The following is a 243,793-nucleotide window of genomic DNA, read 5'->3' as shown; positions in this document are numbered from 1 at the left end:
TTAACATTATTTGGGTTATTTTAAGTGTTTTGCCTCTCCATATGAATTTTGGAGTCAGATGGTTGATATCCTCAAAATAACTTCCTGGGGCTTTTGTTGAGATTACATTGAACCTAAAGATCGAGTTGGGAAGAAACGACATCTTAACAATATTCATTTTCCTGTCAATGAACATGGATCATCTCTCTGTTTACTTAGATCTTGGATTTGTTCTGACGTTTTGTAATTTTCCTCTTATAGATCTTACACATATTTTGTTAGATTTATACCTTTTTTTTGGTGGTGCTAATATAAATGGTGTTGTGTATTTATTTTTTATTTTATTTTAAAGAGAGAGAGAGAGAGCGTGAGACAGCATATGAGCTGCTGAGAGGGGCAGAGGGAGAGAGACAGAGAATCTCAACTAGGCTTCACACTCAGCATGAAGCCCAACCCAAGGCTCAATCTCATGATCCTGGAATTGTGACCTGAGCTGAAATCAAGAGTCGGATGATCAAATGACTGAGTGACCCAGGCACTCTTTTTTAAAATTAATTAATCACTCAATTAATTTATTTATTTTATGGTGTTGTGTTTTTAATTTCAAATTCCAATTATTCCTTTCCGGTATGTAGAAAAGAGATTGGTTCTTACATATTAATCCTGAATCCTGCAACCTTACTATAATTGGTTGTTAGTTCCAGGGGATTTTTATTGTTGTTGATTCGTTGGAATTTTCCATTTGGCCAATCATGTCATCTGTGCACAAAGGCAGTTTTATTCCTTTCTTCCCAATCTGTACCTTTTATTCCTTTCTTTGTTTATTGCATTAGCTAGGACTTCCAGCATAATGTTGAAGAGCTGTAGTGAGTGGGGATATCCTTACCTTATTCCTGATCTTATTGAGAAACCATCTAGTTTTTCACCATTGAATATGAAATATAAAAATATTAAATATAGTTGTATGGGTTTTTTTTGTAGATGTTCTTCTTCAAGTTGAAGAAGTTTCTCTTTATTCCTAGTGCTGAGAATTTTTAACATGAATAAATGTTGAGTTTTGTCAGATACCTTTTCTGCATCTATTGATATGATATGATTTTGTTTAACATGTTAATGACATGGATTACATTGTTTTTGAAAGGTATGAGTGTATAATTCTCTATATAGTTGAATTTGATTTACTAACATTTTGTTGAGGATTTTCACATGTATGTTCATTAGAGACATGGTCTGTAGTTTTCTTGTAATGTCTTTGTCTCATTTTGTTATTAAGATAATGCTGGCCTCATAGAATGAATTAATAAATGCTGGCCTCATAAAATGAATTGCTTCTATTTTCTGGAAGAGACTATGGAGAGGTGATATAATTTCTTCCTTAAATGTTTTGTAGAATTCACCAGTGAACCCAACCCAACCCTGGGGTTTTCTGTTTTCAAAGGTTTTTAATTAGTATTCCATTACTTTTGCTATAGGCCTAATCAGATTATCTATTTATTTTTGTGTGAGATTTGGTAGATTGCACCTTTCAAAGAATTGATTCATTTCCTTTAGGTTATCATATGTATGGACATAGAGTTGTTCAGAATATTCCTTTGTTAATACTTTTAATGTCCATGGGATAAGTAGTGATGGTCCTTCTTTCATTTCTGATATTGGTAATTTGTATTCTCATTTTGTCTGTCTTACTAGAGGTGTGTCAATTTTACCAACGTTTTAAAAGAACTAGTTTTTGGTTTTGTTGAAATTTCTCTATTGATTTCTTGTATTTTCATTTACTTTTGCTTTTTGTTTTTCTGCTTATTTTGGATTTGTCTCTCTTTTTCTAGTTTCCTGAGATAGCTTAGATTTTTTTCTAGTATATATATCCAATGTTATAAATATCCTCTAAGCACTGCTTCTGCTCTCACAAACCTAGTAAGTTGTACAGTTGATTCTTGAATAATACACACCCACTTATTTGTGGATTTTGAGAAATATGTACTGTAAATGTATTTTCTCTTCTTTATGACTTTCTTAATAACATCTTTAGCTTACTTCATTTGTAAGAATATAGTAAATAATACATATAACACAAAAAATACGTGCTAATCAGCTGCTTAGGTTACTGATAAGGCTTCTGGTCAAGAGTAGGCTATTAGTAGCTATGTTTTTGGGAAGTCAAAATTTACATGTGGATTGTTGACTATGTGGGGTTTGGCACCCCTAACCCCAGCATTGTTCAAGGGTCATTTGTATTTTCATTTGGTTCAAAATATTTCTAAATTTCTTTTCAAACTTCTTTGACCCAAGTGTTGTTTAGAAGCGTGTTGTTTAATCTTTGAATATTTTGGAATTCGCCAACTACTTTTCTGTTGTTGAGTTCTACCTTAATTCCACTTTGGTCTGAAAGCATACTTTGTATGATTTCTATTCTTTGAAATTTGTGGCACAGCAGGTAGTCTATTTTGGTGACTGTTCCTTGTGAGCTTGAGTGTGTATTCTGCTGCTGTTGGATTAAGTATTCTATAGATGTCAGTTAGATCCAGTTGATTGATGGAGTTGTTGAGTTCAATCATGTCCTTATTGATCTTCTGCTTGTTGGATCTGTCAGTTACTGATATAGGGTGCTGAAGTCTCTATCATAGTGGATTCATCTAGTTCTTGCAATTCTGTTTTTACTTCACATAGTTTGCCCCTCTGTGCTAATTGTATACATGTTAAAAATTGTCTTCTTGGAGAATTGCCCAGTTTATCATTATGTAATGGTCCTCTTTATCCCTGACTTTCCTTGCTCTGAAATTTACTTTGCTGAAATTAATGTAGCTACTCCAGTTTTTGACTAGTGTTAACAATAGTATATCTTTATTCATCCCTTTACTTTTAATCTATCTTTGCTTTCACATTTCAAGTGTTTTTTTCGGTAGATAACATATAGTTGGGTCTTATTTTTTTTATCCAGTCTGACAGTCTGTCTTTTAACTGGTGTATTTAGACCATTGACATTTAAAGTAATTATTGATACAACTGGATTAATATCTACTATATTTGTTATTGTTTTCTATTCATTGCTCTTGTTCTTGGTTTCTTTGTTTCTTTGTTTCTTTCTGTCTTTTTCTTTCTGTCCTCCAGTCTTTTCCTGCCTTCTCTGGTTTAAATTATGCATTTCATGATTCTATGTTTTTCTCCTCTCTCAGCATAGCACTTTTTTTTTCTTTTCTAAGTGGTTGTCCTTGAATTTGCATTATACACTTACAACTAATCCAACTTCTCTTTCAAAGAATACTACACCACTTCACAGGCAGTGCAAGTACCTTATACGAGTATTTCCAATTCCTCCCTCCCATCCATTCTAACATTGCTGTCACTCACTCAACTTACCCATAAACTTGTAAAATTACCCTATACAAGTTATTATTATTTTGAACTGCCTATTATCTGTTAGAGCAATTAAATTAAAAAATTTTTTTAATGTTTATTTATTTTTGAGAGAGTGACAGAATGCAAGAAGGGGAGGGGCAGAGAGAGAGGGAGACACAGAATCAGAGGCAGGCTCCAGGCTCTGAGCTATCAGCACAGAGCCTGACGCGGGCCTTGAACCCACAAACCGTGAGATCATGACCTATGCTGAAGTCAGATGCTCAACCAACAGAGCCACCCAGCAGCCCACAAGCAATTAAATTTTTAAAAATGAAACATTTGATTTTATCTCCATTTATTCCTTCTCCAAATGCTTTTTTTATGTGGATTTGTTTCTGAATTATTTTCCTTAAGAATCTTCTTTAACATTTCTTGCCAATCAGGTTTACTGGTGACAGACACCCTCCATTTTTGTTTGAGGAGCCTTTACAGGAATACTTCATTTTATTACACTTCACCTTACTGTGCTTTGCAGATACTGTGTTTTACCAACGGGAAGATTTGTGGCAATCCTGCATCGTGCAAATTTGTTGGCAATACTTTTCCAATGATATTTTCTCACTTCATGTCTGTGTGTCACATTTTGGTAAATCTTGTGGTGTTTCAAATTTTTCATTATGATACTTATTATGGTGGTCCATGATCAGTGATTATGACTGGCTGAGAGCTCAGATGATGGTTAGCATTTTTAGTAATAAAGTATTTTAAATTAGTGTACTTTTTTTAGACATGATGCCATTGCACTTTAACTTTTACGTGCCAAAACATCCATTTGGCTTGCTTTATCATGGTACTTGCTTTACTGCAGTGGTCTGGAACTGAACCACAGCATCTCCAAGGTATGCCTGTACTTCTATTTCACTTTTGCAAAATAATTTCACTGCGCATAGAACTGTAGGTTGGCGTTTCCCCCCCACCCCAACACTTTAAGTGTTTCACTTCCCTCTCTTATTACATGCTTTCTAAAGAAAAGTCTGATGTAAATCTTATTTTGCTCTTCTATTAGCAAGGGTTTTCTTTCCTCTGGCTTTTTCAAGAGTTTTGTTGGTCTTTGATTTTCTGCATTAAAATAAATTTTTTTTAGTGTTTATTTATTTTTGAGAGTGAGAGAGAGACAGAGTGTGGGTGGGGGAGGGGCAGAGAGGGAGGGAGACACAGAATCCAAAGCAGGCTCTAGGCTTCAAGCTGTCAGCACGGAGCCCAATAGGGGGCTTGAACTCACAAACTGCGACATCATGACCTGAGCTGAAGTCAGATGCTTAACTGACTGAGCCAGTCAGGTGCTCCTTCTTTTTTCAAGTTTATTTTTGAGACAGAGAGTCTAGCACAAGAGGGGGAAGGGCAGAGAGAGAGGGAGACAGAATCCGAAGCAGGCTCCAGGCTCAGCTGTCCGCATAGAGCCTGATGCGGGGCATGAACTCCTGAACGGTGAGATCATGACCTGAAGTCAAAGTAAGACGCTTAACTGACTGAGCCACCCAGGTGCCCCTCCCCCAACCCTATTCTAAACACACTTTCTTTTATTAATTTTCACACTACCAAATTGGAGAGTACATGTCTGTACAGTGGAGGGAAATGTCCAGTCTGAGGCCTCTTGACAGTGAGTGGCCCACAGAGGAAAGCATCTTCTAGGTGGCTACCATGCCAGCACCTGAGACCCCTGGTGTTCCTAGCCACCTCCTCCTAGAGTGCCCCTCTTCTCTGCCTCGGGTTATCTGTATTTTACTCTTTTTTCCCTGACTTTACTTAGGCCCCATCAACTCACTTTTTTCAGAAGAAAGAGGAATGTGTTCCACAATTCAAGAAACATGAATTGGGCCTAGCCCATGCAGATTCCTTGACCTCATCAGGGCCTCCCTCTTCCACTCTGCAGGCTCACTTGGTGACATAAAAAAAAAATTAATGGGCTCACAGCTAGTGTTGCCAGCATTTCATTCCATTAAACAAGAAAATTAAAAGACAACTACCTATTGCAATTTCATACGTAAGGGAACATTCCAATAATGTCTTCTTCCCATGTCTCCCCACAAAAAGGGGGAGCTGGGGGCACCTGGGTGGCTCAGTTGGTTAAGCATCCAACTCTTGATTTCAGCTCAGGTCATGATCTCATGATTCATGAGATCAAGCCCCTTGTTGGGCTCTGCGTTGTCATCATGGAGCCTGCTTGGGATTCTCTCCCCTCCCCCGCCCTCCGCTCCTCTCTCACTCACTGGTGCTCTTTCTCTCTCTCAAAATAAATAAACATTAAAAAAAGGGGGGGGGGGACTGAAGCTGAAGTTATTTTTCTCACTTGGGCCTGGAAGATGAAAACTCATTTTCTCTTTCAGCAAAATAAAGACATCTAGGAACCACTGCCCTAGAGTCTTTGTTGATCTCTTTTTCACAATTTTATTTTTATTACCTTCCTCTCTCTGTTGCGGAAGGTCATCGAAAAGACATCGAAAACCCAGAATTGCTTCAGGTTCTGTGTCTCCCTCTCTCTTGGCCCCTCCCCTGATTGCGATCTCTCTCACTCTCAGAGGTAAACATTAAAATAAAGTGAAATTATGAAGCTTGGAGAAACAGGTAAACTTTGAAGGTCAGTTTCCACATTCTTGAACCCAACGTCTACTGTGCTGGATACACACTTGCTTAAGGTGAAGATGTTTCTTGGTAGCCCAGTGACCTACTACATTACTAAGCATCACTTGTGCCTACACAATGGGAAAAAACCCAAGGGATAGCGGTGTAGCATATAGGAGGTTCTTAGGGCCCCTCTGGGTTTCTCCAGTTCCTCCAACTCCTTGAACTTGAAGGTCCCTTGCTACCTATCAGCATCCATTAAGACAGACCTCATTCATTTTGTCTCTTACGGCATATTTGGCTCTATTCACGGGCCTTTCCCAGCCGGGCTCTCATTTTGAAGTAAAGTCCTGTGGACAAAACAGAGAGCAGAATGCCATGCTCAGACAGAGAGCAGGAAGCCAGGAGGCTTCCTGCTTTTCTTATAGCCCTCTACCAATTGACTTCTGTCCCTTTGTCCCAACCTCATCCCAAGCAGGGAATGCCAGCCTCGAGCCACAATGCCAATGTCCTAGGTATATGTGATAACTCATTTAATCCTTCCAGTAACTTCACAACATAGGAAATGAAGACCAGGGTAAATAACCTCTCAAGATTATACAACTAGTAACAGACATAAGAGGGTATACGTGGAGGGCAGGGACAGACCAAAGGAAGAGGTAGGCCATTCCAGGTTGGTAGGTGGCAGTTTTAATAAGTAAAGGGAACTTACATATGAGGCTTGCTTGGGCAGCAGCAGGAAGAATGGATCCACACACCCACCTACCATATCTAAAAAGTCTGTATAGAGAGAGGCCTTAATTGGGTTCAGCCAAGAATACTGTGCAGGTGTTCTCATCATTATCTCAAGGCTATAACCTGGAAGCAGCCCCTGGAAGTGTGAAAGGCAAGTGGGAACCAAGGAGGAGAACAGGTGAGGCACCTCCAATCACCTGGGTCCAGCTCACAGGTCAAGAACCGGGAGATCACGACCTGAATGCAAGTTGGCCGCTTAAGCCCTACTGATACACCCAGGTGCCCCACGATTTCACTTTTCAAAACACTACAAAAAGATAATGTTTTATTGTTGACTAGGAAAACTGTACAGACAGGCTTAAATTATCTGTGCACATAAATATTAAGGAAAATTACCTTGTTGGAGGTACTCATTTTTATACTTTGCCCCAGACTGTTATAGCATCCTCTTAAAATAGGGGTTGCAAATTGGAAGTCCACGGGCTGAATTCAATCTACTTAAATGTTTTGGTTGCCCTGCACAGTTAAGAAAAACTTTTAAAATAATACCTAAAAAAATCTAGATTTGTCAGTTTCTCTTTAAAAGTTATAGGCAATGGGCTGATAGCAGCACAAGGCACATACTGGCTCTGGCAGTTGTTTGCTTTAAAAACATTAAGTGTCTTCAATTCACCCACGACAACTATTCACAGAACACCTGCGAGTATACTTGTTCCATTTTGGCACTTAAGTGAGTACGTGCTCGTTTGGAAGCTGGAGTTGGCTACTCATATGGTGGTCAGGGCGGCCCGAGACGGTAACTTTTAAACTGAGACCTGCAGGAAATGACTGAGTCACAACCTCCGGCCCTCAGTTTCCCCATCTGTAAAACGGAGCTGAAGATGCGCGGTTGTAGGAATGCTTGGCGAGGAATTATGCAAAGATCCGGCCCTAAGTCGGGGCTCGAGGGGCACGACTACCACTTTCGCTAACATCTCCGGAGGCCCCGGCCCCAACACGGACCGGGACCCCGAGGAGGCGTTAGGGGCGCGGGTCGGGGCGCTGGGACGCAACCGCCAGACCTCGTCCTCCACTCCTCCCCGCCGCGGGCCCCCGCGCTCCGCCGAGGTCGGCCCCGGGGCGCCGAGAGGCGTGGCCGGCCTCGGCGGACCCTGGAGGCGGCCATGGCCTCGGTGGTGGAGTACAAGGGGCTCAAGGCGGGCTACCACTGCGGCTACTGCGACTCCGAGGAGGGCAAGGTGTCCTGCGGTGAGTGTCCCCACGGACGGGGCTGGCGTGGCCGCCTGGCGTCCAATCCCCGCACCGCCCGCCGCGCCCCGCGCCAGTCCCCGGCCCGGGAGCGCACAGGCCCGGCGCCCCAATTCCCGCGTCCCTCTCCCACTCGTTTCTTCCCAGACTGTTTCCCTTCGCGCTCCTCTCTCCTCCTCACCCTCACCGAAGATGGCGGTCCAGGTCGGAGAAGGAACGGAAATAGCGGACGGCTGCCCTCGGTCAAGATGGCGCGGGCGGCGTCAGCGTGCGGGGTTCCCGGGGAGCCTGGCCTGCGGGCGCCCGAGCAGCTTCGCGCGCGCCTCGGGGACTCCCGAGCGGCGCGCGGCATTGTGGGGTGGCGGCGGCGGGGCTGGGTCGAGCGGCGTCGCGCTTGGAGGGCCGGGGCCATGGCTTCCTGGGCAGCTCTTTCGCCCAGCATCGTGGAGTATTTCGAGGGCGAGGACTCCTACCGCTGCGGCTATTGCAAGAATGAGTCGGGCAGTCGCTCCAACGGTGAGCGGGCCGGCGGGTGGGGGAGGGCGTCGCGGCCTCGGGTTTCCGCGGCCGGCCGGCGGCCTCGGGGGTGGAGGGTCTCGGCGCTCTCGGCCCCCAGGGACGCGCGGCGGCGGGAGCCTCCGGCCAGATCCTGTCTCGAGGAGGGTGTTGCGGAACGCTGCTCGCCGGGGAGGGCCGTAGCTGTCACAATTAAAAACGAATCTCCGCTCTGATTCATCAGGGAAGCATCTGGGTGCTTAGCCTTCACACAGGTGGTCGGAAGTGCGGGATGATGATGGTCTCGCCGCAGTCCAAAGTGTGGAAACTGGTGTCCGTCATCCACCAGTAGGACAGGGTTAAATATGTGACAGCAAGCAAGCCGTGCCGGGGAGCATTGCCGAGTGGTCAGTTCCGCCGGGGCGGGCCTCTAAGTGCTGATGCTGCTGTGGGATCATCCCCGGTTTGAAGTGCAGAATGCGGCGTGTCGGGTGGGCTGTTTGTGTACAGGGAGACGTGTGTGCATACGTGGGCGGGGGCATCTGGATAAAATGCGTCTGGAGACGCCGGTTACGGACCGTAGACGCTGCTGGCAAGGGAGCCTGTTTGTGTTAATGCGTTTGAAAATTTTACCAGGTGCTTGTTCATATGCCTTATCGTTCCTCCACCCACCCCCAGAACAGCAAAGCCAGCTCACAGTTTTGTTTTGTTTTTCTTTTTCCCCCATCATGGTTCAGGTTTCTTCCGGAAGATTTGTTTGTAAACAAAAACAATATGTTTATATTACCTGCTGTGTCGTGCATTGGCAAACATAGGATCTTTTATTTTAAGAACTAGTGCGTCATGGTGGGAAATGGGATAGCTATGAAGATATACATTTAGGTAGTTTCCGTTAAAAATATGTATAAATGTCCTACAGCAGGGCAATGATGTGGACGATTATGGTGTGTCCGTTTACTCATTAGTTGAAATTGTTCATTAGATGCTTGTGGGTAAGAGGAAGTAGAATGTAATATAATGCAATCATTTGGAGTGATGGTTATGAAGAGCTAAGCAGAAAAATGTTTAGAACGTAGGGTTAGACGGAGAAAAACAGGATGCAAATGACATGTGTGACAGGAACTCTGGGAGGATGAAAACCCAGGGGGAAACACACCAAATGGTGGCAGTGATTGCTTTCGGGTATTAGAGATTTCCTCCTCATCCTTTTCAGAATTTGGTATTCTGACTATAGTATGTGTGTAATAAGCACTTTATATTGTGTGTTTAAAATTAACATATTCATAGATTCTTCATTATTTTCCCAGTAACTTTAATAAGAGGAAGTTGATTAATATAGATGTCCTTTGTTTAAATTTCTGTGGAAGGAATCAGTTTTCAGCCTTTTCACTTAAAGAGACACCTGTAAATTTCCATCGTATTTATTTTAGTTCTGATGATAATCTTTACTATAGGGCATAGCACCTATTAAGTAGGTTTTATTATTCCTATTTTTATAGATGATGAAATTGAGGCTCATAAAGTAATTCAGTGTTAATGAGCACCTGCAAGGCTTCTGGACATTTCTGTTTCTTAATACAACCTGTGCTATCAAGCGTACCTCTGTGTTTGCATACTTCTTTTTAAAATATTTTTTTAATATTTATTTATTTTTGAGAGCGACAGAGACAGAGTGCAAGCAGGGGAGGAACCCGGGGGGGGGGAGGGGGGAACAACACAGATTCTGAAGCAGGCTCCAGGCTGTCAGCACAGAACCCGATGTGGGGCTCAAACCACGAATCGTGAGATCGTGACCTGAGCCAAAGTCGGACGCTCAACCAACTGAGCCACCCAGGCACCCCTGTCTTTACATACTTTTGATGCAGTTTGCTGTTTACGAGAGAAACATTTATTTTTCTATTAACGTTAATTCAGATATACCTTTTAATGTTTTTTCATGGTTGCATCATTAATTATTCCATCATACTGATAATGTCCTCTGTAATCACTTTTTTGTTCCTGGGCATTTCGATTGCTTTCAGTTTTTATACTTAAGGAATACTGCTGTATACTTTTGTTCTATTTTCAACGTCCAAGACTATGCTAAAAACATAACAATGAGAATTAAATGCATAAGAAAACATTTGCTTTCCAATTCTTTGGAGGGGACCAGCTTATTAAATTATCGGGGATATTATTATGGTTAAAGGTGTTGTGTAATCTGATCTCAGGGAGGACCTTAAATTTACGATGTCAAAGAGACTATAGAGTAATTCGGAATTAAATGTAATCACTTTGATTTGTTTGATTTTTAAGATTAAGGTAAATAATTTTTTTCATTTGTTGTGTGTTATGTCACATAGTGTGAAGTATGTGCAAACTTTCATTTTTCCAGTGTGAGCTAGATTTTTTTTTTTGCTTCAATATTCACATTTAGAAAATGCTTTGAATTAAAAAAAAAAGTTCAACCTGCTATGATTAACTTGGTACATGGCACTTACTTTTTCAGGCATGTGGGCACACTCCATGACCGTACAGGATTATCAGGATCTCATAGACCGAGGATGGCGGAGGTAAAGCTCCTTCATACAAAAATGCTTCTCTTATTACTCAGGTTCTTCTTATAACTAGAAAATGTTGTTTGCCTGTGAAATGTTTTCCTATTGTTGGAAAAAGATTTAAGACATTTTTTTAAATGTTTATTCGTTTTTGAGAGAGGGAAAGACAGAGTGTGAGTGGGGGAGGGGCAGAGAGCGAGGGAGACACAGAATCCAAAGCGGGCTCTGGGCTCTGAGCTGTCAGCACAGGGCCCGATGTGAGTCTCCATCTCACGAGCCGTGAGATCATGACCCGAGCCGAAGTCAGACGCTTAACCGACTGAGCCACCCAGGTGCCCCAAGACGTTTTTAAATTATATTTCTTTATGTAGTGATTCCGCTGTCTCTTCTTTTAAAGGCATTTATTAGGAGCACCTGGGTAGCTCAGTCCGTTAAGCATCCGACTCTTGATTTTGGCTCAGGTCATGATCTTCCAGTTGTGGGATTGAGTCCTGTGTCGGGCTTTGCACAGTCAGCGAGGAGCCTCCTTGGAATTCTCTCTCTCCCTCTTTCTGCCCCTCCCCCTGGTGCACATGCTCTCTTTCTCTCCAAAATAAACAAACATTAAAGAAAGATGTTCATTAGGAGAACTTCAAGCCTACATAAATGTAGAGAGTATGTTCTAATGAACTTGATGTAGCTATCAGCAGGCTTCGGCGGTTGTTAAGGTTTGTTTTGCCAGTCTTGTTTCGTCAAATCTCCTTGCTCCCTGTGGTGGTGTGAATGTTCGTGTGTCATCCCTCATAACCCCCAAGTACATCTTTTCAATCCTAACCCCCGAGATGATGGTATTGGGAAGTGGGCCTTTGGGAGGTGATTAGGTCAGAGGGTGGGACCCTCACGAATGGGATTTGTGCCCTTGTAAAAGAGACCCCAGAGAGTTCCCTTTCTTGCCCCTTCTGCCATGTGAGGTTACAACAAATATATGAACCGGGAAGCTTGTCTTCATCAGACATTAAATATGCCAACACCCTTGATCTTGGACTTCCCAGCCTCCAGAACTATGAGGAATACGTTGTTGTGTTTATAAGCAACTCCCTCTGTGGTATATTGTTATAGCAGCTTGAACCAGCTAAGGTGCTCCCTCCTCCTCCACAAAATAATTTAAAGCAATTTAGGTATCCTGTCAATACACCTATAATTGACACGTTTCTAAGAGAGGATTCTTGTTTCCTTTTTAATGTATTTATAATACCGTTGTCATACTTTACAAAATTAATAATTCCTTGATGTCATCTGTTACTTAGTTTTGATTCGGTTTTTACTAGTTTCAAAAATGCCCCTTTTTTATAGTTGGTTTGTTTGAATCAGAATTCCATTAAGGTTTACACATTGCCTTTGACGGCTAAGATTTTTTGGTAATTATTTTTATATAGACAGTTTTAGAGTATATAAAGTTTTTTGTGTAAATATAAGCAGTGTTAAGGGCCTTGTGCCAATACCACCCAAAAGATATGGGATTGAGCGCAACAAATGAAACTTCATAGCTTTCTTTAAACTTAACCATGAGACGCAGAAAGCAGATCTGGGCCAGATGTTGAAGGGTTTTGTAAGCCATGATGAGGCACTTCTCTTTTTTTTAAGGTGGAAGGGGAGCCATTGAAAGCTTTTATGTCAGAAGTGTGATGGAATTTGTGCTTTGGAAACGACCATTTAGATCGTAGAGAGGGATTTGAGGGGGTGGTTCTTGAAGGCAGAAAGACCGGTTCTAAAGATCACTGTAGGGTCCAGATCGGAAATCGTCATCTCACGATGATGCCGTCATCATCCGTGGCTGTAGGTTAGAAGATAGACGAAAGGGGATGGATACAAGGTACAGTTTAGAAGTAGAAAGCTTGCTGACGGGATATAGAGGTGCCGTAAAGGGAGGAACTGGAGATGACTCCCAGGTTTCTGGCTCAGGAACCGAACCCATGTATGTTTGCTTAGATGGCCGTAACAAAATACCACTGGCTGGGTGTCTTAAACAACAGGAATCCGTATTCTCACAGTACTGGAGGCTGAAATTTCCAAAACCCAGGTGTCTTCGGCTTTCTTTCTTTTCTGGAGACCCTTCCTTGGCTTGTACATTGCTGCCTTCTTGCTGTGGCCTCATGGGGCCCTTTCTCTTTGCATGTATGCCCCTGGTGCCTGGTGTCTCTTTGTATGCCCAGTTTCTTTTTCTGATATGCACACCATTCAGATTGGATTAGGGCTTATGTTAACTGTCATTTTAACTTAATCACCTCTTTAAAGGCCTTCTCTCCAAATATAGTCCCATTCTGAGGTAGTGGGGGTAGGGCTTCAAAATACGAATTTTGAGGGGACAGAATTCAGTCCATAATGTCATGGCTCTGCCATTAACCAAGATCCAGAAGGCCTTGAAAGGATCGGGTTAATTTTGGGCTTCGTGGCCCTAGTGCACGTGGAACCCTCAAGTGTGGATATCCTAGGCTATGACACACGGCAGGGTCCCCACATCCTGAGCAGTTTTCTCTGATTGCCTTTGTGGTATTGAGGATTGGTGGTGGGTTGAGGCCTGGAAGGATGGCAGGTGATGCTAAGAGGGTAACTGAGGTGAAGAGGCTTGGAGTATGTACGTAAAGGTTTAGGAAAGGAAAGGCTGGGCTCTGTCCTTGCTGTGCCAGTGTTGCAAGATTGCTTAGTTCTAAGGAGTAACTACATCTATATGTTTTTATGTTATCGGTCAGATTTTTACCATAATTAATTTTGTGCCCCTGTACTAGTCTGCTTTGGTACATGTGAGAAACGTATGAGACATTAACAACATTTCTCAATTTTAGAAGTGGAAAATATGTGTACAAGCCTGTCATGAATCAAACATGTTGTCCCCAGTACACGATAAGGTAAGAAAGAGGATCTGTCTCGTATAATTTTTTTAGTGGCACCTTGCTTTTTTTTACATGTTAACTTTTGTGCTAGGTAGACATCCTTTATAAAGAAAAGCAAATGAATTGTATCTTTTTTACATACCGATGCTACATTTATACGTCATCAGTAGCTATTAATAATACCGTTTAATGGTTTGGGTGTAAGTATGATATAAAAAAGTATACTATTTAGTAGTCTAGTCAATGATTCTATGACATAGTATGAAAATACCAGCAAATACTCTGATTACTTTTAGGTATCAAATTCTTTATAAAATTTAGCTTAGGGCTTTCCACATTCTAGTGTATTACCAGACGTCGTGCTCATATTCAAACAGTACTGTAGGATCTGTAGAAAGGGGCGGGGGCTGACATTTAATCTGCCACATGTATTCAGAGTTGTTTTCTTCATTGTAAAACTTAAGCTAGAAAGTCTGTTTTCCTACAGTGTTTGCTTAACCAGCAAACCCCAGCATAACATGGAAGGATTTAACCTTCTCAGGTTCTAAAGGTCCTCCTCTTCTCCCCTGTTGTCCTCCTTGCCTTCCTCTTCTTCTGGTAGAAAAAAGAGAAAGCATGTTATCGTTGTTAAGCATTTGAGTACAGTTTCAATGTAAATATATTCTCTAGATAAAAAAAGCAAACATAGTTGTATCCATCATGTTTTGGCTGGTCTTCACACTTCTGTCCTATCTCTTAATTTGTTTTGGGGTTGAAGACTGTTTTGACAATCTGATGAAAAGTTACAGATCCTCTCTGCAACAGAACAAAAGGGAGAGGGGCCTGGAGGCAAGAATACGTAACATTTTGCATATTAATTTTAGGATGACCATAGACTCCCGAAGTTCCACTGATTCCTGGTTAAGAATCCATTCTCTTATCTAACTGGTCATAGGACTGGGCAATAGAGAGAAGAGGTGGCTGTCTGGTTTGGTGACACCGTCTCACTTATACAAAGAATAAAATGACAGAATTGTGCTGTCCTCTTTCAGTTTTAGTGGTTATGAAGCAGTGACATCGTCAAAGGCAGAAGTCCTTTTCCTTCAAATAGCAATTTATTATTGGATTATGGCCAGGATTCTGTTTAAGTCTGGAGCTGATCGGCTTGAATCCTGAGACTCTCTAATCAGAAAATGTCAATTTCAGTGGGTTAAAGAAAAAAGAAAAAGCTTCTATAATTTATTGGGTGCCTCTCAGTGCCAAGCACTGTTCCAGTACATTGATTGCTTTTATGAAAAGGGATTCAATTAACATTGCAAAACAGAATAATTATAAAATGTGATTTTTTGCATGAAATCAAACATTTCCTGAATAGTTACCTCTATACAACTTCGTCATATATGATGACACTATGGAGTCATTTTGCATATTTACTCTTCTGGGTTTTTTTTTTTTTTTTTTTTTTTTTTACTTTGTTGACTACAATAGTTATAATAAGACCTAATGTAAAGGCAAGGTGTTTATAACCTACAGTGTAACTTCTTGTTAGATAGAGGTCGGGGCTGCCCAGTATGTGAGTTTAAATGAGGATGAGCTTCCTTGACTATGATTTTTTTTTTTTTAGTTTTTATTTTTATGTAGAATTATATGCTAATAATTAAAAAATCAAACATTCCATAAAATGTATTTTGCAGAATTGCAGTCCCCTGAGCCTTCTCGTTTCCTCTTGCCCAGTACAGTGCACACTCAAATTTTTTAATGGATTCTTTTGTTTTTCCTTCTTTCTACCTTTACTTGAGATGCTTATATAACTATATATCCTTATCTTTGGGTTTTTCTCATTATCTCTGTGTTTCTCTCTTTCAGAAATAAGGATTCAACTTTATTTTTTCTCACTATCTCTGGGTTTCTGTCTCTGAAAGATAAGGACTTAACTTTATTTCATCCCTGTTCCCTTGTCACATTCAAGCTCCTTTTTGTCCTTATTGTCAACTTCCCAGCCTAGAAGTAGTGTAATTTTAAATAGGTGTAATCCCTTTGTTATGACCTATAAATACGCTTTACAGTTGAGTCATGTAGCGTGCTATGATTTTTCTTTCCTGTACGAGTTTTTGCTTTCCGTGGAATTGATAATTGTCTTCTGTGTTCACATCACCTTTTACGTACCCATCACCAGTTGATTTAGAAATGCTTCCACAGTAGTGTAAATGTCGTCTTGGTACTTCCAGATGCTTCAGGTACTCTATTGCTTTTATGTTCTCGATGAATATCTCTGTGTTGTCTTCTGACATGCTCTGATCTGGACAAGTTGTCTCTACAACTCCTGCATCACTGTCACCCTGGGATCTCTTTTTACTGCCATCGTGGGGATTCTCTTTGGATTTCTTGCTGGATCCCGTGTCTCCTATTTCCTGACCTCTCTTTCTTGGATTATTTCCTCATTTTCGTGAAGCACGTTTAATAGCTTTCTGAGGAAGAGTGCACGAGAAGTACTTTTTAGACATTGTACATTTGAAAATGTTTTAATTCTCTACTCGAACTTATAGTTTGGCTGGGATATAGAAGTGTAGATGGGAAATAATTTTGCTTTAAAATTTTGAAGGCTTTGCTCCATTGTCTTACTGCTATTAAGTCAGGTAGTCTTCTGATCCCTGTTCCTTTGTGCAGAATGTTCTTTCTTTGGGGAAGGATTTTTTGTTCCCTGTGTTCTGATGTTTTCTGTTTGGCAGTGTCTGTTTGCATCCATTACACATGGACTTATGTGGCCCTTCTTACCTGGGACCTCCTCCCACCATTATTGTTCACTTCACGGACATTTTCTTTATTTTGTTGGTCTTCTTCCCTCCATTTTCTTTCTTCTATTCCATTATAACTGCTGATAATGTTTTTATTCAGTTATTGAACTTAAACATTAATTTCAAAATAATTAAAAATTAGAGTGATCCTCTAATTTTTTTTCTCTTCAGTTTTCCATCCCTTTTGCTGTATCTTTTGGAAGATTTCCTCAACTTTATTTTCCAAGTCTTGTTTAAATTTTAACTTTTTCTGTTATACTTTTTCTTCTGGGAGATTTTTCTTTTTGGACACTCTCTATTGTTTTGTAACCTCCCATTGTTGTGTGGCTGTAATAGCCAAAGAGAAATAAGAGAGTGTTCTGAGGATATTTTTATTTTTGGGGCTCTCTCCTTCCTCTGTACTCTGTGTCTTCCTAGTTACCTTCTCCAGTGTTTTTGGCAACGTGTCTTTGTAGAGTTTCTCTCCAAGTATCTGGTGATTCTCACTTTACAGTGGAGAGTGCCTGAGGACAGTATCTTGGGGTCTGATCACATTCTGGAGAGAAAGTGCCAGGTTTTGTGGCTGGGTTGGGGAAGTGGCTTGGAAGTCTCAACATTCAGGATTTAGACTTTAGACTTCCTTTTTCTAGTCCAGTTCCATTGCTTTCCACTGTGCTTGTATCCTCATGTAGGAGGCCCTGTTTTTTTGTTTTTGTTTTTGTTTTTTTCTAAGTTTGCAACTTTCTTCTGGGTTGTGTAGGGAGTTGTGTGGGGAGGAGTGGGGAGGGCATCAGACATCTAACTGCTTCCAAAACAGACTTTCAAGAGATTTTCTATTTTTAGACCCGCCTTCACACTTATCTCCTGAGGTATCAGGTATCTAAAACTTTTAGGGGTAATGTAGAGAGAATTGGTTGTCTTTCTGGCTTTTCAACACTCTTGGCTTAGGATTTAACATTCTTTGGTCTACGAAGTCAGTTACTACTTATACCTGTGCTATCCAGCTTCCGACATTTCTCTTTTTTTTTCCCCAGTGATTCATGTCTTTTTCTTTTTTTCTAATTCCTTAACGTAGTTTTTTAGTGAGATTTGGGGTGGGATTAGAGGCTACATCAAGCCCTGTCTTTACCCAGAAATCCCAGGCATGAAGTTTGCCTCACTGTACTAGATACTATCCAGAACTCATTTTATTTCTTCATGGTTTGAGTTCACTTTTTAAATATTTGTTTTGCTTTCCTAGGTGCCGACCTTTACAGTTTCAGCCATCAAAATCACACAAGAAGGTTTTGAAAAAAATGTTGAAATTTCTGGCCAAAGGGGAAATTTCCAAAGGAAATTATGAGGGTAAGATGAGATTGGGTCTAAAAACTCTTTATATTGATGTTGATTTCCAAGGTTCTCCCTTCTGGCTCTTTCTGAAGTAGGGATAGTGCTGCTGGTACTGTTGCCATTGGCCTGAAGGTCAAGGGTATGAGGAATGTCTGTCAGGGAAAGGGAAAATGTAGGAAAGTTTTACAGCTCTTGTGATTTCCTGGAGTTTATTAGAGCTTAAGCTTTCACAGTACTTTGACAACTTGGTCCTAATAATACCTTGTGAAGTACAGAGAAAGTGGTAGAATGTCTGAGAAACAGATGCTTAGGTACCCTTTGCACAAGACTACACAACCACTTTGATTGCTGAGTGAGGCCCAGGTTTTCTTTGAGGAAGCCCTTCAGTAAATCATTATATTGCCTGAAATTTTCTTTTTTGTATGATAAACTTTGAATTGTGAGTCCATTTCCTAAAAGAAATTAACTTTGGTTTACAGATACTTCCTTTTTCAGTTGTTTCAGTATCTTGTCTTTTCTTTTTTAAAAGTTTTTCTCTAGGCCATGCCTAATCGATGAGCATAATAATTGGGAATGCCAGCTGTTGTTAGAGCTCTTTCTCACATCTGCCCTAGGAAGTGTCCAACCCTGGGAGCCTTCCTCACTTTTAACTTGTTAACTTTTAACTTGTTAACTTGTTAACACTTTTAGCTTGTTAATACATCCCCAAGTATGTTTTCAGTGCCCACAATGTGCCAGTCCCTGTTTTAAGCACTGGCGATACAGTGGCCAGCAGGCCAGGGAAGTTCTTCGCCCTTGGACACTGTCCTTAACGGATTAAAACTCAGGACATCATGGAGCAGACTTGGCAGAGCTGTGGGCAACAAAAAAGCCTGGAAGGCTTACAGGGTCTAGAGGTTCAGGGACAAGTGGGCATTGGGGACATCAGAACTTTGGTACAGCTCTGATTAGTATTGTCTGTACACGGTCTTAAAAACTAAATACATTTTGTTGGTTGGTCAAAAAGTTATTTCAGTGGCTGAAAATCATGTTCTGAGTTTCAAAAATTAATATTCAGATAAGCCTTGAGGTGCCTTCCATTTGTAAATTGATGATTGCCTGTCTTTATACATAGCTTTTACATTTGGTTCTGTATTTGCCTTGTTACAGACTTCTAAATTATGTATGTTTGTAACTTAGAGGAGCGACGTACTCATTAGAGTAGAAGGGTAAATAGCTATAAGAAAAAGACACCAGCATGCAATGACTAACAAATGCTAGAAGTCTGTTTGTTTCCTAGTGTGACAGCCCATTGTGGGTGTTTCACATTAGCCTACAGTCTGCTCTGCCCCCCCCCCCCCCAGCCATTCTGGGACTCCCTTCAACATGTAGTTTCCAAGCTCACGCTGGTTTTTACTAATCCAGTCAGTGGGGAGAGGAGGGGTGGAAGTTCAGGGTTACAAATTATCTTTAGAAACAAGTGAGGCCAAGTTGAACCTATCAGTTTTGGTTCTGTTCCACTGGTGGGAACTTGGTCACAACTTGCAGACGGACTGGGGTGCATTCCCTTGCTTGGGTGCCACAGTCTTAACTACAGCCCTGTTACTTTGGAAGGTGGGAGAATGGACCTGATGCACACACCGTAGTCTCGACCACATCAGAAAAAAGGGGCGTTTTGTTTTTACTACGTGTATCTTAATTGCGTCAGATGGCATGGCTGATAGACTTTGATTTTTTCTGATTTGTAGATGATCCTATGGAGCCCACCATGGAGGACACCGTTGCTGGTGACTTTGGATTAATAAATAAATTGGATATACAGTGTGACCTTAAAACGCTCAGCGGTGACCTCACAGAGAGCTTTGACAGTGAAGAAAAGAAGAAAGGAAAAAGCCCAAAGAAGGGAGAATCTAATGAATTCATTCAGTCACAAGATATAGAGGAGAAGTTGGGCTCTGGTGAGCCATCACATCCGGTTAAAATGCCCATGGCTCCTAAGCCAGGTAGGGCAAGTTTGCTCTGTGGCCTTTTTAAAGTCCTGGTGATTTTCTTTGTGCTTGGAACATTGTAGCCCTTGGGCTCTCTCATCAGCTAAAAATATGAGTTATATGAAATCTGTAAAATCCCTGTTTTGTACAACTTATTATTGCCTGGATTTAGATGGACAAATCACATATTTGAAAAACTGCTATTTTTAAAAAGCCTGAAATAATAGTTTCATTATCTCCCAATACACATATTTTTAAAGAGTGCCATTTCTTACTACCCTAGGAACTTAGAGTTTGAGAATCGCATTTTTATCTGCGCAAGGATGTGGTGCTAAACATTTTTATTTTTGGTGTGAAGTAAGACAAAGTAAATTTTAGGTATTATGTTCAAAGTACAGACATTATAAAGGTCTTTAGTTTATTATTAGATTTCTTTATGTAATCATAATGAATTTTAGTTTAAAAATTTCCAGATTTTGATATTTTACTTCACCTTTAGTAAGGTCAGATTTTTTTCTGTATTTTCACTTGTAAAATACTTAGGTTTTAAAATTTTATCCAACTTTAAATGGGTTTATTTGTGTGTGTGTGCATGTGTTTGTATGATTTTTAAATTTTTCTTTTTTCTGTATTTACTTTTAAAAATGTTTATTTTTTTAAATGTTCATTTATTTTTTTAATTTGTCGGCGGGGGGGGGGGGGGGCAGAAAGAGAAAGAGAATCCCCAAGCAGGCTCCGCACTGTCAGTGCAGAGCCCCATGCGGGGCTCAGTCTCACAAACTGTGAGATCATGACCTGAGCTGAAATCAGGACTCAGATGCTTAACCAACTGAACCACCCAGGCACCCCTGTGTGATTAAAAAAATTTTTTTTTAACGTTTATTTATTTTTGAGAGACAGAGATAGGGCGCCAGCAGGGAAGGGACAGAGAGAGGAGACATAGAATCCAAAGCAGGCTCCAGGCTCTGAGCAAGCTGTCAGCACAGAGCCCCATGTGGGGCTCGAACCCACAAACCGTGAGATCATGACCTGAGCTGAAGTCGGATGCTTAACTGACTGAGCTACCCAGGCACCCCACCCCCTGTATGATTTAAAAAAAAAAAATTATTTCATAAAATGTCAATTTAGATGTTTGTGTTTCAGTTCCTGAATTCTTATATTTATTTATACAGAATGATCCAAAGGAGAGATTTTTATTACTATTACAGTTTTTCTTGTCTAAATCATATTAATGCACAGAAAACTTTGTTTTGGATTTTTTTTAGACCTCTATTTATTTTGGCAGGGGTAGAGAGAGTGCAAGTGGGGCAGAGATGGAGACCGAGGATCTGATGCAGGCTCTGCATAGACATCAGAGAGCCTGATGCAGGGCTTGAACTCATGAAACATGAGATCATGACCTGAGCCGAAGTTGGATGCTTATCCAACTGAGCCACCCAGGTGCCCCATTTTGCGTTTTTTTTGAATAGGTATTTTCACACAAGGCTTTCATGGCATTTCATTGGATGTCAACCTGAGATTTCATCCTAACTAGTAAGAATAGTCCAATAAAATATTCTGAATGGTTTAGATAAATTTCTTACATCTCTTACTGTCTTAGGTGATAGGGCCAGTTCTTTTACTATTTCAGTTGTTTATTATAAAAATTACAGTTTATTACATTTTTAAACACTTCATTTTGCATCTCTATAAGATTAGAACTTTCAGATACATACTCACAATAGCATTATTACACCTAAGTAAAATTCCGTAATGATACTGAATATTCAGTGTTAAAGTTTCCAGTTTTTAAGTATTTGTTTGCATCAGGATCCAAATATGGCCACATATTGCAGTTGGTTGCTATAGTTAAAAAATCTCAGTAGATCTTTCATTACTCCAACCTTTTTATTTGCACTTTATTTGTTGAAGAAACTGGGTTGTTTGACCTGGGTTATTTGACCGACAGTTACATCTACAGTGCAGTTTAACATGTTGCTGTACCTGCCTGTAAATTGATAGTTGGATGTAGAGCCTTGATCAGATTCAAGATTAAATTGTTTGTTTTGTTTTGTTTTTTGTCTTTTGGCATTTTGGTTTTCTTTTGCCTTTTTGGAGAGGGAGAAGTCTTCATCAGATTGGAGTTCCAGTTATTTATTTGAGGATGGGTAAGGTTAGTTCACGGGTGGTGGGATGTTCTTTCAGGAGACACATAATGTCCGGGTGCCTCTCTTTCTGTTAATGCTAGTAGCTGTGGACCAATGCTCAATGCCTAAATCCGTTTATCCATTAGATATTTTAAGTCTGTAATTCATTTTTCATTTACTAACTGGATACTTCCATAAACAGAACCTTCTCCTCATCTGCTTGTCTCCCATAAGAACTCCCAGCAAAGGCAAGAGGAATTCTTGATTCTTTCATTTTGTGTCATCCATTTTACAAAATAACCTCTTCTAACAGTGAGTTTTAAACACATTTGCCGTGTTTTAATTCTTTGCTCCTGTGGGAGTTTCTCTAAGTTGTCTTCTGGTTTGTTTGATAAAATGTTGGTAGTCTTAGCAGCTTTCTATGACATGATGCTCCTGGATCGTCTTGTACAGCCATTTCCCCAAGAAGCCCTGGTTTCTTTTAGTGGAAAATGGCATTTGAAGATCACCGACTAGACCAGAGGTGACCACTATTGTTACTGGCTTGGTTATTGTTTTCTAGGCTTTTTCCATGAACAGACTTAATAGGTCGTGTGGTCATATTGATATTTCCAATTCAAATTCAGGACTGTTAGTATTTTTACGTGTTTGTTTGCTTGTTTGACATTGGATCTTCTTTCTTCCACACTTAGAAACCTTGCTCTCAAGGACACGGAGAAGAGTAGAATTAGAATATCACAGTTACCCATTTGCTTTACCCTACATTACACAACAGTTTTATAATAACAAAACTAACTTCTTCAGCAGTATGATTACTGGAACATTAAAAAAAGTTTGCACTTATTTTCCTTTTATATTTTTCAATAAAAATGTGAGATTATTTTAAAGTGTAGGAGGCTTTGGATTTTGTCTAGAAACACACATTTCCATTTTATTTACAAAATATTAGAGGTATATTTCCTGAAACTTAATTAGGAATTATGCGGGTCTACTGAACTCTTTTCAAAACTCTTGGGACTAATTTAGGATCCTTGAGTGGTTTGAACATCTGTGGGTGCTGGGTTGGTACGGTGCAGTGATTTTATATTGATCTGTTTCTGTTCCATTGAAGGAACTTCTTGCTTTGGGGAGATCTTTAGTCCCATAAATAAGCTGAAATCCTAATTTACTATCCTCTGCAGTTCATATCATGATAGTACATACGTGTAGAGTAAAACAACCACAAGAAGGATTGCTTAGTCCAATGAATCAGTTAATGCAAAGCTGACATAGGTGATCTTTCATAAAAATGGTGAAAACTTCTTTCTCAGTTCACTCTAGAGAATGTCATTTTGAGTAACTATTAGAAAATGCAGGATTCTTTTCTGCCTTATTACCATTTATGGAAATGCCTAAATAGGTGAACCATTGTAGGAATTGGTGATGCATATAATAGCTAATAATAATAGAAGACCCCAGTTAAATAGTAGGTATTGTTCTATGAGCTACACATGTATTAACTCATTTAATTCTCATGGAACTCCAAAGGTAAGACTGGTTATTGTCTTCCTTGTATAGACAAGTAATGTTGCCTAAAGTCAGCTAGCCGAGAGAGAGGGATGACCTCTTGCGGCCCATGTCAGAGTGTATGCTCTTAACCAAATGCTGTTGTGCCTCTGTGAACAAATTTGAGGAAGACACATTCCCTGGCCAAAGAAAATTAATTCTCTAAGGCAGTAATGGTTAATTATAGAGTCAAGTCTTTTGTTGCCTGGTTGTTAAACTTATTCAGAGTCTTCTTTTATGGGTAGATTTTGTTTTTATTTGGAAAACATGTTAATGAAGTCGTAATATGATTTCACTATGAATGAACTATTTTCTCATCAGATTAATTTTTTTTGACCAGCTCTTGGTCTCTAGCAAGTCTCTTAACACACTGAGTCTTAATTTTCTTTTCTATAAAATTAAACTTGCTGGTCTTGTAAAACTTCCTATTGCTTACTTTTATATGATTTGTAAATATGTGTTTTAGGAACTTAAAGTAGCATTTTTCTTTATTTTGTTAATAGCTGAAAAATTTACAATGGTATGTTCATCGTTAGAGAATTTGAAGAAAAGAGAACACTGCAAGGAAAAGAGCAAGCAAAGTCCTTTCTTTGACTGTTAACATGGTGGTATATTTCTTTTCAGGCATTTTAATAAATATTTTTTGTGTATCTATTTGTAAATAATTGGAAATCTTTTTTAACCTTGTGTAATGACAAATCCCTGAAAATTTCTGAAGCATTTCTAATGACTTTTTGATATTCTGTTGCTTAGCTGTTTTAAAAATTTGTAGGGGGGGGCCAGTCAGTAGAGCACGTGACTCTTGATCTCAGGGTCATGAGTTCAAGCCCCATGTTGGGTGTGGAGTCTACTTAAGAATGTGAAAATAAAATGAAAATTATATAATTATTCTATTGGGCATTTAAATGATACTGAAGTTTTCAGGTGTGTTCATTATTTGCCTCTAGCTCTTGATTTTCTCAGCACAGAGTCCTTAAAGACAACTTACTGGATGAAAAGGCACTCACTAAAATTTGTGGTTTATTGTAGTTAAAATATTTATTTATTTATTTATTTAAGTTTACTTATTTTGAGAGAGAGTGCACAAGCAAGGGAGGGACAGAGAGAGAGGAAAGAGAGAGAATCCCAGGTAGGCTCTGTACTGCTGGCTCAATCCCAGGGCTCAATCCCATGAACCATGAGATCATGACCGGAGCCGAAATCAAGAGTCAGATGCTTAACCGACTAAGCCACCCAGGCGCCCCTATTTTAGTTAAAAAAATTTTATATCTTTAAGGCCTTTCAGTCTGATACTTGCTCTTTTAATTCAAACAAAAACTGTCATTAACTGAGCTGAGCTAATGAGGCCCCTCAGTTAGATGGAGAGACACAGATCCCTTCAACTAAGCAAGAGTATTTTTTCATTAAAATACCTGCCAGAGTGTTTTCTGGGATCAGTATTCATTTACACCCAGGTCCTAAGCGTTTATTTATGTCACAAGTGCTTTGAGAGAAATGTCCCTCAGAAATGTGCTGGAAACATTCATGTCCTGAAGCAGAAGATAATTGATTATGTTTTTTTCTACTTATAAAGACAGAGAAGTGGATGAATATTAAAAAAAAATTGTTTTTGAATTTTCACCAGTAAAAGCTGCCTGAAAAGTTTCTGTGACTGTTTATTTTCTTTGACAGTTCCTGCTTCTAAGATAAGATTGTAAGATAACTTAGAGCTCTACACCAGAATCTTCTGGAGAATCCACCTACAAAGCTAACCTAACTGTTGAAATGCTTTGGGCCTAATTCTGTAGAATCTTTGAGACTTGAAAAAAACATTTCTTGAGTCAAATGTGAGTGGTCTAATATTTTGAAATTGTTTTTAGGCAAAGGAGCAGATTTGAGTAAGCCTCCCTGTCGAAAAGCAAAGGAAATCCGGAAAGAAAGGAAAAGGTTAAAACTGATGCAGCAGAACCCGGCTGGAGAACTTGAGGGTTTCCAGGCTCAGGGTGAACCACCGTCTTTGTTCCCACCAAAGGCTAATAAATCCAACCAGCCCAAATCGCTCGAAGATTTAATTTTTGAATCTTTACCAGAGAATGCATCACACAAGTTGGAGGTACTTTGGAGGGTGTTTTATTTTATTTTGTTGTTGGTGGGTACTTTATTTATTTTCATTTGAGGTTATACTCACCAGGTGATATTTTGCTGTTTAAATAATGGGAAATTAAAGTGAATTGGAATGGAGTAGCATTTGTGTTTGCTAAGTTAATTGCTACTTGAGAACCCCCCCCCCTTTTTTTAAGATTTAAAATAAATATTTTAGGCAATTTGGCTACTAAAGTTGGGAAAACAGTTCCAGTTTTAGCATGTTACTATGCAGGGGACTCTGGCTTTTTGTATCCCTTGATTGAAATTTAGTAGCGAAAGAGATAAAATATACTATGTAAATTTCATTTTTTGGCAGTTTTGGTTAGATAGTGAAGGAAATCACAGTAGGCAAATCTTTGTTTTTTATCCATTCTAATATTCTGATCTTGACCAAGGCAACAAATTGTATTACATATGCAAGCCAGCAATTAGGAATTAACTAAATAGTACTAAGTTGTACTACTACAGTCCTTTCTCAGTAATTCTCTCAAACCAATATAGGCATAATACGAATACTTTTAGAGTATTCCTATTATTTTTGACTTACATTTCAGATTAAGTGTACATTTTTTGGTATTTGGTATTCATTTTTTTCCCCTAAAACTAACGATAATAATTTTATTCTCATCAGTAACTGGGTAGCCTTTGAATTTATAGCTTAATATTGTCTAAGTGTATCACTAAGGACCTGCTATTAAGAAATTAGCTTTAATGCAATCTAAACCTTAGGATGCTATATATTATTAGACTTAAGTCTTAACTATGTTATAATTCCTTAGCTGTTCTGATTTTGGTATTGACACTTTCTCCTTCCCAAATTAAAAAGAATTGAACCCACTACTTAACGTATTTTAAGAGGAGTCTTTTCTCTTGTGATCATAAATAGTAATGTGTTCAGGGCACCAGGCCCATCTAGCATGTTGTACAGTAGGAGGCTTTTTAATTTTTTAATGTAATGATAGCTAGGATGGGCAGAGATTTTTTTGTCCACTGTATGACCCTCTTTTTTTGGAGAAGAATTACTTCTTATGGCACACATGAAAATTTTCTACTTAGCCTTTTTTATTGCACTCGATTTTCTGTTTTATTATTCTGTTTTGCTTGGTTAGTAAATGGTTGATGTTAAAATAAATCGACTTTACTGTATAATTACGGTTTTTAACTCCTCATTTTACGTATGAGGAAACTAAGGCACAGAGGATACATTTATTTACTTGACCCAAGATGGTGACGTTAAAATTTGAGTAGAAGAAATTTAACTTTAGAATCTTCATTCTTTTTTTTTATTTATTTATTTTTTCAACGTTTTTTATTTTTATTTTTGGGACAGAGAGAGACAGAGCATGAACGGGGGAGGGGCAGAGAGAGAGGGAGACACAGAATCGGAAACAGGCTCCAGGCTCCGAGCCATCAGCCCAGAGCCTGACACGGGGCTCGAACTCACGGACCACGAGATCGTGACCTGGCTGAAGTCGGACGCTTAACCGACTGCGCCACCCAGGCGCCCCTAGAATCTTCATTCTTAACTCTGCCATGAAGTACGAATGCTTTGTGAGGGTTGTCTTTCACCCTTACAAAAAAATTTGTAAATTTAGAGTTAGCAGTGATACATGAAGAGCGTCTAAAAAATGTGTTCACATATTTTTGTCTTTCTGACTGGTTTACTGAAGGTGGGTTGCATGCAGCGAAAAAAGTATTTATTTGTGTTTGTTTCTGGAGTGCCAGAAGCATTCTGCCATTTTACCATAGAGTCCATCTTCTGTGATTTGGTCATAGACCTTAGTCTTCGAATCCTCCGCCTTTTTAATGAGTCTGTAAGTTGGAGAAATCGCTTTTAAAAAAAATTTACTATCTGGTTGATTTTCAGTGTTAAAATACTATCATTGTTTATGCTTTAATATTTGTGTGGAAACATTTGGTTCTTTTTGGGCGGGAGTAACTGTTCTAATGCATGTTCTGTGGAATAAATAATTAATGAACATTGTTTTTTAACTCCTTCTGAAGGTGAGGGTGGTGAGATCATCTCCACCAAGTTCTCAGTTCAAAGCCACATTTCAGGAGTCTTACCAGGTCTATAAACGTTACCAGATGGTTATTCACAAGGATCCACCTGATAAGCCAACTGTGAGCCAGGTCAGCAGGCCAAGTGCAATTTTTTTGTGCAAATGGAACTTTCCCCTCCATTTGATATCATTGTATGAAAACTTGGTTTATTTGTGGTACATTTTATTTGTATTCAATTTGCAGCATATCTGCAATATGATAGGACTGTGGATTAATGGACATTCTGAAAGTGCAAATTTTACCTAGCACGTGTTGAGTGCCCGTCATGTGTAATTTCAGAGTGGAAAGTAACACGTGAAATGAGTTATCTTTATTTGAAGTAACGATGTCTAGATGTATTTATCTAAAAATTAGTAATAAATAGAACTCTAATTTTTATGATAGGCATACTTTGAACAACACGGTTAATATGCTTTATCTGCATGTAAAAGTCACGTATAAACAGAGTTCATAACAGCTAAATTATTCTTTATTGATATACTACCCATACAGGACAGAGTGGAATTAGAAAGTAAGATAGTAGAATTTTTTTTGAGATAATAGAATATTTTAATAGAAGTTCACATATGCTTATCATTTTATAAATCTACTTACCCAAGAAAAATCTGGAAGGGGAAGAATCTTAAAACACTTAATACAAATAGAGGAGACAAAAGTAGTGACCCTTATGAGCAACATTGTGACTCTATGCAGAGAACCACAACAGGTGGAAAGAGTGAAAAAGTAAAAAAAAAAAAAAAAAAAAAAATTTGTCCTGGTCCATATGAGTTAAAAATTTCCTAAGTGTTAGTGTAAAGTTAGTGCTTGAGGCTCTGTGCCAATCAGCACGCTCCAGGGTTCGTTCATTTCATGAAAAATAACAGCGCTGAGCTTTGGAAGTGGATTTGCGGAGATCTTACTCTAGCCTCACCTTCAGAAGCATATCATCAGGTAGAGATGTTTCAATAGCATTTGCTTGTATCTTCCTTGCTCTGAAGGTGAGGTTAGTACCTGTCTCCTTTGAGGACCCAGAGTTCAAGTCGTCCTTCAGCCGGTCATTTTCTCTATATGTCAAGTATCAAATGGCCATACACCAGGACCCGCCCGATGAGTGTGGGAAGACTGAGGTACCTTTTGTTAAACGTTTTTTCCTATCTTGATGAGGCTGTCTGAAGAAGCATAACATCGAACTTTGTTTTGCTGTTTTCTTATTTGTTAAGTAGAGCCGATCATCCTTTTCAGTGTATGTCACTAAACTTTTGTGAAAACAGGTTCTATCTGTGAGTATGTAAGTCCCCCAGGAAGAAGGATAGGTTCTTATTCAGTGTTGTCTCTAAGAACCTAATGTAACATGTTCCCAGTCATCTGGCTAAGTCAGCAAACATCACTGAGTGCTGGTTAGGTGACAGACTGTGTGCCATGGCACAAAGGGGAGAGTCTGTGCCTTTGAGGAGTTGATAATCAAATGGGAAAGATGGGCCAGTGAACAAACCTATGTAAACAAGCCAGTGGAAAACAACGAAATATGTTGAGATTATATGGAACATCATTTAAAGCATTTATTGAGGGCTTATAGTTTCCAGGCTGGAGATACTTAGATGAATGAGAAATTGCATAATTGTCAAAGAGGAGTGGATATATTAGAAGAAAGATGCCAACAGATGTGGAAGAATTAAATTTTGATTTTTTTTTTCGTTTGCTTTTTAATGACACAGACTGTTTTAGCTTAAAAGAGAGGATTAGTAAGACAGGAGTTAATGCTGTAATTTCCCTGAGAGAGGGCTGACTGCCAGGTCTCTTAGAACCTTACCTAGTTGAAGAGTGGTCTGCAAACTAACAGAATCCACCTGGAATGCAGAATCTGGGGTCTCCCTGCAGCCCTGCTGAATTAGAATCTGCATTTTTTTTTTAACATTTATTTATTTTTGAGACAGAGAGACAGCATGAACAGGGAAGGGTCAGAGAAAGAGGGAGACACAGAATCTGAAGCAGGCTCCAGGCTCCGAGCTGTCAGCACAGAGCCCGACGCAGGGCTCGAACCCACAGACCGCGAGATCATGACCTGAGCCGAAGTCGGACGCTTAACCGACTGAGCCACCCAGGCGCCCCTAGAATCTGCATTTTGAATCGGGTCTCCAGGTGATTTGTATGCACCTTCCGGTTAGAGCAGCGCTTCTGTAAGTTCCCTGTTGAGACCTGTAGCTGCCTATGATTGTGTTTACAAACAGTAAGGAAATCTGCCAGGTGCCAGGACACTCCCTTTGATATTCCCAGGGCGTCTTATTCCTTCTGAACATTATTCCTTCCTATTACATTGGAGACCCTGGCTTTGTGCCTGCTTGCTTACCAGGTACAGATGGATGGGCCATAACACAAGGACGTGATCTGATGTGTTTACTTGGTGAAGATTACTTTCCTGGAACTTCACCCACTTAGGCTTTAGGTCTCTGTGGAGTCCAGTCCTGCAGACTAGTCCATTGTTAAAGGCGTTCACAGCCTGATTGGGGCAACAGGTGGGTAAGCAGGTCCAGTGCCATTAGGGTTAGCTATTGGATTAGTAGAGAAAGCTGGCTTAGTGGGGACTGGAGGGTAAAGAGGTTTTTCTGAAGGAGGTGACATCTGAGCCAAGTCTTAAAAGATAGTAAATGTTTTTCAGGACAAAAGGGAGAAGGGTGTTCTTGGCAACAGAACTATATATAAGAAATACAAAGTGCCACCTATGGAATATTCTTGCTAAAGATATTGATCCTGAATTACAGGCTTCTTTTTTTTTTTTTTTAATTTTTTAATGTTTGTTTATTTTTGAGAGAGAGAGAGACAGCGTGAATAGGGGAGGAGCAGAGAGATAAGGAGACACAGAATCAGAAGGAGGCTCCAGTCTCCGAGCTGTCAGCACAGAGCCTGATGTGGGGCTTGAACTCACAAACTATGAGATCATGACCTGAGCCAAAGTCAGACGCTTAACTGACTGAGCCACCCAGGAGCCCCTTGAATTACAAGTTTCTAATTGTAATAACCAGTTCACAAAAAAATGAGGGATAAAGGATTATTTAAAATGACACCTGGGCACTTCTATGAGACAGATACATAATAGACAGTGTTTCAGAAAAAGAAGGAGTGGGATGCCTGGGTAGCTCAGGTGTTTGAGTGTCCAACTCTTGATTTCAGCTCAAGTCATGGTCTTGAAGTTCATGGGTTCAAGCCCTGCATTGGGCTCTGTGCTGGCAGTGTGGAGCCTGCTTGGGATTTCCTCTCTCTCTCTCTCAAAATAAATAAACTTAAAAAAAAGAGGGAAATCTCTAGATTAAAAGTTATAAGCTTTAAAAAATACATAACAATACATATGTAAAAATACATAATATAATGCCATCATCACCTAACAGAATTAATAGTCAGATCATCTAATGCCCAGTGGATGTTCACTGTTCTTTAGTTGTCTCAAAAGTGTCTTTATAGTTGGTTTGTTTGGCTCAGGATCCATGTAAGGTCTATACATCACATTTGGTTGATATTCTTGTAACATCTTTTAATTGAAAACAACCTCTTGTTTTTAATAGCATTTTTATAAATATATATTTTTATTCTTTTTTTTAAGTTTATTTATTTTGAGAGAGCGTGCACTGCCGTGCAAGTGGGAAGAAGGACAGAAAGAGAAGGAGTGAGAGAATCCCAAGCAGGCTCTGCACTGCCAGCACAGAGCCCGATGAGGGGCTCGAACCCACAAACTATGAGATGATGACTTGAGCCAAAGTTGAATGCTTAACTGACTGAGACACCCAGGCACCCACTGAAACTGTGTTGTTTATCTTAGAACTAATTTTGCTTTCTTCTATTGATACTTTTTGAAAATGTCAGCAAATATATATGTGTTATCTGTGTGTGTGATCTTTATGTATGGGGTGTGTGTGTGTGTGTGTGTGTGTGTGTGTATGTATACACATATCTCTGTATGCATGTTTTTACAACATAACCAGTACATGCACAGGTATAGTGGAGCTAGAGAATTCCATTTCATTGTTGAGAAATGTGGTAAGACTTGATAGGCAACAAAAACCAAAGTTGAATTGATTTTTTTTTTTTTAAGAAAAGATTTACAGTAAAACCTTAGTTTGCAAGCATAATTTGTTCTGGAAACATGCTTGTAATCTAAAGCATTTGTGTATGAAAGTGAATTTCCCCATGAGAAATAATGGAAACTCAGGTGATTTGTTCTACAACCCAAAAATATTCCTATAAAAATGATTACAATACTGTAATAGAAAACAAAATAATAAAATACAAAATACAAAGAAAAACGAACAAGTGAACCTGCACTTACCTTTGAAAACCTTTGTGGCTGGTGTGAAGGAGACAAGAGAGGAGGGTTATTGTGTAGGACGACTTTCACTGCCACCAACGAGTCACTGCTGTCGGTTGGTTCAGTGGAATCTTTTTCTGCATGGGGGCTGTTGTATACGCTCGTGTGGATGTTAATCACAGCACGGTATTAATAAACTCTTGTCATATACTGTACTTAATGTAACTGGCGATAAGGCAGCAGAGGAGAGGGTCTGTGTCTGAAGGCAGCCTGACCTAGAATGAAGCAGAGAATTTCTGAGCTTACTCTTGTCTGGAAAGACTGTCCATAGGTGCTTTGAAGTGACAAAAAATACAGTAATGCCAGTTGTGAGTACCTTCCAGTGTTCTGAAAAATCAGTGATTTCTGCCAAACACTGCGTCCTGAGACCCGAGCTCTGAGCATGGGAGACGATCACCCACAATCCCGCAGTGAGAAAGAGAAGAACCGTTGGCTCAGTTGTGATCTTGTGACATTCAGCGTCACATACTACTCGTATTACGAGACATTACTCATTTATCAAGTTAAAATTTATTAGAAATGTTTGCTTGTCTTGCGGAACACTCGCAGAGCAAGTTCCTCGCAGTCCAAAATTTTACTGTATTTGCATATGAAACAAAGAAGTTTTGGGAAAATACCATCAGTGTCTCCTGCTCGTGGTCTCCCGGCTCCCTTTCTTTTTAAGGGTTGACTCTCAGGCACATGGTGGCAGAGATGAATACTGCCAGTTTAAGGTATGTTGTTCTCACAGCGAGTGATCGCAGCAAAAACGTGCATTTTTTAACTTATTTCAGTAAGAAGTCCTGAGGAAGGTGCTCATTGGCCCAGCTTGAGATGCGTCCTTATCCCGGGATCAGTCACTGTGACTGGGGGATGGAGAACCGTGGTCATGTGTGGGATCACGTGCACACTGTACCCAAGAGCGGAGATGGAGGAGGGTCCTTATTTGAACACGTTTAAAAGAGAGTGAAGGAATGTTTCCCAAAATAATGTTGGACGTTCCAAAATCCTGTCTGGTACTGAAGGTCCCTTTGGTGGCAGGCTTGTGCAGGAGGTTTTCTTCCAGAGTGGTGAGACTCGAGACAGATCCAGCGAGATATGCCGGGCTTGAAATATGCACTGGTAGGAAGCGGACGGTGCGGGTACAGTAGACCCTTCGGAGGGAGAGCTGATGAGGATTTGGTGTTTGACTTGAAGGATGTTTGGGAGTTGGAAGTGGAGGAGAGGGACAAGTCCAGATTGATCTTTCAGGTTTCCGGCTTGCATGATTGGGTAGATCGTGGTGACCTTATCTGAGATCAGAAATACAGGAGGAAGAATTTGTGCGCTTTGGGACAGAAAATGAGTTCCAGGGTGAGTTTGAGAAGCAACTAACTGTGGCAAGATACTAATCAGAAATGAGCATCTGGCACTTACCATCCGGAGAGACTCCAAGGTGGTGTTCTGTGTTTAAACTTAAGGTGTGATCCAGGCTTTTAGAAAAAGGCTTTGTATTTTTTGAGTGGTAGATTATGCTTTCTCAATTTTGTTATATATTATGGGATAGCTCTAATGTATAATATAAGTGATGCATATTATAGGGTAGTAACCCATACTCTGAAAGTCGTATATATTTAAGAAAGATGAACATGACATTTCATTAAAATCCTTTTATAGTACATTTTAATTTGAGTCATTTAGATCTGTATTTCCTTTTGTATGCAGTTTTTGTACATTTTTAATTTACATTCACTGCCATTAGTAGTCTGAACTCTGGGTATGTGATTTGACCTGTGTTTAAATAGAAATATGTAATGGATTTCTTTATTATGGCCAGATAGTTTTGCCTTCACAATCTATCTTGTAGGTCACATGCTTACAGCAAGTTTGTACTGGTGAAAATGTCTTTGACGGTATAGTACTTTTTGATTTCACAAGTAAACATGGTTTGATTAATACTAATATATTGGGTTTGATGAATCCTTTGACTTTGAGATCACCCATAGCATTTTATTTATCTGACATCTAACTGAATTCATGCAGAGTTTTCAGAGACCTATGAAGTGGTATTTTTTTTTTCTTATGAGCTGAACTGTTATCTCTCTGAATATAGTGTCTAAGGAATAACATGAAATAATATGTTGCAAGTCAAGACTTTGTACTGTACTTTTTTTTAAAAGTTTTTTTTTTTGCCTTTTTTTTTCTTTTTAAAGTTTACCTGTTTGATAGAGAGAGAGAGAGCTGGCGAGCAAGCTGGGGAGGGGCAGAGAGAGCAGGAGAGAGAGAATCCCAAGCAGGCCTTGTGCTATCAGTGCAGAGCCTGACGCAGGGCTCTGTCTCACGAACCATGAGATCATGACCTGAGCCAAAATCAAAAGTTGGACATGTAACCAACTGAGCTACCCAGGTGCCCCCCTGCACTGTCCTTTTTTTTTTTTTTAAATAACAGCTTTACTGAGATATAATTCACATACCATATAATATAATTTGCCCATTTAAAGCATATGATTCAGTGATTTTTAGTATGTTTATAGTTACGCAGCCATCACCACTAACGCCAGAACATTTCTTCATCCCGAAAAGAAACCACATATCCATCAGCAGTCACTCCTCACTTTTTCCTGAATGCCCCAGCTCTAGGCAACGACTCTCCCACTTTCTGTCTCTGTAGTTACCTAATCCGGACATTTCATGTAAATGGAATTATATGGTGTGCGGTCTCTTGTTGACAGGCATAATGTTTTCAGGGTTCGTCCATGTTGTAGCATGTATCAGCACTTCATTTTCTATGGCTGAATAATATTTCATTGTATGGATATACCACAGTTTTGTTTTCCTATCCATCGATGGACTTTTGGGTGGTTTTCATTTTTTGGCTTTTGTGAAAAATTCTGTGTACATTCATGTACAGGTTTTATGCGGGCATACTCATTTCATTTTGGAATATATGTAGGAGTGGATTTGAGTTACCATCTAGTATAATTTCCTTACTATATTACAGTTTTGTTCCCATCCACCTTCTTTATGATGTTGTTGTCAAACATATTACTTTCCTTTATGTCATAGTTCTAATAATATAATTATGCTTTTATACAGTTGGTTTAAAATCATTAGAAATAATACGCATTTATATAAAATATGAGAAGTCTCCGATGTCACTCCCTAGGGGGCTCAGCCTTGAGCAGTGCAGTCACGCTGGGATGCCAGTGGTCTTCCCAGTGTTCTGTTACGTCTCTCACCCAGGTCTTTGATGTTTTGTGTCTTTTGGTATCACACCCAGCTCTTAGGCTCACTAATTGCTGGCTGATTGTGGTGTGGTTTTGCAGCAGTGTCCCAGGGCAAATGTTGCTTCCTTGTCTGCTTCAGTGAAATCTGGGCCCCTTTGCTGGGGCAGTTTTTGAGGCCAGTCTTTTACAGTTTGCTCTGACCCCAGAAGGGCCCTTCTTAGCAGTCTCTTCCTGTTTCTCTGTGATATATCATCTGAGCTTGTGGTTTAGCTTGTTGCCCTCATGAAATTACTAGCGCCCTCTTACTTGCTTATCACCAGAACCTCAACTTTTAAGAGCGCCCTTAGGCTTGAACTTTCCCATGCACTGTTCCAAATATAGTTATTTCCCTTGAGAATTGGTGAGGCATTCTCTGTTCCCGTGGCCTCATTGCTCCACTGCTCTGGAGTTGGGGGCAAAAACGGTCCTTTCTCTTTGAGTGACACCCCTGTTTAGAAGCAGGGTGGTGGTCAGGAGCAGTATCTCTGGTCTCCTCTAGGTAAGATAATTAAATTCGGAGAAAATTAGGGAATTTCAAGCCTGTGAACTGCCTTGAAGATGGTTCCATGTAAGGAGAGGGTCCCTGCTGCAGACTGTTTTCATCCTAGAAATTCTTACCTCACTTGGCAAAACCCTCGCTTATGGATGGAGAGTAAGCTCACCCTGTCAGTAGGTTGGCTGTCTCGAGAAACTGATCTGGACATAATACTTTGCTTCCCAAAAAAGCCAAGAGTGGCGTTTCATTTTGAAGGAACCCGTTTCACTCATTCTAGAGCGCAGAAGTAATTCCCCCTTGTGCACGACTACAGTTTTCAGCCTGATTGCCTGGCCAGTGTTCCTGTGCTGGGATGCAGGAAGAGAAGCCAAAAAAGTTCTCTGAAAAGTTTAAGTGTTCTCCCGACTTGTTTTAGGGCCTCTATGCAGCAGCTCACTGTGGCGTGGTTTTGTTAATATAATAGGTGAAACTAATTTACTTGTGTTCAAGAAAATAGTTTTTTTGCTCTTATGGTTGTAAAGCATTAAAGTAAATAAAAGTCAGCCTACTAGGAGACCTCAATCAACCATGTCAGCGCATAAAATCCATTATCGGTAACCGTAAAATAATCATTTCAGCACCCCAGAAAAGTAGATTGTGTTTTTTCAGAGATTTGATGAGAAGTTAAATAGATATAGATTGCTTTGATATATAGAAGAGCAAGTCAGCTCTCTTTAGAAACATCGTTAGAGAAGTAGCACGTAATTGTAGATAGTGAGATTGTAAAGGACTTGATGAATTCTTCCAGAAGGCTTTGCTTCCATTCCTGTTTTCAATCACTGAGGTAGATACCAGATTTTCCGAAAATAATATAATATATATAAAATAAAATGGGTGTATTTTGTGAGCTATCTTTTGTATAGTACGATATGAAACCGGCATTTATGAATCATTGTTTGTCAGAATACCACTAATTCCAAATCCTATAAACATGGGATCTTAGCTGGAATTCTATTGATATCGTATTATAGAAACTACCATTATCTAATAGTATTTATTAAGTGCCACTGGTTCCTTAGAATAATTAAAATTGATCTCAACTCTTCTAAACTATTTGAAAAACAGACTGTACTCTTAGTCCCAGTGGTCTTTTCACATTTCTGAGGCATTGACTAAATTTTAAATTTTATTACGGACTTTCAAACAGAAAGGAAAATTGGAAGAATGGTATACCAACCGCCTGTATACTCATCACCTGGATTCAACAACAGTAATTTTTTCCGTGTTTGCTTCTTCTCTTGTGTGTGTGAGAATCATTTTAACTTCCATTGTGTTCCATGACGTTTTACTCCTAGGTTCTTTAGCATGCATCTCTGAAAAATAAGATGCGCTTGTTCAAAATGCAACATCATTGTCACACGTGGGAAAATTAACAATGATTTATTTACAAATGCCGTCTAATATCTGGTCCTGTATTCATTTACATTTTCCCAGTTTTTTAAACCTAAGCATCCAAGCTAGGTTTTTATATTATTTTTGTATTCTATTTTTTATTCCAGGACAGCTGTCTTTTAAATATTTTTGGTGATATTGCTGGGTTTTTTGCCCAACTTTTTACTTTGAAATTGTGAAATTTATGAACAGAGATTGGAGTGAACACTCACACTGTGCACCAGGGCTCACGGTTAATAACTTTGTCAGATTTGCTTTATCTTTCTTCTTCTCCTTTTTCACCTGAACTGTTTGAGCATAAGCTGTGGCTACGATAACACTTCACCTGGAAATACTAAACATGCTCCTGCTGAGAATAAGTATATTCTCCTACATAACCATAATATTTATCATTCCTAAATTTTGTAACATCACAATCTATGTTTAATGTTCGCAGTTATGCCAAAAATACCTTTTATAGCTTCTTTTTTTAAATACAGGATCCAGTCAAGGCTCATGCATTTCATGAACTGTTGTGTCTACACTATGTTTATAAAGTGGCTGTTATTTCTTTAGTCTTTTTTGTTTTTTGTCTTTCTTATGACTGACATTTTTAAAGATCTTAGGCTAATTGTCTATAGAATGTCCTATATTCAGGATTTGAGTGTTTTCTAGTGATAAGATTCAGTTTTAAGTGTTTTTAGGTGTAGGTGATGTGTACTTGAAAAAACCTGTTTATTGGGGAATAACGTAGAATGGAAAAAAACGCATGTAAGGGTTCAGATAGATGAATTTTTGTGAATTGAACTTATTTGTGTAATAATTCTCCGATCAAGAAATTGACTACTCGCAGCCCCTCCTAAGTTTCCTTTCCCCCTTTTGCTGTTACTACCGATACACTCTTGACTTGTAAGACCTCTGATTCATTTTTGCCTGTTTTGTGCTTTTATGTAAGTAGAGTCCTACACGTGTAGTCTTTCGCTCGTGGTTTCTTTTGCTCAGCATTTTGTTGGTGCGATTCATCTGTGTTACTGTGTGTTGTAGGATGTCCAGGCTCATTGGATAGTGTTCTCCTTGTGAATATACCGTGGTTTACCATTTCTGCTGTTGATGGGAATTTGAGTAGTTCCCGGATCGGAGCTACCATGAATAGTGCTGCACATGGACATCCTTGTACGTGTCTTCTCGTGAACAGGGGCATGCTTCTGTTGGGTGTATACCCGGAACAGAGCAGCCATGTCCTAGGCTCTGCAGATGTTCAGCTTTCGGGTATTGCCGGTTTTCTCTCGAGGTTGTGCTGGTGTTTTTGCTCTGCAGCATTATACCTGGTGGCACACAATGTCAGGTTGTCCCTTATTTGTGATGCTAGGTCTGCTCACTTGGTTGGATGAAAGCCATCAGATCTCTTTATCGCCGAGAGCCGTTTTCACCTTTGTAATTAGATCTTTCCATTGCAGTGCACCTTATACCCTAAAGTAAGCTGTGGGGTGATGTTTTTTCAGATATTTTGAATAACCTCTTTCCCAACAGCGTATCAGCCAGTCGTTTTAATGTCCTTTGTTATTCCTTGCCTGAATCAGTTATAGGAAGGTAGGACAGGCTGCAGAATGGTGATTTATCAAATTGTATTACTTTCTTCCACATTTATGACCTTGAAACAGCATATTCACTGTGAAGAGGAATATTAATTCTCCATTCACCCCACCCACCATCTTTTTTCCTTATGACATCACTGTGGGCTTATGGATTTAAAATTTTTTTGGAATATTGTAATTCTTTGCTATCATTTTTTAATGTTTAAATTGTCCCAAATTGGGCCACTAGGATTCCCCTTAAGCTCCTATGACCTTCTGTTATGATCCCGTTAGTCAAGAGTTTCCTTTTTGTCTGGCACAACAAGATGTTCCAGACCAATGTTGTATTTTTTCCTTCCAGATTTGGAATCTGCCTTTTCCCCAAGGAACTCCAGTTCCTTTTAGCGGAGAATCGTACTGTTGTGCTTAAATCAGGGTGCCAGTTTTGTTCATTACTACAGTGGTACATGACAAGTCCAGGCCAGTTGTCTTACGTAATGCCCCACGTTCTGTATTTATCTGAATCTTTCTTCTTGGTCGAATTTAACTTATTCCTTTGTGGCCCCAATTTCCTGTAGACTGAAAATTAAGTCTAAATCTTGATTAGGTTCAGGTTAAACACTTTTGGCATATGTACTTCATTAGGTGATTTTGCATACATCATTTGATGTTAGAAGATGCATAATGATGGGTTGTCTGGGAGTTGATGCTGCTGCTTTGGAACACCGTGTTAAGGTGGTGACCTCCAGATTTCTTTGTTGTAAACGAGCAAGTAATCTGTAGAGAGGTATTTCAGCACAGATGAATAAATACTTTTTCCTCAACAGCCTTTCATGTAATGGTGTTAATGTCCTTCGATGATCTTTGGATCAATCATTTCACTGTTTGTAGAATAGGGATTTTCTTTTCTTTTTTGTAGAATAGTTTTCCTTTTTCTTTATTAATACGTGCATTAGTAGCCATTCTTTGTTAAAAAGGCTGGGGGAGATTTTCGTAATCCACTGAGGTTAACCTATAGTTTCTCCTAAGAAAGCAAGGTAAATGCTGAATGCTTTCACCTTAGGTACAAATTTTAGAGAAAGGACCTGGTGACAAATTAGTTTCTCTCCCTCTTTTTTTTTTTAATCACTGCAGAACTCCTGGATATTTTTTTATTCAGTACTTTATAATCACAGTCATTATTCTTTTTGATGCTAAACCTGTCCCAAGTTTGCTCAGGGCACACTCCCATCAGGATATCGCCTCTATCCTTTTGATAGGCTCCTTTTAGTGTTGAGAGCCTTCCTGCTTTCTAGAACAGAAAGATACCTCAGTCTCATCTTACACATTTTCCAACCCAGTCTTTGAAACTGCCAGCCATTCTTCCAAGAAGCTGTGGTTCCTTTTAATGGAGATTGAATTTAGAGACCAAGAAGAATTGGGTAGCCTGAGTTTATGTTGATAGTTCCAATTCAAATTTAACATGTGGTGTTGTCTTAACTTCTCTGATTTTGTATTTGTTTCTCTTTTTTGTTTCTTGATTACATTAGCATATTTCTGAACTCGCTTTGTATTATGATATACCTAAAGTAGATTCAACATTACGGTATCAGTAGCCATAGTAATGACAGCTAATAAGTGAAGTTTATGATTCTTTTGTGATTCTTTTTTGGAACATCAGAAGTTCCATCAGAATACTGTGTTCAGAAATCACATGGAGTAATTTTCTTCTCTTACGTGGTTATGTTACCAGATTGACTTAATGTTCATTTATTTCTGTTGGCTTTGAATTTGAGGGTTTACTTCTTAATTGTAGTTTTTTAATAGGTGATACATTTATGTGATTCCAAAGTCAACCAGGGAGATCCACTTAGAGGAGCCTTCTTTCCACAGCTCCAGCCTGTTCCCTGCCCTGTGGTAATAACCATCTCAATTAGTATCTGTTAACATTCTTCTGGTGTTTTGTTTGGTTTTACAAAAATAAACAAATACATCTGCATAACCTTATTTTTCTTCCTTTCACTAAGAGAAACATCCTGTGTACACTTTTTGGCACCTTTCTTCTTTCCCTAGAAACCTGTCCAAGCAAGGTCACAGCCCTAGCATATCATAGAGAACCCTAATTCTTTGTTATTTCAGTCCCATGCTGTTTGGAAAGGACGGGCCGTAGCTTATTGAAGCGGCCTTTTGCTACTGCAGGTTATTTGGATTATTTCTAATCTTGTACTGCCACCGGTAGTAACATTTTGTCATTGTGCGTGTGTAAAAGTATACTTTTAGGTAAAAGTATACTTTTATGGTTGATTTCACATGGTGCATCAAAGGGCAGAAGTTCATATAATGTTGCTAGATCTTGCCAAATTCCCTTCCCAGAGGTACTCAAGTTGGTGGGAGTGCCCTCGTCCACAGCATGCCCTGCAGAGAGTGGTAGCAAACTTTTGGTTTTTTGACAATGGGTGAGAAACCTATCCCTGATTAATTTTTAAATTATTAGGAAGATGTTAGAGGAAGTGTCTTATTTTGGTTAACTTCTTTAGAGAGAGTTGTGTTTTGTATTTCTGCTCTATACAATTAAAAAACATTTTTTTAAAGTTTATTATTGAGAGACAGAATGAGACAGAGCATGAGCATGGGAGGGGCAGACAGAGGAGACAATTTGAGGCAGGCTCCAGGCTCTGAGCTGTCAGCACAGACCCCAGCAAGGGGCTTGAACCCACCAACTGCGAGATCATGACCCGAGCCGAAGTCGGACGCCCAACCGACTGAGCCACCCAGGTGCCCCTGCTCTATACAATTTTGAGAAACAAGTGACAGACTGATGCCGATGGCAACAGGAAAAGGAAAGGGGGGTGAGCATTTGAGGGGGTGACAGAAACGGCAGCACTGTGACCGTCCTGAAGTACTAGGAATGTTCTTAACAATGTAAATGATAAGGTGGAAAAATTGTCTTGCTAACAGACAGCATCTTGAATGACTCATAACATTTTTCTCAGTGAGAATATGAATCTGCTCTGTTAGATTTAGTGACTGAATCCAGCTTATTTCCTTAAGAAAATACTTATTTAAGCACCTAGTCTAACTGGTCCATAAGAAATGTTCTGTTTGCAATAAACAGGTAGGCTTATCTTTTGCCCTTTTTCCCTCACCGTGGAATAAATGTGTGATTTTGTTGTGTATGTGTGTGCATCATCTCATAGTTGCATTTTTTTGGGATTAAAGGAATTTTTATTTAAATTTTAAGAGAAATATTCCTATCACTCCCTTTTTTTGGTAAGGTTGAGGCTTTTACCTGAGGTATAGTTAGGGAGGATAGAAAGTAAGCCTGGCTTGAGTGATTTGGGGGGGGTTGGTCACATATTGGAGCAAACCCAGTGTCCAGCACAAAGGGCCTTCTGGTGGCATCATTATCGTTCACCTCTCTTCATTGCCTACGATCCCTGGGGCTGTGGTAACGGATTGGGGAGCTGCTGTGCGACTCCTCTGACTTTATTCTCCTTCCATGATATTGACTAGAACCCTTCCTGAACTGTTTTTTTTTCCCCTGGCTTCATGGTTTGCAGGTGGACCCCTACCTGCTTTTAATAAGGTCCTGTTAGAGATCTGTATTCCAAAAATATTTCCTTTTGTGAGCATGCCATTCTCTATATGATTAAACAAAGGTAGGTTCTCAGGCTTCGTGGTCCCCGCTGTTCCACATTTTCATTCTCCCTCCTATGTTACACATTCACAAATTAGTAACAAGAAAGTACAGGGGAGGGTGAAAATGGTTTGTCACCTGCCAGGTGTCTTTGTCAGCACTAGAGCCACCCCTTTGGCACAGATTACACAGCACATAATCTTTGCTGCTGTTCAGATTGTTTAAATCTGAATCCATGGATGAAACTAATGGATATGTTATGTTAGGCCGCAAGTACTCGATTTAATAACATGAGAAGGGTTTTTTTTCTATTTGGTTGTAGATAATCATGACATTGTTACCATTTGTTGTTTTTTAAGCAAAACAATATTTATTGTTAAATTTATTTATTTTAGAAAGTTTCTTTATTTTGAGGGACAGCGTGCACAGTTGCTCACAAGCAAGGGAGGGGCAGAGAGAGAGGGAGGGAGAATCCCAAGCAGTGCAGAGCCCAGTCGTGGGGTTGATCTCAACGAATCATGAGATCATGACCTGAGCAGAAACCGAGAGTCGGATGCTTAACCAGCTGAGCCACCCAGGTGCCCCTTAAGGGTATCTTTACAAGATTAAAAAAAAAAGATTAATAAACTTTATTATTCTGTTCTTGGAGTTTTAGTTTAAAAGGCTTTTTTTTTTTTTGAAAAGTTCACATATTACTTGAAAGTCCTATCTTCTAGGATTAGTAAGTAAATCTGAGTATTTTTAATTAAAAAAAACTTTAAAATCGGGGTGCCTGGGTGGCTTAGTCCATTAAGCGACCGACTCTGGTTTTCAGCTCAGGTCATGATCTCGCGTTTTGTGGGATCGAGCCCCGCATCGGGTTCTGTGCTGGCAGCCTGGAGCCTGCTTGGGATTCTCTCTCTCCCTCTTTCTCTTTCCCTTCCCCACTTGCTCTCTGTCTCAAAATAAATAAATAAAATTAAGTTAAAAAGAATAAAAGACTTTAAAGTTGAAAATCTCAAGCGTTTGTAGGCTAAAGATAGTATAGGGAACCCCTGTGTGCTCATCTCTGAACTTCGGCATTGTCAACCCAGCCTTCCTTCCCCTTGCCACTTTTTGTTTGTTGGGTTTTCCAGAAACAGGCCCCTGAAACGGTGCCCTTTTACCTGTAAATAATTTTTTTGTTGGCTGATTCCATCAGATCTTGTATTCAAAACTTAACACTACTATGCTTTCTCAGGAAGTTTTCTAAATTATTAGTTCACAGAACTTCCTAAGAGAGTCTCGAACGTAAGGAGTCCTCCTCTTCTGAAGAATACTTGTTTTGGGGAAAGTTATCTTGCATTCAGGCATATAGGATTTGACAGAATGGTGAAGAAAAGGGGAGACGGTTGCTGTGAGTCCATTGTGACCGGAAGTGGTAGACTCCTGGGTTGTTTTCTCACTCCCGACACTAGGTGGTGCTCCAGCTCTAGAACAGGCGCTCGCCTCCACCCTGGCTCTGCTCTGCCCGAGCACCCTGTGTAAGCTGTGTGTTCACAGCCCGTGAAGTCTGGATAAATGCTTTTCTTCTGCTGTTTGTTAGAGGTAATTTGCATTGAGGCATTGAATATGATCTTTATAAATGAGTCTTTGCTTCTTAAAGATTTAAATATTTTCTGGAACTTAAAGAAGCTTATGTTCTTTAGCTTCATTTTTATCTTAATAGTCTTACTCTACATATGTGAAAACAATAACTTAGATTTACAAAAGTATTCGTTGTATCAGACTGACATTTTTCTTCAGTTATGTAGAGAAATCAGGCAATCATGTATAGGCATGTACTATTTGATAAATATCTAGGTCATATAATTAACAGAGTTTGTATGATGGCAAGTTCTCAGCATTTTGAAATATTTTTTTATTTACTTTTAAGGCTAGGGATAACGTATTTGACTGAAGTGGGTAGCTTCGACAGTCATTTGTACAATTCAGTCAAAAAAGCCTCTTCTGAACAGCCCCTGAGCCAAGGGACTTTTGTATTGTAGTATGTCTTAAGGTATGTTGTGAGACATTTGTCACTGATAGTAGTTAAGTTACTAGAGCATTATTTAACATTTAAAAAAAATTTTTGTTTTTGAGAGAGCAAGAGAGCGCGAGTGAGCAAGCATGTGCACATGGGGGAGGGGCGGAAAGAGAGGGATACAGACTCTGATGAGGCTCCAGGCCCTGAGCTGTCAGTACAGAGCTGGACGCAGGGTTTGAACCCATGAACTGCGAGATATGACCTGAGCCAAAGTTGGACGCTTAACTGACCGAGCCACCCAGGCACTCCAGTTACTGAAGCTTTTGAGTCACATACCTAAATATATTAGAGCAGAGGCAAGATAGTATCCCCAGCATAATGTTAATTTGGGGGAAGATGCAAAGGAGGAGTTACAGCCATGAGAACATTTTTCCTTAACGTTTCCTTTGCCAGCAGTTTCTAAAACTTGTCTCAGATCATAAGATCACAGCATTCTACGTACGATATTAGACATGAAAGGATCTTAGCCATTGTGTAAATTTCTTATTTAGAGAGTTAAAGTAGGTTGTCCAAGATAAGGTGATGGTTAGTGGCAGAACGATGTCTGTAAATTTCCGTGTTATTTACGCTAGACCACGGTGCTCAAGTCCAGAAAGGTGAAAGCAGGCCTCAATAATTAAGACTGACATTAGTGAATGAAATCTTCAGCATTAGCAGATTCTCCAGTAATTGGAACCTTTTTGTTGCTAAGGCTTTATGTACTCTGCTCGTTTAAAATGACCGTTTTCCCCAAGTGTATGGTGTTCCCTGTCTTCTCACACAGGGTGCTGTGCAGGACTTGACTGCTGCTGATGGCTCTCCTGGTGCCTCGGGAGTGCTCTATCCTTGCTGGATTCTTCTGTGACACGTGCCCTCGGACGACTGGTTTTTCCGCCAAAGTGTTTCTCTGTTTTAATCTTTTTTCCTTTATTTTCTTGCTGTCAGTCCTGAACTGTAGTAGCTTGTCTGGTTTCAGCATTCTTTTCCTCTCTAATCTGTGGCTTCTTAGTGTTTCCCTTAAAATATGTATTGAGCACTTAACTGTGTGCCATGTACTCTTCGTGAGGCACTCAGCACAGTTGGCAGATGAGTGAGTAAGTCATGTAAAGATTCCTTGCTCTTGTGGAGCTCACAGTCAGGGATGGGAGGAGGTGGTCAGAAATGGGCATTTAAACAGTAGGCATCAGAAATTAGTAAATTATGTAGTAGGTTAGCAGGGGAGGAGCGTTAAGGAAAAGCAGAATGGGTATAAAGGAGGAGTAGAAATACTAATCATTGGCTTGGAAACTAGATTGCCAGGTGTATCATTACTAAGGTAGTTGTGAGGAGGAAGACGGGAAAAGGCACTTCAGGGATTTTTCTGTGGGCTGTGGACATAAGAATGTTGTTTGCCATCCTCACTTTGACCTTTCCTGCTTTCTTCTGGGGGTTTTGTCTTAAGCGTCAGTATCTGAAATTCTGGAGTGGCGTGATAATGGCCTGCCGGGTATGTAACAGCTATCCTAGTTAACATAAACATGCCCACGTTGTTTCCTGAAAGCTGAGGGATGCAGCAGTGAAATGGAATGGTGGGTGTCGGATGGCGTGTTTCGCATCAAATGCACGTTGATTCTTGATTAACCTGACGCTGCATTCCTGCTTTCAATCTTACCTGTGTCTGTGTGGCTTTGGGCCAGTTTTCTGATGGCTCCGCTTTATTGGGTTCAGGTTCCTCATTTGTAAACATGGGGGGAAACAGTGCAGAGGAGTTTGTCATGAGGATTAAATAGAGGTGAAGGTGCTCGGCCAAAGAGTCATTGACTACACCCCAGTTGCTAGAATGCGGGTGATAAACGGCTAGGACTCATCAGAGACACTGAGGTCATGGGCAAGTAAGGGATACTGTTGGCCCATCCCACCGGCATTTGCAAATGTAGTTCTGTTTTTCTTTGTTTCGTTTTTCCATTGTAATTCAAATATTTGTTCAAATGAAAAGATCACATACGTTTGAAATTTTATGTTTCATTAGAATTAGTTCAAAGGAAAATAATATTCAAAACCAGTTTGGTTCATCAGTATGTAATTTTAGTCTTTTAAAGCCTGTTATACTACATAAAACTTATAAAAGGTATTACTTGGTGAAGATTTATACATATGGTTTTGTTTGTTTTACCGTTTATTCAGTTTTTAGAGAGAGAGAGAGAGAGAGACTGAGCATGAGCAGGGGAGGGGCTGAGAGAGAGGGAGACACAGAATCTGAAGCAGGCTCCAGTCTCTAAGCTGTCAGCACAGAGCCCCATGCGGGCTTGAACTCATGAGCTTTGAGATCATGACCTGAACTGAAGTCAGACACTTAACCGACTGAGCCACCCAGGTGCCCCTAAACATTTCTGAATTGCTTTACTTACAAGGGGAGAAAAAGGAACTGTGGATGTTTCTGTGTTGTTGTTGTTTTTCCACTTGTAATAGAGCGTCCTGCCAATTCTTAGAGTATATCTCTCTCCTTCTGAAAAATTAGCTCATTATTCTGTCGTAACGTGTAGCATACTTTGTGCTGTTACACCTACTTCTAAAAATCTGGTGCCAGAACCCAAAGAAACACGCAGGGCTCAGCAGAGCGTCTGGCACCGAGTAGGGGCCCAGTGAGCATGCGCTGCAGGAGTGAGCAGCCGAGTGGCTTGTTCTTGAGAAACAGCTGGAGAGGGAGCTCACCTCTTGCCAAATGGAAAACTACTCAGAAGGAAAATCGTGTTCTTGAAACTCGTGACGTGAAGCAAAAGGAGAATTCAAATGATGTCAAAAGCCCTTGACAGTTGTCCTTCTGTAATAAGTAAAAGCTGTTTTGGATTTCCTGAAAGAGAGTGTTGAGAAATCTGCCTACAATGAGTTAAGCACGTGTTAGTGAGTGCAAAGCTCAGGTGATAGGAATAATCTTGTCGTGAGCACAATTTGTCTTTAGCTCTTGTATGTTAGCTCTGCTTTTTCCATTAAATCTGCGGAACCTCAAGTTTTATGACCTCCTGGTAATGACCTAACAAGCGAACAATACCGCCTATTGATAACTAGTCTAAACAAGGAGAGTTTGTGTTTTTGCTATGGTAATTCATTTGATATGCCAAATAATTTTAGGCAACTGCTTGCACGACTAAAAGTAGTTGACTTTATTTTAGTCAGTTGTTGTAAAAGTAAAAAGTATGTATTCTATACCTATTTATCCAGAGCATAATTCCGCCTTTAAGGGAAATAGGGGAGATATATTTGTATAGGTCTGTAAATATTGTGTGTGTGTGTGTGTGTATTTGTGTATATATATGTTTTTATGACAGTCATTCTAGAAATTGGTCAAAAGTTTATACTTAGCATGGCTCCATGTTCGTTTCTTCTGGGCTGTGGAGAAGTGTGATTTTTCTATTCAGTCATATAAACATTTAATTCTTAGCATGTTCCAGTCACTGTGGTAGGTTCTGGGGATGCAGAGGTGAATAAGACATGGTCCTTTGTTCATTTTAGCTTAAATAAAATGAATTTAAAAATTCTTTTAAAAACATCTTTTCATAAGTTTGCATTAATGTCATAATGTTAAAATACTAATAATAAAAACTATTGGAAATATATGTACCTAGTGTGATGTGGAGACACTGGATCTTGCGTGAAATAAGTGATTTGATAAGTGTGTAAGTAGTACCTATAACCATTATTAATATGTTAATAAAATTAAGTATTAGCTTTTAATAAATAATACTTAAATACTTACAAATAAACATACTTATAAATAAAAATGAATACTTAAATGATAAATTAGTGATAATACATTCTATTTCTTAGTATCTTGACCAGATAGCTTTTATTTTATTACTTTAAAGTTTTATTATTTTTATTTATTTTTAACAATTTTTAATGTTTATTTATTTTTGAGTGACAGAGAGAGACAGAGCACGAGCGGAGGAGGGGCAGAGAGAGAGGGAGACCCAGAATCTGACGCAGGCTCCAGGCTCTGAGCATTCAGCACAGAGCCCGATGTGGGGCTTGAACTCATGAACTGTGAGATCATGACCTGAGCTGAAGTCAGATGCTTAACCGACTGAGCCATCCAGATGCCCCTGTTTTTATTTAGAGTGAGAGTGAGAGAGAGTGAGAGTGAGTGAGAGAGAGTGCGTGCTTGCACGGCTGAGGGGCAGAGAGAGGGAGGGATAGAGAGAGAATCCCAAACAGGCTCTGTGCTGTCAGCACAGAGCCTGATGTGGGGCTTGATCCCAAGAACTGTGAGATCATGACCTGAGCTGATACCAAGAGCCGGACGGACACTTAACCAACTGAGCCACCTAGGCAACCCTAATCAGAGGGCTTTTAAAATAAATTTTGTTTTGATTATTGTTTCCTGCTGATTTTTATTTCTAGGTTTTGTATTTTCTGCTTATCCCTAATTCTTATCATCCAGATTTTTGGAAGACACCCAGTTTTTCAAGGGCAATTTGAATTCTTTTACCCAACTTAGTGGCATTTAAAATGATCCCTGGTTTTGCCTTCAGTCTCTTGAGTGGTTGTTCCTCAAAGATACTTACCGGAGGGGCTCAGTCGGTTAAGCGTCCAGCTCTTGATTTTGGGTCAGGTCATGATCCCAGGGTCATGGGATTGAGCCCCATGTTGGGCTCTGTGCTGGGCAGGGAGACTGCTTGGGATTCTCTCTCTCCCTCTGCCCCTCCCCTGCTTGCACTCTGTCTCTCTAAAAATAAACTTAAAAAAAGAAAAAATCTTACTGGAAGTTTCCCTGCAGGAAATTAAAGGTGTTCCTGGAGGACACTGGCCCTCCTGAGAAGATCAAATGACAAGGGCACGGGTGGTTTCTTCAGTGATAGCAGTTCTTGGTTACTGGTGACTGCTTCTCTCTGGTTATGGCATCTCACCTTGACCAGATGTGATCCAATTCTACAAAGTAGCCAGAGGCCATGAAGAAACATAGGGGAGAAAGGAAAGAACGTGAATATTCGTTTATTCGTTTATGAATTAAGTCATGAATGAATGAATGCATGTAGTCATTTAAGCAGCAAATATTGAGTTCCTACTTTGTGCCAGGCATTATTTTAGACTCTAGGGATGCAACATAGTGAACAAGACAGAAAATTTCTTACCCTCAGATTATACGCTAGTGAGAAAGATAAAAAGTATAGTGTCAGGGTAATATGTGCTGACAGTTAATGAAGAAGAGGGGAGGGATAGAGTTGGTGATGGTGACAGTTACCTAAGGCGATGGGGAAGAGGCTCTGAGGGGAGGGGCTCCTTGGCAGATGCCTGGATAAAGAGCACGCACCTGTGTATTTTGTCAGGCGGTATGTTTCAGTCCACAGGAGAGGCGGGACATGCTCACACGGGGTCAGGGACACTGGTGAGGCTGGGGAACAGAGCATGGGATGTCCTCTTCATTTGTGTTACTTGTGAATGTATTTTTTTCTTTTTTTTTTTTTTTTAAGTTTATTTTGAGAGAGAGAAAGTGAGCACAAGTCGGGGAGGGGCAGGGAGCAGGAGAGAGAGAATCCCAAGCAGGCTGCAAGCTGTCAGCAGGGAGACCGACCTGGGACTCGACCCTGTGACCTTGAGATCAGGGCCTGAACCCAAATCAAGAGTTGGACCTTTTTTTTTTTTTAAGTTTTTTTTTAATGTTTATTTATTTTTGAAGGAGAGAGACAGAGACAGAGACAGAGTAGTACTTTGTATGAGTACTCTACATGAGTAGTTACAAGCAAGTAGTTATAAGCAAAGCAATTCTACTTTGACAAATAGGTATAACTCACTGATGCTCTCCAGTTTAGAAAAAAACTGGCTTATCTTGTAAAAATTGCTGTCTAGTGTTCCTTTTTTGTTAAAATATAGGAATTTAACATGGTTCCTGATGAAACAGGAAAGGCATTTGAGGAATATAGTAGCTTAAATTCTTACGCGTTGAATGTTTTATGTTACGAAGATCAATAGATGATTATCGTTGTACAGGAATATTTTGACAAAACCGGTAGTGGACGTTCTTCGCTCCCTTTGTTTCCTACCCTGCTGCCCCCACCCCGTCCACCAGCATAACTGGCAGGGTTAACAGCAAGGCTTGGGAAAAGAAAGAACTTGCTAATCATAACTGACAGGAAGTTAAACTACAATTTTGTGTGCTTGGAAAGCTGTTGAGAAAATTTTGGTAAGCATTAAGTGCTTCTCTGGAAGGAATGATGTGTTACCACACAGCTACCGATGTGGCTGGAAGTGGTGAGAACACTTGGAAGAGAAGCAAGGTCAGTAAGTAGCTGTGGAACATGAGAACTGTTCTGGGTCTATCCTTTTCCCTTTTTTAGAGGCCTGAGAGATTTTTGAAATAGTACTGAGGCTCTTTATGCATGGATGCTAAATACGGAACATAATCCTTATTTAAAAAAAAATGCGAGAGTAGACAGAATCACTGACGATTAAAGTTTTTGTGAATTTTAGCAAGTGAGTCCCAAGTAATAATGTTATTAATGTTGTTATGGGAAATCTTACCTGTTTGCGTTTGAAAAGCCACATATCAGGCTGATTGTTCTGTTTCCAGCTATATTAAATCAACATTTCTTAGAAGTGGTCTTTAAAATAGACACGTAGGAAGACAAAGACTATGGCTATATTTACCTCCAGTTGTTTCTAGAATGATGAAGTACGTTCCTGTCTGTAAAGTCAGATATTTTATAAACATAGTAAATTCTTTATTTTCTCAACATTTTGCCTAAATATCTAAAATAGGATCTTTCCTTAAACTTACTAGCTAACTGTGCCCATAACATAATATTTTTAAAATAGCCACATTAGTATAACCGTGTTAGAAAAGTGGTGTTAATGTGGATTGTTGACGGTGGCCATAATCTTTGTTGTTGTTGTGACAGTAGCACCGAGCCATTTTCATACTGATCAGACACTGTGATGGGATTTGTTAGAAGGCCTCTGTTTCTAGATAACATGTGTCTATTTCTGTTGTCAGGTACAGTGTGTGTACGAAACAGATTTTGCAGTTATATTTGCTCTTTTTATAGTTCCTTTTCAGAGTATTACCATTTGTCTTGAATGTCATGTGTAATTTCACAATGAAAGAATTTACTAATTAAATGAAGGGCTCTGGCAGTGGGTTTTCCGGGGCACGAATCAAGAAGCAGCATTTTTGGACCTTTCTCATGTCCTTTGAATAGGAGAGTGTGCGCCTTGTGATTTCTTATTCTGTTTTTACTGCTTTGGGAATTCAGAACTTTTACTTATTAGTACTTCGTGTTTTGGCAGCTTCCAACAGGGTGAGAAATTTTAGGTCTGTTTTGAAAAAGCTGTGACAGGAATATTATATACACCTGTGACAAAGATGTATGTAAGTTATTGGAACGGCAAGGAGACCTTAGTTTTCTTGGAGAGTAATTTATATGCTTCTGTTTATTGTTATTTAAAGTAACCTCCATCCCAACTGATACATCACTTGCTTCCGAAACAGAATTACTCCTAAGTTCTAAAGTTTAATGTGTAACTGTGGTTAGCACGACATGGTGGAGAAAAAGCACAGACACTGTGAAATAGCACATTTCTCATTCTGAAATACACATTCGCTGAACCTCATTTTTCTCCACTGTTGCAGCTAGCTGGCCTTTCAGTTACACTTTTTACTCCTAGGAGGAAGGGTAGGAGGGCTTGTCTCTTGTTGGGCGACTGTGAAAAGAATCTGAGACCACAAGGTTGCACTTCACATTTCAAAAGAATTAATTTGTTTCCTACCAGCATTATGAAAACTTAGAATTTTGGTATATCTTAGGGGCACCTGGGTGGCTCAGTGGTAGAGTTTGTGACTTTGATCTCGGGGTCATGAGTTCAGACCCCACATTGGGCATAGAGCTTACTCAGAAAAAATAAAGTTGTGGTATATCTTGCACTTTCAGAAAGTTCTCTCTTTTTTTTTAATTTTAATTTTAATTTTTTTATTTTTTTTCAATATATGAAGTTTATTGTCAAATTGGTTTCCATACAACACCTAGTGCTCATCCCCAAAGGTGCCCTCCTCAATCGATACCCATCACCCACCCTCCCCTCCCTCCCACCCCCCATCAACCCTCAGTAGAAAGTTCTCTTAACAGTTAATATCTAATTGCATATTGGTATTTAAATTAAGAAAATACTTAACTACACCCTGTCACCTAGGGCCTGGATGATACTAGTTAATTACATGGCTTTGGTGTGCGTTGGTCGCATTTTACAAATGTAGCTGCTTTAGTTTTGCGGGGAGGAAGCGTCTGATAGTACTTTTTTAAACTTTATTATAGAAAAATGGAAATATTCACAAAGTAGGAGTCGTATAAGGAATCTGCATATATTCATTTCCGGTCCTTACCGGTTTAATATAATGGCCAGTCTTGTTTTATCTGTACACTTCCCTACAGTAGTTTCCTCCGACCCCCAGTGATTTTGAAGGAAATCCCAGACATCATGTAATTTCATTGAGAAATATTTCAGTGTGTATCTCTAAAGGAGAATCAAATTATCTGTATTCCCTATGAGTACTAGCTAGCTTTGTTGTGGAGAGGAAGTTCAAGAGTGCTTGGAAACGGGCCTGCTATTGCATTTTATTGTGGTTATTTTGCATTTAGAAAGATCAAGAGTTTTTACTACTTGGGCATTTTATTATTACAGTAACTCTCAAGTAACTCTCAGAGGATTTGAAATGTTGATTTTATAAATAATATCTAAAAAACATTATGAATTACCATCATGAATATGTATGAAGTTGTGTGACAGTCCTCATTTCTGAGCTGACCAGCAGCTTGCTTTGTGGTCTGTCCGTGGCTCCCCGCTGCCCCTCCAAGATTTTTGTTTCTTTCTTTAAATGCTGAGAACCAGCAAGTGTATAACGCTTAGCATGTTTCACATTTGAGCTGAAGTTCCGTAAGCCTCCCTGTGTCAAAGAAAGCGACAGCAGAGAGACCAATGGTGCACGTGGGCTGCACAAGAGAAGGGAAGACAGGAGGGGGTATCACGGCAGCCAGGCCCCCGGATGGGGGTGACTCCCCTTCTTTCCCTCTTGCTCACCCAGCCTCCTCTCCTGGTCTTGACTTGTTAGTTTTTTTTCTTGGTTCCCCTTTAGTGTCTGTCTTTTCCTTCTCTCAGCCTTGACTTAATTTTGCCAGTGGCATTCATCATCAGGAAGGTTGCTCATCCCTCCCTTGGAAGGGTTGTAAGATGAAACTTTAAAAAATGAAAGCTTTTAGGACTCATTTGTTGTGCTTTAATTTGGTTTCTGTACAGGTTTTTAAAAATGTTTACTTTAATTCAGGTAGCTCAGTACCAGCTATGGGTAGATTGAACTTTTTTCTACCTGTGGATGAGTTACACAATGTATTAAAACCATTAATTTTAGAGACTTTAAGGTTTACTTTAGATGCTGTTATTGAAAAAACATGTAATAATAATTTTTCCTTTTTTGTTGTCTTTTGCTGCCCATTTATTGGATGAAACGGATTTGGTTCAAATGTGGCTCTGCAGTTCACAAGATTCCTTTGCAGCTCACCTTTGGAGGTAAGCGTTTGTTCACTGACCTTCATACTAGAATCGCTAATTGGACATGTCACTATTGGTATGTTTTGTTAGGCATTTATTTGATAGTTTAGAGGTGATCATTTTGTTTTAACACATATGAATGTTGATGAATGAGATGAATTCCAGTAAGTTGCAGAACTGTTCACCTTTATAACAGGTCGTTGCTTCTTTTTAAGTACATTTTCTTTCTTTAAGCAAACTGAAATCAGTCTTTCATTGTAAAAAGCCTTATTGTATCTGTTTCCTTAGTAACTGACACTAGCCTTACTCTGTCTTAACTGTGCTGGCATTAAGAGAGAGCTAGAGGGGTCAGGGGTGGAGGGGGCGTTGTCAGGGAAGTTTCTGTTGGTTTAAGAGTGCTATTTCAAACCCCCAAATTGATAAGGGAAGGGCAAAGGACTTACTGAGCTTCTCTTAAACACAGGCATGTTCTCTCCCTCTGTCTCCCTTTCCCTCCTCCCTCCTCTCCCCTCTCCCTCCTTCTCCCTTTCCCTCCCTCCCTTCCTCCCTCTCTCCCCTCTCCCTCTTTCTCCCTTCCCTCCCCAACCTCCTCTCCCTCCCCTCCCTCCCCTTCATGCCCCTCCCCTCCCTCTCTCATTGCTTCACCCACTTTTACATTCAGCCATCATCAAGGTTCTGCAGTGTAGAGCGGAGACTGCAGTGGTAACATTGTGAGATAAAGGTATTCAGGGCAGCAGCTGTACTGTGAGTTGACGTGGACAACCGGATATCCGGTTATCCAGATAACTTGTAGGATAACTTGTAGAAGTTGGGTGAGGCTTCGAGGAAGGAGGAGGAAAGAGAAGGCAGAGGCGAGTGTGGAGAGATGCTTGCACTCAGAACCAAAGCTTGATTTCAGAGCCTGCCTTCCCTCACTAGCCACACTGGGCAAATCGCAACTTCCCTGAGCCTGGCTTTCCTTATCTTTGAATGCAAATGATAATTCCTCCTTCACCAGTGAAGCTGTGGACATGGCAGCGGTTTTGAAAGTGCTACTCAAACCTTAGTAATATTTTGTATTTTCCTCTTGGGCTGTACTGCAGCCCACACAGTAAGACTCTGTTTCTGCCTTTCCCTTCTCTTACTTGGGAGTAATGGAGGCATGGTTGGCCCATGAGCAAGTCATTGCATTTTTTGGTTAACCTAAAAGTGGAAATGGTAAGACTTCATGGTTATTAAAATGAAATGAAATAGCGTATGGGAAACACTGAGCACAATGCCTGTCACATAGAATTTTAAGTAAAATTTAGTGCAAAAATTAAAAAGCCAAACTGTAAGAAACTTGACAGTATAAATTATATAATCTTTTTAGTTGATGAGGCATTTTTAAAGCATAGCAGAATGAGAAGTATCACAAAGGAGAGGATAGAAAAATAAGATTTGCTTCTGTTAAAAATCCTTAATTTTCTTCATGAAAACACGTATAGTTAAAAGGCAGTTTGGGGAAAGTGTGATAAAAAGGTTATACTTAATGTACTATTTTTTTGCATAATTTTTGGTTGGATTTGATGAGATAGTTTATGTGAAATACAAATGGTAATAAATGTTTTAAAAGTTTAACCTTGTAAGTAATCAAAGAAATGTAGTTTAAAACAATAGTGATAAATGGTTTTTTACCTATCAAGATATCTTTTTTTTTTTTTTTTTTTTTTAAAATGAATGCTTGGGGAGATGGGATGTTTTTAAACTTACCATTTACAGAAATGGGTTTGGGCATCTACGTTAAGACCTATAAATTCATACGTTGCAGTTGTGTGCTTGAATAATTCTTGTGTAAGAATCACTGCCAGAGAAATAAAGATGGGGACAAAACTGGCATAAATGTTTATTACAGCATTATGGTGAAAAATTTATAAATTTGTAAATGAGGAGCATTAGGAGAAGGTCAAGTAAATAATGGTACAGGCAGCCATATTATTGATAGAACATTCTACAGCCATTAAGATGGGCATCCTGCATATACGTGTTGGTGAGTACATATTGATGAACAAAACAGCGTAAGATGCTTTTGCTATGTTGAGATAGAGGTAGGGTGCAAAATTATAACGCAGATCTCAATTGAAAAATAATTTAAGCATACAGAAATTAGTTAGGAAGGAGATACACAACATGTTACATTGTTTTACCCTTTTCTTTTCCATGAAGGAGCCACAGTGGGGAGAAGAGATACATTGGTAGGTTTTTAGCGGTGGCTCTTATAGTCAGCGTTTGGGAAGTACGTCAGGGAAGTCTCTGATTGATGTGCAAACAGGGTCTAGTCTTGCGGGAGGGAAAAGGCAGGTGAGGAAATTGCAGGAGCTCAGGTGAGGAGAATGCCGATGAGGTTTAAGGCTGGACTCTTGATTTCAGCAAGAGCTTCTGAGGAGTAACCAGGAAGAATGGTCTGACTGATCCGGACACGGAGTGAATAAGGAGGCTGGGGCTTGATGTCCACTGCGTTGGGGCAATATCAGTAAACAGTGGCAAAGAGACTTCTGAATAGATTTCACTTACAGACTTCTCTCAAATGCAAGCCCGATGAAAGAGGACCCTGTTTTTCTTGCTTCCTTGTGTTTCTAATTTTAGTATAGTAAGTAGTACATCAGAGGCAGTGGATAAATATTTGTTGAATGGATGGATGAACGAATGAATGAATAAGCCAGGCGGGGCTGAGGCCGCAAGCAGCAGGCTTTTTATCCATAACTTGGCAGGAGTCAGCTAAAAACACACGAGGCCTAATATTCGTGTTTCAATATGGTAAACGGTCTTCCTGGCAAGATTGTAGCCGTTGAAGATCAGGATCTTTGTCTTTTCCATCTTTGGATGCTCTCAGGGATAGGGTTTAGAGTTTTCCGACCATACACCTAGAGTTGCACCGAGCAAATCTTTTTTAAAATCACATCTGGCTAAATATTGGGAATCCCTATGTACGGAAACTTTAATTTTTGGTGAAAAACAAGGGAAGATACGATGAAATTTTAGTGATGGTTTTTGTCATTTTCTGACTGATCTGCTTTTTCCGCTTAATCTACAGTTGTGTTTTACTTGGTTAAATATCTGTTTTTGTACTGAGCTTATGGACATGGGAAAGGGGGAAAAAAATCAAAATTGGAGATGACCAATGTGCTTTACTTTTCTTGAAGTATTTGGGAAATACTTGGAGAGCTTTCTGTTGAAATTTTGCTAGCCTGGAGTTTCACGGGGCGGCTGCCTGTAGGCAGAGTTAGTGGCTGCTACCCCCAAATTTCCAACAGCACGGAGCTCAGGATTCTGTTCCCTTTGCCACTACACAGAGCCTGAGAGCCAAAGCAAGCCAAAGTTGGAGAGTGTTAGGAGTCCTAAATGTTTAATTTTGCCATCGGGCTTATGTTTTAGCTGAAGAAGGAAACTTGCACATGCGGTAAATACCCAAACACCTTCCGTAAATTTGATCAAAAGAAAAATAATTCTGGTGGAGACTGTAAAATACATGAGACTTGCAGTTGAAAACGAAGGAGACTTTAAACTTCACTTTTTCTACAGAACTGTGAATGAACCATGTCCCTTTGTTGTAAGTCCTAAACAGTTAACTGCCACATGAATCTAACGAAATTGTCAGGTTATAGTAATTACATCAGTAATTTGATCTGCTGTCATTTGAATGGAGCCATGTGTGGGGAGTCAGTTACTTCCCTCTGTGGGGCTGACCCTTTTACATTCCTGTAAGCTGAAAACTAATAGAGCTCATTAAGCTTTATGGGAAAAGAGCTTTTATCACCTCGTCAAGTCAGGCAACATATTTCCATTATATTTCTAATTTCATGTGGCTCTGTGGCTGCTGATGTGCGCTCCCCTGCTAGGTTTACATCGGACCTCTCCCTCACAGACATTTTTATTGACATTTCTGAGTCTGAATTACGTTTTGTGTGGCACCACCTACAGATGTCTTCAATTAAATGTAGGTAAATAAAAGGGATTATATATCAGAGGCTAAAAGATTCTTGAAATTCTCTTCCGAATCAGAGTTGGCCAGCCAGTCCGGTAGGGTGCAGCCTCATTGGCCTTTTGGAGGCAGAGAGCTGTAGAAGAGGTGTTTGTCCGACGCTTCACCCTGTGTGCACGTAGGTTGCTTAGGTTTCTGTTCAGGTATGTCCTTCTGTTCCTTGATTTCACATCAGTTAAAGTCTTCATTCAACAGGTATCATAATAACTTAGCGAAATGTTAGCCCATGGAGCGGATGGGTACCAAGCTAAGCTCTTGGCTTCTATTGTTTTAATTCTCACAGGATGTCTGTGGCATAGGCGTTCCCAATTTTGTTCTAAGAAAAATTGGGCCCAGAGAGGTAGATTGGCTGAGCTCAACGTCACAGCTGTTGGTTTGTGACAACAGTAACAAGGTAGAAAGGAGAAAATGGAATACTGCCATAATATCCTTTTTTAAAAAGTTTTTAATCCCAATTAGTTAATGTACAGTGTTGTATTAGTTTCAGGTGTGCAATATAGTGATTCGACAGTTCCAGACATCACTCGGTGCTCATCATGACAAGTGCGCTCCTTAATCCCCATCACCTACTTCACCCATCCCCCCCTCCTGTGGTAATGCTATAAGATTCTTATACTACCTGAAGTGATACAACATTTGAAGGAAGACAGTGATAAGTTCGAGATGTATTTTGTAAACCCAAGAGCAAGATTTCTCACGCTTGGCACTATTGGCATTTTGGATCGGTTAAATCTTTTGTGGGCGCTATCTTGGGCATTGTGTCTTTCTTACCAACATCTCTGGCTTCTACCTGGTAGGTGCCATTAGCACCCTCCCCCGGAGTTGAAACAAAATGTCTCCAGACTTTGCCAAATGTCCCAGAGGGGTAAATTGGCTCCTTGTCGAAGACTGCTGCCTTAGAGCAGCCTTAAAAACGAGGAGATACAGGTGATAAGCCGATAGTGGAGATAATTGCCATGAGAACATGCTTTCGGTCTCATGAAAGGCAGAAAAAGAAGGAAAGGTGAACAAAGAATAAGTGAGATGAACAGAAGACAAATAGCAAGTTGTCCACTTAAATCCAGCCCTGTTGATGACACTAAATAGAAACGATCTGAACCATTACTCTGCTATATGGACATGTTCTGTATCTGCACTGTCCGAAGCGTGTATGTAGCTAGGGGTCATATGTAGGTATTAAGTTCTATTGAACACCATACCCAGGAATTAGAAACTACATATTTTTTCAGATATACAGGGAACATTCACTAAGATGAGACCATTATATATTATGGATTATAATCCATACCAGTATACAAATTTGTGCCATTATACAAATTTTAGTAATTGAAAAGGATTGAAATAATCTCTGGTCAAAATGGAATTGGGGCACCTAGGTGGCTCAGTTGATGAAGCGTCTGACTTTGGCTCAGGTCATGATCTCATGGTTCGTGGGTTCAGGCCCTGCATCGGGCTCTGTGCTGACAGCTCAGAGCCTGGAGCCTGCTTCGGAATCTGTGTTATCCTCACTCTGTTGCTTCCTGCACTCGTGCTCATTCTCTCTCTCTCTCGTTCTCCACCCCCCCCACCTTCTCAAAAATAAATAAACATTAGGGGCGCTGGGTGGCTCAGTCGGTTTAGTGTCCGACTTCAGCTCAGGTCATGATCTCACAGTTTGTGAGTTTGAGCCCTGCATTGGGCTCTATGCTGAGCACTCAGAACCTGGAGCCTGCTTCCGATTCAGTGACTCCCACTCTCTCTGCCACTCCCCCGCTCGTGCTCTCACTCTCAAAAATAAACATTTAAAAAAAAAGATTAAAAAAAATTAAACGGAATTAACTTAGATTCAGTAACAGAAAGAACTCATAATAAGGTAAACAGTGTAGTTAAAAAAAAAAGGGGCACGTGGATGGCTCAGTTGGTTAAGCATCCGACTCTTACTTTGGCTTAGGTCATGATCTCACTGTTTGCAGGATTGAGCACCACATCAGGTCTGTGCTGACAGTGTGGAGCCTGCTTGGGATTCTCTCCCCCTACCCCACTCACTCTTACTCTCTCTCAAAATAAATAAACATTTGAAAACATAGGCAAAAACTTGATTATATATTTCACCAGAGAAAACATACAAATAGTTAATAAGCATATGAAAAGATGCTCACCATCCATTAGGGAAAGGCAGATTAAAACCACAATGAGATACCACCACAAACCCACTAGAATGGTGATAATCAGAAGACAGTAACGGGTGTCAGCAAGATGTGGAGAAATGGGCAACTGTATACATTGTGGCGTGATTGTTAAAATGCTGTAGCTGTGGTTTCACATTTCCTCAAAATAGTAAAGATAGGGATACTATATGACCCCAAAATACAGAAATACACCCAAGCAGAAGGAAAGTATACATCCAAACAAAGACTTGGATGTGAAAGTTCACAGTAGCATTATTCATAATGGCCAAACCTGGAAATAATTCCCAACGGCCATCAAGTGGCGAATGGCTAAATGTCCACGCGTCCAGTGCAATACTGTTCAGCAATAAACAGGCACAAATTCTGATCCAGGCTACAACATGGTTGAACCTTAAAAACATTATGCTAGGTGAAAGAAGCCAGACACAGGAGGCTGCATATTGTGTGTTTTCGTTTAAATGAATTACCCAAAAGAGGGAAATTCAGAGAATCAGAAAGCAGATCAATGGGATTAGAGGTAGGACTGGAGGACTGGCTGCAAACGGGTCTCACAGGAGTTTTGGGGGGGGGGTTGATAGAGATGGTCCCAAATTTCACTGTGGTGATGGTTCCACAATTCTATAAATTTGCTAAAAATCACAGAATTCAGGTGCACCTGGGTGGCTCAGTCAGTTGAGTGTCCAACTTCGGCCCAGGTCATGATCCCATGCTTCATGGATTTGAGCCCTGTGTTGAGCTCTGTGCTGACAGCTCGGAGCCTGCTTCAGATTCTGTGCCTCCCTCTGTCTTTACCCCTCCCCTGCTTGCACTCTGTCTCTCTGTCTCCCAAAAATAAATGAATATTAAAATTCACAAAACTGGGGCGCCTGGGTGGCGCAGTTGGTTAAGCGTCCGACTTCAGCCAGGTCACGATCTCGCGGTCCGTGAGTTCAAGCCCCGCATCAGGCTCTGGGCTGATGGCTCGGAGCCTGTTTCCGATTCTGTGTCTCCCTCTCTCTCTGCCCCTCCCCGTTCATGCTCTGTCTTTCTCTGTCCCAAAAATAAATAAAAACGTTGAAAAGAAAAAAAAATTTTTTTTAAATTCACAAAATTAAAAAAAAATCACCGAATTCTACACTTAAAATGGGTGAATTTTGTCGTGTGTAAATAAAGCTGGGGAGAAAAGGCATGTATCATTTCTTCATCCTTTAGTTTTCTAAAATGTGTAGAAAAGATCTGATTCAGCTTGACATCTTGCATCTTTACCGTGTCCCTAGTTGTGGTGTAGACGGGTGCACACTTTCAGTATTCAGCAAGCTGGTATTCTATATTGAAATAGATATGTTTTAATTAATATTTAAATATTAACTATGTAGTTAATACTCTCAATTTAAATGTTAGCCATTAGTATTTTTTGATAGCTTATAAGACCGTCTTATACAGAGTATGAGTGGGGGAGGGTCAGAGAGAGAGAGAGAGAGAGAGAGAGAATCCGAAGCAGACTCCAGGCTCTTAACTGTCAGCACAGAGCCCAGCAGGGAGCTTGAACTCACTAACCGTGAGATTGTGACCTGAGCCGAAGTCAGACCCTTAACCAACTTGGCCACCCAGGCACCCCCCGGCCCCCTTTCTCCAAGCTCTTTTTTTGAAGTTGAGAGCTCCTTTCCTTTTCACTTGGAACTCTGTGGTAAACTGGCAGTGTGTCCAGTTAGGTGTGTGGATATGCACCGATTGCAAGCTGCACGTAGCAGGGGTGGGGATCTGCCCCCTGAGTCACTGGCTGGGAGCATTTGTTTTGCCGTTGAGAAAAAAAAGGACCAAGAGAACCTAACCATCTCTGCAGTCTGTCAGCAGATCAAATATCACTGCTGGGGGTGGCTCTGGTAGAAGTCAGGATCTCTCCAGTGGCCAGAACTCGGAAGAGGGGATGGCTCTTCCCCAAACTGGGTCCTCTGGCATTGAAGGGACCTCATAGAGGTGGTCGTGGAGGGTGAGGTGGAGAACGGTGAGCCCCTAAACTTGGGGAGGGAGGGAGTTCAACAATTTTACCGAATAAGGGGGATGCTGAGATATCCAGAGAGCTGGCTTGAACTGGAGATCTGTGGAGAGAGGGCTAGGGAGAGGGTTGAGCTGGTGACCTGGGGGAAGCTTTCACCTGCTGTCTGGTAGGGTGTCTGGGAGCACCAGTTGTTGTGTTTCAAGGGCCAGGACCAGGGCAGACAGAGGTGTCTGAACGGGGGCTAGATCTTGGAGAATGGTCATCAGGCTGCTCTTGGTACTGAACAATCAGAAAACAAAAGCTAGGCTGTGGCTTGATCCGCTGGGCAAAAGTGAGACACAAGTGCTGTTTTTTTTCTAGTTCCGTGGCTTGGGAAAGAGTCATGTCATTTTCAGGCTGAGTCCCACATACTGTGGAATCAGGTTGAGTGGTGTTGGGCAGAAGCACCAGTGAGAATTCTGGAGCCAGATCCCCGAGTGCACTGGGATCATCATTTGATTACTCTCCCATCTGGTCGGGTCTGGAGGCTATTGGGCAGTTGTGGCTGGGGCGGGACTCCTAGTGAGGCCACTGACAGAGAATCTGTTGAACTGAAGACCTTCCTTTTTGCACTCTATTCGCCTCAGTAGATAGTGCTTGAACGTCTTTCATGTGGCAGCCAGAATAGTGTTCTCTGGGCTCACGCGGGCACTCAGTAACTGTTGTTGAGTAGACGAACTTGCTTCCAACTTGTTTCTGGACATCACATGATAGTTGAGCCAGTGTTATTTGAAACCTTATATTGTATAGTGAAGTTACATTATCTGGAAGTCTTTTTAGGGAAACCAACCTCCTGTGAGTAAAATAAATACATAAATAAAAAAAAAATATATATATATATATAAATTTATTCTGAGAATAAAAGAAAGCATACCAGAATAGAAAACCAGACATTAAGTAGAAAGATGCCATAAATTTCCTTGTTGAAGATTTTTCTGGCATGGGACTTAGATCAGTTTAGGCATCTTAAAACGGAAGTCCATTCAAGATATTGTTTTGGCAGATCAGTCTTCTTTAGCAGGTAGTGGTTTTCATCATTGGTCCGAGGATCTTCCAACTGTGTTCAAAATTAGGGTCATCTGCCTGGACAATTTTCATTACCCATTAAGTGCGCGTGAATGCTTCAGAAGATGTTTGAATGGAAAATCCTGGGGTGGATTAGTTTCCACGGGGATGTCAGTCTTGTTTGATGTTTGCAGTCATTCACTTCTAAGTAAAAATATCGGTTTGGGTTGTCACTGGGGGCTGCTTTTCCCCTCTGTAAGAAAGACCAGAGAAGCAAGATTCTTGACTGAACTGGTGTGAAGGAGGGGGGCCCTTCGTTAAGATCGCGACTCTCGAGTCTAAGGTGTTTGTTGTAGAGTTTAATAAATATGGACTCATTTGTAGAATTGTGAAGTTTGGAGTTCTGTTATTTTTTCCTTGTAAGTGTTTTGTGGTGTCTCACCAGAAGTCTTTTTGTTGGATTGCTAGGATTTTAAAATATAAGGAAATGTCAAAGTAAAGAAAACGATTAACAGATTAACATCTTCATTTTTATGTATGCTGTGATGAAAATGCAAAAATAAATTCCTTTCTTATTCCTGTCACACTTACTAAAACACATTTGCTATAAACCATTCCTCCGTGATTTAAGCTCTTTGTAAAGTTCAAATTTTCGTCTTTACAGTACTTCTAGTTTTAAGTTATAAATGTTAGGGTAAACTTTTTTGCTTGCTTTGAAGCATTTCATTTCCTATGAATTATGTCACTGAGAAATACATTTCTTGATTCATCCTTGGCTTAGTAAGTTGCTGAAAATACCTTAATTCATTGCATTGACTAGAACATGTTAAATATTGTGATTGTTTTGACACGGGACACCACAGAAGCAGTGGCCAGTGAGAAAAACACCGAACTGAGGTTGAGAATTCCAGGTTTCCGCCCTTCTCATTCCTGTAAATGGGTCTTGTGACCTTGGACAAGCCCCTTCATTACCCTGAGCCTCACTGTCTCACTTATAGAGTAGGGGTATCTCAAATAAAGAGCTCCTTCAAAACTGAGTGAACTTAGCCAACATTTTAACACATTTTATACAGTTAACTCTTGAGCAACACAGGTTTGAACTGTGTGGATCCATTAATACACAGACTTTTTTTTTTTTTTTACAGTACTGTAAATGTATTTCTCTTTCTTATGGTTTTATTAATAACATCTTATTTTCCCTAGCTTACTTTATTATAAAGAATACAGTATAATACCTATAACATAAAATAATTGACTGTTTCTATTATCAGACTTCCTGTCAATAGTAGGCTCCTAGTAGTTAAGTTTGGGGGAGTCAAAGGTTACTTGTCAATTTCCAACTGTGCTGGGGATGTGTTGGTGTCCCAACTCCCATGTTCGAGGGTCAACTGTAGCTGCTTTTCAGACTCAAATATTAGAAATTAGGCAAATAATACACATTTTACTCAACTTAAAACTTGTAGTCCCTCCAGCTTTGTCTTTCACGGTGCTTTATGTTCTGAAGCAAGTTTTCCTGTTATCTTGCTTACCCAAATATGTTTCTTATTTTTGCCTTCAATATGGTCTCGACTGTACATATGAATTATATCTTTTAATAAAGTAATAGCTTTGGGTTCTCAAAACTGAGAGGTGGGTCATTGAGAACTCTGTCATCTAGAAGCATCTGAGCAGACTGGGAAAGTACCTAAAAACAAACACCACAAATTTCTTATGCATCCCTCTTACATCTTCTCATAGTAGCAAAGATGAGCATGTTTAATGACATGACCCAAAGATACAGTCATTCTATAGCATGTATAAGTCAAGCAGGACAAGTTTATAAATATTATGCTCAATGTTGTAGTATTCATTCTTACTTAGAAACTACTTAGTTATCTAAAGGTTGTCTGTCAAATTTGTTGATTTATATTAATCCACATTAAAAAAATTTTAATGTTTTTTATTTTATTAGTGTGTGTGTGTGTGTGTGTGTGTGAGAGAGAGAGAGAGAGAGAGAGAGAGAGAGACCGCATGTGAGTGGGGGAGGAGCAGAGAGGGAGACACAGAATCTGAAGCAGGTTCCAGGCTCTGAGCTGTCAGCACAGTGCCCAGTGCAGGGCACTTGAGCTCATGAACTGTGAGACCATGACCTGAGCTGAAGTCAGACACTTAACCAACTGAGCCACCCAGGCACCCCTATTAATCCACATTTTAAAATTCTATAAGAATCTTAGAAGTTCTATTTAAGCCGCCACAAAACCTAACACATAAAAATGTTTGTCATTTGCTCAACATTACTAATCATTAAGGAGCTACAAATTAAAACCACGATAAGTATACCACCTTCACACCCATTAGGATGGCTCTTATCAAAAATACAGCAAACAATAAAGGTTGGCATGGATGTGGAGAAATTGAAACCCGTGCACTGCTGGTAGGCTTGTAAAATGGTGCAGCCTCTCTGGGAAACCAGAGGCAGTTCCTTAAAAAATTGAAAATCGATTTACCCCGTGATCCAGCAGTTTTCTAGGTATATACACAAAAAATTAAAAATAGGGACTCAGGTGTTATAAACCACTGTTTACAGAGGCATTATTCACAATAGCCAGAAGGTAGAAGCAACCCAAGTGTCTCTGGACCGATGGAGAGAGAAACAAAACGTGGTATGTGCATAACATGGAATAATATTCAGCCTTAAAAGAGGAGATTCTGACACAGGCTGCATCATGGATGGACCTTAAGGATATTATGCTAAGTGAAGTAAGCCAGTCACAAAAAGGCAAATACTGTGTGATTCCACTTACCTTAAGTACCTAGAGTAGGCAAATTCATAGAGACAGAAAGTAGAAGAGAGCTTACCAAGGTCTGGGGGCGGGGGAAGGGGGCGGTGTTACTGCTTAGTGGATACGGGGTTTCAGTTTGGGATGATGAGAAAGTTTTGTGGGTGGGTGGTGATGGTTGCACGACAGCGTGAATGTACACTCGGTGCCCCTGAATTGTACATTAAAAATGGTTAAGATGGTAAATGTTATGTATATTTCACCACAATTATGAAATATTTTTAAATGTCAGAATTGCAATTTTTTTTTCAACTTTTTTTTTTTTATTTATTTTGGGACAGAGAGAGACAGAGCATGAACGGGGAAGGGGCAGAGAGAGAGGGAGACACAGAATCGGAAACAGGCTCCAGGCTCTGAGCCATCAGCCCAGAGCCTGACGCGGGGCTCGAACTCACGGACCGCGAGATCGTGACCTGGCTGAAGTCAGATGCTTAACTGACTGCGCCACCCAGGCGCCCCCAGAATTGCAATTTAATTCAGTTGAACACAAATTTAAAATTTCGAATCACGAGCATTATGTAGGAATGATGTTAACTTTTTTGATGAACAAACCAGAGAGTAGTTCGGGAAGTTTAGACTATCCTCTTCATTAGGAAACAAACTCTGAAGATTATTTTAAAAATCTATTCCTATATTATACTTAACACTAATCTGAGAAAAGACCTACCTTTTTCCTTTCTTAAATCCAAATCATTAAGCCAGTTTGATTTATCTTAAAAATGTTTCTGAGCTAGCAGTTTCTGTAAGGAGTTTATTTTCTGTGAATTTGGAGAATATTTGATTTATGTAAGTGTGTACTCGTGTCTGTAAATCAATTTAACAGAGCTCCTCTAATAAGGAGACCTGGTAGTGTGATTCGTTAATACCCTCTGAAGGTAGGAAAATATTTCACCTACAATGAGAAATAAAGACTTTTTTGAATCACAGATTCACAGACATGTAGATCTCTGAGCTTCAGCTCTGCAACTTGAGCTACAGGTCCTAAGTGGACACAAAGTCATGGATTCAGATCTCCAAGAGCTGTTGTTCTCCTTAAAGGATCGAACTCAACAAATACATAGACGCAGACTAACAAACCAGAGTCTCCGTCTCCTCTCATCCAGCAGAGAATAGATCTACATCATCCATCCAACAGACCGTAAACCGAATCCAGATATTAGTGCCACTGAGGGGGATATGCTCACTGGTAGTAGAAGAACCAGAAACGAAAACAAAAGCACAAACTTCGTAGAGAGGGAGAAAAAGAGAAACACAGCCAAGCTGAAGCTCTGTTGCTCCGGGGAAATGTCTTTGAGAGTCCAGAAAAGATGAGGCTTCACAGACCCTGAGGGCCCTTCTGTGTCCACCAAGTGAATTCACTTGAGCTGCTCGGTGGCTGACTGCCAGAATTGTTAAAGTAAATTTTCAGAAAGGTAAAATCACGGTCTTCATGCAGATAGAGCACGAACACATGTTATATTTTATTTGACTCATTAATTAGCACAAGAACCAGTAGCATATTAAAACTGATGCAGGGAGCATTTGTGAAAATATGCTGATACACATATATAGACACACACACAATTTAATTGAGATTGAGACGAGATTGCTAAACTAGATAAAAACAACTGATTACTGGCTTACAGGGCATTAAACTGTAACCTTTTGGGTTATCTGTTCCACTGGACAGAAATCTGTAAGTTAACCTCTGCCCCAAACAGATTGTAAAATAACTCCATCAATAGAAAATCAAGCCCAGAACTGCGCTTCAAGAACGCCCGGTAATTTCTTTGGCCTTTATCAGATTGCAGCCACCACTCTTCTTTTTAACACTTACTAGTAGTTCTTCAACCTTGGTTTTTAAAGCTCTTGATTCTACATTCGTGCATTTTCATTAAAAAATGTGGAAAGTGGAGAAGACTAAGAAAAGTATCATTCATGAACCCTGTGGTGACAGCCCTCGATGTTTTTTTTCCATCTTTTTAAGTTTGTGTGGGGGTTGTAGGTACATGCATGGAGAAAGACATTTTTCATGTGGTTTGGATCATATATGCCACCTTATGTCACGGTTTTACTTGGAGAAATGTTTATAATGTTATTAAAAACTCTCGGTAAGAATAGTTTTTAACTACTACATAATAGTTCCTCATGTGAATGTACTGTAATTAACTTCTTTTATTTTACAGTTTTGTTTAATTTGGCTCCTTCTCCCAATTTGGAAGTGAACAGAGGTTGTCATGGTCTTAATTCAGTCTGAGCTGATTAAAATTTTTAAGTTAGATTCTATTTAGTTGTTTATTGAGATTATCAACAAAAATTGAAGCAGTTGGTATAGTTTGTTCCTTTCTAATGACTAGATAATCTTTATTAACTCAGGGATTCTGATGAAATTGAGGCATTTGGAGGATTACCCAGTATAAAGTACCGTATAGAACTCGAGAGAATTGTGTGAATAGGAACATCAAAGGAATTCTTCCTCAGCTTAAAGCTGTAGGAATTATGTCATTTATGTTACTTAGTAAAATTAACTTTCATAGGCTTCCTTTATGAGCAGAGAAAGTGTTGCTTAAAACAGAATAACGGGGCACTTGGGTGGCTCAGTCAGTGAAGCGTCCAACTCTTGATTTTGGCTCAGGTCACGATCTCATAATGGTGGGGTCCAACACCGCATTGGATTCTGTGCTGAACGTGGAGCCTGCTTGAGATATTCTCTCTCCCTTTCCCTTTCCCTTTCCCTCTCCCTCCCATCCTTCCCCACCCCCTTTCCGCCTCTGTCCCTCTCCCTTTCTCGAATTCCCTTTCTCTCTCTCAAGAAGAATAGAATAACAGAAAATAGTTACTTTTATATGCACTTTTTTATTAGCATCATTTAAGTGTAATTGTCTTTGAACTGGAATATAGATGGTGATCAATATAAGTGTTTAATTGGTTGGGCATCTTTAGTGTACTGATTGCCAACAGACTAGGAACTGGTTACGTTTTTTAAACGTATTGGTTACTGGTTTTTAAATCACTTGCTTATGCAACTGTGTGATACGTAGGAACCAAGAGTATTCCTGTTTGTATTTTCCAACTTAACGTCATTTATTTTCTTTATTTCTTAATTATAGACCATATCATCTCAAATTTTCAAATTTAGTTTTGGGTTTTCTTTTTAAGAAATCAGGTAGATTTTGATATCGTAGTGGTTTAGCACATTTTTGGGTGTTTATTTTTAAAAGGAATCTGACCTTCAGTGCAGTGTTTCATGAAACACTACACAAAGGCGAAGCAGTTGGAAGAATAAATTATTTTAAAACAGTGCAGACTTTTAATGAGGTGCTTAAGGTAATTACCTGTGGGGGCCTCCATAAACTTGTTTTAAAAAAAATTCAGGGCACATATTGTCTAATTATAGATTTTTGTGTGAACAGGTGTGATTTGGGAGAGGTACTCGGGGATGCCTTGCGAGGACAACTCAGGTTCTGCTCTCCTAAAGCTTGTGAAGACTTTCCCTGTTACTGTCTTTGAACCTGTGATGAAGTCTCTCCAACAGATGCTGCCTCTGGTGCCTGATGAATGACTCCCTCTTTGTCTGTGCCTTTGAGTCTTAATAGTGTTTGTTTTAAGCATAACTGAAGTATGTGGGGGCAGGTGGGCCAGGAGACAGGTGTACTTCATCAGAGTAAATATACCCATTTGGGGAGCAGTTTAACTAGGAGACTGGATTGGCCTATTAATATTGATGTCATTTCTACGTAGAGCCTTCGGTATCGTACTGCGTAGCTCATTTATCCATAAACCTTGCCATTCTTCCCCAGTGTTTAAGACATTCTTTTCTTTTCTGTAGCTAATGGCGGGCTTTATTATATTTTTTCCTGTTATCAGCTAAATCCTGGAAATGGAGGAGCTTCTGAAAAACAACTTTGCTTACCCTCTCACATATGCAGAACTGTGCAAACTGCAGGCGTGAGAAAGATAAATGATGAAATACTGTTAATCACATCACTGACTTATTTATGAGGAAATTAAAGATCGCTGCTATTAGTTTTAAGTAACTTCTGTTAAATGAGCTACTGATGTCATTTCATAGACATAGTCTTTGAGGATGTGCCATTCAGACCCCTTAAAACCAAAAGCAAAACCGACCCAAGTTTGCTCACGGTCTGCTTTTATTTCTACATTATCATTTGTTTTTCACAGTGCCCTTTGAGGGTGAGCAGTATGATTCCTGTTTTTAAAATGCAGAAACACCGGGGCGCCTGGCTGGCTCAGGCCCTGGAGCGCACGACTCTTGATCTCAGGGTTGTGAGTTGGGCATGGAGCCACACGTTGGGCCACACGTTGGGCATGGAGCCTACTTTAAAACAATTGCAGAAATGGGTACTTTTGAAAGTAGTTATTGCCTTGCTGAAGTTACATAGCCAGAAAGTGTACTGTGGAGTTAGGGCTCAAATCCAGATACTTTGATTCAGAATCCTGGACTCGAGTCCCTCAGCCCTCCTCCCTTTCTGTTGTAGCTTACTGCTTTCTGCTTATATCTTTCCCCACTGCCTGTAGATTTTAAAAATTCATTTATGTGAGTGCTTCTCAGAAACATCCTGCAATCCCTGGTGGTCCCTGAAGCCTTAGCAAGGGATCCTCGAGGTCAAAATTATATTTTATTAGAGTTTTTCTCTTCTGTATTGTCTCATCCTCTTATGAATTTGTGGGGATGTTTCCCAGAGGCTGCGTGATGACAGCAAATGCAGAAGCAGATAGAAGATTCCACTCTCCTCTGCCAAGCTGGACTTCAAAGAGATTTCCAGAAATGTAAATCAGTGCCGTTTTTCTCACTAAATTTTTTTGGAAAATATAGTAGTTGTTTTTTTAACAATGTTAACATGTACTGGATTCATTGGTATTTTTAAGCGAATAACAAATACATATTTTTAAAAATACTAGTTTTAACATCTAGTGCAATAAGTATCTCCTAAACTCCTTATCTCCAGGAAGCAAAATCTCCCGGTCTTCAGTAAGATTTGTAAGTTAAAGGGATTTCGAGACCAAGAAATTTGAGAGCTGTTAATTTACATGATACCTGTGTCATTGTGCCTCTGTTGGTTCTCAAATAAAGTGTACTTTCCTACATAATTACAATCTGTAATTGTATCACCTTCTGTGTTTTTAAGTAGCAGTTGAAGGGTGTTAACAATTAATAGGCTTTAGGTGAAACGTTGAAGAAATGCGACAATCCCAAGTATTGAAATAGGATTCTTAAGGAAGTGAAAATACAGAATGGTCACTGACTTGGAGAGGCCTCTCCGAGGCTGGGGGACTGAGCCCCTTGGAGAATTAAGTGAAGGGGCTGTTGTAAGATGTGGATCTTTCTGACCTAGTGGGGGTGAGGGTGACAAGTCTGTATTTGCTGAAAATATATACGTTTGCAGTAAAGGTAATTTCTGGCTGCTACTTATAAAAACCAACAGGTGTCCAGGTAATAGCATATTGAAACATATGGCATGATAAGCCCATGAGTCTGGGTTTCAGGGATGTTGCTGAATGACCAGGGAGACATAACCAGGAGTTCTGCTGATTTCTCATTTCACAAACTTACTCATTGTTCTTTGTTTTTATTGCCTTACTCTAACACTCAAATTCCTGTATTCTTTCCATGTTTTAGTGTTAAAAAAAAAGTTTGAGCTAAGGGATCGCATTTGAGGGAAGCCTGTTACCACGGTTTTATGTCAACTGATTCAGCAAATGTGTGTATGTTCATAGACAAGCATGAAGAATCTTAGTTAAATCAGTTCAGTTTATGGTATTGGACACATGGTAGGCCCAGAATTTTTTTTTTTTTTAACGTTTATTTATTTTTGAGACAGAGACAGAGCATGAACAGGGGAGGGGCAGAGAGAGAGGGAGACACAGAATCTGAAACAGGCTCCAGGCTCCGAGCTGTCAGCACAGAGCCCGACGCGGGGCTCGAACTCCCGGACCGTGAGATCATGACCTGAGCCGAAGTCGGACGCTCAACCGACCGAGCCACCCAGGCGCCCCCAGAATTTGTTTTTCATTTGCTTTTTGTTTTGTTTTGTTTTGAGTGAGAGAGGGTGCAAGTGAGCAAGGATGGAGAGAGAGGGAGCGAGAGACAGAGAGAGTCCCACGAGGGGCAGAGAGAGAGAGAGAGAGAGAAGCAGGGCTCACCTGAGGCGGGGCTCGAGCTCACCCAGCTGGGGACTCCGGAGCCCAAGTCAGATCTTAACTGACTGAGCCACCCAGGTGCCTGGCCCAGAATTTTTTCCAGATTTCCTAGCCAGAAGTGAGTGATCTAGAGGTTCCGGCTGTCCCATCTTCACAGAGAGCCAAGGGAATCAATGGTTCAGGTTCACCATCAGCCCATTTCCACAGCTGCCACTTAACCTGTTGAAAAACTTGAAAGTATTGATTGAGTTACCATTTGGGGAATAGTAAATCATTATTAATCAGTACTGCGGAAACAACCAGATGTACTTTTTGGAAAATTGCTTCTTACCTGCCTTTACTGAGATTGTTTTCCATTTATCAAATCTGCTTTTTTTAAAAAAAAAAAATTAGGTCATTGAAGCTCCCACAAGGGAGAAAAGGAAATCATTCATGTTTTAATTGTCAGAAAACATGTTGGAAAGAAAAAGAATGCAGCAAAATAGGTTTTAAGAAAAGCTGTTGAAAACCATGCATTGAATAGTTTGTTTTTTATATTGCCTTATTTAGTGACTTGTATATCCTAGAGATATTCGAAAGTGAGGATATTTAAACGACGAATTAGATGATTAGCTGACTTTCTTATCGTAGCATAAAAATAGCATCAACGTAGGGGCTAAGAAGATAGTTTGTGAATCAGTTTATAACTCCATAGTTTCATGATGATTGTATTACTTAATTGACTCCTGGGTTTCTTGTTTCTTTGTCTGGATGTAGTAGGGGGTCAGAGTAGATGGTCCTGTGGCTTCTTTTTTCCTCAGTAATTATAAGGTAGCCCATACCTGTATAAATAGATGCGGGTTTTACAGAGGGAGAAGACTGTTAACTTCCACGGGCATTGAGACACGAGAATAATCCTGTGGTAGGGTATGTTGGTCATGGGTGGACTCACAGAAGAACAAACAGTGAAGTAAATGGAAGGTCATTAAATGGGAGGTCCCAGGAATGGATGACATGATTAAAATTGGAAACTCAGAAGGTCTCTGCAGTTTGGAAAAAGATTTCAAGCTTGTACAACAAGCAGGATTGATTTATATTTAGGGTTAACGTGGTCTTTTGGTTATTTACTTATTGAGAACATGCCCATTAGTAAGTCCATATGTATTGTGTCTTTGATAAATACATTTTTAATGAATGAATGCACACATTGGATTTAGTGAGTCCTAGAATGACGTACTCAACTGAAATTGTGGAAGAATTCGGGTTCGTTTCAAAGTCATTTAGTTAGCTTTTGACTGCCTGACGTTGGACAGGCTCCCCACCTCATGTGCCGTGGACTGACAGTTTGTCTCCCTGTCACTGTGGGATTGCTCTCCTACACGATTACTTTTAAAGACAGGGAGCTTCATTTCCAGGAGCCTCAGGGCTGACTTACATCTAAAAGATGGTTTTCATAAAATTCAGTGATGTATAGGAATCTGTGTATTTCTTATTACATATTTGGAGCAGCCTAGCTTCTGAGACAAGTGATTTGACTTCAAGTCCATTAGCAATTTTGAATATGGGTGTCAGTTCTGGTGTTGTAGTTTTAATGGGTTAATATCCTTTCCTTTTTTTTTTTTTTTTTTTTTGTTAATGCTTCTGTTTGTTGCCTGTTCTGCTCTTTAAACTGTACCTATTTCCAGGGAAATAATAATATCTTTCTGAAGACTAAACCTATATGATAGTAAATGCTAAAACTGGGGTTTGACGTAATTTATTATTGGCGGAAGCTGTTAAAAGTTTCAAGATATATTTATTGTCTGAACAACACTTTTAGCTGTAGCAGTGGAAGGTTTAGAAATCATGAATAGTGCTAGCACCTTAGTCGGTCCTCTCATTTGCTGTTGTAGACCTTGCTCACCTGTGCAGTTACTCTTTGAAGTTCCTTCCCATACCTCTGGAAGGTACTCTGAAAGGGAGTTCCTGTGTGTAGCCCACACTTCATAGGGAGTAATGCTCCCTTACCTTTAGGGCAGACTGTCTACCTGAACTCTTTGGAATTCTTCTGCATGGGAGATTCGTCTTTCTTCCTCATTTATTAATTTTTTCTATTGTGTATGTCAGTATGGACTTACGGATATTAATTTTATACTTTGGGTTGTAATCTAACACTTTTTTTTTTTGCTCGAATTGTTCCAGCTTTGGCCATTGGGAGCTTTTTCAGTCGCTTTCTGTGCCTCTTTGATATAACTCCATCAGTGCGTGTTTCTTTTTGTTTTTTTAAGTACTTTCTTTCTTTTTTGGCACCACACGATGAAGTAGGCTCATCTTAAATGGGCTCTTCCTGTCCCAGTCCTGGAATTGGCCATTTTTCCAAAGAGCCTTGTTCCTTTTACTACAGAGTGGAGAAACCAAGATCTGAGTGCTAGATGTGCTTCTTGCTACTAGGGTTTCCTTTATTTAGGCCTTCTCATCTGGCAGAGTAAAGAAACATATGTGTGCGTACTAACCCTTGTATGAACATATCTATGATATATACAGACCTATAAATATTTCTGTATGTAACCATCTTGTCTGTATTAAGCTAAATGTGAGTTCTTACGCATGTCTCCAATACTAATCCATCACCCTGTGGGTCATTCTAGCCTCTTCCCCTTGCTTATCTGTAAATTACGACTTCAACAGTGAGAAACTTGGTTCCCATCACCTCCGTCACTTTACAGTAGGCACGTGTATCAGTGTCAGAGTTGTTAACCTGTAGTCTTGTGGAAAACAACTTTATCAGGTAGAATACAATGCTTATGTGCGGGTTTCCTTTTGTCTTCATTCTTACAGACCCCAAAGGTTACTGAAGTCAGCACCTTTCCCCTCCCGACCGACCTCTTTCAGTCAGGTTGTTTCATACATTTGTAATACAGGTAGATTCTCTGTCCTGTCTCCATTCCTTCCTGGGATCCCTTAATCTCCTAAAAGATTTTCTTTTAGTTTGCATCCATTAAGACTCACTTTGTGTTTATAAAGTTCTGAGTTTTGGTAAGTGCATAATGTCAAGTATCCACTAGCACAGAACTATAGAGAATAGTTTTATCCTGAAAGTCCCCTGCTCCAAATCCCCCAAATTCTTGGCAACCAATGATTTTTTTTTACTGCCTCTGTAGTTTTGCCTTTTACTGGATGTATTTGGAATGTATGTATGGAGCATTTTCAGACTGGCTTCTTTCACTTAGCAATATGCATGTAAGGTTTCTTCATTTTGTGTATTTGTGGCTTGATAGTTTATCTCTTTTGATGAATAATATTCCATGTGTCATGGTTTATTTATCACCTATTGAAGGATATCTTGGTTGCTTACAGTTTGGGGCAATTATAAATAACATTGTTATGAACATTTGCATGCAGGCCTTTGGGTTTTGTGTGACCCAAGTTGTCAGACAAATTGGATAAATACCTAAGAGCGTGATTACTATTTTATATGGTAACGCTATGTTTATCTTTACTGGAAAGTCCCAAACTGTCCTCTGAAGTATCTGTACCGTTTTACATTCCATCATCATCAATGAATCCGAGTTCCTACTGTTGTGCGTCCTCGCCAGCATTTGATTCAGGTTTTTGGATTTCAGCCATTCTAATAGTTGAGTAGTATTAGCTCGGGGTGTGTGTGTGTGTGTGTGTGTGTGTGTTTTAATTTCAGTTTCCTAGCAGATGATGTTGAGCAGCTTTTCATATGCTTATTTGCCACCTGTACATCTTCTTTGGTGAGGTGTTTGCTCAGATACTTTGCCCAGTTTTTAATTGGGCTGTTTGTTTTCTTACTGTTGAATTTTAACAGTCTTTCTATTTTTGAATACCAGTCCTTTATCTGATACATGTGTTGCAATTTTCTCCAGTCAGTGGCTTAACTTTTTATTTTCCTAGCAGTGTCTTTGTAGAGAGAGCACTTTTGAAATGTAATGAAGTCCAGCTTATCAGTTATTTCTTTCATGGTTTGTGCTTCTGGCATTGCATCTAAAAACTCATCGCAAAACCCAAGGTCACCCAGATTTTCTCCTATTGTTATCATCTAGAAGTTTTATAGTTTTGCATTTTATATTTAGGTCTGTGGTGCATTTTGAGCTGAATTTTTGAAAGCTGTAAGGTCTTTGTCTAGATTTGGATTTTCTGGCATTTGGATGTTTAATTGTTCTGGCATCATTTGTTAGAAAGACTGTCCTTTCTCTCTTGGACTGTCTTTGCTCCTTTGTCAGAGGATAGTCCGCCATGTTTATGTGGGCTTATTTCTGGGCTTTAGTTCTGTTACATTGTTCTACTCTTCTCTTATTTGGCCAGTATAGACCCTATCTTGATCATTGTAGCTTTACAGTAAGTCTCGACGTAGGCAGTGTCAGACCTTCGACTTGTTTCTTCAGTATTACGTTAGTTATTCTAGGTCTTCTGCCTATTTATATGAACATTAGAACAAATTTGTTTATACCTACAAAATAGTTTGCTGAGATTTGGATTGGGATTGCATTAAATGTATAAACCAACTTGGGAAAATGGACATCTTAACAATATTGAGTCTTACAGTCTATTAACAGATAATATTTTTACACTTATTTACCATCTCTTTGTTTCATTTTGTCAGTTTTCTGCATATATATCCTGTACATACTTTGTTAGATTTATATTTAGGCATGTAACTTTTTTTGGTTTTATAAAATGGCACTGGGTTGTTAATTTCATATTCCAGTTATAGCTGGTATGTAGTAAAGCAAATGGCTTTTGATTGTTAGCTTTGTGTCCTGTGACTTTGCTATGATGGCTTATTATTTCCATTTTTTGTTGTTATTGACTCTTTGGGATTTTCTACATAGTAAATCATGTCATTTGTGAATAAAGACAGTTTTATTCTTTTCCTTCCCAATCTTAATACCTTTTATTTCCTTTTTTTTTTTTTTTTTATTACACTAACTAGCATTTTCAGTATGATGTTGAGTAAGGGAATCTTACTGGGGAAAGCATCAATTTTCTTATCATTAAGTGTGATGTCAGCTGTAGATTTGTTGTATATGTTCTTTATTAAGCTGACGAAGTTCCTTTCTCTTCCTAGTTTGTTGAGTTTTAGTCATAACTGGATGCTGGATTTTGTCAGAGGTATTTTCTGCGTCAATTGATATATGATTTTTTCCTTTAGCATCTTTCCATGATTAACTGCTTTTTATTTTAAATTACTTTTTTAAGGTTGAACCAGCTTTCCATACCTGGAATAAATCCCACTTTGTCATGGTGTATAATTCGTTTCATACATTGTTGGATTTAATTTGCTAAGATTTTGGTGAGGATTTTTGCATCTGTGTTATGAGAGATTCTGATCTGTAGATTTCCTGTCTTGTAATGTCTTTTTTCTGGTTTTAATATTAGTAAACTGACTTTTTCATTTTTCTTCATTCTCTTCTAGGTTTTTTTTTAGTGTTTATTTTTATTTTTGAGAGTGATGAGAGCGAGTGTGTGTGCAAGCAGGGGAATGGCAGAGAAGGGGACAGGATCCAAAGTGGGCTCCGTGCTGACAGCAGAGAGCCTGATGCAGGGCTCAGACTCTCAAACAGTGAGGTCCTGACCTGAGCTCAAGTCAGATGCTTAACCAACTGGGCCACCTGGGCACCCCTCTCTTCTGGCTTTTGTGTATATATGTTATCTGTGATTTTAGCTGTGTGAAAATGATGTATGTGATATACATGTGTGTATATATATATAGTGCATGTTGTATTTGTTCACTTAAATTGTTAATCTCTAACATCCATTTAGTCTCTACCAAAGCAGTTTCATGTTGCATCATAATTTTCATTTAGCAACAGTTACATTTAAAATCATATTGAATTTTGGGGCTTCCAGGTGGCTCAGTCGATTAAGCGTCTGACTGTTGATTTTGGCTCAGGTCATGATCTGACGGTTTATGAGATCACCCCCCGCTGGGCTCTGTGCTGCTAGCATGGAAACTGCTTGGGACTGCCTCTCCCTCTCTCTCTGCCTCTCCCTCGCTTGCTCGCTCTCTCTCTCACTCAAAATAAATAAATATTTAAAATCATTGAATCTTAAAATGAAAAGTGTCACTCAACTATTTACAGATAAAAGGTTATACTCTGAAATCTCTAAGTTTCTTTTGTGGGATTATAGTTACATTAAGATAATGGTAAGGAAATTATTTTCCTTTTGCTCCTAAAGGGAAGTGTCCTAGCCCTTTTTTTATTTGCACAGGAACTCTTACCTACAAAAGATAATGGGATCATATGCCTTGTCAGTGCGAGGGTTGTCACACACGAGGCTTGGCTGGTGGTATAGGGGCAGTTCTTTCTCACCCACCCCTCTCCTTCTGTGTCCCCGTCTTTCTTTCCTGCACCATTTCTGTCTCAGCTTTTGTGTGGAACCCAAAAATAGACTTTAATATTTACTTATCCTGTACAATTTGTATTTCCTACTGTTAAATTTTTAAACAAGGTTTAAAAAAAAAAACCTTAAGTTTATTTCTTTTTCTCATTCTTTTGTTTGGTCAGTGTTTCTACAAGTAAAACGTTTTTGTAGGGCGTGATTGCAGAGGATGATGACAGCAGGAAATTTTAGGAGTTACAAAGTAGAAGTATAACAGGACAGTTATTAAGATTTTTAATATAAAGAAAAAGATGATAGGGGCACCTGGCTGACTCAGTCAGTGGAGCTGGTGACTCTTGATCCTGGGGTTGTGGGTTTGAGCCCCACATTGAGTTGTAGAGATTACTTAAAAGTAAAAATGTTTAAAAAAAAAAAAAGGGGGGGGGGCACCTAGATGGCTCAGTCAGTCGAGTGTCCCAGTTTGGCCCAGGTCGTGATTCGTGGTTTGTGAGTTCCAGCCCTACCCTGAGCTCACTGCTGTCAGCCTGTCAGCACAGAGCCCTCTTTGGATCCTCTGTCCCCTGCCCCACTTGTGCTTGCCCCCAAATAAATAAATATTGAAAAGAAAAGAAAAGAAACTGTTCCCATGTATGTCTGCGTTTTCACAGGCGGAGAATCCCCCTAATGGACCAGATTGTGGTTATGGCTCCTTTCACCAGCAGTATTGGCTTGACGGGAGAATCATTGCTGTGGGGGTGATCGACATCCTTCCATACTGTGTGTCATCTGTATATCTGTACTACGATCCTGATTATTCATTTCTGTCTTTGGGTGTCTACTCTGCACTACGGTAAGATTACTTTTGACAGCTGTAATGGGTCATACGGAACTTCAGATAATTCCTCACTTGACTATATTTCATCATATAACAGCAGAAATCCTATTTGATAGTTCATAATAATTTTGTTGCTATAGTAGTCTCTCATGTATCAGTATTTAGAAATAACCACTTTTAGAACTGAGGGTAGTGCCCGATGGTAATTCCCTAGCTTTTTAAGCTATCCATGTAATCTAGTGTAGGAGAAGTCATTGTATTTGTGGGGTGTTTTTGTTTATGTCTTTATTTAAGCTCCCCTATCAAAAACCACTCAATGTCCCTTAAATATTACAGTATTTACATATTTTTGTCACCATTAGTATAGATATTTTTTCATAATTAAAGGTTAAATGAATCTCATGTAAATGAATTCAAGCAATGTAAATCTGTTGGAAGGAATATACAATTATAGAAAGTATATAGAATAGGAGTGGCAAGTCCCTGACTGTCCACTTAATTCTCTGGCCCTCATCAAAAGATTATTTCCCTTGCATGTCCATGGATGCAAATATATGCAGCATCGCTTGGATATTTTGCATTATCCTAATGGTAAAAGGATTGGGGTCTTTTTCCATGAAAATACTGGGTCTATTTTTATTCCTTCGTATCTGTGAATATGTGTGGTACAGAAGGGAAGGAAGATTGAAAATTATTTTTCTGTTGCTTATGTGGGAACTTGAGTCTCTGTTTCTCATTGTGTCAGTGTTTTCACTTTTCCCAGTCTCTGTGTCTGATGGTCACAATCTCTCATCATAGGAAGATACATTTTGAGATTATTTTTTATTAATTCTGTATGTACTTTTTTCTGAATTATAAAATTGGAAAAGTGGGTATTTTTCTTTAATTACTGTTTGATTTTTGTGAAAAATCTGGTCCATAATAGATTTTGTGTGTTTGAGTGGGCCAAAGAAAAATTCTCCATCTTGGTATTTTCAACCTGAGCCATCTCTTAATGATAAGTTATAGCGATTCACAATTATACAGTGTTTACAATTGATCCCTGTAATATTCCTTTATTTTTCCTTTGCATTTAATTGCATTTTTGTATAAGCTAATTAAGAATATTCGTGACTCCTGATGGCATCAATGAAATTGAAATTGATCATTTGAAGCATTTACATTTTGTAACTTTAGAAGAGTGTATTTATTTCAGAAAAGCTACTTTTTTTTTGTACCAGAATCAGCCAACACTTTGTGATCATTGCTATTTTCCTTCTTCTTTTATTTTTGTACCTACTTTTCCACTTTACAGTATATAGCTTATGGATTTGTTTAGACTTCTCAGATAAACATTATGAATATTTATTCCCACATAGTGAATCCCAGCCTATGTATGAAATATCATTTCATGTCTCAATAAGCCAGGAGATATAGAAATCCTGCTGCATTTGAGATAGTAAATAATCAATTCCTAGCAAAATTATAAAGAGTTCTATTTACTGTTTGGTAGATCTCTAAGAGATAGAGATTTGGTAGATTTGGTAGATCTCCGGCTAGAGCCGGAGAGCTTTGAGGAGGAAGCAGAGGAGACTGAGAGCACGAACATTGTTGCCAGTTGAGAGCGGGGAGGCTGCCACTGGATTACAGCCTCGTCACTTGTTTGTAGTGGCCTGGGGGATCTGAGCGGCTGAGTTTATGGAAGAGGAAAGGCAGCCAGGAGATTGACATTTCCAAGCAAAATTGGGGAGAGTAGGTTGTAAATTGCCAATTCTATTATTGATTATAGTGTATTTCAGTGAAACTCATTTAGTTTCCCCTCCATTCCTTCAATTTCTTAAGCAATTTACAATGAATTTAGTTTTTGTATTTTAATGTACAATCAGTATAGATTTTTATATAACATAGTCTGTAGATTTAAAAAAATGTTTGAATTGGGGATCATGAACATGGCATTAATTTATGTTTTGTTAGCAAGGTGGATTTTAGAAATGAGTTAATTTGTCTAACATATTTATTTGAGAAGAATCTATGTGTCCTGGGCATGATTCATAGAAGTGAATAAGACAGGGTTTCCAGCTTTGTCAAAGCAGATCGTAATGAGGATACCAACAACATAAATTTAGATACTCCGTTATGCTGTGACAGAAGTGGTCACAGTGCCAGGGTGAGGTCCTTTTTGAATAGGGTGGTCAGGAAAGACCTCTTGGTCAGGTGACATTGGAGGAGCCCAGAAAAAAAGGAAAGGAGCCAGCTATGCAAAAATCTGAAGGTAAGATATAGGGAGGTTACCTGATCTGATTAATATTGTAAAACAGCGACTGGTTACCACTCTGCGGGATTTAGAGAGGGGCAAGAGAGCACACTGGGAAGCCAGTCAGTCGCAGTAGTCAGCCAGGGGAGCCAGGATGCGGGCTTGGACCATAGTGGCTGCGGTGGAGGTAATGACAAGCGGTCAGACGCCCCATAAATTTTGGAGGTTGAGCCGCCTGGATTTGTCGACATGGGTCGGACATGGGAGTGAGAGGAGAAGAATGGTTGAGGATGGCTCCTAGGTTTGGGCCTGGACAGCTGAGGGAGGGAGTGGCAGCGCAGGACCAAGCAGAGTGCCGTTGTGGCCGGGCGTCCTTCCTCACTTTGAACCTTCCAAGTGGATTCGTTCCAGGGTTGGTAGGATTTATTCTGTTACAGACCACTAACGTTCAGTCTGCTTGGATTTAGAGATACTTTTATTTTACAGATGAATTTGTAGGGTCACACCTTCTCAGTGATTTAAATTTGAACTTGCAAAATGCACAGGCTATCCACTTGAATTTCAAGCATTTGTTGCTACAAAAGAGAAAAAGAGAAAGAAAGAAAAGAAGAAAATCTTCAAGAAACAAACGTAAAAACGAAACAAACAACTTTTCTCTTACTTTAGAAATGTACTGAAGCTTTGCTTAAAACTCTTAAATACAGCCAGTCATTCACTTGGGCGGGTAGGATGAAGTTCTGTGCCCAGATTTATCCCGATACAAATGAAAACCACTCCAAGCATGGACATTGCTGACAGCTTCTTTGTTCGGTTAATCCTTGCCTATGCCCAACAAACAGGAAAAGTGGTGAGATAGCATAGTTTTTTTCCACTCTTTAGTTTTAGGGAAAATAAATATTAGAGTAGCGTCTCGATGTAGGAGAGAGTTCTACAGCAGACACACTTGCAAGGATGTGCATGTAAATGGTCATAATCAGAGTCCTTTTTCCTGAAATGTGTTGGCTTTTGAGTTTTATAAAATTTGTTTTTAACTTGATAAACCTAATCTTTTGAGAACTCCAGGGGGTGATGAGTAATGTACTAAATAGATCTCTGCTTTTATGCTCTTTGAATTTTTGATCAACTAATTAGCTCAATAAAGTGTAAAGCATGAACTTAGATGCATTTGCTCAAACTAATGTAGTGTTGTTGTATCTTTCTTTAGTAAAAGTTATCTTACAGTACTTTTGAAATTGTTTTTCTTTCAACACTTGGAGTTTCTTCATAGCCTAATGTCACAATTCCAGATTTCATCAGATATTGGACATCAGATTACACAGTACTTTGAATATCGGAGCTAGATTTCACTGTGCCTTCGTCTTTATTCTTCTTTTGGCAGAGAAATTGCTTTTACGAGGCAACTTCATCAGAAAACATCTCAACTCAGCTATTATTATATGGGTTTCTACATTCATTCATGTCCCAAGATGAAATATAAGGTAAAGCTGATTTTCACGTGTCTGCTTGTACATACATTTCATGAAAATTAGTGCTTTTCTGGGTTCTCATCATTTGAGGTTAACTTGGTTGCGTATTTCGAATGTATGTCATGAATTATTCCATGAACTTTGCATGAAATCTGGCTTGTCCATGGCTTAGAACACTGCTGGACACATAGGTGCTTAATATTTGCTTAATACGGGTTAATCTGTAGAAATTAACCAAATATTTAAAAATCCCAGGTATTCTGGAACATTCAGCAGGGCCCTGCTTACTTGGGGTATACCCACTAGTAGGAATCTACCATTTCCGGGTGGACCCTGACCCTTCCCCCCCCCCCCACCGGCCCCATTTATTTTGTCCCTCCCTTCTGTTTTAGCTTTGTTTCCTTTGGACCCAGTCACAAAAGTCCAGAAAAATTGGAGCTCAATGTAAGCAGTGAGGTATTTTCAATAATAAAAATAATAATAGTAATGCAAATGTTTATAAGGTTTTCATTATAGAAAGATGAATCCTTAATATAATTTTTGTCTCAGGGCACAGGATTTGGGCTTTGAACATGGGTTAATTAAGGATAACGCTTTGCTGCCTCAGAAATTAAGCTTTCTGTAGTGAGAACCACGGCATTTACCGCTCTGACTTTGTAATTCATCGTACTATTGTGAGATTTAACTGTATTTCAGAATTTCCCTTTTATATTCTCTTTATTGAAACTCTTTGATGTTTCCTAAGGATTAGTGGCCTACTGTGTGTAAAAACTCTGGGAAGTACAGAGAGGTGTGAAGGAGCAGACTCCCTATATCCTGCCCACCTGAAAAGCAGTAACCGAACACCTTTGCTCTACTTAGAACACTGCTTTAAGCTCTGAAGAGGCAAAAAGATGTAAACATGAATCTTCCTCTGCCAATTTGTAATCTAGGTGAAGATGGGAAGCATTTTATATGAAAACAGGTCAGGCCAGTGGTTTGGTAAGTGGCCTGATGTAGAGTAGGGCTGATGGGGAAGCACATAGCAAAGAGAAGGAGCAGAGAGGTAAGGATTTGCCCAGGGCCTAGTCCTATAAAAAATGGGTAACCAGAGGACTCTGAATGACTTGAAAGCTTCTCTGAGGTATTTAGGCAGCTGGGAACCCTTTTCCCGGCCAAGTGCACCGCATTTATACATCAAAAAACATATTCGAATATATAAGTTATGACTTTTTTAAGGTAGGGAAATTTTTAAAACATAAACCAAATTGAAAAGTGTACTTGAACCCCGTGTACCTATTATCCAGCTTCAGCCCATCAGTGCCTCTTGTTTCATCTGTTCTTTCTTCCCCATTCCCTCCTCCATCATCTTTTGAATTATTTTGGAACAAATCCAGAATATCATTTCATCTGTTCATGGTGTGTATTTCTAAAAGACAAGAGCATTTTGAAAATACACGCAGTCTCATCATCACACCTCAAAAGTATTAACGGTATTTCTAAGTACCTTTCTGTATCTAGTCAGTGTCCGTTTGTTTTGCAGTTTGACTTTGAACCCAGACGAGGCCTGTACAGTTTGGTTGGTAGATCTCTTAAATCTTGTTAACCCGTAAATTTCCCCTCCCTCTCCCCCCGCCCCCCCTCCCCCGTACAAAGGAATACTCCGTAAAACTTGGTGATTAACTATATATGGGAATGAACAAAAGTGGTTCCAGAGTGTTGATGTTAAGTACGGAAAGTATGGGGAAGGGATGTTCCATTGTTAGAAGCTGTGGATCTAACAGAACTGGCTTTGAAAGAAGGGTGATACACATTACCTTGCTGGTTTTATGCTGACAGCCCAGGTAGTCTGGTCAAGGCACTCTGCTGGCATTTCATCTCATATTTAAGTGTACATCGTAGGTAACTCGTGAATTTAATATTCGAATATTTCCTTTATGCCTGCATTATTAATTTAGTTGATAGGTCCAAACATATGTTCTTTTTTAAAAATTTTTAAATGTTTATTTATTTTTTGAGAGAGAGACAGAGCACAAGCAGGGGAGGGGCAGAAAGAGAGGGAGACATAGAATGCGAGGCAGGCTCCAAGCCTCAGGCTCCGAGCCATCAGCACAGAGCTCGACGTGGGGCTCAAACCCACTGACCGCGAGATCATGACCTGAGCTGAAGTCGGATGCTTAACTGACTGAGCCACCCACATGCCCCTAAACATATATTCTATGAAGAAGGAAAAGCACGGACATATTTCTGCTTTCCAAAAATACTTACTTGGTACTGTTCTTACTGGTATTTTTTCCTTCTGGCTCATTTTTGTGGTACCAGATCTAAAGAAGCTCAGGTAGGAAGCTCAGGTACTATAGATATTGTAGTACAATAATAACAATCAGAAGAAAATTCTAGCCATCTTGGATATTCATCTTTCTCTGTGTACTTGTGCGCGACCCTTCTAAATGGAAGCATTTTTTTTGCCAGTCTTAGGGACCCGCAGAAATTTTACTTTTACTTCTCATCTGTAATGGCTGCTGTAGTGTCGCAGGATTTCCCTCATGCCTAAGCTCAAATCTTAATTGCTCCGTATTTTGACCTATTTCTTCTTTTTTTGCTATTCATGGAAATGGTGACCATATTTTCATCCCCCCTTCCCTCTGCATGAAGACTTTTAATCCCACCTTTGTTGACTCCAGTCCAGAGTAAATGCTGTGTGTTCTTCAGTCTCCTTAGTTAGAGCTCTGCTTGGAAATAGACATCTGGCTTGTCTAGTTTTTAGCTAAGAATTAAAAAATGTTCTCCGTGCCGTTCGGTCAGTCTGGCTTAATCATACGCAACCGAAATTTCTCAGAATTATAGCTTCAGGATATTATTTTTTAAATTCCATTTCCATGAGAGATACCCCCATGCCTACCTGTCCTCTGGCTTACTTCATTCGTTCATTCATAAAGTACTTCCTGACCTCCTACTGGAAATGCAGCAAGATCCCTAGCCTCAAGGAACTTCCATTCTGTTGGAACACCTACAGCAAGATAATAAGACAGACGTCAGGAATAAGCACTGTGTTATGTGGCACATACTAGGTGTGGCTCCTTTAGAGTCGGGGTCAGGGCGGGCCACTCTGAGGAGTCATATTGAGGCTGAGATTTGATTGACAGGAAGTCAGCCCATGGGAAGGTGAGGGGTCATTTCAGGACCAGACCAAGGCTCAGTGCTGCTTTGCTTTTGAGTTGTTGCTGTCATCCATTTGGCTGTACTTTAGGGTGACCTGTGGAACTTTTTTTTTTTTTTTGAGAGAGAGTGTGTGCACACGTTCCAATGGGGGAGAGGGGGAGAGAGAGAGAGAGAGAGAGAGAGAGAGAAGAGAGAGAATCTCAAGCAGGCTCCACACTTAGCACAAATCCTGATGCGAGGCTCGATCACATGGCCCTGGGATCATAAGTTGAACCAAAATCAAGAGTCGGACACTCAACCAACTGAGCCACTCAGGTGCCCCATAGGATGACCTGGGGAACTTTAAAAAGATACTGATACTTGGGCCCTATCTTCTAAGATTTGGGGCTCAACCATGGGCATCAATTGTTTTTTTAATGCTCAGAGGATTCTAATGTGAAGGCAAGCTTGAGAACCACCACACCATATTAATTTTTCACATCTCAGAGCCTAATAATGAACTGGAAAAATGATTACTTCTCATTTTAAAGTTGGCTCTTTTCTGTTTATTAAAGTGAGAATCACTCATATTGAAGAAGTTCGTATCTACGCTTTGTTACCTGGGTCCTGGAACGTCTAAGGCTGAGTGACTGGAATCTTTCAGCTGGGTGTTCCCTTTACCCTTACTGATCTCTTGTTTCTCTTTCTCTCTCTTTCTCTATACATCCTCCATGCTTGCAAACTCCTCATTCATCGTTCCGCAGCCTAGCGGTCACTTGCTCCAATAACCTGTACTGGACACTAAGGCTAGATTTGACCACCCAGCCACCCCACCCCCTCCTCCCTTAGCAGTCTACAGTTCTTTCCAAAATTCAAGTCTGTCTCCTGTGCATATGCTCTTGAGACCCTCGTGATGTTTATCTTCGTCACGTATGCAAGTACCTAACAGTGCCTGCCACACAGGAGATGTTTAACTTTCAGTAGACATTTACTGACTTCATGAGAAGCAATACTAGCTCTGAGAGTTGAGAAGCATGTAGAATAGTGAGAAGCTCCCTCATTTGTTTCACAAGTGTTTACTGAGTGTGAATAGGATAGCTTCTGCTTAGCAAATAGGTTAGAACTTCGTTAAGACATGCAGGCAGTTCTAATGGACTATGACTGGATATCATGGAATACCGCTAAGTACTCTGGCATCGAAGGGAGGTGGCGGTACAGGAGTGTGCAACACTTTGGAGAAGTTGCTTAACCATAGCTGGTCTCGGTTTTTGCAACTGTAAAATGGGAATGATGTGGAAATGAGATATATCGTTGTTGTTGTTGTTTTTAAGTAAGCTCTACACCCAGTGTGGGGCTTGAACTCACAACCCTGAGGTCAGGAGTTGTATGTTCTACCAACAACGAGCCAGGCACCCCAGGATATATTGTGTTTTTATCTCAACTTGAGTGTAGAATCTTCTTGCACTGATAGGTTAGCACCTTCCCAGTTGGGTAGCATGCACAGAATCATTACTTGTGCTTTCGTTGAGACCTGTCAAGGTTCTGTGTTTATATGCTGATAAATGGCACCCAAATTTCCAAGTGGCCTGCTTGTGCTATTAACCAGACTTCTTAGTTTAGTTCAGATGCTGGGGAGAAGCAGAGGCTTATGCTAGTTCACACCAGTTCTGCCTCCCTTTATGGAAATTTGTAGAATTGTGGACACTTGCCTTTTGTTTGGAGGGAAGTGGACCTGAACTCTTGGGGTTGGTGCTAAGAGTGGTGAACCTCTCAGGAATCAGTCCCGTGTTGTGCCACAGGGTATCTCTTCATTTTGGCCTTGTCCATTGAGGGCCGAAAAAGTCTGAGCTCAGATGTTTGTGGGCAGAATAAAATGGCTATTTTGTTCCACTTATAGATATTTTCGCTTCACCAGAGGATATTTTATTATATTTTCAGCAAATGAGAACTCTCAGTTATGAAGGAATAGCACAACTGCTTATAAAAGTGGGAATTCTCAATCAGAAATGTGCTGTTCAAAATCGCAAGGTAGATGCCGGTTCCGGCATGAATAGTTCACATTGCAATTTGAGGGCCCAGAACTAGACACCAGCAAAAGATAACTCACAGAAAATGAATGGCACACTATTGTAAAATCTCTCGTTTTCAAGGTTTAGTGAGGGTAAATTTAGCATATAACTACAATGGTAGTTAAAAGTATATCTTCTTCCTTGGAGCATAGCTAAGTGTTTAAAGCATCAGTAACGGCATGTTTTTGCCACATTGAACAATCGACAGAAGTGTTTCCTATTGGGTATTAAAGAAAGAAGGAGGGGCACCTGGGTGGCGCAGTCAGTTGAGCGTCCGACTTCAGCCAGGTCACGATCTCGCGGTCCGGGAGTTCGAGCCCCGCGTCAGGCTCTGGGCTGATGGCTCAGAGCCTGGAGCCTGTTTCCGATTCTGTGTCTCCCTCTCTCTCTCTGCCCCTCCCCCGTTCATGCTCTGTCTTTCTCTGTCCCAAAAATAAATAAACGTTGAAAAAAAAAAAGAAAGAAAGAAGGAGTAGATCTTCAAATAAGCGTATTTTCGGTCACTGAGAAGGGGCAGTGTCGTAGATCCTGCAGACACTGGGAATACAGCTGTAAACGGTGCGGATGCCCCGCCCTGATGGAGGTTATAGCCGAGGGGGCACGTAGATCGCACAGTGCGTGAAGTGGCGCCCAGGGGTACCGAACCGGACCCGAGACCAGAGCAATGTTTCATTTGGATTTTTCTCGCGTAGATTTGGGCCTGTTCAGTTACAGCCTTTACCGTCTAGTACACCGATTATATGAAGTAGAGCAAGTGAAAGCATGTAACGGCAGGTCCAGGGTACGCAGAAGAGCGGGTTTTACCTGCTCTCTTTTTATTGAGTAATGGGTTTTCACAAAGGCATGCTGAAGTTTCTCGTCATGTGTAGGGAGGACTGTGGCTCGGTAGCTGGTTTCCAAGGGTGTCGTCGTCAGTTCCTCTCACCTGGTGTGTGCGTGCTGTTCCGTCCATCAGAAGTAGATTCTGTTTCCCTCAATTGGACTGGCCTTGTGACTTGCACTAACAGGATACCACGGAACGAACTCTCGGGGGGCTTGAGGCCCACACCTTAAGAGGGCTGGCAGCTTTCCCTTCCTCTGCCGGGGGAGCCAGCCGTCATCATGTAAAAGGGCCGACTGCTGCTGGACAGAGATGGCAGCAGCATCCTGGGGGTTTCAGCCCCCGCCGAGCTTCTGGCTGCATGCCGCTACCTTGATTGAGCCTAAGAGATACCGACGCGAGAACCCCCTGACTGAGCTGTAGCCAACTCACAGAATCACGAGGAATAATAAATTAGTGTGGTTTTCAGCCACTGAGATTTGGAGTGGTTTAGTACTCGGTAGCAGACGAGTGAAACACATGTTGTAGGATGGAGATCACTTAGAGGTGGAGATGTCCATGTAGATAGAAATCATTCTGTGTTGAGCTGTGCAGGCTCAGACAGAATTGACCCTGAATTGAGCCGAACTGATCTGAGAAGTTTGTGATGGCTCAATGTGAGAGTTTTGGCAAAGTCACTTCATTTCCATATGTGTTCATACCTAGAGATGTGCCGAGTTGGCTTAGGTGAATTCATCTTTGTAAGGCATTTCATTTAATACCCTGACTCGAGCCTACAACGCATTTCTTGACATGATGATGTGTTTTGATTTTGCTTGTCTTGCTAGTGATGAACACTGCAAGATGAAAATCATCTCGTGGCCGTCTTCATAGTTACGTAAGTGGAGCACGTTGCCGTAAATTCTCCTCTCGGAGTGTGCGTGGTTGGGTAGCTTATAGCACTATTATTTTTGTGCATCACATTCTCTGACATGCATTTTTAATGAATTCTTATGATTTTCCGTGTGAGTGTATGTGTGTGTAAAAGATTGATTTACAAAAACATTGCATGGTAAGATCATGTTTTTTTAAATTTTTTTTTTTTTTACTGTTTCTTTGTTTTTGAGAGAGAGAGAGTGTGAGCAGGGGAGGGGCAGAGAGAGAGGGAGACACAGAGTCCGAAGCAGGCTCCAGGCTCCGAGCCGTCAGCACAGAGCCTGACACAAGGCTCAAACTCGCGAACTTTGAGATCATGACCTGAGCTAAAGGCAGACACTCAATGGACTGAGCCACCTAGGTGCCCCAGAGTAAGATGTGTTTTGTCTGGGCCTATAGTCTTAGAAGTAAGGCATAGGATAGTCACAGATGAATTGAATGAGGGCTGAAAATAGTCATTAATGAAAGGAAATTTCTTGATATGTTATTAGTGTTCACATTAACTGTTGTGATAATCATGGCCACGTTCATGGGATTCGGTATAGTTGTAGCATAAATCAGTGCCAGTTTGGGGGCTCAGGAGCTGGCTGACATGAACAGAAATTGTGTTTTCAACCTAGAAGAGTCTCTCCCTGGAGGAGTACTCCTGCCACAGTAGGCGGGGAGGGTGCAGCTTTCTGGCCGCCGAGCCCGGTGACGCCCGTCTTCCAGCTCTGCTTCTCTCGTGGTGCCCAGAAGGACATTTGGGCTGCCCATTTGGGCATCACAGGCCATTCGTAGTGGCTAGAATCAGAAAAGAGCTACGTCTTCTTCTCCTGTGCCTCTCTTTTTCTTAACAAATATTTTTATTGTGGTCAAATATATGTAACAAAATTGGCCATCTTAACCATTCTGAAGTGTACGGTTTTAGAGGTTACGTCCTAGAGGTTCTAGAGGTTACGTTCGTGTGGCTGTGCAGCCACCACCACCACCATCCATCTCCAGGACTCTTCTCAGCTTGCAAAACTGACACTCTGTATCTGTGAGACAGTAGCTCCCCGCTCTCTCCCTGACAGCCCCCTGGTGACCACATTCTACTTTCGTTTCTGAATTTGACTGTGCTAGGTGCCTCCTGTGACTGGAGTCCTGCACTGTCTATCGTTTCGTGACTGGCTTATTTAACTTAGCATGATGTCCTCGCGGTTCTTCCATGTTGTAGCAAGTGTAAGAATTTCCCTCCTTTTTAAGGCAAATAACACCCCATTGTACCCATATGCCACATTATGTTTATGCGTTCACCGGCTGACGGACGCTCGGGGTGTTCCCACCTTTTGGCAACTGTGAGTAATGCTGCTACAAACACGGGTGTGCAGATACCTGTTCGGGTTTCTGCTTTCAGTTCCTTTATGTATCTTCCCAGAAGTGGAATTGCTGGATGATATGGCAGTTTTATGTGTAACTTTTTGAAGACTCACCACACTGTTTTCCGTGGCGGCTGTGCACACAGGTTCTGATTTCCCCGCCTTCTCAGCCACGCATGTGATTTTCTGGTTTTCTTTGACAGCAGTGCTCCCAACGTGTGTGCGGTGGTGTGTATCTCTCACCAGGAAGCCTCCTGGCCCACTTCGCTCATTTTACCTCTTGGAGTTGTGCCTCTTGTCTGTTCCTGAGCCTGCCGCTGGTGAGGGGCAGGGAACTGACTGAGCACAACTCTGCTTGGTGATGGGGGGAGTCACTTTCTGGAGCGCAGGGAATCTCAGAGGGTGAGCACCTGAGCAGGTTTTCTCTTCACTCTGCCTAACCACCAGGAACGCGGCTGCTGCTTTGTGCTTGTTTATTTTATAGGGGCATTATACAGCTTATATAGATATGCTATATAGTTTATATGCATATACAGCCATACATTATTATTTTATATGCTCTTAAAAATCGAGCTGTTGGTTTAAATCTGTCTGGTTTGTTTTCTAAACACTTTTTAAATGAGTTTTCCCGTGCTTCCAAACTGTTTAATGTTTACCTGTAAAGCTTAGTTTATACTCCTCCAGTGTGACCCCTTCCCATACGTTTTAAAACTGTTCGATTTCCTTAAAAGTAGAAATTGGAGTAAATAGAAATGACGGTAGGTGTAATGTTTAAAACTCCTTCGTGTTGTCTCTCGGAGTTCTGCCGTAAGGCCATTCTGTGATGTGAAAGAGGTGTTTTGACTAAATTCTTATCCAGACTTGTATGGGGGCCAAAGTAAACAGTGACTTCAGGCAGTCTGCTTTGGTAGCATGACATGGCCAGACATCAGATAGTTGAAACATCAGAAAGGGTTCGGAAATGTCAGAAAAGAAACAAAAAGCGAATTCATCTGTGATTAATCATTCTTCAGCTCGGTGCCTCAGCACGATCGTGGTCAGACAGCACCCCTGGAATTCTGCAGGGGCTTGCCTGAAAGGAGGTAGCTGGCATTACTGTTACAAAAGCAGCTACGGGAAAAACTTGGGGTTTACAAAGCTGCATCTGCAGAATCACGGGCTGTTGAAATCCCCAAGCTCCCACAAGCTCCCACGCATTTCAGTTTCCTGACCAGACAAATTAGCATGTGTTATTTTACTACAGTATTGCAGCCCGGGGTGATGCATTTGGGTACACGTGGTAGTGACTTTGCTACTGTTGGTCTGAAAGAAATACAAATGATCTCATCAGCTACCCACAGCACAGAACAAAACTCTGGGGTTTTTGACTCAGCATCTCTTTTTTGGATGTTAAATGTCCAGTGAGTTAGACATAGTCAGTAGAAAAAATGACCACCGAATAATTTTAGTAAGGGATTTTTGATGCCTCCTGCAGGCCGTGGGAGGTAAAAGAATTCACATGCTCATCACAAATTCTTGCTTCTAAAATTGTCACAGGTGGAAATTTGCCACATCAGAGTCAAAAAGCAGTTCCTTATGGGTCATGTGTTTTTAAGTTTCTCATTACAAATGAGAAAATTGAAGTTCAATATGCTTAGCTTGCCCAGAGTTTGAATTAACTCATATTTTTTCAAAAAAGATTTTATCTTTTAAAGTAAATTCTACACCCAACATGGGACTTCAACTTACAACCCCGAGACCGAGAGTCACATGCTTTACTGACTGAGCCCGCCAGGCTCTCCTCACATTTTAATTTTAGTGAAATAAGGGGGAGTTTGAATTGAAGTTCGTATAAATGGCTTTGTTTATCAGAGTTATGAGTTACAACTTGTAATTTTGAAGTATCCTAAAATGCTTGCATATTAACTAAAAGTAAATGTTAACTGGGGAATAGAAGTGTATTTGATCGTGTGTCTTTTCCCATCCTTCTCCCGTCTGTCCACAGTGAAATAATGAGCTTGGTGCAGTGCATGATTTCTAATCCTTGAAAAACAGCCATGGTCTTTGGAGCTTTTGGAAAATACTACCACCGAGCTCTGCCCTGACCTCCTGAAAAAGAAAGTTTGCTTTTCTCCTGCCCACAACCCCTTTCCCCAGCTGTCAGGCACGACTTTACATGCTCTGGAGCCTCCCTCCCGCCAGGCCTTGTGCTGCCTCTTGCCTCCTGTTCCTGTCCCGCCGTGTTCTTGTCCCCAGCTGGGAGCGTCCTTTCCAGACCACAGTCCTGTGCCACTTCTTCAGGGAAGCCAGTCTCTGTATCTCCTCCCGGCTGCCCCCACCAGCTCTCCTCCCTGGGCGCTGAGCGAAGCCGGGGCAGCCTTTCAGATCCTGTGAACTCTTGTCATTTCCGAGTGTGTTACCTGTAGCTCTCTTTGCGGTCCAGTTGTTTGTAGGTGTACGTGATCAGTCAGTGTTTGTGGAGGGCCTGCTCTGTAGAAGACGTCGTGCTAGATGCCAAGGCAAGAGGAATGTGATCAGACATGGTTCCTGCTTGTCAGGTCCTCGAGCAGACCAGGGCTGATCTGTCGCTGTCCTCAGTGCCCAGCACATTAACTGGCACATACAAGGTGCTCAGTGACTTTACTGACGTGCATTGCATGTGGAAGGCAGGCATCTGTCTGAAGGAATAAAACTGGGAAGTGAAGGAAAAGCGGTATATAGAAGTGTGTAGGGAGCTGGCTTCTTCGTGGGTCCTCTAGTTGGAGCACTGAGCTTAGGAAAAATGTGAAGTCCTCTCTCAGGGGTCCGGTTTAGATTTTCCAAGAATTCTTTCTGCTGCCTCTCTGTGGGTTGTTTTTTTTTTAAACTGGTTATTGAAATGTGATGTGTCTACAGAAATGTGCACTGTTCTTAATTGCACAGCTTGATAAATTGTCAGTCTCCAACTGTGCAACCAACACCAAGATCAAGAAGCAGAATATGCCAGCCCCCCACAAGCCTGTTTCATGCCCCCATTGATTATTATCCCACCTCAAAGATAACCACAGCAGATTCATCTTGCCTGTTTTTATATTTTACGTGGAATCACTCATTGTATTTTATTTTGTGACTGACTTGTTCCACTCAGCAGTATATTTGTGAGGTTTATTGATGTGGTTGTGTGTAACAGTAGGTGGTTTATTCTCATTGCCTGTACGCCCATTCTCCTAGGGATGGACTGTTTCTAGGTTTGGCTAATGGAAGTGCAATGTGAAGACATGTCTTTGGTTGGACATGTGTAGGTATTTTTGATGGGCTTAGACCTAGGTATGGACTTGCTAGATCATAGGTTTAGTTCCTACTGCCCGTCGTTTAAGTGACTGTATTCATTTACACTTTTACTCCCAGCAGAGGAAAGGTCCAGGTGCTTCCCATCCTGATAGTGGAACGTGGGGGGTGCACCGTGGTGTTGATTTGCATTTTGACATTGACTGACAAAGTTGAAGGCTTTATCATATGTCTCCTGGCCATTTGTGAGTTGTCTCTTCAAGCCTTTGGCCCGTTTATCTGTTGTCGGTCTCTTATTTGTAGAGGTCCTTCTAGCATTCTGGATGAGAATCCTTTGTTGCATGCATGTTTTACAGATACTTTCTTCCACTCACTCCTTGCTTTTTTTTTTTTTTTCTCCTCTTAATGGTGTCTTTTGATGAGCATAAATTCCTAATTTTAATGTAGTCCAATTTATCTTTAGGGCTTTTGTGTTGGGTTCAAGAAAATTTTGCCTTTTCTGTGGCCATGGAAATGTTTTCTTTCCTTCTAAGAATTTCAGTTTTACCTTTCACTCTTCAGTAATCTGCAATTTTTTGTGTATGGTTGTGCTAAATGCCAGGACTGAATTTTTTTCTCCCAGATGAGTAATTACTCTTAGTTTCTTAAGGGCACTGCCCTAAACATAACCAGTTTAATAAAGAATTCAATTAAATAACTTCTGTGTCGTCATATTTGTATCGTGATAAAACGTCTCGGCTTCCCCTTTTTGAGACTTAATCTTGATTCTGTTAAATGAGCAAATACCTTATTTAACTTTAGGTTTCTCCCTATAGAGTGACACTGGCCAGCCTATTCTACAGGGAATGTTTGATTTCAGTACCAAGGTCTGTGCAAGTAAGTCATTTGCTCTTGTACATTTCTTCCAAATAACTTAAAAAATAAAAGGTCGTGGAGATGCAGAGAACCTCTTTCATTGAAACGGGATGATAGGTTTTGTGAAAATTCAGTTACAAGAATGATTCAAACCACGATGAAAAGTTCTTTGTGTATTAGCAGTTGTCATCTCAAACATTTCTCATTTGCCAGTCGCATCCCATTTTGTCATTTGCTTTATATCATTGTTTATGCCATATAATTTATTATACGCAAGTTAATATTTTTTATGTCACCCAGTTTATTAATCCTTTTCCTCAATGACTTCTGGTTTCTGTGTCATGCTTTTAAAATACCTTCTCTGTGCCAGCATATTAAAACAGTGATGCTCTGCTTTGCTCCTTTCACTTTACAAGATTCATCTCCGGTTTGCTCCCGCTCTGAAACCTTGCCGGACTGTATTGTATTATAAATCCCTGTGTTCCCATCTGTCTGTTTCTTTAGCCTCTACACGTCTCAGGGGGTGGAGTTTGAGCTCGTGTATTATTCAATTTTAGCAACAATCCCTGATTTATAGTAAATGTTCAGTAAATCTTTGGACAAATGGACGGATGGCAATGTGAGAACGATGACTTAATTGGATTATTGGTTAGAGGGAAAGTACATATCTATGCCAAATAAAGTGGTATCCTTTGGCATTTCTACAGGATAGATCTCTTTATGATTTCAGCAATATTCATTAAGGGTAAGTTTATTAAAAGATTGTTTTCTTTTAAGGTAATGAGAAAGTTGTGTTTGAACTGTCAGGTGAGCAGTGAAGATACTCTTGCGTTGGTTATTCAGACTGGAAAAGCATTGCAAATACTTTGTAATTCTGAAGTGGCAGTCCTGTATTATATTATATATGGGTTATATTTGAATTAAAAGGTTTATTTACTTATTTTTTTATTTTTATTTTTTTAATGTTTTATTTATTTTTGAGACACAGAGAGACAGAGCACGAGCAGGGGAGGGGCAGAGAGAGAGGGAGACAGAGAATCCGAGGCAGGCTCCAGGCTCTGAGCTGTCAGCACAGAGCCTGACACGGGGCTCGAACTCACAAGCCGTGAGATCATGGCCTGAGCCAAAGTCAGATGCTCAACCGACTGAGCCACCCAGGCGTCCCAAAAGGTTTATTTTTAAACAGGTTGATTTAGAAATGTATCTAATTGAAAAAAGTTCATTGTGTGTAAAGCCCTTGAGATAACGATACGGTATAGTCTTTCCTAGTCTTGATAATTGTGTTATGTAAATTTATAGTCTAAACGCTATTTTTAACTCCCATTCACTCATTTCATGATCGAACATATTAGCTAGAGTGGGGCAGTGAGAGGCTTCCCACCCAGAGTTCTAGTTGCTGCTTGCCCTTAAACAGTGGTTCTCAGTTGAGCAGTTTCGCACCCAGCCCTGCCCCATATCTAGAGACCCTTTTAATTAGGACAGCGGGGGAGGGGTGCGTGTGCTACTGGCATGTAGTGAGTAGAGGCCCGGGGTGCTGCGACACGTTCTGCTGTACACATGACAGCCTCTGGCCCAAAGAATTCTCCGTCCTACCAAGGTTTGGAATCCCCGTTTAAAGGCCACCCACTTGCCATTAAAGTCTGTAGCGCTTGTTGCCGAATTACCACGGGTAATTTGACTGTTGCTGTCAGAAAGGAACTGTCAGAAGGATTAATTTGGGGTTCACCATAACGGTCTTGAAACAAACCATCCTGTTTGACCCACCAAAGAGAGGTTTCTTGTCTCTAATTCCTAACCCTGTGGAGCCACATACTCACTGATGGCTCCAGGACTGTCTTAAATTTTCTCTAGGGGGTTTATGGGTGGCCTTCATGTCAACTTAAAAGTAATGTAATGTTTCTGTACTATGAGATATAGCTGGCAAATCTTGAGGTCTCTCAGGAGGAACAGCAACAACAACGAATAAGGTCAAAGATTCCAAAATGTGATGCTTTCTTTTCCTAGTTCTTATATGCATGGTAGGGTCTGTCTTTAGTATTTATAAGTCATTCTGTTTTCCTTGCTTTGTAGGAAACAAAAAACAACTTGACAGCCTAATAGCCACGTGAACTTATCCTAGCAGCTATATTCAGTTCATCTTTTTTAGTGCGGAAGCACAATGTTGCCATCGACGTAGTCAGAGAGGAGGTTATGCTCGTTTTCAGCTTTACTGGGATTGAGGTTTGGCACGTTCTGTGTTGATGTGCTTCAGCCTAGCGTGTTTGGAACTAAGGTGTCTTAGAGAAGCACATATGTTTTACGTGTTCAACTACTGTTTATCTTGCTGGGTATTCTACCTCAGTGTTGATGCTAGAATGAAACCAGTTCCCACCCCTCCAGGACTTTACATCACGGCACAGATCTTCTTTCCTTCTTGTACCTACAGATGTTCTCTTGGTTCTTAGGTCTTCATATGCAAAAATAAGGCAATGATAAGATTCTCGTATGTGACACTTCAAAAGCCTTGCAGTCTGAGTTTGTGTATTAGCCAAAGGGAAGCAATCTTGAGTAGCATAATTATCTTGGATATAGAGCAGTGCATTGAAAATGACCATGCTGAGGGACATCTGGGTGACTCAGTCAGTTAAGCATCCAACTTCGGCTCGGGTCATGATCTCACAGTTCGTGAGTTTGAGCCCCACGTCGGGCTCTGTGCTGACAGCTTGGAGCCTAGAGCCTGTTTCGGATTCTGTGTCTTCCTCGCTCTCTGCCCCTCCCCCACTTGGGTTCTGTCTGTATCTCTCTCAAAAGTAAATAAACCTTTAAAAAAATTAAAAAGGGGCACCTGGGTGGCTCAGTCGGTTAAGCGTCCGACTTCGGCTCAGGTCACGATCTCGCGGTTTGTGAGTTCGAGCCCCGCGTTAGGCTCTGTGCTGACAGCTCAGAGCCTGGAACCTCCTTCGGATTCTGTGTCTCCTCCTTTCTCTGCCCCTCCCCTGCTCATGCTCTGTCTCTCAATAATAAAATAAATGTCAAAAAAATTTTTTTTAATTAAAAAAAAAAAAGAAAAGAAAATGACCACACTGAGAAGCAGAGGAAGCTCCATGACCACTGCTGGGGGACTGTTCCACACCTTCCATCCTGTGCCGGTGTCACCCCAGAGCCGTTTAAGGATGATTTATACTATGCACGAGTCCATGTTGCTAGAAAATCTGTGGTGTCGCACACAGTTCTCTTAAATCTAGATTCTTCTGCTTGGTCTTCAGGGGTTCCCTTTTTCTTCCTGATTCCTCACCATTGGCCTTTAGACACACCTTTGTCCACCGGGGTGTGCTTCTTTCATTCTTTCTTCAAGTTCATTTCTTTCTTGTAAAATACAGTATAAATGTAAAACTCCAATGGTCTGCCTTATCCCACCTTAACCATTCTTTATTGGCATCCCTTCAATCATTAGTCATATATATGTGCATGGGTATATATGTACATATATATGTGCCTGTAATTTTTATGATTTAATCTGGGACCCATGTGGTGGTTTGCACTTAATATCCTCCATTTTTTTTTCTATTATGTTCTGCGTGGAGAAGTCCATTGCGCTCAGATGTCCACCATGCCCATACCCCTTTCCTGAGGGAACTTGCTATTCCTATAGACTCTGTCAAAAGAAATGCAGCCTTTGCGTTTAGACCGCCATGCCTAGTGACTATCAAACACTACCATCTTAATCACTATTGGACTGGGCACGAGTGCCTGACGCCAAGGTGGTCAGTCTAGGGTGGATTAGTGTCACGTAGGACTTGGCAGTAAAGCTTTGCCCACTGAGTAGTGGGGGACCAAATCAGTGAGATCCTCTCTTCGAAGGAAGTTTCGGTTGAGATTATAGGGAGGATCAGTACTCAGTAGGGATAGTCCCACACAGTGCCACCTAGAGAAAGCGTGGCAAAAGCTCAGAGTGAGTTTAAGGCTTCATAAGCACAGGTCCATAAAGTTTGGATTGTGGGCAAACTTTTGTCTACGTGCACATTTATGTTGAGGATAGAGTCCTGAGATTTCTTTCATCTGGTTTTCAAAGGGGTCTGTGAATCAACAGATACCAAGATGAGAGGGTGGCGAGATTAGGGGGAGGAGAAGCAGAGCCGGCAAATAGCAGATGAAAATACAGATTGGGGCCTTCTGGTGCTGAGGGGACATAGATAACCTCTTTTTGGACCTGCTTGCCAGTTCTTGAATTATGATGTTACCCATGAGGCCTTCATCTGGCCTGGATTTCCTCTTCTTCCTGGATAGCCTGGAATCGTCTGGAGCCTGACCCTACATGGGTAAGATTTCTGCCCTCATTTTCTTATGTGCCTCCCTGAAATGTTGTGTTCCCCTCCACCATTAGTACCAGCCACTTACTGGATCACCTGAGCGAATTTCTTTGTTTCTTCAAGGCCAGGTGCCAAACTAAGAAACTTGTCTCCCAGCAGCCTGGATGCTTTAGAGAGGCCAACAGCTGTGCTGTTTCCTTGGGTGCTCCGTGTTGTGGTCAGTACCTAATAGGTGTGTCCACATAAACCATGTGCCCAGCCAAGTTTGAGATGGAGAATAAGACAGGAAAGAGCTGGTAAATTATTCTGTATGAACAGGACCAGATAAAACCCATGTCAATGAATAGTCTTTAATCTTTCCGGTCAGAGAAACATTTTATCCTCTGTTTCTGAGATGTTGTCGGTAAGATTGTGATGGGGAGTTCAAACGAGTAGTTATTTAACCATGTTTGTGCCTGGGCTTGGTGTAGTATTTAGTGAGATAAATTCTACGAAAGAAAGAGAGAAAGAAAGAAAAAGAAAGGAAGGAAGGAAGAAAGACTTAAAAACGAATGTGAGTAGATGGTAGAGAACATTACATTATCTGAAGTTTTAAAATACTGGAACAGATTGCTAAGGTCGAGATTTTGTTTTCCCTGAGAATTTTGAAAAACAAAATGATGACAAAACAGATCTTTGTTGTCCCAGAAGATAAAGGACCTTTATCCCTCAGAGACAGAGGGCTGTCTCAACTCTCCTGGCCTAACTCTGTGAGCACTGAGACTGAGGTGGTGCTAATGAGTTTATAGTTTTTCCTGGGTGATGTAATAGTTGCTTTTAGAACCTGGAACTACCAAGTTTAACTTAGTTTGAATAGCCATTTTTCCAGGGCTTGTTGCCGCTGACCACATGTGTGGCTAAGCCAGGCAAAATTTTCAACTTGGTTTTCAAACCAAATTAGGGTGAAGGATTGAAGCGAGGGAGAGGGCATTGGTGTAGAAAAAATCAAACAGTAGAGAATGTGTATTTTCTTTTTTCACTAATTCCCCAGTGAAGCTTTTCACTAATATTCTTAGGGAACAAAATAAGAAGTTGAAATAATGAAAATTAGAAATGTATAATTCACTGAAACTAACCGGCTGCATTTCTTTGAATTGGAGGTGGAAAAAGTTTTAAAGGGCCTCATGTCCACCGTGGTGAGCCAAGTAATGAGAAGTATTAGAAGGAGACTCTGCAAAATAATGCATCCCTTTTCCCTTTTTTTCTTACTGTTTATTTTCTCTTATCTTTTGATTTATTTCCCATGACTTTTGGGTGAACTGAGGAAAACTTACAAAGGACGTCCTGGGGGTGCCTGTAATGCCTCTGGTATTAGTATGGAGTCACATAGATTGTAGCCACATATTTAAGTTAAGAATTTGGAATTAGTCTCCGAGAAGGGACATTTCTGCCTTCTCTGTATTCAGGGTTCTGTATCCTAGTTCAGCACCTTGTAGTTGCACTGCAATTGGCTCACAAGGGAGAAAAAACAGCATAAGAATGATCAACTTTTTTTCATATTGATTCCTAGAAAGAAGGATCTAGAGAGATTCTAAGTATTTTTATTACTTTATTTTGAAATGTTTATTTATTGTTGAGAGAGAGAGAATGTAAGTGAGGGAGGGGCAGAGACGGAGGGACAGAGGATGCAAAGCAGGCTCTGCGCTGACAGCAGCGAGCCCAGTGCGGGGCTCGAACTCACCAACCACGAGATCACGACCTGAGCCGAGGTCGGACACTCAACCGACTGAGCCACCCAGGCGCCCCTTTTTATTGCTTTCATTCAGCTGAAGTCTGATAAACTCATTCCAAAAGCTTTGTTCAGTCCTTTGTTGAGGTCCGAGTAGTAGAGTTGGTGAGCCTTAGATGAGACTCAGGCAGTTTTACCTGTTTTGGGAGCATAGTTTTGTTAATCCACTTCCACTTTGGACACCTTGCCACTTGCAGATGTCGCCCCAGGCCCTCACGTAGTATTCTTGGTGAGATAGGAAGACCAGAGGGCCCACTGCCTTACTGTTACAATTAACAGTCAAATGGTAGACCTTGTTTTTATTTAATTATTTGGAAATATTTGCTAACTTCGAGAAAAGGTGCAAGAATAAAAGTGATAGAAAGGATATCCTCATACCCTTCTCTCAGATTCACTTATTGGTAACATTTTACTCCATCTGCTATCCTGTTGTTCTCCCCGCCCCCCCACCATGTACACACAGATACCTGAATGTGTGTGGTTATATAATTTACACGTACATAACATAATACATATTATTTTTTTAACTTTTGTTTTTTTTACTTGAAAGTAAGTTGATTATATTGTGTGATTTTTTTCATGTTTAAAGAATTTTAAGTTTCTTTATTTTGGGGGGGGGAGGGGCCGAGAGAGAGGGGGACAGAGGATCTGAAGTGGGCTCCGTACTGACAGCAGAGAGCCTGATAATGGGGCTCAAACCCGCGAACTGTGAGATCATGACCTGAGCCGGTCGGATGCTCAACTGACTGAGCCACCCGGGCGCCCCCTACATAAATAAGTGTTGTGTAGTTACTCACACAGTTGATTCCTAGACACAGGTGTTTGCATTGTCACCGTCTCATAGATGAGCAGCCCGGGACACAGAGGGCCGGTGGGCGGACAGCTAGCTAGTGCCGGAGAACTCGCACGCGGGCACACCTAGGCCAGAGCCGCGGCCTGCTGTCCTCTGTGACTGCCCTCGCGGTGCATTTCCAATATGAAGGCTTCTGCGTAGGTTTTGAAAGCGCTCTGAGTGGCCACGGCTCCTCTGAGTCCGTATCTCAACCCTCCCAAGACCTGCATTTTTCTTCCCCTCATTTTTATTTTAAAGTCTTGGGTGTGTGTCTTACGGTGGATGGTGACGTAGCTGTCATCATAGACCCGTGTGTGCGGACTTAGTGGTTATTTTTGGTGGTGTGCTTGGCCAGTTGAAGCCTCTGGACACTGTATCAGTGGTGGCCCCCGGGCTGTGCGTGTGCGTGTGCGTCTTCGGCTTCCCACTTGGCAGGGAAAATGATGTTGTGGGTTACCAGCTCCAAGAGGTGGAGGGGCTCCTGCATTTTAGTGAATATTGTGGACTTGCTTGAAGTCCAGACCTGCTTTCCCAGGTAAAATATGTAAACGTCTCTGAGAAGACCTCTCAGCTCTCCTTAACTGCTGGCATTTGTTCTCACTTCTGGGGCCGCGAGGATTATAAAGGTGACTGAGTGGAGTGGCTTGTGCAGTTCCAGAATCCCTTTCCTTGAAATGATTATTTCCTGCTTTCTTCTATATGCTCTTCCCCTTTCCATTCTCATTCTTTTTTCTTTTCTTCCCTTCCCTTCCCTTCCCTTCCCTTCCCTTCCCTTCCCCTTTTTTTTTTAATTTTAAAAGTAATTCCTCTTGTGGAAAAGGGAATAAAGGGAGTATTAAAAATAAAAGTTGCTTGCGGTTCTCTCACCCAGAGCTAATCGCTGGTGACATTTTGCTGTGTGTCCTTAGGCTTTGGCAACTACGCAGACTGTTTCTCCCGCATGGTTATTAGGTGATACACGCAATTTTCTTTTCCACCTTTTTCTCACTGGTTTCACAAGTGTTGTCCCATTCTCCTTAAACCTTTTTTGCATACCCCCGATTTTAGGTGACTGCAAGTGTCATAATAATGTGCCGTAATTTACTGAGCATACGTTTAAGTTCATTCCACTTGTTTTGTTACAAGTAAGGCACGGCAGACATCTTTTTGCATGTTTCCTTTTGGGACGTTATCGCAGAGTTAGTTCTTGTGCACATTCAGTAAGGATTCCATCCACAGTGTGTCTCTTCCTTGGGGAAATGTTCTTCCGTGGAGAGTAGAAGAAGGCCATGTACCGGAAGCTGCTTAAAATCAGATTTGTAAACATACGCTGGCATATAACGAAGGATACTTCTGTTTCAGGAGACATAAACCAGTTGATTTTCTATTTTAATTTTTCTGTTCCTCTTAAGTTGTTACGTTAAAATTTGACTTGATTGCCATCAGTTCTTTTTGTGAATTGATAAAATGTAAGCTAGTCTCCCCATTCCCACCATTCTCTGGATCTATTTAGGCACTGGTACGTTCTGTACTACCTTTTAGGAGTCAGTAGTGCTGATCTCTTGCGGCTACTTTAATTTCAAGTTAAAGCGCTGCAGGTGGCTTTTGTTCCTTCAGTACTTCCAGCCTTAGTTTGCAAGTTCTCAAGAGGATTGTAAGGAAAATGGAATAGCTCAGTGATGTCAGCCCTCTTTGTAATAAGGCAAATAAAAGTTCTCTTTTAAAATTTATTTCTCTTAAGAGGACATTCTGACAGGAAAATGAGGAACACGTCAAACAATATGAAAGTAGATAATTGTCTTTTGCCATTTTTGTTTTTTTTTTTTTTTCCTTCTTTAGCTGTATTTCCTCTCAGGCCATCAACAGTGAAGCATTGGCTCTGTCCCGACTTTGTTCCGCTTTTTCCTTTCCACCCCTAAGAAGGGTCACCGAATCTTCCTGCAGACGCACCTTTTCAGCTCTTTCCCTCTGCCCACGGAACCTAAGAACACTGTCACTGTGTGTCTAGGGCAGTGTTGTTCCCTGGTTTAATAGCCCCGGCTCTGGCTTGCTTCTCCCTGGCCAGTGCCTTGAATCTGTGATTTATGTGTTCATTTTATCTGTTGATGCCTTCCATTCCCTCCATAAAACTTACCCAGTGAAGCCCGTGGCGGTCTCATGCTGATGGCTGGCACGCTACGCTTCGGTACACGTGCATGTCCGTTTCGTCAGTTTTTTAATGCCAATTTTACTTGTTATTGTAATGATATAACTCAATTGAATATTAATTAAACCATTGAACGGTGTTTTAAAAAGTAGTTATTTGCATTAAACTTAATTTGAGCACTTTAGATAGATTCAAAGATGAATCCTAAAAAAAAAATTCTGCCAAATTAGTTGCAGATAAGATAACTAAAAGTGTTTCCAGTAAAAAAAAAAAAAAAAAAATCCATAAAAATCTGGAAAGATTCTCACTTCCTAACCTGTAAGTTCTCACTGTATTTTAAAGAACCAGTGACTGAAAGTCACAGTGATGCCTCCCCGAAGAAAGGGCTTGATCCTAAATCAAAGAATGGCTGATGTGTGCAGTAAAGTGTTGAAGGTATGCGTGTTTATGTGCATTTTCCTCCATACACACTGTAAGGGCATTTTCAGTTAATCTGCCACTACTCCTGCTCACTTTGAGTGTGGTGGCGTTTACTGTAAATTATTCTGTACTATTTATAATTGAAGATACTCAAGCAAATTGTGATTAAGTAGGTCTAACCAGTGGGTATTGCCATAGAGTTCACAAGCCTTCAATCTTGGCGAATGAGTAAGATTAGAGAGTAGTTGGATATGGCTTTGGGCTTGTGCACTTTCATAGTGGCCGTTTAAGTGTTAAAACCGTATTAATTCTCCTCACTCTTCTAGTCCTGCTAGGTCCTAGAGTCTTACTGTTAAACCCCAACCTATGTCCGTGTGTCTGCTCCTTGAGTTGGGTCCTGCTGTTACTGCCTCCTTGCCTAGGTTGCTTTTAGTTTCTGGAACTGTCTTTAAATGACTTGTTCAGGTTGATCTCTGTAGTTTCCATATCTGCCCATCCATAGTCTGGAGATCAAACCTTGGTTCTGACAGCCCCTTTAGAAAGTCACTGTCTTATATGTTTAATTTTGGAAACATGGGAATGTTATCTCTTTCATACACCCTTAAATTCGCTATAATAGGATTTTTTTAAGAAGCCTTTTTATTGAGGCATACGACACATACAGAAAAGCACACAAAAGCATAGCACTCCATGAATATCACAGGATAAACATACCCATGGGTCCTCGATGTCTACTGGATATTGAAATTTCTGTCTCTGGCATTTATTCTATAAAGGGCCAGATAGTAAATATTTTAGGTTTACAGGCCATATGGTCTGCCTTTGTAGCAAAAGCAGCCATAAAAAATACATAAACAAATGGGCATGGCTGTGCTCTAGTAAAACTTAATTTATGGACATTGAAAGTCGGATGTCATATAATTTTCATCTGTCATAAAGTAGTATTTTTCTTTTGATTTATTTTCAACCATTAAAAATGTAAGAATCATTCTTAGCTTGTGGGCCATATGTAAATGAGCAGCAGGCCAGTTTGGGCCCATGGCCATGATTTGCTGACCCCTACTTTACAGTATGCCACTGCCCTGCTTTTATCTTATGGTCCTGATGATCCAGCCTGTACACGTTGAAGTGAACATCATGGTCATCCTCATCGTCCAGCGCCTGATAGCTGTTCTCCTGTCATCACAAAACCCACTTGTCAGGACAGTTTGCTGTGTGAAGTTCAATGATCAATTTACCCTGGTGCCTCTAGAACACACATTCCCAATTTGGGATACAAATTTTAAAATACCTACATAATTTACCTATGTAATTTTAAGAGAACACTGTATGACATAATAACCATGAGTTATTCTGGAGTGGTTTACAGACTAAACAGTGGTGATTGATCACCTTTGTGTACTTTTTTTAATTTAACTTTTCAGCTATTTAATAGTTTTCAAACGATTCTAAGTTTAGGGATTATATAGTATAGTTTATCAGTCATGAAATACTTCTGTTGTGGGTCCTTTTTAATACTGTAGACAACTATTTATCATCACCCATATGGTAGTATCTCAGAAGAAACAAGTGTTTAATTCAGCCCTCGTTTACTAGACCTGCTTTGAATGAGGCACTTTGAAGATCTTCAGTGAGTAAGTCACTCCGCTGGTCCTGATGAGGTAGATCTAGGCCGTGTCTGCACATAGCTTTTTGACAGAGTAAACACTTGCACAACGATCCTGCGAGATCAAATGTGGTTGGTTCTACAAGAAAGGGACAGAATGCCATGGAGTGTGCACAGATGCATGGTAGAGAAAAGTATGTATTTATCGAATCTGATTTTCCCTCCAAATTTTGAAAACTTCACACCTACAGAAAAGTTGAAAGAACAGTACGGTAAACACCTGGACACTGTCACCTGGAGCCACCAGTGATCAACATCTTACCACTTCATCTCTTTGTATACATATATAATTTTCCATGTCTGTGTATTTTTCTGCTACGCTATGTTAAAGTTAGTTTCAGAGATCATGACATTCATCCTAAGTGTTTCAGCACGGGTTTCCTAAGGACAAGGATACTCTTGTACTAAACCATGTACCGTGATCATGCTCAAGAAATTTAATATTCTTGAAACAATACAATCAAATGTGAAATTAATATTCACATTTCCCGGTTGTCCCAATAATACTCTTTCTTTCTCTCAATCAGGGATCTTATTAAAGACTATAGATTTCATTTCATTTTATGGGTTTTTTTTTTTTTAAGTTTATTTTGAGAGAGAGAGCACGTGAGTGAACAGGGGAGGGGCGGAGAGAGAGGGAGAAAATTAAAAGCCACAGAGCCCGATGCCTGGCTTGAACTCCCAAACCATGAGATCATGACCTGAGCCAAAACCAAGAGTCAGACGCTAACTGACTGAGCCCCCCAGGCGTCCCTGTTTTTGTTTTTTGTTTTTTGTTTTTTTTAAGTATCATTTACTCTACAACTGTAACTTTGCTTTTTTTGTTGTTGTTGCTTTTACAACATTGACATTTTTGAAGAGTTCAGTGTCTCGTAAATGTCTCATAATTTGGATTTGTCATTATTTCTTCATAATTTTATTCAGGTAAAACTTTTTAGTGCGAATACTCCTGAGGTGATGCTGTGTCAGTCTCAGGATATCACAAGTCCATCTGTCTGTAGAGCTGCTTTTTCCCCTTTGCAGTCCGTGAGTAATCTGTGGGGTCATAGAAACTATGGATATCCCGTTCCCCCAACCTTTTACCCAGGGGTAGAATCTTTTTCACAATTTCTTATGATCAGTAGGATTTAGTTTAGTTTTTTCTTTTTTAATTTTTTTACTGTTTACTTATTTTTGAGACAGAGACAGAATGTGAGTGGGCTAGGGGCAGAGAGAGAGGGAGACACAGAATCCGAAGCAACCTCCAGGCTCCGAGCTGTCAGCATAGAGCCCGATGCAGAGCTTGAACTCATGAGCCGTGAGATCATGCCCTGAGCTGAAGTCAGATGCTCAACTGACTGAGCCACCCAGGCACGCCGGGATTTAGTTTTTTTAATTAAAAAAAATTTTTTTTAAATGTTTATTTATTTTTGAGACAGAGAGAGACAGAGCATGAACGGGGGAGGGGCAAAGAGAGAGGGAGACACAGAATCTGAAACAGGCTCCCGGCTCTGAGCTGTCAGCACAGAGCCCGACGCGGGGCTCGAACTCACGGACCTCGAGATCATGACCTGAGCCGAAGTCGGCCGCTCAACCGACTGCGCCACCCAGGCGCCCCAGTTTTTTTAATTTTTAAAAAAATGTTTATTTTGGAGAGAGAGAGAGTGTACGTGCACGTGAGTGGGGGAGTAGCAGGGTGGGGACGGGAGAGAGGCTCTGAAGCGGGTCTGTGTTGACAGCAGAGAGCCCCATGCGGGGCTTGAACTCACAAACAGTGAGATCATGACCTGAGCCGAGGTCAGATGCTTAACCATCTGAGCCACTCAGGTGCTCCTGAACAGTAGGATTTTTAAAACATAATTCCATAATTCCAGTTGTTTGTAAACATCTTCAATTTAAACATGCGTTTTGTTAATGAAATACTATTGAAAGTTGGACTACAAATGTATTTTTAAATAGAATTTAAACATTAATTACCATTTCGTTAGGAGAAAGCAGTTAAGGTCAAGTTTCCAAAGACAAAGAGCTGAGTTCAAATCTTGGTTACATGCCTTATTGTATGTACAGACTTTCTAAGCCTCACTGTCTCCATCTGTAAAATGGGAATAATCATCACTACTCCTTATAGGATGATTGTAAGGATTAATGAGGCAGTATGTGTAGTGCTTGGTGTAGTGCCCAGCCCATAGTCACCACTCAGTAAGGATTAGCTTATTGTCATGATTTTTACTAATACCAACATTATTTATTTAATTATACATGCAGACATAATTTTTACTAAGAACTGGTGACTTCAAGTTATACAAAGAAAAAACATTTCTTTATTTAGTTCTTTTACCCAAATTTGATCTGAAAATATAATTAATTTCCTTTTTCCTAATGCATTTGATTTAGTTTTTAGACATTTTTTTAAATATGCCTTTCAGTTAAGAAGATATTTTACTAAAAGTGCTTTGGAAAGATGACGTTTAATTCTGTCTTATGTGATTCTTTGCATTCATCTTGTAAGTGCCTCGTGCTGTTGTTATGGGAAGGAAGCTTAGAGACTATACTGTTCCCCAAAGCTACAGTTAAATAATTGGATGAAAGCTTAATTCATCTAGTGATAGATTGTCGAATCTATAGCCCAGAAATACACAGTGATGTCTGAGGATAGTGAAAACTTTAGAATAAACAGTCTCTATGAGGATGAAATGAAATTAGCGGGCATAGACATTATCATTAGCAACTAGAATTATATCCGAAGCTCTCAGGGGCCAACTGAAATTGACTCTCACTGGCCAAACAAACTATGGCCAGTTTGAACATCAGAAAGGATAACTGTAGTGGATTGAAACACCTTAAGTATCTCTATACCTGTGAGCTCATACCGATACAGAAGAATCACTGCTGGAGTTTGTGCTGTGGTCCACGTTGTATTACCCAGAGGCTGCGTCCCCAGAAGCCTACAGCCTGCCTGTGGATTGACAGCTTCTGAACAATCCTCAGTGCTTCACACTTTCAGGCTCAAAACCATACCAATATCATAATCCCAGGCTCTGTCGAATAGTAACTTGTCAAAATAATACTTTCCCACATCTGGAAATTGTAGATTTTCAGCTTTAATTTTTATTCTATTCCCAGAGAGTTCTGACATGGTAAACTGACAAGATGATTATACTGTTTCGATTACACCAAACTGTTACCTGGTAGAGAGGTGATGATTGGCTCCTTAAAAATTTTAGGATGGGGGCATCTGGGTGGCTCAGTCGGTTGAGCATCTGACTTCAGCTCAGGTCATGATCTCCCAGTTTGTGAGTTCGAGCCCCACGTCAGGCTCTGTGCTGACAGCTCAGAGCCTGGAGCCTGCTTCGGATTCTGTGTCGCCCTCTCTCTCTGCTCCTCCCTCACTCACACTCTGTTTCTCTCTCTCTCTCAAAAATAAAATAAAAATATAAAAAAAAATTAAAAAAAATTTTTAGGATAATGTGTTTCTTGTATAAAGTGAAAGTAGGGGAACTTTTTTTTAATGGTTTAACCATTGAACACTTTGCTTTTATATACATATATTTTAAAATTGAATTCTAGGGGTGCCTGGGTGGCTCAGTTGGTTAAGTGTCCAACTTCGGCTCAGGTCATGATCTCACAGTTCGTGGTTTTGAACTCCACATCGGGCTCTGTGCTGATAGCTCGGAGCCTGGAGCTTGCTTCGGATTCTGTGTTTCCCCTTCTCTGTGCCCCTCCCCCACTCGTGCTCTGTCTCTTCCTCTCTCTGAAAAGTGAATAAACATCAAAAGAAATTTAAAAAATAACAATAAAATAAAATTGAGTTCTAAATAACACTTTCAGACCGTGCATGAAAATGTGAAAAATTCTTAATACGTCATAAAGATTTTTTTGTATTTGGTGCATAGATGGTTTTGTAATGGGCAAAAAAATGGATAAAATTATAGCATTTATAAGGACATTAATGATTGCTGTGATCTTCGGGAGCTGTATAACTCTAAATTTTATTCTAGTGACATGGTTGAGTTTGGACCAGTGTGATATTTTAGGCTGGATGTCTTAGAAGAAATGCAGACATGAGGGTTCGCAAGCTGGCACCCGAGATTATTGGGTGTTTGTGACATAAGAAATTATTCACAATAACTTATCTACAGTTCTGTGACTGGACTTGATTTGCTCACCCCGTCAAGTACTAAGTTAAGAGTCGTTGTGTTCATCATAATTCTATGACTGATCATTTAGAAAAGGAGGAAGTAATCTACCAGACATGTTCTGAGCTTGCTGAAGTGTGGGCACTTCAGCTGTCACATTGACCTTCTACCAAGTACTTCCTTACACAGACACACAGAATACTGATGACATCCAAGGGGACAGGATGCAAATTCTGCCAGCCCTCCTACCGCTACAGCGGGGAGGGGAAAGGTTATCCTCAGACTTGAGGCGTTTAAGTCATTTGTGATGAATTTTCCATCAGGCAGAAAAAAAGGAATGATTACCAAAGATCACACCCTGGGGATAAATATGAGGTTATAGCCAACTTCTTATTTCCCTCAGGGGTGTAATTAAACAGACTTTTACGATTAAGGTTTTCAGGCATTGAAAAATGTTTACTGGAAAAAAGTAATAGCTACAGTCAGAGACACGATCAATCAGATACAGCTTACTGCCGTTATTAAAGCTGTGTATTTGTGGTGAATTGCCGTTAGCATTTGTTTGACTCAAGGCATATCAACTTAAAGAATGTTGAAAAAATACTGCTGGTTGTGTGTTTCTAATGGGTCCAGATTCTAACTGATTCTGATTAGGCAAATCTTCATAAACAGGAACATAGGACTTTGCTGACACACCGTAGGTGTTCATACTTCTGTCTGGCTTTACCTTGGGAATTTTAACAGAAAAAAGAACATTAAGATTGAGCTTATGATCTTGCCTTTACCAGTCATTGGCCTTAAGTCACTTAACTTCTCTGTCCCCCTTCCCTTTTTAAATATTAAAATGAAACTGGATACTGACTAGGGAGGTCTGCAGCCCTTCTAGTTTCAAAATGATCTGATTGCCTATTTTAAGAAACACAATTCGACACATTCAGTTTAATACATATTCAATACGTATTTATTGAGAACTCAGTCCATATAAGGAATTCTGCCTAGGCACAAGGAATGCAAAGAAATGATGTACTCCCAGCTCTCCAGAAACTCCCAAGTTGAGGTTGGGGAAGGGAGGTGGGAGGCTGCAGAAGTAAGAGAAACAGCACGTAAACAGACCACTCCAGTAGTTTCGTATTAAGTTCTAGAAAAAACTTCTGTACAAACCCAGATACCCGCTAAAGACACCAGCCCTGACACTCCCAGTCGTAATTAGGTCTCCCTGTTGTACTCTCTGAGTGCTTTTTCTTCACATTGTTTGCCACACTTTGTAATGATATGTTTCTGTGTGATTATTTTCTTAAGGTCCTCTCCCTTTGTAGACTAGGAGTTCCCTGAGAACTGAAACTCGTTGAGTGTTGTTATTCACCATGGCATGCCCAAGACCTTACCGTAAGAGGCTGGCAGATGGTAGGCATTTAATAATAACCCGTTGACTTGCAGGAAAGAGAGCATGGGGGATGATTCTGTCCGGGGGTGAGAGCAGTTGGCGGTGAGGTGAAGCAGAGTCCGAGGAGAGCTTGGCAGAGAAAGAGTAGACAGCACTTAGGTCCACTGGAGGCATTTAGACCCAAGTGAGTAGTCCTCCTGGTGCCTAGATGTGAGTACCCTGCGGTGAGTGTGCCCAGATAAGGAAGTAGGCTGAAAGCACATCTTGGGCCATTCACTCAGGGTGCGTGATGTCGCTAAACCAGGGAGCGAGAAGTCTGTGCATCCGTATACACGTTGTGGGTGTAGATTGGTACACCCGTGAGTGTAGTACTGTCCTTGTGCAAACACATTTAGGACCTGTTGTCATTGGTAAAATCCATACTCATTTAAAAGCATTCATGAATTTGTAGTGGCTTTTTAGCTTATGTTATTTCTCATCTGCTTTAACTAAAATTACAATACTATCTTATAAAGGCCTGTGACTTTTTTTTTTTTTTTTTTTTTTTACCTTAAAAAGGATTATCCTACTTTGCTATACATATTGGAGCGCCAGTAAGGGGCTTTAAATGGGGCATTTACACAGTCAGTTCTCTCTGTTGGCAGTAGGAGGATGGATTCAGAGCAGGAGAACTTGAAATCAGTCCCTCTTCGCTGTGGTCCAGGTAAGGACATCTCCGCCTACGGTAGGGACAGAACCAGTGACTCTCAGTGCCGCTTCTCACGCAACAGCCTGAAACCCGACAGAGCAAACGTCTATCCTGATTGTTCTTCCTAGTATGGGGAAGGCCAAATTTAATATACACACACATACACGATATTCACATGAATGTTTGATCTTTAAGAGAAATTAAAGCAGCTTTGGATTTCACCTTTTCGTTTTCTCTTCTGTTATTTTCTCTGTCTTCGTCTTTCATTCTCTTTTTTTCTTCATCCTTTTCAACTTATGACCCTTCGGTTTGAAATTAAATTTGGGCTGTAAGTTGACTCCCTGAATCTTTTCTTCACAAGCCTTCTTTGTATTTTCTAGAAGCAAAAAGATTAACCCAGGGTTTCCAAAATAAAAGCAAAGATTGTGATTAAAACTGAATTAGAATCTTTATTCTCTATTATTCACTAATAGTAAAATAAATAGCCCGGTCTTAAGGAAGCTTTAAAGTAAGTCCTGGAGCCTTTGCAAACTCTTGGACTTTAATTAAAGAAACACAGAATACCATCACTTTCTGTTTGTCAGTGGGAAAAATATGTATTTTTAAATTTTCAAAGCTTAGCCCAGCAGCACATGGAGTACATCTGTTGGCTCTCAGAACTCAGGGAACACAAATGGATTCAGATGTTTAGGCCCTTTGTCTTCACTGGTCTCCGCTCAGCTCGCCAACTGAGCGTGGCACAATCCAAACACAGTTTCTGAAAACAGAGCAGCTAGAGTTACTTCTCAAGCACTCTCTTGGGGACTGATAAAGTCAATCTCTGTTTATGTAATGAAATCAGGGAGCAAGGGGTCTGCTGTAGTGCTTTGTGGATGGGATTGCATTGGTGTTGTCTTTCAGGGAAAAGACTGGATTTAATAAGCCCTTGTTCTTACTCGTTTTCTGTGTAGGTACAGCCCACTCTAATGGATTATTTTGAGCTATTTTTGTTTATGTAGTGTTAGAGCTTCTCTTTAAGCAGTTGGTTTTAGTAAAATAAATAGGTTTATTGTAGAAACATAGGATACTGATATCACCTCTACCTGATAAAAAGACTTAAATGTCTGGTAACTTATTTCTTCTTTGTTCAGTGCTACTAGGGTTTACTGTGTGTGTGTGTGTGTGTGTGTGTGTGTGTGTGTGTGTGTGTGTGTGTGTGTGTGTTTAAGTAATACTGCCTTTTTAGTGTTCTTACATTTTAATTTAACTTGAACTTTTAAAATAAACTCTGCTGGTTTATCCTCTCCTCAAATACTTGCAAAATCCTTCGTATTTTTCAAAATATTTATAAAGTATTTTTGAGAGTGAAATCTCATAAAGATCTTTGCTTCAGGACCAGAGTTCAAAGGAAAGTCCGTTTGGTTTTAATTTGAAAACTGTAAAAACAAAATACCCTCAAAATGGCAGGGTGTGAATTGGTAACTTCAGTTTTATTGCAATCTGCCAAGCCCATCCCCAGATGTTTCCAATTAAAAGCCAAGAATGCTAACTTGGGTGAATATCATATGAAAGCATTTCTTTACTTTTCTCCGATTTTTTTTTCTGAGAAAAATAACAGTCTCAATTCCTTTAACTTTAATTAAAGAAATAATTTCTCATTTGCATGTTGTTTAAATTCGTACAAAGACAATGTAACATTCAAAGAGAATTCTTATATGTCAGGTTTGCAAACGTGTAGTCCTGAATGCATAGAGGTTCATATATGTCGTCTTATAAAGGTGAAGTGAAAAGGCTTCTAAAAGATGTTGGAGCCCTTTAAAAGAAAATAATGTATTTCTGGATTTGCTATAATCAAAGAGTATACCTTTTAGTACCCCACATTTATTTAAAAGGGGTGGTTAGTAATAAGCTTTTATTTTTGATCAGTTGTACATTGAATTGTAAGAAGTCCTTCTGTAGGAATCTAAGGTGTAATAAGATAAACTCGAATGTTATTTTGAAGCTGTCAATTTCATAATATTTCTCTAGATAATACTAAGTTACATTAGGATCCATGCATGAGCTTGAAAGTTACTTCGAATATGTCATTCCATATTAAGAAAGATACACGCTGGTAATAAATTTGAATTTATGGAAACTGGCATTCGTTCAGAGAAAAGATGGAATTGATCTTTATAACTAACCGAACATTTTGAGTGTAAAGCTGAAGAGACATTGATTTTTGAAGCATCCACAAGCCGCAGACACAGGACCACATACTAATCTGTGGAACTGAAACGGTTTCCCGTCACATTTCCTATCTGGTGAAATTTTGAGGGACATGTATTTGGGAGCTCAGGAAGGAGACAGCCATGTGGGTCTTGGGTCTGTTTTTGCTTTCGGCAAGTGCCTGACTTTTTTTCAAACATGGTACCACTCAGACTTGGACATGCTACAGAAGGGACCTCTTCTGAGGAGTCTCCCAAGAAAGCTGGTTGTCTCCGCCTTGTGTTTGACCAGCAGCTTGTTTATAGTCCTTGTTGCTGTGCCAAGTATCACAGCCACATTGCAGCTCTTTGTCCTTCCATGGCACCTTGTACCTACCACCCTGCGTTTGCCCCTGGCTACACAGGTCACGGGATCCCATGCCTCCCTTTTCCCCAGCCGATCATGAGTGCCTCGCGAGGCTCATTCCATCTTTCCATCCTTGATGACAAGCAGAGTCCTGTTCATATTGGACTCAGTTGTGATTTTAAGGTTTTGGGAAGTTATTTTGAAAATACTTTTGGGGCGCCTGGGTGGCTCAGTCGGTTAAGCCTCCGACCTCGACTCGGGTCATGATCTCATGGTTCATGAATTCGAGCCCCATCCCATGTCAGGCTCTGTGCTGACAGCTCAGAGCCTGGAGCCTGCTTTGGATTCTGTGTCTCCCTTGCTCCCTGCCCCTTCCCCACTCATGCTCTGTCTCTCTCAAAAGTAAATATGAAAAGAGAGAAAATACTTTTTAACAATTGTGAATATCTTAGCATTTAGGTATAGAAGGAGAAAGGGGATCAGGAGTCTAGGTCTGAGTTCATTGCTACCATTACAGGACCTTCCTGTTTCATCTGCATAGTAGAAACAGCATCTGTTTTCATTACGTTTGTCATTTATTCGGAGATTTAGCTCCTGGGATGTGCAGAGTCATTACGGAGACTGTGCTTAAACGCTGGGGGAGCTTGTTGTTCATGTTCTTTAAAAAAAATTTTTTTTTAATGTTTATTTTTATTTTTGAGAGAGACAGAGACAGAATGCGAATGGGTTAGGGGCAGAGAGAGAGGGAGACACAGAATCTGAAGCAGGCTCCAGGCTGTCAGCACAGGGCCCGACGCGGGGCTCGAACTCATGAGCTGTGAGATCATGACCTGAGCTGAAGTCGGACGCTCAACCGACTGAGCCACCCAGGTGCCCCGACATTGTTCATGTTCTTGTCGTCACCAGAGTGACACTGCTGAACTCTGCACAGACGAGGAGGTCTTTTCTCAGGTCATGTCTCCCCCTCCTTTTTCCTAAAATGAAACTTAACAAGCTATGCATTTTTTTAAAAAGACAGTGTATACCAGTAAAAGAAGGAAAGCAATATTTTCAGCTCTGAGGGGGAAAAAGCTAAATGGACGCGAACTAGTAGTTTCTGACGTTCTCAAGTATGACAACCGCCTTTTAGATTTCAGTGACTCTTCTAGATCCTGTCGTGATCATGTACTTTTTAGTATCCAGTGGTAATTCACAGAACTCCTAAAGGTTGGGAACTGTTTCTGTACAGTAAAAATGCAGTGAAGCTGCCTCATAAATACAAGTTGAGCAGACACTGGTCGATTCCTATGTGTAAGAAGGGCGTATTTAAAGTGACGTCTGTGTTCAGAGAAGGAAGTAGAAAAGGCCTCCGGGCCGAGTGTCCTGCATTCATCCAGCCAGCAGCCAGCTGATGAGTAGGTTTGGGGATACGTCAGTGAAAAAATCAGACTAAAACTCCTGACCCTGCAAGGAGTTTCCTATGGATCTAACAAGTAAGTAGGAGGAAGAGTGTTAAAAGGCGGTAAGTCCTACGGAAGAATATAGGAGGGAGAGGTGGCCTTCATTGAGAAGGTGGCACTGGAGCAAAAACTTAAAGTGGATGACAGTCTTGGGAATATCTGTAAGACCAGCAGAGAAAACAGCCAGAAGCCTGGGGTGGGAGCAGGCTTGATGTGTGCTGGGAGCAACCAGGAAGCCAGTGCAGCCAGAGTGGAATGACGAAGGAAGGAAAAAGGCATAGAAGACAAGCCGGAAGGGTAATGTGGGTCACATCACTTAGGGCTTCGTAGGCAGTGCTGTGGCTTTGGGTTTTGCTCTGCCTCTAACAGGAGTGTGGCAGCGTAAACAGATACTCCCCATTTTAAAACGGATTGCCAGTAGAGTTAATGGTTGCCAGGGCCTTAGTGAGAGAGAAGGGACTGCTGATGGGAAGAGAGCTTTTTTTTTTTTTTAAAGAATGATAAAAATGTTATGGGATTAGGTAGTGGTGTTGATTGCACAACCTTGCAAAATACACGAAGCACAAGGAACTGTACACCTTAAAAAGGTGAATTTTATGGTATGTGCATTGCATCTCAAAAAAAATTTACAAAAAGCGGTCGATTGCCAGGGCTTGCTAGAACCGTTTTTTTTTGTTTTTCCTCCATCTACCTAATGTAGATTTTACCTTTAAAGATGCAGGTTTTGGGAGCGCCTGGGCGGCTCGGTTGAGCATCCGACTTCGGCTCAGGTCATGATCTTGTGGTTGATGAGTTTGAGCCCCACATCGGTCTCTGTGCTGACAGCCTGGAGCCTGCTTTGGATTCTGTGTCTCCCTCTCTCTCGGTCTCAAAAATAAGTAAACACTAAAAAAAATAAAGATCCAGGTTTTTAGGGGCACCTGGGTGGCTCAGTCAGTTAAGTGCCCGACTCTTGATTTCAGCTCAGGTCATGACCTCGCATTTTGTGAATTTGAGTCCCACATTGGGCTCTGCACTGACATCGCAGAGCCTGCTTCGGATTCTCTTTCTCTCTGCCTCTCCCCAGCTCTTGCACACATGTGCTTGCTCTCTCTAAATAAATAAACAAACAAACAAACAAACATTTCTTTAAAAAAAAAAACAGGTTTTTAACTAGTTACACCTTAAGGGAAAGTCTTAGTGTTCTTGACTGTGTTTTCATTAGAAGTAAAGGATGTTCGTCTGTTTTAAAGTATCCTTGCTGAAATTGTTAACGATTGTGAAATCAGACTATTCCAGACACCCTTTTTATATGCACTTTACATACCTGTGTCGCTCTTATTTGGTAAGAAATGATAGCAAGATGTTTTTAACCTCTGGTTAGCAAAATGAATGTAATTCTTAGGTCGACTTTTGATTAATACATTTTGCTACACTAAGATAGTCTCCATACAGTTTATTTTGTGAGTCATCTACAGGCTAGAAAAATTAGATCAATATGATAATGTTCTTCAAATTATGGTCTAAAACATGCAAGTGAAAAGAATACCTGTTCATTCTATTGACCAAAACCCAAAATTGGATGCCTCTTATTCCAAAAGAAGCAGTTATTTTTCATAGAAATAGAACAGGAAATGTATTTACCACCCCCACTCCCACCCCCGTTTTAGCTTTAACTTTGGAATTTCCTTGAATTTCAATCTATGACAGCCTAGTAAAGTTGACTGAAATATTATGACCATATCCTAATTTTTTCTCGTCTTTTGGTGGGGTTGTATAAGCATAATTTGGGTTTTACCAGTAGTCTAAGTGGTTTTCTTTAAATGAAATGAAATCATTGAATACAGTCATGGCATGGAACATTGATTATTGCTGAGCACTCCAAGCAAAACATTCACTCTTCTGTGATAACTCAAAATGTAGAGGCCCTTAGTTTGTTTCGTGTTCCTTTTTGTTGTCTGCCCTAAAATGGTTTATAACCAGCTGCAGAAGTGATTTCTGTTGGTGAAGCTGTAGGTCAGAGGTCGCCGAACTTGCTTCCCTTTGAGGACTTTGACCGGAGTGGTTGTCCCTCCCAGAAATGTGTAATTAATAATGAGGACTAGGCCTTCCCTCCTCTAAATTTGGGCTTCTTAGAAGATAGCTTTTACATTGCCCAGGCTTCTTGAAGTGCGTCATCCGGAGCCTCCCCTCCTGGAATTGGTGCCTTTGCCGGCCCCTGGGGCCCTGTCCTTGTCAGGCGGTGGTGGTCATGAGATGGGGCGGTTGTGAGATGGGGCGTGGTGATTCTGGAGCTCCTCTTCTGAAATTGTACATCAGATTGCAGGAACGCTCAGAAAAATTGTGAGATAAGCCCTGTCAGACCAATTACGTTTTCAGAATTTCGAGTACTTGAGAAATCTATGGTAACTCTGATTTCTTCTTCTTTGCAAAGAGTCGGCACCCTAGGAGAGGATTAATCTGCTTTCGCCTCGTTGTTCCAGTATGAATGAACGTACTTAGGGGCTGATTAAATATTTTTTCTTCCGACTACAGGAAAGTATGTCCAAATCCTTAAGTAATTACATTCTTAACACAGACATTTCTCATTTTCTCACACTAGCTGCAAAGGCAGGGCAGATTCCAGGCCCTCGCGTTTCTCATTTGTGTGACGGTGACTTTCAGTGGAGCTTTAAGTACTTCCCTCCCCTCACTCTCAACCAGCTAATGTTGGAAATGTTAGAAGGCACAATGTTTCAAAGTGGTCTATTTCATAAAACTCTTTGTATTCTTTGGTGGCTCAGGGGAATAGCTGCTCCAAAGCCCTGAGATAAGCCTGTGCTTTGGAGAAAAAGGATGTCTTAACCTAATCTAAACACTTGATTTCGGATGATGAGCAGAAGTCAAAATGTATTCATTTGTGACTCTTCAGTGAGATAAATGAAGTATTTAAAGAGTTAAAAAGAAAACATCCGACCCACTGTTGTGAGCAGGTATTGCCTGAAAAGAACGTGACATTTTGGAAACCCTGACCCCCTGTACTCAATCATACTTGCTATATCCTGGCATGCGCTTCGTCTTTGTCCTGGTCTGTCGCTACCGGGAGATGGTGAGTTACCTAGAGGCACTTGTTTGTTCCTCATTCTGTTCCCAGCCGCCCAGCGTCTGCCGCACAGTGAGGATCCAGTTCGTGGTCAGTGACTGGTTTTGAAGGTCACTGTCATCGTTAAAGGCAGACATTGGGTTCAGGTGTCTGTGGATGAATCTGCATCTATTTTGTTATACTAGACATTCTTGGGATTCTCTGCTTCTGTGTCCCTCCATCACAACAGACAAGACACACCATAACATTTTTATTACTGTTTCCTTGTTCATATTGGTAATATTTTTGTAGTAAGTACAGAATTTTATTTTATTTTATTTATTTTTTAAGATTCTGTCTTTTAAGTAATCTCTACGGTACCCGACATGGGGCTTGAACTCAAAACCCTGAGATCAAGGGTCACACGCTCTACTGACTGAGCCAGTCAGGCGCCCTGCCCCCTAAGTACAGAATTTTAGAAAAATTACCCAAGAAGAGCCGGGAAATTCTGCACATGTGAAGAGCAATCGTAGGGGGATGGTTAGATCTACTAGAGATTAAAATACAATATCAAGCTTTAATAGTTAAAACTGTGTGGCATTGGTACATGAATAGACAGATAGTGTCTAAATAAGTAGGAAGTGCTGAAAGAGATCTAAATATATATGGAAATTTAGTAAGTTATCAAAAAGGCGTTTAAATCAGCGGGGGAAACAACGGTTCTAAAATGATGTTGAGGCCACTTGGTAAACATCTGAAAGAAATTAGGTTAGATCTTTTTCTTATACCTTACACCAAAATAAATTCCAGATGGAGCATACATGTGAATGTAAAATTATGAAACCATAAAAGTACTGAAAAGAACATGTAAATGTTTTTATAATATTTGAGTGACAGTGACTTTTTAAAATTATATTGCAAACCTTAGACACTGTTTTAACAAATGATATGTTTAACCACTTATCAGATTTCCACATGGTGAAAGAAAATACCATACAGAGTCAAAAGATAGATAAGCTAGGGAAGTACAACATATTTTGCAAACCAAGGGTGAATTTCTTTAATATATAAAGAGTTTTTCAAATAACAAAACCAGAAATCTAACAACAGAGGGGGCCCACTTTATGGAAAAGGAAATGCAGATCCTTTCAACGTATGGAATGCTATGTAATGCAAATTCAAACCACAATGAAATGCCATTTCTCAGATTGGCGGAGATTGAAAGTTTTGATTATAGGCTGTGTTGGTAAGGATTTGAGGAAGTTAGCACTGTGTACATATGTTGCTGATGGAAATGTAAAATGGCACAACTTCAGTGGAAAATAGTTTTGGGCTAATAAAACATAAAAACCCTTACAGCCATCAATTCCAATTCAAGGAATTTATCCTGGACATATTCACAGATGATACATGTCCAAGAATGTATTTTCCCAAATGGTTCTACCGTTTTAAACCAACAATATCCAAGTTCTACATAGTCCAGATCCTTGCCAAAGCTTGTTATTCAGTTTAAAATTAATGGCTTAATTTTAGCCATTCTGGTGGTTATGCAGTGGTATGTTATTATGGTTTTAATGGCATTTCTGGTAACTGATATTGAATATATTTTCAGGTACTTACTAAGCATTCATTTATATTCATATATATTTGGTGCCTTTTTAAAAATGATTTTTTTATTCTTGAGTTGTTAAATTTTTGATACGTTTTAGATACAGCTATGTTTTCTAATATATGTTTTGTTAATATTTTCTCTTAGTCTTTCGCTTGCCTATTTCTTCTTTTTTTTTTTAATGTTTATTTTTAACGTTTATTTATTTTTGAGACACAGAGAGACAGAGCATGAACGGGGGAGGGGCAGAGAGAGAGGGAGACACAGAATCGGAAGCAGGCTCCAGGCTCCGAGCCATCAGCCCAGAGCCCGACGCGGGGCTCGAACTCACGGGCTGTGAGATCGTGACGTGAGCCGAAGTCGGATGCTTAGCCAACTGAGCCACCCAGGCGCCCTGCTCCCTATTTATTTTCTTAATTTTTTAATGCAGTATATAATTGTCATGAAGTCCAGCTCATTAGTGTTGTTGTTTTTAATGGTTAATGCTTTTTGTGCACTAAGAAATCTTTGTATACTGCAAGGTGAAGAAAATTTACTCCTTTTTTCTTTTTCTGTAGAACTATGCTTAGCTTTTTAAACTTAGCTTTTTCCTCCTCATCAGGCTTTCAAAATGGTCTATAACCCAAAAGGAAAATAAAAAAGGTTTAGACCCAGTGCTTTTAGACTGCTAGTTTTTCAGATTTGTTGATAAGGACATTGTCACATCATGCTGCTGCTTTCCACCAAGAAAACACCTTCTGAATGAATCTTGCTTTTAACAAGATAGGTATCATTGAATATTGGGCTTTATTACACCTACTAATTATTCATTCGTCTCAAATAATCCTGTGTTGTGAATTTTCATGTTGGACGAATATGTGCACCACCTGGTGAGCTGCCCCTATGGATGACCTTGCCCGTGCCAGGGCGGTGAGGCATCAGCAGGGCAGTGAACAGTCTGGAAAAAGCAGGGTCATAGACCTGAGCTCTGGTCTTCCTCCTGTCCGGCAAGCATTCCCATTTCATCCAGAATAGAGTTCAAAACTTGAATTCTGAGGCTTCACAGAATCTGGTCCCAACCTACGTCTCCATTTCTGCAATGCCCCGCTATTTCCTGTTCCTCAGGGTGATCTTGCAACTCTGCGTCTCTGTTTTTACTGTTCCCTTCATCTAGACTGTTCTCATTCCTTTTCATCCTGCCCTGGACTTAACTCCCGTCAGTCTGTTAAATCCGCAATAAAACTCCATATCCTTCTTGAACTCTCTCCCGGCTTCTCAAGAAGAAACTAGTTTGCACACACTCTCTCTGTACGGTCTCCCCCGTTAGCTTGCGGACTTCTGACTGCTTCGAGTACTGGGGGGTGTGGTGTTTCTTGTACATCTGAGTGGGGCTTCATACGGTGACCACGTAGTGGGCCGGTTACAGAGAGCCGGTCTGACATAAAGGTATGTGACAGTGTGGAGCCCATAACAGCGGTATTCTTTGTAGAGCGTTTGGCATTCGATAGTGTTTTTCAAACTCTGAAATTGTGACCCATTTGCCGTTCATAAAAGCATTTTTTATGGCTCAGGAGCATCATTAAAAAAACCAAAATGGAGTAGGTTAGGAAATAAAAGATTACATAACACGGGTAAGCGTTCTATAGTAAAAGGTTTGTTTCTAGTTCTATATTTGTGTTTGTGCTTACTAGGTTGTGGCGTGAAGTGTATTTCTTACTATGGGTTGTACCAAGCAGAATTGGGAGACACCGCACTGGATTTTAACCTCTATAATGAGTTTTGAAGTTTGCAGTTTTAGAGAAGAGATGTTTGGAATTTTTAACTAACTTTGGTACTCCTGAAATTTTTCACTAAATGATTTCACATAATTTGTACCGGTGGGCAAACGATTTTTTTTTTCTTCAGCATCTCGTGTGTAGTCTTTGTTTTAGACTTGGGGTACATAATTGGGTTATAAATATATAAAACATTCTTGCAAAATGGCATTTTTGAAGAAGCTAGAGAATTATAGACGTTTCTCTAAAATTTCTGTAATGTTTTTTAAAGTTTATTTACATATATCAGTTTAGATTGTTCATGATAGTTTCTTGACAAAACAGTAGTTTTTAGTACATTGGAATGGAGTGAGTGTTACCAACTGAATCTACAAGTTAAAAACTTCTAAAATTTCATTTTTGAAAATGAGTTCACTCCATATATAAATTATGCTTTCATATATGAAAAGACATTTCACTTTGATTTTGAAACTGGGTATTCTTTGCAGTCTGCTCAGCAAGAATCATATATTAAATATTTCTTCCAAAAGGAAGTAGAAACTCGAATCTTCCACATCAATACAGGCATCACAAATAGTGATGCATTGCTTTTAGAGAGCTTTTGAATCAAATGTGCATTCTTGAGATAGGAAAGCAGTTACTAGAGACAGCTAGTATTTACAGTAAAGCTGTTTCCGGTTGACTTTGTTTAAATTTGTGATTAAAACCTTTCCTGGAACTCTGGAGCCTTGTAACCAGGAAGTTACTGTGTTTGTAAAGCCTGTGTTCTTGTTCCTTCACTTCTCTTTAGGGTCAGTATAGACCTTCTGATTTGTTGTGTCCTGAGACGTATGTTTGGGTGCCCATCGAACAGTGCCTGCCTTCACTTGAGAACTCAAAGTACTGCCGTTTCAACCGGGACCCAGAAGCAGGTACGTTTGGAGCAGAGCTCTGCCAGAAATCCTTGGCATTGTTTTTAGGTTCCTTGTGTGTGGCTTTGGCTCTTAATAGGGTCCAGGTAGCTTTTCATCTATCGTAGAATGTGTATGGTGTGTGTGCGCGTGCATGTCTGTGTAAGACCGGGAGATGCCACATGTGCACACACACAACACTCTCGCTTCTGGAAATAAATGCAGAAACCTCATGTGCTTCTGCTCCTTACTAACCCGTCTCCTTCTACTTTGAGTGTTGGTACCACCTTCCGTTTCTGCTACAGCTGTCACAGTGCATAAAAATTCTTCCCTAGACTGTTTAGTTTAGGTAAAGAAGATAGAAATACTGACCAGTTTGACTGAACAAGGCCGGGGAATGGTTTCCCGAAGGCCAACAGGCTGGGATGGGTTTTGTGACAATACTTTTGTTGTTGTTGACAATACTTTCTTGACTTTTTCTTACATCTTTGGTGCTTCTCCTCTCCCGTCCCTTCTTCCACCTCCTGCGCACGCAGTCCAGCCCTAGCCATGTCTTATCTCTTGGTACTCCCCATTTGGATAGTCTGTGCACTGGTGGTAGGCACAGACACTTGCACATACAGCCTGGGGTCAGACTCCCTGCGGGTAGATCCTGGCTCCATCATCAGCCTGTAAATTGTGTGCCCTTGGGCAATTTCATGATCTTCCTGGCCTCAGATTCCTGACCTTCAGAATTAAGATAATAATAGAACCTACCTTGCCGAGCTGTCATGAAGATTAGAGTAAGACAGGCACACTGAGGATAGCCCCCTCGTCTTGCTGGGTTGGCGATGGCTGGGCAAATGAGCACGCAGTGTCCCGTAGACTGTGCCACGGGCTTTCATCTGCATTTGCCTTTATTTGCTCTGATTCCTGTCTCCAGAAAAATAACGCAGTTCTAGTCACCTCCCTTTTGTCTAGATCTCGCTCAGTTTTCAGCAGCCTTTCTCACCCTCCCTGCGTTCCCCTGCGGCTTCGTCCATCAGGCGCGAGTTGTGGTGCTCGTGGTGGGCATCGACTCCCCATGTTTGCTTTCCTCAGACTGGAGTTCCTGGGTGTTCCCCCTGTGCCTCACTGACGTCTGCCAGAGGAGGCGCCCGGTGCACAGTTAACAATCACATTTTCTGTCTAGTCACCCGTGGTCTAAGCTTGGAGAAAAATCAGAAAAGGGAAACGGAAAGGCCGGGGGAGGGGCAGGGGGTAAATGGAAAGATCAAATAGGAAGACAAAGGGACAAGCAAAGAAATGCGGGAATTTCTTCTGTTCTAGGATGTGTGTTCTTTACCACCCCCCCGCACCCCCCCCCCCACAAATGAGGTTTTTTATTTCCAAAAAAGGAAAATTGGTTCATGTTTCATTGTATTTTGACATCTCCTTGAAAAGCTGTTATGCAATCAAGAGTGGGCACTTCTTACACATGGTGATACCTTAGAATCTGATGAACAAGTGGCCATAGGGACCCACCTGACTCCTACACCAGACACCCCGAGGTCACCCCAGGCTTCCTAGACATTTAGGGTTCGTAGAACAACCAGGGCTTTATAGTTCTGCACCTCCGATTGTCAGCATTTCATTATTTCATTTTAAGTAGAATTACACCTGACTGATCAGACAGACAGATGCGTTGCTTACGGACAGCCGTACTGAATTTGTCAGCGTTTGAGTCAGGCTCAAAGCGAAGGCAGTGGTAGTTCAGAGGAAAGCAAATACTTACCTGATGTCCCTTCAAAAAAATTGTTTTTTCCTTTTTAGCTTTTCTCAAGGGCAGCTCAGAGTCATTTCCTTCTGGTGAGAACAGCTAACCGTCTTACTGCATTATTTCACGTTCACATACAAAAGTGGATAAGTTCCTTCCAACTAAATAAAAATGATCACGAATTGGTTTCTGACTCCCAAACTTAAGACGCAGTTGCACCGTCCCCTTTTTCTTTCCTGGATCTATTTTAAAGGTTGCTTCTCTTACATAATATTTGGAGATGAAGACAACCACGGGCTCTGTCTGTTGTAGAAAGCTGAAAAGGTAACTGAATAATTTCCATGCACTGAACATTCAAGTAAAGATTTATTCATGTTAATAGACTTCAAATTCATTTTCTGAAGTTAGCACTGAGGAGCATTTCATGGCAAAGAAAATTTGAAGTCTCATTTCGACGGGACTACACCATGGTGAGTGGAGGGTGTGCATGACATGCTTTTCTCCTGTAATCTGTTACATTCCAGTTCTTACGGCATAAGCTCTAGGTCTTAACATATTCATTGTTTAGAATCCATTTACAAAAGTCAGAGGACTAAGTTTTCTTCTTCAAAGAAAAGGAAGATCCTTTTCCGTATGCTGAGTCTTTGGAACTTGCAAGAGAACACCGTACAGTTTTATCAGTATTGAGTATCACAGTCCAGACACTATTTGAAATCAGACTTATGTCCTGTGGTTTTAGGAAATTAAAATGCAGTTACATGCTGAAAGGTATTGAGCATGCTGTGAAACATGGTCATTTGAGATTTAAATGGCAATCTGTGAGAAACCGTTCTCTTCTCTTGGGTCAGTTTCACTTTTACATGACCCAAACTCCGACTCAGACAAAATACAGAGTTTAATATGGACACCGTTGTTAGTCGGCATGGTGCTTTTTTCCACTGAATCTGTTTCTCCTCCCAGCTGTGCAGTAGTTAAATTACTCTGCAGAAGGCACAGCTGATCGCCACAGGTCTCTGTAAAAACAGTTCGGCTACAAGGTGTATCAGGAGCCACTTGTAAGAAAAATTGCATTTCCCTCCATCCTGAATTGATGTAAGCCTCTGGAAATCCTACTCCTCCCTGCCCTCCACCCCCTACTCCCCTACCTCCCGCATTTTGGAGGTTTGGGGTTATATGGTTATTTGCTTACCTAGGAAGTGTGCGTAAGGGTAAAAACCTGTTACTGCTTTCACGTATGGTGGCGGGGGAGGGGCCGACAAAAGGGAGCAACTTGGAAAATTCTAAAGACGTCTCTTGGTTCATAAATAGGTCTTTCGTTTTTGAATTCAGGAACTCTGCCTACTCCAAAGAAAGGGATTTAGAAGTTTCTCAAACCATTCTTAAGTAAAAAGTCTGTCAGATTGCTTATTAAATTGATAGTTGGATATGGGTAGAATTCAAAAATCCTGCATTACAGTTACATGTTGCCTCTTTTGTTTAAATTATCTTTAAAAAATGTTTACTGGGAACAGTAGTAGAAGATTTATCCAAATGCATAAAACCATGCCAAGAAGAAATATTGGAATGGCCCATCGATCTCTCTCTACAGCAATAATCACTGTCAGTATTTTTATGCTCTCATCCGGATCTTTTTTCTCTGCATACCTTGGTTAAACAACAGAGCAGGAATCATCCTTCACACTTGTGTTGTTTTTTTGCTGAGTACTCTGTGTTTCTTCTTCCTTTTAGTAAGTCAAAACCTACTGGGCCACTGATTTGGGGCTTCAGCTGACAAATGCCACTACTTAGGTGACAGGCAGTGTCTGCCACCGATACTTCATAAGAGGCATTGGAAGCAAAGCGGATGTTTTGGAGCTGGTTTGAGGACCATGATAAATTATGATTTGATTTGACTCTTAATGTCGTACAGGTGTTATACTATTTATCGTTGGTAGTAGAATCCTTTTGGGGGGTCTCGCTGGCTTAGTCGGTAGAGCATGTGACTCTTGATCTCGGGGTCGGGAGTTGAAGCCGCACACTGGGCGTGGAGCCTACTTAGAAAAAGTCCCTTTGGTTCCAGACTTGTGAAAAAGGATAACCTCACTGAGCATATGCTGGTTCCCAAGTACCATCTCTGGTTCCTCCTGCGTTACCCCTGTTGATCCTCAGCACGTGAGGGAATGTTTCGTGATTGACCTCCTCAGATATTATTTACCGCGAAAATATCAGCGGATGCTTGTTTTTTAACCAGAGATTTAAAATAATTTTAATTCAGATATTGCTCTTTCATTTTTATAAGTACTTTTAGCATTTATTTCAAAGAAGCTAAGTAGAATGATCTTTATTTCTGTCTCTATGATAATTACAGCAGTATAGGCATTTTACCACAGATTAGTCTAGATTTCACTCCCTCTTTTCTATACATACTTGAAAATGATTGCAAGAAATTTCCTAATTTGTCTAAGTCATGATATCAGAATATTGAATTTAAGTTTGCTGTAAAAAGGACAGCACCTAATTTTGTCTTAGTGCTTGCTGCATTTCCCCAAGTTAGAGGATTTCTAAGACGTTTTACCTTTTGCAGCCAGTTAATGAAAATCTAAGTGTAAGGAGCTCAACCCTGAACTTCCGAGACTCCAATCTGTGTTACCTGATGCTTTCATTTGTCTCTTCTCTTTGCTGCCTTCTTCTTTCTTGCTGGCATGGTTCCCTGGCACTTTTTCTATAGTGTCGTAGTTTCTGTCGTAAATGCCCATCGAGAAAGCAAGTCCCACTCTGACCGCGTGTGGGATGATCAGGTTCAGAAAGAATTCTGACTGTATTCGCTTGCCTGGTTTCTCCAAGCCCGGTCTCACTTCCTGAATACTGTGTTCATGGTCCCTCCAAAGGGTGTACCCTCAGCCACAGTGTCCCCTTGGTCACTAGGAAGTCATACAGAATGACAAAAAGATAAACCAAAACTTCCGAGGGTCCCTAAAAATGTGCTGCGGTGAGAAGTTACAATTAAGTGGACAGTGTCTTTCTTAATTACCGTAGGTGTGCAGTGAAGCTGGATTGGAGGATGACTTCCCGCTTGAAGTCGCAGAGTGAATGATGTTTGATTGCTGGACGCTTAGTAAACATAAGTTCTTTGTTGCCGGTAAAGATGGTGGTGCCAGGACGTAGCTGGGTGGAGACAGAAGCGGTTGAAGCCCGGCGTCAAGACAAAATGTTTTCGGAAATTTGGCTTTTTTGGATTTGGTGAACCTGGAGAACGTATTTTTGACGTGGAAAACATCAAACATAGAAACATAGAAAGTTAAAGCCTTGTAAGTTTTCAGTTTACTCTCTGTCTGCTGAAAAATACTTCTTCATTATAGTGTTCCTCTCTTTTCCCGCTTACCCGTTTCTCAGGGGTACCCTTTCTAATCCAGATGTTAGTGTAGCACTAATACGACTGCTGGCTTAAAAGTGAGAAACGAGGTTTCCCCCCTCGTGACGTGGTCTTCTAATGAGGACAGAGAGGAGCAAGGAGAGAGGCCTTTCCTACGATACTTGTGCGTAACACTGAAGGATTGTAACATTTTAGTGTGTGCGCTTTCTACCAGAAAACCTGAAACGGACTTTTAAGGTAAACTTCCAACAGTTGCAAAGACTGTGTGCATTTTTTCAGTGTTTTACAGCCAGTCTCGCACAAGAGAAATTTTAAAACTACTGCTTTGCAAATTTTTACCAGGCGGTCTTTGCTCAGCAAAGCACGCGCGAGCAGTAAGCCAGTGACCGAAGCTGGCTGGAGCCCTGGCCAGAGGCAGACTGAAATAGCTCTGAAAAACTTTGAAAAGCAGACTTGAGGTTTCCATTTAGCTGTTAAAGAAAGATTCCCCAGATCCTGTTGTCTTTTCTTATGGAACAGATCAATTTTTAAAAATAAACAATTCCTTTTACAGTCACCCAGTTTTTAAAATTGAATTAATCCTATGATTTTGAAATCATTAATTAATCCATTTTGAAATCAGTCCAGTAGGCTGGAAGCTACCAATACACTTCAGACCGTGTCTAAAAAAAAGCTAGTTCTGCCTGGCTTTAATGTGTGGCGTCTTAGAGTAGTGCTTTGTTTGTTTGAATAAAAAAAAACTGACATTTTTGAATGTAACGAAGAGGTTGTCCAAAATGTCACTTAGAGAATAAAAATAAAGCCCACAGCTGCTTAAGTGCTGGCTGAACGATGATACACCGTTGAATGGAAGACACCGTCAGTTTTAAGTCCTCTATCTTACGTACCGCTAAGAAAGAAAAAATGTTGCCAGTTAGACTATGACTCTGTCAGTTGTAAGATGCATCTGGGTTTCAGAAATACCAGAATGTGTGAAAATGTGAATCTTCATGACGTAGAGGAAATGTGGTTCAGTGTGTGCACCGCAGTACTGGGCAAAGCCATGGAGTACCTAAGAGACTTGTTTTTATTTGTTAGGGAGCTTTGTGGCATCTCGCTTGTAGGCATTAAATATATTATAAGTGGGGTGCACACCTATGTGTCAGAGTTAGAAGGCATCAGTTCCACCTGCTTTTTGATAAAAACAAGATTACTGTCATGGATATATGACAACAACAGAGTTCTTTTAATACCCTCTCCCATAGACTTCAGAAAATTTTGAGAAGACCTGTAACTACTTCACAGGGATACTTTATTGTAATGCAAGTAAAAATGTTTTACTACTCAAAAAGCAGTGACATTCTGTAAGCATTAATGATTTCAGTGCATTCTGGTCTTAAACAAATTTTAAAAATTTAAAAACTTTGATGCTTGGAAGGCAAGGATAAAAACAGAGAATTTAAATTAAACTTTGCTTAGCCCATAAATTCAGCGATCTCGGACACCTGACGGAATAACGATTAAAGATGAAATAGTAAAGAAGGGGCAAAAGATCCTATCCTTCGATGCCATCGAGCTTGTCATCAACCCTAAGTCGTGCCATTAATTGAACACTTGTGAATTATCAGTAAGTATTCTTGGTTTAACTTGTGGCTCCATAGTAACAGAATGTGAATCATTAGCTTAGTGGGAAAAAATTCTGGAAGGGGGTTTGATGCTCTGTTTTGGAGCCTGCATCATTTGCTGTTCAGTGCAGTGTCTGCTGGCTACTGGAGGAGCTAAGACAAAGACAAGCCACAGTCCAAAGGTTTCTTAGATCATTCACACCCAGCTCCAGTATAAGAATGAAGTCACTGCGTTTGTCTGCAAGGTATTTTGAAACTGTGTAGATTCTCTTTTGTGTCCGTTAATATTCAGTCTCTCTGCAGGAAAATAAGCTATAACATGAAGGTATGAGAAGGTCTGTTTATTTTAGGAGTGTTCTTTTATGTGATGCCAGCAAAATGTTTTTAATATAAATATGGAAACTGGGGTAGAATTCCTGTTCTTGTAAGAGATGTGTTTTCCTAGCTGCCATTCATTTTAAATAGGTATCATTTATGGGAGACTTGACTTGTTCATGCTTCTGTAGCGTGTTCACTGATAACAAGATGAAATTTGTCTGAAATTAGGAAGGACCTGTTGACGATTGGGAAAGAAGTAAAGCCACCTGCTCCACTAACTGCTACCAAAATAAAAAAGCAAGAGTAAAAATTCTGATGCCGAAGCGACCCTCAGCCGGGTTTCCTTGCAGAAGCAGATCCTGAAATGTGGGCTTGCGTTGATGGGAGCAGGAGTGGGGGGCTGGTGTGGGTGAACTAGCGAAGGGAGGAGGAGAAGATAACGGAAGTGTGTGCACGCGCAGTGCGGTCCGGCACCTTAATGACTGGACGTCAGTCCCCTGAGAAACCTATTTCAGAATCGACTGCCTGAGGGACCAAAGGAAGACGTATGTGCTCACCTGGCCTTCGTTCTCCACTGGCTGTTGATTATCTCACGGGGGGTTAGTGTCTCTGCCCTGTCCTTTGTACCTGTGCAAATGGAGAGCAGGCCGCTGCTTCTGAAAGGAAGCAGGGCAGGCCGATGGACCCTTCACAGAACCGTGCACAGTAGGGATGCCGTGAGTCAGAGATGAGGCTCGGGGATACAGGGCAGCGCCCAAGGAGTGTCTAATCCAGAAAAAGTACAGGTCGAGGTGGCATGTCCCTAGCGTTAGCTGACCGTGTCGGCCGCACTGGCGCAGGTCGCATCCGGACTGTGAGCGCGAGGAAGCAGTGGACTTAAAAAGTTGTTGGAGGAGCCAGGCAAGAATTAGAATCATAAATGTGAAGAATTCATAAAATCATTCACTCAACAAATATTTATTCAACCGGGTATTATGCTTTATGACGGGGAGGTAAATTAGTCCTCCCGCCCTCAGAGGGCTTGCGGAGGACGCAGACAACTATCGAGCAGTTTTCGTAAAGTGTGATAAGCGGCCTATTGGGGGAGATAGGTGCAGTTAGTTCACAGAGGAGGGTCCTCAGCTCAGATCTGCACAGGGTGTGGGAGGGCAGGGAATGCTTCTTGGATGACGTCTCAGAATTTTTAGAGGAAGGGAATGCAAGAGCTTCAGGGAGAGACAACAGCATGTTCAGAAGGCCCAGGGGGCAGAGAGCACACCTAGAGTTTGGGGGGCAGGCTGGGTGGGGGAGATCTAGCTGGCTAGCGAAGGACTGGTCATTGTAAGGACTTCGATGTTTCTCCTGAGAGCACCAGAAGGCCAGGAGAGGGTTTAGGCACCCGATGGCATCCAGAAGTTCTGTCATTTCTACTGTCATGTGGAGAGTCAAGTGGAGAGAACATGTCAAGTTCTGTCATGTGGAGAGTGACCAGGAGTCAGACCGGAGGTAGGAAGACTAATCAGGAGGGTTTTGCACACAGTACTCCAAGCAAAGGATGATGGTGGCCTGGACGTGGGTGGTAACTGTTGGGAATGGGATGGGAGCAAATGGATGCTAAGGATATTCAGGAGGTGGGGTACATGGAACCAGCTGGTTGATTGTGTATGGCGAGGGTGAGGGGAGAGAGTTTAGGTTCTGACACGAACTGAGTTAATGCTTACTCTTCATTTGTGACATGAAGCACATGAACAGAGGGGCAGATTTGGTGGGGGGGGGGGGAGGAGAGGAATGGTGAGTTCGGCTTGGACATGTTGAATCGGGGGTGTTTGGAGACATGGACAGAGATGTTGGGGAGGCAGGTGGACATACAGACCTTAAACTGATGAACAGCCCGGGAAGGAGGCACTAGTACGTGTGTGGAAGCCTTACGAGTGAATATGCCCTAGTTCAGAGTGAAGAACAACAGTCCTAGACGAGAAGCCCGAGGAACCCCACTGTGGAACTCCACTATGGAATGACTGAGTAGATGATGAAGAGGCCAAAGGAGTGTGGGGTCATGGAAGCCACGTGAAGCATGTTCAAGAAATGGGGAACAATGGCAGTGTCCGATTCTGCCAACAGGGCTTGGGAAGAATCTTTGGAGGATCCTGGCAAGACCTGTGTTCGTTTGGACGAGGATAAAATAGTGTTGTCAAGGCTTAAAAACTGAGTGGAAGTTAAGAAGGCAACCATGATCAAATATGAATTTTGAAGATAGTAGCTCTAGAGAGGTAAATCTGATGGCAGAAGACTTTTAAAAAATGGGAGAGACTTGAACATTGTCAAAAGCGGATGGGAGTTAGCAAAGAGAAGGATGAACAATAAGAGAGAGGTGGAAATCAGTGTATCAAGGTCTCTGGGACGAAGCACAAGGAAAATCAAGGACACAGGAAGACCAGCCTTAGATCGTAAAGACCCTTTGTTGTAGGAGAGGGGTGAGGAAGGGCTCAGTGCACTGAAGAGAAATAGATTGGTGTGGTGGCAGCAAGTTGGATGCTTTCTCATTTGGTGCCTTTTCTTTTCCATTTGGAATGGGTGCTGGTGAAGGGGGGAGATGGCAGGGTAAGAAGAATGGGAGACAGAGCTGATGGCCAGTCCTTGTTAGAGTCCGTGAGGGTGAGATCATGTAGAGGAGATGCTTCTCTGACGGCCTGGGGAAGGCAGACCGTTGTCTGGTTTCCAGGGTGTGGGCTTGTCAGGCCGTTGCCGTGGAAGGGCAAGAATTGAAGGCTGTTGGCAACGAAATGGTGGGAATATGGTGATGGCATCTGAATTCAGTTAGAAAGGAACTGAAGGGACAAATGGAGCTACATGTCATAGAAGGGGTCAAAGGACTGGAGGTCCCAAAACCAGGATGATGGGCTGACAACTCCCTGCAAGGATAGGAAATGGTGTCCAGAGAAGAAAGAGGGTCTGATTTTACAGTTTGGAGGCATGACAAGCTTTGGCCTGGGGTTTGGGGAGCCTAAGTCGCATTAAGGTGGAGTTACTGAAGAAGACTGAAGGAACGAGGATGGCAGCCCACGTGGACCGGCCGGAGATTTCCGTTCCTTCGTGCCATTTAGATGTAAGAGTGGTGATGTCCCTAAGTGAAGCTCCTTCTTATTTATCAAACAGTTCTGATGTTTCTAGCCCCCGGCAACATAAACACAAGATCAAGGGCCTCCCGCTCGTCAGTATAGGATAGAGAACAAATAGAGTTCTGTTTTCCAGAAAAAGCTCATTTCGTACAGACAGTGATCTTGAGAACACCTGTCTATCTTTGTTTTTTTACAGTTTTAACTACAGCTCATTGAAAAATACATAGTTTATATCTCCAGCTAGTACATGGTGCTTCTGTGTGTGTGCAAGTGTCATGTCTGTATATATAGATTTGAAGCCAGAGTCTCATGAAATAGTGCTTATCCTCCTGCAGATGTGATACACTCCATCTTCTTTACTATTTTATTTTAAAAAATGAGTCTTTCTTAAAAGAAAAATTAGTGTTTATTTTTGAGAGAGAGACAGCATGAACGAGGGAGGGGCAGAGAGAAAGAGAGAGGGAGACACAGAATCCAAAGCAGGCTCCAGGCTCTGAGCTGTCAGCACACAGCCTGATCCAGGGCTTGAGCTCATGAACCCCGAGATCATGACCTGAGCTAAAGTCGGACGCTTAACCGGCTAAGTCACCCAAGGGCCCCTCAGACATTTTCCTTCTTAATTCGGTTTTTTCCAGGTTGAAAGACAAAACCAGAGCCTATTTACAGTGCCTCTTCAGTGACCTCGTATCTCAAAGAGGTGGACACGTAGCCCATGACCAAGTGTGTTCTTACCTGATTACATGGTCTACTGAGTACAGTTTGCCTTCCTTGAGCCCAAAAGGTTATGTCTTAACTGGAATGTGCATTGCGTTTAGGTCTTAAGATGGGTCATTGATTCCTAACTAACTCTAAAGGTCCTTGAGCTGATGGGATTGTCACGTTGACCAACATACCACATTGTTGTGTTCTTAGGGTCGTGCAAATCGCTAGTTGAATGGTAGTTACGTTCAGTTGAATTTTTAGTATCTTTCGTAGCATTTTCTGATTATTTATTCACAACTTCAAAAACCAGTCTATTAACTTTATTTATATTTAATACTTAACCATTACTCCCATATAATAGCAGGTCACTGGAGCATGAATGCCAAGTGACAGTATTTAAAGTAGAAGTATGAAGACAGTAGTTCTGCCACACGCTAGCTTTGTGACTTTAGGCGGGTCACGAGTTTCTCAGCCTCAGTTTCATTATCTGTGAAGTGGGGCATTCAGACTACATGAAATGCAGGATTTTTTAAAAAAAATTTTAAAGTTTTTATTTAAAGTCCAGTTAGTTAACATAGAGCGTAATACTAGTTTCAGGAGTACAATACAGTGATTCAGCACTTCCGTACCTTACCCAGTGCTCATCATAACAAGTGCAGACCTTAGTCCCCATCATCCGTTTAACCCACCCCCCCACCCCCTGCCACCAACCTCTCCTCTCGTAACCATCACTTTGTTCTCTATGTTAAGAGTCTGTTTCTTGGTTTGCCTCTCTCTTTTTTTCCCCTTTGCTCATTTGTTTCTTAAACTCCACTTACGAATGAAATCATACAGTATTTGTCTTTCTCTGACTTATTTTGCTTAATGTAATACTTTCTAGCTCCATCCATGTCATTGCACATGACAAGATTTCATTCTCTTTTATGGCTAATATCCATTATGTGTATGTATGTATGTGTGTACATATATATGTGTGTGTGTGTGTATATGTATGTGTATATATATATATATGTATGTGTATACGTATATATATACATATATACCACATCTTCTTGATCCATTCATCGGTTGGTGGACACTTGGGCCATTTCCATAATTTGGCTGTTGTGGATAATGCTCCTGTAAACATCAGGGTGCGTGTATGCCTTTGAATTAGTATTTTTATATTCTTTGGGTAAATACCTAGTAGTGCAACTGTTGGATCATAGGGTAGTTTTCACTTTTGGAGGAACCTCCATATTGTTTTCCAAAATGTCCACACCAGTTTGCATTCCCACCAACATACACAAAAATAAATTCAAAATGGATTAAGGACCTAAATGTGAGACCTGCAACCATAAAAATCCTAGAAGAGAACATAGGCAGTGAGCTCTTTGACATTGGCTGCAGCAACTTCCTTCTAGACAGGTCTCCTGAGGCAGGGGAAACAAAAGCAAAAATAAGGTATTGGGACTTCATACAAATTAAAAGCTTCTTTATAGCAAAGGAAACAACACAACTAAAAGGCACCCTATTTAATGGGAGAAGATTGACATATCTGATAAAGGGTTAACATCCAAAATACGTAAAGAACTAAAACTCAGTACCCCAAAGAAAAGGATTCGAGTATGTGTTGGGACCTCCAGATGTTTAGGACTTTTTGTGAGGATCACACTATTAAAAAACTAGAATGCATTACATAAAGGTAAGGTATACGATTCTGAAGCATCAAGTGATAGGCATCACATAAACCTTGTAGCATTTCCCATAGTTGTGCTGGACTTCACTACAGTGAACCCTTTCACCCGCCTTCTCTGTTCTATTAGGAGCAGAAGATTCAAGTTGCAGTTTCAGATGAGGCCAAGTCTTTAAGAAAGTGTTTTCCAAACTCTTGAATATGGTCCACAGTAAAAAAGGGATTTTCCAGTGTGACAGTACACATTTCCGCGTTTCTCGCAAACACAGCTGAAACAAAGCTGTGCTGACCATTACTCATCTTTACTCATGGGAGGCACTCCAGTATTTTTGAGTTGGTTCTAGGATTGAGAGATGAGGATGGGGGGAAAGCTCTGGATTCTCACTCCAACTTTGCTCTCCTTCTGTTCTGATAGACGTAGTCGTGGTAGCAGCGATTGCCACGATGAATATTGGTTGGTCCACCTGTTGTGCTCATCACTTAGCATTTATCATCTTAATTCATCCTTCCACTGACTCACATTCACCTCGCTGACTATTGCTGTTACCTGTCGATCAGTATTCATGAGGCAAACAACTGATTAGTAGTAGAAAGAGGTTGAGTTGGGCGAGTGTAGTAAGAGTATTCCTGTCCCTGAAAGGACCTATTTAAATTACTCTCTGAACATCTCACAGTTGTAGTTGTTGAGAGTCCTTTGCCGAGTGGTGGATATTGTGTGTATGTGGTATGTACATGCAGCGATCCCTGGCCCTGAGAGCTGAGGACAGACCGAGGAATGTGCCCCACACAGCTACGTTACCGTCCTGAGTGGCCATATTTGAATGACCAGTTACTACCCTAGACAGCTTTGGGTGGGGGCTCTAGATCGGATATTTTGAGCCTGTCAGGTGTAGTTTGCGTGTTTGAAATAATGGGCCCACTCATCAAAAGCCTGAGGAAGTTTTGGGCCATAGGCAAAAACTGGACTACAGGCAAGAAAAAAATGGTACAAGTTTGAACTGGTTTCTTTCTATTTAAGAGCACTTCTGTCTCTCCAGGCTTTCTTGGTCAGTTGCTGACAGGCCTCTCTGTTTCTTAATTCCAGTGATGTTAGTAACTAAGATAGCAGTTTTGCTCATGGTTTTCATTTCGTGTTTTATCCTTGTGTATGCACACATACATGGGCTTTGGGTAAGAAAAGCCACTAGTACATTGGCAAGGTGACAGAACGGTTCCCCTCCTCTCCTCTGCTGTGGCAGATTTGGATTCAGGATGGTCGCACAGACCTTTATGTTCTCGTAAGTGGTCTACTGTCCATCTTGGTCAGGATTTTACTGGGGCCTCAACTTGTAATTTTACTGATCAGGTATTCTAGAGATTATGTCCTAACTAGATAGTTAACTGAAAACTGTATATAAAACTAAACAAAATTGTATTCTGTGGTATCACACAATAATATGGTTTATCATGTATCTTAGCAAACTACACAGTTGTATGCCCAGTTTTTAAAATACCTCCTCACTTTTGTTTGTTACATAACTGTCTTTGTCTACCAAGTGTCTGGATTCTCCAGATGTGTCTGCCTTTGAAGAAAGATACGACCTTAGAGGCTTACCTCTTTTGACAAACTCTGGACTGAAATACTATGTCCGTTGATTTTATGATGCAGTCACAGATGCCCTTTAAAACATATTTTACTCTAAGTAAACACGATTTGAGTATGTTAGGGGAAATTTAAATCAATACCACGTGTGTTTTCCTCTTTTAATTTCTTTTTTGCTTACTTAATGTTAAGTTGCATAGATCATTTCTTTGAGCAGACAGCAGCAGAGTTTACTGCAGTCGTCTGAACCTTGGCATCAGGAACTCTGAGTTCTAATTTCACGTTCAGATCTAAGTTACATTCCCTTCGTAAAGACGCCTCTCTTCCAAGGAGTCGGTTGTAAGTATGACAGTGGCTATGGAAGCCCGTGATGCAGGTGCCGGGGAGAGCTCGGGAACGCTATGCCCTTTGAACTTTGTCCTCAGCTCTTTCTCCACCTGTCTTCTGCACAGGCCTTCTCAGTCTGAAGCGAGTTATTGTTCATGTGGGAGCTTTGATACACATCTTAAAGTAATGCCAGGTGATTCCTCAAAACTGAATGAAACCAAAAAACAAGGTCTTTCGGGTTAATGCAGTTAGAGGGTGTGTGGAGGGAGGGGTGAGGTGCTGTGATGTACTGACTAAATGTAAAAGAAGTGTATCTGAGCTGGTTCACTGAATTTGCATAATCTTTGTTCTATAAAATAGTGGTTTTGGAAAAATCAAATGGGATCTAGTGATTACAAATTGAGCTCTATCTTTTAATGTCTCTTTTAAAAAACACCCTGTTGGGGCGCCTGGGTGGCTCAGTCAGTTAAGTGTCCAACTCTTGATTTTGGCTCAGGTCATGATCTTGAGGTTCAGAAGTCCGAGCCCCACATCGGGCTCTGCACTGACAGCATGGAGTCTGCTTGGGATTTTCTCTCTGCCCCTCCCCCACTCATACTCTCACATGTGTATACGCTCTCTGTCTCTCTAAAAAACAAAACAAAAACAAAAATACCCTGTTGTTAAATCCATTATTGCGAATTCTTTGACAAAACAAAGGCTCTCTTGCAGTACAGCTAATCATCTGTGTTATATTTTCATTTTTAAAATTAGGATTTTTGAACATGTTTTCTTAAAGCACACAAACTGCATTCAAGAAAGCAAGGAAAATCAGAAGGGACTATTTAGTTTATTTGCACTTTCTGAATTTGCCAGTGGTCCAGTGTTTGCTTTGGGACCGTAGACCTGGCTTTAACTACAAACTGTAGCCATTTCTTTCATAACTGCACACTTCTGAAAATACAGTTGACCCTTCTGAAAATACAGAAGTTGACACTTCTGAAAATAACACAGGAGTTGGGAGTACCCACCTCCGTCCCGCTGAAAATCAGCATGTAAGTGTTGACTCTGCTAAAACTTTACTAAGAGCCTCCTGTTGACCAGAAGCCTTACCAGTGACATAAATGGTCAGTGAATGCATAATTGGTATGTTATATGTATTATATACTGTATTCTTACAATAAAGTCAGAAAAAAATTTTAAGAAAATCATAAGGAGGAGAAAATACATTTACAGTCCTGTACTGTATTTACCAAAAAAAAAAAAAAAAAAGTCTGCATGTACCTAGATCCACATACCTCAAACTTGTATTGTTCACGGATCAGCTGTATTTTTGAAAGAAATTGGTTTCCAAAGAGGAGTGTGTATGAACTGTAAGTACAGTGCTTTGTAACACCTGCTTTATTCGTTTTTAGTCACAATACTTTATTTTGTTTTTCAAAATACTTTAAAGGAATAGTCGAGATTTTTAAAAAATACGTCACAGAAACGTGCTTGGATTCAAAGGACTGAGCAACGCTGTTCTATAAAAGGCCTCAGATTCTGTCCTCTTACGTTGTTGCCCAAAAGTTCTGTAACAGGCTCAAGTCTTAGGAAGAAGTATTTGAGATGTAGGAAGCATTCTTAAAGATTTATTTTAAACTTAAAAAAACTGGAATTTACTTTAGAAAGTCTCAAGTTTTAGGGATTCATGAATAAATCGTGTACCTGAGCAGCATGAAGACAAAAACTCAGTTTCTGTGTCAGACCTGTCAGAACTGATGAAGGACACGGAGAGTCCCAGGAGTGGCCTGGTGGAACAAAAGAGAACTCTCCTGTTGTTGTCCAGAGGTTCTATGTATCACTAGTAAGATTTTGCCTGAGTTGGTTACCCGTTAGCTTATTTAATGCCAAGAAAGGAGTTTTAATCTTATTAGAGTTCCCATCACACACCTTTTCATTGTTAAAACATTTTACTTCAGAGTAGATCTTTTCAGTGCACTGTAATGAAAAGGAAAACCAAGAGCATCAAGTCATTTGGGGAGATTGGAGTCAGCAAGTAACAAATGGATTTCATCACACGCAAATGTAGACTAATGAAAGCACAGCAGAAACTCTGGAAGAACATGGAACAATCCACTGGACTGGCAACTCAAGGAAGGCATAGAAGGATCTAATAATTAAAGCTGAAACAGCTGGGGCACCTGGGTGGCTCAGTTGGTTGAGCGTCTGACTTCGGCTCAGGTCACGATCTTGTGGTTCGTGAGTTCAAGCCCTACGTTGGGCTCTGTGCTGACAGCTCAGAGCTTGGAGCATGCTTCAGATTCTGTGTCCCCCTCTCTCTCCGCCCCACTCCTGCTTGTGCTCTGTCTCTCTCTGTCCTTCAAAAATGAATAAACATAAAAAAATTAAAAAAAAAACAAAAACAGCAAAACCTGCATAGCTGTGCAGGGTGAAAAAAACCTTTCTTCCTCCGAGCAGGAGGATAATATACCGGAAGGAAATGTGGCAAAGCTTCTTTGGTTGAGTTTGTTTATCACCTTGGAGAAGGGTGTTTCCCCTGTGGAAGTGGGTTGCAGTCTCCAATCTCGCATCCAAAGATAGAACCCAAACACACTCAGCGATTATCCTCCCTGGATTGGGGACCAGTAAGCAACAGGGCCTTTGAACGGCATCTAAGTAATTCCTAGCTCACGGCTGCCTCACAAGTGTCCGTAAATGCTGCTTAAGCAGTTGACTTTGGCTGTGGTTCACTGCTGGGTTTGGGCCCAAATTCCTCTCTTCATATAAATCATCAGTTGAGCCCTGCCAGTTCATAAAAGATCTGGAACATGGGTATTCTCCATGCAGTGTCTCTGTTTCTAAAATTCTTAGTCCCTCTGGAGAAGCAGACATATACTGGTCTAGGACGTGAAGCGTGAGACACAGCCTTTTCATTCCAGATGGACTTAGGTTGTGTTTGATGGATTGTTTACAGTTAGCATCATTTCTTTACATTTTATTGTGGCTAATTAACAGGAGTTTTATGTAGATGTCAGATGCCATTCTTGTTCTAAAAACAGATTAAACAGCACAATTCAAAGCAATTGTGACCTGATCAATTTCAATATTTATCACATATTCAGAAACAAAATAATCCAAGAATGATTTAATTTGGGAACTCAGACATTGAGTAATAAACATGAGGTACTAATTAACAAGATAGTTGATGAAAGCTGGATAGTTGCTCTGAAGATGTGTTGCTCATCTGGAGTCTGAGATCAGCACCATGAACCACAGGCATTTAGTGGATGCCTACTCAGCACTTTGTATCTCCAGGATCGAGGGTGCGTGGTGCCTGGGCCTTGAGGCTACAAAGAAGTGCAAGATTTGCTTCCCATCCTCAAGGAGTTTACTGTTAGGATGGGAAGACCATCCACATATAAGATGACAGAGAGCAATCAAAATATTGTTCCTGTAATAGGTTTTTTTCTTCATTAAAAAGCACTATCAAGGGACATCTGGGTGGCTCAGTCGGTTAAGTGTCCGACTTCGGCTCAGGTCATGATGTCATAGTTGGTGGGTTCAAGCCCCACGTCGGGCTCTTTGTGACATCTCAGAGCCCGGAGTCTGCTTTGGACTCTGTGTCTTTCTCTCCCTCTCTGCCAGTCTCCTGCTTGCGCGCTCTCTCTGTCTCTCTCTCAAAAATAAACAAACATTAAAACAATTTTTTTGAACATTTTTGATGGATGTGTTAATTAGGTTGATTGTGGTAATCATTTCACAGTGTGTACATATATCAAAATAGCATCCTGTACACCTTAAGTGTATGCAATTCTAATTTTTATTTGTCAGGTTTACCTGAACAAAGCTGGTTGCCAGGGGTAGCACCATTTTTAAATGGTCTTAATGGAAGAAAAAACTAAGTGGACGTAAGATGCCTTACAGGGACAAAATTGCTGAGATTTGAAACTGCATTTTTCTAAGCAAAGTAAGAGTTACATTTTCTCTAATTTGCCTAAAAGATCTTGGAAACTTTGATGATAGCCATTAACTCTGTTCATTGGCCTTTGCATTCCCACCATTGTTTGGGATTAAAAATAAAATCTAAGGTATGTTTTTGAGTATGAAAAAGCCTTAGGATTATAGGATAGCTGGATGGTCCTGGCTGCTGAACCTGGGGCTGGGGGAGGAGCTGCTTCTAAGCTTTCTTCCCAGGGAGCCAGCACCTGTGTTTGCATTAAGCATGGTTCGTAACCTAACCCCCACAGACTGTCTTCATTTTGATATTCAGAAAATCACTACTTACAGCAGAGAGAGATGGCTGTGTCTGACTTTCCATCACTTATCTCACTCAGCTTTTTGTGAAGATTTTTGAGGGACCTGCTTTGATGTTTTCTTTTGGTTGCATTTTTTTTCTTCCCCTGATAGTCTTAGTTTCATTTGTGGGTATTAAATGTTTCTTTATTTCAGAATTTTTGCAAGCTTCAACAAGGTGGGTGCCATCCTTTCAGATATCCTAGTTTGCTTTAAGACTGGAGTTTTTTATGTTTAAGACGCTTGAGACGTTTGTTCATTCTATCAAGATACTTTAAAACAGTGAATGTGTAGAGTCTCATTTTGAGATTGATCTTAATTGCAGTGGATAATGAAAGGTCCGATACGATTTTTTTTTCAGTTAAGGAAATAGCTTATAAATCCTCCACTCATCTTGAATAACAAATTATTAAAAATTAAGCACAATGAATTATTGCTTTATTAGGTCAGATCAGACTTATTGAATTTTGGCTTTATTGATCAGAGTATATATGGTTCATAGCATTGTTTGAACTTTAAGCCACAGAGAAGTAATTGATCTTAAGGTTCAAAAGCAGATTGTTTTAAAGAACACAATATATAATAAATCCTGAAAATATTTCACATTTGCACTTAAGATGCTATAGTTTTGTTTTAGCTTATGAAAATCAATAAAATCCTGAAATACTACCTTTGACTACTAATCTCAGAGGTTATTAAGGATCTTCATGCTAAAGTACAAAGACATGGCCCAGTGGGAATGTCTTAGATATTGTACTATATTTCCTTTGTAATTTCCCTCTCTTCTCCTGTGTATGTGCGGGGGAGAGTGGTGGGTAGAGTATGTGTGTGTGTGTCTTTCTCTCTGTCTTTCTTAATCTATTAATCCATTCCTACTTACTGCTGCGTAGTGGTCCATGGTGTGGATGATCGTTGTGCCCCAGCTTGTTTAATTATTTACCTGTTGAAGGATTTCTGTGCTTTTCCAGTTTATGACTATCACCAGAAAAACCCTGCATAAACATTTGTTATACAGGTTTTTGTGTGAACTTAATTTTCGCTTCTCTGGGATGAATGACCAAGAGTGTAATTGCCAAGTTGTATGGTAGAAGTAGGTTTAGTTTCTTAAGAAGCTGCCAAGTTGGTTTCCAGAGTTGTTGTGCCATTTTATATTACCACCACCATGTATGAAAGACACCGTTCCTTCACGTTCTTGCCAGCACTGGTTTTGTTTCTATGTTTTTGTTTTAGCTGTTCTAACAGGTGGATAGCAGTATCTCACTATGGTCTTATTTTGTGTTTCCCTAATGGCTGATGGACATCTTTTCATGTGCTTATTTGCCATCCATATTTTCCCTTCGGTGAAATGTATCCTCGTGTCTTTTGTGCATTTTTCTAAAGGGATTGTTTGTTTTTATATTGTTGGGTTATAAGAGTTCTTTCTTTATTTTTTTTTAAAGTAATCTCTACACTGAACATGGGGCTCGAACTCACGACTCTTAAGATTGAGAGTAGCACACTCTTCCAACTGAGCCAGCCAGCCCCTCTTTATATACTTTTTTAAGGTTTATTTATTTATTTTGAGAGAGAGAGTGCGTGCATGAGCAGGGGAGGGGCAGAGAGGGAGGAAGAGAGAGAGAATCCCAAGCAGGTTCTTCGCTGGCAGCAGCCGAGGCCACTGTGTGGGCTCGAACTCACAAACCATGAGATCATGACCTGAGCAGAAACCCAAGAGTCAGTTGCTTAATCCACTGAGCCACCCAGGTAGGTGCCCTTCTTTATATACTTTAAATATCAGTCTTTAGTAGCTTTTTATCCTTTTAACAGATTTTCATAGAGCAAAAGTTTTTAATACTGTCCAACTTATCATTTTTCTCCTTTATGAATCATGCTTTTGGTTTCATGTCTAAGAACTCTTCAGTAAGCCCTAGGTGTCAAATATTTTTCTCCTGTTAGTTTTATACTTTTACAGGTAACATTTAAGTCTGTGATTCATTCCGAGTTAATTTTTTTTGAGATGTGCAGTTTAGATCAAGATTTAGTTTTTTGGCTGTGCATATCGAGTTGCTCCAAAACTGTTTGTTGGGAAGGCTCTTCCTCCACTGAATTGCTTTTGCGTCTTTGTCAAAAATCAGTTGGCCATACTTGTGTGGGGCTGTTTCTGGACACTCTGTTGTGTCCCACAGATCCATATGTCTACCTGTGTAATGTGTAAATATTACACAGTCTTTTTTTTTTTTTTAATGTTTATTTTTGTGAGAGAGCAAGAACGCACATGAGTGGGTTGGGGCAGAGAGCGGGAGACGGAGAATCCGTAGCAGGCTCCATGCTCTCCGTGCAAAGCCCAATATGGAGCTTGAACCCATCAACCATGAGATCATGACCTGAGTCGAAGTCAGACGCTCAGCCAGCTGAGCCACCTAGGTGCGCCTACAGTCTTGATTACTGTAGCTATGTAACAAGTCTTAAAATTCAGTCGAATGATTCTTTTTCAACTTTATTCTTTTTCAGAATTGTTTCAGCTCTCCTAGTCTTTCTGCATACATTCGGGAATAATCTTGCCTATATCCATAAAAATACTTGCAAGGATTTTGTTAGGAACTGTGTTACATCTATAGATCAGCTGGGAGAGAATTAATATTTTTATCACAAGTTTTTCAGTCCATAAAATGGAACATCTGTCCATTCATTTAGATCTTTGATTTCTTCCAGCAGCATTGTGTGGGTTTCAGCATGCAAGTCCCATACATGTTCTTGTAGGTTTACAGGTATTTCTTTTTCCAAGTAATTATAAATGGCGTGGTTTTTTTATATTTAATAATTTCCACATGTTTATTGTTTATTGAAATACAGTGGGCCTTTTAAAATATTTGTTTCGATCGTGGCAAAATATACACAACATAAGATTCACCATTTTAACTATGTTTAAGTGTGTAGTTCAGTGGCATTAAGTACATTCACATTGTACAATATCACCACCATCCCTCTCCAGAATTCGTTTCATCGTCCCATATTGAAACTCTGTACCCATTAAACACTAACTTCTGTTCCTTTCTCCCCCAGCTCCGGGCAACCATAATTCTAATTGCTGTCTCTATGAACTTGATTATTAAGTTTTTCATAGGAGTGATATCGTACATTATTTGTCCTTCTGTGACTGGCATATTTCACTTAGCACAGTGCCTTCAGGGTTCACTCATGTCATAGCAGATGTTAGCATTTCATTTCTCTTTAAGGTTGACTGATATCCCATTGTATGTATACACCATATTTTATTTATCCATTCATCCATTCGTGGACACTTGGGTTGTTTCCACCTTTTGGCTGTTGCAAATAATGCTGCTCTGAACACGGGTCTCCAGATATCTCTTTGAAACCCTGCTTTCTGTTTTTTGGATATACGTCCAGAAATGGAATTGCTGGATTATATGGTAATTCTAATTTTATTTTTTTGAGGAACCACCATACTGTTTTTCCCCGTGGCCACACCATTTCACATTCCCATCAGCCACGTGCAGGTGTTCAGTTTTCCACATCCTCTCCAACGCTTGCTGTTTTCTGTTTTTTTGACAATAGCCATCTGGGTGGGCAGCGTTATTTTATTGTGGTTTCTATTTGCATTTCTCTAATGGTGACTGATGTTGAACATCTTTCCATGTGCTCTTTGGCCACCTGTATGTCTTCTTTGGAGAAATGTCTGTTCATGTCTTTTGCCTGTTTTTGAATCAAGTTATTTGGGGTTTTTTGTCGTTGATCGTTAGGAGTTCTTTATATCCCAGATATTAATAACCATAGCAGGTATGTGATTTGTAGTTCATTTGATTGGTGTATGTTGATGTTTATCCTGTGACTTTGCTGGGCTCACTTGGATTTCTAGGAGGATTTGTTTTACAGCATCTTTGAGGTTTTGTGCATAGACAGCTATGTTGCATGCAAATAGGGACAATTTTATTTCTTCTTTTCCCATCTGGGTGCATGTTTGTTCCTTTTTTTACCTTATTGCAGTGGCAACTTCCAGCACTACCTTGAATAAAAATAGAGCAGACATCCTTGCCTTGTTTCTGATCTTAGGGGGAAAGCATTCATTCTTTATCGAGTTGAGGAAATCCCCCTTCAATCCTAGTTTTCTGAGACTTTTTAACATGCATGGTTGGTTGTTGAATCCGTCAGGTGTATTTTCTGCCTCATTTGATGTGACTGTGATGGTTTTCTCTAAACTGTTAATATGGTAGATTATATTGGTTAGCTTTCAAATACTGCATCAGCCTTGCATACCTGGGATAAATGCAACTGCTGAATTCTTTTTTGCTAACATCTCGTAAAGGATTTTTGCATCCATATTCATAAGGAGTACTGGTTTGCCATTTTCTTTACTTGTGCTTTGTCTAATTTAGGTTCCTGCTTTTATTTTCTGAAAGAGATTGTGTAGAATTGGTGTGTTAATTCTTATTTAAATGTTTGGCAGAATTCTCCAGGGAGCCCATTGGGGCCTAGAGATTACTTTTTTGGAAATTAATTACAAATCCAGTCTCTTTACTAGTCAGTTATAGGGCCATTTATATTATTTCATATTGGGTGAGTTGGGGCAGTATGTTTTTTGAGATTATTCTCAGAAAGCTTTTTTTCTTGCTTGCTACATTTTTTTTTTGTCTCTGTGTATTGGCTTTTCAGGGTCACCAGCTTTTCCAGGATCCCCTCTGGAATTCATGAGGCAGAAAGAGCCCAGGACGCTCACCGCCTTATCATTCCTCAGGCCTCCGAGTCCCTACCGGGCTGCACCTTCCCTCCTGTTCCAGTGTCTTCTTATGTTTTATATATAATGTCCAGGGTTTTCTGTCATCCTCAGTGGGGCAGTGGAGAAAAGTAGGTGCGCCTCATCTTGCTGGAAGTGAAAGCCCCTGTCTTTTCTTGTCTTAATTAGAAACAAATAATAATAAAATGCCAGGGTGCCTGGGTGGCTCAGTTGGTTAAGCATCCAACTCTTTAAAAAAAAAATTAATGTTTATTTTTTGAGAGAGACAGCGCATGAGTAGGGGAGGGGCAGAGAGAGAGGGAGTCACAGAATCTGAAGCAGGCTCCAGGCTCCGAGCTGTGAGCACAGAGCCCAACACGGGGCTCAAACTCATGAACCGTGAGATCATGACCTGAGCCGAAGTCGGACACTTCACCAACTGAGCCACCCAGGCGCGCCCCCCCCCCTTTTTTTTTAAATTTTTTTTTTTAACCTTTAGCATCCAACTCTTGACTTCAACTCAGGTCATGATCTCATGGTAGTGAGATCAAGCCCCACGTGGGGCTCTGTGCTGGGGGGTGGAGCCTGCTCAAGATTCTGTCTCCCTCTATTCCTCTCCCCTACTCATGCGTGTTCTCTTCCTTCTCTCTCAAAAAGAGTTCTAAGAAGTATTTTTTTTAACTGGTTAGGAACGTGTAAACTATTATTCCTGTTTCAGCTGTGCATTTACAGCTATACTATGAAGACCATTAAACGCATGCTACTGGTAGTTAATATGCAGCAAATGAGTAATTGAGAAAATTTAGCAAAAATCAAACATGATAAAATCTGATCCAAGTTTTGTAAAAAGGCGTATTTGTATCGCTAATACTACTTACTTGATTAACTTCCAGAGAGATTACAACACCTAGTTTCAGGTTTAAAAATCCAAAAGAAAACCAGATTTCAAAATCATAAAGCTGTGACAATAAAAAGGCACTTACAATAGATGACACCACTGTGACCCTTACTCCTAATGTTGTGATGGTCTTAAATTGACTTTTAAGGAACTATCAATAATCATCTCTGTCTCCTCTTCTCTCATCTATGTTAATATATTGGGTTTTTTTTTTTCAGTCTCCACAGAGTCACTTTATCAAATTACGAATAAAATTAAATGGAAATCTGCTTATTTCTAACACAAAAACAGTGGATCACAGCATTATTATAGAAGATGTGAAAGGACAACTGAGGTTATTTTGTACGTTCTTATTTGCACTGTAGCTAAGGCACACCTGAGGGTCACTCTCTCCATTCTGAAGCTTTAATAGGAGCAGAAATGAAAAATGGCCACATGAATGTGGCAGTGGAGAAATTCCCTGCTGTAGCCTTGGTTTTTGGTTTTTGTCATGGGTTTGCTTTTGGTTTGTTTTGGTAATTTCCCTGTCTTAGAGCACTGTTTTTAAAGGCAATTGCAAGAAATTGTTAACGCACCCTTAGATTCATGCGCCGGTATGGTTTTAAGATCTCCTACATGTCTGACTACATGATGGGGTGTTTCTGTGCCGTTGCCTGTAGGCCCCACTCCCAGGGACTCCGATGGTCCATAGAGATCCTGAGCGTCAGAATTTCCTAAAATGTCCCCCATGATTTAGTATGCAGCCAAAGTTGAGAACCAGCGTGGTAGAATTTAGCTTACTATTTGTAATATGTGTTTTATTTGGGCGACTGGCGGAGCTTTTTTCTGCCTGCTGGACGATTCATTTGTCCAGAAGTTTAGATGAGCCTTCAGGGGTGACTTCGCATTGAGGCAGGTCCGTGTGCTGTGTGCAGTCCCAGTCAGCTGACTCAGGAGCTCCCCCCTGTACCCGAGAACACGGCAGGCAGGCGTTCTCCTTACCCAGCTCTGACTCACAGCTTCACCTGCTAAAAGCCGCACAGATGTGAGCACTCTCTTTAAATAAGGGCGAAGTGACCGAAGTGGGAATTCTATCAACAGTAATTGTAGCTCTGTTGCTGCTTTTAGCATCGATCTTGTGCTGGCCGCTTCATATTTATTTATTCACCAGCACTTTAGCCCTAGGTGGCTTCTTTGTGTTGAAAATTTTCTTTACTAGAAACATGATTGATTATATGATTGTTATTATTAAAAATATGGTGTGGAAAGTTAAAATCCCACAACATATCCCAGTGCACGTGCATATAAGCATGTGTATCCACACCCCAGGCTCTGCAGAGGTAAGCACTATTGAAGTTTGGTAGGAAGTTTGGGTTTTTTCCTGTGCGTATATTTTCTAATTTTAATTTTTAATCACATCATTTATTTAAACCTAGAATTTATATGTGTAAATTAAATCCTTCTAAAATATCCTGTGGCTTGGTTTTTTACATTAAAATTAGGTTATCGTGAAAATGTTGTATCACGAACTTCCTCATTCCTTTTAAAAGTATACTTTTTTAGAAGAGTTTAAACTTTCAGAAAAATGGCAAAGATAGTGTAGAGCATTCTCCTGTACCCCCCACACCCACTTTCCCCTGTTGTCAATATCTTACATTTTTCTCATTTGTAGTTGTTTTTTTTACTAGACTTTTTTTTTTGATCAGTTTTAAGCCTACAGAAAAACTGAGCAGAAAGTACAGAGAGTTTCCATCTGTCCTCCAATGCCCACCTCCCATTTCCCCTATTATTAACATCTTGCATTAGTGAGATATATTCGATACAGTTGATAAGCCAATATCGATCCATTATTATTGACTGAAGTCCATGGTTGACAATGGGATCCGCTCTTCGTGGTGTACATTGTATGATGTATGATGTGTAATGATATGTATCCCCCATCACAGGAGCCTGCAGAATAGTGTCGTTGCCCTAAATACCCTCTGTGTTCCACCTGTTCATCCCCGCTTCAAAGCCACCAACCCTTGGCCACCACTGATTTTTGTACTGTCTCTACAGCTTTGCCTTTTCCACAGTGTCACATAGTTGGAATCATACGGTACGTAGCCTCGTCAGATCGGCTTCTTTCACTTAGTAATATGCATTTGAAGTTCCTCCGTGTTTTTTCATGGCTTGAAAATTGCTGTCTTTTCATCACTGAATGATAGTCCATTGTATGAATGTATCACACAGGGTTTTCATTCATTCACTCACCGCAGCACATTTTGGTTGCTTCTGTATCTTGGCACTTATGAATAAAGCTGCTCTAAACATTTGTTTGTAGGTTCTTGTGTGGACATAGTTTTCCGTTCCTTGGGGCACCTGACTGGCTCAGTCAGTAGAACATGTGACTCTTGATCTGGGGTCACAAGTTTGAGCCCCACAGTGGGTGTAGAGCTTATTTAAAAAATATATCTTAAAAAAAAAAAACACCTTAGGGGCCCCTAGGTGTCTCAGTCTGTTGAGCATCTGACTTCGGCTTAGGTCATGATCTCACAGTTTCTGGGTTTGAGCCCCACATCAGGCTATGTGCTGACAGCTCGGAGCCCGGAGCCTGCTTCAGATTCTGTCTCTTCTTTCTCTCTGCCCCTCCCCTGCTTGTGTGCACTCGCTCTCTCTCTTTCTCTCAAAAATAAATAAGCATTAAAAGAAAAACTTAAAAAATTTTCAGCTCATTTGGGGAAATACCGAGAAGCATAATTATGGGGCCATATGGTATACATGTGTTTCCTTGTTCTTTTTTAATGGCTGCAGACAATGATACACGTTATTGATAATAATTACCTCATTGACGGATATTTAAGTTGTAAATTTTTTGCTATTACAAATAACGCTACAACATACTTTTAAATATACATCTTTTTGCACACATACTAATATTTCTGCAGGACACATCCCTAAAATAAGAATTGCTCTGACCAAGAGCATGTGAATTTGCCCAGCAGAAGACAAGTTGTAGACTATAGCCTCCCAGCTCTGCTCCACTTAGTATTATCGAGTCTCCTAGGGCTCAAAAGAAAGATTTAGGCTGGAACCTGAGGATTGGGAGGTCAGACTTAAGTGATGGAAATTGAATCCATGAACATGGTTAAGGTTTCCTAGGGAGAAAGTGTAGAGCAAAAAGAGAGGATGACCTAGAACGGAATACTGTGTAACTCCTGACATGGAACGATCAGGCAAAGGATTGCCCTGGTGGAAAGAGAAGAAGCAGGGTGCGTGGCGTCAGAAAGGCTGGAGTGGATTTCAGGGAGGAGGGAGGTGGTCTTCTGAGTTTACGCTTTGCTGAGGGAGACGAGGACGGAACTGTGTTCGCCGTATTCACGAACAGTGAGACCTTTGCCCTTAGTGAATAGAGTAGACCGGACAGGGCTGAGACACACAGCGAGACAGATTGTGCAGTGGGTGGGACACGAGGAAATGGACATTAAATACCCTTTAACGAAGGAGAGAAAAGTAGAATAAGATTAACTGGAGGGTGAGCAGGGGTCAGAGAGTTTTGTTTGTTTCTGCCAGGTGGCAGTCTTAAGCTTTTATGAAAGTTAGTAAAAAGGAACTAGTAGAAGGAGATACTGTAACTTACAGAGATTGTTTGCAGATTGGGTTGAGGCCAAGAATGGGGAAGAGGACAGATTCCTGGAATGAGGCCTTTGGCAAAGAAAAATGAATTTGTATTTGCCCGTAGGTAAAAATTTTGTAATTTTGTAATTTTGAATTTAATTTTATGCCCCTGGAAATTCTTAAAGGTTTTTGCTCTTTGAAGGTACTTTTGGACGTGCCTAGCTCGGTTCCCTTGGAAAGAAGCAAAGTTAACTCAATGTCAAGTTCAGTCACTGGAAGTTATTTTATGGCTAACTTTCATTTTTAATGGCTTTGTTTGTGACCCAGTGGGGTTACCTATCAGTGAGGTTACCGATGAGATTACCTATTATTGTATTAACTTTAACAAACTGTCACATGTGGAATTTAAAGCTGTTGATTAAAAAAAAAAAAAACAACTAGGGGTGCCTGGGTGGCTCAGTCTGTAAGCAGCTAGCTCTTGATTTTGGCTCAAGTCATGATCTTATAGTTGGTGAGTTGGAGCCACGCGTCAGCATGGAACCTGCTTGGGATTCTCTTTCTCCCTGTCTCTCTGCCTCTCCCCTATTTGTGCACTTGTGCGCTCTCTCTCTCTCTCAAAATAAATAAACTTTAAAAAATAAAATGAAAACTAATTTGTTAAATCAACTGAACATCATAGATCATAAAAGGAACTAATTCAGTATATTTGATAATAAAAAAATTGTCAGATATCCATGTATTGACTTATGTTAAATACAGTATTACCTTTTACAATTCCTTTTTCCCAGGACTCTACTTAAGATTTTTATTCTTCATCTTGATAACTCTGCTCTCTGACAGAAGAAACAGAATCTGAAAATACCTCCGTAGGTTGTAGGGATGAGAGTACGTCAGAACAAAATTTAACAATTAAAAAGTGTAAATGTAATGCTTGGGTTTAAAAATACACACATAGAATATGATGAGAGGCTGAAGAACATAGTTTAGCATGTTAATTTTTTTTTCTGAAATAATTTCAGATGTACAGAAAAAGTTTAAGACTAATACGAGGAACCGCACACCCTTCACTCAGATTCCCCAGTTGTGAACATGTTACCACATTTGCCTTCTCATTTTCCCCTACTCTGTATTTTTTTCTGAACCATTTGGGAATAAGTTGAAGATCTCTTGCACCATCATCCTTAAATATTTCAATGTATATATTGCCTGAGAGCAAGGATACTTTTCCATGCAGGCAGCCATCCAGACGAGCACGGTAGCAATGTTCTGTTAGCACCGTGTATTACACAGAAATCCATGTACACACAGGCAGACCAAACCAGAGTAAAAGTCAGTGTTGTGGGCTACATTTATTGTCATGTCCCTTTAGTCTCCTTTGATCTAGAACAGTTCCTTAGTACACCCTGGCTTTCATTGCCTTGACATTTTTGAAGACACAGTCCAGTTGCTTTCTAGAATGTTCCTTAATTTCTGTTCATCAATTTCTGTTACGTTTCTTCATAATTGGACGCAGGTTACTTAGTTTTGGCAAGAACGCCCTAGAACTGATGCTGCGTTCTCACTGCATCATCCGAGGAGTCAATCGCACTGTCAATCCATCTCACTGCTGGGGACTTGAATTTATATCACTTGGTAAAATAATGTCAAGTGTCTCCACTGTCAAATTAGCATTTTGTATATGTTAATAAAAAATTAATATAGGGAGATACTTTGAGACATTGTAAATATCCTATTTTATCAGACTTCTATCTACCAGTTTTTATATCCATTAATGATGATTCTTGCTTGAATCATTTATTACTGAGATGGTTGCCAAATGATGATTTCCTGGGGCACCTGGGTGGCTCAGTTGGTTAAGTGTCTGACTTCGGCTCAGGCCATGATCTCGTGGTCTGTGAGTTCAAGCCCCACGTCAGGCTCTGTGCTGACAGCCCAGAACTTGGATCCTGCTTCAGATTCTGTGTCTCCTTCTCTCTCTGCCCCTTTCCCCTCCCCCCCCCCCCACCTCAAAAGGGGTAAAAAGACAGAATTACTATTAGGAATAAATTTAACAGAGAAGTATAAAACTTATAATCTGAAAAATCCAAAATATTGAAAGAAATTACAAAAGACCTAAGTAAATGGAAAAACATCCAATGTTTATGGATTGGACGACTTAATATTGGGAAGATGGCAGTACTCCTCAAACTGATCTACAGACTAAATGCAATCCCAATTAAAGTGACAGCTGGTAGGGCTCGCTTGGTTGAGTGTCCGACTTCGGCTCAGGTCATAATCTTTCGGTTCATGAGTTCAAGCCCCACATCGGGCTCGCTGCTGTCAGCCTGTCAGCCCAGAGCCCACTTTGGATCCTCTGTCCCCCTCTGTCTGCCCCTCCCCTGCTTGCACTCTCCCAAAAGTAAATAAATTTAAAAAATAACAGCTGGCTTCTGTGCAGAAATTGACAGGTGATTCCAAAATTCATGTGAAAATTAAAGGAATCCAGAATAACCAAAACAGTCATGAAAAAGAAGAATAAGGTTAAAATTGTGTGGTTGTGACACATAGACCTATATATCCGTGGACTAGAATTGGGAGTCCAGAAGTTAGCTCTCATATTTATGATCAGCTGATTTCCAGAAATGATACCAAGACATTTCAGTGAGAGAAAAAGAATCTTTTCAACAAATGGTCCTGGGTGAACTGGATAACCACATACAAAAGAATGAAACTTGTTCCCTATTTCATAGTATATGCAAAAATTAACTCAAAATGGATTGTACCAAAATGTAAGAGCTAAACCATAAAACTCTTAGAAAAAATAGGAGTAAATTTTCCTAACCTTGGATTAGGCAGTGATTTCTTAAATATCACCCCAAAAGCACAAGTAACAAAAGGAAAAAAAAATAAATTAGGCTTCATCAAAATTTTAAAACTTTTATACTTCAGGAGACACATCAACAAAGTACAGAGTCCATAGAATGGAAGGATGTTTTCATAGATCATATATCTGGTAAGGATCTAGTATCCGGAATATACAAACAACTCTTAGGACTCCATAAAAAGCTCAGTTTAAAAATGGGCAAATGACATGAATGTACATTCCTCTAAAGACGATCCGTGAATGGCCAACAAGCACATAAAAAGAAACTCAACATCATTAGCCATCAGGGAAATGCAAACCAAAACCATGGTAAGATATTACTTCATTCACCCTAGGGATGGCTGTAATGTCAGTGTTGATGAGGATGTGAAGAAATTGGAACCTTTATACACTGCTGATAGAATATAAAATGGTGCAGCCACTTTGGACAACAGTCTAGCCTTTCTTCAGTAGGTTCAATGTAGAGTTTTCCTATGACCCAGCAGTTTCAGTCCTTGGTATATATCTAAGAGAAGTGAAAGCACACAAACACTTTGACCTGAATGTTCATAGCATTAGTCATAGTAGTTTAAAAGTATAAACAACCCACGTGCCCATCAACTGGATAAGTAAAAAGCAGTGTGTCCATACAATGGCATATTATTTGGCAATAAAAAGGAACGAAGTGCAATTATATGCTGCAGCGTGGGCGAACTGTGCCAAGTGAAAGAAGTAAGTCACAAAAGATTGCATGTGGAGACTGAAAATAGACTGGTATTGCCTGGGGCTAGGGAAGTTGAGGAGGGGTGGGGAGCGACTGTTAGTAGGTGTAGGGTTACTTTCTGGGATGCTGAAAATGCTCTAAAATTGCTTGTTTTGATGGCTGCACAAGTCTGTGAATACACTAAAGACCATTGAATCATACGCTTTAAATGGATGAATTGTAGGAGAATTATATGTCAATAAAGCTACTATTCCATGGTATTTTACATAAGCTAAGTTTAGATTTGTTTTCATTTTGTCCAAAAGAATATTCCAAGAGAAATGACTAGCAACATTATTCCTTATAGATTATGAAAATGTGTAATTCTCCCCGACTGCTTTTGGATTCCCAGAGCAATTTTTTGAGCCTCCCACCAAGTGAACTTGACCAAGTAGCTGCCGAGTGGAGTTCATTTCTGTCACACGTGCCACGCATTCCCTTGCCTGGCCCTTTGCTGCCCGCGCTGAAATCTGCCTTTCATGGATTCTCCCCCTTCCCCATAGTGATCGAAACGTTTGTTAATACCTCTTGTCACATGAAGATACTCTAAATCATACTTGATAGTGAACTTTCCATAGTTGAGTTTGGTTTCAGAGTTGGGTTCTTTCATGCCTTCTTCACAATTCCACATTCTTTCTGTTGCATCACAGTTTCACTCAACTTCAGCTTCATTCGCATTGCCACATTTGCCGTCTGCACGGCCATCGTCCTGAGAAACCGTCAAGCATGTAACTTGTTTTCATGTTTATGAAATAATGCTCTACCAATAAATAATGAAGGTAAGAAAATAGGCCATTTCATCATTTTCTGGGAAGCCTAGACGTTAGGAGAATAACGAATGAGGTAAATCCCCATAAGAAGAAGTAAAGCCGTGAGCTCTAGATTCTTTTCGTCGGAAAGCGCCTGTGATGTGCAGTTCGTCTCTTGCAAATAAAAGGCTGGGGAAAATCAAGCAGTCGTTGCCCATTGTGACAAGTTTCCCTTGAAGATTAAAACATCATAGATTTAACAGCATATTTGTATTGCAAGTGATCAGATGCTCAACTCAGAGAGTTTGCGGGATTGCCTTTGGTTTTTATCTTACAAAACTGTGATACATTAGAGAAAGAAAGGGTGCAAGAGGTCCTTGTTGGCACACCTTTCTAAGACTTGTCAGTAAGCTGGCAGTGTCCCTTGGATGAGATGGCAGATGGTCTTTAATCTCAGAGTGGCTTATTTTTCTAGTCAATTTCGAGAGTCCCCTCAAGAAGAGGCCTGTTGTGCCATGTGGATTTAGCTGTGTGGGGTTTTGTCTACCAGCACCGATGACACTTACCAGGGAGCGATTCAGGATGATCACAAAGCATTTTGTGAGGGCGCGGGAATGCTTTTGTTGTTGTTGTTGTTGTTGTTTTTACTTCAGTAAATAAATCAACATTTTTGGTGTCTTAAGAATCTGGCAGTGTCTACGGCCATACCACCCTGAACGCGCCCGATCTCGTCTGATCTCGGAAGCTAAGCAGGGTCGGGCCTGGTTAGTACTTGGATGGAAGAATCTGGCAGAATATTTCTTGTTTAGGTTTTAAATTGGTTTTAATACTAATAATATAAAATGTGCCGCGAATCAGAATTAACCTTCATTGCAGATGCAGTGACAGTAACACTGCAGATCGTTAAGCCGAGAAAAGCGCATCGTATTTTCACTGTAAGGATAATCGGCGGTTTCTGAAGTTTAATACAGTACATCCACTGAAAGGGTGATTGATTTGATTTTCTGGCCTTAATTTAAGGTATGGATAGAATGTGATCCGAAACTCCTAATATTTAAATGTAGCCTCTGAAATTGTTGAACACTGATAACGTGGGTGGAAGTTTGCTGAGGAAAAGAGGAGTGGGGGAGAAAGGGTTCCATGTGCTGACATCGTTCAATTTTTTTATTTCTGGATTATTTGAGTTTTTACAAGCGTTACTTTTTTTTTTAAGTTTTTGCTTAAATTCTAGTTAACATATACTGTAATAATTAGTTTCAAGAGTAGAATTTAGTGATTCATCAGTTACATATAACACCCAGTACTCGTCACAAGTACCCTCCTTAATGCCCATCCCCCCACCCACCTTGCCTCCAGCAACCCTCGGTTCTCTATTGTTAAGAGTCTTTTATGGTTTGCCTCCCTCTCTTTTTTTTTTTCTTCCCTTCTCCTGTGTTCATCTGTTTTATTTCTTAAATTCCACACGTGAGTTGAAATCATACGGTATTTGTCTTTCTCTGACTTATTTCACTTAGCATAATACACTTTAGCTCTATCCATGTTGTGGCAAATGGCAAGATGTCATTCTTTTTGATAGCTGAGTAGTATTCTAATATATAGACATAGATACACATACACAATTCCTTTATCAGTGGATGGACATTTGGGCTCTTTCCATAATTTGGCTACTGTAGATAATGCTGCTGTTAACATCGGGGTGCATGTACCCCCTTTGAATCTGTATTTTTGTATTCTCTGGGTAAATACCTAGTAGTGCAATTTGCATAACTTTTAAGATTAAAAAAAGATTAATTTAAAAATTAACGTGCTTATTGAATATTTGGTAATTTTGATGACTAATTCCCAGAGAATTCATTGAGTTAGTTCAAGTTACTGAAATATCAGGTTTTTAAAAATTTATAAAAATGTCTTTCCCTTTGTTTCTCTTACCGATGCCTTGTGGCTCTGCATTCCATTTACTGAGCCAACGACTCAGCTGGTTGAGTGTCTGACTTCGGCTCAGGTCGTGATCTTGTGATACGTGGGTTCAAGCCCCACGTCGGGCTCTGTGCTGACTGCTCAGAGCCTGAAGCCTGCTTCGGATTCTGTATCTCCCTCTCTCTCTATGCCCCTTCCCCACTCACGCTCTGTCTCTCCATCTCTTCAAAAAAATAAACATTAACAAAAATTTTAATAAAAAAATAAACATTAAAAAATAGTTAATATAAATTCTGCATGGTGGGGATTTTCCTAATTTTCTATTTTTATGTGTCATATTAGCAAAGAATAAAAGAGTGGCATTCGTTCGAGTTAAAATAAGATGATGGCACATCAGATTTTACATTTTTATTTGCTAGAATGTTCCATTAGTTTGAATGTTAAAAATGTGTTTGTCCTAAAATATTTTAGGGTAAATGTTTAAATGGTTACACGTCATTTTATAAATATAGACATTATGTAGGGCCACGAATGAACGGTCAAGAAAGAACTTTTGAGACGTTTTCAGTGCCAAAATGTGCTTTTATTATAGCATAGGGACAGGACCTGTGGGCAAGAGGAGTTGGTGGTTATATGCCTAGTGCTCAAGGGAGAGGGGGATATGCAGGGAGTATTATATCATAAATGTCCTCTTCAACTTTCTACTCGTAAAACCACTTTCACAAGATTTCTCTGGTGCTTTATCATTCAGCCCGATGTTAACTATCGGTGAGATGTACAGGCAATCAGAGACCCGGTATGTACTCAGGATTGAAAACCGCAGCTGGAGGATGGTTTTTGGAAGTGGCCTGGCCAACTCCCTGATAAAAGACATTATACATTGAAGTACATACTGTCGGGGTGGTCCCTCTATCTGCTGGAATTAGGAGCAGCTGCCATTAATTGAGACCTAGAGTAAATTGGCTGAAACAAGGGAGTTTCTTTTTTTCTATGAAATTCTTTACATCGGCAGTCCAGGGCTGCCCTGGTAGCTTTAGCCCACGGAGTCCTCTGGTACCGGAGTTCCTTCTTGCGTTAGTTTTTGTTGACCTAAGAGAAATCTCATAGTCTCGGGCTCAGGAGGAGACAGGTGGGCAGCCCTGCCGTGACGTTCATGAAGCAGGCAGCACAGTGAAGGAAGGATTGAAAAATAAAAGGGGGAGAGGGCACAAGACCAGCTGTTCTTTTAAAGGATTCCTAGAAATTGCCACGAGACACTCCTGCTCGTATCCTGTTGGCCAGAGCTTGGTCACGAGGCCACACCCGACAGCAGGAGCAGCTGGGAATCAGGCTTTCCTCCAGGCAACCATTGTGTCCTGCAGAAACCAGGGATTTGTTTCTGTGAGAAAAGAGGAGAAGCAAGAGCAGCAGCCACTGGCCATCCCTGCCGCATCCGCCACGAAAGCCGGAAGAGTCTGCCCGCTGCCCCCGGACCCTGCCTGCCCAGTGCGCGGACCTGCTCGGCTCTAGTCAGCCAAGCCGATGGGTTGCAGAAACCTTTGTTGCAGTGATGAGAACCTCAGTACGTTGGCTTGGGGACAGGCAAGGTCCGTTCAGTTCAGACCCAGGAAAGATGCTAGAGAGTTGTAAACTTTCCCGTTAGGAGAAAGGAATGTGTTCAAGGCCGGTTGTTTAATTGCATGCAGTTCTCTTCCGGATGTTCCAGCTCGCTTAGGGGAGGGAATTTATCACCTTTTGTCAGGGCATTTATTTATTAACATACTCAGGTTCATCTTAATGTTCATGCCGCACGCCCTCGTTTAAACATACACGGCTCGAGGAGAACATCTTAACGCATAATTATTACTCAAATTAAACATTTGTTTTTAATATTTTGAGAGAGTGACAGAGCGTGAGCAGGGGAGGGGCAGAGAGAGAGAGAGAGAGAGAGAGAGAGATGCAGAATCCGAAGCAGGCTCCAGGCTCTGAGCTGCCAGCACGGAGCCCGACGCGGGGCTCGAACCCACGAACTGCGAGATCATGACCTGAGCTGAAGTCGGACGCTTAACCGACCGAGCCTCCCAGGCGCCCCAGAAATTAAACATTTTTAAATTCAGAAATGAGAAGTAGCTGGACATGAGACTTTCTAATGAATATTTTCTTTCTTATTGCAGTGGATGAAGGTCGCAGTAAAGACCCTGACCGTTTGCAGGTGTTCCACAAGAAAGCCATAATGCCTTACGGCGTTTACAAGAAACAGCAGAAAGACCCGGGCGAGGAGGCCGCTGTGCTGCAGTACGCGAGGCTGGTGGGGCAGACGTGCTCCGAGCGGATGCTGCTGTTCCGGAACTGAACCCACGCCGCTCCCGCTCCCGCCCGGGCACCCACCCTGTGCCCGTGACGCGCGCCGCCCGGTACATGCCCCTCCCTCCGGGGACGTTCCGGACCCGCCCACAGATTAGACTTTTTTATTTTGACTATTATATGGCTTTTCTAAAATATTTTGTGGCAATGTATTTGTGAGAATCTCCTGGTTAATACAAAGATTTTAAAAATACGTCATGACCTAGCCTCATAATTGGGGCTTATCATTTTGGAAGTTTGTTTTATGAGCAAGATACAGTATAAACTTCTCATGTTACTATTTTGGAAAGTAAAATTAGTAAGTGGATCTTAACTAATTTAAATCACTGTTGTGCTTTTTTTGTCAAAGAAATTACAACAGACTTCTCAGATCCATTCAACACATTAGTTTACGCTACGAAACCTTACGTGTGGGGAGGACAGTGAGGGGGTCTGTCTCACCACTTAGAAAACGTCTTCTCAGGAGAACAAGACTGTGTTGTTATTCGGTGTTTAGTATTAAATTGCTGCTGAATGTTACGTAGTTAATAGAAAACTCAAAAGAATATAAACATTGAAGAAAGGATGTCATGTGAACATCAGATACTCATTTACCCAGGACAGTCCCCATTGTGTCTGTTGTCTTGATGGGATTAGTTTTTCCTAGAACGATTACTACAAGAGTATCCCAGTTTGGACAGCAAAATATATGGTTACCCTGGTTGTGTAGATGATTTGCCGTATTTCTAAAAATCTAAGAAGTGGAGTTTTCTTTGTGTTTGTTTCGGTTTTTTCATTTTGTTTTTGTAAAATATTGGCTCCTGCCTTGGCCTAGTAAGACCCACCAGAAGTAAACATACACTAAATTTTTCATTCCTTCGAACTCAGGACACTTGTCTTTGGTTGCTGATTAAAAATTAGTTAATATCGGACTACTAGCTGCACTACAAGTCACACGTAACGAAGCACAGGCATCATTCTGACCTCTGTTCCGGGGCAAGAGGTGAACAATCCGTGCCTTGCCCTCTGGTTTGCGAGTCACGGAGCAGGTGCTGCACTCGGGAATTTGAGGCAGAGGCCGGCTTCTTTTTTCCCCTCTCACTTGCTTTTGTTTGGCCCCTCACCCAGTCAGCCAGTGTCCCTCGTCCACCACCGTCAAGGTGACAGGCACTGTGCCAGGAAGGAAGAGGAGACTCGCACGTCAGTTTGTAGTTAGAACTGAGTTGTGTTGGAGACCATGAGCGACAGAGCAGCTTTGGTTTCTTGTGCTCTGTATCAGCTCCTCCCCGTCTTCTGCAGCCAGCTGCTCGGCCACTAGTTCATTTCATACCGCATTTTGCCTCTTTTCTATTGATCTTTTTTAAAAAAATGCACGTATTATAAAAGTTAGTACTTGGAAACCCACTACTGATTTTAAACTTTTCTCCTAAATGCACTGATTTTAGATAAAACATTAGGAAATAATTTCAGTTAGCTAAGGGAAAGATCCTAAAACAATGATTTTAAAAATCACATGTCTAGAAATTCAGCATCTAAATAAACCGTGTATTTATTCATTCAGATAGGGTGTGTGTGTGTGTGTGTGTGTGTGTGTGTGTGTGTGTGTGTCTGTGTTAACACCTGCCATGGGCAGGTACCTGGCTAACTGAAGATAGGGTAGCGAGAAAAGCCATTTTTTCTGATAGCGTGGGTTTAGCATTCTTCTGGAATTTTGTTCCGCAAAATAAGTCTCCCAAGAGTATTTGATAGACTCGTATTTGGAACTGCCTTCAGAGTCTATAGAACTTTTTTTTATTTTTCCCTCTAAAATGAAGACAGCTTGGGGCGCCTGGGTGGCTCAGTCGGTTAACCGTCTTGTCTTGACCTCGGTTCAGGTCATGATCTCACGATCCATGAGTTTGAGCCTCACGTCAGGCTCTGTGCTGACAGCTCAGACCCTGGAGCCTGCTTGGGATTCTGTGTCTCCCTCTCTGCTCCTCCCCTGCTCAGGCTCTGTCCCTCTCTCTCTCAAAAAAAAAAAAAATGAACATTAGAAAATAGTAATAAAATGAAGATAGCTTAGTTGTTTTCTGATGACAAAATGGTACTCACTGTAAGCAATTAAAACATTAATAAAACTATAAATTAGAATGTAAAAATAATCTGAAATTCTACCATACCAGAGAAAGAGAGAATTGTTCTATATATCCACACGTATGCATGTATAATTTCAACATAAATAGAATTATGCTCCACATGCTGTTTTGTGGACATACCTGAATTTTGAAAGAAGTTTCAGAATAGGATTTCAGAGGTGTTGTGAGTAATCTCAGTACCAGTAAAGCCAGCAGGGTAGACTTGGTCCATGGTACCCTTGGCCTTGGAATGTCCTCGTCGTTAGGTGCTGCATCACATCTTAGCGATTGGCAGGTAGAAGGGCACTGTTGACGATCACAACTCTTGAGTATCCCATGAAGAGAAAACTGGACTCTTACATCTTGCCACGAGCGTGGTTTCCTCCTGCAGAATTCAGTTAAGGTTCCTTCAGAGGAAAGCGATCAGTCACCCCTGTCGGGGAACCATGGTGCTGCCCCTGAGGGGGACGTTCAAGGTCGGCCGCAGTGAACTGCCAGAGCCGGGCGCAAAGATTCTTCTGCTCACTTGCTGCGTTCATGTGCTGTTCTGGGAATAGATAGTGTATTGATCCTGATGAGTTAATTATTTGTTCTTTTGAGCCCTAGCTGAGTGAGTATTAAGAGTGCTAGACAAGGACAACAAGGAGAGCGACCCAGCTTTGTCAGTCGACATGCAGTCTAGCTGAGAAATCTGGTTTTATGTTAATGGCTTTCATCCAAAGAAGGACACTCGAGAACCTTTCAAAGACAGTTTCTATCTTTATCTTTTCAAGGCTGGCAGCTGCACGTTTAGTCTCAGAGTTGTCGTCCCTTTCTGGATTCAGGTGAATTCACGTCTGCTGCCTCCTTGTCTTGGGAGCAGAAATGAAATCGAGATGTCCCCATGCTACCATCTTTATTTAAATTCTTTCAGTTCTGTGAGATTTTTGTTATTTTTTTAAATGTAATCTGAGCACTTTTTTTATATTCTATGAAAGATAGAGGCTATTACCAAATGAATATATTATTCATTTGATTAAAATTATTTAGATAAGGAACTGTTACTGTTTATCTTTGCTTTCAGACAACTTATCCTATTTTTTATCCATTTTGCAAAATAGCACTTGTGTGTGGTTTCTTAACACATTGGAATCTATTCTGTAAATGAAGCTTTTCAGATTTCTGAACAGTATATGGTCTGATTTTATAGTCTTTATACTATTTCAGTATGAATAAAAATGAGAAAGAATGTGATGACCAGTTATCTAGAATGTGTTGTTTGTTGCTAACTTTAAAGAAGGAAATGAAATGGAAATATATGGGAAATGTTTGAATTAGAAGTTATTCAAATATGTATTCTTTTCCAAAAGAAAACCAGTGACTGTAAAGCAAAACAAGTTTGATTGCATGTGATATATTTTTTTTTTTGCTCTCGTGTATGCTTTTTGAATAGTCCATTTGATAAAGCTTAAGTGGAAAAAAATAAAGCTGTTTCTATCCGCAGTGGCTCGTGCTGGTCAATACTTAAAAGACCTATGTTTCCATACTCTTAAATTTTTTAATACATTTTACCTGTAGTGAATATTCAGAAAACAGAGATAAAACACTGGCTGTATGAATCGTAATATCTAATTTACAGTAATTGGAATTCTAGATCATTTGGTTGCCTAAATCAAAGCATGATGGATTCCTTTCTTAGGAATAAATAAAAATAAAATAAATCTCACTTTAAGCAAAACATCTGGGTTTCACAAGATAAATTAGGGAATAGGCATTCTCTTACCCAAAGTGATTAGAAGTGGGATTTAAGTAGCAAACTCAAATATAATTTGTCTTAAAAAGCTTAGTTTACAGAGAAGTTTTCATTAGTATCTCATAAAACAAAGTATGCTTTAATGGTCCACAATAGTACACAGTATATTTATGAAATATGTTTACAAACGTTTTGTCTTTTTACAGTAAAGAGGACCCTAGTAGGTGTACGATTTTCCAAGGGATTTAAATATTGGTTAGGATTCCCACTGACATTTTTTTTTTCCAGAATGGAAATTTGCGTTGTTGTTTTTCTTACCTGAAGTGGACGGTGTTCACCAGGGAGCACTTAGGCCGTGTAGAAAAGTACACAAAACAAGATACAAGATCACTTAGCATCCTATCAGCAAGCACCACCACTACGGTTAACACTTTGATGTGTGTACCCGTTCATAGTTTGTTCGGTCTACGTGTATGTATGTGTTTTTATTTTTAAATAAAAATGGAATCATGTCATGTATAGGGTTTTATAATTTTTTCGTCTATTCAATATATTTGAACATCTTAATCTGTGAACATGAAACTAAATGAGGAAGAATATAATCATTTTAATGGCTGTTCGATAATACTCTGCCGTGTCTAGTACCTTTTGAGAAAGGAGTCTTAAGACGTCAGCCCCTCCTTATGGGCACTCGGAGTTGTAACTGACCGACATTAATATCTTTCATCAGTTGCTTGTAACATTCGGTCACGTGGTTCTTACTCCTCATTTTTCCCAGCCCCTGTGCCTTTCCCTGGACAGCAGGGGTTTTCTCTTAACTTGAAGGTTCAGGAAATATGCACCTTTTTTTTTTTTTTTTTTGGAGAGCACACATGAGCAGGGGAGAGGGGCAGAGGGGGAAAGAGAGAATCTTAAGCAGTCTCCACACTCAGCGCGGAACCTGATGTGGGACGTGATTCCACGACCCTGGGATCCCGACCTGAGCCAAAATCAAGAGTCAGACACTCAACCGACTGAGCCACCCAGGTGCCCCAAGAAATGTGTAGCTTTTATAAAACTTAGTGTCCCTTTCTCTCATTATCTCTCAACTAAATATTTTCTGGGAGATTATACCATTTTTACAGTCTGCACATCTCTAAAATTTCTAGTTAGAAAATGTCTTAAAAACTTGAGGTTATTTAAAACAAGTTTCTGATTCATTGATTCTTTAGACAACAGAGGTCCTTAAAATTAGTATATGGAGACGGTGGGCAGTTGCTAATTTAGCTAAGCTTTTTAGATGTTGGCTTCTTAAGATTGAATTCTCAGTACGATCGTATGTTTATGTCCAGTTGGTTGTCACGGGCAGTATCCTCAGTCCAGCCCCGTCCAGGAAATAGTTTCCTATCGACGGCTTCAATTAGACCAAGAATTAAAGTTGCTAAATATAGTTTGCATGCCAAATTCTTATTCTTTCAGAACTTCAAAATAGCTTGCAGATTTATACCCATTGGTTTCCTCAGCACATCACCTGCGGTGTGAAGAAACAGTTCCACAGGGGTGCGCTCTTAGAAAACAAAATGAAATCGTTTTTCTTTTTTTTTTATTTTTATTTTTTAGAAAATGTGCAGTTTTCTGTGCGCAGTATAGATGTGCATAAATGCACAGTAAACCTTTTTTTTTTTTCAGAAAATGTGCAATTTAATATGAGAAAAATAATGACCTTTTTTTCTTCCATTGAGATTTAGTTTTTTTAAGGGGCAATAATTTATATTATAAAGTAATTCACTATTATTTCCTTTAAACAACATATCCCTCTACGTCTCTTTATTTATTTATTTATTTATTTATTTATTTATTTATTTATTTTTAAATTTACATCCAAGTTAGCATATAGTGCTATAATGATTTCAGGAGTAGATTCCAGTGATTCATCCCCTCCATATAACACCCAGTGCTCATCCCAGCAAGTGTCCTCCTTAATGCCCCCTTGCCCATTTAGCCCATCCCCCCACCCATCACCCCGCCAGCAACCCTCAGTTTGTTCTCTGTATTTAAGAGTCTTTTATGTTTTGTCCCCCTCCCTGTTTTTATATTATTTTTGCTTCCCTTCCCTTGTGTTCATCTGTCTTGTCTCTTAAAGTCCTCATATGAGTGAAGTCCTGTGATTTTTGTCTTTCTCTGACTAATTTCACTTAGCAGAATAATACCCTCCAGTTCCATCCACGTAGTTGCAGATGGCAAGATTTCATGCTTTTTGATTGTTGAGTAATACTCCATTATATCTGTCTATATCTATATCTATACCTGTATCTATATCTATATACCACATCGTCTTTATCCATTCATCCATCGATGGACATTGGGGCTCTTTCCATCCTTTGGCTATTGTCGATAGTGCTGCTATAAATATAGGGGTGCATGTGCCCCTATGAAACAGCACACCTGTATCCCTCAGATAAATAGCTAGTAGTACACAGCAAGTTTTAATGTTATGTGGCATTTGTGATTTTTAATAATCACTCTCTAATTTGGAATTCAAAAATCAATGTTTCAGCTACCTCGGAGGAGGAGAGAAAGACACCCTTCCCTTCCCACGTCTAGCATGCATAAAGCAGACCAGGAGTGACTCGCGCAAATAGCTTTGTTTCTCTGATCATTACAGCTTGATTAGAACCAATAGACAAAAAGTAGTTTCTAAAATTATTTATATGCTGCAAGCTAAAGCCGTTATACCAAGAAGGTACAAATGTTGTGCTCCCGGCTCGCACAGTCCGACTATGTGATTTTGGATCATATTTTCTCCTGACCCTGCATTTTTCATGCTTTTTGTCAGTCTGGGCCAGGGTTTTGAAATCATTTAACATTGGCCTTTTATAAAATTTTATTTAATTAACGTTAGATGAGGACTCATGAATACTTCATGAAGTCCCATTCATCACACCTTGTTAATTCAGTATTCAGGGGGTCTGAATAGCATCTCTTGACTAATGGAGCTTTTGGATCATGAAATAAAAAGCATTTCGATTTGTGAATTCAGAGCTCAAGGATCTTCGCTCAGTTGTATGTGGACGGTTCCCAACACTTTTCAAGCACATTTAAAAATGTTCAGAGGTGGCCAGACTGGAATTAGAAGCTGTTGCTGATGTTATTTTATGGACCATTAAAGCAGAGATTATATGTACATACATATACAGTGAAAGAGAACGTGTGCTTGATTAAAGCTCACTAGTAACAGTGTAATTTATTCTATTTTAATTCCAAGAATCAATACATCTGACTCTTGATCAGCATGGGTTTGAACGGTACATGCGTCCACTTACATGCAGATTTTTTCAATAAAGACAGTACGGTACTGTAAATGTATCTTCCTTGGTTCTCTTAATGACATTTTGTTTTCTCTAAGACAGTTTATTGTCGGAATACAATATATAATACGTATAACATGGAAAATATGTGTTCATTGACTGTTGATGTTATTGGTAAGCCTCTGGTCAACAGTAGGCTGTTAGAAGGTAAGTTTGGGGGAAGTCAAAGTTATCTGCAGATGTTTGACTCACAGGCGGTTGGTGCCCCTAAGCCCGTCTTGTTCAAGGGTCAGCCGTGAAAGGGTTTAGATTTGTAAGACTATTGTAGGAGTCCTACAAACTGATAGAGCTTTTCTGTCCGCAATAGCTGCGTATGTCCACTTACTTAATTAAAATTGAAATTCAGGGGCGCCTGGGTGGCTCCGTCGGTTAAGTGCCTGCCTGACTTCGGCTCAGGTCGTGATCTCGCAGTCCGGGAGTTCGAGCCCCGCGTCGGGCTCTGTGCTGGCAGCTCACAGGCTGGAGCCTGCTTCGGATTCTGTGTCTCCCTCGCTCTCTGCCCCTCCTCACCAACCCCCGTCTCTGCCAAAAATAAACATTAAAAAAAAGTTGTAATTAAAATTCAGTTCCTCAGCCTCACTAGCTACGTTGCAGGGGCTCGGTGGCTAGCCATGTGTGGTCCAGGGGCTGCCCTAACAGCTTACCACAACCTGGGTGGCTGAAAACAACACGTATTTGTTCTGTAACCGTTCTGGGGGCTGGACGTCCAAAATCAAGGTACAGGCAGGGCCATGCTCGCTCTGATGGATCCAGGGAGAACCTTTCCTGGCACCTTCCAACTGTTGGTGATTACCAGGAACGCTTGCTGTCCCTTGGCTGGCAGCTGCTTTACTCCCACTTCCTCCGGGTTCCCAAGGCCGTCTCCTGTCTGTGCATTTCTCTAGGTCATCTTCTCGTAAGGACACCAGTCATATTGAGTTTAGGGCCCACCCCAATCTAGCATGACTTTATCTTCATACATCGGCAAAGACCCTAATTCCAAATAAGGTCATATTCACAGTCACCTAGGGTTAGGACTTCCAACATACTGTTTTGGGTGGGGGGACACAATTCTTTTTTTTTTTTTTTTTTAAGTAGACACCATGCCCAACATGGGGCTTGGACTCGTGACCCCGAGATCAAGAGTCACATGCTCTACCTACTGAGCCAGCCAGGTGCCCCTGTGGGGCACACCGTTCAACCCACCAGAGCCTGCCACACTGGACAGGGCAGATACAGAAGCATTCTACTGTTGCAAGTGCACCTGGACAGTGCTGCAGAAAGGCCGTCTTACAAAATGAAAATGTCATGGCTTGATGATATCTATTTTACGTGTCTACATAGCAAAACACCGTGGAACTAACACAGCAGAACAAACATTTAGGGCAACTTATTTTGACACTTTCTGGTCTCTCATTATAATTTACGTCGTGCCATCTAGTTCCATCTTTGATTAAAGTACAGCTACACATAATGTATGAATTTGCAGTATCTCCTTACCAGGAGGCTGCCCCAGTTTCCTAAGATAACTGCCATGTCATTGTGATTTAAAGTTCAACTATGTGGCACAAGAAAAGACACTCAGATCAATGGAACAGAATAGAGAACCCAGAAAGGGACCCCCAAACGTATGACCAACTAATCTTTGACAAAGCAGGAAAGAATATCCCAATGGAATAAAGACAGTCTCTTCAGCAAGTGGTGCTGGGAAAACTGGACAGCGACATGCAGAAGAATGAACCTGGACCACTTTCTTACACCATACACAAAAATAAACTCAAAATGGATGAAAGACAGGAAGCTATCAAAATCCTCTAGGAGAAAGCAGGCAAAAACGTCTTTGACCTTGCCCGCAGCAACTTCTTACTCAACACGTCTCCGGAGGCAATGGAAACAAAAGCAAAAATGAACTACTGGGGCCTCATCAAAATAAAAACTTCTCCACAGCGAAGGAAACAATCAGCAAAACTAAAAGGCAACCGACAGAATGGGAGAAGATATTTGCAAATGACATATCAGATAAAGGGTTAGTATCCAAAATCTATAAAGAACTTATCAAACTCAACACCCAAAAAACAATCCAGTGAAGAAATGGGCGAAAGACATGAATAGACACTTCTCCAAAGAAGACATCCAGATGGCCAACCGACACATGAAGAAATGCTCAACATCACTCATCATCAGGGAAATGCAGATCAAAACCACAATGAAATACCACCTCACACCTGTCAGGATGGCTCACGTTCACCACTCAGGCAACAACAGATGTTGGCAAGGATGCGGAGAAAGAGGATCTCTTTTGCAATGCTGGTGGGAATGCAAACTGGTGCAGCCACTCTGGAAAACAGTATGGAGGTTCCTCAAAAAACTAAAAAGAGAACTACCCTACAACGCAGCAATTGTACTACTGGGCATTTATCCACGGGATACAGGTGTGCTGTTTCGAAGGGACACATGCACCCCCATGTCTATAGCAGCACTATCAACAATAGCCAAAGTATGGAAAGAGCCCAAATGTCCATCGATGGATGAATGGATAAAGAAGATGTGGTACATATATACAATGGAGTATTCCTCAGCAATCAAAAAGAATGAAATCTTGCCATTTGCAACTACGTGGATGGAACTGGAGGGTATTCTGCTAAGTGAAATTAGAGAAAGACAAAAATCATATGACTTGACTCACATGAGGACTTTAAGAGACAAAACAGATGAACATAAGGGTAGGGAAACAAAAATAATATAAAAACAGGGAGGGGGACAAAACAGAAGAGACTCATAAATACAGAGAACAAACTGAGGGTTACTGGAGGGGTTGTGGGAGGGGGGATGGGCTACATGGGTCAGGCGCATTAAGGAATCTATTCCTGAAGTCATTGTTGCACTATATGCTAACTAATTTGGATGTAAATTTTAAAAAATAAAAAATTAAATTAAAAAAAAATAAAGTTCAACTATGTGCAGAGATCATGTTTAAAAATTTGAATGACTGAGATATTAATCCAGAAATATTTCTAAAGTATTTCTGCTCTTTCTTTTTAAATTTTTTTAATGTCAATTATTTTGAGACAGAGAACAAGAGCAGGGGAGGGGCAGAGAGAGAGGGAGACACAGAATCCGAAGCAGGCTCCAGGCTCTGAGCTGTCAGCACAGAGCCCGACTCGGGGCTCAACCCACAAACCGTGAGATCATGACCTGAGCTGAAGTTGGACGCTTAACCGACTGAGCCACCCAGGTGCCCCTGCTCTTTCATTATTTCCACTTTTAGATGGCATCTCGAATTCTCTTTCAGAGAATTCAAACTGTTGTAGTTACATGTTTATTTTGATTACGCAGAAATTTTTAAAATAAATTTATCAATAAAAATCTTTGAATCTATGCCAATAAAAGGATTTAAATGCATCTCTCACAAGAAGTCTACCCAAAAGTATTCAGTAGCCTGTGTGAGAAAGAAAATGGGAAAAATAGGGGCGCCTGGGTGGCTCAGTCGGTCAAGCATCCGACTTCAACTCAGGTCAGGATCTCACGGTCTGTGAGTTCGAGCCCCACGTCAGCTCAGAGCCTGGAGTCTGCTTCAGATTCTGTGTCTCCCTCTCTCTGCCCCTCCCTCCCTTGCTCACACACTGTCTGTCTCTGAAAAATGAGTAAACCTCAAAAAAAAAAAAAGGAAGGAAATGGGAAAAATAGATCCTCATTGCAACATTTCTCTTCTACTGTTTAATACACAGGTGGTGGTTACCTCACCAGAGGACAGATTCAATCGATTTGCAGGTCTGCCTTAAAGATTTTTTTTTATTCCTTTAGTATTCCATTTTTTAAATGTTTATTTATTTTTGAGACAGAGAGAGAAAGAGAGAGAGAGAAAGAGACAGAGCATGAGGGCAGAGGGGCAGAGAGAGAAGGAGACACAGAATCCAAAGCAGCCTCCAGGCTCTGAGCTGTCAGCACAGAGCCCGACGTGGGGCTCGAACTCACGGAGTGCAAGATCACGACCTGAGCATAAGTCAGAGGCTTAACTGAGCCACCCAGGCGCCCCAATTTAGTGTTGAATTTTTAAGGGTGATTTTGATTACTGTTGTTGTTTTTCCTAGTACAGCCTACTTCTGACCAAAACCGCATATCAGTGTTCTCAACGTGGGGGTCTTCGTGGAATTTCGCTAGAGGCGTGTTATTTAGACCCGGAGACATTCACTCGGATTCACTTCATGAAACCATGTGTGGCCACCCAGGAGCAGAGCTGGCGGTGGGGAGGGCTGAAGGAGACCCCGGTGTCGGCCAGCGGCCCCAGGGCTCTGCACAGGGTGAGGGACAGTATCTGCAGGAATGAAGAATTACCGTCGCTGGTCTCCCTGGCCTTCTGCCTATTCTTGGGAGCCACGTTGTGATTTACTTAAGTCCATTCCCCACGCTGTTTATAAGAAGGCCAGAGAAGCATCAGTGTGTGGCCAACTGTGTGTAATGATGAGCTTCGCATCTACAGCAGCTGGTGGTTCATGCTTGAGGCAATTAATATTTCTGATAATGTCACCAAAGATGCTGTCGAGAAAGTTTAGAAATAAAGGATCCGCGTTTAGAGGAAAAAGTCTGGAGAACACTCTGAGCTTCCTCTAACGAGCGCATTATCCATTTCCATTACCCCTTTGTTGCCTTTGTTAAGATACGGAGACTGTTATATGTCAGCATTATCGGTGAGTGATGATGAATCTTGGGCCTGGCTTATCGGCAGGCTGCTTATCTAGCCACTTCACCATCTGGAACATAAATGGGAGTATCCAAAAGTAAGGTTAAAAAAAAAAAAAAGAAGGAAAGAAAGAAACTTGCCTCTTGGAAGCCAAAATGGGCTCGAATCCAGGCACTAAAGCGCATCCCTACCCATGGGAAAGCCACTCGGGCTACGTGGCATAAGGAGAAGAAAGTTTTGGTTCCAAAGTGAAAGAATAAAGTGAACAGGAAATGACGTATTAATGGAAGGGTGCGCATCAGCTCCTGGCCAGCTCTTGCTGTATATACGCTGACATTCAACACGGTCTCCGTGGATGGCGGTGCTGGGAGTCTGCTCTGGAGGAGGGCAGATGGACTGCAGGGGAGGGGGGGGGGGGCGGGGGGGGCGGGCGGTGAGCAACACTAGGCCTAAAGCAACCTTCTGACCACATTCCACTAGCAAACAGACCCTTGTATCCACCTTAATAAGTTAAAACCAAAAACCAGAAACCAAAACACGGGGTGGGGGAGGGGACCCTTCAAGCTGGACTGGGTTCAAGTCCCAGGATCACTTAACTAATGGTGTGGCCTTAGGCAAGGACCAGAAGGCGGGCAAACCTCGGCTTCCTCATCAGGAGAGATGAGTTGGGCAGGCGGGGGCCCCGCTGGTAGGAGTCGAGGGCAGTTGCCTTGTAGAAGGCTGAGCTCGCGGCCTCGCTGGTCCACGGCTCTGCGGCCCGTGACGCCTTGCCCAAAGCGGATGTGGACCAAAAGAAAGGTCACCAAGTTTTAACAAAATATTAAAGAAAAAAGAAAGAGTACACCCCACTAATCCGAGGCATAGGACCCCAAACATCTGAACAGCCCCTGAGCACCAACAGTGTCGGGTCCGTCATGGTTGACTTTGGTAATGACAATGCTGAAAATTGTCAAGGAAACAGTTACAGTACATTCAGTATCCTCTAACCCAGGAAAAAAATGGTATAATGCATTCACATATTTCTGTTTGAAATCGTTCAGGCAACAAGAAGAATCTATTAGTGGATAAATTACAGTTATCTGCAAAATTCACCATATTGAAACAGGTCTTCAAGACGATGGAATTAGAATCCATGTTAAATGCCCGTTCGCAAAGGACACTCAAATGTTGGGAGGGGGAGCACCTACCATTGGCTGGCCTTTGCCTAACAGAATGTGGATAAACAATTATTCATAGGAACCCACGGAGAGCCTCACTCCAGTGGCGCCGCTATTCAGGATTTCCTTGGTATAATGGGAGAATAAAATGGGTTTTGAGGCCTGGTACAATTATGCGCATTTTGGTTTGTTTTGTTGGAGACAAAACTGAACAACAGGATATCTGGAAAACCAGCAGCATTTTGTGGGCTGTGCTGTTTGCTCTGCACAGCAGGCTGCCGTATCCAGTTACAGCCGACCTGGTAATGACTGGACTGTTTTCAGCCAGCCCCCCAACTGCTCCTGCTTTTCTTGGTCCTTCTGCATTATTCCGCTGCACTCAGAAGGCAAATTCTGGAAGAGGCATTACCTCTTAGAAGTGGCTTTTTGCAGAGCCACACGTTAGCTGAAGAGCATTATCAAAAAGGTCAGGAGATCCAAAGCACGTTTTTTCGAGTGGAAAAGGAGTGATGTTACGCAGGACCGTGGAATGCTGCCTTTCGCGGGGAACAAAAGGCGATCTAGAAAGATGAAAGTTGGAAATAGATTTGCAGCTTTTACCACCACCACCACCATCAACAACAACAACAACAACAACAACAAAACCCACCCCAAACCGAAAATCCCTGATCTGATTAAAAGTGCATTCTGTTATGTGCAGAGCTGTGTGCCCAGCCCCTGGGCCAATGCGATTCGACACGGCGGCCAGTGGAGCTGTTTCCTGAGCATTGTCCGAGCCGCTCTGCTCACAGATCACGTTCTAGCAACAGCTCAGGGGAAGCCCGATGGAAGCGGAGTCGGAATCTCAGCGGCCGCCTCCCCTGTCCCGCTGGGCGCTGCGCACAGCCACCCGCTCACGCTCAGCAGACGACACGGGCGGTGGCCTGACCTCCGCTCGCCAACCTCAGGCAGAAGGTCTGAGATGTCAGGATGCCTGAAACGCCTTCGCTGTGGTTGGAGTGCTGTTTGCTCAGTTGACATTGGACACGAGTTGGACAAACTGGTCCCCTCTCTTCTTTCTGCCCTTTCCGTTCAATTTTCCCGAAAGCCACCAGGGGGCAGAAAGAAACTTCCTTGCCCTTTTTTTCCCCTCCTGTCTAGAGAGGGGAAAGTGAACTTCTTTGGTTCATTTGGGCCAACGTTTTTGATATAAATTGCATTTCCTACTTCCCATATCCTTGATTTTTTTTTTTTTTCAGGTTTGGGTGGTCTTTGAATTAAGTCTTCTTTCTGTGTCGAAAGCAATCAGGAAGGGGAAATCGCACATCTTCAGCATTTGTATGATTGGTGACTTAGCTACGTGATTGCCAGGCCTGACTCAGCATCCCAGTCTCACCTGCATTTTCCCCCGTGTCTGCAGTCTCAGTGGGCTACTGCAGGCCCCGGTCCCTTTTACCAGGATCATTGCAATAGCCTGCCAGCCTTCCCAGCCAGTTCATGGGCCCAACACACATCTGACTGATGTGCGCCCCATTGGCATGCCCAACATATGTTTCAACCTTGTTTTTTTTGGCTACATCTGCCTTCCATAAACCCTACTCTCAGCAATCTTTTGCCCGTTTCTTGACCTCCATTGGATCTGTCCCCTCATCCGTCTTGCCCAATCTCCTCCAGCGGCTGACACTCAAATCTGCAAGGTCCAGACCAGATGCCGCCTCCCAATGAGTGCCTGGTCTACAATATCCGAAGTCCTTCCTCATTTGACAGTTCTTTCTTAAGGCTGGAGACAACCAAGAAACTAAACGCAAGGCGGGCCATGGAAATGATGCACGTTGCTCTCGGAAAGCCGGCCAGAGACTGGGTTCATTCGAGAAACCTCCCTAGAGAAAGTGTGCTTTGGGTCATGTGGGTGCTGAGACCCAGCTCCCAGGACGCCAGGATGGGTCTGGTCCGCTCCTCGGGGTCAGTTTCACAGCACTCGGTGGAAATGTTTAGACAGCATTCCCGAGAAGTGAGCCCACAGTGGGATCTATCGAACTTCGCAGGCTCTTAACACATTAAGAACAACGGAAATGCCCATAAAGAAGAGTTGTAAACTTGATGTACATAAATGAGGAGTTTTTCTTCGTGACCTTAGCAGGGTGCCAGTCGGCTTGCTTGTTAACGGGCCAAGGATTATCTGTAGGAAACACATCCATTGTTCCGGCTGCTTGTATATTCACAGATGGGTGGGGGGTGAACACGCTCGTGAATCGCTTCGGATGTTACCAGAGGTGAAGATTATGCTTGTGTGGATATTTGTGCCTCGACAGGTACCTTCATGGTCACCTGCTGCCAAAGGAACAGTGCGAGAAAGGAATAAAGGACCCCGTGTGTGAGGGCTGACGTGCCTCGGCCAGCAAGCGGGGACGCATGCGGAGAGCCATCGTCTGGGGACATTTGGCTGTTTTGCATAATGAATTCCTGGCCTAATGGGTATGTGGACCCCAGTACTTGAGGGCAGGCCTGTTTTGGTTTAGTGCTCTCATACCAAAAAAAGAAAAAAAAAATGCACCAATATGAGTTGAAAATTCTTAAAGGGGATCAGGGTAATCCCTATTTAATTTGGACTTTTCCTCTTAATTCATTTCGCATATGGTAAGACATTCTTACAGGGGACACAAAGGCGCTCTTACACATGCGGACACGCTCTGCTCCGGGGGATCAGTCCTCCTGCACCCACTGAGGTCCTGAAAGGAGGAGAAAACCCTTGCAAATGACCCACTGCAAGTGCAGAAGAGAGCCCTCCCCGGCCCCCAAGTGCACGGGTGGTACAGCCTCCCTTTCCCTCGGGACCTCCCAGGCCAGCGGATTCCTTGAGCCCGAGGTGCCGAAGTGAGGCTGAGCCTTAATGATGCCTACTTCGCGGCCATTTCTTTCACTTGGTCTTAACCTCTGTTAACTCCTCCTAAATTTTCTGCGGCCGCTGCTTCTCCTTGAGGCTCACGAGGGCGCAAGAACAGGCCCAGCTCCGTGAGCTGCGCTGCTCAGCGCATGTGGATTGTGACCGGCTTCGAGCGATGCGGACACAGGACATTCGCGGACAACCTCCGCATCGCCCACTGGCAGAACGTGCCCGTTACAACTGGCTGGCAGGGAGGGGTGGTTCCAGGGCAGACAGCCCTCGTGTTGACCCAGCACACCCAGGGCTGCAGACCCACATCTCTCCCGGAGGCCTGGGGCTCTCAACCTGCTTGCTCTCAGAAAGCTCTCTGCAACATCCAGGCCACGCACACAGGCTTCATGCATTCATCTTTTGGTTGATTTGTTCACCCGACGGCTGTCTGAGCGCCTGTCCTGTCCCGAGCATAGTGTGAGCCACAGAGGTGAACAACTCCGAGCCCCTGTCTTCTTGGAATCACCTTCTCTGGAGAGACAATCTACAGTAAGCAGAGAGGCAAAACGCTGGGTTGTGTTCGGTAGCCCGAGAGACCACTTTGCATAGGGTGTTCGGGGACGGCCTCTGGAAGCAGCGTGTTGGGTGAATGAAACCACGAACACAAGGACACGCGGACTTACTAAGGATCCGAGATGGAACAGGTGTGGCCTTTGCCCTTTCGGAGGCCGCAGTCCCGGAGGGGAGACCCGAGCCCATGAGATGGGATGAGAGCCGCTCTGAGGGCACAGATGAAATCCTATGGACACCCTGGGGAGGAAAAGGTTGCATGTGGCTGAAGGCAGTCCAAGCGGTTTCTTGAGGGAGTTGATCTTTGACCTACAGTCGATCTTCAGAAAGGAGGGTCAGGGTTCCTGGCAGAAGGAATGGAATAAAGCCCCCAAGTGGAGGCCGAAATACTTTGGGGGCAGCGTGCAGTTTCATTTGGCTGAAATATAAAGAATCTGAAAGGAAATCGTGGGTGCTTAGCTGGAAGGCCCTAGTACAGCACCCCCTGGGGGGCGGGCGTCGACTCTGGCCGCGTGTGCGGGGCTCCTCCTCTCCGGCAGCCCAGGACCACTTTGCTTGGTTTTTTAAAAGTTTCTTTATTCTGAGAGAGAAAGAGAGAGCGAGTGGGGGAGGGGCAAAGAGGGAGACTCCCAAGCAGGCTCCGCACTGCCAGCACAGAGCCCGACGGGGGGCTTGAACTCACGAACTGTGAGATCGTGACTTCAACCGGAACCAAGCGTCAGACGCTTAATGGACCGAGCCACCCAGGTGCCCCCCTTCCCGACCGGGGAACCCCTCTGGATGGCAGTGGGGAGTAGCCGTGGCTGGAAGGAACAGTGTCCCAGCCAGAGAGGAGAGGCCACCTCCTGATCTCCCAGGATACAAGCAGAGCACGCCCACCGCAAAATCGAGAAGCCAGCTGATTTCTTACCATCGGCTAAATTGGTTTATTGTTTTCACCTGGACACCTGGGATGGAGCGTTCTGGAATCCTAAGCCTCCCCCATAGAGAACACCCAGTGGGGAGGCTGCACAGAAAGGCCAGGGCGCCTGGCGGGGGGGGGCGGTGCTCAGTCGGTTGAGCGCCCAACATCAGCTCAGGTCATGATCTCGCGGTTCATGAGTTCGAGCCCCCACAGAGAGCTCACTGCTGTCCGCACAGAGCCTGCTTTGGATCCTCTGTTTCCTTCTCTCTCTGCCCCTCCCCTGCTTGCATTCTCTCAAAAATAAACAAACATTAAAAAAGAAGAAGAGGAAGAAGAAAGAAACAGCAGAAGAGGAATGTCCCCAGAAGAGGAAAATCTGAGCGTTGCACGTGGATTTAATCCGTAAGTAAATAACCATGTGTATTGTTTTGGGTCAGATTTCCCCTGGACACAGCCCGACAGGGGGCTGTTGGGTAGGGGGTGTATCCAGGGTGTTTTCTGAGGAGCAGGGGAGGGAGGAAGCAGAGATGCACCCGGGAAGGGGCTGAGCAGGGCTGGGCTCAGCTGAGGTGGGGGCCCAGGCCGGGTGGGGACCGTGGGGACCGTCACCTCGCGGGCCGGATGGTTTCCGCGGCAGCGCCCCAGCAACCCAGTAGGGTGGGCCGCTGGGGTCCAGGCGCTGGGCAGCGTCCGCTACGACGCTCAGAAACCTTTGCTGCTGGGGCGCGTGGTCAGAGTTCTGGGCCCACCGATGAACAGGTGTCAGCCGTGGCCGTGAGAGAGGGGAAGCGCTTTCTTCTGCGCCCCGCCCCCACTGCCCCTCCCGTGTGGCGGGAGCCACGCTCCCTGCAGCCCTCCTCTTCCTGGGTTGAGCGGCCACCGTGACCGCGGGCCGTCGCGTGTGTTCTTGGGTGAAGAGGCCACAAGAGAGAGCCGCCTTTTGATTGTGAGGGGCTAGAGGGACCTGTTGTTGACCCAAGCAGGACGTGTGATCCGGAAAGATGGCAACTGTAGCTGGAAGGACGGCGTGGGGCGTCCCCGGAGGTAAGAAAGGAGGCAGGGCTAAGGTAATTGACTTGATGGTAAAAGGAAAATGTGTGTCTGCGGGGCCGAGGAGGAGAGCAGGGGACTAGGGGGAGACTAGTCCTCACCCTGCCTCTGACACCAAGCACCTGTGGACTTGGCCAGGCATCCTACCCTCTCCAGACCTGGCCTGAGAAAGAACAAGGCACCCCCCTCGCTGTGCTGGGTCCCAGCGGCCCCTCCTGCCCACAATGCAGGCTCCGCCTGTTTCCCCTCGAGGCCTCTGTCTCCTCTATTCAAAGTTAGCACCCAACCATCGGCTTTCAACACAACCGTTAGAACGTTGTTGCATTCTTGTGTTAGGCCTGCTCCCGACCGACACGTTTCCTGTTCGTCTTGCTGTCTGTCTGTGTGTCTGTCTGTCTCCCCAGAGGACTGCTCTGGGAGAAGAGGTCGGCTCTGGCTTGCCCGCTGCTCCATTGTCGGGCCCAGGACAGCCCCTACTGGGCTCTCGGCGAACACTTTCTGAATGATTAAATAGGCTTTACCAGAGGAAAAAAGAAGATAAAAATGAGGAAGGACCAAGGAAATTGTGAGATTCTACATATCCCTGGCCTTAATATTCTAGGCCTTCTCAGCTAAGGTCACTCCATATTTTTCTTTGAGAATATCCATCGTAGCCCCTATTTTCTTTCTTTAGAAGTATGGAAACATAAGGTGACTGGGACATGTCTCAAATGATGTTTAATTTTTTTAATGTTTATTTTTGAGAGAGAGAGACAGAGTATGAGCAGGGGAGGGGCAGAGAGAGAGGGAGACACAGAACCCGAAGCGGGCTCCAGGCTCTGAGCTGTCAGCACAGAGCCCGACACGGGGCTCGAACCCACAGACGGCGAGATCGTGACCCGAGCCGAAGTCGGATGCTCAACCGACCCCAGGCGCCCCTCAAATGATTTTTTTAAAAAAAGCAAATATTCATTTTATTTAAATGTGGCTTTGGTTTTGTTCCTCCCCTTGGTAAGAACAAAACAGGAAAATCCCCACGGACCCCTTTCTTAGGTGTTCGTTCACTTTTGTCCTGCCGGAGCCCTGACTGTCCCTTTGCTGGTTTGGAAGAGGCTGATGTTGGACGTTCTGAGTCTCTCCCTGCTTTCTGCCCACCAGGAGGGCCCATCTGCTCTCCCCTGTCCTCAGCCCACCTCTTTATGGTGTCGCCATTAAACACATATCTATAGGCAAGGTCCTGATACCGGGGGCATGGGTAATCTAGTCAGCCACTGACATCAGAACCACGCGGACCTGCTCTGGAATAGGTCACCTTGTTACGTGTTGCCCCGGCTACTAAATCTGGCACTAAGGCCCCCTTTCCTCAGGGAATTGTGGGGCCACACGTTCCCAGACCCCCACACCGCTCCCACGGACATTACTAAGGGACTTGTGACGGAAACTACATGCTGTGCTTGGAAAAATGTATGGGCTGACCCACACGTGCTCCCCAGGGAAGAGAGAGCTTTCACTCCTCGAGTCCGTCAAGTACAATGAAAACCAAATGTGTCTAGCTTGCACACAAGCCCACATAGACCCGCAGACGCGCGCCCACATTCTGCAAAAATTCATTATGTGTGATAGGCCAAGGGTAGTTACTGTTGTTGAAATGTAAACTTGTTGCTCCTTCTATAGAAGGCAGAATGCTAGGACATCAACCATTTCTGCACACCATGTTCTTTCCTTGCTGCGGTGGCTGAAAAACACTGACTGTACCATCAAATTACATTCCCTGGGGGATCGGCTGGCCCCTTATCCTGTTGACAACATGTATGTATCGAAGTAAGGTGGCGTGCGTTTCCAGCTTGAAGAATGTACTTCAGATGTTCTTACCTTTCCCCTCCATGACTGGCCCTCATTGCCCTGCTGGTGGAGAGAGCGCTGGGCCTCACCCACACCCCCAGTAAGGAGGTACCACCGACCTGCTGGCAGTAGCAAGAGACTCCCTTTGCTTTTTTAGGAGCACTGCCCCACCCCGCCCCCCATGGATTTCATTTCGGAAAAAGGATTTGCTGAGGGTCCCCACTCAGGCTGCAGCCAGGGGGCTGGGAGCTGCTTATCAGCAGGCCCAGCACTCCGCCTGTTCTTCCAGATGCCTTCGCTGGACCGCTGCAGCCAAAGCTGGGGAGGGTTTCTGGCTCTGCTCAAGGTGAAATAGTTGGCAGCACAACCCTACGCGGGACAGATTAATAAAAATTCCTTTGTTCCAGTAACGCCCTGTGATTTCGGCTTCCCTCCTCCAAGGGTGTCCTCGTGGGGTCACCTGCCACGTCCTTCCCTCTGCTCGCACTTCCTCTCGCTGACACCTTCATTCCTGAGCTGCTTCCCTGCAGCTGGGTGCTCCCCACCTGCTCCTGGTCCTTTACTCTTGGTCTAGGAATGCCATTAATTCCCCAGGTCACCCACCTTGCAGCCTTGGTGCTATCATGGACTCCTCTCTTTTGTGTCTAGCCTAGAGTCACCTGAAAAGCCCTATCCATCTCGTCTCCAGTGTGGTTCTAGCATCTTGATCCTTTTGTTACCCTGAGGCTGGCAAAGACCGCCACCTGTTTGCTCGCAGCTCTGCTACTCCAGTAGGCTACTCATGGGCTTGCTAGCTTCAGTCTTTTCTCCAATGCAGCGAAGTCTTGTTAGATAACTGGCAAAGGACATTCCTTCTTAAAATAAGCTAAGGTAGGGGCACCTGGCTGGTTTAGTTGGCGGAGCGTGTGACTCTTGATCTTGGGGGTGTAAGTTCAAGCCCCACGTTGGGTGTAGAAATTACATAAACTCTTAAAAAAAAAAAAGATAATGCGTTCCATGCCTTTTGGCTGGTTCCTGATATTTCTTTGGGCCAGGCTTTCATTGCATAATTGAATACTAAAGGTAAAAGTTTAACCTCACCCTCCGTAGGATGGCTAATTATAGAAAAATCAGAACGGAACAAGCGTTGATGAGGACGTGGGGAAGTTGCAAGCCCTTGCGCACTGTTGGTGGGAATGTAACAATGGCGCAGCTTCTATGAAAATAAGGTGATTCCTCAAAAAATTAGAAAGAGGGTTGCCATATAATCTAACAATTCCACTTGTGGGTATATATACAAAAGAATTGAAAACAGGATCTCACAGAGAGATTTGTCCATCTGCGTTCACGGTAACGTTATTCACAATGGCCAGAGGGCGAGGACAGCCCAGGCATCTGTTCATGGAAGAATGGATGAGCAAAATGTAAATACATACAATGGAGTACCATTCGGCCTTAAGAAGCAAGTGCGTTCTGACACCTGCTGCAACATAGATGGAACTTGAGGACATTATGCTAAGCGGAACAAGGGAGTCACAAAAAGCCAAATACTGAGTGACTCCACAGTTATATTGAGAGGAGTCAAGCTCATGGAGACAGGGAGAAGAATGGTGGTTGCCAGGGGCTGGGGAAAGCGCATGGGGAGTTGTTATTTCGTGGTACAGAGTTTCAGTTTTGCAAGATGAAAAAGTCCTGGATATTGGTTGTCTAACAGTGTGAATATATGTAACACTACTGATCTGTATATGTTATTGTATTGTATTGTATTGTATTTATTTTTGAGAGAGAGAGAAGGCGCAAGTGAGTGAGGGGCAGAGAGAGAGAATCCCAGGAGGGAGAGAGAGAGAGAGAGAGAGAGAGAGAGGTGGAGAAGTGGAGCCCATCCAAAGCAGGGCTTGTGTTCACCCAATGTGAGGCCCAAGCTCACCCAATGTGGGGCTCGGACTCAATAACTGTGAGGTAAAGGCAATAAATTATATTAAAGAAAAAAAAAGCGAGCTCATGACCTGAGCTAAAGTCAGATGCTTAATGACTGAGCCACCCAGGCGCCCTGAACTGTACATTTTAAATGGATAAGAGAGTAGGTTTTGTTATGTGTATTTTAAAAGTTAAATTTTTTAAATATATTTTTTAATGTTTATTTATTTATTTTGAGAGAGAGAGTACATGCACAGGGAGAGGAGGGGCAGAGAGGTAGAGTCCCAAGCAGGTTCCGTGCTGTTAGCTCAAACATGGGGCTTGATCCCACAACCCTGAGATCATGACCTGAGCTGAAATCACAATTCAGATGCCCAACCAACTGAGCTACCCAGGCGTCCCAGAACTACTTTATTTTATTTTATTTTATTTTATTTTATTTTATTTTATTTTATTTTATTTTTAATGTTTATTTACTTGTGAGAGAGAGACACAGACAGAGTGTGAGCGGGGGAGGGGCAGAGAGAGAGGGAGACACTGAATCCGAAGCAGGCTCCAGGCTCTGAGCCATCAGCACAGAGCCCGATGTGGGGCTCGAACTCATGAACTGTGAGATCATGACCTGAGCCGAAGTCGGACGCTCAACCGACTGAGCCACCCAGGCACCCCTAAAACAGTTTTAAATTAAGCTTACATTATAATATAGCAACCTGGTTGTTTGTTGCAGTGTTTCACGAAGATGAATTTCAGTATTTGGCAGAAGAAGTTAACTTTGTAAACTATGTGGAACTTGTAGAATAACAAAACGTGAACTCTAAGGTTAGAAACTCCATCTCTCTTCTAAGAAGGATGAATTAGATCCCATGTAGTAAATTTACAGTATTTATAAGATTCTTTTAGATGAAGCTTTCCAGTTGAAACCTGTCGTTGACATGCCCCAGGGTCCATGTGCTGTACTTGGCACAAGAGTTCTAGCAAGTTTAGGTAGCTGAGAACCTAGGGTCTCAAGAAGGTGAATTATAGGAGTACCTTTTGGTGTTGGCGCATAAAAGGATATGCGAGTAGTTAGTGACACAAATCTGGACTGCGGGCTGCCCATTTATCGGGAGATTTTCCACTCCTGTTTCAAAGGAAGACAAAGAATAATAAGTAGCAGTTTCCAGATCATTTTAATAAATACAGAGTTCTCCAAATGGCCCACCGTTCCAGACCTTATGGCTCCTGCCAAATCCTGTAAAAATAAAGATTAAACCATACAGAATATTTGTTTTGCTCTGATAGCTGTTATTTTGTTTTGGTAATAAAGGTCCCTAGCCATCTGGCCTAAGAGAGTGCTGACGGCTCTCGCTTTTGACTCCGTTCATCTCCTGCCCTTTAGAAGGAATCATTTCTTCCTTGGCTGCCTGTTCCCCTCTCTGCTTGGAATCACACACCGCCTTGCTCACAGGGCACGGCACAGCGCCGGGCCATCATGGGAAGTCCTGGTTCTGGTGCCAGTGGGCCTGGGTCTCAGATTCCTCATCATGACTTAAAATGTTGTATTTTTAAGTAATTTCAAGCTGGTGGAAAATTTGTAAGAACAGTGCAAAGAACCATTGCAAATCTTTAAAAAAAAATTTTTTTTTAAAGTTTATTTATTTTTGAGAGACCGAGCATGAGCAGGGGAAGGGCACAGAGAGAGGGAGACACAGAATCTGAAGCAGGCTCCAGGCTCTGAGCCGTCAGCACAGAGCCCCACGTGGGGCTCGAACTCACGAACCGTGAAATCATGGCCTGAGCTGAAGTCAGACGCTTAACCGACTGGGCCACCCAGGCGCCCCCCATTGCAAATCTTTTACGCAGATTCCTCATTATTAATACTTTGCCTTTCTCTTTTTCTTTCTCTTTCTCTCTGTCTCATAGGGTCATAGTACAATGATCACGTTCAGGAAATTAAACATTAGCACAAGAATTATTTACAGTAGATCTAATGTGGGGGATTTCTCCAATAATGTCTTCTGTAGATCTTTTTTTTCCTTCCAGTCTAGGACTGCTCACTGAGTGCATTTAGGCAGCAGGGACTCATTCACTTTTGATCACCAAGGAAACAAGTCAACCTTCCATGCTCTTTCCCACTTTCCAGTAGAAAACGAAGTTGGCGATTACAAGGAACTGGAGAACACTTAACTTGTTTCCAGCCCATGTGAGGCAATTATAATTTACCCTTTAAAACAAAATGAATTTATATGCCTTTATATTACTGATATACTACCCTATAATTGAAAAGAGGCTGCAACAAAAGAGAACGTCCTTTTGATTCTATGTTGCAAGTTATTTAAAAAGTACAGCTTCACAGGCTACAGTCATCAAGAAGGTGTCCCTCTGCGGAATGGGACGGTTATGATGCAAACATTTTGCAATAGGGGCCATGTCTCGTTTATGGACTAAAGTCACTGTTGTACCGTCTCTCCATAGGGTTAACGAAGCAATTCACAAGTAACCCAATGGTAATAAGTGAGAGTAGAGAAACGGTCAGAGGAAAAGTCCACAGGCCAAGCGGGGGATGCTCTCTCATGCTGGCTGCACGAGCTGCCCGACCTTGTCTTCATATCCCAGTTGAAGGCTGGATTCAATCCCTTGAAAGTATTGTCTGGGCTCTTCCCCTATGCAACATACACTCATTTCTCCAGGAATGAAGACTCCCAGAGGAGGAAAGGTTGAGCTTTCAGAGTTTAATGATGGAAAGGAGGGAGTTGGACTTCTAGAATTGTCGTTAATTATAATGACACTTCTCCACCCCTGTCTTAAGGGTGTGTGTGTGTGTGTGTGTGTGTGTGTGTGTGTATAGGGAGGTCCTTTTCAGGGTATCTTTGGTCAGGGTGTATTTCTTTAGGTCAAAGAAGCTATTGTATAAGAACAGCAATAGTCCCTCCCATGGACCTCATGAGGAATGTCAATCTCATGAGGTTGTTATGTTTCATATGTTATTCATTTACTGGGATTATTAAGAGGGTCCAGTGGGCTTATTCAGGGTGTCCAATGTCAGATCAGAAAGTAGAGACCAGCACCCTTGGAATTGCAGGTAATTCTACTAAAAAAAAGATAAATTTTTCATTGTGGAAGATTTCAAATATACAAATTAGAATAATATAATAAGCCTCCATACACTTACCATAGAGCCTCCACAATAATCATCTCATGTATTTTGTCTATTCCCCCTTACCCTCCCAATCCTGAATTTTTTTAAAAGTCTCTTTATTTTGAGAGAGAGAGTATGTGCACCTGCACAGGTCAGGGAGGAGCAGAGAGAGGGAAAGAGAAAGAATTCTAAGCAGGCTCTGTGCAGTCAGCATAGAGTCCAACTGGGAGCTCGATCCCACAAACCATGAGATCATGACCTAAGCCAAAATCAAGAGTCGGACACTTAACCAACTGAGCCACCCAGGCGCCCCACATCCTGAATTATTTTGAATAAAACTCTGATGTCATATCATTCCATCAGTACAGGGTATATGTTTAAAAGATGTATGTTTATATTTAACCACAAACCACTGGCATTCCTTATCACAGCTCTATTTTTGTAATCATTAATAATTCTTCCACGTCAGTGACTGACATGGAAGGGTTCCACGTTAACCCTTCCTCAATTATCTTATAAAATGTTTTACTAATTGTTCAAATTGGGATCCAAATTAGGTTCACTCGTTGCAATCAGTTAATCACATCTCTTAAGTTTGTTTTCATCTATGAGTCCCCTCTGCACACCCCCCCTACCAACCTTGGAAGTTAATTGTTGAAGAAACTTGGTTACTTGTCCCGCAGAGTTTCTCAAAGTCCAGATTTTTTGGGCATGTCCCCGTGGTGTCACTGAACATGTTCCTCTTTCCCCTGTACCTTTTGTCAATTGCTGATTCCATCTCAAGACTTAATGAAATCCAGGTTTGAGTTTTTTAATAAGACTCCTTCATAGGTAACGGTGTATTCTCCCAGTAAGAGTTAAAAAAAATGACTGGGGGGCACCTAGGTAGCTCAGTCAGTTAGGCATCTGACTCTTGATTTCAGCCAGGTCATGATCTCACAGTTCATGAGATCAAGCCCCACATTGGGTTCTGTGCTGACGACACTAAGCCTGCTTGGGATTCTCTCTCCCTCTCTCTCTGCCCCTACCCCACTCATGCTCTCTCTCAGAAATAAATAAATAAACATTTAAAAAATACATCTGGTTGTTTCTCTTTTTTGATATTAGCAGCCATTAGTGATTATTGCCCAGATCCGTTATTTGGTTAGGGGTTGAAAATGGTGCTAGTCTAATTTTATCTTTTCATCTTCATTTTTTACCTATAAAGATAACTTACCTCATCAACTATTTGACCCCAAAGCACAGTTCATAGAGAAAAGCTAGGCTAAGTGCTTCATGCTTGCTATCTAGCAACTTTTGAAATAAAGAGTTGGTTTCCTAGCATATTCCAAAGATAACCAATCAGTGTGTTTTAAAATATCATATGAATTTGTGGATTTAAGCAGGGTTGGTGGGTTTTAATCCATTAAGGTTATTGTTCTTTGACAGAATCCCAAAAGTCTTTGACAGCTTCTGTGCCTTTTGGGATGACAGGTTGTTCTGATTTCTGGGAGCACTTTGGGATCAAGCCACTTAGCTATGAGTCCTGAAGTTTCTTAGTACTAAGGACATTCACTGCTACTGGGCCGGGAGTCCCTTTAGGCCTTTTCAAGGGACATACCTAACAAATGATTAAAAAAAAATTGTATGGGTTCTTAATATTTCCAATCCACATTTAGGATTCTGTATATCTTTTTTAAAATTAATTAATTTATTTTTGAGAGAGACAGAGATAGCGTGAGTGGGGGAAGGGCAGAGAGAAAGGGAGAGAGAATCCCTAGCTGAACCCATGAACTGTAGGATCATGACCTGAGCTGAAATCAAGAGTCAGACGCTTGACCGATTGAGGCACCCCTAGGACTCGAAATATCTTATTTAACCAGACCAATCTCGTATCTACCTACATACATCTCTTTTCTCCATGTCCAAGAATCCCGGTTCCCAATGATACCAACATAATTACTCATTGATTTTATCCCACAACAGCCCCACCAGTCTCAGAATAATAATGCTAACACTCTTGCCAGCAATATGCTTACTGAAATGGGTTTTCAGTTGAAGAGCACACGATGTAGGGATTTGCCTGACTGTCTTTGACTCTCAGTTTGTATTTGGGACAATTAATTGCATGTGCACAGGGAATTAGGATCTCACTGAGGATTCAGCCAACAAAGGAGGGATTCAGTGGAGTTTGAGTAGCCTCGTCTACGGTTGCGAAGAAGGTTTTGGAAGCTGTGAAGTCTAGATAGGGTTGGTCTGCAAGTATCTTTATACGTCCCGTTGCCAAAAGACTAGTTAAAGGAATCTTTGGTCACCTTTTCATGCTAGATATTATTCTCTTTCCGCATAACCTGGCCTCATTTTAGGCCTAAACTAATTCTGTTTGAGCTCCTGGTTTGTGGGCACAGCCTCACGGGATTTTGGATCTAAAAAGACCTGCAAATTCAGGGAACATCTAGTTCAACCCTCTTCTATTACAGATGGGGAAATTGGTGTGGTATGCTTATGATATGTTTTCATGTTTTTATTTAATGTGCAAGGTGGTGAGGTGTGTTCGTGTGTTTGCCTTTTGCTGGAACTGGGGAGGGGGGAGCTTAAATCCAAATAATTTGCATAATGACAAAATTATTAGGAATTAGGTTAAATTTTATCATGGCTAAATAGATGTCAGAAACAATAATAAAGATGGTAAGGGAGTATCGTGACCGGTTCTCTCTTATGTTATGTGACCACACTGTATAAGGGTAAACCCTTCAGAGTGATCAGATTTTAAAATAGAGAAGCTAATCGTACGCCATATGAAATTAATCCTTCTGGCAACACGAAAGGCATCCTTGAGGTCAGAAATCTAGGTTTCTGATCCCCTTAAGAGGAAGTGTGATAAGTCTCATAAGAAAAAAACAATGTACAAACAACTTGAATGTTTAGGTCACAGAAGAAAATTAGAGTTACCAATAAGCACGTGATTAATAAACAACTTCACCCCCCACTGGAAGAAACGCAAGTCAAGCCATCAGTGATGCATGAGTTTTCTCTTGCAAAACTGTCAAGAATGCAAGTATATAGTAATAACCTGTGCTATGAATAATATGGGAAAATAGGCAGTAAGTCCATTGTTGTGGGGAGCGTAAAACTTTGTGAAAGCGGAGAGGCCATTTTGACAATGTCTCTCAAAATGCAAAAAGCACATATCCTTTCACGTAGCAATTTCGTTGCTAAGAAATCCACCCTATGGACATACTTGGCAGGCCCACAACGGTCTCCGTGCCAGGATGCTCACTTCAGATGTCTGTGGTAGCACAACACGGCAAGAAACCTAAATGGTACCAATAAAGGATAGTTAAATAAATCATGGAACAGATGTATGATAAGATACTCAACCATTAAAAAGAATGAAGTACTGGGGTGGCTGGGTGGCTCAGTTGGTCAAGTGTCCAGCTCTTTTTATTTTTGAATGTTTACTTATTTATTTATTTATTTAGAGAGACAGCATGATCAGGAGAGACAGAATCCCAAGCAGGCTCCAGGCTGTCAGCGCAGAGCCTGAGGCGGGGCTCAGACTCACGAACCGGGAGATCATGCCCTGAGCCGAAATCAAGAGTCAGTCGCTTATTCAACTCAGCCCCATCCTTTAAGTGTCCACCTCTTGATTTCGGCTCAGGTCATGCTCTCACGGTTCGTGGGCTCAAGCCCCGCATCGGGCTCTGTAGTGACAGCATGGAGCCCGCATGGGATTCTCTCTCTCCCTCTCTCTCTGCCCCTCCCCCACTTGCTCTCTCTCAAAATAAATAAATAAACTTAAAAAGAAAAAAAGAGAAAAGAATGAGGCATAGCTATATGTGCTAAAATAGAAATCTTCCCCAAATATATCATTGATAAATGCAAGATAAAGACCGATCTGTATACAATATATAATTTATGTAAAAATATTCTGAGGACTATTCATATATACTTATGGATATACTACACATACATATTTGCATAAATTATTTTCTGGAGGTGCACACATGAATTTGCAATAATTGTGGTTTGAGGCTGCAGAAACTGGAAATAGCCTTTATTTATCTTTTAAAAATTTTTTTTAATGTTTATTTTTTGAGAGAGAGAGACAGAGCACGAGCAGGGGAGGGGCAGAGAGAGAAGGAGATACAGAATCCGAAGCAGGCTCCAGGTTCCGAGCTGTCAGCACAGAGCCCGATGCAGGGCTCGAACTCATGGAGTGTGAGATCATGACCTGAGCTGAAGTCGGACGCTCAACCGACTGAGCCACCCAGGTGCCCCCAAACGTGTCTTAAATACAAACACAAAACACAAAAGGTGTGAAGCACAACATTATTATATTGCAATACACAGCTTCTGTACAACCAAAAAGTAAAATATCATCGTAAAATTTGGGGGAAAAAACATGGTATTTCATTTGCAATGCGTGGCAAATGGTTAACATCCTTAGTCATAAAAGATCTCTTAGGAACCAGTAACAAAAACACTAATATTCCAAGGGAAATGAAAAAAAAAAGAAAAAAACAAACCGCAGATTACAATGAAATAACAAATGACTAGTACAGTTTAAGGACATATGAAGATGATTGAACTGAACAATAACTGAAGAAAGGCAATTTCTTTGTAGTATCACACTGTCAAAGATTAAAACCTTGACATCCAAGGTTTGTACTGTTTTAGAAAAAAAGAAGTCTCATAAACAAACACTGGGAGACAAGACTGATGAGGACAATCTATACAATTTGGGGGAAATCTCTACTTTTGACTCAACATATAAAATTTAGGTTATAAATATACTTAATTCCAATGAAGTGGAAATAGAACTATTTCAACAATTTAGCTGGGGAAATTTAAAAATAGCTTATATATAAGTGTGTCCAAACTTTCTTCTTAATTCTGGGTTGAGACTGGTTAAAGGGATGTGGCCAATTTGGTGTCCTTTTCATTGGTAGCACAGCCACAGAGTCACAATCAGGGCACCTCAGCATGATTCCCATGCATCTTTTAAAAAAATAACTTAATAAACTGTAATAAAGCATATACCTCTGTAAATCCCATGCAGATCATGAAATAGAACTTTATAACAGCTTCCCTAGAAGTCCTTCCTGTACTGTCCTCGTGATACGTATATGTGTGAATACACACATATATTCTGAACTTGTAGATTTTAGCATATTTAACATATTTGAACATATTTTATGAATTTTAATCCATTGTGATTATTATCCCTCTTGAAGCTCCTAAATACCATCTCTGGCCAGTGGGAGGTTAGCAAGTACCCCTTGGTAATAAATCATTCATTCATTCATTCATTCATTCATTATTAGTTTGTTGGCTCATTCATTTAACTGAGAGTCTTGTGTACCTATTGTAGGCAAGATATACAAGAAGCTTGCAGTCCGTAATGAGAAATAATGTATATACAGGCTGCATGTAGAAGGTGGTATCCTAAAAGATGGAGAAATAAAGATGTGCCACAGTGATTCCAAAGTCTCCAAATTTCGTATCATAGGAATCCCCCAGGATCTTGTTTTAAAATGGAAATTCTGATTGAGTAGACATGGGTGGGTAGGGGGGGATGTTGGAGTGTTGCATTCTAACAGGCTCCTAGGTGAGGCAGAAACTGTTGATTCGTGGACCACATTTAAGTCCCACACTTCAAGGGTAGGACAGATTGTCTGCTGTCAGGGCGGCTCAGTCCCACAGACCCCTGGAGTCTTCTGTAACTGATCTGTAACTGATGCTCCTGTTTGGGAGCTGTTTGGGTCATTACCCTGCAGCTGTTTGGGTAAATACCTTTGAGGAATGTTGAGTATTTGTATTAAATACCCAGATGATGGGCCGGGTACAAAGTGCATTTAGAAGGCTTTTTGCCCAAAGTAAATTGTGTATTAGCTTTTGTTTAGAATTTGAAGTTTTCCCTTAGGATTAGAAAGTTTGGGTAATCATAATTTTTAAAATGAGTGATTTCCTAGGTCGAACACAAATCACAGAAGCACACAGATTTCTTGGCATTATAAATATTTAGATCTGTGGCCTTCCTCCAATTTGCTTCAAACACTTTTGAAAGTGTGAATAATTCTACTCGATGCCAGTATAAATAGCACTTTTATTTCCCAGAGAAATCTAAACACTTAAAGGCCCTTTAAGTGTGTTATCTTTAAAATTTTGTGAATAAAACGGAGTCACGAAGCCTTCCTTGGGCCGGGGTCAGCTGCCTCTGGCGTGCACTCCCTCTGCGTCCTCCACCTCTCCAACGTGGCCCTGAACTGTCAGCCCCAGGAGGGCAGGACTGCCTTGTTCTTGTTCACCCCTGTATCCCATAGCCTAGAACATTTCCAGCTCCCAGGGCTGGGTTTGGAAGTTTGGATTTCTCTGCCTGTTTTGTCCCCAGCAACCGGCCTTTTCTGCTTGACCTGCCAGTGCCCGGTCTCAAAGTGCAGTGCTTTGATCTCACTCCAGCTAGGCACAACCCTGGCTTCTGGAACAGCCCAGGGTCGTTAGGGAGATGATGAGAGGAAAGGTCCTAGAAGCACTTGGTCAGCCATAGAGTGCTATACAAATGTAACAGGGCATTTCACTGCATAATAATAATTATTATTACTTATAAATTTTGAACACGCGCTGCATGCCAGAAGTCAATGTTCGACATAGCTCTCTCCTGTAATTCTCATCTTCTTTTCTCAAATGGAGAAACTTGAGGATTCGGTAATTTGGCCGAGGTCAGGCAGAGCCGGGAATCTAACCCCGACCTGGGGACTCCAGCACCTATGCGCTTCTTTTGGAAACATTGAAATCTGATTCCACTGTACGTTGAGAACGTATTTGGGGCTGTGTTCGGGCTTGAGTCTGGATTTGTAAATCACGGTTTTATTTAGTTTCTTTTCATGTTTCAAAATGTGCTCTTCCTACCGGGAGGGCCTCCTGGCAAGTTTTAGTTCACTGGCCCCTGAAGTGCGGGCTTGATGGTCCCTCTGTATGCGGGCATCAGAGGCGGTGCGGGCGTGTGCGAGCTGGGTCGCAGGCAGCGGCACAAGTGGAGGATCTAAGCCTCACATTTCAGGTCTGCCTACAAGAGGAGACCCAGAACCTGGTGTGAAAGAAGCAAGAGAGGGGCGCCTGGGTGGCTCGGTCGGTTGAGCGACCGACGTCGGCTCAGGTCATGATCTCACGGTTTGTGAGTTCGAGTCCCGCATCGGGCTCTGTGCTGACAGCTCAGAGCCTGGAGCCCGCTTCGGATTCTGTGTCTCCTGCTCTCCCTGCCCCTCCCCTGCTCACGCTCTGTCTCCATCTGTCTCAGAAATAAATAAATATTAAAAAAAAAAAAAAAACTTAAAAAAAAAAGAAAAAAAAAGAAGCAAGAGAGAGCAGCGGGAAGGATGCCTCCGCCCCCGCCCCCCGCCGCCCGTTTGAGACCCTGCAATCTGTTAGGAGCATTATGTCACCCTCTTCTGCATTTGCTGTCCAGATAATGTTTATTTGCCCCCCTCCCTCCAACTTGGAGAATCACCTACCCTCTAGTGTATAAAATAGGAATGCTGTGTGCTTTAGTAGGGGCACAAAAATGGAAAGGGAATTCACCTTACCCCCTCTGGGCATTTCAATGAGCATTTTTTAAGGTGCTTAATGAAGCATGGGGCTTCTTTAGCATGGACTTACATTCAAGGTGCAGACTTTGGGTTTCGTTTCTCCCCCATCCTCTGAAGGAGAGCCCGAGCAGGTCAGATCTCTTTCTCCCCCACCCCCAGCTCCAAACAGCCCCCAACTACCACTCCCCACCCCCAGCCTGGCGGCAAATATCCCGTGGTCCCCTCCCCCAAGTCAGCCTGAAAATAGCGCTCAGAGGGAGAGAAAGTGGCTTTGGGAAGTGTGACCTGAGCAGTCAGCTTAGGCGGAATGTGCACAATAAACTTCTATCTGGACTGAATTGTTCTGTAAAGTGGCAATCACTTCCCAGACAGACGGGCCCTGGAGGACCCGCCATTCTGCATCTTTTAATCACCGTTGCTATGGAGAAAGCCACTATTTCATTAGAGAAAGCGCCTTAACGCAATTAACACATAGTTCAGTTGTTCCCCATCCCTTTGGGGCCCCGCGATGGAGGGGGTTGGGGGGGATTGCTTTCCCCGAGGGCCCCGCAGGAGACATCGGACCAGGCAGGGCAGGGCAGGTTCCCAGGAAGTAAAGTCCCAGGGGTACAGCACTAGGCTGCATATTAAGGGACCTCAAAAGGAGGAAGGAGCTTAAAATTAACAAAAATTCAGGGTGCGGGTTTGACTCCGTGTTGCGGAGGAAAGCGACACAAAATAAAACAGCGAAGTCTTTGCCTGCTACTCTTGGGAGTCGGAAATACACTGAAAATCTCTCTCTACATCCTCTGGCCAAACTGATTTTCCTACTCTCGCTTATTGCAATTTGCTTTTTTTCCAGGACCGGGACGATCCAGTAGCCAGGCGGGGTGGGTGTAGACCGACCACTGTCCCCGCGCCCCAACTTTGCCTGGCTGCCGTTTCAATCAACCCCCTTTCACAGGCTCATTTGCAAAACAGGGAAGATAATATTTTCTACTTAACTGGGCCATCCTAACAAATTTTCCCCAGGGTGCCTGCCTGGCTAGAAAAAAAAAAATGCTCATAAAAAAAAGATGAGTTTTTGATGGTTATGAAAGGAGGGCTTGGGAAGAGTTTTTCTGAAGTTACCAAATTCTGGGCATTTCCCAAGAGCGGGGGCTGTCTGTAGATGCGTGCCCCTGTCCCGGCTTTTCTCTAGCTTCGTAGAATAAAAGACTCAAGCAATACTTTAATTCTCCATTAACAGTATTAAAAAGAAGCACGTTCATGCGTCCTCTTCTGAGGGAGCCCGTCTGGAAGGAGAGGGGCAGCGGAAAAGTCGAGCAAGGAAAGCGAGCAGTGGCGTATATATCTTGTATATAGATGTTTGCCTCATCCCTAATTAGCTAATGTATTTCTTTCCGCCTTCCCTCTTGGAGGAATGCTCAAGCATGTCCCCTGCAGCTCCTGGAGACCGCAGAAAAGCAAATGACACCGAATTTTCCCTTCTTAATTAAAATGTTAAACAGGGTTAAGATGCCAAGTTTCATCAGAGATATTTGTTCCCCCGGTGAACTCTTAAGTCCTGCTGAGGTTCAATTCAATGGGAGTTATTTGAGTCAACACATGTTATTAAGTTTCCAAATGTAATCAGCCCAGATATTTTAATGGAAACTTTCTCCTTTCTTTTAATAAGCATGCGGTTTGGTTAAAAAAGCACTTGGGTTAGGTGCCCTGCGTTGCCCTTCCGTAACCAAATCGCCATAGCAACGGGCAGCTGGTCTCTACAAAGGCAGCGGGCGCTGTGAGGGGCCACCGGCAGGAGCCCAGCCCCCGGGGGCAGTGTTTGGCCAGGCATAAATATCCTCGATGGGATTAGAATGTTTAAGGGGCTAAAGGCTGTGGGAAAACTTTTGTTTGCCATATTTATCTCTTCTGCTGTTGTGTGTTAACATTTCCACTCGGGGTACAATGGGGTTAAAAGTAAGAGCAAATGTTTTGATGGGTTTATTTTGAATTATGAATTCATGGGTCTGCACAATCGCCTAACTTGCTTTTCACTGGGCCAGAGGTGGGTGGGGGGAGAAGGCAATGGGGACCCATCCCGGGGAGTAGCTTCAGCATGGAGAGTTAATTACATGGGGGAGGGGAGCCGCTTTACTCCCCGGTGGACACTGTGTATCTTAGAGACAGGTTTCAGGCTCAAGGCACCGCTCCTGGGGTAAGGGCTTTGCAAAGAGGAGGTTTTCTTATTGGCCCAGTTTGTTGTTATGGGGGAGGAAGGAACTGGCAGGCAGGTGTTTCTGTCTCCTGGGCCTCACACTCTAGATTGGCTGGAGAGGATGCCGGGTTCAGCATTGCTGTGGAGAATGTTCTTGCGTTACGAGCCAAAACGTGTCCTCCCTACAAATTCATATGCTGAAGTTATAACCCCAGACCCCTTAGCATGCGACTGCCTTTGGAGACGGGATCTTTGAGGACGTTAAGTTAAAATAAGGCTGTCAGGGTGAGCCCTAGTCCAATGTGATGGGTGTCCTTACGAAGAGGAGGGGCCCCAAAGAGGCGCCAGAAGTACACGTGCACAGGAAGACGGCCACGTGAGGACACAGCAAGAAGGCGGCCGTCTGCAAGCCAAGGAGGAGAGGCCTCAGAAGAAACCAAACCAACCAGCACTTTGGTGTTGGACTTCCAGCCTCCAAAGCTGTGAGAAAATACATTTCCGTTGGTTAGGCACCCCCCCCCTCCGAGGCATTTTGTTATGGTGGCCCTGATGACAATTTCTCAGCTCTGCCAGACGCGTGACAGAAGAAGCAGGTAAGAAGGTCCCGTGAGGACCAAACTCTCTCCCTTTTCCTCTCTCTCTGGAGAAAAACACGTGTCACATTCCCAAGCCGAAGATCCTGCCACTGAAGCAACATTGGCTCCCAAAGTTGTCGGCTCCCTTCTGAGCGGCCCAGCTTTTTCCTTCATACTAACATCCGACTTCAATGTTACACGTTATTGGCACATTTAATGGAGCAGATGTTGAACTAGTGCATTGTTTTGTAAAACTTCTGTGCTAAATACGATACGGATGATACGCTCATTCTTTTTTTTTTTTTTATGTTTATTTTTGAGAGAGAGAGCAAGAGGCGGGGAGGGGCAGAGAGAGAGGGAGACAGAGAATCGGAAGCAGGCTCCAGGCTCTGAGCTGTCAGCACAGAGCCCGATGCAGGGCTCAGACCACAAACTGTGAGATCATGACCTGAGCCGAAGTTGGACGCCTAAATGACAGAGCCACTCAGGAGCCCCAATACACTCATTCTTATTATGCACCCTAGGAACCCCAATGTTTGGGGGCCCAGGAGCCTCCCCACATGGGTCCTATGCTATGTTCTACCAAGCCCCCCCTGCCCTATGCAAGCGAGCAAGGGAAGCCCCTGTTCCAACTGCTCGGGGGGATGAGCGAAGTTTGAGGCAGAAAGGGGTAGGCGTGCCCCAATTTTAAGCGTCAACCCTGGATCTGAAGACAGACAAATTTAAGGTTGATGATTTCCATTTCTCTACAAGGCACCTTGCAAACATATGGGTGAGTGATGCATTAAATCACAGACTCCTTCAGTACATTTAGAATTGGATTCAGTGTAGAAATTCTGATTTGCAGGGGATTTCTTTCACAACACCTGCATGAAGCAAGGCCTTCCTGTTTAGTAGGATGAGGCACTGATGTGTAACCAAGATCTCTTTCTTAAGCTGCTTAGGTCAGGAATGGGGGTAGTACAGCCAGACGAGGGGCAAGTTCAACTTGATAGATGAATATATATATATATATATATATATATATATATATACACACACACACATGAATATATATATACACATGTACATCTATCCATATGTAGACAACTATATATAGATATACACGTATACATGTACATGTGGTTACACACACACACACACACACACACACACCCAATTTCTTGCAATTTATGCCTTCATTCAAGAACCATTTATCAAGTGCTCACCTGTGTCCTATTGTACCAGGTGCTTAGAAGACAGACGACACATGGTTTGTGCTCAAGAAATTCACAAGAGGAATGAGACATGGAAACAAATAATTCTAATACCAGGGGCACGACCCACATGGCGATGTTTGCAATCACTTATTCCCAGGGCCATAGTCCTGAGTGCTTTCACACCCGCCACTTGTGAAATCCAGCCTCCCCGTGTCGCGATCAGCCTCCACCTCTGTCCACGGCTTTCAGGAGGGAGCCGAGAATTCTGTGCCAAGATGTGGTCACGTGGATAAATTGCCCCATGCATGAGAAGTGGTAACAATGTGCAAAATTATTTAAGTATAATGCACATTTGTCTTAGGAGGGTAGTGGAGGTTCTTTCTTGCCCGAAATTGGTCCCAAATGAGAATCTAAAAACCAAACCGGAAACGGTGCGGTGTTCTTTTCAGCCCTTCCAACCCGAAGCTTTGGGCTAGTCTCCTGCTTTTGGAGTTTGGGGTCACAATATCTGTACAGCTCCGCGGAAAATGTCCATGTGTCACGCGTCCATATTCTTCCTTCTTCATAGTCTGCACCTGCCTGCCTTCAGATTGCCCTTGCTTCCGCGGGTGGATGTTGTAAGAAGAACCCTCTGTGCCCCCTGCCGCCCCACCTTGCACTGCTGCTTGGATAACATACGTAGGGCACCTTTGCCCTACGTCCGTCCCCCGATCAGAAGCCATCCAGGTGTATTTCGTGTTGTTAGCTGCCATCCATATGCTAAAGAGTTCGCACGTATGTGGCTTACAGCACAGTGTCCTAACCCTGAAGCCAAGCATCGGTGAGCCCCCATTCAGAGCCCTCCGCCTCTCAGATGCGTCCGCCACGCTCTGTGGTGTCCTGGATGCCCCGTGCCCTGCCTTTACTGCGTCCACCTCCCCACACGCCTTTCCACTCACCTGCCTCTCACCTGCTGCGCTCTCCCCACCTGGGCCAGTTTATGATACATTAAAAAAAAAAATCATCAAACCATTCACGCACAAGAACGACACTTGTGTAATAAACAAGAAACAAAAGCTCTTATTCAGGCAAAAAAAAAAAAAAAAAACAACTTTTGAGGAAAAGACACTAAAATATGCCGAGTGGTAATTTCTGGCCACTGGAGTCATGCATGCGTTTTTTTTTTCTTCGTTCTGCGTTTCCTGATTTTTTAATATTACATATATTTTGCCTTAAAAAAGAAAGCAAAAAACAAAAGAAAGGGTTTCAAAAATAAAACCTACATATTCTTCAAGACCTAGCTTGGGATGCCAGAAAATTCTGCTTTCGGATGATAGAAAAGAGAATGAGCTTTTGGTTATTTAAACGTGGGTTCAGGGGCGCCTGCGTGGCTCAGTCGGTTAGGCGTCTGATTTCAGCTCAGGTCATGATCTCACAGTTTGTGAGTTCGAGCCCCCCATTGGGCTCTGTGCCAGCAGCTCAGAGCCCGCCTGCTTCGGAGTCTGTGTCCCCGCCTCTCTCTGCCCCTCCCCCACTCTCACTCTGTCTCTCTCTCTCTCTCAAAAATAAATAAACATTAAAAAAAATTTTTTTTAACGAGTTCAGACCTAGCTCCCACTACTTCGTGGCTAATATTAGCTGTGTGAGCCTCGGTACATACATCTAGAAAATGGGATACTGCCTTTTGCATAAAATGTGGGGGATAAAATATAATGGTCATAAGCTGCTTAGCACATTGCTATGCTCTGTGATTACCATCAAATGGAGACCCCGCAAGGTATTCAGCCCCTTCTGTATCTCCTGAAGCTCCTCTTGTCCTAAAGACGCTTAAATAAATATATTGGGGGGACAGAAGTAAATAATCTCTGCATTGAAATAAAGAATCTGCCAGAAAAGGTCTGAGATACGAAGATACAGTGAAAGGCAGACTCAATCGGAGGGCAAGAACAAGCAGGGGAGAAAGAGTGGACATCTTACACTCACTTGAAAGTCATAACTATCCGAAAACTCAGAATTATGACTCCCTCTCCTGCTATAACCTTTTCACATCACACATATGGAATAGAGACCATAAAAGTTAACACGATGCTCAGTAGCACACTTTGCAAACGGATTGCACGCTGTGTGTTACCGTGGCAGTGGTGTTCATAACTTTGAACTTCCTCCCTTTTAGCCTTGGTAATAGCATCAGCCGTGGCTGTGCGTGGTGGGCCAGTCTACACTCAGAGCCCAAACTGTATTTACAACGGGAATAAAGAGGGAAGAAGTTACTCTTTGCGAGGTCCCGAAACTGCCCTGCATCTCTTGGGGTTTCCTGGCAGGTTTTCCAAGTGGCCTTTTTCAGAGCCATATTGGAATAAATGGGGTATTTTCCCATTTTTGCTTGAGTTTACCGAACAGTGTTTATTTTCCATTAAAATAAATACTTTCAGGGGCGCCTGGGTGGCTCCGTCGGCTGAGCGTCCGACTTCGGCCCAAGTCACATCTCGAGGTTCGTGGGTTCGAGCCCCGTGTTGGGCTCTGTGCTGACCGCTCGGAGCCTGGAGCCTGCTTGGGATTCTGTGTCTCCTTCTTTCTCTAACCCTCCCCGGCTCCCGGCTCGCAATCCATCTCTCTCTCTCAAAAGATTTAAAAGAAGTAAAGACAAGAAAAAAAATTACAAATAATGCTTTCAGGCGAGGGCTTCATCACCAAGGCACTATTGTTGATGTAGTCACATAGCCCAGGAGGCTCCGGGCTTGCTGAAGCTGGGACTTCACAGACCTTAAGCTCTGCCCAGTGCTCATGCAACACCTGTCCCTCTGCTTCTAGAGACTTCACGACTGTCACCTCCGCACGAAGCTGCCTACCCCGAGGACATGAAATCTGGGGCTGGGAGGTGACCTGGTTTTCCGTGGTCACACCACAAGCAGAGATGTCTTCTGTGACCCTCAGCTCTGGGCCCAGGTGAGTGGCCTCTCTGGCCTTTAAAAGACACACGGAGAATGAGCGACGACTGCCTTTCCTGGTGCCCTGTCCCTTGACGAATTATTCTACTGGCTAAGAAATCATGCCGTCATTGTACCTTAATCTTTCGTTCTTTGCTCCAAGCCTCTTACTGGGAACGTCTTCTTCCAAAATGGAGGACACACAAGGTTTCTAGGAGCTTCCTCTGCCTGCCGGTTGTTTCTAAGGCTTCCCCCACTCTGTCTTCCGCAGTCCCAATCAATCCCGTGCGCCTTAGGCCTTTCTTTGTAGGCCGTTGTCGTACCCTTCCTCAGCCTTCCTCAGCCTTCCTCAGCCTTCCTTAGCCTTGCTCCAAGGACCCCACTCCCTGGGACACAAGCACAGTCTCCAGGTGAGCAAGTGCGAGCCTCAGGACTGCATTCTAAGTTAATTGTGAGTCCAAGGTACAACTGGTAATAGCTTCCGGGAAAGTTTTTTCTTAAAGCACTTGCTCAAATCAATATCAAAACCAGCATCACACTCACACACGCACGCACACGTGGATGTTTGACGTCGTAGAGAGATCGCCTGTGCACAAGGAGCTATTTATGTCTTGTTTTTTTCCAAGGAGAGTCAGCCCATGATAGATGATCGTGGCATTTGAAATATTTTGGGCTCCTGCATTTTATTTTTTTATTTACTTTCCTTTGCTGAATGTCTTTCGGTAATTCCATCAGGGTTGCATTTTGGAAAATGCAAACACTTCCTTGGTAATACGTTAGAGGAAAACTCGAGGCAGACGTCAGGGTGAGGGCCAAGGAGCCTGCTCCTGTGAATGAGATGATGAGGTCAGGGTGAGTTTTGTTTTTTTGGGGGGAGGGGAGATAGGAGAAGGGGTAAGATGGTTTGCTAAAATAAAAATGCCCTCACTGTCTACATGAACGTTTGGAAGTATAGAAATTCGTTCAGCCGTCCCCAAACAACGGTGAAATGCTGATAGTTTTAAGCCTTTTGCAGGTACATCTGGATACGTGATTGTTTTTCGAGAGGTCTCAGGAAGGTGGAGACTGGGAGAAAGCTGGGGGTGTCAGTCCCACCAGTAAAATCTTGTTCTCGGGTAGTAGCACAAACGAGTGTTTTCTGTAGGGTATATAAAATTGTTCTAAAAATCTTGGTAAACATCAAGATTTCCCATTCAACTCATCAAGGGTCTTTAAAGCACAAACACAGAATCCACCAGGTATCTAAACTTCTTGGCGAAGGTGATTTGGTTCTGGGTGGGGACATAGTGATTATTTAAAAAAGACTTTTTTTAAGTTTATTTACTTATTTTGAAAGAGAGACAGAGAGAGATTCAGAGAGAGAGGGGGAGAGAGAATCCCAAGCAGGCTCCACACCATCAGCGCAGAGCCTCGTGCGGGGCTCAAACTCATGAACCATGAGCCGAACTCAAGAGAGGACACTTAACTCACTAAGCCACCCGGGCGCCCCCATAGTGAGAATTCTTAACAGGCTCTAGTCTGTTCACTTAGTCTGGAGGGACCATGGAAGCGTCTGAACTAACAGGACTTAAGCTCTTGTACCCAAGAGTCATGGTAAATGGACTCCACCTCCCCGTTCATTTCAGTATCTCCAATGCTACTTTCTTTTAAGGCCACGAAAATCCCTGTAGGACTTTTCTGTGGTGCCATCAGGGTAAGTGACTATATTACTACAATGTGGATTCATCATTTATATACCGTTTCCAAAGTCTGACATCTTGAAATAATGGCATGTAATTAGAGAGATTTAAAAAATAAAGTCAGAAAGAGAGATCACCAATCACATAGGGGGAAAAGGGTCATAGTGGTTAGATATGGTTCTATGGGAGAATATATGGAAAGATGGTCAGGATTAGATCTGGCTGTGACAGAAAACCCAAAGTAATATGGGCTTATATGAGAGAGAAGTTTATTTTTTTCTCCTTTAACAGTCCAAGGATAGACAATCTAGGTTGAGATGGTGGCCTCACGATCCACTTGGCTTCTTCTGTCTTGCTTCTCTGCCAGGTCTAGCTTGTACTCATGGTGCAAAATGGCTGCTTGAGCTCCAGCCATTCCATTAACCTACCGATCAGCAGGAAAAGGGGGAAAGCTGCACACTACACTTACTCTAACAGCCTGCTTGCCAGAAGTTAAATTATAGCTTCATTATATCTGGTTGCAAGTGAGTCAGGGAGATCTGGCTTCTATTCCCAGTAACCACGTGCCCAGCTAAAAATCAGAAGTTCTGCTTTGTTGTTGTTGTTTTTTTGTTTGTTTTTTTTTTTTTGTTTTGTTTTGTTTTTTTTTTTTTTTAGAAATTCTGTTTTTAAAAAGAGAGACAAGAGGTAGTCTGGACACCCATTCTTAAGGAGAGAGAAATACTTTCCTGAACTTTATCTGTAAGTTACAGCCGTAGTAGAGTTCATTTCATTAAAATTTGAAGTGAAGAACAATATTAGCAATTGACCCATTTTTACTTACTCGGAGGGAATGACTTGGAAGATTGGAAATATATCCTTCTATGTCCTTGAACTGGATGCCCTCTGTGCTGCCCTCCCCACCCCTGTCCCTGTCACTGTCCTGTGGGCTAGCAATCAAAAGACATCTATTTTACCCGTATCCCCTCCCTTGTACTGCGGCTCTGGGCTGCCCGCCCGTGCTATTTGCACCTCAGTTTCCTCTTGAATAAAAAGTTCACAGTCGTGCCAACCTCAGAGGTACTTGGTGAATGCGGCTGTCCTTTGCTCTGAGTCACCCTCAACCTGACACACGCAGAACAGGTAGCAAAGGCTGGAATCCCCATGCAGGCTCCCGGGGAAGCCATCCATATCATCCACGGGGTGGTCCATGTTTGATAGAAAAGGAACCTGCAGGTGAGAGGGGTTAAGAAATGTGCCTGGGTCACCCAGCTGGGCAGTGACAGCCAGGACCTCGGTCCAGTTCCTGTGATTTCTGGAGCCTGGGAATTCAAGCTCTCTGCTGGGCTAAAAATATCAAGTGTGGGTAAAAAGCCCCCTCTCCCTTTTTAACCCTGTGAAAATTTCAAACTTAGACAATTTTCTAAGTTTAACCTAGAGGTACTAAAGAAGAAAGACCGTCTTCGGGAGCTTACGGCCGTACCTGTTGATGGTTCAGGATGGCGTGTTTATACATTTGATGTGGGGAATAAGCAAGGATAATTACTGTTTCCTTTTGTCTGTGCCTTAACACACTGAGGATATGGCACCATTTTAAAAACAATTTTTTTAATGTTTATTAATTTTTGAGAGAGAGAGAGAGGAGAGAGAGAGAGAGACGGAGCATGAGCAGGGGAGGGGCAGAGAGAGAGGGAGACACAGAAACTGAAACAGGCTCCAGGCTCTGAGCTGTCAGCACAGAGCCCGACGCGGGGCTCGAACTCACAGACCGCGAGATCGTGACCTGAGCCGAAGTCGGACGCTTCACCGACTGAGCCACCCAGGTGCCCCTGTGTGGAACCATTTTTAAAGAGAACCTGAGTCTGGTGCAGCCACTGTTTTCCGCTCCACTGGAGATTTGCTCACATTACTCAGGGAGGGCAGCTTTTCTCATGACCCTCAGAAAGCCACCTGAAAGAGCCTTTGTCCCAGGGCCCCGAGGAGCAGCCCCAGTCCGCAGAGCCTGCTGTCCTGCACTCTGCCCCTTGCATGGTGAGCACTGGCGTAGATTCAGCCTCCACGTGGTGCTATTTCTCCGACTCCGCGCCTGTCAAGGAATCCGTCCTCCCTCGGATCACTGGTACCTTACTATGACCTGAAGGCCCAGGAAAGCATTTCTCCCCACACCCATCCTCCATCTGGGCACGTCATTCCTGCCAATCCCAGGAAGCTGGGTGTAGAGGGAGAATGTGGGCTCTAGGCAGTGGCTGGTGGGGGTGGGGGGGGTGTAGATAAAAGGCACCCAGGTTGGCACAAACCAGCCTGGGAAGCAGAAACTCTGTTGGCTTGTGCCAGGCCAGATGGCTACTTATTTTGCCTCTGTTTGAAGCCTCTGTGTGCCCCACTGGCCACGGGGCTCCTACGAAGGGTCATCATAGCCGGTGCCTTTGGATGGGTTTCTGCTTGAATCCTGAAATAAAAGACCAAAAAAAAGAAAAAGAATTTTTGTTTGCTTCTGAGTATGGGACCCTCCGCACCCCTTCCTCCTGATCTCTGCCTACTCTTAGGCTCTACTTTCATTTATTTCTTTATTTGAGAGAGAGAGAGAGAGAGAGCGCGCGCATACGAGCAAGGGAGGGGCAGAGAGAGGGAGACAGACAATCCCAAGCAAGCTCCAAGCTGCCAGCACAGAGCCCAACGCGGGGCTCGAACTCACGAATCGCGAGATCGGGACGTGAGCTGAAACCAAGAGTCAGACGCTTAACCGACTGAGTCCCCCAGGCTCCCCTTGACTTTTCTGACAACGTGAGGGAAGGTCTCACTCAGCACAACGCCCGGGTCACGCTGGATGCCTGGTAACTGCGTGTGGCACTGAGCCGAAGACAGAGTGGTTGACAGGAGGCCATGCCCTACGGACGACAGCTGGGTGACTCTCATCACGGCTGGACCAGCTACCTCAAATCCATGAGTTGCTCTGTGTGGAACTGGAGACATTTCCCCCTCCACCCAGACACCAGCTTCTGCCCCAAGGCAACCCCGTGCCTTAATCGTTGGGCTGGATTTCTGCTGGAAACTTCTGGCTTCAGAAGAAGATGAGCTATTTGCTTCCTTACCTGCCCAGCCTTTGACGGGAGGCTGTCCCCATTCTAGGAGAATGACGACAGCGGCACCCTCCAGCCTGCTCCCAGGAGCAGGGAGATGTGGGCGACCATGCTGATAAGACCAGCAGGGGGCCCACTCAGTCTTCAAGGCAGGAGGAAGGATCCTTTATCCACTCTCCGAAGGCCGCGCTGGCCTGTCCCGCCCCCCAGCTTGACCAGTCACTTAGCTGAGTGACCTTGGGCCCGTTGGAGACCCTCTCTCCATCTCTGTGTCTCGGCATCTCATAGGGTAGTGACAAGGACCCATTCAGCATATGAAGGGCTGAATGCAGCGTTTGGGCCATCGATGAGCTCAGTAAGAGTCCATATGGTTACCTCTGTCTCCACAGGAAATCAGTCCCTGAATGGTTAGCTAGGGATGTGTTTAGTCTTGAGCATGTTTCCTTAGGAATTAAAGACATATACTTTGGGGCACCTGGGTGGCTCAGTCGGTTGGGCAACCGACTTCAGCTCAGGTCATGATTTCGCGGTTCACGAGTTCGAGCCCCACATCAGGCTCTCTGCCGTCAGCGTGGAGCCTGCTTCAGATCCTCTGTCTCCCTCTCTCCCTGCCCCTCCCCAGCTGGCATTCACTCTCTCGCTTAAAAACAAACATTAAAAAAAAAAAAAAAAACAACTTGTATGACTCATTCATTCATTCATTCATTCAGACAATTAACATTTATTGAGTGTATAGTGGGGGCCGGGCACTGTCTGAGTGCTGGAGATCCCGGGATGAACATGGGTAAGATCACAGAACTTATCTCCTAAGGGGGACACGGGGGAAGGGGAGGAAGGTGACGGAAAGTTAACAAGTGTGTGACCGAGGTTATTTCAGATAGTGGTTGGTTATCCATTGCTGTGCAGTAAACCACCCTAAAACGAGGTGACTTAAGACCACCGTTTCTTCGCCCAGGACTCTGCAATTGGGGCAGCGGTTGGTGGGGACAGCTCGTCTTTGCTCCACGTGGCATCAGCTGGCTCACTCCCTTGGCTGGCTCGCTGTTGCGGGCTATTGGTCGGCGGCTGTTGGCCGGGGCCTTAGTCCTCCTCGTGTTGCCTCCTCACGGCTCGGGTGGGCCTCCCACGGAGGAGCAGCCCAAGTGGGTGAGAAAGCATTCCAGGGTGAAAAGTGGCAAGAGAGCTGGGAAGCCACCACAGGGTCCGGGGGAGGGAGGGGTGCCATCGGATCCCGCAATGGCGAGACATCTCTGTCCCTCCGTTTTTTTCATTCACAAAGTGGGAGACGTGACCGAGCGGCTTCTAAGGTTTCTTCCAGCTGATTTTCCCAGAAGCGCTTTGGTGGCTGCAGTTTCTGGATTTGGGTCTTTGCTGCTGCACTTTCTCACCCGGAGAGCAGCGAAGAAGCGGAAGGCTTCCTGGATGCTTCATAAGGAGAGACACCCAGTAATGACGGGGTCCTCAGCCTGGTCTCCGGGCTGTTTTCTGGGCCTCAGCATCGAGCGCATATGCACGCAAAGGATGTGAAAGGCGGGTACCCAAGCAAAGGCTCTTTTGAGCCAAGAAGGAGGAATATCAGTTAGCGAAAAGAATTTCAGAAGATACAATTCCTCTAGTCCAGACGAGGCCAGCATGTAAACCAAATCCTGAGCTGGTGTCACCCGTGGTCTGGGAGGCCACCGGAATAGACATTTTTCTTTGCAGTTTAATTAGATCAAGATGGTTCATGTATGCTCCTTAAAGAGGGAGCCGAGCATTTAAAATGATCCCAGAGATACTTTCCCCTGGGTATCTGATCGGTGAGGGGAGCCCCGGACCTATCAAAACGTGTGATAAGGAAGCTACATTGTGTCATTTTAAACTAGTTCAAGCCAGCCAGGCTGCTCCCCGCTCTGAGCTGCTGGCTATTAGCTGTCGTCTAGCCTGGATGGGAGACAGGCAGGTGGATAAGGAAGACATCATCTCGTTAGCACCTGCAGGAACAGGCAAGCCGGGAGCCCATCACAGTCCACATCTCGGAGGCAGGCTCAGGCTCAGCACGAAGCCCCATGTTAGATGGGCTTTTTCATTTCAATGACATTTTTTTTTGGAAAGGTTAGAATCTAATCCTCTCTCAGGATGGAATTATTTCAGTTCCCACTGATCCTGCCGATAAATGAGACAGGGTTTCATTTTTTTCTTGCTGCCACGGTATCTCATTTTATAAAAGCCTCCAACAATGCCATAATTTACTGTAGCAACAGGATGGCTACGTGTAATGACTTGTCTACTTTCTATTAATTTTCTAAACGAATCTTTGCCCCTCACCACTGAGAGGCTGTGCATACCTTTCTCTGTGGGTTTCATTAAGACTGTTTGAAGCCATGATGGCAAGATCATTATGATGTCTTTGAAAGATAGTGGGTTTCAAAGAGTTGTACTTACAAGACTTAAAAAGCTTCATCATCTTAATTCCTGTCCTCAGCTACTTTTTCAGAGCTGTGATCTGGATGTGCAGTAATTGGTGTCATTTTCCTTACAAACTCACCCCTAGCTTTTTTTTTTTTGTTCTTATTACAGCTACCCCTCTTCTGAAGTGACACATGTAATAAGCAATTAAAAAAATAAGCCAGAGCCTAGCATCTTGTAAGGAATTCAAGGCCAACGTGCAAATGGCTGGGTCCATATGCATGCACACAACACAGGGTTATGATACACATCCTTACAGAGGCGGGGAAACTGAGGCAGCAGATCTTTGTGAAAAGCACTCTTTCTTAGATATCCTTTTCTCTTTTTATTTTTTTTAAACATTTATTTATTTTTGAGAGAGAGAGACAAAGAAAGAGAGACAGACAGAGAGACAGAGTGTGAGCAGGGGAGGGGCAGAGAGAGAGGGAGACACAGAATCCGAAGCAGGCTCCAGGCTCTGAGCTGTCAGCACAGAACCTGTTGCGGGGCTCGAACTCATAAACTGTGAGATCATGTCCTGAGCTGAAGTTGGACCCTTAACCGACTGAGCCACCCAGGCACCCCTTAGATACCCATTTCTTACAGTCATGCCATGGCCATGCCAGGGGGAGGGCCAGTGTGGGCACAAAGTAGACATCAATAGAAGAGTTAGTGGAAACATTTGCAAAATGTCCCCAAAGATTGGGGACGGAGGAGATGAAGGAAAAAAGGGATCCATTCTGAGTCTCAGAGGCCAGGCTGGGGTTTTCAGCTAAGATGGAGGGAGGCTGGGGCCAGGCAGTTTGGGGAACAAGCAAATAATTCTCATAAATTCCTAAACTTGACCTTGATTTACAAAGAAGTGTTATATTCGAATTATAATCATTTCATTCTGCGACTGAAACTTGTAAAGCCTCCATTTTGCCGAGAAGTGAAGTCAGGAAACAAGATGTCAATTAACTTGTCCAAGCTCATAAAGAAAGATCACACATTAAAATACAAGTTGTGAGATTTCTAGTCTAGAACTTAACCGACTGAATCCTTCTGCCTATCCTGGTTAGTGTTAGGAGAAGACGAGGTGGTGGTTATGAGCTACATGAACCAAGGGGCCTCTTCTGCCCTCGTGGACAATGTGTTTATCATATCCAGGTATTCTATAGAAAACACTTTGTGGGTTGAGCCACAATTTCAAACCCATTCAGGATATATTCAGCATATAGGCTTAAACTGAATCTAGAACTCTTATTTTAATAAGTAATTAAATTTGTTAATTAAATTAAATTAATTAATTTTGAGAGAGAGTGCCTGCGTGTGTGCATGCGAGCAAGGGAGGGACAGAAGGAGAGTGAGAGAGAGAATCTTAAGCAGGCTCCACACTCAACACAGAGCCCAATGCAGGGCTTGATCCCATGACCCTGGGATCATGACCTGAGCCAAAATCAAGAGTCGGACGCTCAACTGATTAAGCCTCCCAGGCGCCCCTAGGACTTTTGATAACGGAAGAGATATGCCTCCCTAGCCAAGCATGTCTTATTGATTTCTTAGATGGGGGTAATTGATTTCTTAGATGTGTGATAATATGGAAGGACACAGTACAAGAGATCAGCCTTTAGTAGGAAAATAATATTTTTGACACAGGGCAAATGAATTAAAGATGTTACCGGGAAATTTCCCTTTTGCTGCTCAGGAAATGTCTTAAAAATCGAGGGAGGAGCGCCTGCGTGGCTCAGTCGGTTGAGCTTCCGACCTCGGCTTTGGTCATGATCTCAGTGGCTCGTGAGTTCGAGCCCCGTGCCAGGCTCTGTGCCGACAGCTCAGACCTTGGAGCCTGCTTCAGATTCTGTGTCTCCTTCTCCCTCTCTGCCCCTCTCCCACTCACTCTGTCTCTCTCTCAACAATAAATAAAAACATTTAAAAATGTTTGAAAAATATCAAAAACGTGGGAATATTGCAGAAAAATACAGTTGAGGAAGAAGGTCTCTCCACGGTGCAGGCTTCTTTAAAATTGTCTTGTGCCCTTTCTGACATACAAACTATTTTGCTAAATCCACTCATGTTAGCCTGATGGACTCTGCCTCCACCCAAACTCCCCTCCGAGCAGAGTGATTGTTTCTTTTGGATGAATCCTGTGTTGGGCCACATGCTCAGCGCTGCCTTCGCACCGTCTTTTTGCAATCTGCTTTGAGATCTTGCCCTCCGTCAGAACTCAGCGTTCAGCGCCATGGTCTGGGATGGTCCCCTTCAGAGTTGGTAGTCATGCGACTTTCCATGCGGAGCACTAGTTTTTTCTCCAGTGGTTCCCTCACTCAAGATGATAGGATCTGGAAAGAATTTTCTGAATGAGAGAGAGAGAAGCAAAAGGTACTGTGTTGTGCGGTGTTATTTTCACTTTTTAAAACCCACAGTCTCAGATGCACCCGCCGGACTATTCTGGAAACACATGAGCTCCAGTCCTAGCCGAGGTCTCTGCTGGTAGGAGTCCTTCTCACCCGAAAGGGACCGTGTGTTAATAGCTGTATTCATGGAAGTTAAAATTAAATTTCTGTGTGTTGATGTAAAGCCAGCTTTCCCCTCAGGGCTATTTATTTTAAAAATCCAAAATAGTATGGGGTCCACAGCCTATGCCGCAACGTAAGCAAATTGGGGTCTGTGCTCTGAGCAAAGCCTCCTTTGTGTTGGCCCTTGCGATGTAATGCCCTCCAGCAGAAACCTGGCAATGTGTGGGCCTCCCTTTCCCCTTCCACATGTGGCAAGCTCAGGCAGTTTGCAGATTCGCCTACAAGAGCAGTTGTTCAAGATTTTTATACCTGGAGGCAAATGCTACAATAAAGGGAGCTGTCCCTGACGTGCCACCATCAGACGGTGGGGTGGGGGACGGAGTAGGTGTTGAAGACTCTGGCCCTCGTGCGCGGTCACTTTTCCTTCAGGGTCCGAGGCTGGGATTGGTGTTGTGCTTAAGCATTTTTTTTTTCTTTTTCTTTTTCTCTTTTTAATGAAAAAAATTTTAACCTTTATTTTTGAGAGTGGGGAGAGGGGCAGAGAGAGACAGGGAGACCCAGAATCCAAAGCAGGCTCCAGGCTCCGAGCGGTCAGCACAGAGCCCGACGTGGGGCTCGAACTCACAAACCGTGAGATCATGACCTGAGCCAAAGTTGGAGGCTCAACCGACTGAGCCACCCAGGCGCCCCTGAAACATTTTTTTCAAATAAAAAGATTTTTTAAATTAAAAGTAAATTTTAAAAAGCAAAAGGGAAGGAGGCCATCCTCAATAAATGCCAGTAAATAAAGCTAAGAAATGGCACACACACTATTCATGCAAAGACTTAAAACCTAGCTGTATAATAATAAGAAGGATATTAGTAAGAAGAAGAAGAAGAAGCTGAAGACCGTAAGTAGTCGTAGTAAGTAAGAGAAGCAGAAAACGTTTGTCTTCTCAGCTCCTTGTTTGGAGTACAGGAGTGGGCGAGACTCCTTTAAAATGCCTTTGAAAAATCCCAAAGGCCTTCTAGTTGAGGAAGAAATAGCCTAAGCAGTGGTGGGAAGTAGGATGGGTCAGCATAGACCCTCCCTTTGCAACCCCAGCCAACCCTCCACGGAGCTGCGGGGAGCCTTTCGGGCTGGATTCGCCCTGGGTGTCCACGCTGGCACTTTTTATTTTCACCCAGAAGAAACCTGTCTGGCTGATGAGAGGGCTTGGCTCTTCTCCCTTCTGGGAAGCGAGGGCTGCTTACTTCTCCCTTCGCGTTGGTTGCGAAACGTAACAGATGAAGTGTTGGCCGTCAGGCAGGGTGAGAAGAAAATAGTGATGAGCAAGCGTGAAGCGACTTCCTCCTGTTGGTGAGAAGCATGTTTGTTTTTCTTGAAGAGCATCGAACGATCCTAGTGGTAACGGCTACCCGCCTGTGTGTTGCATGACTCAGTTGCCCTCCAGCGGGGAATTCTATCGTCTCGCCCACAGGTTGTTGGCCATGTTCTATCCAGGACTCCTGACCTGGGAGGGGACAGCATCGGCCTCCGGGGCAGCTGGGTTTCCCCTTCCTTTGTGCCTCGCTTGGGATCCATGAGTAATCGACGCATTGTCCGGGAGAGCGCCCTCCGCGTCTCCGGGCAAATTGAGCAGAGCTGGATCTATAAAAGCAGAACCATAAATCAGCCCCGTTACAATGGCAAAGTTCTTGAAAGCACCTAAAAGCCCCATATGCATTGCTCCTAGTTAATAAGCAACAAGGTAGAGCCGAAGTCACTGGCCTGGTGGAGGCCAAGTTAGAACCAGAAGATGGATATGTGAAAACCAGTCACCCAGGAAAATCTAAGCCACCCGAAGAAACACAACCAACTTCAAAGGCCTCTTGTTCCTTCTATACAATGCTTTGCGGGCTGAATACTGTGTATAAAGAGCGCAGCTGGGTCTCCCGTGAATGCAGCTGTTAGAACACATTTGGTGCAAACTCTATCAAAGGGGACTTTCTCTTAAAAATTCTTTAAACCTTCCCCTTGAAGTATCGCCTGGATTCCCCATGACATGATGGAAAGCTGGTGGTGGCCTCCTCTTCTAAAGGTTTGGAGGCCTTCGCGTTCTCTTGCTTGCTCGTTTTCTATGACCCCCAAACTGTCGATGACAACTTGCAAGTGCATAATCCATTTAATCTGTGTGTGTGTGTGTGTGTGTGCGCGCGCACGTAAAAGTCTAGTTTATTGGCCTTCTCATAGCACGTTTGTTTTAGGTTTACATACGAATCACAGAACTTTACATTCCTTCCCTCTTCCTCTTAGAATTGATCCTTATGCCCTAGTTGTCTCTTGGCAAACCACACCCCATACCAGCCCCCCAGAGCCCATCAGCATCATGGGAGTACACGTTCCACAACAACCAAACGTCCATAGGGATGTCTCTGGCTCTTCAGAAAAACAAAACACGCCCCCCACACAAAGGATGTGTCACGTTTGAGAAAAAGTATTTAGCTAGAGGGGTACGGGTTTAATAACAAGAAGAAAACATGTTCAATAGTTTTGCATTTCAAATGCCTAGTTCATCATGTTCTTTTCACTGACGTAACGTGCTTTTGCTCAGTTGCCCGTAGAAAGTACACCTGCTCAGTTCTGTGTTGCAGGTGACACACACAGCCATATGGCAAAGGTCCCATAGTGTCTTCAGTGTCGAGACATGGCGTTGCCACTCGTCCACACCCTGGCCAGCACGTACTGATGGTTTGGGCAAGCGGCCACTGCTGCCCTTCTCCAAGCTTCGTGCTTAATCCTTAAAGTGTCTTCTCCTCCCCTTCAACCCTCATGCAAAATCATTCTCCAACCTTCTGTAAAGAATCCAGCTTGGCACACACAGGGATTCAGAATAGGTTAGTTTCCCTAACAGAGGGATATTTAGCCTGGGAGGTCCCTGGACCCTAGAGAATCCACGAATGGGTTTTAGGGTGCGACCACTCCTTGAGAGCATATACACAGTTTTTATGTGTGGAGACTTGTCTTGGTGAGGAGTGGGCTTGTGGTCGGTCCCCGATGGATTCTAGGAGGAGTCTGAGACCTGGCAAAAGTTCATGGCCATCACTCGGGCTGGTTTCCTGCCTCCAATTTCATTCTCTTTCCAGCTCATCCTGGATCTGACGGCGGAATCTATCCAAAATCTACCTTTAGGTCTCGTAGCACAAGCCAAAGCCTGCCAAGGCTCCCTTTGCGGGCAGACAGCACACACTCTTCTGGCAGCCTGCCTGGTTCCCTGTCCTGAGGCTCTCTGCACCTCTTCTTCCAGAATGTTCTATGTACCATCTCCCCGACACGCCATGCTTATTTGCATCCTCACATGCCTTCTCTCATCCCTTCCCCACGTTCTCACTCTTCAGCTCCTTTCAAATCTAACTTTCCCGTGAGGACTTTCTCGAACCAACAAAGAACCTCCCTCCCTCCCACAAGCTTGAACCATCCATGCACGTTCTGACGCCTAATCTGACTCCCCTCATGATGTTATTTATTTCATGGGATCAACCTTATCCGTGTAGGTTTTGCCATCCAAACAGGGTTGTGAATTTTTTGAAGCCCAAGTTTCATTCGTTCATTCATTGTTCAGCAGGTACGTATTCACTGTCTTCTACTTATGGGGCACTGGGCCCAGGTGCTGGGTTTGGGCCTTCACTGTACCTGGGCCAGTTCTCATGGTTTTTAAATGTTTTTTTTAAATTTATTTTTGAGAGACAGAGAGAGACAGAGACAGAGTGCAAGTGGGGGAGGGGCAGAGAGAGAGAGAGAGAGAGAGAGAGAGAATCTGAAGCAGGTTCCAGGCTCTGAGGTGTCAGCACAGAGCCTGATGCGGGACTCGAACCCACGAACTATGAGATCATGATCCCAGTGGAAGTCGGATGCTTAACCAGCTGAGCCACCCAGGCTCCCCCTGGGCCAGTTCTATATACAGAGAACACACTCAGTGAACAATGAATGAATGAATGAATGAATGAATGAATGGATTTGGGTTAAACCAAGCCATGTCAGGCGTGCTTGCCTACCTCTGGAAAGAATATACAGCCAGAGTCTCTCTAGGTCTGTGGAGCCAAAGCAGAGCATTGAGGCATGGAGATTCCTAAAATGTAACCTTCTGGAAGGGCTCACTAAGTCCTAAGCAATTTCTTTCCACATCAAGGGAGACCACTTTCTGCTGACTCTGCACCATTCGTGGCAGGTTCCTGGCTTTGCTGGCTCTCCTTGGCTTTCCCTTTCCTGGGGATGGCTGAGCAAGAGGGGGACCAGAGTCCACCCTTTCATCAGAGCTCGTAACCAACAGTGAGGAGAGAAAAAGAAAACACCAGTCCTTTCTACCCACCGGGGCTTTGTAGCATTCTCACCCCTCGGGGCCAGCAGCTAAACTAATATTTCTGATGCTGTTCCTTCCTGAAGAAGCCCACCTGTGGGCACGGGGTCGGGGGTCATCTTTGCAGGCGGTGGGTCGACCCTGCCCACCTTCAGGTGGGCACAGGAAGTGGGTGGTACGTGCACATGGCTTTTAGAGACTGCTTTGAAAGCCCCCGAGTGTTTGCCTTGGCTGGCTCCATGGGCACTTGAGTATCTGCCACGAGAGCTGGCCAGGCCATCAGCTTGGTTTCCAAGGCCTTGCCTCTTGGTTGGGGATGGATTCTGCTGCTCTGCTTCCTTCAAAGAAGGGGAAATATAGCCCCTGAGACTTAGGAGCCGTGGCAAACCTGAGCTCTCTAAGCCACATCCCGGAGGCTCCGGGGCCTGGGCCCCATCACCTAGGGTTCTGTCCTCTTTGCTGCAAGCCAGAGCACCGGTTCTGCTCAGAAGGCCCCAAAGTCTGCTGTTATTCCTTTCCGCCTCCTGCTCTCCCCTGCCAGTAAAAATAAGAGAGGGGAACAGCTTTGATGGCGGACCTCCCTCAAGATGACGCGGCGTGTGCCCACAGAGAGAGAGATTGTGTGTCTGCATTTCAGCGTATCTTTACTAGGCCTTATTTCTCTTGACTTTGTTTTCGCAAAAGTCCCCTGCAGAGGTCCTGAGTAAACACCTTCAAAGTAATTTATGTAAAATACACCAAAACGCTCTTTGGCTGGGACCACCGACCACGTGCTCCATGCTGGAATGGGGGAAAAGTCACCTTTTACTTTCTATAAAACGGACCCGTGTGAATATATGCTCAGTTACCTTTTTTTTTTTTTTTTTAATGTTTATTTATTTTTGAGACAGAGAGAGACAGAGCATGAGGGGGGGAGGGTCAGAGAGAGGGAGACACAGAATCCGAAACAGGCTCCAGGCTCTGAGCTGTCAGCACAGAGCCTGACGCGGGGCTCAAACCCACAGACCGCAAGATCATGACCTGAGCAGAAGTCGGACGCTTAACCGACTGAGCCACCCAGGCGCCCCCTCAGTTACCTTTTAGTTTCATTGTGGTGAAATACACGTATGAGAAAATGCACCGTCTTCACAAGTCTAAGGGGGATAGTTCCGTGGTATCCGGTGTATTCACAACATTGTGCGCTTGTCACCACTGTCTGCTTCCAGAACCTTTTTATCGCCCCTAAAAGAAGCCTTGTCCCCATCGGCAATCACCCCCCTCTCCCCTCCCCCAAACCCTGGCTACCGCTAGTCTGATTTCTGTCTCCACAGACTTCCCTATTCTGCACATTTCATGTAAGTGGAAGCAGACAACAGGGGCCTTTCCTGCCTGGCTTCCTTCGCTCGGTGTCAACCTTCCAGGTTCACCCCCATGGCGGTGTGCATCAGAGTGCCTGTTCTATTTCCTATTTTCTCTCCTTTGAACTTCCATTTCCACCCACACCTTCACTCTGGCTCAAGACCTTCTTCTTTTTTTTTTTTAAGTTTATTTACTTGAGAGAGAGAGAGAGAGAGAGAGAGAGAGAGAGAGAGAGAAAGCGAGTACGAGCAGGGTAGGGGCAGAGAGAGGGGCAGAGAGAGAGAATCCCAAGCAGGCGCTGTGCTGTCCGTGCAGAGCCTGACACAGGGCCCCAACTCCCAAGCTGTGAGATCATGACCTGAGCAGAAATCAAGAATCAGATGCTTTACTGACTGGGCCACCCAGGCGCCCCAGTTCAAGACCTTCGGAGGCTTAACTCGTCTGAACTTGAGCCCTCCTAACTAGATTCCTTCCGATCTGGCCAGCAATCTCCAAACCATACCTGAGAACCACTCCCACCAGGGACCCCCGAAGGACTGGCTAAAACCGCAGCTTCCCAGCCCCACTCCACACCTCCTAAGCTGCTGTCTCTGGGGAGGGAGCCAGAAAAATCTGTGTTTCTAACAAGCTCCCTGGGCACCGTGACGTGCACGTGTGAGCACCGGGGCTGTGGCACGGGGCTGGTGCACACTCCTCTCTAACACCCTGGTCGAATCCCAATGCCTGGGCTTCATCCCCGTCTATACCCACCGGAACCCCAGCTCAAATGCCACATCCCCTGTGATCGGTGACACCTTCCTCAGCTCGTGGCTAGAAACCATGTCTTCTAGATTACGAGCAACCTGAAATCAGGGCCCAGGCTTCTCTTCGTATCCCGTGAATAATGTTCTTTCCCAAAACTCACTTACGTGCAGGCGCTGTCCTAGGTACTTCAAAAAAAGTGTTTTTAACGTCTATTTATTTACTTTGGGAGAACGAGAGCACGCGAGCATGCGTTACGATGAATGTGGATGTAATTAATGCCACTGAATTGTACATTTAAAAATGGTTATCATGGTAAACTTCATGTTATTTACAATTTACCACAATGAAAAAAAAAAAATCTCAGCTTTCCTTTTCAACCGCTCGAATGAAATAAAGAACTGTGGGTTTGCCAGATTCTGCTGCGGAATCCGTGCGTCTTAGGTCTCCTTTGAATAGGCTCTATTAGGAGCTCGTCGCTGTTGAGCACATAATCTGTTTAACCTCCTCCTTCCCCGTCCCAGCTGCCGTGGTCTGACCTGAAAAGGATTTCTCTGAACGGCACCAGGGAGAGCGTGGTCCAGCTGAGGGTCAACCCCTGGGCAGCAGGCCTTTCCAGCAAGCCTCAGTCAGCAGATGTGCCCCAGGGCATGGCCCGTTCTGGGATCGGATCATTTCTGGTTGTCCTGAAATGCCCACTAAGCGGAATCCTCATTCTATTGTTAGAAATTCCCCCATAGCATTTGGCCTGTGTCCTTTCAGGGCGGACCCACCGACTTTCTAACAAGGAAACGAAGTATTGAATAAATTTCCAGATTCACCCCCAGCCTCGTGGATATGCCGATGGCGACTCTGTAGACCTGGCATAGTTGGGTCTTGCCAATCCCAGGAGGAAGGAGGACAGGGACCAGGACAAGGGTCAAAAACGTTACTGACAGATAAGGCCCATGGTCGGGGCAGGGGGCGGGGGCGGGGTGGGGAGCTGATGGTTGTTCTCAAATACAACCACATTCAGAGCATGTGGTTAATAACCGTCAATCATCTCCAGTTTATTTGCATATCATATTGATTTGATAAGCAAAAAAGTCCCCCATATGAATTATATGCTCTCCCAAAGCCTCACGTACTCCAGGCTGTTTGGAAAAACCTTAACACTAGCTTGGCTTTCCTGAAAAGTCACTTATAGATATATTTATATTTAAGTTTATTTTATTTTGAGAGAGAGAGAGAGAGAGAGAGAGCAGGGGAGGGGCAGAGAGAGAGGGAGGGAGAGAATCCCAAGCCGACTCCACTTGGAGCCTGCACAGAGCAGGACGCGGGGCCCCACCTCACAACCCGTTGAGGTCACGACCTGGGCCGAAATCAAAGAGTTGGATGCTCAACCAACTGAGCCACCCAGGAGCCCCTCTTTTATTTTAACTTTTATTATCCGTTTATCGGGCACATGTATCACTTTACTGTATGCCCACCGCATTCCAAACTCTTTACAAGTATCACCTCATTGAATCCTCCCGGTGCTCCTATGAGGTAGGTTCTGTTATTACGTCCATTGTACAGATGAGAAAACTGAGGCACGGGCCGCTCTAAAGGCGATGGCACGGACTGCAGGGACATTTCCTAGGAAGGGCAGGCAAGAGGCTAGACAACCCACCATTCACGTGGAGGTTCGGCACCGCATCCGCCCGAGCATTACGTTCCTAGAAAGCCCAGGACAGGGCGCTGAAGGACGAGGCAAGAACAGGAAGGCTCTCGGGCCACCTCTGTCTTCTGTCTCCTCATCTCGCTCGTCAGCCTGCTCTCTGTGGCTTCTGGTGAAACTGAGTAAAAGAGGGAGGGGCCGATGTCTTTTTCCACCTGCCTCAGACTCTCTTGTCAGGAACTGATGGTAGAGGGGAGCCCAGAGTTTCCTGAACATCCACAGCACGAATACCATGAATGTGCCGGCCAAGTCATTTTAAGTGCAGCGCGGAAGTTGCCGGTAACATAGCCATTGTTGAAAGCCATTTTGCGAGGTGACTGAAATGCCATTGTTTCCCTCTGAATGAGGGCTGTGAATTGTCCCGTCGTCGGCTTCCTGGTTTTGATGTTGGACTTTAGTGACACAAGATGTTATCAAGGGGGGGAAAGGGGGTGAAGGGTATGAAGGCCCTCTCTGCCCTATTTTTGCAGCTTCCTGTGTATCTATAATTGTTTCAAAATAAAAAAGTTTCTTACAAATGCCATTGTTTAAGGGGCCAGGGAACCGTAGCCCCTTCTTTGGCCGTGCTATGTGTTTCTCCGCGCCTGGGGGCTTCCTGTCGGCTGACTTCTGAGCTGGGCAGGGCTGTGCTGGCCCCCGTCAGAGGCTGACCCCCCCATCTTGGCACCTGTCCCCTTCTCCCGATACTGGGGGTTCTCTTTCCTGCCCTAGAGCTGGGACGTTTTAAGCTGATTCCTTGGGTGCCACCAGGAGCCCGCTCTACCGTCCCCATAAATGTCAGGCACGTTCAGCCCTGAGACTCCCAGCATCCTTTGGACCTGCCCTTCTGGTCCCCCGCTGGGCAGTCACATTCGCTGTGTCGCTCAGCTCTCTCAACGCCAAGGGAGGACTTTGACCAGGGAAGTGTGGGTGTCTGTGGGGGAGGGACAGGGACACCCCCAGTGGCGGGAACTGCAGAAGCGAAGGCACGGAGGCAGGACCCCGTGGGCCAGGGTGAACGACTGAGGTACCCGGGGTTGAACCATCGCGTGGTGACCCGTTCTGAGACCCAGAGTTAACGAGCCTCCTGGTACGTGTGGAAACGAGGTTCTCGGGCAGCCGGGAGACAGTCTGGTCTTCCTTCAGGCTCAGGACACAAGGGGCTGTCACCTTGTGCAGGTTCTGGGAAGCCTGTGAAATGTCTCCTATTCATGCGGCCAGGCCGCCGGGGCCTACCTTACCGCCTCAGACGACCCCGGACCCTGGATCTCAGTTCGCTTCTGTCTCCACGTCCTGGCATTCGGGGCCGGGCCTCTTCAGGGGTGGCAAAACACAACGGCACCAACAGTGAAGTCCCCAAACCCGCAGAACAGCCAACCCCTGTGGGTTAGATTTGACTAGAAGGCCTTGGGGTTGAGAGGCGCTTCAGGAAACCCAAAACTCCAGGCCCCAGATTTGGAGGTTCAGGGTTCACTCCCCAGGCATTTTCTCTCCATCTCACCCGGGTTCGGCTTCAGAGTTGAGGGTTTTCCAATTGCTTCGGGAAACGAGCCTGACAACCCGAGCTCTGTGGCTGCACACCCCTCTCCCCGTGCTGTCCCAAGGAGCCAGGATAGCTGTCCCCCCAGAGGACCACGGGGACCCTTCCCAGCGCACCTTTCTTCCCCTCGGAGCCTGTTTCTGTCCTTGTCTCCTCTTGGTCCTTTGAACAGGTGAGAAGGAGGCTGCTTCCTCCACCCCCACCTCCAGCCTCACCTGTTTTTTGTGACCCTTCTCCCACAGATGGCCAGGCCCCTTTTCACAGGCTGTTTCTGAATTTTGGCCTCCGGTCGGAGCCGACCGGCTGCTGCATTGGGGCATAGAAGTTGGCACTTTAATTTTCTCCCTAAGAGGCTCCGGTCTTGGCCATAAGCTCCCTGGGTGGGCGGCAGGGTCTCCCAATAGGAGGGCGTCCATCCTGCGTCCGGGCTTCCCGCCTTGTAGACACAGGCTGCTGCTGGATGGCCGGCCACATCCCCCCTGGGGCCAGAGGGCCGTCTGTGTGATAGCAGCCTCCAGCTCCAGGAAGGTGAATAGGAGGAAAAGCAGGACCTGTATCTAACAACCTCACTTAAGAAGTAGTGGGAGAGAGAGAGAGAAGGGCGTCTGGGTGGCTCAGTCGGTGAAGCGACGGACTTCGGCTCAGGTCATGATCTCGCGGTTTGTGGGTTCGAGACCCGCCTCGGGCTCTGTGCTGACAGCTCAGGGCCCGGGGCCTGCTTCGGATTCTGTGTCTCCCCCCTCTCTCTGCCTCTCCCATGTTCATGCTCTGTCTGTCTCTCTCTCAATAATAAATAAATGTTAAAAAAGATTGAAAAAAGAAGTGGTAAGAGAGAAGAAAGATGCCATACTGTAGTGTATGTTGAGAGAGTAAGGTCGCCATCACGGACAGACAGATGCCCTGCTTGCTAAGACCCTTGTCCGGCTTCATGCCCGGTAGCATCAGCACCCAGCTGAGTGACAGTAGCTAACACTTCTATACCTGCACTGTCCTGAGGGCTGGTCACCTGGGAGCTCAGCTAACCCTCACGACAGCCTCATTTTACCAATGAAAACTGAGATTTAACCACTGGGGGTTTGAACCTCTATGGTCTGGCTCCAGGGGCCTCGCTATTAACCACTATGCAGCAGTTAATAATAATAATAATTATAATATATCAGATAATAAATAATAATATCAAATATTTAATATATAAATGTTATATTCCACGCTATATAATATTAATATAATAGATGCAATGATATATAATATTAGTTATACTATTATGTCATATATAATATATAATTACCTATATAGTAAACATGTCATTGTATGTATACTATACTTAATTTTACATTAAATAATATTAATTTTGATATTTAAATAACTTAATATGATTAACATGATAATTTAATAGTAATAAGATATTTGCTAAGTCCTTATTAAATGCCAGGCACCATGCTTTGAAACACATCACCGCACACTCTCCCGGGGAAGGCGTTTCGTGCCCGTTTTATGCGTGTAAAAACGGAGGCTCAGTTCAGCACAGGATTCAGGCTCAGACTGTGCTGCTTCCGTCTCCTGCTCCTTATTTGGGGGTTATCAGTGGAAGGGAGGCTGTCACGTGCTGCCTGGGGAGGCAACCCCAGCTGTGCTGTCCCAGGTGCTTTCTGCACGTGAACTTCTTAGGGGCTCGGTCTCTGCCTGTCAGGTGCCTTCAGGCATCTGCCTCCTACTTTTGCGATTCTTACCGAGTATCTTTCCCTGATGTCCTGACTTGCCCAGGACGTTAACCCAACACGGCCGGACTTGAATGCCACCCCCATGTCCGACGTCCCACCCACCCTGCATCACCAGGAAACCAGAACCTTCTTCAGCTGCCCTTCCTGTCACCCACCCCCATTCTCTTGAAACTCTGGGGTCATCTTTGGCTCCTTTTTTCCCCACTTCCCTTAACCCCAACAGTCACCAAGTCAGAGAAAAGCAATTACCTTTGGGACACACTTGTGACATTCTAGTGGGGAAAATCCTGGAGTGGCCAGATGAGAGCCTGGATCCCTGGATCTTTCTTCCCGGGCTCTTAATATCATCTGATAAACCCAAATCCTCACGCACTGAAGGTAAACTGTGCTCTGAGGGTACATCAACCTTGAACCTCTCTCTCTCTCCAGCCTTTATGGGCTTTGGGGTGCCACTGTTAACAGACTCAATGTTTGTGTCGAGGCCCCAACCCCCCGTGTGGTGGTATTTGGAGATGGAACCTTCGGGAGAGGATTAGCTTCAGGTGAGGTCGTGAGGGGATTCGTGTCTTATACAAAGAGGAAGGGGACACAACAGCTTTCTTTCTCATCACAATGTGAGGACACAGCGAGAAGGGGGCCTTTTGCCAGCCAGACGCCAAATCTGCTCTCGCCAGGCACTGAATGTTCTGGCGCCTTGCTCTCGGACCTCCACCTCCAGAACTGAGAAATGAATGTGTGGGTTTAAGCCCCCCACTCTGTGGAATCTTCTTACGGCAGCCTGAGCTAAGACACAGCCTCTCAGGACCTCCATGAAGGGAAACGACGCCAGCATTGGGCCAGGGAGCGGCCTCAGGGCCCTGGTCTGCAGTGTCTGACTCTGTTAGCCACGGGGCCGGGGGAGGAGAGAGACCGAGGGACCCAAGGAAGTGGGACAACAGGGTTTCCTCTGTCAGCTCTGACCAAAGCTAGAGCTACCCTTGGTGGTCACGACGACACAAAACAGCCTTCCGGTGTGCGTGAGGGGCCCGGTTCTTCCCCAGGACGAACTTACGATTTGGTGGTTGTCCTCCCTAAGGGCCCCACGTTACATCCTGCTTGGGCCTAGAAAATTCGAGAGATTCTGTTGCGCATTCCAGCCCCAACTGTGTTAGGAGGTTGGCCTCCCAATGACTGGGCAAGAGTTTAACTAGAAACTTCCATCTGGTCCCCAGGCGAATGGCTCCTGCAAAACCCTCACCCCCCACCGCCAGACATCATCCTAAGCAAGCAGCGTTTTGGCACAGACTTTGATTTCGATGCGCACTCATGGGCTTTGTGTCATGTGTATTTTGTGAAAAGACTCGGAATTTCCTATTTTGAAATCTAGGCCTGCTTTTACCCTGCTGCTGTGGGTTAAAATACTTAAATTGCTCGTCTCCAGCCACGCACAAAATAGGATAAAAGTCTTCAAAGCCGAAAGTCAAGAGGTAACAAAGGGAGTGCAGACCCCACCTGGTCCTAGTTCCTTCCCCAGAGGCCTCCACTGCTTTCCCTTGGTTTGGTGGGAATATTCCAAGGATGGTCCACACAGACTCCGTCACACATACAGATGCTCTGCGACTCCTCCTTACCTGCACGGCAGCACATTATACTCGCTATCTGCTGCTCGATGTGAGCAAACACCTCGGATAATGTTTCCTCCATTCCTCTTCGTGGTCTGCATGACCTGCAATAGACCTAACCAGCCTCCTAAAAATGGATATGTGGGTTGTTTGCAATCCTTTTGAGCCTTGCTCATCGGGGAGGTGAAATATGGTATCTAACGGGATGTAAATTGTGCCGTAGTTTGGTTTTTCATGACGAAGGTTGAGCATCTCCTTACGTTTCAGCAAAGTCGTTTGTATGGGGTCTTCTCTGCAGGTACTGGGTAAGTCTTTGCTCTCAGCTCCTTGGGTCTCCGTGGTAAGGAGACGCGCTTAAGCCCATTCACATTCCTTACCACCAAAAACTTGCCGCTCAGGGCATGTGTTAGTGACAGCGGCTTGCGGGAGGGTTGGAGGAGTCCCCTCTGAGTTGGGAGATGGTGCTCAGAGGAACAGGGAGGGTTGTGAGCCCCGGCAGGACAGGCAAGCTGGCAGCCTGCGTTCCAAGGAAGAAAACTATTTCCATTAACCTAGGCATCTCTCAAATGTTCTAACGTTCCGTCAACAAAAGTAGCCAATTTTCTTTCTTTAAAAACTTTTTTCAAGGTTTATTTATTTTTGAGAGAGAGAGAGAGAGAGAGAGGCAGAGCATGAGCAGGGGAGGGGCAGAGAGAGAGGGAGACACCAGAATTCAAAGCAGGCTCCAGGCTCCGAGCTGTCAGCACAGAGCCCGACGCGGGGCTCGAACTCACGGAGCGCGAGATCGTGACCTGAGCCGAAGTCGGACGCTTCACCGACTGAGCCACCCAGGCGTGCCCGATTTTCTTTCTGGAGGCTCTACCATGTGCCAGGAAGTGTGCTAAGCACATCAAATGCCTTATTTCCTTTGAGCCACACTGTCAAGTTAGTACTATTACACCTGTTTTACAGGTGAGAAAACCGAGGCACGGAGGGGTCAAGCAAGTAGTCTGGGGCCACACCATGGTGGTCAGGATTTGAACCCAGGCTGTAACTTTCATGCTACACATCCTCCCCCAGGCATGGGCAAGTGCTTCTCAAGCTGGTGGGTGTATGAGTAACCTCGGGAGACCCCTGGGTGGCTCAGTCGGTTGAGCGTCTGACTTCGACTCAGGTCGTGATCTTGCAGTTTGTGGGTTCGAGCCCCATGTCACGCTTGCTGCTGTCAGTCTGTCAGCGCTGAGCCCGCTTCAGATCCTCTGTCCCCCTCTCTCTGTGCCCCTCCCCCACTCCCTCTCTCTCTCTCAAAAAATAAATAAAACAAGAGTAGCCCTGGAATACGGGCATTTTGAGGAACTCAACCAAGAAGACCTTCCTGACTTCTCCGTGGTTACAGTCACCCTTGCTAGTGGTGTTCATCAAAGGGGCAGTTTTACTTCACTCAGCACCGAAAAAACTATGGCATTAAGGATGGTGAGAAGCTCCTTGGCTCGGGCTCAGATTTGCCTCCACTCCCTTAGACCTGCTTTGGTGGGAACAGCCTATGAGTGTGGTTGTGCTGTAAGTGAAAGAAACACCTATGAAGGGACTTGTTTTCCCCTTCAGCCCCTCCACGCCCTGTGTCCTTCCGAAGCAGTGCATGAATCCCTAGCTTCTCCAGGCAGCCAGCTGGGGAAGGGAAGCCCCCCTGGCTCCTCCTGGGAGGAGCCCCACTCACCGCAGTGCTCAGGGAGGAGGGAGAGAATCTTGTGCACCTGCTCTGCCTTTGGCTGGGTCCTGGAGGACTTTCCGACCCCACCCAAGTTATGCGAGTCTTCAAGGCACGTCCAGGGCACGTCCCAGGATGGGGGCAGGGGGTTGGGGGGCAGGGGGGCGGGGGGTGTTCATAGGTATCCGCCAGGGGCTCCTGGCATGCCGGGACAACCTGGGAACCTAAAGACAGATGACCTCAGGTACGAGCCTCAGATCTGTCAGTTTCTGGTGCCACTTCTGTCCCTTTCAGAGACAAGGCGTGTCTTACCTCCCCTGTTCACCCCGGGCCGGGATCAGCCACAGGGAGATTGCCGGAAGCTTTCACCTTGCTCCCCCAACTGACGCTGCCCGGCTCAGCACCCACCTTGTTCTGACCCAGCCCTGAGCTGGGATGGGGAAGTGATGTCAGGAGTCTGCCCCCCACTGAAGCAGAGCAGTGCCCCATACCTGCCCTGCTGGCCGTGTCCTATGTCTGTCTTGCCACAGTTTCTGTAACAAAGTGCCGCTGATGGCTCAGCTCCAGGAAAGCAGCAAGTGTGGGCAGTGAGCATGCCCAGGCTAGTAAAGGCACCCTTGCCCTCGAAGTTGTCAAAAGTGTGTATGCGGAGATAGAGGGAAGGGTAAAGGGTGATAAATGCAATAGACTATCTGCATAGAATATTTCCTCTCTCCCAAATATGCATCTTCAGGAGGAATTTTATTTATGTATTTTTTAAAGACTATTTATTTTGAGAGAGAGAGAGCACAAGTGGGAGAGGGGGCCAAGAGAGGGGGAGAGAGAGAGACTCCCAAGCAGGCTCTGCACATTCAGTGCAGAGCCCGATGCAGGGCTTGAACTCATGAACTGTGAGATCATGACCTGAGCCGAAATCAAGAGTCCAATGCTTAACCGACCGAGCCATCCAGGCGCCTCATGGGGGAATTTTATAGAAACCGAGGCCAGGGTTGTTTTCCATCCGGGGTTTATGGTGAATGGCTGAGTGAACACGTTGTCAGGCTGAGTCATGCAGCCAAAGGTAGTCCTTCAGTTGAGCTAACTCTGAAAGCCCCCAGGTGCCATTTCTATGATTAGTGAATCAGGGCTATTTGGTGAATCAGGGCTATATAGGCTTCGAGGCCCTCCCGCTTTGTCTTCACCTTCTGTTTCACTACCCTGTATTGGAACCATGCCAAACCCTTTACCAGCTACCCCCAGACCCGTTCTTTTCCATGCCCGTGCCTTTGCTCATGCTGGTCCCTCCTCCCTGGATGTCCTTCCTTTTGTCTCCGACGTTGCTACATTATCTGTCCTTCAGGTCCCGGCCACAGGCCACCTCCTCCTCTGGGCCAGCTCCCACACGGCTGAGGGCATGAGCAGATCTAAGTGGGAAACAGACAGGGGACCGGTCAGACACTGCAGATGTGGAGAGCCACAGTGGACGGTGCTACGTGTCTGTCCTCTTGTTCCGGGAGACAACGAGCCCAGCTTGAAGAACCACAGTCCCAGCTCCCTTGCAGCTAGGGGACCATGCGTCCCAGTTCTGACCAGTAAGATGTAAACAGAAGCTTGGGCCTTTTGGGGAATTGCTTAAGTGGGAACAGAATCATGATGCTGCGACCCTAAGGATCAAAGTCACATATTGCGGACGGCCAAAGACGAACTGGAAGGAGCCGGGGTCCCTGGGGACTCTGTGAGGAAGCCTTCCCCACCCTGGAGTCGTTCTGTGGGACAGAGCCGGCTTTTGTGAGGCCTGAGGCTTCTCCAGTTGAGGGGGGCCTTTTTTGAGAAAAAGAATACAAAATATAACCTGGGAGGGGTCTGAAAGTTTAACTGGACCTCTGCCAGGACTCCTATCTGTGCTGTGCTTTTTTAAGTTCATTTATTTTGAGAGAGTAAGAGAGTAGCACGTGGCAGCAGGGGGAAGGGCAGAGAGAGACAGAGGGAGAGGGAGAGAGAATCGGAAGCAGGCTCTATGCTGTTAGTGTCTCGCAGAGCCTGATGCAGGGGTTGAACTCGCGAACTGTGAGATGGTGACCTGAGCCGAAGTTAAGAGTCAGACGCTTCACCGACAGGGCCACCCAGGCGCCCCTTCTGTGCTTCCTTAACACAGGAAAAAGGAACTCTTAATTTGTTTAAACCACAATGCTCAGAATGCTGTTCCTCAGAGCAGAACAGAATTCCTGACACCCCAGTGTGTTATCAGGAGCATTAGCAGGTGCTGGCCGCCCTGTCAGCTTAGAACAAGGTCCTGAGCCTGGCTATAGGCTGGCAGCACCTGAGAAGTGACTACAGTCCCTGATGGGGCTGAGCTGTGTTCCATAACTCAATCCATAAAATTCATATGCTGTCTGTTCTAACTCCCAGCAGCTCAGAATGTGACCTGGCTCGGAGTCAGGGCCTTTAGAAAGGGAATTGAATTAAAACGAAGTCATTAGGGTAGGTCCTAGTCCAATATGACTTGTGTCCTTATCAAGGGGGATATTTGGGCCAAGAGCTCGGCACAGAGGGAAGATGACAGAAAGGCACAGGGAGAAGACACCATCTATGTGCCAAGAGTGAGGCCTCAGAAGGAACCAATCCAACTGACACGTTAGTCTTAGACTTCAAGCCTCCAGAACTGTGAGACCCAGGCCCCACCCAGAGAGTCTGATTCAATGGTCTGGGGCCAGTCAGATCTGGCGATGTTTTAAAGGGCCCGGAGGCAGCCTACTGACCAATCGGAATAGAGAACCACTGGTGTAGAGCACTGAAGAAAGATCCAGAGAGTAGATTCACATGGTTCTCGAAGAATGACTAGCTGAGTGGACCCGAAGCAGGGACACTGTGCAGGTGGGGTAACTGGCCAGAGTTAGTGTGCACAACCTGGCCATGTGGCCAAGTCAGAGAGGACCAGGCAGGGGGCCTGAGGTGAGGGCAGAAGGGCAGCCTGGGCCAGGTTAATAAGGTCTCACATGGCAGGTGGGGGGATTTTCCTGGGCAGCAGGGAGCCCGTCAAGTCTGCAGACTGAGGCCAGCTGGGATCAGAGCTGGTCTTTAGAAAGGCGGTGCTCGTTATTTTTCCCTGGTGTCAGTCACTGGGTGTGTAACCAGCCTCATCAGCTCGAGTGCAACACTGACTGTTCACAAGTCTGGTGCTGAGCTGCACGACAGTGCATGCCCACCTGCTAGGTCCCTAGGACGGTGACGGTGGCACCATACTCACAGGCTGGAATCAGCTGCTTTTCCTTGAACGAACCCGGTGGGCTTTCCTTTCGCGGAATGCCCTGCCCCCTTGTCATCTGGGCAAACCCAACAAACTCACCTCCAACACCCATGTCCCACCACCTCTCCCGGACAGCCTGCGCTGCCTTCCTTTGGAGGCCAAGCTGCCACCACGCACTCCGGCACCTTGCACGCCGCACTGCCACGGTTTGTTTGTAGCCCCGTCCACACTGGTCTGCGGGTCCCTTAAGAAGAACGCTTCTGTCTTCTCTGTCATGTTTTCAAAAACGTTTATCGAGCAACTACTGTCTGCCGGATACTGTATCCCGCAGCAGTGAGCATGACTGATGCTCCGGAGATATAGGCTGAACCGGTCGAGCAGGAAGAAGACTCCGTGAGCAAGCTGCAACTGCGGGAACAATTTTGCACCCTGTGTCCGCTTGCAAATAGGTGCAAATTTGGATGGCCTGGGGCCTGTTTGTATTGTGCGGATTCAGTTAACCACTTAAAACTCTCCGAGCTGCCTTCCTGTCTGTAAAGTAAGAGTCGGAATTAGCCGTAGGTGAAAATCTCTTCGAGGAAAATCCACTAAATTGTATTCTGTCTGCATTTCAATTCCGTCCCCGTGGCAAGTGCCATAGGAACCTGTGTATTTGGTCATTTTTCAGGTCGTGTCTCATGCGCTGGGACAACCTGGCTGGCTCCTCCCACCCCCAGGCTTCTGGGGTGGGTGGAACAAGGACAGGCCGAGTGTAGGCCACCCTGTCTACGTCCTAGCTGACCGTTCCCGTCTCCCCCACTGCGTCCTTTACTCTCATCCACGGTTTGGTGGGTTAAAGTTCAATTCCTCCGGCAGCCCTGAGCATTATTATCTGCTGTAGCAACTGATGCATTAATAGAATAGACAAGCAGAAAGGAAAGCCCAGGGCCTGACTTGCTGAGACCAGAGAGCAAGGTGGTCTTAGCATCCTCAGCAGCGGGTCTGTATTCTTCAGGCCTCGTCCTGTGAGTGTGCCCTGGGACTTCGTTCCCCGAGCTGGTCTCTGCTCCGACACCGGAGGCCCTGGAAAGCAGATTACCGTCAGCTTGGCAGAGGGGCCAGCTTCAGAGGGAAAGACTGAGCTTCCTTCTGAAAGAAAACCAGGTGTTCCCAGGGGAATTCTGCCACTCAAGTACGATAAATGCCTCCTTGGCGGAAAGCCCGCTGCAAAGGGGAGTGGCTGTTTTAGCAAAGGAGTCACAATTAATAGATATTTCCTTGAACTCGTCCCATGGGTTACAAGAACAAGCTTTCCTTAAAGATCACCTTGACCCTGGTATATGGCATTAACTTGTCCGGGCTGGCCCAGAACTGTCAGCCTGCGGGTCACCGAGGCAGCCCGAGCAGCCCATTGAATATTTTGCAGTGGGCGTTACTTGCCCTGAGGTAGACGGACAACAGCCTTCAGACACCCACTGATGTCTTTTCCTGGAAGACGTGATTCTAAACGTTTCGACAACTCAAAGCAGCGGTTCATGATTTACTGCCTTAGAAGTTGCACGTGGGTTGGGGTGCTGGGTGGCTCAGGCAGTTAAGTGTCCGACTCTCGGTTGAGGCTCGGGCCGTGATCTCATGGTTCGTGAGTTCGAGCCCCGCATCAGGATCCTCTCTCTCCCTCTCTCTCTGCGCCCCGCCCTCCCCCCCCCCCGCCATCTCTCTCTCAAAATAAATCAATAAACTTTAAAAAAAAAGGTGTGCATGGGTGAAGGGGCTAGTTTTGGGCAGGATGAGATGTTGTTGCAGGTTGGTAAGCAAGGACACACAGAATTGAGGGAGAGGGTGGGGTGAGCTGGCCCAGGTTAGCCGCCCGTGGGGACAAGGAGTCATGACTTTGGAAATACACCTGCTCCTGCAGGGTTTCTCCAGCAGCAAGCGGGGCCATGGCCCGGAGGGCACAGGTGCCAACGTGAGGCCTGCTCTTGAGAACCACAACGGGCCCTTAGCTTGTCCCTGCGGATCACTGTGGGCAAACACCAGTGCCTTGAAGGGTTGCTTCATGGAGGGCAAAACCGGAAACTTTGGGCAAACTGAAGGTAATACTCTTACCTTTCCCTGCTTTTTCTAGCAACCAGGTGGGAGCAGACTACTGGCAGTTTCTTTGAAACTCTTGACTATTTGCTTTATTCCAACACTTGCTGTGAGCCTACTCAGAACTGGACTAGGACATGGCCCCCCTGGAAGGGTGATCATTTAGTTTAGAGCCAAGCCACGTGGCTCTGCCTCTCTTGTCCCTCCTCCCTCCTCCCCCCACCAAATCTGTCACCCTCCAAATCACCAGCCGAGTGCCCAACTCCTTCACTCAGCCGTTCTAGGCTTCCTCGGTCCTGAATCTTGGGTTTCAATGACCTGTAGGTTCTGGCCCACTACCTTGCCAACCTTGATCTCTCGAGGAGAATCACCTCTTCCTGGAGCTCCATAGGATCCAGAAACTCTCTGGCCTCCCAGCCACCTTCCCACCCTGGGATCTTCCCTCGTCCGGGGATTTGTCCATGGCATCCTCTTTGCCTGGCAATTCACCTGCACCCTCAGCCCATTTCAACCTGGAAGCCCCCAACTCAAGGCCTTATCCAAATCCCCCTTCACCCTGATTCCCAAAAGGAGCTGCACCTTCCTCTCCTCTCCTCCATGGCTCTGGAATCTCCCACATTGACTAATTATCCCAGGCTGCTTTACACAGTAGTATTTCAGATCCTTCTGTTTCACTTAATATTGAGCCCCATATGTTAAAGCTCTGGTTCTCAATCTGACCGCATGTTGGAACCCTGTGGAGGGCTTTAAAAGAACACTAAGGTCTAGGGTCATGTGCCTAGAGATTTTGACATCGTTAGTCTGTGTACAGCCAAGTGGGGGCAGTTTTAAGAGCTCAACGAGTGATTCTGATATGCAGCAATGCTTTGAGAACATCTTTATACCCTGGGTGGTATCCTTCACCTCAAGTATTGATTGAATTTGATGGAATTATTGGAGGCGGACTTAGCAAATAAAGCCACAGACCAGCGCTGATCAGTGGAGATACAATGTGAGCCACGAATATGAGCCACATCTGTAATTTCCAATATTTTCGTCACCACATTCAAGAAAGTAAAAGGAAACAGTGAATTTTTGTTTTTAATTAGAGAGAGAGAGAGAGCAAGCACAAGCAAGGGAGGGAGGCAGACGGATTAAGAGAGAAGCTCAAGCAGGCTGCACCCTCAGTGCTCAGTGTGGAGCCTGATATGGGGCTCAGTCCCAGGATCGTGACCTGAGCCAAAACCAGGAGTCAGACGCTCAACCAACTGAGCCACCCAGGTGCCCCCAAACAGCAAAATCAACGTTTATTTCTTTTGTTTAAACCGTGTGTGCACATAGTATTGTTTCAATACGTAATCAATACAAAGTTCATTAATGGGATACTGTACATTTTTTTTTTTTTTCATACTAGCTCTTTGAAATCAGGAGTGTATTTCACGCTTCTGGGTCGTCTCAGTTGGGATGGGCCACTTTTCACGTGCTTCATAGCCACGTGTGGCTGGCGGCTGCCATCGTGGACAGGTGGTTATTAGACTGTGGGCCGAGTGAATCGTGATGCTCCATGTGCCGTGGAGAGCTGGCAGAAGGAAAGCTGTTTCTGCGGCTGTAATGAGAGGGATCTAACACTCCCGGCCCTGAGCAACCCCCCTCTTTCTGGTTAAATCGCTGTGTCTTCTTATCTCGCCCCGCTCCTCTCCCCCCGCACCCCCACCATCTGGGTGCCACACCCAAAACAAATTTCCTCCCATCCTCAGCCTCCCGTGCGCCAGCTTCCCAGCACCCAGCTGTGGACCTGCCGCTGCTTCCTGTCCCGGTGGCTCCTTGGGAGCTGGCTGCTCGTGCCAGTGGGAGGGACGGGGGGAGAGGGGGAAGGTGGGGGCACCTGGGGGTCTGGAAGAAGTCCAGGAGAGAGCGCGGAGTGAGTTCTCTCCCGCTTGCTCCGCTTCTCTTTCTCTTGTTCTCTCCTGGGGTCAGATGCTGCAGCCGCTGACTGCTGCCCACCACCCTCCACCCTGCCTCAGGGTCCTCCCCAGCCCTTAAGAAGCCCCAAAAGCTGAACAGTTCTCCAGGTGAGAGTCACCTGGCCATTTGTCAACCCCTCCAGGGGCAACCCCTGGAGGGGACATTCTGATGCCAAAATGGGCAGAGCTAGCAAGGACAGGACTATCATTAGGCCTTCCCCCTTCCCCCCACCCATCCCGTTACCAGCCACATGACTTGGCCCATTGATGTCACAGTGGGAGCTTGAGCCCAGCTCTCTGTGACACTAATATGGTATTTCTGAAAATGCTTTCCCACTGGCACAGACTATCACAGTGCTCCCAATGATTATCTTCTATTTCCAAAGGCAATTAATCTTCTTTGTCGTCTCTCTCTCTTTTTTTTTTTCCTGCATGTGGCCAGTCCTAGTCTTTGTTGCTGTTTCAAACCCATGAATCGTTTGGGAGCATGTGGTAAATTGGTTTTTATGCTCTAAGTTTTTGCTGAAAGCTGAGGCAGCAGGAAGGGCTAATGAGAAATATATATTTTTAAAAGAATTTTAAAAATTCTTAGGCATGTAGCAGGAGATTTCACATGGAAACTTGGAGAGATTAATTGTCGATGACCCAGTTTTGTGGCAGTATAGAGTGCTTCGACTTCTGTGCGAGTCTGGGGGGAGAGTCAGGCTGGACGATGCTTGTAGGTTGGAAGGTGCTCCATTCCATGGCAGAAGTGGTGATTCCAGAAGTCAAGAACTTCAGGTTGTCTTTTCAGCTCTGCTGCTGACACCCTCTGGTGACTTTGGCCAGTCACATAACCACCTCTGGGACCTTTACAGGACTGATGGTTCTGGTCACTGCCCTTCCCTTGATCTGCCATTCAAGAAAGATCAGAAATTGACCATTCATCCATCATCCACCCATCTAAACATCTGTTCACTCATCTATCCATCCATCTAGCCACAGGTACTTACACCCGTCCAATCACATGCCTGTCCATCCACTACCCATTCACCCATCCAAACATCCATCCATTCACCCAGCCGCCCATCTAATCATCCATCTCTCCATAAAGCAGTCCATTCATCCATCTTCCCACCCACCTATCCATCCATTTATCAGCTGTGCCTTTGTTCATTCATCCAGTCCTTGTCTTCTGGAGGCCTATGCTGGTACACACACTATACTGAGCGCTAAGAAATGCAGAGCCAGGGGCACCTGGGTGGCTCTGTCGGTTGAGCGTCCGACTTCCGTTCAGGTCATGATCTCATGGCTTGTGAGTTCGAGCCCCATGTCGGGCTCTGTGCTGACAGCTCAGAGCCTGGAGCCTGCTTCAGATTCTGTGTCTCTATATCCCTCTGTCCCTCCCCCGCTCACGTTCTGTCTCTCTCTCCCAAAAATGAATAAACATTTAAAAAAATTTTTTTAAAAGAAAGAAGTGCAGAGCCAAAAAGTCCAGTTCTTACCATCAAGGCAAGTCAAGGAGGGTAACGGTGCCTACACAGATGACCGAGCTGCTACCATGACAGGGGCAAATAAAGGATTGCCAGGTTAGAGGAAGAAAAGGGCTCTGAGAGGGTAGTAATGGTGTGGGCTCACCTCTCCCTGAGCACTGACTTCATAGGATTATGATTATCTGTGCATCTTCTTTGTTAGACTCCAAGCTCTTAAACATGGAGACCATGTTTTCGACACCACCCCCTGACCTACACAGAGGGACCTCTGTTCGATTTCAGGACCCTGTTCTGACTGTCCTACGAGTCACCCATCTCCACAGAATAAGGAATCTGTGGGGCCCCAGGGACATATTCACCTGGAGCCCATGCCTCCTCTCCTCTCTCAAGTCGTGCCACAGATGGCCAATGCCAACGGTAACCAAGGCCAGAATTCTTGGTCCACGTGGACCGGAGGAGGCCTCTTCCCTGTCACGTCACTCGTGTGCATGCCCCTGAGTCCAAGCGGTGGTCCAAAGGACAGCCATTTGTGGGCACAAATGAAACTCGGAAGGGCAGAGTGGGGTGTCCACTTGTGTGCAAACAAAGTTCCTAGTGATGTGGACAGAGTCCGGATGGCAAGAGAAAGGGGGCAGGCTACAGGTCCGAGAGAGGGGGCCATTCTTCCCAAGTCATGGATTCCGGCACAGAGAACCCCAGGGACTTCAGGAATTCTACGCTGGAAAATGGATCTCCCAGTGGTTACGAGAGCCTATCTGTCAAAGCAGGAGGAGAGAACATATTTTAGTGAACGTTATTTTGAACAAAAATATCCTTTAGATATTTAGACCTATGGCTCGTGTGTCTCCTTTAGGGCTCCTGCCCGGGGCCTTTAAATGTTAGGGACAGAACTCCATGGCTGTGAAGTGAATCCTAAGTCCCCAAGCACACATGACAACTAATGCAGTAATGATTCTGGACGGGATGCTGAACTAGAGGAAAAAATGCTGGGGGAGACATAACTGGGACAATGGACAAAACTGGAATTTGAACTTTCGATTAAAGTATTATTCTCAATGTGAAATTCCAGAATTTGAGAACTGTGCTGTGGTTACCCGAAAGAATGTCCTCGTTTTTAAGCATCACACACAGAAGTATAAAGGGCAAAGGAGCATGATGTCTGCGGTCTTTATGAGACGATCCAGGAAAAAAAAAAAAAAAAAAAAAGATGGTGATAAAACACATGTGGCAAAACGTTAAAAAATGATGAATCTGGTTAAGGGGTATATGGAGGCCCCCCTGTATTATTCCTGCAACTTTCAACTGTGAGCTTGAAATTATTTCAAAATAAGGAGTTTAAAACCAAAGCGGCACAGTGCCTTGGGCAGAGTAAGCAGTCCAGAACCTTCTAGAGGGCGTGATTTATAAAGCAGCCCCTGCCCCATTCCTCTGCTCTGTGGGGCTTCCCAGCACACTCTATGCTATAAACAGGGGGTGACATCGCAGCTGGCCCTTAAGGAGGTTCTGGTTTCAGTACTCAGCAGCCAGTGCAGGGGGGTGTGGAGAAAAGAGGGTTAACAACCTCGGCCAACAAGCACAGGGCAAGGAAGCCGTGGCTGAACCACACTGAGGGCTTTGCTTTATCATCTCAGTTAATCCCGGGGGGAGGGCCGCCCCCAGCCTAAGTACTACCATTCTCCCCACTGCCCAGAGGGAGACCTCAGCCCAGAGAAGTGAGCTACTCTGCCCAGGCCCTGCAGGGGGTCACAGCAGAGGCGGGGTCGGAAGCCGGGCATCCGGTTTGAGAGCCGGATCTCAGCCCTTCCACTCCGCTGCCTCTGATAACATTAGCTGATGCCTGATGAGCGCTAGGTGTGAAAACTCATGGTTCTCGAGCTTTTCCATCTATCGACTCTGCTAATGCCCACGGGATCCCTGTGCCAGGCTGTATAAATTACCTGTATATTGTGCTTATTATTTATTTTATTGTCCCCCAAGCCCCCCTCACCTAGAATGCGATCTCGGTTAAAGCAGCGATGTTTCTCTATTTCATTCGCTGATCTAGCCCCCCAAAGCCCCAACAGGGCCTGCCTCCTAGTAGTTGCTCAATTAATATGGGTTAAACTGAGTTGAGTGAACAGAGTGGGGGGATCAGGCAGGGGAACTGGTTGGGGAGGAGGTTTTATGAGGCCAAAGAGAAGAACCTTCTAGAGGGCCTGGTTTATAAAGCAGCCCCCGCCCCGTTCCTCTGCTCTGTGGGGCTTCCCAGGACCAACACGCTCCGCGCTGTGCCTGTGGGAGGCCCCGGCTCCCCCGGCTTCGGGTTGCCCCCGCCTTCCCCGGAGAGACCTGAACTAGCACGTCCTTCAGAGTAAGGCCATGAGAGCAGGAACGTTTTCCTGTCGCGAGTTTTGGAAGGAGCCACTCAACCGAGTCAGACCGGCAGGTGTGGGGTTTTGCACCATCACAGCACTTTTCCGTTGCAAAGCAGTTTCTCCCAGACGGAGGAGGTGTTTCTCCCACCGGAGGAGGTGAGTACCTGCGCTCCCTGACACACAGCGTGGCTCTGGAAGGAGCACAAAGGTAGCGCTGTTCCCAGGGAGGGGGTCGGCCGGGCGGATGTGGGTTTCCACTCTCCCCTCCGGAACCCGGAACCTGGGTGCTCCCTTCCTGCTATCGCTGCCGCCCGTGTTGTTGCTGACCTGCGGCCAGACCCCCCGGGCCAAGTGTTGATTCCGAGGCTCCCCTGGGTCACCCTGTCAGTCTTGCACTTGGCACCGCGCTCCCTGGCCGCCCCGACGGTTGGAAGCGACGCTTTAAGAGCTGCTTCCACGCTTGGCTCTCCCCGTGGAAATTCTGGGCTGTTTCATACCACCGAGCGGCTGGCTGCCCGCCGGGCCTCCCAGTGCAGCACCTTCCTGCCCAGGGAGCCCTCCTTCCCGGGCGCCAGGCCCTTGCCTTTGCTTTCTCAGCGTCCTCGGTGGGAGTGGGCATCCACACACCCCTCGTCCGGGCTCCTGAGTCGAGTCTGAAGATGGGGACCATCTGGAGAGTCAAGGACACACGGTGCATCCACTAAACTGGCCGCCCCCCAGGTCGTGAAAAGCTAGGGCCGGGATAACCAAACAAACCTTCTAGAGCTTTGGACGGGATCCTGTTTATAACAACTGGGGGCTTTTTATACACTAAGACCTTCCAGAAACCGGCCTCTACTCCTGTGCCTGTATCTCCCATCACTCTTCCTGAGCGATGCCCCCTCCCCCCAACACGTCCTGTATGCACAGTGCCCAGTAGGTGGTGGGCACCCAACAGATGGTGAGTGCATGCCTCCCGGCCAGCCGGACGGACACCTCCTACCCCCCCTCCCCCGCCGAATCCCAGTGCCCCTCCAGGATCCACACCCAGCCCTGCTCCAATGGGAAGATTGCTCCAAGTTCTTTCTTGAAGTGCTTCCCCTGCTCTAAAAGCTGGAAGCAGGTGGCCAGCCGTTCTCTCAGTTCCATTAACACCTCCACCCTTCCAAGGAAACTCTTAAATCACTGCAAGCCGGTTTCTGTTGCTTGCAACCAACGCATCTCATCAACTTTTCTTGGTTGCAAGGGGAAAGGGACAAGGGTATGGTGAGAGGGAACCTCGCGTGGACTGAGTGTTCCTTCAGGCCAGGCAACGTGCCAAGCCTCGTGTTTCACACATTCGAAAGTGCACATTCCCCCAACGCTCGCACTTTTTAACAGGAGAAAACCAGCGTGGTTTTATCCCAGCCGGCTGTCACAGAGCCAGCTGTAGGTGTCGCTACCTGTGCGTGAACGTCAGTTCTTGCAAGTCAGCGCCTTTGATAAAAATCCCGGAGATAAGGAGGAGAATTAAGAGAAGCTACATACGCCAGAATGAGGATTTTAAAAATGCTGTGTCTCCGACAGGCACAGAGTACAGTGCTGTGTGGAGAAACATAGATGGTGACAAGTGTCCATTAAAAAGATCATTGAGAGGGGCGCCTGGGTGGCTCAGTGGGTTGAGCTACTGACTTTGGCTCAGGTCACGATCTCACGGTTCATGGGTTTGAGCCCCGCGTCGGGCTCTGTGCTGACAGCTCAGAGCCTGGAGCCTGCTTCGGATTCTGTGTCTCCCTCTCTCTCTGCCACTCCTCTGCTCATGCTCTCTCTCTCAAAAATAAATAAACATGAAAAAAAATTGCTTATGGGAATGCAAGCTGGTGCAGCCACTCTGGAAAACAGTATCGAGGCTCCTCAAAAAACTAAAAGTAGAACTACCTTACGACGCAGCAATGGCACTACTAGGCATTTATCCACGGGATACAGGTGTGCTGTTTCAAAGGGACACATGCACCCCCATGTCTATAGCAGCACTATCGACAATAGCCACAGTATGGAAAGAGCCCAAATGTCCATCGGTGGAGGAATGGATAAAGACGATGTGGTATATATCTACATGTATATATATACATACATACAATGGAGTATTACTCGGCAATCAAAAAGAATGAAATCTTGCCATTTGCAACTGGATGGAACCGGAGGGTATTATGCTAAGTGAAATTAGTCAATCAGAGAAAGACAAAAATCATAGGACTTCACTCATATGAGGACAAAACAGATGAACATGAGGGAAGGGAAACAAAAATAATATAAAAACAGGGAGGGGAACAAAACAGAAGAGACTCTTAAATATGGAGAACAAACAGAGGGTTACTGGAGGGAGTGTGGGGGGGGGAGGGGCTAAATGGGTCAGGGACATTAAGAAATCTACCCCTGAAATCATTGTTGCACTATATGCTAACTAATTTGGATGTAAATTAAAAAAAATCAGGGGCGCCTGGGTGGCTTGGTCAGTTAAGCGTCTGACTTCAGCTCAGGTCATGATCGCATGGTCCGTGAGTTCGAGCCCCGCGTCGGGCCCTGTGCTGACAGCTCAGAGCCTGGAGCCTGTTTCAGATTCTGTGTCTCCCTCTTTCTCTGCCCCTCCCCTGTTCATGCTCTGTCTCTCTCTGTTTCAAAATAAATAAACGTTAAAAAAATCAAATCAAAAAAAAAATTTTAAATAAAATAAAAAGATAATTGAGGGGGGCAAGTTTCAAGTGGTAGAGTGTGTGACTCTTGATCTCGGGGTCGTGAGTTTGAGCCCCACGTTGGGTGTAGAGATTACTTAGATAAGTAAAACTTTAAAAAAAAACATAATTGAGAATAGGGTTCTGAACAAGATTTAATGTTCTAGCCTGTTTAAAACTCGCTTATATATCTTATTTCATCAAGAATGCAATAGAATGGTGTATGATTAAAAAAGTAAATAAATCTAAAAGAGTTCTCTTGATACGTATAAAGTAAGTATTATAAGTCAGGGATTGGCAACATTTTTCTATAAAGGGCCAGATAGTAAGTGTTTTAGGCTTTGTGAGCCAGACGGTCTCTGTCACAACCACTCAGCTCTGCCGTTGTGGCACCATAGACAACATATAAGGGGACAGGCATGACTGTGTTCTTCTATGTGTATAAATACCCTAGAATATTCATCTATGGACACTGAAATTTAAATTTCATACAATTTGTGCGTCATGAAGTATTATTTTATTGTGTGTTTTTAAGAAACATTTACAAATATAAAAGCCATTCTTAGCTTGTGGGCCATACAAAAATAGATGGCAGGTTGATAGGCCTGTCCTAAGTGATAAGAAAGCACGGCGGGGGCACCTGGGTGGCTCAGTCGGTTGAGCGTCCGACTTCGGCTCAGGTCACGATCTCGCGGTTTGTGAGTTCGAGCCCCGCGTCGGGCTCTGTGCCGGCATCTGGGAGCCTGGAGCCTGTTTCGGATTCTGTGTCTCCTTCTCTCTCTGCCCCTCCCCTGCTCGTGCTCTCTCTCTCTCTCTCTTAAAAATAATAAATAAATAATACTAAATAATAAATAAATCATCTAATTGACAGCTTCTTTTTTCTGAGTTCACCGATGGTTCAATAACGAGGTACTGTGGCTTCTCTGAAAAACGTTTTTCAGCAATTGTACGGAGGAGGTAACATTCCCAGATGGTGCCCACAAAACATGTAGAGGTTTTGTTGTCCCAAGATCGAGCACTTAGTAGGTGTCAGAGTCGAGAGTCAACCCTCGGTCTGGTTAACTAACTAAAGAAACCTGTAAGAAACAAAAACAGGGGCGTCTTTAAAGATGGCAAATCGGCCGTGATAACTGACCTTACGTCTACAGGTAAAACCTGCAGTGGGTCTGATGACTCTAACTGGCTTTATTTGAATCCGCCTCATCCAAACAGAAGAAGGCGGGAATACAGGTCTGGATTTGGGGTGCCTGCAGCGTGACCAGCCAGGTAGGTCACTGTTCTAACCCTAAAGTGGGTGCGCGACTGGCGCATATTTTTGAGGCTAAAACTTTCATGAGGTCCTACTTACCTCTTACCATTCTGAAGTGCATTTTTATTCAGAGAAAAGTGCAGATAGAAAGAAGGGGATTAATATGTCCCACTGGCCTCAGCTGCCTCCCTGGGCTGCTCACGAACTTGCGGTTTTCTGTAACCCAGGCGGGGAATTGGCTGTCTCACGCAGGTCCCCAGGAGGGCCAGAGGAGCAGAGGTGTGGAACGAGCGAGCCCTGCAGCCGGCAGAGCGGGGGCTGGCACAGCACGGTGGCCACAGAGCCACAGAAGGAATTAACAAGTGTTCTGCTTCGTTTTTCCAGGCGCTGGGCTGCGGACAGGCCTCCAGGACGAGGCTTAGATGAGTTCTGCAAATGGGCTTCCAAAATCAATAGGCTGCAAAAAATCTATTTGGCCTGCAAAGCTTTCCTTGGTCTGTTTCACATTCATCAAGGCTTTCTTCTCCCTGGCATTCGGCCTTCCCTCCGCCCTGTGCTGCTTGGTGGGCGCACGGCAGGCCTGGATGGGGGGCGGGGAGGCTGGCAGGTCCATCCACGGCTGCGAACACCGGCCCGTGTCATGACACCAGAAGAGTGGCAAAAAAGGCTGAGCAGATGCATCTCCGTAGGGATACTTCTAGGCTGGCTTGTGCCCATGGCTGCCCTTCCTGAGACCCTGCCCTAGAATGTTGACTGTCTTCCAATTACCATGTGTGTCTTGCTTCCTAAGATCAATAGTTACTATTTACTGAGCAAATGCTGTGTGCCAGGCATGCTTCTCTGAACTTCAGAACCATCTCTCTCTCCTCTTTATTCCGAGCACCCCTTAAAGTCTTATCCCTCTTTTACAAAGGAGGAAACTGAGCATCAGAGAGGTGCAGAAAGTGCCTAGGTAAAAAAGTGGCTGGGTGCCTGGGCTGGGATACAAATTTGACTCTGTCTTTCTGGAAGCCTGCTCTAATTTCACTTTCCAGAAGCAGAGAATTGGAAGAGCCAATCAGAACCACTGCCTGAAGTCTGAAACATGGCACCTGTCACGTCCCCGGGATCATTTCTCACATCCGGGTTCCCCCTGAAGCCCTTCCCCGCGGCTGGACGAGAAGCTGGCGACTGTCTGTACCTCCACGTGGCACATGGGAGCAGGGGCTGGTGAATTTCTCTCACCTCCTCGACTAGAGTTCAAGTACATGGAAGGAGGAGAGCAGGCCAGAGTTTTCCGCACCTGCCCCACTGCCCTCATGTTCAAAGGCTTCCTAGTTGTTTGTGGAATCCTGAACGAGTCCAGCGTCCAGTCACCCCGTCCCTCTGTCAAAGATGCATTGAGATCACCAGGTGAAAGCATTCCTCAGATCACCACGATGTGGGGCTACTGTGACATCACCCCATCTTTAATCCTTGGAAGCTGCTGGATCTCCCTGCTGAATCTGTGGTGCGTGTAGCCAGCGGTGAGTGTGTCTGGTGGATGCTTGGGAAGGAAGGGGGCTTTCGTGATAAAAACAGATCGTGCTCTTGAACTTACAGGTTGTCTCAACGGCGCACTGGCTCTTAGGGTTGTGTCTTATCATGAAACAGCAGCGGGCCGTTGAGAGCAAGCTGTACGTTTCTAATCTGGCTGACAACGGGAGATCTCCATGCTGAGGACGAAGCCCACGTTGCAGTGTTTGTGGACGTGTGATTTACACACTGTTACACGGAACTAACCTCCAAGGCTTGGTACCCTGGTTGTGTAGCAGAAACAAAGCCGACAGTCTAGAGACACCGAGAATCATCTCTCCCCTCCTTAGCGTGAGGACACGGTAGATGCAGAGGCTTGCATCTGCAACACCCGCGTTTTGCCTTGCCAAGGTGATCTGAAAGCTAGTGAAGAAATTCCAAACAAGCTGGGTGTTGGCCAGATGGGTATCTGGCCTACTGACAGAACGAACTCCATGCTGGGTTTTCTGCTTGAGATGACGCTGGAATATCCTTAAAAGAGTTTCAGAACTTCGCGGACACTCTGAAATGTCGCGTTTTAGATGATAACCCGGTGAGTTGTTTTTCACTCCGTGTTCACGTTGGGAGACTACCAAGCAAAGATGTCAAAACCAGTGGCTTCGGCTGCGGGCAGACCCAAGGACCCTCTGATCTGTCATACACCACCTGCGATGCGTTGAGACTAGCCCAGGAGCACCTCCCTGGGCGCGATGCTCTTCTGAGCATCATGGGGATGCTTCTCCCACCCTGAAGGGACCGATAGAACTTGGAGAGAGGGTGGAAGAAAAGTGAGCAGAAGCAGGCAGGGCGCGCCGAGTCAAAAGGAGGGACCTGGAGGAACCAGGGGTTCGGAGGAAAGAGGGACCACAGGGAGTCTGCATGGAAGAGGGGGCTCTCTCTGGGCCCTCACGTGTGAGCAGAGGATTGGGGTCCTCAGGCGAGAGTGGAGTGGGAGACGGGGGGCATTAAGGGGCAGAGGGACTCGGCCGGGGCAGAGGATTTGCCTTCCGGGTAGAGCCGGACGGGGATGGGCATGTCGGTTGGCCCAGGTTGTGGGGACTTGCGTTTGGTACCCACGCGGCTGGGCGCAGAGCTCCAGGCCCGCGCTGCCCCCACTCGCTCCTCTCTGTGGCTTCTCCATCTTGGCATTGCTGCCCTCCTCTGTCGAGGCCCCCAGGAGACGCTGGGCTCTTCTCTTTCAGCTCTCCTCCTGGGCCCTCCCCCCTCCAGGCCATCAGAAGTCCTGTCATCTGTGTTTTCAAAATATATTCCAGACCCAGCCACTTTTTATCCTCTCTCCAGCTCCCATGCTGGGCCACGGCTCCATTGTTTCTTGGCTGGGTGAATACAATGGCTTCTTCACCAGCCTCTGTTTCCATCTCCCTCGGGCAGTCAAAATGATATTCTCTTGTTTTTAGTTTAAAAAAAAAATGTTTATTTATTTTGAAAGAGAGACAGAGTGTGAGTGGGGGGCAGAGAGAGAGAGAGAGGGAGGGAGAGAATCCCAAGCAGGCCCCATGCTGTCAGCACAGAGCCTGTTGGCCAGGCTTGATCTCACGAACTGTGAACCGTGACCTGAGCCGAAATCAAGAGTTGGACGCTTAACCAACTGAGCCACCCAGGCAGCCTCCAAATGATCTTTTCAGCTGTAAATTTGATTGGGAAATTCTCTGTTTTTTTTTTTTTTTTTTTTTTTTTTTTTTACTGTCACACCCCGGGTAGCCCCCATCACACTTGGGATGAAACCCCAGCTCTGTACCAGGCCGGTAGCGTCCTATGGGCCTGGCCCAGTCGGCTACCCTTCCATATCTCCATCCCCCATCCAGCTTCCTCTAGCCACACTGCAGCACAGCCCTCTCAGGCCTACCTCAGGGCCTTTGCATTTGCCATGGCGTCCGTCCAGTTCTTTGTACTGCTCACGTTTTCTCCTCCAGATCTCTGCTCACACATGCTGCCTTCTGAGAGCCTTTCCTGACCCACCATCCAGACAGTCCCTCCTCTGTCTGTATCCCTTACCCTGCTCTATTTTCTTACCGTAATGCTCACGATGTGAAGTTACATTATTATTCACTTGTGCTCGAGTTCACTCTCTGTCTCACTCCATGGAGCGTGGTTCTAGGGGAGATTTACCTATTCTTATTCATCGCGGGAGACCCAAATCCTAGAGGCGGGCTGACCTCCGGGCGTTCAGGCACCCCTCGGTCATCCAGTGACCTTCTCAGAATGATGGTTTTAAACGCATAAAATAAAATACACAAGATCACAAAGGACGCCGAAGGTATTGAGGTACAATTTACATGGCTGTGAAAATATTAAGCGTGTGTGGTATAATAATGCATATGCTTCTGTATTAATGAAAGTCTATATGGGGATATGACTATAAGGGGAAATGTAGTACTAACTACATTTCAAGGTAAGGAGGAGGGTAAATGCCGTTTTACAGTGTTACAATGTCTGCAGCAGTTATAAGACAGGTTGGTGCCATTGGTCACAGGTAACTGCTAATGCTGCTGTGGTGTGGGGCCTGTGTTTCTAATTGCTGGAAATGCTGAAGATTAATTTGAGGTTAGTGAAATTAAAGATAGTATTTCTTTTTCCCCTGTCCACGAGGAGTTTCCAGTCCCGTTGGATGAAACAGTTGTACACAAGCTGATCATTTCAACGCGCTGTGGCAAATCTACTGGCCAGGACGGAGGCACTGAGCCCACCGTGGGGCTGTGAATCCCTTGACCTGAACGCTAGAGAATAAGTGACACCTGTCCAGACGAAGGAGGGGCTGGAAGTGTGTTCTAGACCGGTGGAACAGCATGAGGGGAGCTCAGTCTTTAGGGGTGAGGGAGAGCAAAATGCATTGTGGGAAGTTGGGGAGGGGCAGATTCCTTCCACAAATATTTATTGAGCGCCTACTAAATGCCAGGGAACTCTGCGCTGAACAGGACAAATTCTCTGTTTCCAGCGAGCTTGCATTTCACTAAAGAGAGTCCGACAACAAACAAGTGAGTAGATGCTGTGGTGTCCAACGGTGATAAAAATAGAGCAGGAGGTGAGGCTGAGGTGTGAGGCATTCT

General features: G+C 43.1%; 1 protein-coding gene across 7 annotated transcripts; it reads left to right on the top strand.

Moving 5' to 3' along the window:
• The first annotated feature begins 7,764 nt into the window (after nucleotides 1–7,764).
• ATE1 (arginyltransferase 1) lies at nucleotides 7,765–163,849 on the top strand. Of its 7 annotated transcripts, none has more exons than XM_053207345.1 (13): nucleotides 7,765–7,920; nucleotides 10,904–10,967; nucleotides 13,775–13,837; nucleotides 17,816–17,919; nucleotides 19,632–19,886; nucleotides 25,402–25,634; nucleotides 27,671–27,799; nucleotides 28,708–28,836; nucleotides 53,908–53,940; nucleotides 79,047–79,228; nucleotides 82,825–82,924; nucleotides 123,729–123,849; nucleotides 160,085–163,849. In XM_053207345.1, the coding sequence occupies exons 1-13, from the start codon at nucleotides 7,836–7,838 to the stop codon at nucleotides 160,261–160,263; spliced, it is 1,677 nt and encodes a 558-aa protein (XP_053063320.1). In that variant the 5' UTR covers nucleotides 7,765–7,835; the 3' UTR covers nucleotides 160,264–163,849. The 7 variants fall into 7 exon arrangements, with proteins under 7 accessions (XP_053063320.1, XP_026919074.1, XP_026919075.1 ...); XM_027063268.2 differs by lacking the exon at nucleotides 7,765–7,920 and adding an exon at nucleotides 8,303–8,436; XM_027063273.2 differs by lacking the exon at nucleotides 27,671–27,799 and having other exon boundaries at nucleotides 7,766–7,920.
• Nucleotides 163,850–243,793: the final 79,944 nt, after the last annotated feature.

This window comes from Acinonyx jubatus, chromosome D2 (assembly GCF_027475565.1).
Source record: "Acinonyx jubatus isolate Ajub_Pintada_27869175 chromosome D2, VMU_Ajub_asm_v1.0, whole genome shotgun sequence".
Lineage (NCBI taxonomy): Eukaryota > Metazoa > Chordata > Mammalia > Carnivora > Felidae > Acinonyx > Acinonyx jubatus.
Note: the sequence above shows the minus strand (reverse complement) of the source record. Positions and strands in the feature narration are given on the sequence as shown.

Bases quoted from the DNA above. Each gene is read 5' to 3' on its own strand.
- ATE1 (XM_027063268.2), top strand. From the start codon at position 8,331: ATGGCTTCCTGGGCAGCTCTTTCGCCCAGCATCGTGGAGTATTTCGAG. The intron at 27,800-28,707 runs GTCAGCAGGCCA...CTTGCTCTGAAG, and splicing joins ATAAGCCAACTGTGAGCCAG to GTGAGGTTAGTACCTGTCTC. The intron at 123,850-160,084 runs GTACGTTTGGAG...TTCTTATTGCAG, and splicing joins CAACCGGGACCCAGAAGCAG to TGGATGAAGGTCGCAGTAAA.